Consider the following 237,550-nt stretch of genomic DNA (forward strand, 5'->3'; position numbering starts at 1 on the left):
TCACTGGGATGGTTTCCTACAAAAATCAGGATAGTTTTGTACAAAAAAAATCAGGAATTTTCTGTGTTCTTTTCTCATTGCTGTGCTGGCTCAAGGTGGTTTCATCCACGAGGAAATGAGGTCTTGCCCTCTCCTGCCAAGATCCAGACACTGGGAATGCAGGATGATGGAAAAGACATTTGACAATGCCCCCCAAAAATTGTTCCCGAGGGGAACAGTTGTTCCTGAGGTGCTGCCTGTCCAGGCATCTCACTGGGATGGTTTTGTACAAAAAGCAGGATAGTTTTGTACAGAAATCAGGAAATTTCTGTGCTCTTTTCTCATTGCTGTGCTGGCTCCAGGTGGTTTGGATCCATTTGGGAATGTTGGTGAAGGAAATGAGGTCTTGCCCTCTCCTGCCGCCTTCCAGACCCTGGGAATGCAGGATTTTCTGTAGGGCTGATAATGGCCCCCAAAAATTATTCCTGAGGGGAACAACAGAAACATTTAAGAACTGAGGGAGTTGTGGGTGGGTAATGCTGAACAGAGGTGGAAAATGACGTGAGAGGGGAAATATTCAGATATTCAGGGTGGACATTTGTCTTGATCTACTTAAAAACAAGCAGAAATCCATCTCAGCACCCCTGAAAGTGGCAGGCAAGAGGCACTGATTGAGGTTTTGCTCTGAAAATATTGGTTCCATTGTTTTTTCTTTCTCTCTCTCTTTTTTTTTTTTTAATTTTATTGAAAATGTGTTTCATATAATGGCCTTTGTTGTGATGTGGTTTTTACTGTGGCTGACTGTTTGTGGGGTTATTACAGCCTTGCAGTGGAGGAAAACACAAAACAGGATCTCTCAAAAGCCTTGGGGGGGGAGGCATGATTATGTTAAAATAATCATCTTCCCTGACCAAACTTGGCTTTCTCTTTCCTGGGTGCTCTGCAGAGAGTTGTTCTTTTTTTTTTTTTTTTTTTTTTTTTTTTTTTTTTTGGTCTATGTCTTTGTATTGTCAGGATTCATTTTTCAGAGGGAGAGGGAGAAATCTCCATAAGCTGAGTGGTGCCCACTCCTTCCTTTTTAGGAGCAGGAGGTTGGGTTTCTTTTTTCCCCCTCTCCTCTTCTCTGCAGAAATTCTGTGGCTTGAATCTACTCCACTGCTCACTTTCTTCCCTTTCAGCCTCTGATTTCCTCTCCATTTTTGTGTGAGTTTTCTGAGCTGATTTGAAGTACTTTGAGGTATTTTTTGAAGTCCTTTCCTCCCAGACTTGTGGGATGAAGTACATTTTTAGGTCATTTCCTCCCGGATTTGTGGGAATGAGGTACATTTTGAGGATTTTTCCTCCCAGATCTGTGGGATGAGGTACATTGTGAGGTCGTTTCCCCACTGGATTTTGGGAATGAGGTACAGTTTGAGGTTTTTTCCTCCCAGATTTATGGAATGAGGTATGTTTTGAGGTTTTGTCCTCTCAGATTTATGGAATGAGGCACAATTTGAGGTTCTTTTCTCCTGGATTTGTGGGAATGAGGAACATTTTGATGTCCTTTCTCCCTGGATTTATGGGAATGAGGAACATTTTGAGGATTTTTCCTCCTGGATTTGTGGGATGAGGTACATTTTGAGTTTTTCTCCTCCCAGATTTGTGGGAATGAGGTATGTTTTGAGGTCCTTTCCTCCTGGATCAGTGGGAATTTGCAGGGCCACCATGGATGGAGGGGATCTCATGGAAGGAGCTCAGGCAGAAATGCATCCCCTGCTTTCCCAGCTCTCCATCTCCCGCATCCCTCACTCCTCTCCTTAGGCTTGGCTTAGCTCTCCTGCTCCCAAATCACCCCAGGGGCTGTATTTCACCTGCCTGCAAGACCTTTTGAGCCTGGCTGGGCTTCAGCTGAGCTTTTAGTTAGGCATGAGTAACTGCCTGTGCCTGAGCACAGCCAGGAGCTTAATGAGGGAGAGCTGTGCCAGGGAATGGGAATGGGGCAGGATCTGCAGGATTTGGGAGCTGGGGCGTGGATCTGTGGGCTGGGGATGAGGGGGTGATGTTGGGGGGGTTGAAATCCACGTGTGGGTTTTTTGGGAGAGGACAGAGGGCTGAGGGTGAGACTTTGGCAGGGTGGGATGGAGAGGAAATCACTCAAGAGGCAGGGGTGGGTTTGGGCAGAGCTGTCCCTGTCAGGTTTGGATGTTCAGGTGCTCCCAGCTCTGTTTGCTGCAGCAGAAGGAAGAAGCTTTTGGCATCGATTTCTTCTCTTCACCCCAAATCAGCTGAGGGGCAGGGCAGAGGGGTTTGCAGTTTGCACTCTGCCTTCCCCCCACTCTTGTCCTTCACTTCTCAGCCTGCTTTATTCCCTTTGCTTCTACTTGTGCCTGACAAGCAAATATCTGCTCTCCCTCTCTGCAAGAACCTTTTCTTCCTCCACTGCCTGATTTTCCCCTTCTCCAGAACATCTCTAATCTCTCTCCCTGCACTGATAACTGAAATGAGTTCTGCTCCCCAGCCAGCAGCAGCTCGCCTTGGACAGGGCTGAAGGGCAGGCTCTGACTGACAGGGGATCTCTGGCATTTTGTGGGCTCTGGTGATTTATTTCCCTCTTTCCCCCCTTTCCCTTCCCGTTGGGAATTTGCCACCTGCAGGAGAAAGGGCAACCAGGCTTCATTGCCAGAGTGCAGAGGGTGAGGAGGAGGAGGAGATGTGGAGCTGGGGAAGGCGTGGGTGAGATCAGCCTGGCTGGGCTCTGCTGGTCTGGAGTCCTCCAGCCAGGAGCTGTGCAGAGCAGGAAACCCCAGGGGACAGCGAGGAGAAGCAGAGAGGTGAAGGGAAGAGAGCAGCAAGGAGGAATTAAAAAAAAAAAAAAATAAAATAAAGAATGGCACCCTGGAGATCTGGAAAAGAGCCAGAAAGAACAGGGTACAAAATACCAGGGAATTGACAGTTAATTTACAGTCTCCAGGGAGAGAAAGGGAAGAGAAGAGGGGGGAAATTGTCTTTGTTGAGAAGAAGCAAATGGTAGAGAAGAGAGTGGATGGTGGTGTGGAAATCCTCCTGGCTCCTGGGGTTCCTCCTCTTCCTGAGTGTCCTGCTCAATGCAAATCCCATCTTCCCGAGGATCTGAAGGAAAGCCTTGTCCTGGAGCTTTCCCCTGGCACCACGGGGAGGTTCTGAGTTAGACAAAGGCAACGGGACAGATAGCAGAGCTGTTCTCAGTGTCAGATCTGGGGAACCTGCTTTTGGCACAGATTGGATTTGGAGGGGTCACATCCTCCGAATCGGAGGATTTGGAGCAAATTTGGATTGTTGGGATCCAAACATGTCCAGGTGGGGAGTGGTTTCTGTCGCTGTTTTGGCAGGGACAGGAATGAAGAGACTCCATCTTCAGAAGGCAAAGAATGATCTTTATTCAAAAGCACTTCTCTCTTTTATAGAGAACATTGTGAACGTTAATTCCATTGGTCTTAGAATAAAAACATCTCACCTGCTTGGTACACTGGACTTAGGTCAGTGTGGCAGAACAGATCTATAAACAATATGAACAGAAAGCAAGATAATAGATTGTTTACATTCCTCTCAGACTTTTTCCCAGGCTTAGCCTGGCAGAAATCTTTCTCTTTTTCTCTGACTGAACTGAGAATATCCACAGTTTCCTGTTTCTTCTTTTGCCCCAGCACTTTGTCCTCTGCTGTGGCTTAAATCCAGAGTTCCTGGATTTGCTGGCAATCCCCAAATGCACCCCAGGCCCTGTTCCTCAAGGAAACACAGCTGGATGTGCTTGATCTCTTCAGAGCCAAGCCTGGCGTTTTACCTGGGCATGGAGTGAGCTCTGGTTTGGAGGGACAGAGTGGATTTTTGTGTCCAGAAATGGAAAACCTCGTGTTCTTCCTGAAGGTGATGCACATCCCGGGGAGCAAGAAGCTTAAAGAAGGGGAAGAGGAGAGAAACGATAAAAATTCCTGGTTTTTGTTCTATGAGCTGAGGGTTCCCTCCAGCTCTGAGCTGGAGCTGCTGGAGTGAGTGAGGTGTGAGGCAGATGGGGCTGAATGTTCCTCATTCCCATAAATCTGTGAGGAAAGGACCTCAAAATTCCCACAAATCCATGAGGAAAGGATGCCAAAATGTTCCTCATTCCCACAAATCTGTGAGGAAAGGGCCTCAAAATATTCCTCATTCCCACAAATCTAGGAGGAAAAAAAACTCAAAATGTTCCTCATTCCCACAAATCCGTGAGGAAAGGACCCCAAAATGTTCCTCATTCCCACAAATCTGTGAGGAAAGGACCTCAAAATTCCCACAAATCCATGAGGAAAGGACACCAAAATGTTCTTCATTCCCACAAATCCGTGAGGAAAGGGCCTCAAAATATTCCTCATTCCCACAGATCTAGGAGGAAAAAAACCCTCAAAATGTTCATTCCCACAAATCTGGGAAAAAGGGCCTAAAAATTCCCACAAATCTGGGAAGAAAGGACCCCAAAATGTTCCTCATTCCCACAAACCTGTGAGGAAAGGACCTCAAAATTCCCACAAATCTGTGAGGAAAGGACGCCAAAATATTCTTCATTCCCACAAATCCGTGAGGAAAGGGCCTCAAAATATTCCTCATTCCCACAAATCCATGAGGGAAAAACCTCAAAATGTTCCTCATTCCCACAAATCTGTGAGGAAAAAACCTCAAAATGTTCCTCATTTCCACAAATCCATGAGGAAAAAAACCTCAAAATGTTTCTCATTCCCACAAATCCATGAGGAAAGGACCCCAAAATGTTCCTCATTCCCAAAAATCTGTGAGGAAAGGACCCCAAAATGTTTATCATTCCCACAAATCTGTGAGGAAAGGACCTCAAAATTCCCACAAATCCATGAGGAAAGAACGCCAAAATGTTCTTCATTCCCACAAATCTGTGAGGAAAGGGCCTCAAAATATTCCTCATTCCCACAAATCCATGAGGGAAAAACCTCAAAATGTTCCTCATTCCCACAAATCCATGAGGGAAAAACCTCAAAATGTTCCTCATTCCCACAAATCCATGAAGAAAGGACCCCAAAATGTTCTTCATTCCCACAAATTTGTGAGGAAAGGACCTCAGAATTCCCACAAATCCGTGAGGAAAGGACCCCAGAATGTTCCTCATTCCCACCAATCCAGCTCCCGGCTTTCTGGGACCACCCCAGGCTCTCCTCCTGATGCCAGCACCCACGACCCTCCCAGGCCAGCCCGTCCCCTTCCCTGTCATTGCCCCCTGCAGGATAATTCAGGTTCCGTGCACTTCTGGCTGGGGTGCAGAGCCCTTTCCTGGAAGAATCCTCATTTCCTTCCTGGGAGCCTTTAAAGTGGCTGGGATCACGGTGCTGGGGTGCTCAGAGCTGGGATTTGGGGTTCGGGGAGCACACAGGATGTGTCCAGAGTCTCCTCTGACAGCAATACAGATGCCATGGCTCTTTTTCACTCTGTCTGGAATGGCTTTGTAATAACAGCAGGAGTCGGAGAGGCATTTTTATTGATTAAACAATTGAGGCTATTTGTCTTTAGCAAAGCAAAAATATTGAGGTGTCTCTCTCTCTTCCTACATATACATTATAAACATTTATTATGTGCAGCAGGCTCTGTAATCAAGCTGATGTTTATGATGGGCTGGATTGAGATGGTGTAATGGGAGCTGAAGTGCCGAGGAAACCTGGTGTCAATATTCAGAATAACCTGGGCTGAGGCAGAGGGGAGGGAGGCCAGGGGCTGGATTTTTGCAGCAGGAGTGATGTGAACGAAGGATTTCTTTGCAATGTCTGCTGCCGTGCTCCCTCCCAGAGGTTCCTGGGGCATTCCTTTGATCAGACTCCATTCCAGCTATTGGAAAATTTGTAATTTGAAAATTTGCAGCTGCAACTCTCTCTTGCCTGTGCTCCCCTGAGGCTGAGCAGAGCCCTCCGTGGTGCCTGACTTCTCTGATTCCCCCCCTGCTTTGGGGTTTTCTCTGCCTTTCCCTGTTTGGTTTTCTCAGTTCCCAGGTCCCAGAGCATTGATAATCTCATCTCTTGATTTGTGTGTTTGTACCAGCAGTACCTGAGTGCTCAGGGATAATCTCTGATTTTACCCTTACAGATTTCCTTTTAATTTTTTTTTTTGTGTTTTTTTTTTTTGTTTTTTTTTTTTGTTTTTTTTTTTTTTTGTTTTGTTTTGTTTTGTTTTGTTTTTTTAATTTTGCCCTTTCTCCCCTTCTCCACACGGAAGAATTTATCTGCAGACAGGAACCTGTGTGTGGTGGAGCCTGGCTGCCTTTGGGTACGTGTGGGCTTTGAGAGGTCAGACACTGAGCGTGCTTTGTGTAACCTTTTCCAGCTGATAAATGGGAGAGCTCTCTCTGCCTCCGGGCTGGCAAAAGGGGCTCCTTTTGGTGGGTGTCCTTCAGAGGCTGGGTTTTCCCTCAGTTTCCCACTTGCAAACTCCCAAAGCTGCCTTCCCAAGCGAGGGAATGCCGGCTGGGAAGGAACCCGAGCCTTCCCAAGGGAGTTTATCCAGGTAGAAATGGTGGGAAATGGATTTATAGAAAATCTTTAATCCAACAAGAAGTGGAGCACTGGAATCTGGCAGAACTGTTTGGGGAGTGTTTGAATTTCAGCGCTCAGCTCTGCGCTGTTTGTTCTGGTTCTTCAGGAAGCTGGAGAGGACCCAGCTGAGCACGGCGTGCCTCTGTGGGTGTGTTTGTTGATGCAATTTCTTAGGTGCACAATATGTCTGTGCAAGCCACAGCCACCTTCTCCTGGAAGGAGGGGAGGGCTTGGCTGGAAACGCTGCCTGTGGCACAGATGGACACGTTGCTCTGTTCTCCCCATGTGATGTGTTGAAGGAATTTTGGATGTGAGCCTAGACAGGGACCTTTGGAGCCACGCAGCCCCTGCAATCACAGGTACCTGCCTTGGGAAGGCTCCACAAGCTCCCACCTCCAACCTGCTTTGGGAGTTTTTCCCTTTTATTAATTTTTGGGAAGGCATTTCCAGCTCTAATGACAGCCAAAATTAATTCCAGGGCTTGTTTAGCTCCATTAACTTTTGTTAAATCATCATCATCATTGTTATTATTATAATATAAAACATTATATTTATATTTTTTTTTTTTCTTGGGTATCAATAATCACAGAGCAGAGCTGTCCACTGGATTTATCTCAGACTGGAATGGTGCATCCCAGCAGGATGGATGGGCCTCTTTGGGTTGGGGGTTTTGCTTAAAAGTCCCCTTCAGCACCAAATTAAAATGTGCCCTTGTCACTGCAGCTCTGTAGGGGGTGATTTACATTTCCTCCTTCAGATGAACTTGTCAAACTTGGTGATAATGAAGCAAAAAGAAAAAAAAAAAAAAAATTACAATGGGTAAGAAAGAGGTGCCTTGTGAAAAACCTTCCTTAATGGAAAATGTCTTTTTTGATGTGAAAATCTCGTGTGTGTGTGTGTGAGAAGTGGTAGCACAGCTTTGATTTCTCTGTGATTTAAAACCAATCAGCTTTGTCATGTCCTAGAAGGGAAGAAAGGAAATGAAGGCAGCAGAAATAAAGTGGAATATTTGGATGGAAGTTGTCTGACCTCTCAGAGGGGCTAAAGACAGCCAGGAATGCACATCTTTCTTCCTGTTTGTTGCGAGCTGAGCCAATCCTGGGAATGTTTTCCCACTTTTTCTGTGGACTGAGTGGAGCACAGGAAAATGAGGGTGTTTTAAGAGGCATCTGGGTGCTCAGGGTTCATCTAGTTGTCCCCATTCCTCTCCGGCATTCTTTGACTCTGTGCCTGCCTTAATTGGGTGCTGCACCAGCTCTATGTTAAAATAAATGAACTTTTCACTGCAAAAGAGGAAAAGAAGAGAGACAGATGATCCCTCAGCAACAGCTGTTTGGAGAAAGAATCCCACAGAAGCGCTTTCTTGGCTAATTAGAAATCTGCTTTCCTTTAGGAAGGATAACGTTTACGTTCCTGACTCCTGTTCTTGCTTCTAATTACTTTTTGGAGAAATGAATAAAGACACTTTCATATGTTTTACTCAGAGTTGCTGAGGCAGAGAGTGCTGGGTGGGAAACGGCTCCTGGAGGTGGGAGAGGAGACAAGAGGAGGAAATCAAGGTGTGATTTGCACTTTGAGGAGAGGGGGTTCATTCCAGCAGGAGCGCCGGGTTGGAGGCAGCAGAGAAGCTCAGGTGGGATCTTCTGGGTTTTGGGGGAGGCCGTTTATCCCTGAAAATTCCAGCTTTTCTTGCTGTTTCACTGCTTAATTTAATGAAAAAGAGCAAGGGTTGTGCCTAGCAGGAGTCGTGTCCAGCCAGGAAAGCGAAGCACAGCTCCTCCAAATCCTTCCAGTGCCACAAACCCAGAAGAAGCCAACAACCATTCCCTCAGGGCAGGCAGGATGCAAGGCAAGCTCAAATTATTGCAGAATTTACATTTTCTCTGGTTGGGGCACTCAGTCCCAGCTTTCCTGCTATTTCTCTGCCTAATTCAGTGAAAAAGAGAAGTGGTCGTGCCCAGCAGGAGTCATGTCCAGCCAGGAAAGGAGGAAAAGCAAAGCACAGCTCCTCCAAATCCTTCCAATCCCACAAACCCAGAAGAAGCCAACAACCATTCCCTCAGGCAGGATGCAAGGCAAGCTCTCTCCTTGTTGCAGAATTGACATTTTCCCTGGCTGGGGCACTCAGAGCCTGAAGGAAAGCCCAGCACAGGGAGGGATGGAGGAACAGCAACCAAAGCTCCACCCTGCCGTGCTTGGAGGTGGCTTTGGGCTCTCAGAGATGGCTTTGGGCTCTCAGAGATGGCTTTGGGTTCCCAGAGATGATTTTGGGTTCCCAGAGATGGCTTTGGGCTCCCAGGGGCAGCTTTGGGCTCCCAGAGGTGGCTTTGGGTTCCCAGAGATGGTTTTGGGTTCACAGAGATGATTTTGGGCTCCCAGAGATGATTCTGGGTTCCCAGGGATGGCTTTGGGCTCTCAGAGATGATTTTGGGCTCCCAGAAGTGGCTTTGGGCTCCCAGAGATGATTTTGGGTTCCCAGAGATGGCTTTGGGCTCCCAGAGATGGTTTTGGGTTCACAGAGATGGTTTTGGGCTCCCAGGTATGGCTTTGGGCTCCCAGAGATGGCTTTGGGCTCTCATAGATTATTTTGGGCTCCCAGAGGTGATTTTGGGCTCCCAGGGGTGTCCCTGAGCTCAGGGAGCTGCAGGAGGCAGTGCCAGGAGTGGTGGGAGGAGGAAGGTGAAGTCCCAGAGGCACCACAAGCTCTGCTGGGAAGGGTTCCCTGCTCCACCTCGGTGTCAGCGTCCTCCTGTGGAGCACAGGGGTTTTTCCAAGGGAGGGAAAGCATGGAGATAAGTTCATCTAGCTCCATGCCCCGTTGGCAGTGGGAATTGAAACCACTTTGGGGCTCTGGCTTAGTGATTACAAGACAGGGGGGATCCACTCGAGCTGTTTGATACCTGGAGAACGGAGCAGTAAATTCATCACAAAACAAATGCGCAGGAAAATGAAATGTTCAAGCTAAAATTCTGAGAAACAGCAAACGTGCTCGCTTGGCATCTGCTGAGAAACAAGCTTTGATTGTTTGCCATGAAGGAAGAATTTAGTTTGGAAATCTGCTTCATCTTTTTATTAAGGTTATAAATATTGAAATTGGAACAAAGCATTTTACTTGGCCTGAAACAAAGAATTCTCTCTTTTTTTTTTCCCCCCTCCCAGTAACCCCTTGGAATTCAGGGTGTCTCCTCCAGACTGGAAACTGCTGCTGCTGGGTTTTTTTTTTTTTTTTTGTGTGCAAGGGGTGGTGATTTAAGCAAAGCCTTTCTCTGCCTCTGCTGAACTTTTCAAAGCCTTGAGCAGGTGTTAGTTTGCAATCCAGCAATTCAATTACTCTGGGCAATAAATTTCAAGGTAAATGTTGGAAGCTCCATCACTTGAAGTACCAATGTTTTTCTTTTTTTCTCCCAGTCTTCAGGGTAGCATCATCAGCAGTGGAAGTAATGAAGCCTGGTTTCCTATGGATTGCTTTCTCATGGTTGGATTCTTTGATAACTAAATAATTTCAGGCTTTGACTGAGTGCCCCAGCCACAGAAAAAGCTGGATTGTGTGTAAATTCTCTAATAAGGAGTGAGCTTGCCTTGCATCCTGCCTGTCCCTGAGGATGCTGAGAGCCTGGTTATTGTCTGGCCTCTATTTTTGTGGAGCTGGAAGGATTTGGAGGAGCTGGCTGTGGACAAAGTGCTGCAGGTGGGTTCGTTTGTGGGCGGCTTTGCCTGTTTCCATAGGAAAGCAGGTTGGAAGGATAGGTGGGTAAAGGATATTTTTGGCAGGTGGACCTGGTGGAGTCAGTGCCACCATTTCTGGACTCTGAGAGGAGGGAGGATGTTTTTTTCCGGGGAATGTGTGAATAAACACGTCCATTAACATGGTGACAAACAGGACTTGACATGCAGGGTGGTGCTTAAATTAAAACTGCTCGTTTACCATGACCAGGGGATGGGATTTCAATGCTTGGCACCAAAGCTGCATTTTTACCACAGGGTTACTTCCATTGCATGCAGTATTAAAAAAAAAAAAATTAAAAATCACTTTCTCTACTGGAGATGCAATTTTCCTAAATTCCCTTTACTTTTCTTTTTTTTGCTGTTATTTGTTTTTAGGAGTGTGATTAAACAAAAGCGGTGATGAAAAGTGTGAGTGGCTGGGCAATAAGGAGGGAAAGGAGTGAAATGTGTGTTTCATTTCTTGCCTGGGAGCTCCACAGACTGAATTCCCCCAGCTCCTGATGGGATGGTGCTGGTGCTCTCCAGCATCCAATAAAGAGGAAAAATCCGGGGGCAAAATCAGCAGGGGACGGTGACAAATCTTTCTGTACAGATAATAAGTGAGAAGCTGCTAAGTGGTAGCCCAGGCAGGCAATTAACACAACGGGTTAATGAACTCCAGAGGGCGGAGATCTCCTCTGGGCTGGGTCTTTCAGCCCTTTCTGGAGGGATGGACGCCTTCAGGAATTAGCAGTGACTCTGGAGCAGTGACTCTGATTAATTAACAGGGGATTAATGAGGGTTTGCTGCTGCTGGTGGACAAACCAGGCAGCTCCACTCTTCCTGTGAGTGATGCTCAGCTTTCCTCCCTGCTCAAACTTTTCCAGGAGCGATTAGAGGGAAGGAGAGGGGAGAGAAGAGAAGGACTGGCCCCCTCTCGGCTTGATTTATGATCCAACCCTTTAGTAACAAGATTTCCAGTGTTGTAAAATATTAAATACATCCTTATATTCAATATCACATTTTGATACATTTCATGCCTCATTTGCTTCTGGAGTCAAGGACAACTTCACATTTTTCATGGCACCGGGCCCAGATTTGTCTATTTATTTATTTTTAATCACTGCATTTTTCTCTTTTTTATACCTGTATCGTTCTGGATTAGATCTCGGGAGCCATAGCAACCTATTCCACTGGGTGGATTCAGGTCTCCAGCACGTGGCAACTTTTTTGGCTTGGCTGATTCCCCCCGGGCTGCTGTGCAGGTGCCATCCATGGGGGAACGGTGGTTCTCAGGAAATGGGAGAGAGGTGCTTTTGTGCTGGATTTGAGGCTGAGGCAGCAGCTCTGTCCCCGGTGGTGGCGTCACTTTGAAACAAAAGGCTGTTTTATTGAACGGCTCACGTGCTGGAATGAGGGCGATTAAGTGGGATTTGCTGCCACACTTCAAGGGGGATGCACACGGCTGCCGTGAGTTAGGGAGGGGCTGGAATTTGTCGGTGTGGGAGGTTTTTGTTTATTTTTTCTCTCACTTTGGGGGAGAGCAGCTGCCTCCCGGTGCCTGGTGAGCGGAGTCAGCAGCACAGAGGGACTCTGCTCCTGCAGGGGCAGGTGCTTGTGCTGAATATTTGTGACCAGAGCAGGGTGGGCTCTGTCCTACCTCAGCTCTGGGTGCATCCTGTTAAATCCAATATTCAACCAAGGATTGCTGTGGGGGCTGAGAGGGGATGTGTTTTGGGTTTTTTGGGGGAGAGCTCATTTCTCCCATCCCTCAGCCCATCCCCCTTACCTTCACTGAGGTGTCTCATCTCTTCAAGTCAACAGAGAGCAATTGGCCTGTGTTCGCTCCGAGGTGACATCTCAGATGTGACTCATCCTCTGGGCTCAGCTTGTCTTTCCCTTTTTATGAAATCCTGTTTTTTTCTTCCTACTGCCAAGGTGACTGCATTTTTTATTTTATTTTTTTTTCTTGGTCTAAGAGAGTACAGCAAGAGCCACTTGTAAGGAACGGGAGCTCAAGAAGCTCTGCCTTAGGACCAAGACAGACGGTCCTGAGAAGTGAGAGTAATTAAAAACTGTAATATCTCCCCTAAGGCTTGTGGTCAATTATCCATGAATGGCAAGTTTAACTTGTGATTGGATGCTTTTCCTGAAGAATAAAGCTGGAGCTGGAATGAGCTCAAGAAGGCCCATGGCTGGTTGTTTTGGAAGGGGGCCTGCACAACCACAGGAGTGCTGACTGATCTGTCAGAGGGAGCTGCTTTAGCAGAAGAACTCAGCTTTTTTTTCCAGGCTTCTTTTCCGACTCTTTTGAGCTTCTCCAGCTTTGCCACTGAAGCCAAATTCCCAAAAGAGTGGCCACAAGACTTGAGAGGGTTTGGCTGGAGGGAAAAATTTGAGCTCATCTCTTGGTGGTGCTGCCCTTCCCATTCTCAGGAGTTTCCACAAGTGCTCAGCACCCAGAAATGAAATAATTTCAGTGATAACATCTCTGAATGGGCAGCACTGAGCTGCTTTTGGGGAAAGGTCAGGTGTCCTACATGAGTGACTTTGAACCTTCTGTCCTTTGGCAAAGGAGCCCATGAAAGATGAGAGTCTCACAAATGAGAAACAAACAGCTTTTCTCTGTAGGACAGCTTGTATCTGAACAGGAAAACTTCTAAGACTTGGGATCAAAAACAATCTTCAAAGCCCTTTTTATAAATGAAACTATCAACAGAAGTCAGGGGGCCTTGGTTGAGGGGCTCTCACAAATCCCACGAGGTGCTTATCTGCCTCTTTTGCTGGCTGATACCCTTTGAAAATCTGTCCCAAACCGCTTGAATCACTCCTGGAAATTTACACTTCTAAATTACCTGCCTGCCTGCAAGCCCTGCCTTTTCCTAATTGCCACATCAATTAAAGGCCTCCCTCATCCTGCTGCCAGCAGCCCCTGGTGGATGGTGGGGAGTGCAGGAGTTTCACCCCGGCTGCTTTTTATGGTCCCCACTCTTTGGGAAGGCAACAAAATTTAGTGAGGGAACCTGTCTTTGTTCCCTCCTTCCCATCCAGTAAACTAATTGAAAACAACATGAATGTTAATGATGCATTTCGCATTTGGAAGTTAGAGGGGTGATTAATACGTTGTACATTGTATATTAACACCTTCTCAGGGGCATAATGAAGACAAAATATATTCTCTGAGACGCGGCTGTTTATTTCTCTGTGTGTTCCCTGTGTTCCACCATCCCTTCCCACGGTGAAATACAAGCTTTCCAATCCAGAGGGTTTTGTTTCAAAGCATAATTTCAAATCAATCAATAAACTTTTATGTCTTAATATTTTTTTTTTTTTTTAATTTTCCCGCCTGTTTTGATCGGGTGGCTGGAACAAAAGGCACAAAGAGAATGGGATTTGAGGAGGGAAAGGCCACTGATGTGCCAGGTTCCTGGAGCTGTCACCTCGTGGTGCTGGTGGAGGAAAGCTGGAAAAAGAATCCAGGGAAAGCTTTTTTCCCCCCTCTCCTGCTCCTTGACCGATGGCTCCAGAATCCTTGTAATGCTGCTTTTTTTTTTTTTTTTTCCTTTTTTTTTTAAATTATTGTGATAAATGGCTCCTGTGGCTGGAGCTTGGCTGGAGGCCGGGGCTCTGATTAATCTGTGAGGCTGCTGGAGGCTCTCAGTGCATCCATGTGTGAGCACAGATCAGTCTCTGTCCCTGCCTGGGGCTGGGGTGACAGGGGCTGTCTTAGCTGGGCTACTGTGACCCCAGATTGGGCCACCTCTGCCTCTTCTTCCTTGTGGATGCTTCTCACCCTTCCAAGGATTGTCACCTTCTGGATTTGGGCGCTGCTGTGGAGCCAACTTCGCTGTTGGTTTTGACCCAGAGATGGGGCAACTGAGAGGTGTTGTAAAAACTTTTATTCCATTTTCACAGAATTCACAGAATTCACAGAATTCCCAGGCTGGAAGAGACCTCCAGGATCATCGAGTCCAACCCAGCCCCAGCAGCTCAACTGAACCCTGGCACCCAGTGCCACATCCAGGCTTTGTTAAACACACCCAGGGATGGTGACTGCACCACCTCCCTGGGCAGAACATTCCAGAGCTTTATCACCCTTTCTGTAAAAAACCTTTTCCTGATATCCAACCTGTATTTTCCTATTTTCAGTCTCATGTGAAGGGTGAGAAAATACAGATGTTATAATTTATGCTATTACAATCAGAGGCCAACTATTTCCTGATTACAATACATTTTAAGTGTTTCTTATAATATGTTGGGTTATTTGCCTCACACAGGGGCACCAGTTTGTCAGGTTATGCCCTTTTCTTTTCCCAACTTGTCTGTGCCATATTCCCAAAGCTCTGCTTGCAGGAGGGATTTGAGCAGGGCAGGGATCACATCCAGGCACAGCTTTTGGGTGCAGTGAAATCCCAATCAACACCAGAACGGTTAATTCTGCATCTTTGCACTCTAGAAGAGTTCAAAAGTCACCCAAAAGTTGGTTTTGCTGCAGATGTTTGAACAGGCTCGTTGTTTTCCAAGAAACTCTCAGCTCCTGCTGCCCTGCATCTCCCCTGCACCTTCTGCTGTCCCTTTCTTAACCAGATTCAGTCTCTGGTTTGGCAAACAGACCTTGGGCACAGCAAACGTGGTGTGAGGAAATGAACAATTCCACTGAATTCATTGGATTAACAATTCCAGGTAATTCCAGCATGTAGTGACAGGAGAAGGAGGGATGATTTCAAACTGAGGGTAGGGTTAGGTGGGATATTTGTTATATTTTTTTTCCTGTGAGGCCCTGGCACAGTTCTCCCAGAGAAGCTGTGGCTGCCCCATCCCTGGAATTGTCCAGGGCCAGGCTGGAGCAGCCTGGGATAGTGGGAGGTGTCCCTGCCCATGGCAGGGGGTGGAATGAAATGATTTTTAAGGTCCATTCCAACCCAGGCCATTCAGTGATTCCACACCATTGGTATTCACCTGTTGCTCTGTGTGTGCTGGAGATTTATTATTTTTAGTGTGACTTTGTGTGGTGACATTGGAATTGTTCCCTCAGCTTGGGATTTTGGCTGGGCTTGTTTATGATGGACAGTGTGTGATTATTTTTTGTGTGTGTAATGAAGAATGTCTGGTTCAATGCCTAGATGTGCTCGTGTTGGAAGTGTGGGATCTGCTGAAATTCTCATAAGTCCCATAAATCATCAGGGACAGTGAAGCTGTAACCTGGAAAAGCCCTTCAGGTGGGAAGGCAGGGCACTGATGCTCCAAACCTTGAGCATCAGCTGCTTCAAGAGGAGGGAGCAGATCCACAGCCACGTGGATAAAACCTCAGCACGGGGCTGGAAGGTTTTTTTTTCCAGCTGTGACAGAAACCTCTGAGCCCTTCTGGCCATCCAGCTCAGCCCAGCCCCTCTCCACAGGCAGCAAGGCTGATGAGCATCCTCATTTTTGCCTCCCTGAGTAGAAAATGCTGGGAAAATCGAATTTTCTGAGCGGAAAACTCGTTGGGAATATTGTTGTGGTGGGTGGGAGCATGTGCTGGGGCTGATTATGTAACTGCAGGAAGGGGAAGGCGGGCACGGGAGCTGTAACACGTCTATAATTAAGCACAACAAACAGCCCAGAAAACAACAAACACTTCTTAAACCCCATTCTTGGCCACAGCTGAATTATTATTTTCCTGCTTTGGCAAAGTCCTTAGAGGGGAAAGCAACAGGGAGAGAAGCATCTCCGTGTTAATTCATTACGTGTGTTTGAAATTTTTTTTTTTTTTTTGGTGGGGGGGGGGGGTGGTTTATTTGGTTTTTTTTGTATTTTTAATGAATGAAAATTAAATCTGAGAATGGGTAGAGAGCCCTGGTGAGAGCAGCAGAGCTCCCTCAGGCTGTAGGCAGCTCCTATTAATAGCACCTGGCACTGCTGTTCACACCAGTTGGGTGAAAAAGAGCCCCAGTTCTGGAGTGTTTTTCCAAACAGGGAGGGGAGGAACCAACCTGGAGTAATTCCTGCTCTGCAAGCTGAGTGTTTATCCACTTTCTGAATGAATGGAAATGTGCTTTATTTATTAAAATGAGTAAAATGCCTTTTCCCTTCAGGACTTAGCGTATTTTTGCTGTCCTTGCTGCCTCCTCTCCCTTTTATCTGCCTTTAAGCCATGTATTTACATGAAACCAGCATAAAACTCGGTTTTATCTGGATGATTGTGGGCTAGATTAAGGCTTTTGGGTCTCCTGGCTGCATCCCTGCCCTCTGAGCTGAGTCCTGTGGCTGTGGACATGATCCTACCCTGCTGCATCTTAACCTCCTTCCCTGCTTGCCTCTAATTAATCTCCCGTTAATAACCCAGCCCAAATGTGAGGAGTCAGAGACAGAAAGAGGTGAAATTTCGAGTGGTGTTACCGGGGAATCTTTCAGGTTGGTGTAACGGGGTTTTATCCTTCTGCTGCCATTCCCAGCTGTGGTGGGGGAGGCAGGATTTACTGCTGCTCTTCCCCTGACCTCCTGCTCCACCAGGCATTCCAGCCTGGCCATAAATCCGGGGCTGTTGCTTCTCCCAGCCGTGCTGGTGAGCTCAGAGTGGCCTCGTGCTCGCTGTTCCATGTCTGTCTGTCTGCCTGCTGCCTCTCCCGGGCTCACATTCCCATTTTTTGGGGCTGTGTCCTTGCTTATCTGCAGCTTGCCTGGCGCTGGAGGGAGCTGGGTGAGGGGGAGGGTTGTGCTCTCGCAGTTGGGGCAGCTTCTGTGGTGTGACACCTGAGCAAAAGTCGCTGGGTGTGGGATTATGGGTGAGGAAGAGCAGGCTGGAAAACCTGGAAAAGCATCTTGCAACCTGGAGATGGTTCAGGGAATTCCAGGAGCTGTCAAGGCTTGGGTACCACCCATATTTTGGATTATTTACCATAAAGGAAACCATTTTAAAGGAGGTGTTGTAAGGTCCTTTTTGTGCCTGGATAAGGATAAGGATTTCCCAGTCCTGGAACTGTGCTCTGGAATTGTCAGGGTTGTGCAGCCACTCTCAAAAGTCTGGCACCTGGAGGTCTGAAGGGATGATCCCATGGCAGCATCAGGAATTCCACGGTCCTGGAATGCTCAGGCAGGAGCATTAGAACCATTCCCATGTGGAATTTTCTCCTTCCCACCTTGAGGCAGAGTAAATCCAAGCTGTCACCATCCATAAGTGCGAGCCCTGCTGTGCAAGCCCTCAGCAGATTGCAGGAGCTGCTTCCAGGAGAATAATTCAGGGGATAAGGAGTCCCCAGGTCCAGCTTAGGAACGGCTTGTAATCACTCCCAGGGAGCAATTCCAGCATCCATAATCCTGGGATTCCTGGGAGGAGCCACACCTGTGGTGGTGGTGGGGGGGAGCAAAGAAAATTTGGGGCAGTTTGAGGGGTTTTGCCATGGAGTTGGAGTGTGGGAAGCAGCACTGGGGCAAGGAGGAGTAAAGGGACTGGCTAAAAAGATAAAGGCAAAGACCTGAATGTCATTTTAGAAACCTTGATTAAAAAAAAAAAAATCCAACTCAGAGGCTGCTAAGAGCAGAGTGAAGGCTCAGATCAATAGGCTTTGAATGAATTCCTATAAAAAGGAAGAATTTGGGTTTGACTTTGTAGGCACACTGCAGGAGAATGGAATCCATTGTCCCCAAAGGAGCTGTTCCAGCCCTCCTCTCGTCGAGATACTCGGGGATTTTAAAACCTGCCAGCTTTTAGTGGTGTTGGGGAAGGAAAAAAAGAGGTAGAGGAGAGATGGAAATTAAACCACAAATGTTCACAATAAAATAGTGATAGAAATGGAGGTGGACAGGGAAGAAGAGAGAATCTGGACTCTGTGTCAGGGGAGCAGTAACTCACCTGAGTGTTTGGGCTGCTCTCAGATATTGCTGCAAAGGCTGAAATCAACCCAGAGCTGGGGTTTTGCTGTATTTTGATGTCAAAAATGTGGTTCCCATCCAGGAAATTGCTTCTGTGCCCCCCACCTTTTGAAATAAGCCCAAAATCTGGGCACAGAAGTATTTTCCAAGCACACACCTGAAGGTGGTGGCTGCAGCCCTCCTGCAGTGCCAGCTGTGCTTCTGCTGGAGCAGGATCCTGCACAAGGCTGGAGTTTTCCTCTGGAGCTCCAGGGCTGCTGTGGATGGGCCTGGGCTCCCTCTGGGAATGCAGTGGGGCAGAAAGCTGCTCCTCTGGGAATGCAGTGGGGCAGAAAGCTGCTCCTCTGGGAATGCAGTGGGGCAGAAAGCTGCTCCTCTGGGGATGCAGTGGGGCAGAAAGCTGCTTCTCTGGGAATGCAGTGGGCAAAGGCTGCTGTGGTGCTCCGAACCTCAAATTGTATCCAGGTAGGAATTCTTGGCTCCTCACCCTGGGCAGAGCCTCTCCCCATGGGATGATGGAATTTTATCAGTGACACTCACTGGCCCATGAACAGAAGATAATTAATAATTAATGGCCCATGAACAGAAGAGATCTATTGGAGGAAGGATTAGTTTGTGGAAGAGATAAAGAGAACTGCCCAACGAACAGCAGAGAACTGCCCCACCTCTGACAGATGGGGACAGAATACACACTTATTTTACAACCCAGGACATTCGCTGTCCTGTTAACCACGGGCACTGTGGGATTCTGGAAAACCCCTTTGGGATTCTGGAAAAGGGAGAGGGCCTTTGGGTCTTTAATGTGAAAATTCTGTGAAGGGCTCCTTGCTGCTGTCACCTCCTGCTGGTGCCAGCGTGGGGTTTACTTGGATTTTTGGAGAAGGCCACTCCAGCTCCTCTCCAAAGCCCATCAGGAGCGTGTGGGGCCAGCAGGCAGCTCCAGAGCCCTGCTGGCAGCTTTGATTCTCCGTTTGCACATGACAGCGATGAATTGCCGGCACAGCGGATGACTAAACAGCTTCGTTACCGCGTTGTTAATTACCTTCATCCCCGCGCTGTTCTGGCCCACGCTCTGAGGCAGAGCACTGACCTGGTGCTGCCAGAGCTGTGTTGCTTGTCCTGAGCTGTCAGGGGGAGAATTATGAGAGTCTCTTCATCTGGTGAATCACTGCTCTGGTTTGGGGGTGAGAGAAGTGATTTTGCAGACGGAATTTACCTCGCGTAACCCACCCGGTTTGTGTCTGCAGTCGACTCTTGGAGTGACTTTCCCAGTGCCCTGTCCCACTGTGGGGATGGGAATGGCTGCAGAAATCCCTGTGGAAATGTTGTTAAAAGCTGTTATTTCCTCATTTTGCTAAATATTTAGGCTTTTCTGTGAGGGCGGCCTGTAGACTTCAGGTGTGAAATGTTAATGGCAGCATCTTCTAGTTCTGTTCTGGGATTTTGAGGCACAGGGTGGAGTTCTTGGGATTGTCACTCAGATGACCCTTGTGAGTCCTTTCCACCTGAGGATATTCCATGATTCTATGTCTTTTTTTTTTGTTTTTTGCTGTGCAGAGCACAGCTTGATTTGACTGACAAGACACATTTTTGGGGACAAGGAGCCGTGATGATTTCATTTAAGGTGTTTCCGTGGTGCAAATAAATGGCAATAAAAGTCCAGCTAGGCAGAAGGAGCAGGGTGTGGGCTGGAAGGAGGGAGGCACATTCCAAGTGCAGCTGGAAAAATGCTGCTCCAGGTTCCCAGCACCTGGGTTATTCCTGGCCAGAGCTAATGATGATGTATGAGCCTTGCAGAACACTCTTCATCCTGACACACTCGCTGGAGAGGTCTGTGACATTATTCTCACTAGGTACAGGTGGTAAAATTAATGCATGAGGAGAGAAAGTTTGGCCGAGCAGCAGAGCCGGGGAGGGAATCTTGGTGTCCTGAAGCAGTGTCAGGCTTTGCCTCACAGGAGCTGTGAAATTCCCAGCAAATTCCCAGCTCCTGGAGTTTGCTGGTGCTGTGGCTGCTAAATCAAGTCTTGCTGTTTTTGAAGGTCAGCAAGCTTTATTCCCCTTGTTCCTCCATAATTCCTTGTTGGGTGGGGTGCCACAAAGGGCTCTGAACTCCGTGTCCCAGCTTCTTCAAGTGAAGAAATCAAACACCAGTTTATCATCATCATCATCATCACCTCCCTTCTGCCGAGCAGCTGCTGGCAGTGCCACGTGCCAGTGCTTTAACTCTCACAGACTGCTCACAGAGCTTGTTGCAAAATTTTTGAGGTTTTTTTTTGGGGGATGTCAAAGCTTCTACAGCTCCCTAAAAAGCCTTGGGAAAGAGCAGGGCCCAGGGCTGGTTTGGGATGTGGACAGGGTCACAGCTGTGTGTGCAGGGCTGCCCAGTCCCTGCCCTGGCACCCCTTTTCTTACCCTGGTTTTGGGACAGAATCCTAATTTTAGCACGGACAAACGGAGTTTAAGCTCTGAATTACACCAGGACACATTGCCTGCTCCTGAAATGCACCTGTATCCCTTGTCCCTGCCTGGTTCCTCTCTCGGTGCAGAACTCTGTGTCTCTCTGTCTTGTCCCTTTTTCCTGCCTCGTGGCTCTCAGTTATTAGCAGCTAAAACCTGTTTCTTTCAGTCTGTGGGGATTTTGTCCCTTATTTTTCCTTGCCTGGATCAATTGGAGCCATTCTGCACCAACCCAGAGATCTGCCAAGACCTGACTCTCATTTTTTTGTCTCCTTTATCTAACCCCACTGCCAGGGAAAATGTGTTGGCCAGGAGACACCCAACGAGGAAGAGTGGGTCAGCACCAGTGGGAGCAAGGGACAAAGCCATGAAAAGCCACAAAAATCAGGGAAATCTTCTGCTGGACAGGAGCATGTGCCTTCCCTCCTGATCTGCTCTTTTCCTTGGCTTCCCCTTGCTTCCAAGGTGTTGGCTCTGCTTCTCCATCACCCTGGGAAGAGTTGGATCAGGACAAAGCGGGGAAAGGGCTCTGCATGCCTGCCCTGCCCTCGGTGTTTGCAGCTCCCCCTCCCCAGGTGCTGCACAGATGGATGGAACAGTTTGGGGAGCAGATTCTCTCCATTTGTGGAAAGGCAAATAGGCCTTGAAGTGCCTGAGCTGCTACAGCAAGAGTGATGGGGAAAATCAGGGTTTTCTTGGGGTTGTTGTTAGGTTTGGTTCCTACAGCCACAGCCAGAGGTGGTGGCACACACGGGGGAATTCTCTGCACGTTCACACAGCCCTGGTGACATCCTGAGCTGTGGCCTCGTAGCACAGGCTTGCCCAACATCTCCCGGCTGCCACCGGGAGTTGATGTTGGCTCTCTTTTGGGAAACTTCTGCCTCATTAAGGGGTTTATCACCTGGAGAAGTCACTGGGGTGGAAAGAGCCATTTCTGCCCGGTGGAAAATCCCTGCTATTTATTCCGCGAGCTAAAGGTCAGGCTGGCAATCTCCCCTACTTAGATAAAATAAGAAACCCTCCCCTCTCTGCTGCCTGGGCTTGCTGGAGCACTTTTTGTTACCCCAGCATTCCTGTGGGAGGGAGCAATGCACAGGGTGATTCTGGTGCTGGTTCCTTGCTCGCTCAGAGGCTTCACTCACGTCCCCACCCCACGCTCAGACGTTGCTGCTGCCCACCAGGAGCTGATTAAATGTTAAGGAGAGCTCGAGATTCCCACTGCAGCTGTGCAGGATGTGGCACAGCCCAAAATTCCAGCCAGGCTAAAATCAAATTAAAGTTTCCCAGCGTGGTGTTTTATGAGGAGGAGTAGGGAAAAAAAAAATAAAATAAAAAAGAGATGGGATAAAAGAAAAACTCCAAATAAAACGAGCCCCCTGCAGAGTTCATCTGGTGGATGGAGTTACATTAAGTGAATGGAAATTAAAGGCTTTTCATAGAGATCTTCAGTATAATTTGATGGAAGACTTTAATTATTTCAAAGTGCCTAAGAAAAGGAGCTTAGAATGATTTTGGGAAGATGGGGTGGGGGGGAGCTTTCATAAAAATATCTCTCTTCAGCAGCGTTTTGAGCTGTTGTTGGGCTGAAAGGCTGCTGTCAGCTCCAAGGGAGGGATTTGAAAATCCTGTGCCCCCCATCCCTCCCCAGAGAGCAATTCCTGCCTGAGTGGCAGCAGCTGGGGAGAGAGGGACAGGGCTGAGAGGAGGAGGCTGCAGGAGGAGCAGAGGCTGCTCCAGAGTGCTGCCAGGCAGCTCCTTTATCAGCCCTTCCCAAGGCACGGGGGAGGAGAGGGCTCCTGGCTGGGAACGTGAGGAGGGCGGGATGTGGGAATTGGGATCTCGGAGTTTTAGACAGAGCCAGCATCCTCTCCTGGGCACCCCGGGGACGTGGGCCATTGTGCTGAAGTTGTCACTCACCCAATTCTTGCTTGGACAGCTCAGGGATTAATGGGTCCTTGTCTAGTCTCCAGGTTGACATAAATCCAGGGATCTGGAGACCGTCCATTCCTTCCCTGGGATTTGGATGCTCTGCTCCTGCCTCCAGCCTGGCTCGGTTTCAGGCAGCAGTGTGGCCTCTTCCTGCTCTGACTGCTCCGTGTTCTTAACTCCCCCTCTTCCCCAGACATTGATATTCCTGTCTCCCTCTGGCATGGGGAGGGCAGGAAGCTGAAGCACTGGGGGCAGGACTGTACGGAATCAGGTTTAGACTCCAACATTTAGGTTGGACAAGACCTCCAAGACAATCGAGTCCAAGCTGTCCAAACCCCACCTTGCCCCCAGCCCAGAGCACTGAGGGATGGGGACTCCAAACCTCCCTGGGCAGCCCCTTCCAATGTTTAACAACACTTTCAGTGCAGGAATTCTTCTGCCACCCATCCCTGGACCTCTCTTCTCCTCTCTGGGCTGAGGCTGGAGCAGAGTGGCCAAGGCTGACACCAAGGAATGGATTTGATCTGGCCTGAGTTAAAATGCCATGGAAAACCAGCTGCTCTCACAGGATCCTGCAGATCCTGTGCTGCCAGGCTGTGGTGGAGGATGGCAGGGGCTCAGTGAAACTGGGAGCTTTGCCTGCTTCCCTAGAGCCCAGGAGCTGCAGCAGCAGGCATTTCCCACTCAACTTCCCTTGCTGTGCCTTTCCCCTTCCCTTCTGATGGTCCTGAGGTTGATTTGGCTGCATGGGGGGCTCTGTGGGGGCTCTGTGGCACATCAGGGTGGATAACAGCACCACAGCCCTCTGCAGGGATGTCCCGAGGACAAACCCTGCCAAGGAAGTTCAGGGCACAGGGAAAACCACAACCAGCTTGGATAAACAGGGGAAATGGGGGGAGAACAGTGGGATCCATCCCCAGGGAATGAGTTTCAGAGCAGGGGGAGGCAGGCACTGATGCCTCCTCGCCAAGGAGGGGGCTTTGGCAAAGAGTGCTGGTAGCCGTGGGGATGGGAGAAAAAGGGGGATGCAGGTGGGAGTCGGGGGAAAAAAGGACAGGCACTCATCAACCTGGCTGCAGCAGGCAGCACAGGAGCTGAGCTGCTTCTATTTTCAGTGTTCCTGATGAGCACTGCCAGGCTCGGGGAGGCATCAGGGTGGGGCAAACCCAAGCTGGGAGCTGTTGGGATAAACATCCACACTGAGGGAGGTGAACTTTGGTTTTAGGGGGCTTGGGTGCCTGCAGTGGTGCAGGAGAGAGGGAGCAGGCAGGGAACTTCAGGGAGCAGCTGGATCTGAATGGGCTTTGGGTGTTTGCAGCCCTAATGAGCAGCTCCTTGGAAGTGCTGCTCGGAGAGGTCCTGCAGGACAGAGAATCTGAGCCTGCTCAGGGGCCAGAGTTAACCCAGCCTCAGTACCAGCAAATTATGCAGTTTATTGCTGAGAGTGCTGTTTTCTGGTTTTGTTTTTTTTTTCCTTGATGTGTCAAAGGCTTTCTGCACCGATCGTTCTTTGCTGCATTCCCTGGCTGAAGCTGCTGCTGGAGGAGAAGGAGCCTGTGCCTTGTGCTTGCCCAGTGTCACTGCAGGAGTTGGGCTGTGCTTCTCAGCGTTTTGGCTTCATGCTGTCAGCATCCAGCCCCATCCCCTGTGCCACGGGGTGGAACTGGGGCCCCCACGGGTGATGCCCAGATCAGTGGCTGAAATCCAGGTGTGGAATAACCTTCCTGATGTGTTCTCATCCCAGAAGGGGTGGAGTGGTGGGGGCTGAGAGCTTCCAATGAGCTCAGGGCAGGGACTGTTCCCCCACCACCGAGGAACCACCAAGGTGCTGGCAGCTGGTTTTGTTTCTGATTTAAGGCTCTATTTGCCCAGACCAGGTTGCCCTTGCTCTGTTAATAACAGGTCACCATGTCCCTGAGCTCTTTGAGGGTTTGTTGTTGGAGCAGCAGTGTTTTTTGGGGGTGGCAGAGAGAGAATGTCCCCCTGATGTTTGTGATTTAATTCAGGCTGAGGATGGAGGGCAGGAAAATCTTCTCCAGCTCAAGCTGGGGGTCTGATCAAGATCCTTGCTCCAGCTTCAGTGCTGTTCTCTCCCACCAGCAGTACGGAAACTACTTTTGGGAAGGAATAATGTGAATTTTAGCATTAACAGCTTTTCTTCTTGGGGGCAGGGGGAGGCTCAGAGGCTGCCATTTGACAGCAGTCGGCAGCAATCAGCTGGGCCAGTGGCTCCTGGAATAGTTTGGAAGCCTGCTGGGCTCCAGACTGCTTCAAAATGAGCTGTGCTGAATCACAGCCACTCCAAACTCCCTCTGCTTGGAGAAGGGCTGAGGTGAAGAGAATTCCAGAGGGTGGGGGAATAAAACTCAAGTGGTTCCCATGAGCTGGGGAGTTAAGGCAGCCTGGAGAGTTGTTTATGCCTCGTGGCTGAGCTCAGCAAGCTCTAATTGATGATTTCCCCACATTTAGGGCATGCATAACGTCCTTCCCTGGTGGATTCATTGGTGCCTGATGGGAGCTGAGCTAGACACGCAGCCCTTCCCTCTGTGGGGAAATATTTCCTCTAGCACACTGCGATTTCATGACACTCAGAGAAACCAGGAGTTTTTTATGAGCCTGCATCCCCACGAAATTTGGCTGGGAGCTGGCCATCCTATTCCAGATTGATTAAGGATGGGCACAGAAGTGGGTGTTGAAAGCTCAGCTGTTTAATCCTCTTTTTCTCTGCTGTTGACACACAGGCAGAAGTGTCTGGATGGGAAAGAGCAGACTCAGGATGTCACATCCCCGAGTCCTGTTGGCTCGTCTGGCCAGACAGGCTGTGACTGTGGGCTTGAGGGTGACAGCTGCATTAGGACGTGGTGCTGGGGTCTGGATGGATTATAGGTCAAGATGCAAACATTAAAGTTGGGCTAAGCCTGGTTAATGAGGACAATTTATGCTAGAGCTGGGGCAGAGTGATGCGATGAGGCTTTTCAGTTTGGGCATAACTTTATCCTTCCCTCATTTAACTGGAATTGATGTCAAGCCAGTGATGAGAACAACTGCAAAGCCAGCTCTGGGAAGGGCTGCTCCTTGCTCAGTTTGGAAATTGGACATCACTGATGAGGATGAGCGCTCTGGGAGCAGTTTTGGGAATGCTGCTGAGCCAGGAGCACGGCCAGCCTGATCACAGCTAACCTGGGCACGGTGGGTTTGCTCAGGGAACAAATTTGTTTTTCATGCTGAGGCCATGTTGGGCCTTTGTGGGGCTCTGTGTCACGCTTTGTTAACGAGGCCAAGTGATCTTTGCTCACTGGAGAAAAGCCACAGCTGTGGTGTCACTCCTCATCCTGTAGCACACTGCAGACAGCAGAGAGAGTGGAGCAAAACCTCCTGAGGTGAGATTTATCCCGTGCTTGGCTCAGGAAATGCTGGCTCTGTTTGAGTCACAGGATCACAGAATGGTTTGGGTTGGAAGGGACTTCAAAGCTCATCTCATTCCAACCCCTTGCCATGGGCAGGGACAGATTCTGCTGGGCCAGGTTGGCAGAATCAGTGCTGGAAATTTTTGTGGCTATGGGTTTTTCCTCAGGCCTGTGCTTAGGGTGGTTTTTATGGCAGGTTTTTATCCCCATGAGCACTTTTGGGGATCTCTACTCACCTGTTGTGTGGAAAAGCTGGGATCTCCTGCAGGAGTGGCTCTGTCTGGGCAAGCTCCCGTTAGCAAAAAAGGAGAAATGGTGAATAACTCAGGCAGAAGCACAGGGTGAACGTGGGGCTGCCCTGGAATTGTGTCTGTAAAGTGGCCAGACATGGGAGAAACAAAGGGTAAAGCAGGCAGGAAGGAGTTTATCGGGAGGCTTATGAAACTTGAGTGGTGCTTGGTTCCAAAGCACTTCTTGCATCACCAGGCAAGCTGCTCTGAGCCCAAATTTCCCATTATGCAAAAGGTTCCCCAAGCCTTAAATAAACCCATGAAAGGCCATGAGACAGGGAGGGGAGCGTGGTGAGAAACTGAGAGGTGCCAGAGCCCGGGCTATGGAGACAAGTCATGTCTGTGAGTGGATTTTCTGTGCTGTTGTGGTGCTGAGGGGAGAAGCTGAGCAGGTTCTTGCCAAGGATGAGTGTGAGGATTTGTCTGGTCTCCTGCCCAGCAATGACAGGCAGGAGAGGAAATTTCCTTTTGTCAGCCAACACTGCCTCTCTCCTGTCCTTTCCCCATCCCTGCTCTGGGGATGCTCCTCCTGCTGAGCCAGAGGATCTCTGTTGGATTAAAAGCAAATCCCATTCCCTCACATCCCCAGCAGGGTGGGAGGTCAGCAAATAATACCCCAAAAATCCCTGAGTACTCCACTTGTCTGGCTGGCATTTCCCCTAGAGCCAGAATTCCCCTCTTTTATATGGGATTTGATGTGTGGTTACAACAAGCAGAGGAAAACTGCCAGGGCTGCCCATTCTCCTCCAGCCTTCTGGGTTTTGGCTGTTTCATCTCAGCAACACACAGGAGCACTGCACCCCTAATTGCTGCTTTTTGCTGTTAATTAATCAAACCCATGGTTTTCTTGCCTGAAATCTTGTGTTTTTTTTTTTTTTTCCCTTCTTGTCACTTTTACTACAAGCAGGATTAAAAGCTTCTCTCATGCAAAATAATGCCTTTAATTGCAACTTCACATACAAGTTTGGACTTTGATTCTTCCTTCCTGTGCAAGACTATTTATTGCTGCTTTATTCTGTTGCATCAGGTGGTTGTGTGTGCAGCTGTGCTGTTGCACCAGCATCTCCCAACTCCTGTATTTTCCTTGTATCTCATTAATTTTGCAGGTTTCCTTGCTCCCTTGCCCCCAAGCCTATCACCCCTGTGCTTTCTCGTGCCTATTCTCAGCTTGGCATCTGTCCTGGCTCCCACCTCCTTCCCCATGCATATGCTCCCTGTCATCCAAATGCACCCCCAGCAATCCTCACTCCATTAAAACACACAAATATCATCTCCAGCCATTCACAAACTGCCTCCTTCCAGCCTCAAAACCCAGCCTTTTAGAGCTTGGATGGATCAAAATGTTCTCTGGGTGATAGATGGGAGATTAATCTATTTGTTTCACTTACAGTTTTGGCAGCAATAAAAAGAAGCAAACCCGGATTTTTGGCCACAAACCACTTCTTGCAGGTTGATTTGGTAGAGGCTGCTTTGTTTTCCTTTCTTCTCCCTCTTGAATCTGCCAGGGCCTCTAAGTTAAATAAATAGATTAATCTTCTTTCTGTAGCCCAGAGATCAGGTTGATGCATTTAAGAGCTTCCTCTCCCTCCAGACTCCTGAGATGTTCACAGATCCGATTCATATTTTAGAGCTTCCTTCATGTGTAAAGAGCCTCGTTGGTGTAGCAGCAATTCTTCACTAACAGCAAATAGGGCTCCGTGCTCCTTGGGTTTCTATTCTTCTGAGAGAGCTGAAAATTTTCCATCAAAGCCTTTTTTTTTGCTACAAGGAGAAATTTTTTTTTTTTCTTTTAGTGGAAAAAGCAGCCTTTGGAGAGGTGGGGGGAACCGCCTCAAACCTGAAGGTTTTTCCTTCAAATGGGAAACTTGGTGTTTCGTGTGTTGAAGGTTGGATCACCCTGAGCCAAATGGCTGAGAGCAGGTTCCCAAAAGTGTCTCCACTTAGCAAAACAAAAGGTGTGGCACAACTGGGAAAGTCGTGGCTTTCGAGGAGGGGAAAATGGGTTTTTGATCAGCTCTGTTTGCTGTGCTCAAAGGTAATGCGCTGAGTGCAAGGAAACCTCAAACAAGGGGTGCTCTAAAGCAGTTCCTTCTGAATGCTGCCCTTGAAATGTAATAAAAGTGGGGTCCTGAGTGGGTTTTTCATCCACTTTGTGCACTCACAGCATGGTTTTGTAAGAGACAGGCAGGAAGGTTGGAAAATTAAAGGTTTAATGCCAGTAGGTACTTGGATCTTGCACTGCCCAGGGAAAGATGTTTTGCTAAAATTTCTAAAGCTGTGGTCACTTTCTGCTATCCCAGGTTGCTCCAAGCCCCATCCAACCTGGCCTTGGACACTCCCAGGGATGGGGCAACCCTGGAACATCCATTTGAAAAAGCCACAGTGGTTTGTTCCCTGTTGGAACAAAACCCCGACTCCAAAACTCAATTTTTATCCATTTCTCAGTGTAAGACCTTTGCTGTTTTAAAGCCTTTTTCCTGGTTAAGCTTTTGATGAATCCAAGGCTCTGGCTGTGCTCATTTATTCAGGTTTCTTTGCAAGCAGACTTGTTGAGCAGCTCAGATTCTGCTCACCTCAGAGTGTCCCCAGGCCACCTCAGCTGGAGAGATCACTTTGCATTTCCCTCTCCAAAAATCCCCTCCCGTACTGCTGTCTGCAGTGCAAACTCTGCTCTGTCCCTCACCAGAGGTGCTTTAATGGAAGTGAAGGCCTGCAGAGTGGGCAGGAGTCTTCTGCTGAATTAATGTGGCATAAAATGCGTCAGGAGAGCCACTTCAAATTGGAAAAACCAGCTGTACACAGAGGGGTTTGTGCCTGCCAGGGGTGGGGAGGCAAACAAAGCTTTTTTTTTTTTTTTTCCTTCTTTAGAGATGATTTTTGACCTGCCCAGAATCTTTACCCAAGGTAAAAAAACCCTCAGCCTTGTGTTTTGTGCTCAGAATGGTCAAGGACTGAGGTGCTGGTCAAGGATTGAGGTGCTGGTCAAGGACTGAGGTGCTGGTCAAGGATTGAGGTGCTGGTCAAGGACTGAGGTGCTGGCTGTGGGACCAGAGCTGCTGTGGCTACCTCTGGCCCTATTTAATGACAGCTCCCCTTCCTTCCCAGCTGGGAGAAACCCTTCCCTCCCTCCTCCCACCTGCAGCCTCTCCTCTTCCCCCAGCCTGGTGGTGATTTTTCCTCTCAGATAACAGCTCCAAGCCAATTAAGAGTGTCTCACACAGTCCTCGCCGTGGGAGACCACGGTGCTTTTAACTGCTATTGTTTGTTAATAAAAATAAATCGTGGGCACCAGAGGAGAGAGGGAATCCCACATGGCCTCGGTTTTCTCTTTTCCTGGCGGTTTTTTTTTTCAATCAGGGGATGGTCACGGGCAGGGAGGTTTTGACAGAGGATGTGGGCAGGGATGTGCTGGGGCGCTTGGTGCTCTGTGCACGGTGCAAATCATTGCTCAGCAGCTTCCCTGCGAGGGGGCTGAGGCACAGGCACAACTGGGGCTGTGCTGCTGCCAGCAGCAGGAATTGCTGGCGCAGGGACGGGGCAGCTGCAGCTGCAGCATCCTCTCAGAGGCTGGGGGAGCTCATCCAGCACAGCAGCGAGACTTTGAGAAAAACAGGGAGGAGTTGGGATGGGAGAAGCTGGAAAGGTTGATATGAGAAGGAGAGGATCATTTCAGGTGTGAAAGCACAGCCAGGGCTGGAGGATGTAGAGCCTCACTGTTACAGATGCATATTATATGATTGGCTTTTCAATCTACAATGGAAATATTTTAATTTTAATATTTAAATATTTTTAGATTTTCCAAATTTTAATATTTTTTCAAATATTAAAATGAATACTCTATGTGTTATGTTGGAAAGTTATGCTGTATTAATCTCTTTTAAGTAGCGTGGTAAATATAGACTTCAAGCTATAGCATAATATTAAAATAGAAACTATCTGATGTAAGATACTTCTTGTAACTAGCTCAAGAAATGGACAAGATAACCAAGAAATTCTTTGCATACTGACACCAAAAATTCCAAGAGAAGATTGGAACTTATCAGGACTGTTCAGACTTCTTCCAGACTTCTAAGAGCCAAGAACTTGATTTACAGGATGAAGTGGGGGGCAGAAATTAAGCAGAGGACATCCTCGTTTGAAAAGAATGTTTGCATCATGTATGGGATATATGAACGTGCCACAGGCTGTTGCTTTTAAGGGTTAATCCTTTGTTAGCGAGGTGTGCTTTTGTGGCTTAGTGCCCAAGAGCATCCCATCTGTAATTCTTTGCTTTTTATTGTCCTAACTCTGATTGTCCAAACTCTTATTGCTCTAATTTTTATTACTATTTTTATAACTATTTTATTACTATTAAACTTTTAACATTTTAGGACGGGTGACTGGCGTTTTTCACACTCACCCCCCCCGTGCTGTTGGTGCCACAGGTTTTTGTACCAGAGCAGGCTCAGGTGGCTCTCCCAGGGAGGGTTACCCCAAACAACCCCACAATTTTGTGAACAACGGAATTCGCTCCTTAGAATTTCTAAATACTTGTAATCACCACAAGCTAAAGCATAAATGGAAAGCCAGTGTTATCTGGTCATTTTTCACCATTTCAGGTATTGGGGTGTTTTACTCCCAGTGCATCCATCATGAGTGTTTTCTCAGCAGGCACAGGGTTTTGTCTGTGGGAGGCTTTAGAGGAGGGCAGGAAGGGCACAGCCCCTGGATCTCTGCACTGCCCAAATTCCCAAGCAGAGCCCCAGCTCAAACCCGCTCCCAGCATCAAGTGAGCTGCCAAGTTCCAATCTTCTCTTGGAATTTTTGGTGTCACTATGCAAAGAATTTCTTGGTTATCTTGTCCATGAGCTTCAATGCTGTAATGGGACTTTTGTGAGCGTGGCTGAGGGGGCAGGTGGGGTTTCACACCCTTAATTCCACTCCTAATTCACTCCTCTGTGCCAGCAGAGCTCTCAAGTATTGACCCAGCCTGCGAGGGCTGATGGGTCGCGTGATAAAGCTGTGGAGGAGAGGAAAATTGAATAAAGATGTCCTGTGACTGAAGTCTCCTTGTGTTCACAGGTTGATAATGCTGGGGGAAATCTCACTCTGAGATAGCCCAGCCTGTGTGAGGAATTAGGATAGGGACACGCTGCTTTTATCTCTCAGCTGTGATAGGAAATTTGATCAGGCTTTGCTAATTCTGGGGAGGATTGAGAAGGGTGAGATGAGAGGACTCAAGGCTGGGGAGAGAGAAAGTTAAAGAAAATAATCCACGGCAACGAGAAATGTCAGCAATACATTCGTCCTTCTGCTTCACTGCCTCCAGAATTCTTTTCTCCTTGAAGTTTTCTTGCTTCTTTTTCTGGAAGTCACGAAGGGTGGAGGGGGAAAAAAAAAAAAGAGAAGAGAGAGATGAAAGAACACAGCTAGGGGAATGAAAATTAAAAAAAAAAAATCCATTTATGTATCAGCTGAGCAGGTGTTTATCACTAATATCAGCTTCCCTGGGCTGTCACCTGCCCTGGTGTCACCTGGCTGCTCTCTGCAGAGGTGAGATGTGATGGGGAGCCCAAGGTTCCTTTCATCCCCCTGACACCTGGGGAAGGGAGATACCACAGCTCTGCCTCTCAGCCTGGGTAGATCCATCCCTGGCACTGGTGTGAGGACAAAGAGAGGGGTGGCTGCGAGCAAAGCAGGCTCTTTAATGCTGATGAAATCTAAAAAAACGAGACGTGGTTTTTATAGGAACATAGAAATTGCCAGACTGGAACCGAGCTCTGCTTCATGTTGTTAAGCATCTTTTTTTAAGCACTGCCTGCTTCCAGAGGCTGTGTGAGGAGCCTTGCCCCGAGGGCTGATTCTTCCAGCCCTCAAAAATAGGGAATTCACCAGCTCCTTGCAGCGTGAGGGGTTTACACCCCATCCAAACATTAACTTGTGTTTTTTTTTTTTTTTTTTCCCTTCAAATGTAGCATTGTAATTCCAACCATTTATTCTCTTTACAGATGTCGAGCCTTCCCTCAGCCTCACAGAGGCTCTTTTGACTGCGACAATACCTCGTGGTAATGATTTACCCGCGCTAATTATGCATTTTTTTTTTGCCGAGCGAAACATATTGGTGGTGGCTTTAAATGGAGCGATTTTTCAGTTTAATTGAACTTACATCTTTGTGGCCCCAGGGCAAGCTGTCAGTGGAGCTCTCCCCTCCCCTGGGACACTTTTTGGAGCTCAGCAGCAACCACCTGTTGAGATGTTTTTCAGATTTTTCAGGTTCTCCCCTTCTTGCCTGTTCCATTTAAACCCCAGCCTGTCTGCAAAAGAAGCTTGACACAAGGCAAGAGCTCTCTTTGCCTGCTGAAAGAATGAAAAAGCCCCGTTAAGTTGTTTGTTGATATTCCCTGACAGTTTTTTTTCCCCAATTCCTTGCTGCTCTGCAGCTGTTAAATTTGTTGTCTCAGCTGTGAGGATTACTCCAGCTTTGCTCGAGCTGCGTTTTCTCACCATTCATCAAGCTTCTGCTGAGGCAGGGAGAGATCCATCAACACCAAAGCCCCCTCCAAACTCCTGCTTGGGTGAAAAAAAAAAAAAAAAAAACCCAAAAAAATCTGCCTGGAGAAGGTGGAATTTGCTGCCAGGTTTTTCCAGGGTGTTTGTGGTTTCTCAGCTTGCAGGAGAAGGCGTGCAGGGGGGTTTGCAGCATGGGGTTGCATGGGGATAAAAGCAACACGTTGGGGTTTTTGGGGAGCCTGGGCCTGGCACTGCTCTCCGGGGCAGCTGGAGATGCTGAGCCTGGTGTGGCTCCTGCTGGGGACAGATGTGGCAGGAACAGGTTCTGCAGGGTGGTGGCGTTTTTGGAGGTGGGAGCAGAAATCACTGCCCGGAGAAGTTGATGCCCCATCCCTGGAAGTGCCCAAAGCCAGTTTGGACGGGGCTTGGAGAAACCTGGGATGGTGGGAGATGTCCCAGCCCATGGCAGGTGGTCTTTAAGATCCCTTCCAACCCAAACCACCCCATAATTGTGTGAAATAACAGCAGATTCCTCAAGTGTCCTTGTCAGGCTGTGCAGAGGCAATGAGCAGAGAGGTGGCTGCTTTTCAGGGATGTCTTCGTTATCTCTGTGGCAGCTTCAGCAGAGGGGTGGTTTTGGGGTTTTCTTGTAGTGATTTAACATTTTATTCTGCCTTTTGGCTTTTTGCTCTACTGTCTAAGAATTTTTCTGCAGAAATCTCCAAATAGCAGGAGGCTGTGGTGATAGCAGTGAAGAAGAGCACCAGCTCACACAGTCATTAAAAATGTATCAGTAGTTTCAGAAGCAACTTGCTCCCTCTCGGAGGCAAATCGTCCATAATTCTGCTTGGTATTTAGAGACTTTTATCTCCAGAGAGAACACAAAACTCCCCAGCATAGCCCTGATTTATTTTATTCTCTTGACTTTCCAGAGCTGAAAGATGAAAAAAAAAAAAAAAAACCACCAAAAAAACCACGGAGCTTAGCAGGAAAAGAATTCCACATTTGTGCTGCACGCAGGGGTCAGCTCGTGATCCAGCAGCAGCTTCTCAGCAAGGCACCTCCCACCCTGAAGGACCCAGGGAACTCTTTCCCAGCCATCCCACTCTTTTTTTGGGGGAGCAGATTGGGAATGCTCCACAGACAGCTGTCCATCAACCCAGCCTGCTGCCAGAGCAGGAGAGAGGAGCCACTCAAGCAGGAGCTGTGCAGTCACAGCTCCTGACATGTTCTCGCTGGAAACTTCAGCAGGGGAAGTTGGTTTGATTTATTTTCAGCCAGCTGAGGATGAGTCTGGGATAAGTCATCTTCACACGCACGAGAATTAGTGCAGCAAGCTGCCTAAAGAGCTTTGTCTCTTTGGGGTTTTCTTGGCCGGGTGAGGTTTTAATGAAGGAAAGTTGTCCTCTCCTCTCTGAGTGGAATTTGGGGCTGCACTGGAGTGGATACCCCCAGCTGTAGCCACAATTCACTGGTGCACCTGGGTGGAACTCCTGTTTCACAGCATCTCCTGGGGAAATGAGGGACAGACAGATGCACCTTGCAGCTGGAAGGCAGCCTGGGAGGATGACAAGCTCAGCAAGGCAAAATTAATGTACAGTGAGGGCGTTTGAACTGTGCTCACCACCCTTTCGTGCCTGAATTTCGGGAGGGGCAGCAAGTGGGGACTGGGAGATGCAGAGAGCTGTGAGGACCAAAACACCTCTTTGTTCATTTCAGAGTAACTTTGATGCTGGGCTAGGAGGAAAATCCTTTCTCTCCTTCCCTCCTGATCCTAAATCTGGGATCCCAGCTTTTGTGCAGGTGTGCTGGTGGGGAGGACATCCTTGTGTTCCTCTCCCCAGGTATTTTGCCATCACCTCCAGCATCCAGATGGTCCGTGGGCATGGCTTGTAGGATCCTGTGTTTTCCGCTGTTTGGCAACCCCCAAGATGCATTTCTGTGGCGTTCACATTCTCTGGAGAGACAGACAGACATAATTCTGTCTCTCAGGATTGCACAGAGAGAAGAAGAGAAAACAATCTTTATCTCTGCTCCTTGGTTTTGCCCATGTGGAATGTGGTGTGGAGATTGTTCACCTGCAGGGATTGCTGGGCTGGATTCTGGTGAAGGTTGTTTGGGGTCAGTGACCAGTGGGATCCAGCTGTGCCTCGGGCTCTCAGCAGAGTCACGAGTTTGAGTTAGATAGGTAAGTAAGAAATAAATATATAGAATAAAATAGTATCTCTTTAAGTAGTATATTAATGGAATATAGTATAGTTTTAATAAAGCTGTCCTTCAGCCTTCTGATCTGGAGCCAGACATCAGCATTTCTTCCCGTCGGGGGTCTCCTGATTTCCGATCCATTTCTGTTGCTGGCAGCTGTTCCCTGGGCCCGTGCTCCAAACCCCAAGCCCTCCTGAGGGGCGAGGTGGAGCAGCATCCCCCCGTGCTCCATGTCCCAGGGAATTACAGCCCCGCCGCTCCCGGGGCAGGGCTCAGCGGGCGCCCTGGATTTACTGCTCAGCCTGGCTGTGCACTCCGAGCTGCTGCTTGCCTGGAATCTCCTCCTCAGCCTCTCCAGCAGGCTGCAAGCAGGAGGAGCAGCCTTGAGGTCTGTCCCTCGGAGCAGGGAGTCACAGGAGCTTTTTCCCTTTCCCACAAGAGTGGTTGCTCCTTGTGCATTTTGTCTTTGCAGAGTCTGAAATGAGAACCCCTCATTTTAACCTGGAGGTTCACGGGATTATTGAGGTTGGAAAAACCCTCCAGACCATGGAGTCCAAGCTGTGACCCATCCCCACCTTGTCACCAGCCCAGAGCTCTGAGTGCCACCTCCAGTGGTTCCTTGGACATCTCCAGGGCTGGGCACTCCAAACCTCCCTGGGCAGCCCCTTCCAATACTTAACAACCCTTTCCATGGGGAAATTCCTGCTAATTCCACCCTGAGCCTGCCCTGGCCCAGCCTGAGGCCGTTCCCTCTCCTCCTGTCCCTGTCCCTGGGATCAGATCCCAAATCCCCCCTGGCTGTCCCCTCCTGTCAGGAGCTGTGCAGAGCCACAAGGTCCCCCCTGAGGCTCCTTTTCTCCAGGCTGAGCCCCTTCCCAGCTCCCTCAGCCTCTCCTGGGGCTCCAGACCCTTCCCCAGCTCATTTTCTTTCCCTGGACACTCTCCAGCCCCTCCATGTCCTTCCTTGAAGTGATTCCATAGAGCTCTGGCAGGGAATGATGAGGATATAAACTCCAGCAACCTCCTTGAATTTCAGGCAGGCATTTAATTCCTGTTTGGCTGGAATTTGAGGGGTTTGTTACCCCCTTTTCCCTGCCAGGAAACATTCTGACATTCCTGACATTCCCTGCCAGGTGTTTTAGTTGAACAGCTGTGGCTGTTCATCACCAGGGGCTGGCAAGGTGTCTTGGTTTTCTCAAAATCTCAAATTCGTTTTTCTCAAAATCTCAAACTGGCGAACCAAAACCACCACACAAGGAAAGCACACTGGGGGTAGCAGTACAAGAAGTAGGACCTAAGATGACCTAAAAAAGGAGGAAAACAGGACTGTGAGTGTTGGGGAGCAGCTTCAGAGCCAGGACTGAGCACGAGGGAGCTCTTTAGGTGGCAAAGAGCTCAAGCTGCCCTCGCTGTCCTGCTGTCCCCATGGGGAAGGGATGTCTGTGTGTGTCTGTGCGGGTTCCATGAGCTCCAGCTCCACATTCCAGGCTGTGAGTGCCTCTGACGTGATCCTGCTGTTTTATCAATATCTCGGAAAGTTTGGAAATAGCTGCCTCGAAGTGCTCAAATGACACGTTGCTCCGCAATCTGTCTCTGCCGCTGCCGGCGCGTCTAAGTAACCAATTTCCCGTGTGTTTAACCTTTTAGGGCTTCTCTTCCCCAGGAATTACTCTGGAACTCACATTGAAAAAAGGGTGGGGGAAAAAGATGGAGAAAATTGCTATTTGCCCTTCACAGAGGTGGTTCACGGTTTTCCAGGTGGTTTTGGGAGGAGTTTCTAGCTTTTAAAAATGCGTTGAGAGCGCTGAAGTGGGGATGTTCCTCGCATGTCTGACTGACAGCTGGGCATGAGATTCCTCAATTTTCTGGAATTGGGATGCAGGGGGGAGAGCTGAAGGTGGGGAGGCACAATCCAGGAAAGGATCAAACCCCCAGGGAGCAGAGATGTCCCAGGGCTCCCTGGATTTTTATTTCTGTGGCCCTGTCTCTGCATTTCCCCTCCGTGAGAGGGGATGGTCCCTGTGGAGAGATAAGCTGGAGGAAGTCTTAAATGCAATCTAAAAATAGATTAATTGGAAAATCGCAAGCAAAAGGCTGCGTCTTGATCAGACAAAACTCCTGATAACTTCAAAGGCACATTAAAGACTTTGCCTGTGTCAGGACTTGGTTTTTGGCCCAAGAAGGAGACAAATGCAAGAGGGTGAGAATGTTTGCCAGCAAAAGAGAAGGGAGAGATAAGGTAACAGATGAAACACTCAAAGTCAGCATTTAAGGACATTGCTGCCTGTGGAGATAATTTTATCAACTCCAGAGACAACAGGTTTTTTTTGTTGTTTTTTTTTTTATTTTTTCTATTTTCTATGAAAATCTGCCCTTTATGAAGCTGTTTAAAATGGCATTTGTTACAAATTTGATTAGCTGTGCTGCAGGAGCCTGCTGTGGGACAGCCAGTATCTGTGCTGATGGTGAGTTTGTGGATTTTCCACCTCCTGCCCTTCATTTTGGTGGTGCTCTGACTTTGGAACTTGGACCTCTGTGTGGTTGAGTGGTGAGACAAAAAAAGAGGACCAAAAAAAGATACTCTTGGTCTTGTGCTGAACCCTCTCGTTCCTGGAAGGGAGGGAAGGAGGGGACTGGAATTGTGGCAAGGAATTGGTTTCTACTTTGGTGAGGCCCAAGTGACTTCTGCCACCTAAACCCTTCCCTCAAATCACGTTTTGCTATGAAAATGTTTCGTCCCATCCTAAAATCAGAAGTCAGTATTATATAATGAGCTGCAGGCTGCTCTGAGTGGAAAGAGAAAGGGGGGGGTGGGTGAGAATAGAAGTCAGAGATGTGACTCAATATTGATTTCCACTTGTTTTTGTTGAAACGCTAAAAATGCCAAGATGAAATATTTGGACTTTTCCTCGTGTTTCTTTCCTTTTTTTAATTTAATTTTTTTTTTTTTTTTTTTTTTTGCAAGGATCTCTCTGCCCAGTTGCATTCCAAATCTTGAATAATTCATAGTCTGTAAATAGCTTCCTCCTCCTCGGGTAAATAGAGCTTTTGTCTCCAGTGCTGGGCGAGCTGAGTGATGCTGCTGGGGGAGAGCAGAGGGGCTCACGGCCGGGTTTTGTGTCTCCCTGCAGAGTTATGTCATGCCCAGACCACCACAGGGCTCCATGAGGATTTATGGAAGATGCTCCGTGTCTTGGCGCCTCTGGTGCTCCTTCTGCTGTGGCTGATGAGGATCTGGGCCAGCCCCCATTCCCTGAGGATTGGTGAGTGCTCACCTGGCTTGGGTCTGGGTTTGTTCTTCCTATTTGCTTATTAGGAACTCCTGCTACGGTTTTGCAGAAGTCAAATCTTAAAAGACCTATTTAGAAATTAATAAAGCCCAGGAAAGATATTTGGCTGTAGTAGTAAGGTTGGTAACACATAAATATTTTTATACTTATATCTACACCTATGCTCACACAAGAGCAAAACCAGATGTACAATTTACTGTGAAATATTAATTAATATTAAAAAAAATCTGCAAAGGCTTTGGTAGACTTCCAGTCAGATGCTGGAAGTTATGGCAGTATCACCAAGTTCACAGAAACAGCACTGGCTTGTACCTCTAAAACGTGGTGTATTAGCAGAACTCGACCATTGGAAGAAGACTGTGGTATTTTTTAACACATATTCACTGTCTTCCCACCAGCCCTCACAATTGTCCTTCCTCTGATGAGCAGATCAGAGAGAAAAAGACACGGAGAACCCCTGAGATTTTACAGCTTAAAAAAATAATGGAGAAATGACTCAATATGATTAAAATGTTTTCCCAGTGACGCTCTGGAGGGATTTTTGGAGGGGGGAATCCTCCCTGCCTGGTGGGGTGAACCTGTGCAGGTGGGGCTGACATTGAGTGAAAGGTTCCTCCTGCACTTTGGGAATGTTCTGCCTCTAGTTTGTACATGAAATGCAGTTTATGGTGAGCTGACACGCTTGCTGAAGTTCCTGCATTTTGGGAATGTTGTCTCCTTCCTTTTGTAAATGAAATTGAGTCTATGGTGAGTGGAGACGCTGAGATCCTCCCTGAATTTTGGGAATGTTCTTCAGTTTGTACATGAAATGCAGTTTATGGTGAGCTGACACGCTTGCTCAAGTTCCTCCATCCATTTTGGGAAAGTTCTGTCTTTAGTTTGTACATGAAATGCAGTTTATGGTAAGTTGACACGCTTGCTGAGCTCCTCCCTGCATTTTGGGAACGTTCTCTCCTTCTTCTTGTCAATGAAATTAGTTTATGGTGAGTTGACACACTGCTGAGCTCCTCCCTACATTTTGGGAATGTTCTCTACTTCTTTTTGTAAATGAAATGCAGTTTATGGTGAGCTGACACACTTACTGAAGCTTCTCCCTGCATTTTGGAGATGTTCTCACTTTCCTTTTGTAAATTAAAATAGTTTATGGTGAGTTGACAGAGTTGCTGAAATTCCTCCATGCGTTTTGGCATGTTGTCTCTTCCTCTTGTAAATGAAATTAGTTTATGGTGAGCTGACACAGTTGCTGAGCTCCTCCCTGCACTTTGGGAATGCTCTGTCTCCTGTTTGTAAATGAAATGCAGTTTATGGTGAGCTGACACGCTTGCTGAAGCTCCTCCCTGCATTTTGGGAATGTTGTCTCTTCCTCTTGTAAATGAAACGCAGTTTATGGTGAATTTCGATATTTGTGTTGGTTCTCATGGTGTTGACGTTGCCCTTCCTGTGTGAATTCAAAGTCCCCCCTCAAAGAGCCACTGGGGAGCTAAAATCACCCCCTGCCCTGTCCTACCCCCTCCTAAACTCCACATAAAATGAAATATTTCTCTCAAAATAATACATTTGCCCTCCATTGATGAGCAGGGGGTGCCAGAGCCCAACCTGCCCCAGTTCAAGGGTGCCACAGGAGCTGTGAAAACCCCAAAACACCCCATTTGCAGGGAGGCCCCATGAGTGCAGCCTCCTTTGGGCTGTGCAAAGAAGCTCAGGGGGAGGCACCATCATTTCCCTTGGCTGCCCGTGCGGGTTAGGGAACAGAAATGCATCCAGAAACCTCGTAATGGAGCTCACCTCCCAGAACTGACACTTTGCTGTGCTGTTTAGAAAGGAAATTGCTTCCCCTGGCTGCTCCCCCTGCAGCCACCAGCTGCTTTTATTAACTATTTGTTGCAGATAAGCAGCCAATCCATTCCTGTCCCCATTTGCAACTTTCACAGGTGACACACTTGAAGTAAAAATTGCCTCTCCCCTCTGCTGGTGGAGCATGAGGCAGCTCAGGAAATATGGGGAGGGAGGGTGTGAGCTGGCAGGAGCCTGGGAAGGGTGGCTGGGTGTTTTATGTCCCTGGAATCCCTGATTCATGTGGAGCACTCCCTGCACGCTCCCAGCCCTGCTGCCTGCATTTCACCGTGATGGGCACGTCCTCCACTCGAGCCAGCGGGCAGGGATGGGGATGGAACGTGAGTTAGCAGGATGCTGAAAGGTGAAAATCCTTCCTTTTGCTTTGTGTCCCGTCTTTTTGGGGAGCACTGTGGGGTTTTTGGGAGGGCAGAATAAAAGAGGAGCTCCTCTGACAGCACAGAGCTGCAAACCTGGGGTCAGTTTGTTTCCCACCTCCCCAGAGTGAAAAGTGAAGGTCCTGAGGGACTGAATGAAAATCCTTCCTTTTGCTTTGTGCCCCACCTTTTTGGGGAGCACTGTGGGGTTTTTGGGAGGGCGGAATAAAAGAGGAGCTCCTCTGACAGCACAGAGCTGCAAACCTGGGGTCAGTTTGTTTCCCACCTCCCCAGAGTGAAAGGTGAAGGTGTTTGAGACCTGGGACTGTGATTTTCAGCTTTTAAGGACTGGAAACTCAAATCTGTGCTGCAGCTTCCAGGTGGCAATGGCAGCTGCCTTCCAGCTTGCTTTGGTTTGGGGGGGTTTGATGAGTGTTGTTCCTTCACGCCACAGTTTCATTTTTATGGCGCCTCCAACAAAAAAGTTAATAAAAATAAAGTGCAGAATAAAAAGAGGGGGAAAAATATTACCAGCAGCCCTGAAATCATTCCCAAATGCATGCTTTTGGCAAGGCAGGGAGATATGGTATCTAGCAACATAAATCAATGCTCTGCATAAGGAAGGAAAAACAGGCCAGCAAGAACATTTAAATATTCAAAGAAAATGCGAGAAAATGTTAAAACAATCCTGAAAACCATCTGATAAGGGGCTGCTGAAATGCAAGGGGATGTGATCAGTAATGGCAGGTGAGCTGGGCACTGTCAGGGTGGGTTCTTCACCAGGAAAAAGAGATTATTCCCTGCAGCTCTTGGCTTCCAGGCAGAAGGGAACACGGTGGTGCTGAGTCAGGGACACTTGGCTTGGGAACCGAGCCCTGAGCTTCCCTGCTGCTGCTTTTTTGGGGTTTGGGGTGGATCTTGGCCCTGGCAGTGGTGGAGTGGAGAGGCAGCAGATTGCTTCATCTGGGAGTGAATTTCTGCTGGCCTGGACAGGACCCACAGCGAGTGTTGCATTGCAGTGAGCTGGAGAGGCGTCATCTGTGCAAGGAGCTGAGCAGAATGTGGGCCACAGGGTCACCTTCCCCGTGCCTTTGGCTGCAGAGGAGCAGTCTGGAGGCTCCTGAACGCTCTATTTCTCTCCTTGATACACAGAGGGGGAAAACCATCAGGGCAGACTTGTTTTTTCAGCCTTACATTGTTTGTTCCCTTCTGATGCAGCCCTGGAGAAACTCTCCTTGTTCCTTTTTTTTTTTTTTTTTTTTTTTTTTTTTCTGGAGACCTTGGTGAGGAAATCCAGGTTGTAAAAAAAAGCTCTGTCCAAAATGGTGATGGTTTACTGAGAATGTCTTTTGTCGGTCAGTTCCCTGCTCTGTCTGGGTGGATTTATTATCTCTGTGGACCTCAAAAGCTGGGTCTGATCAGGGAGGGAAGGAGCAGGCAGGGATGGGAGCGTTCTCAACAGCTTTAAGAACTCTGGGAGGGAAGGAATTGCCTCCAGGCAGCTTGGAGCCCTTGGAAGAACCAGTGCAAGGCCTCCCAAAATATCCTGGGAGCTCTTGCACAGGTTGTGTTGCATCCAGACACCCCAAAAAACAAAAATCATCAGCTCCCCCCTGCCCTCCAGGGTAGCATCTCTCCTGGCCCTGCTTTCCTGCAGCACACAACGTGTGTGGGAGCAGTTCTGGGTTTGTTTTTCGCCTGTTCACTCATGCTGAAGGAGGTGTCAGGAAATTTGCCTGAGTTATTTACTGGGTTATTTACTCGGCCTCGCTGAGCAGAGTGTGGGGGCCCTAAATTGGCATTCTCTGGCTTGATTCATTGGGTGTGCTAAAGAAGCTCATTTAAAATTCATACCCTGGCCAAAACTGTAGTTTATCCATGGAATTGCCCTCACCAGGAGCAGGATCAGGATCTGACAGAGGATCTGCTGGCAAACTCCTCGCAAGGCCTCCTGTACCCTTTCAGGATTTCCTCTGCCCGTGGAAATCCCTTCCCTGCCTCTGTCTCCCAGCTCTGCAAACTTTACACAACAGCTCCAGCATTTAAGGGCGTTTTTTGGGGTGAAACTTGATGTTTTCCTGCCCCATACCCAGGGATGGTGCATCCACCTCTGGCTCAGCTGTCATTGCTGGCCCAGAGCTTTGTGGTTCCATCCCCCAGAGAAGCAATTTGTGGTCCAAGTCCTCATGAACCCCTGCCTGATGCTGGGGTGTCACTGGAAGTGTCACTCTGGGTAGTTTGTCCTTGTTTCTAGGCATGATTCCAGAATTCTGGAGTGCCTGAAGGGCTGTGAATCTCCTGTGCCTGCTCTGATGGTGGAACTAGAGTCACAGGATCATGGAATGGTTTAGGTTGGTTTAAAGATGCAGTTCCACCCCCCTGCCATGGGCAGGGACACCTCCCACTGTTCCAGGCTGCTCCAAACCCTGTCCAGCTCGGCCTTGGACACTTCCAGGGATCCAGGGGCAGCCACAGCTTCTCTGGGCACCCTGTGCCAGGGCCTCACCGCCCTCCCAGGGAAGGATTTCTTCCCAATATCCCATTTAAACCTACTCTTGTTGAGTTTTAAGCCATTCCCCCTCATCCTGTCACTGCAAGCCCTTGTAAAAAGCCCCTCTCCGCATTTCCTGCAGCTCCTTCAGGCACTGGAAGGCACAATGAGGTCACCCCAAAGCCTCTCTTCTCCAGGCTGAACAATCCCAATTCTCTCAGCTTTTCACATCAAGAAAATGTTCTGGGGGACCCCCCAGAGCTGTGTGAGACCCGTGGCACTCAGCTGTGTGTGCTGGAGGAGGTGGGAAGAGGCAGAGTGGAGCTTTTTCTGCATCCCAGTGTTTGTGAGGTGCCCCTTTATTCCCAGCCCATCCCTCTGTCACGGCCGTGGGTAGCAGAGCGTCGTTTGTACGGCCCCGGATCCCCGTGCAATCGCCCTCCTGAGGTGTTTATGATACACTAAACCACTTCTGCAGTGAGGAAAGGCCCCAGAGCTGCCCTGCTGGTGCAGTTTGTCCACAGGCGTGTCTGAGCTGGAGGGCTGAAGGCAGGGAAGAACGAGCATTAAAGACTCGTGAGGTAAAAATGAACAATACCGGCAGTGGAACTGGGGATAGCTCAGTGCAGCTCCCCCAGGACACACAGAATTCTCCTGCAGGCACTGCGGGGAAGATCCCACAAGGCAGAATCAGCATTTTAAAGGGTGCTCTGATGATGAAGGTGCAGGCAGTCCCTGGGTGCTGGGGAAGGAGGACGCTGATGTCAGCAGGTACCAAATTCTTCCTCCCAGGTGTCGGGAGGAGGTGGCGGAGGGGGGAGAAACCCAGCTGTAGGCTGGCAGTGTGGCTTTGTGGCAGATTTTGTGCCATCCCCAGCTCCCCACCTCCTGTTTGCAGCTGGCTCACACAGCTTGAAACTCCTCTTCTCCCTCCTGCTGGAAACATTTAACACGCACGAAGCACAAACTCCATTCCTGGTGTGGCTCTGCCGTAGCCAAGCCCTTTGTGGATGCTCCTCATGGATCTGGGATAAAGTGGCCGTGGATTTGCTGTTCCCCAGCAGAGAAATGGCCTTACCCTGGCTTTGAAGCCAGCCAGGCTGCTGTGATCAGCTCAGAGCACAGGAACAATCTGCAGGGCTCACATGGTGGTGCTGTTGCTGGAAAACCTCTCCACTTGTCATGAGGATTAGTGTTTAATCCCAGCCTGGCTTGGGGAGTGGGGTGGGAGGAGGGTGTAGTTATTGGGATACAATATTAATATTTCCTCCAATATTAAAAAGAGCCAGTTAAGTTCATTAAAGCGAAGTAGGTTTGTAGTTATTTATCATTTGCTGCTGGGGACTGGTGAGAGGTAGAGAAAAATACAATATTCATCTGCTCTCTGGTCTTTTAATTTTGTTCTGATTATTCTTCTTGGAGAGCGATGTCTTATTTATGGGTTTTGAGTTATGTGCATAAATAGTTTTTTTTTTTTTTAATCACCTGTACAGATGCCAAGCCCTTCAGCAAAGCCTCATTTAGACTTACAGTGAATCACAAATGGTTTGGGTTGGAAGGATCCTAAAGATTACCCAGTTCCAACCCCCTGACATGGACAGGGACTTCTTCCACTGGGTCTGGTTGCTCCAAGCCCTGTCCAACCTGGCCTTGGACACTTCCAGCACCCAGGGGCAGCCACAGCTTCTCTGGGCACGTTTTATCCTTGGATTCTTTGCAGCTGACCCAAGGAATTCTGTTCCTGTGCTCCAGCACTGGGAGGAGTGGCTGCCACTGCCCCATCTCCTTCACCCTCCCTGTCCTGAGCCATCTCCTTACAGCCACTCATCCGCAGAGACTGCTCAAGGATAAAATGGGATGTTTTTTTTTCAGGAAAAGGCAAACTGTTCAAAAAGGGGCTGGTGACTGGTGCAGTCATTTATCTACCCTGCTTTTCTCTGGAATGATCTGGTGAAAGGTGTTTTCTTGAAAGCTTTTGCTGCAGGACAGCAGGGCAGGGTGCTGAGGCTCGGCTGAGATTGTTGGTGGGCGCCGGGCGGTCTCCAGGAGGTTTGCACGCTATTCCCACTTAACCTGTGGATGCAGCTTTTCCCGGGGCTGTGCTCAGCACCCTGGCAGTCTGCAGAGGCAGGAGGAGGCTCATTAGCACCACGGAAGTGTGAGAAAAACTGCGGGAGGAGCGCGGGCGCTTCCGAGCGGGAACCGCGATCAGCCGCGAGCGGGTTCCTGAGCGGTGTGGAAACCCCGAGGGATGCACAAACCCCGAGGGATGCACAAACCCTGCAGCCCTGCTTGGCTTTGTCTCAGGGTCTGCGGTGCTGGGATGACCCCGAGAGTGTAAAAGTCCTCGTTTCCCAGCCCATGCAGCCAAAGAAGGAGTCTGAAATGTGTAGGATTGAGTTCTCAAGGTTGTTTATTTTCCCTTCTCTAGAACATTCTCTCTCTGCCCTGCTGAGCTCTGTCCAGCAGCTCGGCCATGGCATTCTGTCTGCCCTCAGGGCAGTGTTCACATTTTATACCAAAAACTCCGTGTGCCGTGGTTACAATAACGTGCCAATGTCTGTCATTGATGTTGGGCAGTGTGTCTGTGCCTTAAACCAACAGAAAAGTGTCACCAGCACCAGCGAGACATGGAGGGCAAGGAGAAGGAGAAGAAGGTCAGGACACGCCCAAACCCCTCCATCTTGTCCCCCTGAACCCCATTCTAAAAATCCCCAAATTCCACTTTTTCACCCTGTGTTAACTCAACTACCACACCACTCAAACCCTTGTGGTTTGTAATTCCTCACACAGAGTTGGCAGCTTTTTCCACAGGCTAAAATGGAAGCCACAGGTGTTTTTGACTTCGTGCCAAGGTCTCCAAGCCCCCTCCAGGGTCTGGAGCCAGCCAGGGCAGCCAGAGGGATGTGCTGGACTCTCAGTTTTGGTTTTCAGCACTGAGAGGGGCCTTTCTGGCAGATTTGGTACCCAACAGGACTGGGTACCAAAGGAGGGAGGGATCGGTGGCTTCCTCCACCGTGGAGGTTTGTACGCCCAATTTTACGGGGTCAAGGTTGGATGTGTTTGGCTTAAAAATCAACTGAGCCTCATCCTGTAGGGAAACTCGGTGGAAAATAGAGGGGCTTGGTGCAGAGTAGGGAAATTCCATGGAAAAAAGAGGGATTTGATGCAGAACAGGGAAACTCCATGGGAAAAAAAGAGAGATTTGGTACAGAGTGGGGAAATTCCATGGAAAAAAGAGAGATTTGGTGCAGAATAGGGAAACTCCATGGAAAAAAGAGGGATTTGGTGCAGAACAGGGAAATTCCATGGAAAAAGAGAGATTTGGTGCAGAGTAGGGAAACTCCATGTGAAAAAAAGAGAGATTTGGTACAGAGTAGGGAAACTCCATGGAAAAAAAAGGAGCTTGGTGCAGAATAGGGAAACTCCATGGGAAAAAGAGGGATTTGGTGCAGAGTAGGGGAACTCCATGGGAAAAATAGGGATTTGGAGCAGAGTAGGGGAACTCCATGGAAAAAAAATAGGGATTTGGTGCAGGGCAGAGTGAGCTGCCCTGCCAGGAGAAGCTGTCCAGGCACCAGGCAGACCATGCCCAGCAAAGCAGTGCCCCTTGCCTGGCTTGGGAGGGCTCTGCCTCTCTCCAGGCTGCAGCTTTGCCACATAAAACATAATGAGCTCCTCGTCTCCAGCGGAGGAATCCAGCACTATAATAATATGAATAATAAATAATAAGCAGATTTATATTTTAAATCAGTGCCACAGGGCATGGAGCGAGGAGGGACGGGGAGGGAGTCAGCCAGACAGATCATCTCTTTCCGTCTTTTGCACCTCTGTGGCAGAGTTATTTTTCCTGATCTGTTCCTATTCATTAATGTCCGAGAGGCAGGTTATATTATCCACCCCAGGAGGCCTTTAAGCTTTGTTTTTATTCATTATATATCCACATACATATTATATAGATATAGATCTCTCTGTGCAGAGCAGCTGGATGGGGAAACCGGCTGGTAGTTATGGAAAAGAGCCACGTTACTTAAGCAGCAAATCAACGTTCTATTTCTTCACTCTCTTGTTTATTGAAAGCCATTTAGCCACCAACACGGGGGAAGCTGTGGTGCCCCTGGGCACAGCAGCAGCTGCTGCCCTGGCCTGTGTGGCTTTGTGGCTTTGGAAGGTGACTGGGTTGGAAGCAGGTGCTAATTCAGTAGGAAAAGGGAAATTTAAGGAGAGGAGCCAGGGGTTGGTCAGTGGAAAGGTGACATTTATCTCTTCCAGGCACAGTCCTGAGCCGTGGCAGGGTGACAGAGGACAGGCATGCATAGGTGCATGTGCAGAATTCTGTATCAAAGGTCTGGTTTTTTACATTTGTTCCTGAATAATAAACACTCTCCCGGAGCCAAGGATCAGGATCTGAGAGTCGTGTAACTTGTTTTATATCTAAATACTGTTCCTGCCCCTGGGCAGCACTTTGTGTATTTAGCTGCTGAGCCACTTTCAATACAGATTTTTTTGTTTCACACAGAGGAAGCTACTGATAGCAAGATCTACTCTGCAATTTCTTTCATTATTTTTTCATATATATATATGAATAAAAAAGTCAATTACATGAATGAAAGATCCTTGGTTGCCTGCCTAAACAGCTGCCAAAATGAATTCCAACTCGTAGCCAAATTCAGCAAAGCTGGAGTTTCTGCAGAGAGCTCCAGAGTGGCGTGAGATGGGATTGTGCAGGAGGCTGCATTACAGATTCCTGCTGCCCAGCCCCTCGCCCCTGGCTATCCGTGTGGGCAGCCAGCAAGGATGGATTTCACTCCTCTGCAGGGCTGGATTAAATCTCCTCCTCAGAGCCGTGCTGGGGTGAGAGCCACCACCCTGCCTTGGCACCCAGAGCACCTGGAACTTGGTGCCAGCCTCGGTGATGCTTGGAGCTCCAAATCCCTTCCTCCCCACAGACCAATTAACCTGCCTGTAAGGAATCAGCTGAAGTGAGCAGGAGAATTTTGGGCATGTGGGCAGGAGCAGGGTGGAGTTAGAAAACCTGGATAAGCACAGAGGGGAGGCAAATCCTCCACAGAGGCAGGAGCAGTTCTGGGAGTGACTCCTGAGGATGGGGCACCTCTGGATGCCTGGCTGAAGAGCATGTTCCTTGTTTTTAGGGAAATGCAGGTCTGTAGTGACCACAGTGTGATCTGAAGGTCCTTTCTGGGCAGTGAGGGGGAGGAGAGCCTTGCAGATTTTAGGTAGATGGCCAATTTCCTCAAGCTGAGTTGAGATCAAGCCGAATTTGTCATCTGGGAGCTGTTGGAACCTTTCTGGGAAGGACAGGGAGAGGATGGCAGATGGGAGAAGGAAGACAAAAAGCCACTCCAGGTCCAGCCTGTCGGAGCAGAGCTGAGATCCCCACCCTGGGAGTGCAAGGAAGGGCTCTTTGTGCTCGGGGTTTATTCCTCCTGCTCTGTTTCTCTTGGCACGTTCCCTCGTCCTTGCTCTGTGGATGGGTTGGTTGCAAGCTCAGGAGCTCTCCAGGCTGCCACGTGCCCAGAGCTGAGCTCAGTGAGGTGTTTAAGCTGAGCTTTAGGCACTGCAGGGCTGCTGGGCAACCTTCCCAGAAGAGGAGCTTTGACCTAGCAGGGCACTTATCTCGAGTGCCCCTCTGCAGCTAATTGCTGCTGGCTCGGTGTCAGATAAACACGGCCCCTGAGAGGCTGAAATCCCAAATTGTCCTGGCTCGGATTCAGCAGCTCCCACTCTCCATATCCAGGTGTTAGGGACACACAGCTCTTGGAAAAGTCCCAATCCCAGAAGTGGAGAACAAGCTGCTGACAAAGCAGGGGGAGTGGTGGGTCCTGCCCTTCCCTTGCCCCAGCTTTGTGCTCCTCTTCCTCCTCTTCTCCCTCGCAGAGACCTCACTGTGATGAGATCCAAGCTGAAAAAAAAAAACAAAACAAAACACTGGGGGAAAAGAGGAGAATGGAAAAGAAAACCACTGGGGGAAAAGGGAAGGATGGAAAAGAAAACCCACTGGGGGAAAAGGGAAGGATGGAAAAGAAAACCCACTGGGGGAAAAGGGAAGGATGGAAAGGTCTGAAAGAATGAAATTTGTGCTTTTCTGTGGGATGTCAGCTGTGAAAAGCAGTGGAGCACGTGGGAGAGAAGGGCAACACCCAGGGCACAATTCATGGCAGAAAGGGCTGGGAACAGGCAGGGAAAATGAGAAAATGGGAAAATGGGAAAATGGGAGAATGGGAAATGGGGGCCTTTTGTTATTGGGACAACCATCCAAGAGCATCATGTCACATTAGGGTGGCATCATAGCCCAGAGCCCTTCTTGGGGGTGTTATTTGGAGAGGAGAGGAGTGTGGGCAGTCTGGGAAGCAGCAGGAGAAGATCCAGGCTGGAGGAGAGCTCGGAGAACGCAGATGTGACAGCAGAGAGGTGGAGCTGGGAGGCATCTGAGAGCAGCAGGAGCAGCTCAGCCTGGCCTTGTCCTGGCTCCAGCCCTGCCAAAGGAGGGCTGTGGATGTCAGGAGGCTGCAGGGAGGGATGGCTCCTTTTCCTTTCCATCACTAATGAATTCCTCTCGCACCTCCAGCCACTGGAGGGGCTTGGAGAGACTGAATGGAACTTTATGTGAAAGTGATGGCTGAATGTCAATGCTGCTGTTGAAGCAAATTTGGGAGCTGGAAAGTGCTAAAAGAATTAAGGTTGTTAAACGGAAATAAGTCTACTTGGTTGAGATAAAATAGGGTTTAAATGAGTGAAATTATCAGTGGATTAGCCTTGTTAGAGCACTGCCTTATTTAATAAACTGGGTTTTAATCTGCTGTGAGCATTCCTGAAGGGAAAGCTCAGCCTGTGGAGATGCAGGGATGTGGTGGAGGGGAAGGACCAGCTGTGCCAACATCCTCTAGAAAGGAGCCACAGGAGCAAGAATTTGCCCAGGAGTGCTTTGTACTCTCACAAGAACCTCGTTCACCGCTTTACAAGTGTTGATCTTTCTTTGAGTTTCTCTTGCTGAATTGGGGTGGGATCACCTGGATACCTCTGGGTCCCTCGTGTCCCTGGGGAGCATTTTCAGTGCTGCATCCTTTTGGGGTAAATGGGTGCACTCAGAGCTCCCCTGGAGCCCTGGCAAGGGGTGATGCAGAGGGAGCAGCCTCTTGCTGCATTTAGGTGGGAATGAAAATGCTGGAAACCTTGAGTGCTGCAATTTGACCCAAAGAGAGAGTGTAATAATTATTAATGAGCGCTGATTACCTGCTGCTGCAGGAGCAGAGCAGCCACAGAGGAGCAGCCAGGTGCTCTGGGCCAGCTTTACCTGGCCACCTGGCTGAATGCAGATGTCACCTGTCACCTCTCATGTGCTCCTGACCCCTCTCTCTGTAGTGACAGCTCCAGATGCTTCCAAAATTGCCTGTGGAGGGAAGGACCTGATTTCTCTCAGCACTTTTGGGACTCTGCTCTTGGCTGCTGTCACCTCTGAGCCTGGAGGTGACAGTCCCTGACCTAGGGGGGAGCATCTGGAACAGGGGACAAAAGCACAAGGAGGGATGAGACTTGACTTTCTTCTTGGTTGTGCAGCCCTAAGGTTTCAGAACATTTTGTGTTCTTTACTTGGAGGATGCGTGAATTTTCTTTATTTACAGTCAGTTTTGAGAGAGAACTTTATCACCCCTTCTGTAAAAAACTCTTTCCTGATATCCAGCCTAAATTTCCCTAAATTTTAGCCCTGAACCCTCTCAGTGCCTGCTGCTCCCCCTGCGAGTGCACCACCAGCACCTCTGATCTGCTGCTGCAGAGAAAATTTGAAAATTCTGGTTGTTTCTAAAGGCAGTGTGCTGCTATTGGACATGAAATGAGTACACAGGAGCTTGGTGAGTTCAAAGGAGAAAAAGAGACAGTTTTATTCGAGCATCTGGTATTTATAGAATTCCAAAGGTGACCGTGGATTGGAGGATGGAATTGCCACCTCTCCAACCACACTGGTCAAACCAATATTCCATCAGTTCTCTCCTCCCACAAAGAAGAATGCAAAACAATCATTATTTACATGGACAGTGCGTGAGAACTCCAGTAGAAATAAGTAAACATTATCAGAAGGCATAGAAAACTTTTAAAAGAACTTTAAAAATTTCAGTGGACAGAACATCCACTGAATATCACACAGAGTTTTTTGGCATTCTTGGTTCACTGAGGGCCCTGCTACAGTGGCAAGAAGAACTTTCTCTTTCCGGCCATGCTCAGAAATCCCCTGATCTTAATGATCACAGAAGATAAAGCAAAAAACAGTGGAGTTGACAAGGAAATACCATGCAGTGCTTGTGCAAAGTCATAAACAGCCCGTGTAATACCCACCCCAGATGCCCCATGAGCCCCAGCTGCGTTTTTTAGGGCCAGGTGAGGCTGCAGTGGCTTTGCCCAAGTCTCCAAGTCCCCAGCACGACCAGTCTTTGCAGGCCCTGTGGTTGCCCAGCTTGGCACAACTGAGGAGCATCACCATGGCAGGAGATGGTTCTGAGCTGCCCAACTCAGATTTTGGAGCAGAAATCTCATTTTCCTCGGCTGTGGCTGAAACCCTGCTCTTCCCTCCTGCTTTTAAATCCCATGGAGCATCTCATTAGGAGCAAATGATGCCTCAGGCAAGTGGAGCTGTAGAAAAGTAATCTTTATTAAGCACCCTCAGTGGTCAGAGCTGCTTGATGAGCTCTGGAGTTTTATTTGCAGGCAGCATGGGTTGTTGTTGGGCAGGAAAAGGCTTTGAGCTTCCTCCAGTCCCTGTTTTCTGTTTCTGCCCTCAGCCCCTCCAGCCCTGCTGGCAAAGCTGTCGACACTGAGAACAAAATGAGTGGAAGAGGCTGGGTGGGATAAGTCAGGAACATGAGAAGGGATTCGAGGTGCCTGCAGCTCATCCTGAGCTGGACACAGACACAGATTTCCCTGGGGAAAAAAAAAAAAAAAGGTGTAAAGCACCCACAGAGCAGAACCCACTGCTGGTGATGGATTGAAGAGCTCTGGAAAATGAAGCAGGCCACGGGGTGTGGGTGAAGGTGTTCACACCTCGGGTAACCATGAGGTCGTTGCTGCACAGGGTGGGATGTTTCCAGACTGAGCTGAAAATCTGGGATCTCTGCTGCCTTTGCTCCTCCTTCTTCTCACAGAGCTCCCAGAGCAGCTGTGGCTGCCCCTGGATCCCTGGAGTGTCCCAGGCCAGGCTGGAGCACCCTGGGGTGGTGGAAGGTGTCCCTGCCCATGGCAGGGAGATGATTTTAAGTTCCTTTCCAGCCCAGCCCATTCTGGGATTTTATGATTTCCTGGTTGCTGCCCTTTTGAATGACAAACTGTGGCTGTTTGTTGTCCCGGGGCTGTCAGATTTCATTGTGAGGAAATGAGAAGCATTTTCAGGCATTAGCTGGCAGCACGGAGAGTTTTAGAGTAGCAGTTCATGCCACTGAACATGCTTTTGGAGGATGTGTCCTCATGCTTGGAGAATCAATTAACCTCGAAAACATTTGGTGGCTTGGTTTGAAGAACACTGGCTCTGAGAATTTCCTCTCCTGCTGCTAAAATCAGCCACATTCAGCGTGAAGCATGGATGGTTTCTAGCACTGAAAGGTGAAGTGAGAACAAAAAAAAAAAAACAAAAAAAGAGAGAATAAAATAACAGCATAATGCCAGAAGAAATGCAAAAAAAAAAAAAAAAAAAAAAAAAAAAAAGGAAAAGAAAAGAAAAGAAAAGAAAAGAGCATGTGTGTGACTAAAACCCTTCTGAAAACCAGTCATTTGCTGAATATATTTTGTTTTAAATGTCCTGGCTCTGTTCTCTGCTCTTCCCCACCCTCCCCATCTGGAAAGCATCCAGCATTATCCGTGCTTGAAAAGGCAGCACTGGCTGTGTGTTCTGCCCGAGCCAGCACCTGCAGGGAGCTGCAACAGGTCCCTGTCTGCCTGCTTGGTGTTTTTGGAGCTTTTTTTGGGGGGGGGAAAGCAGAGTGATCTGTGCACAGCAGTGGGGAAGGGCATCCTCACCTGCTCTGCTCGCAGGGTCAGGACAAAAGCTGCTCTGCTTCTGGAATATCATCCTTCCCTACTGCTTTTATGGATTTATCTGCCAGAGCTGAATTAAAGCAGCTTTGGGGAAAAAGTGTTGCAACCTCCTTGACCTAAAGTTCTCACCCCAGCAGCTTCATCCTTCCCTGTTCCACCGTGGGCTCTGGGAGCATGGATTTTGCTTTCAGTTGCAAAAAGTGAAAAATACATTGGGATTTAGTGCAGGCATTGCTGCTTACATCTCTCACCTCTGTCTCCCTTCTGACTCTGGCAGCAGAGCTCAGCCCTGGGTTTTGAGGAGCTCTGCATTAAGCATTTCCAGGAGAAGCACCAAAGTCTGGCTTCTCCTTCTCAGAAAACCATTCCCTGGGCACTAAATCAGAACGGCTTCTCTTAGAAAGCTGAGAATCAGGAAATGTAAAATTTTAGCTTTGGGTTTAGGTGTTTTTCCAGGCGGGTTATCAACACCTGAGCAGGTGGATTTCTTGTTGCACTGAGAGCACCAGAGGCTGAGAGCTGTGGTTGTTCTACAGGGTTCTGGCTGGTTTTTTTTCCTGCTTTTTGTAATCCTGGGCACGCCACACTCATGCTTTGGATTTCAGTCTCAGCTTGCTAATCTGCTTTCTGACCTATAGAAGAAAATAGCTGGTAATTATTTGTTTACTTTGTGCAATTCAACTGTGCAAGAGCTTCCTTAGAAGAGCCAGGCTGGGTGATTAGGAGGGGAGGTTTATTTTATTTTGGTTTAGTTTATTTTCCCTGGCACGTTGTCTTTTCGTTTGGAAGGGCTGAATTTTTTGCAGGGAGGGGGGGTTGCCTTTTTTAGGAGGATTGAACTCCATGGCTGGGTCAAAAAATGAAAAATTAAGCAGAGAGGGGTTGTGGGGGGGTGAAAAGTCAATTTTTATGTGCTGTGTTGTCAGGTTTTGGGAGATGGGGCTGGCCCGAGGCTGTGAGCACGGCAGTGTCACCCTGATGGATTTGGATGGACTCTAAGGCACAGCCTGGGCTGATTTCCCCCCACGTTATTCCTCAAATTCACTCTGACTCCACGCTGCACTGCAGTTCTGTGAAAGCAGAAGGGTGCTGAGCATCCTGCAGACAACAAAACCTCTCTTCTGGGCTGGGATTATTCAACTAATCTCGTGATTATGGTGATAATCCCCTTTGCAGTGACACCCCTCTCCAAGGAGCTTTTCCCTCGGGCCCTTCCAAGTCCCAAATCCCATTTTCTCCTAATGCTGAAGTGCTCTATATTAAATTAAGGCACTCTCAGGGATCAGAGGTGTAAAAGTCCTGTGATATTTAAAGCTCTGGAGTCTTTTGCCTGACTGACCCTCCTGGGGCTCGTGGTGGGGATGGAGGAGAGGGGCTCTGCTGTTGGAGAGGAGATGGATTTTCATATTTTACCCCTTGCTTTTGGAGCAGAACAAGCTGTGGAGAGTGCCACAGCCTGGCCAGTGATACCCTGAGGGCCAGATGATTCCACGTAGGATTTTCCTGCGGGGAAAGCAGCTCCTTTCCCTCTCCTGCTGCCAGGTGCTCGGCGGCAAATAAATATTTTGCTCACAACTCATTGGAGGTGGCATCTAACCAGATGTGCTCTCACTTGGTGAGGCAGGAGATTTATTTGGTTGTCCATTTATAGCTTATTATTTCCTGCTGTCTCCCCCCTCCCCAGCCTAATAGCAGTTTGCTATCCACCAGGGTATACATTTTCTTCTGATTAAGTGCCGCTTAGCCGTTGGCTGCTTGCTCATTTTACTTTTATAGACACATTTACAGAGGCACAAGCGCCCAGGAGCAAGGGTAAGGAGAATGGAGACTCGCAACAGCTTGATTAGATTGGATTTTAATAAAGTTTCCAGCTAAGCTGCAGCACAACTGTTCCTCACTGTGCTGATGATCTCCAGAGGTCCTTTTCAACCCTGATTATTCTGTGGTGCTGGACAAGGGGTTGCACAGCTCCTCACCTGTCAGGTGGGAGAGAATTCCCATGGAATCGTTGGCCAGCAGGGATCTCTGAGCTCTGCACACCTCCGAGCTCATCTCTCAGGGGCGAGGAGAGAATTTTTTTTTTCCCATCTTTCCACAGCTGCTAATTAGTCGCAGATGATGAGATAATTTATAAAAATTAGGAGCGATTTTCCCTCATTGTGCTAATATAGCTTGGCAATAAAACTGCTCTTTTGAGGGGGTGACTTTTCCCTAATGCAGGGATCAAGGCTAAAAATACATCCCCGCGTATGTCAGCAGAGAGGGGGAGCGTGCTCCATCACCCCACGCAAGGAGCTCCTCCAGAAGTTCATCAGAACCACGAGAACGAGCTCAAATTGAAATGCAAGTCCCAGCCTGGCTGTTTGGGAAGGAGAAGTTTGATGGTGTCACCTTGGTGGCAGGGATGAGGGAACAACCAGGACGCAGCTGCTGTGGCAGGAGGCCCCGGCGTGGAGCAGCCAGCGCGTGTGACGTGGGGGCTTTGGCAGGGAATCAGCGCAGGGCAGGTCGCTGCTCCCTCTCCTCCCCTGCCCCAGCGGTGGCAGGAGCTCAGTGCCAGCTCCCCACGTCACCAGGCAGGAGCAGCAGCCCAGGGACAGCGACAAGAGCAGCGTTTTGTCTCCTGTGCAGCACCCGGGGGAGTAGGATGCAGGAGCCAAGGGAGCAGGGGGGTGCTCAGCTCCCAGCTTTGCCTCTCCTGTGGCACTGGGATGTGCTCCCCGCAGAGCTGGGGTTGAAACCTTTCTCGTGGGTCCCCCTGATGGGGAGACCCCGAAAGAGTTCTGTGTCAGGAATGACAGATGGACAGGACTCTTGGTTTTTCGATCTTTATTTTCGCTTATTAGAAGTTCTGCACCTCCATACTAAAAACCCCAAACTCCAAGATTTCCACCCTGTGATAAGCTGTACTACTTTCTGTTTCACACACGTAGATTCCAGTTCATCCCAAAGTCTTGGACGCTTTCCCCATGGACGAAGGTTAAAAGCAGAGTTCTCCTGGGGGTCAGGACATCTCAGGACAGGCAGAGAAACTTTCCCTGGGTTCCAACAGGCTGGGGCTGAGGCGTGGTGCTGGGATTTGTTCCCAGGGCCATTTTTGTGTTGGCAAGGTGCTGTTTGCCCCTTCAGCTGCTCCAGGATCAAGCCAGGTGCGCGTGTTCTGCTCGGTCTGGTGGGAACTGAGAAACTCGGGGGCTGCTGTGGCAGTCGTTTGGAAAAAGCCATTCATTAGGCTGAGGAATGAATTTTCCATGGACTCAGAAGGCCTCCAGCACTCCCTCAGGCTCCTAATGATTTTGTCACAGTGTTAATCCCTCAGGTGAGCGGCGGCATTTTGATATCAGCAAACAAATTACGTTTTCTGCGCCGATAACCCAGCCCAGAGTCAGGCATGAGAGCAGGAAACAATCCCTCAGTGTCTAATGGGCCCTGCAGATCCCAGGCAGGGCTGGATGCAGCCACGCTGTGCAGCTCCCTGTACCCCGTGGCATTCCAGGGAATGTGTGTCTGCACAGGACACCTGTACAGGCACACCCAGGGAACCTGGTTTGGTTTTTTAGGGATGCTCAGGATGTCCCTTCCTGCCTGGAAATACGTATTTTGAGAGGCAATGCCTGTGCTGGTGAGTTTCCAGGAAGGCAAATCCCAGCAAAATGGAAGTGGGGAGGATCAAATCAACTATTTTTTTTTTTTTTTTTTTTTGTTTTTTTTTTGGTTTTTTTTGTTTTGCAATGGGTGATTGAGATGTTGAGCTCAGAGGATGTGATGGGTACAGAAAGTTTTCATGGATTTAAGGGGAAACTGGTCGAGCACAGGGGAGAGAAAAGCACTTAGGAGTTATTAAATATATAAACAACATCAGTTTCAGGAGTTTCCTAACCTGAGAGTAGCCCAGGGCTGGGAGGCTATTAGCAGGAATTATTGGATGGACTTCTGCTTTGGCAGGAACATTTGTTCTTACAATCCAGATATGAGGCAGAGGCACAGAGAAAATGAAAGGAATTGCCTGTAGCAAGCTCTCAAATTAGCACCTCTGTCTCCCCTGCCCCAGCCTGGTGCAGTGTCCATCAGGGAAGTGTGGAAATCTGCCTGGGCTGTTAGCAGCAAACAGAGGAAAATTGTGGCAGCAGTGACACGGTGACAGAGAGCAAAACCAGCAGCATCAGGGTTGGGAGCAGCACCTGGGAGCTGGAAAATTCAGCTTGGAGTCATCCCCTGGTTTAGTGGGAGCAGAATTCATGTAAACCTGTTTGGGTTTTGGCACATGAAAACACCCCTCTCCCATTCCCACAGTTCATTTCTGCTTTTGAATGCCGTCCTTAAATATCTCCTTCATCTTTAAATGCTTCTGTCCTGTGCTTTATGGTGGGATTATCTTGCTCTCCCCATCTCTCCTACCTCAGCTTTAGTTTCTAGGCAGAGCAGGCTGTGTTCATTCAGCCTCTCTGGAGATGTTAATACACAATTCTCTCCAGCATTTTATTGCTCTCCCTTCTAATTTAAGCTTCTTCACACTTTTGGGTGCCTTGCTTTATCTCTGTCAGACACAGAGCCATGAGCACAACCTCGCTGGGACTCCATCAGGAGGACCCCTATGCTGGCTGAATTTCATCTGTGATGTGCCTTTGAACCTCCCCTTCCAGAGTCCTCTCTAGTTCAGTCTCTCAGGCATTTTTTCTTCAGTTTTCTTCATTTTTTCTTCTTTTATTTTTCAAACTCAAAGCCTTCTGATGGTGCTGCCAAAAGCTGTGTGGCCTCAGGCTCTGCTCTTGTCCAGCATGAGTGAGGAAATTGGAGTGGGGTGTGCACAAGAGGCAGAGCTGGGACAGGGGCATGAAAATTCCCATGAAAATCAGGGAATTTGAGCTGGAATTTGGACCAGCTGGGCTTGCATCCTTTAAATCCTTTCTTCTGGCTGCAAGAATCTTATCAGTCATTTATCAGCTTGGATATGTCGTAGCTATTTATCTAGGTAGCATAATAAATAATCCTGATTTACATAATCCATCCAAACATTAGCAAAGTTGTGATAAAATCTGATCCTGTTGTGCAGGGAGCCCCTCTACTTTTACTGTGTTGTCCTTGTGCCTTCATTCCTTATTCTCAAATTCCTTATGTTGCATGCAGAATAATTTGGTGTATTTTCTAGGATCCTTGTAAGCACAAATATTTGGTCATTATTGAGAATCCAATTACAACGCTAATTAAGTTTTTTTGCAACTGGAAACAAATGTTAACTTGCAAAGACAAAAATGTGTCTTCACTGTGTTTGAATTCCTCTGACTATCAATGGAATTGGGATGGGGTGGGATGGGATGGAATTGAGTAAAATGGAATTCCAGCTGATCCAGAGGCTGCAGGGGGGTTAGGAAACCTTCTGTGGATCTGGGAGTGTGTGACTGGTGCTGTGATGGCAGTGTGCAATGGGAGAGGATGAGGAGGGAAGCACTCTCCTCTCATTAGCAAGTGCTGCTTGCTCTTTAAAGGGGAAAATCCAAACCTCCTCAGCCCCCTGGCCCTGCAGGTCAATAAAATGAACACTCACTAATGGCTGAATCGGAGACTCGACAACTTCATTACACTTGTAAAATCAATGGCCATTACCCAGCTGAGCTCTGATCTGAGCTGCAGGATGTCAGCACGGCCTGGGAGCTGACACAGGTTTGTGAAGATGTCTGGAGCCCATTAAGACACTTTTCCTGACGGGCCAGACCTCCTGTGATCTTCCAGCCGTGCTCCCTGCAGGGCAGTCCCACCGGCACAGCCAGGTGAGCTGCTGGCAGAGGTGCCCAGCAGCAGGCAGGCCACGGGCAGGGCAGCAAGGCCAGCTCATGATGTGAAAGCCCACGCTGCTGAAGGGCTGCTGAGGAGAGTTTGTAGCTTCTGGACTGCTGCTGGGAGGCCTGGATGTAAATGACAACGCAGCTAATAAGGTCTAATTGGCTATTAAAGGGGGAAGCAGCCCTGGAGATGCTGAGGGCCAATTAACCCTGGGAGCCTGACACTGCTGCTGTGCAGTGATGTGTGAGAGCCCTTCATAAACACAGAAGGACGGGGCCACTGGAGGTCCTTACCCAAATCCTCTGGAAATTGCCGGGGTGTTTCAGTGCTCACTCACAAGTGCTCACCTGTCTTTGTAGTCACAGTGGATTCAATGGCTGAGCAGGGCAGGCACCCCCCTGCAGACACCCCGTGGGCATCAGAGCAGCCCTGGCGAGGTGGAACTTCTCAGGAGGCTGATTTTTTAAGCTCTGCTCAGCTCTGAGGGACTAAAAGCCCACTAAGGTGAGGTGGAACTTCTCAGGAGGCTGATTTTTTAAGCTCTGCTCAGCTCTGAGGGACTAAAAGCCCACTCAGGTGAGGTGGATCCGTAGGGAAGGCACATTCCTTCATCAGGCTGTGATGGAGCCAGTGCCAGTGAAAGCAGGGACCAACCCCAGGGCTGGGGACCAGGGGGAGGGAGGAATTTGCCCTTGGAATGCTGAGATGGATCCTGAGCAAGCCAGTCCAGAGCCTGTGGGAGCCACCAGGGGCTGTGGGAGGCTCAGTCAATCATTCTGCCTCAAACACTGTCTGAGATCAGGGCTGTGGGGAGCCTGGGGTTTTGACACAGGCTTGTTGCTAATTTGAATAAACAAATTGTGTCTAATGGCTTTGTCTTCTAATTGATGCCAGTGCCTTCTTGATAAGGGAAAACAGAGATACTCAGTGTTGCAAAGGGAGCTACCTGTTTTCACATCTGTTCTTCTGCTAGGAGTGGGCAGGCAGAAAATGGGATTGGGTGGATTTGATGAGGAATTGGGACTTGGGAGTCTCAGCATAATATGGGCCATGTCTCAGACTTTGGAGTCTGTTGCATCTTAGTGACGTTGAGGGTGGCTTTGTGTGCTGCTGCTGCTCATCTTCTTGCAGTTGACTTTAATCTAATTTTTGCATTTAAAAAATGTTATTATTTCTAATTTCTGCATTTTTTGCTGCTCTGAACTCTGACCTCTCTGAAATCCCAGGATTTCAATCCAGGCAGGAGATGAGCTCACAGATGGGGCTCAGCTCCTGGACCTGGAGCAGCTGCAGGCTGATGTTCTTTGTCTCCTGCCTGGCTTTTTGCAGGGCAGAGAGAAGGGGACTGTGCCTGCAGGGTCTGTCCCACAGTGACACCCGTGGCTTGCACATCTCAGTGAAGAAATGAGGCTGATACTCTGAGAACAGCCCAGTTCTCACTGCAGTTTTCCAGGGAAAGCAGGATGGGGTTCCTGTCCTCATTTCTGGTGATCCCCAAGGATGTCTCTCTTGTCTTGCATCGAGGAAGCAGCTGGAAAAAAGATCCGGTGCTGACCTCAGCATGCAGACAGACTGATTTGCACCTTCAAACCTGCCTAAAACACCTTTGAGTCTGTCTGGGCCATGAGACTCCGAGTTTGTGGATTTGCTGATTTAGAGGTGAGCTGGGCTGAGCTGGAGCTGGCGCTGACCAGAGCCAGGAGGGGCTGGGAGCCCTCAAGGGGCCCTGCTGAGCCCCTGCCACGACCCTTTGGGCTGTGGGGAGCAGCAGAGGGGCCTCAGGGGCTGCTTTTTCTCCTGACTCAGCTCCAAAAGAGACAAAAGCTCCTTCCAGCCGCACAGCCGGGAGTGCTTGGCTGAAATAATTTCTGTTACCTTTTATCTGCCTCAAAGGAACACTTAAAAAAAAAATCATCCTGCCCATAGCGGGTAACCTGATGAGCCTAATTTGGTGGTATGAAAACACAACCACTTGGAGGTTTCCAATCCATGTTCTGGCTAATTAGATCCACTTCCCCTGCCAGCTCCTGCCCGCTGTGCAGTGCTGTGTGTGCCCAAGCACCCCAGCACGAGCAGGAGTGTGGTGCACGTTGGTTAATGTGCATTTTGGCTGACGGGTTTGGGAGCTAGGATTGGTTTTGTTCGCTGTCAAGCCAGGAAAAGAGGCTGCACCAGCTCCAGCTGTAAAGCAGCCCCCGGTTCCCCAGGCTTGGGGGAGCCTGCTGCTCCCTTTGGTGACGCCGTTGAGCAGGACAGGAACAGAGAACTCCACATCAGAAGGCCAAGAAAATGAACTCTCTTTATTTCAAATGTACTGCTCTATATATAGAGAGCATCGTGCAGACTAATTTCATTGGTCTTAGAGTAAAAACATCCCCACCATTGGTGTGCAGTGAATGACGCACAGTAGCAGAACCTGTCTATAAACAATGTGAATAACAAGATAGATTAGAGAATTATTTACATTCTTTCCCAACTGTTTCCCAGGCTCTCGCCTGGTTAGAAAACCTTTCTCTTTCTCTCTGACTGAGCTGAGAATATCCACACTTTGGGTTGTTTGTTTGGTGAGCTGGGCGTGCAGGCAGCTCTGGAGAGGTCTGGGGAGGAAGGGTGAGGTTCTCCAAGGAGGCTGTGGGGTGAGGGTGGCAGCAGCTCTCTGGCCACAGGGAGAAACAACTTCCCAGGCATTTTCCCAGGGAAGGCTGTGAGGAGATCAGAGAAAAGAATGAGAAACAATTCTTCTCTCCACTTGCTGCACCTGCTGTGGTGCACGTGTGGAATGTGTCGTGGGGAGTTGTTTACCAAAGGGTGATTTCTTAATTGGACACTGGATGGTGTTGGGATGCATTGACCAATTAGGTCAAAGCTGGATCGGACAAACTGTAAAAGTTACTCAATTTCTTAAATAATATATAATATAATATAATATCATATCATATCATATCATATCATATCATGCTATAAAATATATAATAATATAATATATAATAACATAATAATGTGATTACAATAATTAATAATGATGTGACGATAATAAACAATAATGATAATATCATATCATATCATATCATATATAGTGATATAAAATATATAATATATAATACTATAATAATGTGATGATAATAATAATGATGCGATGATAAGAAATAAGTGAATATGATATGATATGATATGATATGATATGATATGATATACTACAATACAATATACTATATTATAATATACACACAATATAATATAATATACATATAATATACACATAATATAATATAATATAATATAATATAATATAATATAATAATATAACAATTAATCAGCCTTCTGCAATCATGGAGTCAATGCTAATTATCCCCTGGCTGGGGGCCTGAGGTGACAGTGTGAGGCTGTGAGTGGCAGCACTCGCACAGGAGCACTCAGCAGCCCTGGGTCACTGCCACTTCCCATCAGGAGGCACGGGGATGGTGGCATCCCATCCTCTGGGCCTGCGAGGGTGTCCAAGGCAGTGCAGCCATTGCCTCTAACCCTTCGAGTACAGAGATGGAACGGACTGAACAATTTGTGTGTGTCTGCTGCAGCCTGGGCTGAGCCAGAGCTGGCCAAGGACCAGCTACAGCCCACAGGTCTGGGCATCTCAGTAGCAATTCCATGCCCAGGCTGGCACTTTGGTGCCTTTTCTATAAAAATCGGCTTTATTTGTAGAGAAAGGTGGGCCAGTTTCTCTTAGGGGTTGACAGAACTGCAGTTTTCCTTCCAGCATGGAAAATACTCCCTGTGCTTCAGTGCTGGAGGAGCTCAGAGTGCTGGGGAAGCTCTCCTGCCCTCCAAGGGATTGTTTCGTGCCCACTTAGGGATGCCAGCAGCGCGTGTCCTGTCTGCTCACCCCTCCCAACACAAACAGCACCGGTGGGGAAACAGCACAGAAATTCAGCAGGGTCTGGCTGAGGTCTCAACCCAGGCAGAAAATAAATTGGCTGCTGCTGCTGCTGTTCTCTTTCTAAAGTGGCTGTGCCTGGAATGGGGCCAGCTTTTTCCCTTCAATGGGAGACACCCGTTGCTTCTCCAGGGAAATCTGTGAGGGGACCTGGGGAGCAGGACTGGCTTGTGGGTTTAGCGAGTGCCGCAGAGGTTAATTGCATCCGGCTGAAGTGCTGCCCAAACCGCGAGTTTTGGGATAAAAAACGGCTGCAAAAACCAAATCCCCGGCGTTGCAATCTGCCCTGTGCTCACCTCCCCCTGCGTGTGCCGGGGTGAGGTGTCTGGGCAGCAGATAACAACAGCCTCATCCACATTCATCCCCGGCTCTCTGCGGGTGACGGGGCCGCGAATATTTTCACTCGTGCCTCTAATGGCCGAGCGCGCGCTGCAAATTCCGCCCTAAACGGAATCTGATGTGCTCAGAAGCTGCACAAGTCTCTTAAAGAAAATGAGATCTTAGCAGGAAGCCTAACACCAAACAGAAGGCTCTTTATTGACCATGGGATGCTGCTGTCGGAAGGGGACTGCAGGTGGCTGCTCCTGTGTAGTAAAACATGTCAGCCTGGTCTGGATGTTTTTTTTTTTTTTTTTTTTTTTTTTTTCCAGACAGTTAAGAAACCAATAAAGTTAAATTGGTAGGACTGTCTAATGTGATTACAGCAAGATGGGGATAAATGTGGTTCCATTAGAGCTTGTTTTGAGACAGGAGGCTGTCATTTGGTGATGGAAAACTGAGATGACAGCGAGTGTTGGTATTCCAGGGGCCTTTTTCTAAGGAGTGACCTGCTCTGTCTTTTTGACATCAAGCATATGTATGCATAAGGAGAGCACTGGTTTGTGTTCTGGTACAGCTCCACTTTCAGGTCTATAAAAACATTTTATGAAGGAAGGGAAAAAAAACCTTGGATGAAAGTGCTTGAATGTGGAAAGGTGGCTGCTTGGGCTGGGGCAGAGCCTGCAAATTCCAGCTGGGAGAGGATGGGCTGTGTAGGGCTGGGAGGGGCTCAAAGTGAGCCCAGCAGTGAAGGTGGCTGCTGGCTACAGGCTCGTGCCTTCAGGGCATCCCAAATCACATCCTGATCATGGCAAATTTGAGTTCTGCTGGGAGCTCTTGAGTTGGCAGTGTGCAGGACAAACTTGATCTGATCCTCTCTTTGAGGCTTCAGGTCTTGGGTTCTGTCTTGGGGTACCCCCAGTGCTCCACCACCCTGGAATTGGGATTCTGAGTTTCCTCTCCTTGCTATCAGCACTTGATAAGAGATCCACAACTTGTTCCTGGTCTCTTCCAAGGAGAAGGCTTGGAGCTGACATTCAGCTCTTTGCCTCCTGGCTCTAATTTCAGTGTTGGTTGTTAAATGTTTCACAGGGACTTCCCACAGCCCCTGGGATGTGAATTAAAAGATTTCCAGCCTAAAAAAAAAAAAAAAAAAACAAAAAAACCAGAACCCCCTCTGCACTCTTGGTATTCTGTGAGGAACTACAGCATGGATTGGTGTTTGTGCTGGAATCTCCTAGATGGAGCCATGCATGGCTTGGTTTTTCCTGGTAGTCAGAAAGAGAAGGAAATGCAGTGTCTGATGTCCTCCTTGGTCAGGAGGTGAAATCTGGGAGAGGAAATGCAGTGTCTGATGTCCTCTGTCCAGAGATGAGATCTGGAGGGAAATGCAGTGTCTGATGTCCTCTGTCCAGAGATGAGATCTGGAGGGAAATGCAGTGTCTGATGTCCTCTGTCCAGAGATGAAATCTGGAATCTCGTGGGTAGAAAAGCACCAGGAAGGATGGGAGAGGGAAGGCACGGCCCAGATCTTACTAAAGCAAAGATGATGTGCCATCAAATGAGTAACACTAATGGAAAATGTAGGAACTGACTAATGTTGTAGCCAGAGTAATTGTCTGGAGGACTGGCATTTCTGGTACGTAAAAGATTTAGAGTGAGCTTTCAGTAAATAAAGGAGAAATTGGCCCTGAAGTGCAGGGCTAAGGTTTGGCAGCTGAGATTGAAAAAGGAGTGTGTGGGGGGGTTGTTGCAAGTACTTTAAGGAAAGAAAATAATTTTTCAAACAGCATTTCACTTAATTGAGTATCAACAAGAAAGGCTGGACTGAAAAATCTTTATTCCATAGAGCAAAAATCACCTCTGCCCATGGAGCTGAAGGGAAACTTCCACATCCCTGTGGATGCAGTCCCATGGGATTATAACACCAATCCCACTTTTTTTTTGTGCTGCAAAAACAGGAGCTTATTTGCTGCTTGGTGTGAGGCTGCTTTTGCAAGGTTTCCTTGGAGTTCTTTGTCTGTGCGTGGTGGCAGCCACAGCAGCTTTTCCAAGCAATGGATGCTGCTTCCCTGGGATCATTTCATTTCCTTCATGGATGCTGGGCAGCCAGGGCAAGGCAGAAAAACCCTTTTGTGCTGGGCTGGTTTTGTTCTAGTCTGTAGTCTGGTATTTGAGGCTGTCTGGGGCAGCATGTTTGTGTGAACTAATGATCCCATTCCCTGGCTGCCTTTATCCACCTCACCATCTTCCTGTGCCCTTCTCCAGCAATGCCTTTTCCACAGGGTTAGATCAAAGTGCAGAGCTCTGGGAATCTGAGCCAGTTAGTGATTCCCAGGGTGCTAAGGACTGGGGAAGAGGGGGTGCCATCAAACACCAGCTCCTGACCCGCTTCTTTAAGGGGTTTGCCCATTAAGGTGTGGATGGGGGCAGGAGAAGGGGATCGTTAATGGGAGCAGAGCAAAGCCCAGCCAGGTCCTAATGAGCTGCCATGCAGAGCTTTTATAAAGGTTCTTGTGGCTTCCAGAGTCACTTTTTTCTCCCTCATTTCTCCCTGGATTCCTCTGCTCAGGATCAAGAGGGCAGTGTGGTGGTGAGGACAAAGGTCTGGGCGTGGATCCTGAGGTTCAGGTCACAGCTGTGCCTGAAATTCCAGACTGGGAATGGTTCTTTGTCCTCCCAGTGGTGCTCCAAGCCATGGTGGGGCTGATACCAAGGGCTCAGAGCTGGCAGGACACAGGGGAGGGCAGGCAGCATTCCCAGAGCCCATTCCCTTTCCCCAGGTCGGGAAGGTGCCACGGGAACCCTCAGGAGGAGGAACCCTGGAGGCTACTGGAGCTCTGATTAATGCTGCAGCAGGGCTCATTCTGCTGGAGAGCAGCCTTTCCTCCAGAGACATTAAATATTAATAGCAGCAATAGAGACACAGATAAACACGAGCGAGTTACAAACTTCATTTTGAGGGCGCTGCTGTTCGCTCTGGCAAACTCCTGTCACAGCCAGCTCGGGAACACGGGCCAGAGGCTGGGGCTGCATCTCAATATCTGCATTTCCACCCAGAACTCCAAGCTCCTGACTGTTTGCCCAGCAGAAAAAAAGCCTCCCTAGCCATGATCAAACCCCTTCTGGAAGGTGACAGTGACCTGCCACCAGTGCCTGTCACACGGGCAGAGCTTCCCCAGCCGCTGCCATCTGTGCCTTGTGTTTCCTTATTCCACCCCAGTGCATCTGCCCTGTTCAGGGGATTTGTTCTACAAGTTCCTGGAGAGCTGAGAACTCACCTTCAAAAACCAGTCAGGTGTTTTAGCCAGGTGGTTACGAACTATCCAGGGTGGGGACAGGGATGCTGTGCTAGGATGAGACTTTCCCCGCTGTGTTTGGAGCTGTGGGTGTTCAGATCTCTCTGCGGCATAAATCACTTTAATTTTTTATTTGAAAATCTTCACGACGCGGGGTGATAATTTACACATCACGCCTGTTTAAAACCTGCCACTTCCTGCTGCAGATTCCTGAGGTTTTTGGGATGAGAGCAGTCAGGTATTTCAGGCAGGTTGTTATGAATTATCCAGGGTGGGGACAGGGATGCTCTGGGAGGATGATCATTTCCTCTCTGCGTGGCTGGAGCTGTGGGTGCTCAGATCTCTCCGTGAAGCCTCTCTGCAGCATAAATCACTTTATTTATTTATTTGAAAACCCTCATGGCACGTGCTTGTAGCTGACAAATCACACCTGTTTAAAACCTGCCACTTCTGGTGCAAATTCCTGAGGTTTTTGGGATAACAGGAGCTGTGTGGGAAGGCATCCCATAACTCCAGGAGCTGGGCAAGGAGGGAGAATCAGTCCAGGAAAAACACTGAATAATCCCAGTGCAAACTGGGAATCACTAACGAGCCTTGTGTTTACTGCTTAAACAGCTTTCAGATGAGAAATGATTGTAAATTCATATTTTAGTAATGCAAAATATTATTGACTGAATGCAAAGTGAGAGCGTTTAAAACATATTAAATCATCTTTTGTACTGTAAATTATATTGGATTCTCCTTCCCGAGGGGTGGGGATGGAGGAGGCAGCTGCTGGCTGAAGGGTCACGCTGGAAACAGCTAAATTTTGGTGTTTTATATGATTTTTAAGTGCTCTTTTGGCTGTATTGCACCTTGCTATTTAGGGAGGAGCACTAGGACATGAAAAATACAGGGAAAAAACAGATTTTGGGCCATGCTGCCAGTCTGGAAAACTCCTCTTTGAACAAGCAGTTCTAGAAACTCATTCTGGTTTGAGAATATGAGGTTGGATGGAGAATTCCAGCCCCTCCTGCAAAATAAGATGATGAACTATTTATGCAAACCCACCTGGGCAATGAAAATCCCACCAGGTGCCTTGGGAAGCTCCAGTGGAGCAGAAGCGTGGAGCTGTGACCAGCAAAACTAGGAATAATTAATGTAAAAGGAAACAAAACCCAACCAATGGCTGCAGAGGGAAAAAGGCAATAAACACAAGCACTGCTTGGGGTTTAAAATCTCCTCTTAATGTATGCAGCAGCGAGGAAAAGCAGGCTGGGAATTTGAAGGTTAAATATTAAGGAAAATAAAATTAAAAAAAGAAAATCAGGCAAATAAATCTTGATTTCAAATTTGCTCTCATAGTCAGTGAATTATATTGAGTTTCTTTTTTAATGCCATCGGGACAAACACACCTTAATCACTGGACGATGAGAGCAAATTTGAAATCAAGATTTATTTGCCTGGTTTTCTTTTTGGTTGGAGGAGCTTTTTGGTTCAAGATCTAATTAGTCCTTCCCCACAGAGCCCTGTCCTCTGCTGCTGGCCCCTGGCAGCTTCCTGCCCGTTTCCACGCACACTCCTGCAGCTCCTGGAGCTCCAGCTTAGCACTGATGAGAAAAGACAAGTGTTTTCCAGAATTGGATGGCACAGTGAGGAAATGGCCCTCATCACTTATATTTATGTTCTTAATTCACTCCTCTCTGGTCATTGGCCATTGTACAAGGCCCTCATCATCTCCTCTGGTTACAACACTTGAGCAGAGTTTGTCTTAACGTGATTTATGGCAGCAGAACTTTCAAGGTAATTATTGAGATTGCTGCAGCAGTTCCTTGGAGGGATTCTGAAGGGTATTTTTGGGTGGTGGTGAGGGAACAAAGGGTCCAACAGGCTGCAGGTTTTACCTCATTGTAGTTTGTTTTATTTTTTTTTTTTTCCTCATTCCCTGAGATGCTGGCAGGAAAACCTGGAGGTAACCTGTGCACAGAGAGACACACATCCACCTCCTCCTGCACAGCACAAACCTCACTGCCTGCTCTGGAACCAGACAGCTTCAAAGGGGAGGAAAATTATGGAGCCGAGAGTTTGGCTAATGCTCCTTTCAATGCACCAAGACTCGCTGCCATAATTTCTTCCAGGATGGCTTTGGGTGGCGTGGCTGGGAGATGGATGGAGCTGCTGTGAGCACCCTGATGGGAGCTGAGCAGCGTGGAGCCACAGGGAGAGGGCTGTGAATCTCCTGGGAGTGCACTCCAGCCAGGAACAGATGTAGTGCTGCCTTAAGGAGGGGTTTTTACAACCCCAGCTCCGCCTGCCCGGGCTCTGCTGGCAGATTGCTGCTGTCTGTGGCACCTGGATGGCCCCGTTTGCTGGGAGGTGCTGCTCAGGGGCAGGCAGGGAGACAAACAGAGGCTCTAAATGTCAAATTGGGGGGCACCAAAATAATCCAGCTTATTGTAAACGCAGGGGAACCCGGTGGGAGGAGATGATCATGTCTGACTCCAGCTCAGAAGGGTGAATGATTTCTTTATTAAAACTATGCTATAATCCATTAATATACTATTTAAAGGAGATACTAAAACTACAAACCTACTATTTCTAACTGCCATATCTAACTCACAACTTGTGACCCTCTCGGAGAGTCCAGCCACAGGTGGGTTGGGTTGGGTTGGGTTGGGTTGGTTGGATTGGGTTGGATTGGATTGGATTGGGTTGGGTTGGATTGGGTTGGATTGGATTGGGTTGGGTTGGATTGGATTGGGTTGGGTTGGATTGGATTGGGTTGGGTTGGATTGGGTTGGATTGGGTTGGATTGGGTTGGATTGGATTGGATTGGATTGGATTGGATTGGATTGGGTTGGATTGGATTGGATTGGGTTGGGTTGGGTTGGGTTGGATTGGCCACCAGCCCCAAACAATCCTCACCAGAATCCAACCAAGCAATCACCCCAGGTAAACAATTCTCCACACACATCCCACATGGGAAAAACAAGGAGCAGAAATAGAAATTGTTTTCTCTTTCTTCCCTCTGTGTTCTTTTATAAAAAATCCTGAAAGAAAGAAGAATGTTCCTACAACACCAGCCCTGCTGGAGTCAGCTGGGGCAGAGCTCATGGCTTGAGCTGCTCGTTCTGACTCGGAGCTGTGTGCACAGAACCCTCTGTCCTCAGAGCCAGTGACATTTCCAGGCTCCCCTGGGAGCTCTGGTGTCACCTTTCTGTGTACTCAGTGTTAGCTGGATAAAGGGATTTGTGCTTTAGTTTATTTTTCCAGGAGTTTAATCTTCCCCAGCTTTTTCTCTTTGGAGCTCAGCTATGGATACCCTCCCCATATTTGATCAGATCTTAGAAGAAATTTCTGGAAAGCATTGGAACAGGCTGTTCAGGGAAGTGCTGGAGTCACCAACCCTGGAAGTGTTCAAAAAATGTGTGGATGTGGCCCTTGGGGACATGGTTTAGTCCAGGGACACTTTTCACTATCCCAGGTCACTCCAAGCCTCCTCCAGCCTGGCCTCAGACACTTCCAGGGAATTTTTTTCCTCCTACAAGATTGATGGTGATGCCACTGAGCAATGAATTTGAGCACAGAAATGGCATGGGATTTTGGCTTTTTAAAGTTGGTCTTTTGGGTTTTTTTTGATGGCCCAAGAGTAAAACTTTGTAAACTGAGGAAATCAATGAAAAAATCAAAATCAAGAGACCAGAAACTCTCTGGGGGCATTTGGTGATCTAGCCACATAAAACTGAGGGAAAAGGAGAATGCTGAGGAAAGAAAACTGGTTTTCCTGCCTTTCCCTGTCAGGGATAAAAGTCAGGAAAGGTTTTTTTAAATCCACAGTGTGGCTGTTGCACTCTCCCAGTAAAACCAGGAGCATTAAGGACAGCCATGCCAGGAGCCTGAATTATTGTAATGCCATTTGTCTTGGTTATTGCAGCTCAGAACCTGGTGCAGAGCTTTGCTGAAGGGATCATAAAGTTGGTGTGAAAAGAGCTGGAAACTAAACAGAAAAGGCTTTTACAAAAAAGCCATTAAATGAGAAATGAGGTCTGGCTGAGAAGCGGGGCATGAAGGAGGAATGTGGCTGTCGGGTCTGGAGATTTTGCTTTTCCCACTGCTCCTTTTCCGTGCTGCTGGAATAACCTGTGCCCCACAGGTGTGTGCCCAAGGGAAATTCCCCTCCTTCCCAGAGTCCTGTGCTTCCTGCAGCGTGCACAGGCTGCAGGGAAGGCCAGGAGAGTGTGGGAGCAGCAGCTCCTGTGCCATCCTTAAGGCTTATCAATGGCTTTAATCCATATTTTCCATGGGATCCTGTGAGTTCTTGTACTCTCAGTGCTGACTGATGGCTTTAATCCATATTTTCTATGGGATCCTGTAAGAACTTTTATCCTCAGTGCTGACTGATGGCTTTAATCCATATTTTCCATGGGATCCTGTGAGTTCTTGTACTCTCAGTGCTGACTGATGGCTTTAATCCATATTTTCCATGGGAATCCTGTGAGTTCTTGTACTCTCAGTGCTGACTGATGGCTTTAATCCGGGATCCTGTGAGTTCTTATTCCCTCAGTGCTGATCAATGGGTTTAATCCATATTTTCTATGGGATCCTATAAGTACTTCTGCCCTCAGTGCTGACTGATGGCTTTAATCCATATTTTCTATGGGATCCTGTGAGTTCTTATTCCCTCAGTGCTGACTGATGGCTTTAATCCATATTTTCTATGGGATCCTGTGAGTTCTTGTACCCTCAGTGCTGACTGATGGCTTTAATCCATATTTTCTATGGGATCCTGTGAGTTCTTATTTCCTCAGTGCTGATCAATGGGTTTAATCCATATTTTCTATGGGATCCTGTGAGTTCTTATTCCCTCAGTGCTGACTGATGGCTTTAATCCATATTTTCTATGGGATCCTGTGAGTTCTTGTACCCTCAGTGCTGAGTGATGGCTTTAATCCTTATTTTCTATGGGATCCTGGGAGACACCACCCCTTGAGCACCCCCCTTGCTGCCCTTCCTCCTCCCCCTCCTCATCTCAGCACCTGAGGGCTCCTGGCAGCCCCTGGGTGCTGCCGGGGCCGTTCCCAAGGGCAGCAGGTCAGGAGGGAGGGAGAAGGGGCAGGGATGAGCGGTGGCATCTCCAAAGTGCCATCGCTCAGGGGGTGATGCCAGGCTGCTGGGTGAGGTGGAGGGGCAGGAATTCCATGAGGAGAGCTGGAATCTCCCCACATCCTCCCCTCTGTGCCCCACAGCAGGGCAGGGAGCTGGGAGGGCACACAGGGAAGGGTTTGTGGATCTCTGGAGCAGGTGGGCACAGAGGGAATGAAAAACGTGGGATGCAGGCAGGGAGCTCTGGCATGTGCTGCTCTCCTGTTCCCTGCCCTGGCAGTGCCCCTGCCTGGGGCACAGGGAGGTGTTGGGGCATGGCTTGGACTCGATGATCTTTAAGGTCTCTTCCAGCCTGGTCATTCTGGTGAATTCTGTGAATTCTGTGAGGTGACACTCTGGGGACACGGTGCTGGCATCTCGCTGTGCTGGCAGCGCCCCGGGGTCACTCTGGTTTGTGCTGGGGGTTTGCCCAGCACAGGACGAGGCGAGCTGGCACCTGCAGCTGTGGGAACATCCAGCCTGTCCTGCTGCTCCGTGGTGAGCTGCCCAAAATTGCTGTCAGTCAGGGAGACAGACAGCCTGTCCACACCTTCCCGAGCTGTTCTCAGGGCTCTTCCAGCACCTCACCCCCAAAACCTTTCTTTTAATTAATATTTTCTCATTTTAACCCAGCTCTGAGGTGCTGGTTGAAATCCCACTGAACAACCATGGGCAGACCCATTGCAGTGGAGTTCTTTTAAATGGGAAAAATTTCCTTTTTGATGTGTTCCTTATGGAAGTGGCATTCAGGAGTCCCAGGATCAGCACTGTGCAGTGCCTGGTTGTGATTCAGAGAGATCTGGCCTGGGTCAAGTGCAGAGCAGTGTCCATAATTACACCTATAAGGGGAGGTATTTTCCTTTCATCACCGTTAGCCTAATTACATTTGTCAATGGGAGTCCTGCTCCAGAAATCAATACAGAAGGAAGTTCTGCTTGGTTGTGTATGAGAGGAGGTGCATTTCCACAGCCTCCCCTTGGCCCTGCAGCAAATAATGGTAATAACAAATCTATATTTGTGCTTCTCGTGTTTGCTGTTATCGGGATCTCTTTGGTGAGATAACTCAGGCAGAAGAAAAGCTGCATTCTCTCTTTTTTCCCTTCTGCCCGTGTGTTTTCATATTTTTAAATTAACCTTATCAAACCCACCTGTTGCAAGCAGGGCTCTGCTGACTCCCAGCTCCTGGGGGAGGCTGAGATTTCTGCACCACTCACAAAATCCCAGAATGGTTTGGGCTGGAAAAGACTTTAAAGCTCGCCCCATTCCCCCCTCTCTCCACCACGGGCAGGGACACCTTCCACCAGCCCAGTCATCTTGAGGCATTTTCATGATAAATTGGGAAGATTTTTGCCCTTTTATAACCAAACTCCATCACTTTGCCCTGTTTTTTGTCCCTCACCAACTTTCACCTGTCCCTGATGGACAGCTGAAGCTTTGTAGGACGTGTGATTATTATTTTTTTTTTTTTTTTTTGGTCTCTTTAAGTGAGCAATATATATTCAAGACTAAAAGACACTCAGGAAATGAGATTGCTGGCATTGCTGCTGCTGCTCGGAGGGGAAACCATTTCCGTCCCTGCTAATGGAGGAGGGGTCCTGCCCAGAGCTGTGGGGTCACAGAAACAGCAGCAGACACCAAAATGAGCCAGGAGAAGGCAAAACCAAACAAAGCCAGGGGAAGCCTCTGGGGGAGCTGGCAGGTTGGTTGTGTTTGGGTTTTTCTTCTTCCCCTGGGGTTTCCGTAACATCTGGGCACACGCCCAGCCCTGGCTGTAGGATTTGGGTCAGGAAAAGCACCAAGGAAGCTCCCACCAGCTCCCCAGAGGCTGTGTGTGGCTGCTGGATTAACTGCAGCGAGGGCTAAGCCTCCTCCAGAGCCTTCCAGAGGATTCTCTAGGCCTGGGTTAAGCTGTCAGGCTCTAAATACAGTGATATCCCTGCCTCTCCCATGATTTGGGAACTTCAGCTGCTGGAGAGGGGTCGGGGAATGGAGGAGAGGGGTGAAATCCCACATCCTTCAGCCCCTCCAGGTAGAGCAGAGGGTTTTTTTGGCTTTCCCTGCAGACAGATCTCTGGAGAGCTGGCAGATCCATGCCAGAGCTGTGCAAATCCCTGGCTGTGCTTGCCGGGGAGGGAGGAATTAGGAACGTCAGGTTAAATAAGCTTTTTTTGGGAAAGGGAAATCCTAAGAGTGAACGAGCCCAGAAACTTTAAAGGCTGGGATTCAAGTTGGTGTTGATTGATTGAATGTGAAATGCAAAGAGTGGGGATGGGAGGGAGCTGTGGAGGGGTTTCAGTGATTGAATGTGAAATGCAAAGAGTGGGGATGGGAGGGAGCTGTGGAGGGGTTTCAGTGATTTAATGTGAAATGCAAAGAGTGGGGATGAGAGGGAGCTGTGGAGGGGTTTCAGGGGTGTCTCTGGAGCAGCTGGAAGGTGACAGGGACATGAGGGAGCTCTGTGGGGTCTCTCTGAGAGGGGAGAGCTGCAGCTCTCAGCTCCTGGAGAAACACCTGAGGCAGCTGCTGCTGCACGAGAAAGGAGAAGCAAGGAAGGACCTCGAATTAATGCCAGAATTCCAGAACCATCGAGGTTGGAAAAGCCCTCCCAGACCTTTGAGTCCAACCCGTGACCCGTCCCCACCTTGTCACATCCAGCCATCCCTTGGGGACTCCAAACCACCTCCCTGGGCAGCCCTTTCCAATGTTTAACAACTGAAGGAATTCCTCCTGATGTGCACCCTGAGCCTCCCGAGGTGCAGTTCCCTCTGCTCCTGCCACTGGCTGCAGCTGGTTTGGGGTTGATGGGTCATACCCTGCCTTTGCTCATCTGCCAAAAATTCTCCTCCCTGGGTTCCTGACCCACCCACAGCACCAGGAAAATCCCTGATCCCAAGGGATTGTGCTCTCAGGCATCTCCATCCCATCCCACCAGCGCTGGAAAATTCACTTTATCACTGCAAAACCCATCAGAGCACAGCGCTGGCAAATGCAGGAGAGCTTTATGCATTTCCTTGAAAACCACATTATTGTGCCAGTTTTCAATAAAATAAAGGCACGGGGCTGGAGGTGAGAAAAAGCACATATATATAATTTCTCACTTACTGCTCCCAGAGCTTTTTGTTTCCCCTCTGATGTGTGAAACCTGATCCGAGCCACGGCTTCCTCAGCTCCCTGCCTGTTGACCTCGTCAGAAGCGCTGAATGCAGGAGGAAGAAAAGAACAATAAATTGTTTTATGTACCTGCAGTCAGCAGAGCCCTGCACTCCCCCTGGCAGGCAGACTTTTCCCTCTGTCACCTTGCTGCGCTGCCTCTGATAGCAAAAGGGTTTTAAAATCATGGGATTTGGGGAGTTAGAAGGAAAGTTAGGCTTAGTAGGCCCTGGGAAAATACCCTGGGAAAGCACAGGCCTTGTGCTTGCTAGAGCTGCACCTGTGTGACCAGTATATGAGAAATGATATAATTGTTAGATGGGATGATTGTTTAGTAATTAAATGTAATTACTGTTTAATCATAAGAATAATCATGAGAAACTGTGTTTAGGGCTTGAGAGAGACCACGAGAAATTCATGCTTGAATAAGGTGAATCACAGAAATCACAGAATAATGAGGTTGGAAGAGACCTCTAAGATCATCAAGTCCAACCCGTGCCCTGACACCTCAGCTAGACTGTAGCACCAAGTGCCACGTCCAGTCTTTTTTTAAACACATCCAGAGATGGTGATTCAACACCTCCCTGGGAAGACAATTCCAGTGCTTTATTATTCTTTCGATGAATTTTTTTTTCCTAATATCCAACTGTCCGAGCCTAGCACACCCCTCTGGCTGCCCTGGCTGGCTCCAGACCCTGGAGGGGCTCGGGGACCTTGGCACCAAGTCAAAAACACCTGTGGGTTCGATTTTAGCCTGTGGAAAAAGCTGCCAACTCTGTGTGAGGAATTACAAACCACAAGGGTTTGAGTAGTGTGGTAGTTGAGTTAACACAGGGTGGAAAAGTGGAATTTTGGGGTTTTTAGAATGGGGTTCTGGGGGTCAAGATGGAGGAATTTGGGCATGCCCTAGCCTTCTTTTCCTTCTTCTTGTCCTCCATGTCTTGGTGTGATGGTGACACTTTTCTGTTGGTTTAAGGTAGAGATTCACAGTCTAACATAGGTGATGGGTACTGGCAATAAATTGTAAACATAGACACGTAGATTTGAGTATAAAAGGTGGGAGCTGCCTGAGGCTCAAGGGCAGAGGGCCACGGCCTCCTTGCTAGGCAGAGCTCGGCAGGTCAGAGACAGAATGTTACAGATAAGAAGAAATCAACAACCTTGAAAACGCAATCGGACGCATTCCAGGCTCCTTCTTTGGCTGTGCAGGCTACGGAAGGAGGACTCTCACAATCTTGGGGTCATTCCAAGGAAAAGCAGACCCCAACATCCAACCTGTACCTCCCCTGATGCAGCGTGAGGCTGTGTCCCCTTGTTCTGTCAGCGCTGCCCGGCGGAAGAGACCGACCCCACCTGTCTGCACCTCCCTTCAGGGAGTTGTGGAGAGCAACGAGGTCACCTCTGAGCCTCCTCTTCTCCAGGCTGAACAACCCAGCTCCTCCAAACGTTCCTCACAGGGTTTGTGTTCCCAGCCCCTTTCCAGCCTCATTGACCTCCTCTGGACGTGCTCAAGCATCTCAACGTTCTTCCCAAACTGAGGGGCCCAGAGCTGGACACAGCACTCAATAGAACAATAAAAGTTTAATAATTAAAATGTAAGTTATATAAGTGTAGAATATAAAATACGTTCAAGCTCAAAAGCCACGTCGGAGTCAGATTTGGGTCTGTACCCCTGATTCCCAGAGCTCCTCAATAAAAGCACCTGCACATGATGAAATTCCGTGATTATGTGTGTTCCTGATCACTAACACCCCCAGGTTACCCCAGTTTTCTCATAAAACTTCTTCAGCCTTCTAATAATGTTTACGTGTTTCTACTGGAGTTCTCACTCACTGTCCATGTAAATAATGATTGTTTTGCATTCTTCTTTGTGGGAGGAGAGAACTGATGGACTGTTGGTTTGACCAGTGTGGCTGGAGAGGTGGCAATTCCATCCTTCAATCCACAGTCACCTTTGGAATTCTAGAAATACCAGATGCTCGAATAAAACTGTCTGTTTTTCTCCTTTGAACTCACCAAGCTCCTGTGTACTCATTTTGTGTCCAATAGCAGCACTCTGTCTTTAGAAACAACTGGAATTTTCAAATTTTCTCCAGCAGATCAGAGGTGCTGGTGGTGCACTCGCAGGGGGAGCAGCAGGCACTGAGAGGGTTCAGGGCTAAAATTTAGGGAAATTTAGGCTGGATATCAGGAAAGAGTTTTTTACAGAAAGGGTGATAAAGTTCTGGAATGTTCTGCCCAGGGAGGTGGTGCAGTCACCATCCCTGGGTGTGTTTAACAAAGCCTGGATGTGGCACTGGGTGCCAGGGTTTAGTTGAGCTGCTGGGGCTGGGTTGGACTCGATCTTTAAGGTCTCTTCCAACCTGTGATTTGTGAATCCTGTGAATTTTGGCTCTGTTCCTTGCCCCTGAGTAGCCCAGAGCATCCCCTGCAGCCACGGAGGGTCTCAGGGCCCAGGGAGTTGGCAGGTGTAGATAAAACAGAGTACCTTTAAAGTATTATCTATGGTTTTTCTTTTTTTTTTCTTTTTTTTTTTAATTATTTTTTCACAATTTTAGGGATGTAGTTTCTCCACATTCAGCTTTATTTAGTATGTGAAACTATGCATGTTAAAATGTCATTTGTTTTTGTAAGGAAAAAGAATTTGTGTGACCGTAGGAACAGAGCACAGCACAGCCACTGTGTTCTTTTGCCTGTCCTTGATCTACTTTCAATAAGGTTTCAAATCTGAGTAATCACACAAGAACCTGACATCCCCACACAGCTCAGAGCTCCACCTCCCCAGAGCGTGAGGAATTTTGAAGGAATTTGAGACAGGGCTTCTGAATTGTTTTTGGTGACACAGTTTATTTTTCTTATTTTCTACATGGACAGGAAGGGTGAGTTGGGCTCACATCCTCACTGCATGGTTCTGAAGGTCACAAGACCCCAGTTACAAGACCTTTTAAGGATTTATTGACCAATAAAACACTGCCAACAAGGATATTTATGTTTTTGACTCAATTCTGAAATATTTCATCTCATGCACTCATGTTACAGTGTAAGCTTTCTTAGCCAATCATGTTATGACACACAAACCCACAGTGCTGCATCCTGAACTCCTTGTTTACCTTTGTAACTACGTTATTTTTTTCTGTATCTTAACTTAAAATTCAATCTTAAGCTCTAAAACTCTAATCTTTACTTAACGTGTCTCTGCTTTAAACTATAAATCTGCATTCTTGTTTTTAGTACCTACGTTTGGAAGCTTTCTCCAAAGTCTCAAATCAAGTCCTGTATTTAATTCTAAGCTTACCGTTTAGAGTGAAACAAATTAGAATGAAATAAGTTAAAATGAAATATAAATTAGAATGAAATAAATTAGAATGAAATAAATGAGAATTCTAAGCTTTAATTCTTTAGCTTACAGGCCCAAAGTCCTGAGAGTTCCCTGCATTTCAAATTCCAACACCAGCGCATCTTCCCTCAAAAATTGCTGTTTCCTCAGCCCAAACTCAGCTCCCAGCCCTCTCCTGCCTCTCCCAGACTCAACATTTAATAAATGCCAGTGGAGTGGGTGGGGGAGCTGTGTTTACCCCGCGCCTGCCAGGCAGACAATGAACCTCCCCTCGCCCAGATGGCCCAGGCTCCTCTCCAAGCTGGCAGACAGGGCTGGTGCCATCCAAACGGGCCCAAACACAGCCAGAGAGTGGCAATTCCAGCGCCTCCAGTGACCATCTGGACACACAAACGGAGTTTCTGTTTGGATGATAAAGCCTCTCCTACGTCTCCAATATTAGCCCTGCATGGGGATGCTAATTGATTTAATTGAAGCTCTCCGGGCACTGCCAAGCTTCTCGATTTGGGGACGTGGTGGGGTTTAATAAATGCTGCAGGGGAGGGAGTTGTGGGGTGATCTGGAGGTTTTGGGAGAGGAAGGGCTGGGGGAGCTCCTGGAGTATGGGAATCACAAGTTCCTGCCCCAGAGAGGAAATGGAGACGCTCCCCTAAGCAAAGGGACAGAATTTTGCTGCTCTTGGTGGTGCTGAACTCTTTAATTTATTGAATTTTAAACAAAGGTTGTCTTTTCATGTTTTATTTATACGTATACATGCAAACACGTATCAGATTGTGGTTATATGAGGAATAAAATCGTGGCCAAGTGATTAATATCCTTTATTTTTGGACTTTAGTAGCATCGCACAACTTGGCTCACGATGTTGGACAGAAAAAACCCTGCATTCAGAGACTTCCAATGTAATGAAAATGCTCTCTGTGCCTTGAAAATCTGTTTGCTGCACTCAAGAAATTTAAATTTTTGGAGAAACACCACTTTTGACCTAGAAGATACCGTCAGGGCTTCTCTGCCAGAAAATTATCCCAGCCTGTCTTTTTTTTTTTTTTTTCCTTTAGATGACCTTTATTTTCCCAGCAAAAAAACAACAACAATAACAACAAAAAGAAAACCCACAACCTTGCAGCAAAGTTATGCACTTAAAGAAGTGGCAAAAAGTGGCCTCTTGCAGCAGGGACAGGATCAGAACCAGCTGGTTTTGAAGTTATTCCCACATAACCTCAGGCTTTTATTCATGAATATTCCTGATCATTAAGAAGCTTCATGGTATTAAGGATATGAGGAGGTGGTTGGTATTTCCTAGGAAAAGCACTTTGCCTCCTCCACTTGAGCTTTTGCCACCCTTCAGGGGGATATTTTGGATTTTTCCCCCTGTGCTTTCTCTGGTTTCAAGCAGGAGGGATGTTGGCCTTGTTTCCTGTTGATTTTGCTCGGTGCAGACTCCTCGTTAACTGGTTAATCAGGAAAACACAGCCAAGCACTTTTGGTGAAAGGCACGTTGGGTTTGGAGGGGAGGAAAACAGCTCAGAGGAGGCACCTGCAAACCACCAAAATGTTGGCCCAAAATCCTTTTATCCAGTAAAATAGTTGGGAAAGGGGAGATAATTTGGGTTTTAGGAGCAGGGATGGGCATTTCCAAAAGGTGGGAAAGTCCAAGTGAGTGCTCTGGGCTGCCAGGGGAGGATCACGAGGGGAGAAATGACAATTTTCTGGGGACTTTACCCCATCTTCTCAAGGGTGGAGGCTCCTGTTCAGTGGCCTTTGCAGGAGACTTCAGGAATGGTGTCCCCTGGTGTCATTGCACTTGTTAATTGGACTTGACAGATGATAATGAAGGAGAGGCTGTGGCTGAGCAAGGGCACAGGGAATGGCAGCACTCCTGGGGGAGCAGGGCACAGCAGAAGAGTCCAGATGTCCAGGTCACTCCAAGTATTAATTTCCGCTGTTTCTGCTCCCAGAGGTGGCGGGGGAAAATCAGTGACTCTGAAGTGAAGGTTATTTATCTCCAGTCCCCAATCCTGCCGTGGCCTTGCTGTTAAGCCTCATGAAAATTATTTTTTTTTTTTTTTGGGGGGGGGGAAGGACCCTTCTCTTTTGAGGATGTGTGGGGGACAGATCCCCTGAGCAGATGTGGAGGGGGGGTGACATCGCGTGCCCAAAATGCAGCCCTGTTCCCTGGAACTGCGGTCCTGTGCACACACGCCTTATGGCTAATGCATAATTAGCCTTAATTAGCTTAATTAGCCTGGAAAATGGGAGGGGGTTTGCCTCTGTTGGAAGGTCAGTGTGTCCCCAGTGACTGGGGGACGTTGTGGCCTTGGCAGTGTGAGCAGGACTCACAGGAACGCTGGGGGCTGTTCCATCAGGAGAGGGATGAATCCTTGAAAAAGGCGGGATTTTACCCCCTCAGGGGTGGGATTGGTGCCTAAATTCCACTGCAGGATTGGGCTGTGTTTTCTGCCTCTTGTCCCCATGAAAAGGAGGTGACAGCACTTCTCTGGCTGCTGAGAGATGGAGCTGGTTCAGAGTCCTGAGCAAACAGCCGCGAGTTGCAGTTGTGACGTGCCTGTCACGAGCAAGAACAGCCTTATTTATCACCAAATCACACCAAAGTGGCACCTTTTGTAGAGCAGTTGCATTTGTAGGATGCTCAGGGGCTGCTGAGTGCCACAGGCAATATTTTCCCCGTGCTGAGAACCTGCCCAAGTCGAGGGGACTCTCACTGCAAAGTTAGTTTGGAGTTGTCCCTTCAGCAAAGTGATCCTCGAGGTTTCCTTGTCTCCCCTGACTGTGGGCTCTCCTGTTTTTCCTTGTAATTAGCAGCAAGCTGCCTGATCAAAATGCTTTTCCCTGACTGGCAGGAGCACGGCTCTGATGAGTCAGGGAAGGAAGAGCTGCTGTTTAACTGGAAAAGGGGACTGGGGGGCAAGGAAGGGGAAGAATTGCTGCCAGAGAGCTGTGGAATGAATGAATGACATTTGTTTAAAGACACATGAGGAGATTAATGATGGGAGTTAAAGTATGAAAGCAACAGGGCCTAAGTGAGGCATTAATGGAATCCATTTTCTCCACCATCTCCTGCAGGAACTCTTTGGAAGTAGAGAAAGGGGAAAATCACTTTACAGTAATAACTGTTATTTATATAAGAGAACAGCTTTGGATATATCAAAATGCGAGGTTTCAAGGTAATAACTGGCCCCTCACAATCGTTGTTATCCATTTCAAAGACACTTTCTGTGATAGTGAAGAGATGGAGGAAATAGCCCCAGTCCTGCAACTGACCCAAAATGGAGTTTATTTTATCATTGTCGCCATTAGTCAGTTCCCAACCTGATAGGATTCTGTTAAGAAAAAGGTGAAAAGGCTGGAGATGAAGTGGGGCTGGTAATCAGCCTTGCAGAATTTTTTGGGACCATTTGATGGGCTCATTAGAGACCTGGGGCCTCATCTTGGCTCCCTCCAGAGCCTCCCTCTGCCGTGGCTCTGCTCCTTGGGCACGAAATCCGTCTTGCACAAAGGAGGAGCTCGGCTCTTCTGCAGGAACCAGGAGAAACTCATGAATGATTCATGAGGAGGGATTGGGGGTAGCAGGGAGGGATGATAATAATATTCTCCATGTGTCAAAATATAACAATAATTTGACCAGCTCTAATTTTTAATAACCACTGGGTTTGGGAGCAGATGTGATGGATGAGCTGGAGCAAGCCATGGTCTCCCAAGCTGGCTTTTCACTTCAGAGCACCAAGGCCACGCTCTGAAATATTAGAGCTCTATAAAACCTCTCAGGCTCTGGGAGGAAGGAGCAGAAAGCTGAAAAGGAAGGGACAAAGGGTCTGCTCTGCTTTCATAGTTCCAATTAGAATAAGTGTTAGAGATGATCCTTAATTGATCCCGGCTCAGAGCAGCGCTGGAGTGGGAATTTTGTCATCTTTAAACCTCCAATCTCATGGAGTGAAGCCTTTCAGAAGGCTTTTCCCCTTTAACTCTGCAGGGTGTTGTTGTGAGCACAGAATGAGCCGGCAGGGGTGGCCAGGAGTGGGTGACAGGCTTGGGGATTTGATGATGGGGTCACATTTTGCTGTCCCAGACATGGCCCAGGACATTTCTCACGTGGGAAGAGGCAGGAGAGGAGGATGATAAAGCAGCCCTGTTCCTCCAGGCAGGCTCTTTCTGGCTGGGATAATGAAAAAGAATTGGATTTGTGAGGGCAGCTGACACGGCTGGCTGTCTCCAAGATGTTTTCATTGCTGTGTTAAGAAGTCTTTTACAGACTTAGAGAAGTACCGGGAGCGTGGCGCTGCCTGAGGCTGCCAGCCCTGACTCCTCACATGACAGCAGCGAGGGTGAACCCCCAGCAGAACCCCAGAAACCCCCAGCAGAAATTCCAGGACCACCCACTGCAATACCAGCCAGCGGGAAGGAGCCTTGGCAAGGCCCCCTGTCCCCCTGCCCTCCCCTGAGTGTGTGCTTAGGCTTGCAAGTGTCAAACATCACTGCTGGCTTCAGCTCTTCAGGTATCCTCATTAAGGTGGTTGGAAGGAGGAGGATTTAATGATCTGAACCATGACTTCAATTAATCAGTATAAATGTTGCTTATTTATAACATAAACCCCGGCCTATGGGTAACTCTGTTGTTTAATTAAGCTTATCACTGGGAACCTGATCCAGTTTCTTGCTGCACGAATGTCACTAATTCAGTATCCCCTCTCAGAAGCTCCAGGACAGACTGCAGGGGATGTAATTCACTCCACTCCCTCTGCTTTACAAGCCTGGCTGGGTCTGGAACATCTCAATCCTCACCCCAGGCTGGTGCTGATTCCTCCCCAGTCCCACCAGCTCTTCCATCATTCCTGACATCCCAGGAGCCTGGAACAGCTTTTCCTTCAGTTTGTTCAGCCTTGTTCACTAAGAGTTTTTGTGTCTGCTTTAATTTACTCACTGCAGCTGAGCCTTTTCTGCAGTCTTGCTTTTCCTCTCTTCCTTTCTTGCTCTTCACTTGCCCTCTCCAGTTTCTGTGTGGTTTCTTTAAAACTTTTCCAGATGCAGGAGAATCTGTAATGAGCTCCTAAGCTGAAAACAAAAGCTGTTTGCCCAAAGTTCTTTTTTTACCCACACTGGAGAGCCTTGCACTAGAAACCTCAGAGATTCTCTGGGAAAACTTTGAGTAAATTTTAAGGATTTCGTGGTTGTTTTTTTCTGTTGTGCCAGGGATTCTCCAGGCAATGTTTGACACCCCCCTCTGCTTAGGGGTGGTCTCCAGAGGATGCTGAGACAAATTGCTCCGAGCAAGGATGTTGCTGTGCATCACTTCACTCACTCAGGGCTTTGCAGATCCTTCTCTCAAAAAGCCATCCAAGAAAACAAAGTGGAGCTGCCTTTTTTCCTTTTTTTCCCTTTTTTTTTTTTTTTTTTTTTTTTTTTTTGGTCCAAACGACCAGAAAAAGTACCCTGGGATTAGATGAATTAGCAGTGTGCTGCTAAGATGGATAGAAAGGCAGGGAAAACCATGTCAGAGTCCAGGGAAAAGCAAATTGCTGTTTCTCTTTCCCATCCAGAAGTCAGGGAAGAAGCCATCAGGGGAGAAGGATTGCAGTGGGCAGAGCATACTAAGGAGGGCAGGCAGGAAGGCATTAAAGCAACCCATTACATCAGCTGAGGGCTGAGTGGCAAAAGAGAAATAAAGAGAGGCTGTGCAGATTGATCAGTATTGGATCTGAAGGGCTTCCACATCTGGTGTGGCAGCTCCTTCGCATCTCATTCCGGCGTGACTCAGCAGCAAAAGGTGTTTGTTCTGCCAGGGAAGCACAGGGATGAAACCAATCCCGAGGCACCTCAGGGGAAGGCTCAAGTGTCGTTTTTATACCTGGATCAAACTCTTTTATGTGCTTCAAGAGGGGAAGGCCCAAGTGTTGTTTTTATACCTGGATCAAACTCTTTTATGTGCTTTATGACATCTGGATCCTCTTCAAGAGAGGTGAAGTGTCCAATGTGACCTTTTCCCAACTTTATTCCTCTTTTCAGCTTTTGTCTTGGAGCAGCCAGGTTTAGGGGGAGGTGTTCTTGCCCATGGAAGGTGTCCCTTCCCATGGAAGGTGTTCTTACCCATGGAATTTCTCCCTGCCCATGGAATTTCTCCCTGCCCATGGAACTTCTACCTGCCTGTGGAATTTCTCCCTGCCCATGGAATTTCTCCCTGCCCATGGAACTTCTACCTGCCCATAGAATTTCTCCCTGCTCATGGAGGTGTTTCTGCCCATGGAATTTCTCCCTGCCCATGGCAAGGAATTGGAATTTGATGATCTCTGAAGCCCTTTCCAACCCAAACATAGTTTGACTCGTCCATTCATGCTCAGCCATGTGGCATCGACCCACTGATCTTTACACACATTCCTGCTTCCAGGGATTCCCATCTCCCAGAAAGATCTGTTTGTAGTGCTGACTTTGTGATGTCCTCAAATGCCTGAGGACTGAGGCAGAATTGTCAGCTTTTGGTGGCAGAAAGGCTGAGTCTCTAAACAAGGCTTCCTGAAGCCTCCTGGCACAGTAAATCTGTTTATTTGCTGCATGGTCCTGGAAAACCTTGAGGAGTCACTTTATCTTTTCACTCTTCATCCATCATGAGAGAATGAAAATCATTCCACCTATCATTTGTCTGGCTCATATCTTTATAGGAATTGCCATATCTACATCCTGCATGGCCAGTCCTTGTCCCTGGGTCCATCTTTTAGAGATTTGTCACAGCAGCAGTGGCCAGTGATCTGGAACAGGAATACAAGTGGTGCAAAATATCTCCAAATTCTCCATATTAATGCAAGCAAACCCCCAGATCCCTCTACAACGTTTTCCCCCTCATCACCTTTATATTGGGGGTACATCCAAGGCCGTTTTCTGTCTCTGTGTGTGGATTAATTGCTGGGTAGGAGAAGCCAGGACCTGGAATTTCCCCTCTGCATCCTTTGGGCTGAGCTGTGCATCCCCTGCCAGCCTGGGAGGGATCAGCCAAAGCTGTGACCTCCCTGAAACAGGGAGGTGCTGGAAGAAGAGCAAATGCAATCTTTAAACCCTGAGATATCCAGAAGGGTTCAGAGGAAAACGTTCACTAAAGCTCCACTTAATGGAAATTCAGGGGCTGTAGAGGCATCCCCAGTTCCTTAAATCCTGTAACCTGCTGTCTCATCCTCACCAGGATCAGAGGAAATGGCCTCAAATTGTCCCAGGGGAGGTCTGGATTAGAAATTAGGAAAAATTTGTCCGTGGAAAGGCTGTCAAGCACTGGCCCAGGCTGTCCAGGGTGGTGGTGGAGTCACCATCCCTAAAAGTGTTCCAAAAATGTGTGGGTGTGGCACTTGGGGACAGGGTTTAGTGACCACGGTGGTGGCTTGATGATTTTTGAGGTCTTTTCCAACCTGTGACCAGAAGGAGGTTCAGGAAGTGTTGCAGGTTTCCCCTGCAAGGCAAAGTGCCAGGTTTGGGAATGCTTCTCTCCTTAAATCCCTGTCAGTCAGAAAATCCCGAAGTGTTGCAGATCTTTGTGAGTGCTGGAATGGCCACTGAAACCCAGCCACCTCTGGGGACAGAGCTCTGAGATTTTGTGGGCTTGTGGGTACAAAACACATTTATTGAGGGTATTTTGTGGGGTCTGGGTCCTTTCCAAATCCCACAGCTCCATTATTCATTTCCATCTCTCAAATCCATCATTAGAGCCACAAATCCTACTGGACTTTCCCATTTGTTTATTGGCTTTTTTTTTTTGGGGTTGTTTTTGTGTTTTTAACTCAGAACTTTACCCATTGTTTCTTCCTTCCTCATTCTTTTTGCTTGCCTGGTGGTGGCACTTGGGATTTGTGTGGTTATTTTTCTTATATTTATTCTCTCCACTGACTTAATTAAGTTGTTGCTCATTTCTTGGTCTTGCCAAGTTTATTGGCCCCACCAGGACTTCCCAGTGCTCTCTTCCTACAAAACCACAGCTGCTGCCAGTCACCTGAGACCACGGAAATGGGCAGAAAAACCTCCTCTGGAAACTCAGCTTGACATTGTGGAAGCAAAAGACAGGCAGAAAAATGATCTTCCCAACTTGGGTCAGTGTTTTTAGGCTGGATTCCTAAGAAAATAAGATTCTGGCACTTAGGGGATGTGGGTGGCCGTGCAGGAGCTTGGATTTTTGGCAAATTCTGTCCAGTTTGACAGATGGGGCTTTGCAGAGGTGCTGAAAATCTGGATTAGAGGGAAGTGCTGTGCGGAGCTCCTGCTGGGAGCAAAGTTTCAGGGAAAACTAAAAAATGCTGTCCCACCACACCACATTGACCTGTGCAGAAACAAGCTCCTGGTGCCTGGAATTCCCTGATTTTGGGGATCTGGGGACGTGCAGGAGAGCCCCTGGTGTTCCAGCCTGTCCCATTCCCTGATCTTACACCTCGGGAAGGTTCAATCCCTCATTCCTCCTTCTCCCTGCTTTTCTCTCCTCGTTTTTGGGAATTCTCTTGGCAGGTTTTTCAGGGCATGGAGTGGGACTTAACTGGTCACAATCCCAATGTTTAAATCCCCAGCTCAGGACTTTCTCTCACAAAGCTGCAGTGCCTCAAGTCTGGCTGTGAGAACTCACAGGAATTTCCCTTTAAAATCAATTTCCTGCCCTGCTCTGGTTCCAGAGGGTGGGTTCAGACCCCATGAGCCTCCCTGGAAATTCCCTGGATGGGAATTTCCCACTTTACCCCCTTTTCTTGTCTTTTTGTGCCTTTTTGCTTGTCTCTTCATGCTCAGGGTGTTTGCTGCTGCCTCGGAGTGGGGTTTATATTCCCAAAATCAGGTGAGATGAGGAGCCTGGAGGGTTTTTACCTGCCTGCCCCAGAGGGATGATGTTTGCTGGGATCCAGGGATTGGCATTTGCATCCCAGCATGATGGACAGATCACCATCTTCCTGCTCGAGTTCTCTGGAAACTCCAGGTCTCAGGGAGTGTAATTCTGATTTTATGAACACAAAGCAGTTATTAAGGAAGATAAAAGAGAGATTGTGTTTCAAGCAGCAGGAACTAAAGCCCTCAGCTGTTTTTATCACATCTCCCCTGAATTTGCTCTCTCAGGATAGCAGGAGTGAGAGGGAAGCTCCATTTAAATGCAGATTTCCAGTGCTGGCCAAGAGCAATAAATAGCCCTCCGCAACCCTGACCAGACAAACATTATCAAGCCTCTTTGTGAAGGAGATTTTATGTTTTCAGATCTTCTTTTTTCCCCTGATGAGGTGCTCTTTCCTCGCAGAGTAATAGCATGTTGACGCCTTTTTATTTTATTTTTAAGCAGCACTTCAGAGATTATAATGGAAATACAATCCCACCTGTTTCTCCACTGGAGCTCCACTTGACAGCTCTGTAATGAGGAACTGTGCAAATTTCTTCTCCTTTACTGTACTGACAGCCTGGAGGGTTGATACCTTATTCAGCAGAGCAGAAAAGCACAAAAAAAAGGGCAATTTTGGCAACATTTTTTAATCACCTGACCCTGCAGCCTCGTGGGTTTGGAGGTGGTTTGGAGTTCAGGAGGATGGGGAGATGTGGAGATCCCTGGGGCATCTCCTGATGTTCCTCAGCAGGGCACGGCTGTTTGAAGAATGAAATGCTTTCCTGGAATTCTTTTGGGTTTCCTGGTTTGCAGAGGAAGGACTGGTCGGCTCCAGTGGCAGGTACTGGATGTTCTGGGCGACTGAACTGGGCTGGACTGGGATTCCAGCTCGGAATTTGATAAAGGGGGCACAGAGGGTTTGAGGACTAGGGAATGGCGTGGCCAGCAGGAGCAGGGAAGTGAGGAGCCACCTGGAATTCTGTGTCCAGTTCTGGGCTCCTCATGGAATGAGGGGCTGGAGAGGCTGAGGGAGCTGGGAAGGGGCTCAGCCTGGAGAAAAGGAGCCTCAGGGGGGACCTTGTGGCTCTGCACAGCTCCTGACAGGAGGGGACAGCCAGGGGGGATTTGGGATCTGATCCCAGGGACAGGGACAGGAGGAGAGGGAACGGCCTCAGGCTGGGCCAGGGCAGGCTCAGGGTGGAACCAGCAGGAATTTCCCCATGGAAAGGGTTGTTAAGTATTGGAAGGGGCTGCCCAGGGAGGTTTGGAGTGCCCAGCCCTGGAGGTGTCCAAGGAAGGGCTGGATGTGGCACTCAGAGCTCCGGAGGGGATTGGGCACAGCTTGGATTTAACAATCCCAGACATCTTTTCCAACCTCAGTGATTCAGTGGCTGTGTTTACAGCATAAATCAGAAGAGGTTGTAGGTGTGATCTTAACCTGTCATTTGGGACATTTAGGAAATATTACAGGTACCTTTATGTGTTTTTCACTTGGAGGGACAGGTTATGAACAGTGAAATATCCTGTTTACCAAGCCAGTGCTGTGTTAAATCTACATTTTCAAGAGATGCCTTGAGATGGAAATCGCGTTTCCGAGTATGACTTTCCATTTCAAAGGTGTAAAAAAGCATCTGAGAAAATGTAAATAAAAAAAAAAAAAAAAGGCCCTGAATGGGGAAAGGTCAGCTGCACACAGTTTGTTGTGGCTGTGTGTAATCCTCGCAGTGGCATCTGTTCCCTGTTATTGTTACAAAAATGTGACTTCATTGGATTTGGGATGAATGATGGGCTGGGGAGCGATGCTGGAGCTGGCTTGCAGTGGGCTCAGCCTGTCAGAGTGCATATGTTGGCAGTCTGGCTGGGGCAGGCAGCCCTCCGGGAGCCACACGGCCCTGGGGGATGCAGGATGGAGCCTTTCTGCCCCCTCAGCCCTGCCTGGAACCAGCTGGGGCTGGGGAGGATTGAGTTCCAGCTCTGGCTGAGCTGGCTGGGCACTGACTCAGATGGTGGCTGTGTCTCACCCAGCTCAGGGAGCACACCAGTGACAGCCCTGCCTGCCTCACTGCTTCGGCACAGAGAGGCACAACTGAGCTGTGTGGGGTGAGAAATGGATGGCCTTCCTCCCCCTGGAAGGAGGAGGCAGAAGGGGTTGAGCATCTGCTCTCACAGCTGGCTGTGCTCAGGGCTGGAAGGGCTGTGGCCACATGGCCCCATCCGCGTGGGCTTGGGGAATCCACAGGGAGCTCCTTGTGCAGCTCCTGCCTCAGCAGAGAGCACCAATTCCTCTTTTCCCTGCTCCTTCCTCAGCAGAGAGCTCCAATTCCTCTTTTCCCTGCTCCTGCTTCACCAGAGAGTTCCAATTCCTCTTTTCCCAGCTCCTGCTTCACCAGAGAGCTCCAATTCCTCTTTTCCCTGCTCCTGCCTCAGCAGAGAGCACCAATTCCTCTTTTCCCTGCTCCTGCCTCAGCAGAGAGCTCCAATTCCTCTTTTCCCAGCTCCTGCTTCACCAGAGAGCTCCAATTCCTCTTTTCCCTGCTCCTGCCTCAGCAGAGAGCACCAATTCCTCTTTTCCCTGCTCCTGCCTCAGCAAAGAGCACCAATTCCTCTTTTCCCTGCTCCTGCCTCAGCAGAGAGCACCAATTCCTCTTTTTCCAGCTCCTTCCTCAGCAGAGAGATCCAATTCCTCTTTTTCCAGCTCCTGCCTCAGCAGAGAGCTCCAATTCCTCTTTTCCCAGCTCCTGGCTCAGCAGAGAGCTCCACTTCCTCCTCACCCCCATCCCCAAGGGCTGACAAATCCCTGCAGGACAGTCACTAAAATCTGCTTTTCTCAGAAGGTGCCATCCCATCCCCTTGCATTTCTCTGGCTCCTAATGATACCTTTATTTTTCCTGCTTCTTGCTGTTAAATCATTGACTTTGAGCGTTGCCTTTGAAATGTGTGTCTGACAGAGATTTGCACTGGAAGTCACTTGTTGCTTGAACCTTGATTGATTATTACCCAGCTATTCCAAAGGGATAAACTCTGCTTTGGTACTTCTGGAGCATGGATTTTGTGTTAATTGTATGGGAAATTGGAGTAAATGGAATAAAAAGCTAATTATTCTGATACAAGGGATGTTTTTCCTGTCAGAATTGGAGCATCCCATGGGAAGAGATGTTCTTCCTGAGAAAAGCTCAGCCCTGGCTGGCTTCACTCAGTGCCTGGGAAATCCTGAGCAGCCTGAGCCAGGCACTGCAGATCCAGGTGCTCCTGGCTCCCTCTGCAATATTTTCCTCATCATTCATGGAGAAGCAGTCTAGACCGGTGACATTTATCACGATGGGGAAGATAGAAGTGATTTTTGAGGGCAACAAAGTTCAAAGACTTTGCTGTAAGTCTTCAGGATTAAAGATTTACTTGATGCATCTTCCCCTGTTTAATAGACAGGAGGAGATGAAAGGGAATTTCTGTAAAGATTTTCGTTCATACTTAATGATGCCACTATTAGATGAGCTTTGGCACAGTGTCCCGAGCCATGAAGCTTTAAAAACCAACCTTTTTTAAACATTAAATGACCTTTTTTCATCCTCCAGCTTTAATAAATAAAGATTAGTTCAGCCTCATTACCTCCCTAGTCCTGGGGGCTGGTTTAATATTTAGTTAAAGTAACCAGTCTCCCAAAATGAGCACATTTTGCTGGTTTCCTAAATCCCACAGGGAGACTGGAAACTCTTCTGGAATTTGATCTGGGTCCTGGAACTGCTGCTGCCACTTCCAGCCTGGACCCAGCTCTCCATCTGAATTCCTTTCTTTCCAAAACCTGCACTTTCCCCTTCCTCTTGTATTTGCTCCCAAAATTCAAATTCAATCGCAGCTGAGTAGGTAAAAGAGTTTGCTGTTGTTATTTTGGGTTTATTTCCTTCCTTTTCCTTTTCCTTTTCCTTTTCCTTTCCTTTTCCTTTTCCTTTTCCTTTTCCTTTTCCTTTTCCTTTTCCTTTTCCTTTTCCTTTTCCTTTTCCTTTTCCTTTTCCTTCTCCTTCTCCTTTTCCTTTTCCTCTACCACCTTCAGGGAAGTTTTCAAGATTCTCAAAAATAAGAATGGGAAATCGTATCCTGAACAGAAATTTTAAAAAAAAAGGCCCTGTGCAAACTTTTTTTGCTTAGCTGGCTCGAGGAAACTATTCAAAGTGCTTTGGTTTTGACTATTTTTATACTTAAAAATCATTAAACTGTGTATTAGTGGAAGTGGATTTTGTTTGAAAGCTGCCAATTAGGAAAATACTTGAAAACATTCCCCAATTTGGTGATTTTGAAGCTTTAAATTAGAAACTAATGATTAATCTGAGAATGCTGACATCCACTCCCCCACTGCTGATCTTCAATTTCACAGAGTCAGCACCTGAGCAGGAGCTGCATTTGGTGATGTTCATCAGGCTCAGCACATGGATTTACCCTTCCCTGGGAGCAGGGCTGGAGGAAAAGTTTCTGCAAGAACTTTCTCCTCTGCTTCTCTCCTGGAAAAGTGGAATTGGTGGCAAATTGTTCTCCCAGCTTTGTTCTAATTAAGAGAAGTCATCAGCCATATTAATATCCTAAAACCCCCGCTCCAGGCCTTGGAGGAAAGCACAACCCCTTTCGTGGCATAATGAGATTAAGATGAACTCAATTTAACTCCCATAAAACTGGGAAAAGGTAGGAAAAGAAGGAATTCTTGAGTATCATCAGGATATGAAGTAATTCAGGCTGGTGTGGACCAGCTTTGGGCTTGCACTGCTGGGGTTAGGGCAGGGCTGGGACGTGGAGATGCTCTGCAGTTGTGCCAGGAGAGAAAAGATCCCACTGGGATGAGCAGGGCGAGGCTGGGAAAAGAGCCCTGAGAGCTGGGGGTTGAAATCAGGCTGTGCTTTGGGTTTTGGGGCTGGCCCAAAGTCTTAGGGGCAGGAAAACCAAAGGAAAGGAGCCTGGGCTCCAGACAGGGGGGTCTGGGCCGTGCTGGGGACTCTGTGGTGCCAGGGAAGGGTGGTGGCAGCAGCGAGGACCTTGAGGCACAGCCCAGATCCCTCAGTCCCACCTCCAGCTCAGCATCCCTGTGCTGCTCTGGTCCCAGCCAGCTCTGCCTTCCAAATCTCTGTGTCCTTTTGCCTTGCTCTTAGGACTCAGCCATATCTCCCTGATGGGCTTTTTTTCACTTCCCAGCTCATTTATGCTTTTCCCTTCAAAAAAAAAAAAAACAAAAAAAAAAACCAAAAAAAACCAAAAAAAATACCAAAAACCAAAAACAAAACCCAAAAAGAACCCCAAACAAACAAAACCCCAAAAAACAAACAAAAAACCCACAAAACAAACAAACAAACAAACAAATTTAAAAAAAAACCAAAAAAAAAAAAAAAAAAAAAAAAAAAAACAAAAAAAAAGAACCAAACAAAACAAAAAAAAAAAAAAAACCCAAACCCAAACCTGCTGCAGCACCAGGAGTTTCTTTCCTTCCCTTTTCCTTCTTGCCTTCCTACAGGACAGGGACAGGTTCCAAAGCTCCAGCAATGCACCCGGGCTGCTCCAGGGAGTTCCCTTTTTCCCTGTCACCAACCAGCAGAGCCCCACTAATCCCTGCTCTGCTCCCCTACACCTGATCCAGCACCTGAGCAGTGCTGAAGGGCACCTCTCCCTGTGGAGGGATGTTTTTGGGGGGAGGGAAGGTGAGAATTGGTGATTTTTTAATGCACACAGCAAACAGCAGCACTGCTCTGCCCCAGATCAAACGGAAAAGCTGAGTCCTGGGGGGACACCTCCTGTTAGCAAGGAAAAACCCACTGGGCTGCCAGCTCCTCATGAAATTCTGCTCTGAATGCTCCACCCCCTGAATTCTTTTCACCTTCCCTCCAGAAAACAAAGGTAATACCCCCTCCCCACCTCCCTGTGCCTGCCACAGATCGGAGTGGGCAGCCCCAGGAGCTGAGTTCAAGAGCCAAGAGCCTCCTGTTTGAAAAATATTTGTCCCTCCCCACCCACAGCTGCCCACGTGCTTCCTGAAATATTCCAGCTCCTCAGCACCCTATCAGTGCTCCCACAAAGGAACCATCCCGGGGTTTTTGGGGACGTTCTGCCTTTGTTAGGATGTGAGGCAGCGCCTGGATCTGGGTTTTTTAGGGTTGGGCAGCTGGATGTGCCTGTCTGGGAGCAGCCAGCCTGTGTGGCAGTGGGTGCTGGGAGCCTGGCAGTGTGGGTGGCTGTGCTGTGGCATTCCAGCAGGTAAAACAGAGATTTCTCTGCAGAGATTTCACCACCCACCTGTCTGGCAGGACCTGGGGAGTGGGAGAAGCAGCGGGAAAGGCCACGTGTGGGAAGGGGGATGTGCCAGCTCCGGTGGTGACAGGAGCACAAACAGAGCTCCTGCAGGGATCAGGGAGTGTGGGTGGCGCCCAGAGAGGCTGCCTGAAACAGAGGTTAGACAGAGCTAAAGGAATAAAGGGGGGATTTATTAAAAGGCTTTCAAAGGACACACCTTGGACAGGAAAAGAGCTTGGCCATGGCTACACCCAAGATGGACCCCAGGTCACGAGTTTTCACACTTTTATAAGTTTTGGTCCATTTCCATATTGGGTTAATTGTGCAATTCGAGCTCCAGGTGATGCAGCCCCATCCTCCCAGTTTGCTCCCCTCCATTCCCTGCTGTTTGCACTTTTTGGGCTGAAGCTGCAGCGGTGTCCTTGGTGCTGGGGCTGGAGAAGGATTGTTCTGTGTGCCTGAGCTGTGAGGAGAACTTGCTGACACTTTACATGGAGTTCAGAGTTATAAATGCAGTACAGAACGTGGAAAATATGAAAGCTCAAACTTGAGGCATCACGGGGATGGGGAGGGGAGTGGAGATCCCAAACCTAACCCGTGCCAACACCTTCTTCCCCCACAGCTGCCATCCTGGATGACCCCATGGAGTGCAGCAGAGGGGAGAGGCTCTCCATCACCCTGGCCAAGAACCGCATCAACCGCGCGCCCGAGCGGGCGGGCAAGGCCAGGGTGGAGGTGGACATCTTCGAGCTGCTGCGGGACAGCGAGTACGAGACAGCAGAGACCAGTGAGTACCACCCCGAGATGCCTTGTGCAGGCTGGCCTAGAGCAGAGCTGGGCAGAGCTACAGAATAAAGCAGGGATTTATTCAAAGGATCTCCTCCATGGATCCACCTTGGGCAGCACCAGAGCCCAGCCAGGGCTGCACCCAAATGAACCAAAATGGTCCCAAAATGAACCCAAGATGAACCAAAATGGTCCCAAAATGCACGAGCGCTCCCGGGGGCTCTCACTGGGATCAGCTCTGCTCCATTTGCACCTTGCAGTTCATTGTCCCATTCCAGCTTTAGCCCAGGCACTCCCATCCTGCTTGTTTTTCTCTCTCCAGCCCACGCTGTTTGTGCTCCTGGGCCTGAGCTTTGGATCATTTGTCCTTGGTGCCCAGCTGGAGCAGGAATTGTTTTGTCTCCCTGCTCTGTGCACAGAGCTCACCATCCCATAATGTGAAGCCCAGACCCCACACACTGAAGCAGCACAGAATCTGAAAATAGAAAAGCTCAAACCTGAGGCATCACCAGAGAGCCCAACTCTCCTCCCAAGAGGCATCTGGCACTCTGAACTTGTGATTTTGTGGCATCAAAGGGGAGCAGAGAGAAAAAACCCATCTCTGCTCCTTGCACAGAGCAGTTTTCACTCGAGATGAATGAAATGGGCTGGTGCGAGCTCAGGCGTGGACTGAGAGGATCCCCAGTAAGCTTTGCCACCACTCAGTGGCTTGGGACAAATAATTTCCTTTAATCTGCCTGTCAGTAAACAGAGGTAATGCTGGTCCTTTGTCAAGAGCTTAATGGTGAGCAAACAAGAGACTCTCGGGCAAGTTGGGTGCAATTAAATTGTTTTTAAAACCCTGTGGAATCCTGTGTGTCAGCAAACATGACAGCTCTTCCTGGAGCTTGAGATTGGCAGCAGATTTATTTACACCAAGTGAAGTTTCTCAAGTGATGTTTGAAATCAGGAGGATGAAGAAGAGCTAATTTCCAAAGAGCACCAGATTTCCCATGTCACTTGCAAGTCCCTGAGTGAAGCTGTTCTTTATTAGGGTTGTTCCTCTGGATGTCCAATATGCCAGTTCTGTGCTGGTGAATAAAAAAGAAATTGCTGGTCACTGTCCCACAGTTTGAAAGGAACCCTAAAGGTCTCTGGTAGTTTTTTTTTTTTTCCTGTAAGAGAGAAAATCCTTTGGAATAGGAAATCCTCCCTTTAAAATCGTTTTTTAAGCCGACCTTTAGAGTTCAAGAGAGGGCTATAATTTTTTATTACCAATTGACTCAAGAAAACTGGAAGAATCATTTGAAATAATATGGATTTTAGACTTCTTTCCTAATGATTCTGCATTCCATGCCTGTGTGATCTGCAGCCTATCCCCAAAAAGTGTGGCAGAGTGTTGTGCTTTGGGGCAGGCTGGTTTTTCCTGGAGCTTTGGTGGCTTTTCTGCCCAGCAGTGCTCAGGGATCTCCAGGTGAGCTGGCTGTGGGATCAGCACATCGCTCCTTCATTTCCTGCACCAGCGTTTGCACTATTTATAGAAGTGTGCAGTTAATAAAGAGATCTCAGCAGGAGCCTGGGCTCTATTTATAGAGCCTGTCACCCATGAGGCAGCCCAGACTGAGCCCAGCTCAGGGACCTGCACCCAGCACTTCTCCACTGCTTTGGATCCCTCAATTTTTAATTATTTTCCTGGTCTTCCCCACCTCTATTGTCCACTCTTCTCCCCTAACTTGGCACAGCGTTCAGGCAGATCCAATTTATCTGGCCAGCCCAATTAAGATCTAATTTATCTCGCCAGACTTTGCAGAAAAGATGGGAATTGCCATGGAATCCCAGACTGGAGTGGGTTGGGAAGGACCTTAAAGCTCATCCAGCTCCACCCCGAGCTGGCCTTGGACACTTCCAGGGATCCAAGAGCAGCCACAGCTTCTCTGGGCATCACAAAATGGCATTTTTAGCCCAATTTTTGTTCCTTCCTCATAAATATCCTGCTTGCAGCAGCATTGCTGGCTTCTAACTTTGTTTGGGAAACCAACTTGATTGCAGTGACCCCAGAGCTGCTGTAAGGATCATCAGAGGCATTTCTGCCTCATTTTCAGCCTGTGACACTGCTCAGGAATTCTCCTCTCGGAAGGTTTCTCCAGCAGAGGAATATGAATTGGCTGAGAATGAAATATTATGCAAGAAAGTGTTGGTTTCAGCAAATGTTGTGTTTGGGGAGAAACTGGAAACAGGGCAAGTGAGGAAGAGGAATCTTCCATTTCCAGTTTTCATCTTGGGGTGATTTTCTTTGTTTTCTTTACTTGGATTTTTAGAGTAGAAATTGGAGCAAATTGACTTGATTTTGGTGAATCTTGCAGTGTGTTATTTGCCTTTTCTTCAGAGGGAAAAAAATGTCCGCAAGCTTTTCTTAGAAAAGGAATAATCTGGATTCTGTATAGCTCTGCTATTAATGTCACTGATGTTATTCTTGATTTATCCTGGTGGCAGAGGAAAATCAGATCCCCGAACTTAAATTTCAAGGCTTTCATGGCTTTCAAATGCTTCAATACGTTGCTGGTTCTTGTTATGACACACAATATTAATAAAAACTGTTGAGATGTTTTAACTTGTGACTGCAAAGCTGTTTACAGCTGTTTAATACTGTTCTCACATTTCACACGCTTTGATTCACTCTTAAATATCACAGCTCCATGCTTAGCTGACAGATCTGGGAGTGCTGGGATTACACCACATACTCCATACACAGGAAAAGGAAGAATTTTGGGGAGTAAAGGTTTTTATTTGGGGAGTCAGGGTTATTTTATTTTATTATTTTATTTATTATTTTATTTTATTTTATTTTATTTTATTTTATTTTATTTTATTTTATTTTATTTTTATTTTATTTTATTTTATTTTTAGTATTTTATTTTATTTTTTTAATTTTATTTTTATTTTATTTTTTTTATTATTTTAATTTTTTTTTCTGGAGCTGTTTTTCTCCCATTTTCCCTTCTGACTGACTCAGGTGTTTTAATGTAAGAGAGCCCCAAAATCTGAGTTGCTCCAGCAGGTAAAATCCCAGTCAATCCATCACACTCATGCCTGGTTTGCTATTCCAGCTTTAGATATGAATGAACACAAACTTTGGCGCTTCCTGTGTGATTTTATGGAGGTTTCAATGAGAAGTTGTGAGCAGAGCCTTTTTTTTTTTTTTTTTTTTTTTTTTTTTTTTTTTTTTTTTTTTGCTGTTTCAAGGAAAACCTGTTCTCTCTTTGTGTTTGATGTCCCAGCTCCTTTTGTGCAGCTCCAAAATGACTTGTTTAATCATGTCTTTATCTAAACCACCTCGTTCCTTTTGATGTCTGGGCAGGACAGATTTCCCTGCTTGTCCCCCTGTCCCCTCTGGCCTGCTCAGCCTTTTAAGCTCCTCTTTGTTGTGAATCCAGACGTGCCGGGGCAGGTCAGGCAGCAGCTGGAGGATTGGAGATTTTGATTTATCCACGCTGATATTTCAAAGTGCCCTTCCAAAGGGTCCTTTCAGTGCTGTTGGCTCCAACGTGTTGTTTTTACCTGTCCCACTGTTCTGGGGGATTTCAGCCTGCTCTGGTTTTGGGGTTGGAAGGGACCTTAAGGATCATTTTGTTCCACGCCTTGCCACGAGCAGGGACGTTTTCCACTATCCCAGCTTGCTCCAAGCCCTGTCCAACCTGGCCTTGGACACTTCCAGGGCATCCCCAACCTCTCCAGATCTCTCTGGTGGCAGGTTCCTGTCAGGAAGCACAAGGGATGCTCCAGGAGCATCTTAGAACCCCTTTTCTTTATGCACTTGGTGTTTTCTCTCTGAGAATCCTGTGACCAGTCCCTGTCTCTGGAGATCTCAGCTGTGTTTTGCAATCAGGGAGCTCCTGAGGTGTTTCCACACTTTCCCTGCTGGTTTATTTTGAATTATAACCAGGAGCCTTCTGTGCATTCTGTTTGAAACGCTGCTCAGGTATCTGTGTGCTCTGAACGAGATGATTCTGCCCCGGGGTGGATCCTCTCTCTGGAGGGAACTTTCAGCCCTGCTTTGAAGAGGGGAGAATTAATGGAAATGTTTTCCAGGTGCTCTGGGATCTCAGGAAGTGAAAGACACTCTCACCATGTCTGAGGGGATGTGCATACATTTATCATCAAGAGCTACTCATTTGTTGTGCTTTTTTCATGTTCAAAAATACGTTTGCAGTTCTGCCTTCCTTTAAAAAATATCTTGCTGTGTCACAAGTGTCCAAACCTGGGCTTAATCCCCAGATGCACTCATGGAAATGGTTGGACACTGCCCTGCTGTGCAAAAGGAGGGTCCCTGTGCCCTGAGCACACACCTGATCCAGGTTCAGGCTGAAGAGGTTCTTAAGGTGATGCCACTTCAATGTCCAGCACTCCTGAGACCCTGAATTCTAAACAACATCAAAACTGGGAGAGAAACGGAGCAGCTGGAGCCTGCAGCACGCACAAAGGGCCTGCACAGCCCACAGCTTTTGTGTGCCCAGGTGTTGGGGTATGAGGGGATTTGAGTGGCAGGGGGTCTGAAATTATCCATAGTTAAAGTCCCCGGGATTGTTGGATGGATTTTGGATACAGGACCAACATTTCCACTTCCTGCAAGTGCTTGTGTGGATGCTCATGGCAGCAGCAAGGTCGAGCCTTTTCTCCCTGTGGAGACCTGACGGCATCAGGTAACGCTCTGGAACAGAAAATGTACTTGGATTACAAGAGAAGCTTTCCAAATGTGGTCAAAACCTTTGCCTCAGGCACCTCCACTTTGTTTCCATTCATTTTCCTTCATTTTTGTGGATGTTTCCCCCTGGTAGTGATAAGCCAGGCCTTTTTCTTCCTCCAGTTGTTGCAACTCTGTTGCTATGGCTACTTAACCCACTTTTTGTTCCTGCTAGCAGGCACGAGAAGAAAATCACTCACCAAACTTCCCCCTGCACGGCACAATGAAATTTTCCCCAGGAATTTTGGTGACCTGTGGAGCAGCTCCTTCCTGGTGGATGCTGAATGGCAGAGCTGAGAGGGACTGATGGGTGCTGCTGAGGCAGCAGGAGAGACTTTCAGGCTGCTGCTCTTTATTTAAAAGGATCTTCTGGAGAGGTTTAAGTGTCTGTAAATTTTTTAAGCACGGAGGAAAAGCAAGCCCTGGATTCCTTTGAAGATGCTGCAGAAAAATATCCCTCATTCCATAGGAGATTGAGTTGTTGGAGGGCGAGGGAGCCGAGAAGGAAGGAAAACCCAAGAGGAGATGTTTGCATTTCATGAGCATTTTCTGTAAGAAGTTGGAGCAATCAGCAGGGACTGGAGAGGATAGGAGTTTTTCCTTCAAAAGAGAAGCAAAACCAATTCCCCAAAGTGACAAATTAAATGAGATTTGGGCCTCATATTCCAGTCGTGAGGCTGTGGAGCAGTCTAAGGCCAGAGATCACAGAATGGTTTGGATTGGCAGGAACCTTAAAGATCATCTTGTTCCACCTCCTGCCATGGGCAGGGCCAACTTCCAGGGTGCTCCAAGCCTTGGGCACTTCCAGGGACCCAGGGGCAGCCACAGCTTCTCTGGGAAAACTTGAAACTGCAGGTGTTCACTTCCCAAACCCCACACTCAACCCCAAACTTGCTCTTCTAAAACCACCCCAAGCACAGTGAGTTTTTATTCCACTTCCAGCCTTGATTTAAAGACTCGAAGTCACTAAAACCCCTGCTCTGATCTGTAGCTCAGCAGTTTTGATGATGAATTCACTTTACTACCAAAAAGAACTGTGTTCAGATTTGACTTTTTCCAGCTCAAATAACTCTTCACAACCCTCACAAGAGCTGCTCTGAGGTGCAAGAGGCAGGTTGGACAGTGATGAGAGCTGAAATCTCAGCTTTGGGATGCAGTGGTTTGGTTTTCACACACAGAAAATGTTGTGAGCTTGCCCTGGCCAGAACTCATAAAAGTTTTGGTGCCTCTTTTCTCCCTTTTGGTGCCTCCTTCCTCCCCTTCAGTATCCAGTTTCTTCAGAAAGATTCCAGTTGAGCAAATGTGGCTTTGTCTGGGGAAAAAGCTGAGTGTATGAGGATGCTGGGGCAGGTCAGCTCTCAGGGGCTCAGGGACTGAGGCATGAGGGGCTCTCAGCTCCTGTTCAGGAGGATTTTCCTGCTCTGCAGGAAAGGTTCTGAGCGATGCAGGGGATGGCAGCAGGGAGGTGACACCAGCTGGGCTGCTCCTGGCAGTGAAATTCAGCTGGATTTGTGCTGTGAATAAAAGGACCAAAAAAGGGTTGCAGTTTAACCTGGGGAGAGATTTAACTTCTTCAGTTTGTCAAGTGTTTTTTATGGTTCTGCTAACCTCGGTGGCAGGGAGCCAGAAGGTTTAACTACTGCCAGGAAGAAAACAACACAAAACAAATGAAATCCTTGTTTTTACCACTGAACTCTGCAAAGATGAGGGGAGAAATTCCTACAAGTCTGTTTGATGCTTTGAAGCCAGGTCACTGCTATGTGTAGTAGCATCTTCCATAAAGTTTAGTTCATGTTTCTCTCCTGGGGACAGAAAGGGGTCAGAGATGAAGATTCTGGGGTTTTGGGGAGAGTTTAGGTGGAGTTTTAAAAGGCTGGGGGAAGATGGAGAGTGCCACAGGCAGGGTGACAATGCTTCAGGGGGAATAAAGGGATTTTGGGGATGGAAATGGCAGGGAGGGTGTTGTGTGAAGGAGATGAGGCCGTGTCCTTACTGAGGTGCAGCAGACACTGTGAGCACGACTGCCTGCTGGAATTTGGGATGAATTCTGATCTCTGTTCCCTCTCTCTGCTGCCCACAGTGTGCCAGATTCTCCCCAAAGGCGTGGTGGGAGTTCTGGGACCTTCCTCCAGCCCAGCCTCCAGCTCGATTATCAGCAACATCTGCGGGGAGAAAGAGGTAAGTGAAGCTCCTTGAGTGGACAGCGTGGTTGATCACCCCTCCTCCTAATGCACAGACCTTTGAAATGTCTCCTTTTCCCCTCTGCTCCCTCTTTCTGCCTCCCTTTTCCTCTCTGCACCCCCTTTTGCTCCATCTCCCCTCACATTCATCACCAACCCAGCCACGTCCCCGCTGACTGAGGGCTGCAAAGCCCAAAGCTTGCCCTGGTGGATGCAAACCCAAAGCTCCTGCTGTGGCTTTGTGCACGTTTTCGGGGAGCTTTATGTTTACTGCTGTTCCATCCAGTTCAACCCCTTTTTTTTTTTAATCTGTGTCCAGACTCTGTGCTGGGTTTAATATTTTATAAGCCTCGAACCGTGCTGCACGGATCTGGCTCTGCACTCCGGAGAAGAAATTGAGTTCTCTTCTCACAGTTCATCCCTTTAAAGGCAGATGACATCTCTCAGCCATTTAGTGGCTTTCTCTGGAGCCCAGCCATTGCAGAGAGGAGGCTGGGACTGAGCACTGTAAATAATTTGCATTCACAAGTGAGTGCTGGTCCTTCTTCCTGGGGTGTGGAAGAGATGGAAGGGATCTTCCAGCCCTGATGCAGCAGGAGGGGTCTCCTGGGGGTGTTTTGTAGCATTTTCTCTTGCTAAATGTCCTGGACATGTGCTCCCTCCCAGGAAAGGCAACTCTGCAAGTGTTTTTCCTCCGAAATTCAGATTCATTCTGAGTCTCTGATCTGAGGCTGCTGATTTATTTTTTTCTTCAGAAAGGAGAGGTGAGTGCTGGTGCCCTCCTGAGGTGTTTGGTTCTCTTGGCTGCCCTCCACATGATGTAAACCTGCAGGAACTCTGTGGGATTTACATCCCAGGAGCATCAGCTGGGACACAGAGTCCAGCCAGAGCCCCCTGTGCCTGCAGCCACCCCTCAGGGACAGAGAGCAGTGTCCCCAGGCAACCACCGAGCACCAGCTGGAGTGACTGGGGGATGCTCAGGGGGATGAACCTGTTCTGTGTTACTCCTCTCATGCCCAAAGAATTCCTTTCCCCCTGTCCAGAAATGAGAATTGCACTGGGGCAGTGTGACATTCACATTCTCTGGACAGACAAACATAATTCTGTCTCTCAGGAGAAGCACAGAGAGGAGAAGAGAAAACAATCTTTATCTCTGCTCCTTGGTTTTCCCCATGTGGAATGTGGTGTGGAGATTGTTCACCTGCAGGGATTGCTGGGCTGGATTCTGGTGAAGGTTGTTTGGGGTCAGTGACCAGTGGGATCCAGCTGTGCCTCGGGCTCTCAGCAGAGTCACGAGTTTGTAAATTAGGTAGGTAAGTAAGAAATAAATATATAGAATAAAATAGTATCTCTTTAAATAGTATATTAATGGAATACAGTATAGTTTTAATAAAGTTGTCCTTCAGCCTTCTGATCTGGAGCCAACATCAGCATTTCTTCCCTGAGTCGGAGGCGCCTTTTCTTCCGACAGGGCAGAGCTCTGGGACAGGAGAGGAGGGTTCCTGGGGGTGAAGGCAGGGGTGACCAGGGCTGTGCTGCTGGATTCCTTCTCCTGTGTCTGCACCTCTGTCTGAGCCCCGGCTGGGGCTGGATCGCTCCCAGCGGGGATCAGGATGCTGCCAGGAGCTGCCCTGTCTGCTCTGCTTACAGGAACCCACCTTTCCCTCCTGGCTGCGGGCTGGAATCAAGGCAGAGAGCAGCTTATTGCTCCTTAAGTTCCCCTCTGCTAACCAGCAGCTCCTGCTGCCAATAAAGCAGCCTTCACGAGCTGCTAATAGGCTCTCCCAGGAGGAGAGAGGTGGGAGGCAGGGGCTGATGGCTTCGGGAGGACCAATAATGGAGGGAGAGAGGACTTGACACGCTGCTAACAAAGCTGTGGCAGATGTTTCCCTTTCTCCGACTTCTGCTTCTTCCAAAATAATTCACGCGGCAGAAGGAAAACAAGATTGCCTCTCTTTGTCTGGCTGAGCCCGCAGTGTCTGGGCTCGGTCTGTGTGTCTGTTCCATCCGTGGTCTGCAGGATGTGCAGCAGAGCTACCTCAGAGCGAGCCCTGCGGCTTCCCAGCTCCCGAAATTCCCCGTGGAGCAGCATCCCGCTCCAGCTGCTGCTCCTGCATCAATGACAAGCCCAGCACTGCTGGTTCCAGCCCTGTCTAGCCTCCTGTTGGTCAGAAATGCCCAAAGCTTCTGGCTGCTGCAGCTGTTCCTCCTCTGCCCAGCCTCGCCAGCGCGGGGTCATCTTGTTCTTGCCTTCATCTCTGCTAATTAATGACCTGGTGGCACCTCCATCCAGCAGGCAGGGCCGGATTCACAGCCCTGGATGATCCCTGTGTCCTGCACAGCGTCCTTCCCAAACGACGGCTGGGCCCAGCTACAATTAGTGGCCTGGCTAATTAGGTTGAACTCACACAGAAGGTTTCCTGCGCTGTGATCACAGTCCCCGATGCCTTTCTCAGAGTGGCTCAGCAAGACTTTCCCTGCTCCGCTCCTTCCCGTGGCTTTTCGTTGCTGTGATAATTATTTTCCTCTGCTGCTGCACGAGTCCCACCCTCCCCTCTTGACTCCAGTGCTGCTTCTGCAGTTTTATTGGGATATTCCACTTTCTGCCTGCTGTGTGTTTCACACCACAGGTCCTTTATCGCAGATTTACTTGTTTTTATTTCTACTTCCTCTTTAATTATATTTTCTTTCCTCCTCCCCACGCTCAGGTTCCTCACTTCAAAGTGGCTCCGGAGGAGTTCCTGAAGCTGCAGCTCCAGAGGTTCACCACCCTCAACCTCCACCCCAGCAACACCGACATCAGCGTGGCCGTGGCAGGAATCCTGAATTTCTTTAACTGCACCACTGCCTGCCTCATCTGTGCCAAAGCTGAATGTAAGTCCTGGCCAGGCCCCTCTGCTTCATCTCCTTTTTGTTTGGTGCTTGCTGGAGAATGTCCCAGGTCCTCATGTCTCTGGTCAGAGCAGCCTTTTCCACTCCAGCTTCTCCACCCTGGTGCCCCATGGAGGAGTTTTTCAGAGGAGGAAAGGGGATGGGTAGAGATTATCCTGCCTTCTGTCTGACCATCTGAAGAGCATTTTGCTTCCACAGATGGGGCTTTGAATAAGAAAAAAAAAAAAAAAAAAAAAAAAAAAAAAAAAAAGGTGTAGGCCTGTTTCTGGAGATTATTTTTAAGCAAGTAAAGCACTTTGAAATATGGCTTGCCCAAAGGCATGTGCACGCCCTCCTGGGCTCTGCAGCTGTGCATTTTCTGGTGATTGTGCATCTGGACAATGGACCTTCCACCTCGCCAGAGCCATCTCCACCTCACCAAGTACCATATCCACCTCAGCAGGGCCATATCCACCTCAGCAGGGCCATATCCACCTCAACAGAGCCATATCCACCTCAGCAGGGCCATATCCACCTCAGCAGGGCCATATCCACCTCAGCAGGGCCATATCCACCTCAGCAGGGCCATATCCACCTCAACAGAGCCATCTCCACCTCTCCAGGGCCATATCCACCTCAGCAGGGCCATCTCCACCCTCTCCAGGGCCATCTCCACCCTCAGCAGAGCCATATCCACCTCAGCAGGGCCATCTCCACCCTCTCCAGGGCCATCTCCACCCTCAGCAGGGCCGTGTCCATCTCTCCAGGGCCATCTCCATCTCAGCAGGGCCATCTCCACCCTCAGCAGAGTCATCTCCAACTGAGCAGGGCCATCTTCAACTGAGCAGGGCCATCTCCACCTCTCCAGGGCCGTCTCCACCCTCAGCAGGGCCATCTCCACCTCGCCAGGGCCATCTCCACCTCTCCGGGGCCATCTCCACCCTCAGCAGGGCCATCTCCTCTTCAGCAGAACCATCTCCACCTCTCCAGGGCCATCTCCTCCTCAGCAGGGCTGTATCCACCTCGCCAGGGCCATCTCCACCCTCAGCAGAGCCATCTCCACCTCTCCAGGGCCATCTCCTCCTCAGCAGGCCTGTATCCATCTCTCCAGGGCCATCTCCATCTCAGCAGGGCCATCTCCAGCTGAGCAGGGCCATTTCCAACTGAGCAGGGCCATCTCCACCTCTCCAGGGCCATCTCCACCTCGCCAGGGCCATCTCCACCTCTCCAGAGCCATCTCCACCTCTCCAGAGACATCTCCACCTCGCCAGGGCCATCTCCACCTCTCCAGGGCCATCTCCACCCTCAGCAGAGCTCCTGCTGTGGCAGGAGCAGGTTCTGCATCCCTCTCTGCATCCCAGTGCCTGGAGCTGAGTGTGTCCTGTGCTCTCTGAGGTCACCGAGCAGTAGATTTGGGGTGGCCACATCAGCTCTGGAGTTTGCCAGAGACAGCGTGGGAGAGGGGCTTTGGGAAGGCCCGTGGGAGCAGGGCCAGCTTTGGGAGTGCTGCTCTGTCACTACTGGACACGAAATGAGTGCACAGGAGCTTGGTAAGTTCAAAGGAGAAAAAGACCCAGTTCTATTCAAACATCTGCTATTTCTGGAATTCCAAAGGTGACCGTGGATTGGAGGATGGAATTGCAACCTCTCCACTGGTCCAAAGATCAATCCATCATTTCTCTCCACCCACAGAGAAATATGTAAACTATTCTATTTATGCATGAAATTGTGTGGGAGCTCTGACTCCCAAATATGTAAACATTATCAGAAGGCTAAAGAAGTTTTATGAGAACTTTAACACTTTCTAAAGAACTATAAAAGAAAACTTAACACTTTTAAAAATCAGGGCAACACAGCTCTCTGGTGGGACCAGCTGAATCACAGAAATCACAGAATAATGAGGTTGGAAGAGACCTCTAAGATCACCAAGTCCAACCCATGCCCTGACACCTCAGCTAGACTGTAGCACCAAGTGCCACGTCCAGTCTTTTTTTAAACACATCCAGAGATGGTGATTCAACACCTCCCTGGGAAGACAATTCCACTGCTTTGTTATTCTTTCGGTGAAATTTTTTTCCCTAATATCCAAGGAAGGAAAGGCAGCACCATTCCCAGTCAGCCCTGGGCAAAGTCCCCAGCAGCAGCTGCTCAGGAGGGTTCCTGCACAGGGGCTCAAGGAGCAGGAGTGTCTTTGCCTCTCCTTTGTGCTTGCTGTGCCCTGAGGGCAGCAGGCTGAGGTAGGTCAGTAAATCACCTTCAGTGAGCAGTGCTCACATCCACCCCAGGAAAGGCCCTGGCTCAAAATGATGCAATTAAAATCATGCAAATGGTCTCCCACATCACTCCCAGAGCTGGAATTTTTCATTGTCTAACCTTAACCTTAAGCAAGAAGGGAAGTAAAGATAATTAGGTTTTCTCAGCTGCCGTGCAGGAGGCTCAGGGCTCTGCAGCCCTGCCCTGCTCCTGGGCAGGGTGTCTCCCACCGGGATTAATATGATTAATATGATTTTTATTTAGCTGGATCAAACCCTCTTACCTGAAGCAATCCAATTTACCCAGCTCTGGTGCAGCTGCTGGATAACTCAATATTTAAGATGTGCTGAGTCCTTCCCAGACCCAGGGAAGCAGTGGGACAGGAGCCTTCAGCTCTGATCTGAGGCAGGCTTGAAGCCCAGCATTCCCTGACTGTAACAGAGCATAGACATTAATTGAGCTTCATGTAGGAGCACAAACCCTGATTTTCCCTTAGGACACGCACTGCTCCTAAGCACAGTCCTTAAACAACTAACTGGAGGCATGTCAGGCTTTTGGAAGGTTCCCTTGAGGCAGCTGAGGGGAGCATAAGAGCTTCCTGCTCATCAGTGAGGAAATGCTGTTCTGAGGGATGTTATTATTTAGATCCCAGGAGGGGCAAGCTGGAGCTGCTTTGGTTTAAGTGCGAGGCTGTGTGATGGGACCCCTGGGCCCTACCCTGCCACACTCATCCTGTCACATCCTCCCTCTGGGGACTGGCTGTGATTTCCCCTGGCAGGAGCAGAAAATGACCCTTAAAGCCAAAGAGCTTGGGCCAGCCTAAGTGTAATGCCCTGGGGAATGTAAAATGCAATGCCAAGAACAGAATGAGATCTGTGTGACTCGGCTCGGTGGACAGAATAAGATTATCTGACTCAGTTTCTCTGGGATGTTCAAGAATTAGCTGGTTTGGGAACTGCTCTGGAAGGTTTTGTGTGATTCTACAGAAGTCTTAACCCAAAAAGGCAAATGGAGGAGTGAATGGGCTTTTTAGGAGCTTCTCTGATTGTTAGAGGGGAGGGAATAACACCCAACGCTTGGGAAGGGTGACCAGGGCACAGAGCTCCAAGGCCTTGTGCACATCCTTGATCCTTTTTTTATTTTTTTTTTTTTTAATTCAAACACTCAGGGAGATGTTTGAAGCAACATTGTTGGGATTAAAAGCGAGGCTGGATGATGGGAATGTTCTCTTCCCAACCATCCATGTCCAGGACTGCAACCATCAGCTCCTCCATCAGCAGGAGCACTAAACAGGGATGTGGCACTCCAGGAGAGCTCCAGCTCCTGCCTTTCCTCCCTCCCAGGAGCAGCTCCTCCATCAGCAGGAGCACTAAACAGGGATGTGGCACTCCAGGAGAGCTCCAGTTCCTGCCTTTCCTCCCTCCCAGGAGCAGCCCTGCTGCTGAGAGCTCAGGAGTGGGGCAGCTCCAGATGTTTGCATAAGGAAAAATCAAATAATCAAGGTCAGGACTTGCCACAGGCCAGCCTGAACCTCTCTCAGAGCTCCCCATGGGGGTGTTCAAGCAGCAGATGCCTGGTGCAGCCTCTCTGTCCTCACTTTGGCACTTCAAAGGTGCCAGGAGGAGTCTGCAAGCCTTTGCTGGGGTTCACATCCCTCTGAAGTGCCAGTCTGGCAGCAGCAGCAGCAGCAAGAGTCTCACATCCTCTCAGCATCAAACAAAGGGGAATCTCTGCACAATAGAGACTTCCCTGCACTCAGCAAGAGCAGCTGCAAGCAGGAGGCTGGATGAGGCTACAGGTAGGATCTAACGTGCTGGAAATGATAATTTCCTCGAGCTGAAGGTGGAGATCAAATGATTCTATTTTTTTTTTTTTTCTCCTTCTGGTTCCATTCTTCCTCTCTGTGCCTGATGAGCTTTAGAAAAATTTTCCTGGGTTTGAGAGCAGCAGAGTTAGCTGGGATGAGCTGCAAGTAAACTTGGTGGTGTCAGGGCTGTAATTTGAGTCTGGTCCCCTGCAGATGTGGAACAAGGTGAAAATAAACCTTTCCACATCCTCAAGGGTCAAATGGAGGGCTTAGGTAAAATTTACTGTTCACCTGGGTTAGAAGACAAAAGAAGTGTTCAGGTGAGGTTTCTGTGTGCTGTGAGCAGAGTGAATTCTCTGCCTGGTGAGGAAAAAGAAGCTGATGTGACCCAGAAAAGTCCCGGCACAGCTGTTTTTGTAACCCCTTGCTGTGTTCCTGCCTGTACCCAGAGAAAAGGGGAGAGGCAAGGGCATTGCCAGGAGCTCAGAGCAAACTCAGAGTGCTTTAATCCTCTCCCTGTGAACGGGAGGCTCCTCATCTTGGATGTGTCCCTTTCCCTGCACTGCTTTCTTACCTGGTGAAGTGCTGGGAGTCCTTGAGAGCAGAGCTCCAGCACTGATCCCATCCTGCTGTGACCCTTCCCTGCCTCCTGACCTGCTGGGGAATGAGTGGATTGGTGCAGTCAAAAATAAGTCAGGTTAAGAGTAAAACTCTTGAGGGTTAAATTGCCTCTCTGCCAGCTGGGCTGTGATCCTGCTGTAGTTCTGTTTCTCCCTCCCAGGTCTCCCCCCTCTTTTGGGGTTGTCTTGTGGGGATGGGATGTGTGGCTATGCTGTCTGTGTCTTGCTGACGAATCCATCTGCTGCTTCCTCTGGTCAATCAAACCTGGCAGGAGGTTATTTCTTGATGAAACTCAGCAGCTGGTGACAAGAGAGGCTCTATCAAAGCTGCTTTCTTGACTAACAAAATCTGCAGCAGGAGTTTTGACATCTTATTAGGCTTCAAGGCAGCTGTGTTGGAAGGAGCCCTTGACGTGCCCATGCTTATTTTTGTCACGATTTTTTAAAGTTGTATTTTTGCAGTGACCTCCAACTCTCGGCAGAGCTGCTCATCCTCTTGGAAGAGAGCAGCTACCCATCAGAGTGCTCCAAGATCTCTAAAAAAGCTGCACCTTCCTGGGCACCTAATCTGGGAGCTGGAAATGCAAAGGCTGAGGGGGAGGAATAATCCTCCAGTAACCAGAACAATCCCACATGCAGGGAGATAAGGGAGACCTTGTCTGGACCTTGTACTGAAGGTCTTATCTCTTCCCAAGCTAAGTCTGGGGACACTTTATTTTCCTGGAGAAGAGCTGGAGTAGCTCCATCACTTCTCCTTCCCTGCTGGACCAAGCAATGAGTCCTAAATCCTTTTCACTTTTGTTTTCTGGGGAACAGCTGGAATAGCTCCATCATTCCTCATTCCCTACTGGACCCAGAATTGAGCCCCAAATCCTTTCCTTTCCTCTCCCCTTCTCTGGGGAACAGCTGGAATAACTGGAAAAATAATAACTCCATCATTTTTCATTCCCTGCTGGACCAAACACTGAGCCCCAAATCCTTTCCTTTGCAGTGCACACACGCAGAACTTCAGGAATGCATCCTGCCATGGATCACCGTGTTCCATGGGAGAGCCAAGCCTCAAATTCAGATGGATCTGTTCTTTTTCTCTCTCTCCTCCAAAGGCCTTTTAAACCTGGAGAAGCTGCTGCGGCAGTTCCTCATCTCCAAGGACACGCTGTCGGTGCGGATGCTGGATGACAGCCGGGATCCCACCCCGCTCCTGAAGGAGATCCGAGATGACAAGACAGCCACCATCATCGTCCATGCCAACGCCTCCATGTCCCACACCATCCTGCAGAAGGTGAGGGTCCCTCCCCCGTCCCTTGGGATGCTGCTGCTCCCCCCAGCCAGCTGTTGTGGGATGTTGTGGTGCCTTGAGAAGGCTGAGCTAGAGCAGAGCTGGGCAGAGCTACAGAATAAAGCAGGGATTTATTCAAAGGATCTCCTCCAAGGATCCACCTTGGGCAGCACCAGAGCCCAGCCAGGGCTGCACCCAAATGAACCAAAATGGTTCCAAAATGAACCCAAGAGGAACCAAAATGGTCCCAAAATGCACGAGCGCTCCCGGGGGCTCTCACTGGGATCAGCTCTGCTCCATTTGCACCTTGCAGTTCATTGTCCCATTCCAGCTTTAGCCCAGGCACTCCCATCCTGCTTGTTTTTCTCTCTCCAGCCCACGCTGTTTGTGCTCCTGGGCCTGAGCTTTGGATCATTTGTCCTTGGTGCCCAGCTGGAGCAGGAATTGTTTTGTCTCCCTGCTCTGTGCAGAGAGCTCACCATCCCATAATGTGAAGCCCAGACCCACACACTGAAGCAGCACAGAATCTGAAAAACAGAAAAGCTCAAACCTGAGGCGTCAATTGAAATGTGAAAATTCCCACAGCAGCGCTGGGAATGGGCTCTGCCCAGGGGGGAATTGCCATTGATAGAATTTCCAGGGCTGGATCTGTGCAAGTGGTGGTTGAATTGCTCCGAGGGGATGTGTTTGCTCTCCACAAGTGGTGTTGCCATCCAAGAGCTGTGAAGGACTGCTCAGCTCTCTGAAATGACTCCTGTGCCTCCTTTTTCCTCTCCCGTTACGTGTCTAACTTTTTCCTTCTTTTTCTTTTTATTTTCTTATTAACCGAGATTTTATTTTAATCCTGTTTATTTTTAAATGGTCTCTGGCTGCAGTTTCTAGCACATGTTTTGATAGCCTGCTTCAAAACTGAGCAGTGGCTCCAGATGGAGCAGAGTTTCCCACATCCTGGAGGGAACAAGAAGCACATTCCTGAAGGGAGGCAGGATCCAAGCACTGGGATCCCCCTGGCTGCTGCAGCATTCCACACTGTCCTGGCTGTTTTGTGTGTCATCCAAAGGCCTTGCCTGTGTCAGATTTACCCCCGATGGCATCCAGCAGGGATGTTTTTATCATTCCTCTCTCTCCCAAAAGATTTTTATTCCACTATATGCAGTTTTTATTTCTAAAGAGACAGTTTGGAGGATTTTTGGGGATTGTCTACTCAGGGGTTTTTTTTGTGTGTGTGTTTTTCCCCCTTTTCCCCTATTGCTGCCTGGCTGCTGGGGGCTGTCCCCCTCTGCTGTTGCTACAGTGACTTTTCCAGGCACCCACATCTCCCTGCCCAGCTCCAGCCTCCTTCTGCCACCCCTGAGAAGTGTCAGAAATTGCCAGCATTTCCCAATAAAACCCAAATCTTCCAGCCAGAGGACTGTAGGAATGGAGGGTAATAAATAAAGAGCTCCTGATTTGACAACTTCTTGCACCGTGTGGGGCTGGAAAGTGTTTTATTGGGAGCCAGGGACGGTGGTGCTGAGCATCAGGTGAACCCACATCCTATCCCAGAGCAGGAAATCGCTCTGTGGGTTTGCTGGGTCTGTCCCAGGAGAGCAGCCCTGCACAGTGAGAGGAATTCACAGTTTCTCATGCCTCACCCTCCACAGATGGGCTGGAGACACGTGGATGATTCCCAGATTCCCAGCTCCCAGCTGCCAGGGCGGGGTGAATGGATGGGAGGGGCACTGCTTTGCTGCTCACCCTGATTTCTGTCCTTGAAACCAAACACCCTGACCTCAAAGTGGGTCATGGGGAGAGCTGGCATTGTCACTGTCCCCAGGAAGGGATGAGCAAGGGAAATGGGAAGTTTTGCTGTGGAGGGGGTGGAAAATGAGGCGGCCTCCTCTGGGTTCAGGGGACTCCTTGGAGCAAACTTTGCTGTGTCTGTTGTGCCACCTGGGCAGGGGACAGGGTGACAATGTGCAGCCAAGGGGCTGGGCACAGCCAGGCCTGAGCCACCAGCAGTGGTGGTGGCCTCAGGCTTTGCACAGGAACAGCTAAAAGGCAGGCAGGAAAAGGGAGAGGTGCAATCCAAGCTGCTCTTTCTCTCTTTCCTTCCCTCACTTGCTGTTCTCGCAGCTGCTGGGAAGGACAAAAAGGGACTCAGACCAGGGGGTGCTGCCTTTGGTCCTTCCCTCCTCACCTCCCATTCCTCTGGGTGGTCTGCACTGCTGGGAAAACCTCTTTGCCAGGCTCTGGAAGCTTGATTTGAGAGCAGCTGTGCTTGGCAGTGGAACAGAGGCTTCCAGGAGCATCTGCAGATTAATGCCCCACTTTCCTGAGCATCTGTTCCCACAACCAGCTCCTTGTGTAGTGAGAATTTTGGGAAAGGCCTTCAGTTATCTGCTCTGTGATCTCTGGAACAAATCATCCCCATGGAAAATTCTGTGTCCTTCTCTCTGCATCCCTGGACAGTTTTGCCCTGTTTTCTTCCATTTCTGTGGCCAGCCCAGCCCTGTCTCAATTCTGGAGAGCAGGCTGAGTTACTGGGTCTCATCCATGCTCATTAATTTGTAGGATTTGAGCCCAAATCTGACTGATAAAACTGGAAAACCACCAGTGGCTTGATTGTCCTTTGCCTGTAATTTCCAAGAGCTTTTCCTGCCTTTCTCTCTCCATCATGGTGTTTGTGGTGGAAGGGACAAGCCTGGAGCTCTCAGCTGCTCTTTTCCCTCGTTATGTCCCAAAACAGGAGCAAAGCAGCATCCACACACAAAATAAGTAGAAATCCTTATTTTCCTCTGAAACCATAATGAGATTCCTCATGCCAAGGGGTTCTGGAGCTCTCAGGACTGGGGCTGCAGGACCCACCTCACCTTTCCAGAGTCTCTGTGGACCACTGGGGTCTGTCAGGGGTCCAAAAGCTTTTCTGCTGGGAGTTCAAAAGCTTCTGCTTTCCACAGGCATCTTCCTTAGAGTTTGTCCTTGGATGGATGCAGGAATCCCTGAATTCCATCTCGGAATGCCGTGGAGAGGGCAGGGATGCTCCCAGGGGTCTGGAGCTGGGTCATTTCCCTCTGTGCAGGTGCTTTGTCAGGGCTGGAGTGGTCAGGAGACCCCAGCCAGGCTCAGTCCTGCTGAAAAATTGCTTCCCCTGACTTTAATTTCCCAGCTCCAGCCGTGCTGCTGTGTCTCACCCTCCCTTCCTGCAGGGAGAGATAAAGCCTGAAAAAGCAAAATGTGGCCCTGGCTCTGCCTTGCTGGAGTGGAGATTGGAGATTGTCAGGCTCTGGTTTAATCTCTTTTTTCCTCTCCTTCACAGGCAGCTGAACTGGGGATGGCATCTGCCTATTACACCTATATCTTCACTAATCTGGTAAGGAGTTTTTCCCAGCTTTTCCTGCCTGAGTGTGGAGTCATTTTAATGGGAGCTGATCCCCCTGACCCGTGGGATCCTTGGGCAGAGCCACGTGTGTTGGGGAGGGAGTGAGGGAGGCAGGGGTGTCACCTGCTGCCTAGAGTCAAAAGGCAAAATCTTTCCAAACAATATCAAAAATAATATTTCCACAAGCAGTTCTGCAACGAAAGCTTTCTGTGCACACATGGTATTGGATTTCTACAGTTTTTATCAGGTTAATTAATTAGTTCATCTAACAGGTACATCCAACAAGAGACCAGTTGCCCCAGCAACCAACCCTTGGGTCTGCCCCTTGGAATTGCTCTGTGTCTCGTTACATCTCTTAAATTCTGGTGCAAAAGAAGATGTCCTCGTTAGAAATTCTTGTTGTTAAAATCAGACTAACCAGAATTGCAAGAAGGTGTTAGGAAGGGTTGGCTTATTGTTCTAAAATGTGAGAAAGGGCAGGAAAACCACTAGAAACTCTACAGCTACGTATTTAAAAGCTACGAGGCTACAAATATATGAAAATATATAAAAAGTGAAAAGATCTTCAGGCATCGTTCCTGCAAAGCTGGGAAGGTCTTGGGGAGGTGGAAAACGATTGGTGCAGCATCCAGAAGCAGGAATTGTGGACATTGTGATGGGAGCTGGTGCAATGAGATGTGCAGGGCTTTGGGAAGCTCCATGAGATGGTGGATCCTGATTGCCCTGGGTTTCCTGATTTTCCTGGTTTGTGGGGGTTATGCTGGTGTTGTCTCCCCCTCAAGGCCATTCCCTGTGTTGGAAAAGGCAGGGATGAGCACCTGGAAGGCATCACAGCCCTGTGCCCTGAGACAAAGGGAGGATGATCCCATAAATGCCGAGAGCAGGGGATGGTTTGGCTTTATGGCCACAAATATCATTAATGGGATCATGGTGTGGTTAAACCCCTCAGTGCTGTGCTGAACAAGGAGTGATGGGCTGAGGCAGCAGGGGGGGAAATCCAAAATAAACATCAGAGGAACTTCTCCTCCACGGGGGTGGCACCAGGAGAGCGGGAACCCGGCTGTCAGTGCTGCTGTGGGGCTGATGGAAACCTGGGGGGTGAAGTGGAGCTGCCTCCCGGCCCAAGTGATTCTCCTATTCTCTAATTCCTATTAATATTTCTGGCAGGGAAGCTGAGAGCTGAATCACACTTTGTGTTTGGGTGGGAGACAGACGGGAAGGGCCGGAGCCAAACGTGTGGGCAGGGAGCTGGAGTGGAGAGGAGCAGGGGAAGGAGGGAAATGGAGGGGTTGGGAGCAGCTGGGGCACAGAGTGGAGAAGGGATAAGGGCAGGTGTGGCAGCAGCCCTCTGGCCACAGGGAGAAACAACTTCCCCAGGCATTTTCCCAGGGAAGGCTGTGAGAAGATCAGAGAAAAAAAAATGAGAAACAATTCTTCTCTCCACTTGCTGCACCTGCTGTGGTGCACGTGTGGAATGTGTCGTGGGGAGTTGTTTACCAAAGGGTGATTTCTTAATTGGACACTGGATGGTGTTGGGATGCATTGACCAATTAGGTCAAAGCTGGATTGGGCTGGCTGGAAGGGATACTGAGTTTCTTAATAAGTATAGAATAATATAATATCAGATGATATAATAAAGCAATTGCTCAGCCTTCTGCAATCATGGAGTCAGGGCTAATTATTTCCTGGCTGGGAATAATTCCCTGGCTGGGGCCTGTGGTGGCAGGGAGGGAGGTGTCAGAGGGAGAAATGCAAGGAACAGAAAAGGCCACGAGGCTCCAGCTCAGTGTCCAATCCACAGGTCAGTCCTGCAAGACAAACTTCACTGATGCTGCTCATCCCCGTGGGATGAACAAGGGACGTTCCTGCAGGGGTCGGGCAGGGAGGGAGCCTGGGGGTTGTGCTTTGTGCCCCAAGTCACGGTGTCACCGTGCTGGCAGAGCTGCTGAGGGACGGTGCCATCCCTACAGATGTGCCCACAGTGCCAATCCCAGCCATTCCGACTCCCAGCGGGTATTTCCAGTGCTCCCAACAGCTGTTCCTGTCCCACTTGCCCTCCCCAACCCATTCCCAGTCCCACAGAGCAGGGCTGGGCACACACTGAGGGATTTCCACCTGCGCATCACCAGCAGAATCTGCAAAAAAATGTCTTCTTTTTAGAGTTGTTTCTGTTGTCTGAGCAGCATCTCACGGATGCTACTCTAAAAATGAAGCTCCCACCTCCGCCCCCACCCAGTCCTGAGCTCGGGTGTGATTAAGCATTTGCTGGGGGTGAAATTTGCCTTCCAAACCCATTCATCTCGTGGAATGCAGCTATGGCAGGTGAGAAAGAAATGAGTTTTGCTGCCGTTCACTCTCTCAGGGTATTAATCTGTTTATCCAGGTTATTTTACCACTTTATTCAAAAGCCCAGGCCTTAGCAGAGCTAACGGGATTTTTGGCAGGGATCATTATGGGAAGGTGACATCAGACAAAACCTGGGCAGATGGAAGAGATGTTTAAGGAAATTAGTAATATTTAAATGGGGATTGGAGATGGGAGTGAGCAATTTAGGTTCATAAATCTGGAGGGATTATCAAGCTCCTAATGAACCCTCTGAGGTTCTGCAATCACTGCCTAATAGAAAAGATAAAATCATAGTGAACTACTGTCAAGGGGAGCAAGCAAAAAGATGGCTTAAATGGAGAGAGAACCCATCAGGAAAGGGAATAGAGAGTCTGTAGAGCACTGAGCCGCTTGGAGATGGAAAAATATCTCAGGCAAAAAAAGAAAAAAAAGAGGAGAAAATAGGATAAAATGCTGAATTAAACACCTGCCCTGCAGCTCTAGAGGGGAGTTCTGTTTCTGTCTTTTAGCATTAATTTTATTTAATAAGCACATCCCAGCTGACAGCTCGTGGTGTGGCGCAGCTCTGCTCTCTGTGAGTGTGAGAGGAGGGAATTCTCTGTGTGCTGGGGCACAGGAGGGGATTTTTGGGGGGTGATGGCCCCTCTGTGCCAGCCTGGAGGCTGCAGGGAGTGGCACCAGAGCTCTCCCAGTAGATCAGTGGAGCAGATGAGGAGGAACCCTCAGCCTCCAACACATTTCCATGGGAGCCGAGGCGAGCAGCCCGGTGTAAAAATATCCACAGGCTCCTTTCCTGCGTGCAAATTCATTATCAGCCTCCTTCAGCCAGCTCCAGGGACCTGTTTTTGTCAGCAGCAGCAGCAGCCTGGCAAATTTTCCAGGAGTCCTAATGGAACTCTCAGGTCTGGTGCATTTTTCTTCCCCACATCCTAGTTTTGGGCACTCCTGGCAGCCCTCCTGTCCTCCATCCCCTGGCAAAAAAATCCCCATCCAACCCCATTTTGTCCCTGGCATCTCCACGTGGTGATGATTCCCTTGCTCTGGGACTTTTGGGAGGGATGAAATTCCCTGCAGAGATGCTGGGATGATCTCAGAGCTGTTCATCATCCCTTCCCTTCTCCCTGGCGGGGCTGGCTGGGTCTCCACAGAGCTCACGGCCATGTGAGGGGACAGTGATGTGCAGAATAATAATAATAATAATAATAACAATAATAATAATAATAATAATAATAATGATGCACAAATAGACCATTGAAAGCAGACTGCTGTGCATTGAAGAAAATGTTCCTTCCAGCACTGGAAATCCCTGAAATCAGCAGCACAGAGTAGGAGGGGTGTTGGATGCCTCCAAAACCCCACGCTACAATTAATTCTTTTAGCTTGTTAATTCTCTGTAGCTATTGGGTTTTGTCTTTTTTTTTTTTTTCCCTCTCTGTTTGGTTTGTTGGGTTTTTGATTTTTTTTTTTTTTTTTTTTTAATAACATCCGGACCTCAGGCTGGGTTTAAATTTCAAAATATTTGACAATTAGATGGGAATAATTGAAACAATTAAAACTATTGCTCCAAGGGGGAAGGTGTAAAAGAGGTTTCCCAGTGCCTCAAGTCAGGCAGGGCAATTCACTGGGTGCAGTTTTGTTCCCTGACAAAATGTGTGCAGGTGTTGCTGCTGATAAAACAGCTGCCGTGTTCAACTCCCACAGACCAGATAAATCAGTTCAGGTTTGGTTTTTTTTTTTTTTTTGTTTTTTTTTTTGCCTTGTTTCCTGCTTTTCTCCTTTGTTTGGTGATTTATAAAAAGGTTCATACAGGATGAGGTTTTTGAGCTGAACTGTCAACCTGGAACAGGAACTGGAGGGGAAATTGGTGTCCAAATCCCCCAGAGAGTGTCACACGTTTGTGCTGTAGCTTGTCAGCAGGGTGACATCCCCCGGGAGGAAGGGATGATGTCAAATCAAGCAGAGGGACAGAGAACTACAGATTAGGCTTTGACCAGGGCAAATTACCTTTTTGTGGTGAAATAATCTTCTTTTTTGCCGTGAGCTCCAGCACGGGCCGTGGTGCTTGGCCTTTGAGCTGCCAGGGGCACCTCGCTGTGCCTTGCCCAGGTGAGGCAGGCAGAGTCTCTCTTACCCTGTGAGAGATTTCCCCTCCCAGCCCAGCCAGCCCTCCTGATTCCCAGCAGCTGATGCGGAGTGTTCTGGAGAGCCCCGATCCTTGCCGGGATTTATGGATCATATTTTCAGTGGCATGTGGTAGCAGGGCAAACAAATCAGGTTTTTGCAGGGCTGCCAAAGCAATTTTTCCTCGTTCTACTAAGCATGAGGGAAGGAGGGCTTAGACAGAGCAGTGGCTGCGCCTCCCTGCCTTTTGCTGCCTCAGTCCTGTTACTTTCTGACCAGACCCCTGTGCTTGATTCCCAATTTTTGGGTAAATCATTCTCTCAGATGCGCCCCAGCCCCTCTGAGGTGAGGGCAAATCTCTCTCTTTCCCTACTTCTCACTCTTTTTTTTTTTCAAGAGCTGTCTTTTTTCAGATCCCAGCATTTAGCGCTTGACCTCTTGTGGATTTGTCTCTCTCCCAATCTCGGGCTCCCTGCAGAGAAGTCGAAGTTTGGGCAGTGTATTTTCCTAAAAGTGCTTGAAGACCAGCCTCCAAAATTTAACAGCTGGCCTTGCTTGAGGAGGTTCAAGACCTGTAAGGCACATCAATGCTTTTTTTGGAAGAGAAATCCAATTACAGATATAAATATATTCCCCGAAATTGCCCCTGAGGTCACAGCTTCTCTTTCCCTACTTGAATGGCCAGCTAGCATTGCCTTGAGTAGATCTACCCCATCCACTTACCTACTCAAATTGTTGCTGTGATGACTTATTTCCACTTTTTTTCCCTCCTAGAGAAATTGATTTTTACATGTGGCCCATTAGAAACTTATTGACTCCGTCGATCGTTTATAAATAAACGGAGCCTTTCAGGAAAACCATAGAAAGCACTTAACAAAATATTGTCCACTCGAGTAAACAAATAAATGTGTTCTGAGCAGAGCTTTGGAATGATTTACAGGCTTGGCAGCTCGGCTCTGAGGGCAGCAGGATCCAGAGAGGAAAAGGCAGGAATTTCCTCCACCTCTGACTGAGGAGGTTTGGTGATTTTTGGGCAAAAATTGGTCACTGGGGCCAGGGGGTGAGGAAATGACCATTGCAGGGTCAAGCTCCTTTTGGGTGAAGTGTTTTAGTTCTGCCTTCCATGACCTGGAGTTCTGTTTGTCCAAAAAACCTGCTCTGGGATACTTTATTAACCCTGGAATGGTGAATAATGACACACAGAGGTGATGTCACCAGAGCTGTGCTGAGCTGGCACTGCAGGTTTGGCTCTTGCACAAAAGCTGCCAAGAAATCTGAGGGTGGACATTGCACTCTGGGTTTGGAGAGCTTTTCTGAGCACCAAACACTCTGAACAAGGAGGTTTTGCCAGAGCGAGGGTTTAATAGAGAAATGGAAGCCTTGGCCCAGTGTTCTCCTTTCCCATCCCACATGAAAAAAAAGAGCAGGAACAGCACAGAGTGTCCTGGGCCTGGTGTAAATCAGGTGTAAATCAGGTGTAAATCAGGTGTAAATCAGCTTTTGGTGCTGCCAGCCGGGCTGGAGGGGAGCGAGGTCAGTGCAGCCTCTGCTGAGTTTACAGCAGTGAGTTTCTCCTGCTGAGCACAGTGTTGGAGGGAATTTTGGAGGCTGTTAATCAGCAGATCCAAAAATCCAATGAAGTCCTTGCAGTGATTAGGAGGGGAGGATAAAACTGTGCGTGTGCAAGAGAGAGAGAGGAGGGATGGAGAGGGCATCTTGCTGTTGGTGCAGCCTGAATTGAGCAAACCCTGTTCCTTCCAGAGCCTTGGGGTGAGGTCAGGCTGTGGGAAGGTCTGGGTGTCCCTGGCAGTGGAAGAGCCCCTCTTTAGGCTTGTCCCCAGCCTGCAGGCACTGCTTGCTGCCTCCCTGCTGCCCAGGCACTCTGGGTTATTAAAAATGAGATAAGGATCGAGGTCCTGCACGCACACACGGGCTGCAGAGCAGGATCACCAGCAAAATCGATGCTGGAAGGAGCTCAGGAGCTGCTGCAGTGCTCAGCAGCACAGTGGCTGCTGCAGGGGGAAAAATTACCAGGAGCCACTCTCAGGAGGGACATCCCAGCATGGCAGGGAAGGGAAGGCAGCTCCACACTTGAAAATACAATTTTTTTTTTTTTGCCAGGCAGGCTGCTGTGACATGGACAATTTCCTGCTGGGCTGGAATCTGAAATCTCCATGCTGAAATCTCCAGCCACTCTTCTTGGGAAGCAGTGGAGCCAGTGGTGAGGGAAGGACTGGCCATAATTCCTGGGATTTCCTTTAGCCTAGCAGTTGATTGCTTAGCTGCAGGTTTGGGATGAGCCTCATTAGTGAGATGCTGACAGATGAATGCTGGCTTTGATGTTTTGTGTTGTAAGGCAGGTTTTTAAACCACATCTCTTTTGGGCTGCTCAGCCTGGAGAAGAGAGTCTTTGGAGAGACTTAGAGCACCTTCCAGTGCTTGAGTGTGACCTACAAGAGGGCTGGAGAGGGATTTTTACAAGGCATGGGGTGATAGGGAAGGGGGAAATGGTTCAAAGGTGAAGGAAGGTAGATTTGGATGGGATATTGGGAAGAAATTCTTCCCTGTGAGGATGGTGAAGCCCTGGCACAGGGTGCCCAGAGAAGCTGAGACTGCTCCTGGATCCCTGGCAGTGCCCAAGCCAGGCTGGACAGGGCTGGGAGCAGCCTGGGAAAGTGTCAGGGTGGAATGAGATGCTGCTTAATGTCCCTTCCAACCCAGACCCTTCCATGCCCCTGTATTTCTAAGAAGGTGCTGCCAGGTATAAATCTCTTGCTGTTTTTCACTCTGCACCTCAGTTTCCTCCTCTGTATTCCGGGTATAACAACTCCAGGGCAGGATTTGCCCCGGGGCAAGGCAGCTGGGATTTCCCACACTGTGTGAGGAGCTGCTGCCACTGCTGGGCTGTCCCAGAGTGACTCGGGCAGGGCAGGAGGGACAATTCCCTCCCAAACTCACAGGTGCTGCAGGAGCCCCGGAGCCAGCTGAGGTGGGAGAGGACTTGTGGGTGCAGAAGCCCGGTCGGGATCAGCTGATCCTCCATCCAGACCTGCAAAGCCAGACTTGCAGTGAGCACCACTTGTTCCTGATGGCTTCATGCCCCTAAAGAACGAGGGGTGTATCCCGCAGATCTGATAACTCACACCCAGCCACGCTGGGAAATCCCATCCCGCGCCTTTAGGATCGCAGAGCTCGCCTCTGTGGCTTTTATTAGCCAGGTCCTCCCAGTGCCCTCAATGCTGGGGTCATTCCACGGGGTTTGTGTGCTGCTGGGAAGTGAAGAGTGCAGGTGGAGTGCTGCAGAGAGCCAGGGAGTGACTTCATCCTCTAATAACTCCTCCAGCGCCGTCTCCCAGGGAACCCCGTGGAATTCAATTAGCTAATTGCGTGCCTAGCACTCGGGAAAATATAGAATGCCACGGAATTGCTAAGTGTTGTTATTTAACAGCACACATTTCGTGGTTGCAGCCCTGTAGTAGCAGTCAGAAAATCTACACTGTAATTGCCTGCTGGTGCCTGCTGCCGAATTTGCTGTGAGCAGAGCAAGGCCTGGGGATTTTTCTTTCGGTAAAAATGTTCATTAATTTTGGCTGCACATCCTCCGGGTCTAATTTTTTACCGAGCTCTCTTGAAACAGAATATTGACATGTGGTGGGTGTTTTAAAAAACAGAGTGGAAAGAGGGGGAGGAATTCAGGCAGGCAGGATTTGTGTCCCTGAAATTCACCTTGGCGTGATTCCTGGTGGTCTTCTCTGTGCCTGATGTTGGACTGAGATTGAGAGTCAAGTTTTGGGCAATTATTGCAATTCCTCCAATGTAGGGAGAGGGATAAAAAAAACAGTTGAATGGGAGGAAATGAGGGAGCTGCTGTTTGCACCCATCATTTTGATGGCATTTTCTGAAAGCATGTGGTTATAAAGCTGTGTTTGCACAGGTGGGGGAGGCTTGGAGTCTCCTCTAGAACAGGATGTCAGAGTTGTTTTCCTAATGGCTCTTTGCTCTTACTGCAGTGGGAATCTTCTATCCTGCAGAAGCTCCAGCCAGCACTGAGGATGAGGGAGAGTAACTCCAGGAGGAGAAAAAGGCAGCTGGGAAAGTGATTTGTGTAGGAATCAACTTTACAGTGTCTCAGAGAGAAATCCTTGGCTCTCCACCTGAAAATATCCCTGAGGCCAGGGGTTTTCCACCCCTTGTCCTGCCTGTGTTTGCCTCTTGCAGCATGGGAGGAGGGCAGGACGGGTGGGAAATCAGCTGAGAGGTGCAGGTCTGGAATAGCAAACGAGGTTTTGTTTGCAAAACGTGGGTTTGGAAATGTCAGGCATGGTGAATGAGTGTAAAAAGAGGAAAAAAAAAAACCCAACAAATAGGGACAGAAGCTGAGCTGGCAGCTCCGGGAGTATCGGGATGCTCTCACCCCTTTGCCCTCTGCAGCAAAGCCTGACCTGACCAAATCTCTCTTATCCCTCTGCAAATGAAGTGTGTCCCCCTCGGGTGGTTTATCTCCATCTCATCGCATAGGCAGCTCACGGCTCATTTCCTCCTGACCCGGCTCTGCTGCCTGCTCCGCGCTCCTCTGATGGAAAGGCATTTAATGGCCAAAGACCGGAGCTGGAGCAGCGGGAAGGGACAGGGAGCAGGGTGGAAGGGGTCGGGTCCGGGCCATGCCACCCCTGTGTGTCACAGAGGTGATGCTTTATGGACGTGTCAGCCACAGAAATGGGGTTTTCTGCAGCTGGAGGCTTGCCTGGAAAAAGATGGATATGGAGAGGGTTGGCTGTGGGAAAAGACCAAAGCTTGCACAAAGCTTGCAGCCAGTGGGGATGGGAGCAGGGCAAAGCTGCTGGTAACGTTTGAACCAGAGCAAATTATTGGCTCTAGGGGAGCCTGTCGGGGTCAGGCTTGGTCGTTTGCAGGCAGAGAGTCCTGGCAGCTGCCTCAGGGCAGGGAATTTACCCAGCGAAAGTGGGAAAAGATCCTTTCAGGGGGCTGGTTCTGACCGTGGCATTCCGCCACTCGGGGCAGGCAGGACCTCTGAGTTCAGCCCTGCGGCTGTGCCTGGCTGGGGTGAATCTCACCCCTGCCTCAGTTTCCCCACGTGAACTGAGACCACTTCATCCCCTCGCCTAGTAATTGCTTATTTAAAGATCAGAGCATAACAAAACCTTCAAAAGCTTGGAAGTGTTTCCAGGGGACAGTAAATAAATAAACACACTAATTTCAGCTGCCCCGAGGCTGGGGCGGGCTGGCACAAGATGAAACCTTGGATTTTGTGACAAAACATCTCATTTTCCTCCTGGATATCCCGAAGCCAAGAGGGCAGCGGGGCAGCTGCTCGCCTGGTGCCCTGCACGATTTGCCTCGAGGCTCTGGCTGCGGGGGGAGAGGATTTTCCAGGGGTTTGCCATCCCTCCTGCTGCTCCTCATTAGCCATCTGCCCTGCTTGCTGGGGCTGACAGGATGCCGTGGGTGAACGGATCACCTGTCAGCAAGGCAGGGGGATAATATCATTCAAATGAATCAATAGTTCACAGGCAATTTCACATTACCCAAACGTTAACGTGTCCAAAATGTGCTTCGTCCTGGCTTTGATGGCATCCCCGTGGGTCTTGGCCGGGCTGGAATAGTCTTGTAAGTCCCATGTTTGGGAGATTTACAGGAATTGCTCCTGCGTGCCCAGCAAAGATAAAAAATGGCTCGACTTGCAGGAATCTCATCCCCCAGGGGGCCCGGGGACAGCTGGATCCGTGATGGGCATCCAGCAGTTGCTGAAAGTGTCGCTCCCACCTTCTCACTCCACTTCAGCAATTAGCAGAAGAGAAATTAATGAGGAAAATGCCATTATTCCCCGCTAATAGGACAAGGAGGGCTGGACTTTGCCCCAGGCTCTGTTCTGTAGCTGCTTCCGTGGATGTGAGGAGCAAAACCGAGCCCTAAGTTTTTGCTTTATTTTTTTTTTTTTTATGTAGTTGTTTTTATACTTCTTAGCACTTGCAGAAATGCAAGAGGAGGCTCCCAACTCCAAAATTCACAGTCAAGGCACTCTCCAACCCTCCCCAGGGCATTAGGGTGGCATCTCCTCCTGGGACCTGGCAGCAGAAAGGAGCAGTGCAGGGTTGGGGATTTTTAGGGTTAGGTAGAATTTGGTTCCTCCTCCTGTGGGAAAGAACTGATTTAATTTAACAGTTGAAACTTGGTGTCACCAAATCGGGTGTGGTGATGGAACAGCTTTGCTCAGCAGGTGAGTGATGCCCTCTTTGGAGGGTTTTGGTGGGTTTTTTTTGGAATTTGGCCAATAAAGTACTGGACTTGGGTGATATCTTCATTAAAAGCCTGAAGTGAGCAGCACCCTGAGTCAAATCCTGGTTAAATCCCAGGCTCTCCCTTCCAACAGCTGCATGGGTTTCACATCCAGGATCTCACAGCTCCCGTTCCCTTCACGGGCACTGAGTGGGTTTGAAGCTTTCAGTGCCTTTTCCCCCTCTAATCCCATTTTCTGTTTCGGGCTGCTGTAGGAGTTTTCCCTCCAGCGCCTGGACAGCCTGCTGGACGACCGAGTCAACATCCTGGGATTCTCCATTTTCAACCAGTCTCATGCCTTCTTCCAAGAGTTTGTCCAGAGCCTCAACCAGTCCTGGCAGGAGAATTGTGACCACGCTCCTTTTACTGGGCCAGCAGTAAGTAAAGTCCATTCCCCTCCCCCAGAACCTCCCTGAGCTGGGAACTGTGATAGACCATGGAAAAACCTTGTGGGAAGAGCTTCAGGATGGTCCTGAGCAACTCAGGGCTAGAAACTCTGGTCTCAAATAATTTTTTGAAAGTTATTTAAATTATTAAATAATTTAATTATTTAATCCTATCTAATCTTGTGCTAAAGAGCTCAGGGATATCCCCAGGCTGCTGTTGTACCTCGGCTTGGATTTTATGGGGAGATGCTGGTCCAGGAATGGGAAGGAAGAACCAGGGCAGAGCATTTTTATTAAGTAGGTAGGAGAGGACTTGAGCTGTCAATCCGTGATTTACAAAGGAGTCTCCTGATGTGGAAAACAGCAAAGTGACCCTGAAAGTCAGAGCTGCCCAAAGGACCTTGGGGTGCAGAGCTTAGCAGAGCTTCTCTGTGCTGGACTGGGAGCACAGCTTTAAATTCAAGCCTAATCTCGATTTGGATTGTATTTCTCTGTGGGTGCAGAAGATGATGCAGCTCTGATTCATCTTTTCCCTGAAGTTTATCCCTGTGTGTTTAAACTCCAGGAAAACGGCTCGTGGAGGGGGGACTGTGGCTGCAGAAGGCACAGGAAGGGCTGGGTCAGGCACAGCTCAGGCTGAGCTGTGCTCCGTGCTCCAGCAGCTCCCTGAGGAGTGTGAGGAGTGCTCACATCAGCACTGGAGTATTCCCCAGGGATTCTGCACAACTGGGAGAGTTTGCAAAGCAGATTTGCCACATCACAGCAGCAGCTGCGGGAGGAGAGGGAGGGGGAAATATCATCAGCTGAACCTTTGCGTGGATTTTACTGAACTGAGAGCCACCTTGACGAGCTGAGCTGCTGAAAACCTCCTTATTGTCACCACAAAGGGATCCTTAAGAGGCAAAATAAGGAGATTTTTGCCCTTTGTGTCCACATCCTTTGGCTTGACTTGAGCTCCTGTGCCTGGGACCATCCTGCTCTCCCTCCCAGCCAGAGGCAGCTGCAATCAGCTTGCCCTGCTCAGTCTCCATGGGATTTCTACCAGGAAGATCCCTTTTTGGATTGCAGGGCCTGTTGAGAGGCATTCAAAACAAATTTCCTCCTCCTAGGGCAAACAGGAGACAGCAGGAACCAGCAGCAGGTGCGACGGGGAAATGAAAATTCTCATTTTAGGTTCTTACCCCACATCCAGCAAAACCTGTAGGTGGGGGGATGCCTGGAAGGACTGGAATTCTTCAAGATGCCATTGCCCAGGTGATGAGAAAAGGATTTGAGGGCAGGGAAGTTACAGAGCAGAGGTGAAATATTCCCAAGCAGAGCTTCTTTTGTCTGTGAGGTGAATCCAGGACCTTTCTGCCTCTGCTGCTGGAAATCTGGCAGGGAGCATCTCACTGTGCAGCCCTGGGAAGGAGTTATCCTGTGGGATAACTCATCCTAAAGAGAGAACAGGAAGCTCAACAGCTGGAAGTGACAGGAGGGAGGTTTCCTGTGAGCTGCAAAAAATCCCAGGGCATTCTTGCTGGAGCTGAGGAAGCATCTGACAAAAAGGAGGGAGCTGCCTGCTCTAATGCCATTCTCATTAATCACACTGCAAAGAAAGGAAATCAGAGAAAATCATTCAAATTACAGATGGCTAGATTTGGTAATTAGAATTTAGGCTAAAACAGATGTTTGTAATTAAGTGTTTATGTCATTGAATAAAATCCAGATTGCAAAGTCTATTTCCCAGGGTTTTAATGGCTTTAATTCCCCGTGTTGGGTTTGGGGGCAAAGATGCAGCTGATAATGTTTTAGGGAGAGAAGAAAAGCCCCACATGGCAAAACCCAAACCTGGGTTCATGTTTCAGTGTGAAGAATTGACAAGAATTGTCAAGAATTTGGGGATTGAGGGAAGTCCCCAAAGCCCCATGGATTTTCCATGGAGCTCCGATATTGCACAAAACCAACAGGGCTCTGCACAAATCAGGTGGTGCAGGCGAGGGAGAGAATCAATTTGTTAGCAGACAAATTGGCTTTTTTTGTGACACAGGGACAAAGCTGTGGTTTAAAATGAGAATATAAAAGTAGTGAGAGGTTTTTGTAGGTGACATGGGGAAAGCTGAGGAACGCACAGGAGGGCAGTGACAGATCCTTCTGGCTGGATCTGCCTGCAGGACATTCCAAAAGTCTCTTTTCACTCCTCTGCTGAAGGTTATGACCTCAAAACTTTGTAGTTTACCTCTGTTTCATGCAAAATCAGACTGCAGGGAAGGGATTCCTATTCCATGCCATGAAGACTTGATCCTGTGTATCTCCACACCCTCCCCAGTACTTAAATTGCTTGAAATCATAAAGGGTGCTGGCAGAAATTCTAATGAATTTTACAGAGTTCAGGAGTAAAATATTCCAATCAATAATGTCAAATGCTTCACTGAGATCTACAAGTCTCTTGCTCACCATTTAATAAGGGATTAACTGCTCAGGGAAAATGGAAATGGAAACCCAGCAGGAGAAAATGAAAAATGCTGGGCCAATGTTCTGATTTGGTGGGAAATGGGGGAAACTTTGGGGGTGAGGGGGTTGTGTTTGGTCTCAGTTTCATTTGTCCAGCTGATGTTAATATGGCTCCTGAGTCAGGAAAGGAATTGCAAATTGGGTGTGAGATCCTGTAACCTGAACAGAATTCAATTCATAATTAAAATTAAGTGCGTGGAAAGAGCTTCATGGACCAGGGGCTGAGGACAGGACAGGCTGGAGAAGCCCTGTTAGGGAAAGAATTTATATTAAAGGGTGAAAAGAAGGAGAGAAGAATTTATCAACTTCTTTAAGAATCTCTGAAAAGGCTTTCCAGGAGGGGAATGTTTAGGTCAGCCTTAGCAGGTTGGAGGAGTGAAAGGTCACTGGTGTTGTCAGAGCTGGTGTTTGGGGTTTTGATGGCATTGGGCTGGAATCCTGCCTTTTAATTTAGGATGACTTGTAGGTTTTGAGGGTTTTGTGCTGCTTTTAAAGTGTCTAATCCCACACCAGTGGGCTCAATGAGGTCTCACCACTGGTCTAAATAAGACCAAGCAGGGTTAAGTCAAAATGAACAACAGAGTGGAAGCTCAAGGTTTGTTGGGATCATTGAGCTGGGCAAGATTGTCCCTGCAGGGCCACTGGCAGCAGGGAATAAACATGGTCAGGCTCTGGGAGGAGGAGAGGATGCAGAAGCCACTGCAGGGCTGGAAGTCACAGCCAGGGTAAGGCAGGGAAAGCAGCCCCAGGCTGGAGACTGAACCCTCTGCCAGGAGCTGGGATGGGAAGAGGATGCTCTTGGAAGTATCCATGGGGAAAATGCAGCCTTGATAGTAATGATCTGCAACGGCTTAATTCCAGCAGTCAGGAGGTGACAGTAATTAAAAGTGAAATCTCAGTTGTAACAGTGAGCACAAGGGAGAAAATAGCTGATTGATAACGAGCCCAAAGCCATGGAAACTGCTGTGCATGAGTGGGAAACGGGGCTTGGTGGGCAAAGAAACCTGGGCAAAGGCAACCAAAGCCAAGGTGAGCAGGAGAGGGGATGAGCTCTGAGCCTCTGGACATCCCCTCAGCAGTGCTGTTCCAGCAGGGAACTGGAGGTTGTAGCGAGGGATGGATGATCTCTGTGGGGTCTGAAAGGCAGATTTGGCTGCTGGACAAGCAGATCTGGCAATCGTGTCTTGTGGGTCTGCCTGTCAAAGAAGTGGTTGGAGAAGGCAGCCCATGATGGCTGAAGCGGCACAGCAGGCATCGGATCTCAGGAGCAATTCCCCCTGGAAATTCCTGCTTCTCTCAGGAGCATTCCCCCTGGCCAGCAGACTGATCAGAGCCACCAAAACGCTGAAAAACCTCCCTTGATTAGGAAAGGAAAACTGCAGAAACTGAGATGGAAAGGAAAGCTGCAGAAACTGAGATGGAAAGGAAAGCTGCAGAAACTGAGATAGAAAGGACTGGGAAGCAACAAGGACAAGCAGAGATAGAGAGACGGCAGTGATGGATGAAACAAGACCACACAAAGAGCATCCCAGCTGACCCCGGGCTGTGCACAGAACACTCTCCAGCTCCAAGGTGCAGCAGGATGGGGGATTTTTGTGCTCCAAGCTGACTTTTCCCTACCTTTCTGTGGCATTCACATTCTCTGGACAGACAGACACAATTCTGTCTCTCAGGATTGCACAGAGAGAAGAAGAGAAAACAATCTTTCTCTCTGCTCCTTGGTTTTGCCCATGTGGAATGTGGTGTGGAGATTGTTCACCTGCAGGGATTGCTGGGCTGGATTCTGGTGAAGGTTGTTTGGGGTCAGTGACCAGTGGGATCCAGCTGTGGCTTGGGCTCTCAGCAGAGAGTCACGAGTTTGTAAATTAGATAGGTAAGTAAGAAATAAATATATAGAATAAAATAGTATCTATTTAAATAATATATTAATTTAATATAGTATAATTTTAATAAAGCAAGCGTTCAGCATTCCAAAGCCTTCTGATTTCTTCCCTGGCTCGGGCTCTGCCTCACTTTTGACTACACCTTTCCCCCGCAGCTGTCCTCGGCGCTGCTGTTCGACGCCGTGTACGCCGTGGTGACGGCGGTGCAGGAGCTGAACCGCAGCCAGGAGATCGGCGTCAAGCCCCTGTCCTGCGGCTCAGCACAGATCTGGCAGCACGGCACCAGCCTCATGAACTACCTGAGAATGGTGAGAGAGGGCTGAGGGCTGCTCCTGGCTGCCAGCAGCAGAGCTGGCTTTGCCCGGGCTCTTTGAAGGTAGTGAAAAGAGAGATCTGAGGGTTTGGGTTGTCACCGGCCTTGGAACAACATGAAACCCTCCCTTTTTCAGGCTTTGCTGCAGAAAAGCTGGAATTCAATTGGTGGTTTTTTTTTGTTGTTTTTTGTTTTGTTTTTTTTTTTTTAAAGTATGAATGTTTCTAAGTGATTTGAGCTCTGACTTGAGCTGATACGGGATCAGGCAGTACAATTGCTCAGAGCTCAAGGGCAAGATGTAAGTTCCCCTATGGGTTTGGACTCCTTTGAACTCAAAATTGTCATTTCTGGAACCAAACAAGCCTAAATCTGGCATGAGAACACTCTGAAATCCCATCCTTGTGAAATTGGTGGAGCTTGTGGCTCCTCAGAGTTGAGGTGACCATGCAGCAGGAACAGGTTTCTGACTCTGAGCGTAAATGAGACAAGGAAATTTTATAAAGGTTTTTTATTTATGAGAGGGTTTTTTTCCCCCCAAAGGAAAGCTCAGCTGAACCTGAGCATTGTACCACTTTGCCCCATTGTTTTAAATCCCACCTTTAGCCAGGGACAGCAAAATCCTCCAGCTCCCCACAGCTCTGCTGCTCGAAGACCCAGTGGCCTTAGCCTTGGGATGGAGGGAGGCAGTGAGGGGATGTGGAGCTGGTTTTTCCAAAGCAAGGAAATCTGGGGAGTCCTCCACCTCGTGCTGCTGATTCCCTGCTCGTCTCCACGTCTTTTCTCCTCTGGCCAGACTCCAAAAATAATTAGGACTGAGCTAAGAGGGTTGCATTGCTGCTCCTGCTGGAAGTGTGGGGTGTGTGGGGCCATCCCTCCTGTCTCTGGACAGAGAACTCTCAGAACTTTGGGCCTGGAAGCCAAAGCTTAGAATTAAACACAGGATTTGATTTGAGACCTTGGAAAAGGCCTCCAAACTTAGGTGCTAGAAGTGAGAATGTGGATTTATAGTTTAGAGCAGAGACACGTTAAGCTAAGTTTAGAGTTTGAGACTACATTTTTTTAAAGCTTGATGAGGCTTTACATTCTTTGCTGGAATCCACTTTGGTCCTGAACCTGTGGAGACACAAGCGTGTGCTTTGCCCCAGGTTATTAGTGGGAATGGACATTCAATTTGGACCTTCAAAATTTGTTCCCTTTCTGGGTTTCTGATCAGGACTAAAGGATTTTCTTTCATTTTTGCCTGTGTACTGTTAGACAAATGCCTGCAGTGGGGTGGGGCAGCCTCGCTGGGCGCTGTAACTGAGTCTCTCTTGGACAGGTAGAATTGGAAGGTCTCACCGGCCACATCGAATTCAACAGCAAAGGCCAACGCTCCAACTACGCCCTGAAAATCCTGCAGCACGCTCGTGGTGGCTTCCGGCAGGTGAGAGCAGCCAGGGGAGGGCTGGGAGCGTGTCCTCGCCTCAGGGGGATGCTCTGGGGACCAAAAGGGGCTGTGAACCCCCCTTGTTTGCACCGTGAGGTGTTCAGGGTGCCACCTCAGCTCTGGCTGAGCAAACTCAGCGTGTTTGACTTCATCAGGAACGCGCCTCGGGATGGTTTGGATTTGTTTTAATCCATCAGGCCCTGGAGGGGGTGATGGCAGAGTGACCCTGTTGAGCCAGGGACGGGCGAAATGACTCGCACGGTTTCAGAAGGCAAAATGAGCATTTATTCAAAAGCACTTCTCTCTTTTATAGAGAACATAATGAACATTCATTCCATTGGTCTTAGAGTAAAAACATTTCACCTGATTGTTACTCTGGACTTAGGTCAGTGTGGCAGAACAGATCTATGAACAATGTGAATGGAAAGCAAGATAATAGATTGTTTATAGATTGTTAATAGATAAAAAATAATAGATTGTTTACATTCCTCTCAGACTTTTTTCCCAGGCTTAGCCTGGCAGAAATCTTTCTCTTTTTCTCTCTGACTGAACTGAGAATATCCACAGCAGAGCCAATTTCTGGCCTGTCACAGGTGCTGATTCGGGGCAGGGAGTCTGTGCCAGGTGCAAGCTCACACTCACACTCCTTTAGTTCTTAAGCTTGCAGCTGCATTTGCTTAAAATTATTCGGATGGGGGGAAAATGTGGGGAATTTTCTATGAAATGGGAAAAAAAAATGGGTACTGTGAATCTTTTCAAACTGCTTCTGGGAGAGAAAGCAAATGGGGCGACCCCATGTGAGGAGCTCCCCATCATCTCCCCCCTGTGAGGGGAAGTTCAAGTTCATTTCACTCTGGGTTTATGGCTCCTCTCTAACAGGTTTGCTCAGCTCACACTCATTTACTTTTTGTCTCGGTGCTCGTAGGTTCCTCACAGCTTTCCTCTGCCCACAGAACACCGAGCAGATTTCACTAAAATCATTAATTTGAGTGGTATTTCCTCATCTCACACTTTCTGCCCAAGCCATATTTTCTTGTTTGAGCTGAAGTTGAGGATATCAGACTGATGAGATTACATGACACAAATCCAAGGAATTTGCTGGTAAATCCAAATCTTATTCAGGAGAAAAAAAAAAAATACAGGTCCCAGAAAAAAAAAGAAAAAAAGGGGGTTTCATCTGTCTTGTTTCCCTGCTGACAGCTTCACTGATGCCCTTTTCTCAGAGATTGCCACTTCTAGATGCTGGCAGAGAACAAAAGCTATTGTACCCTACCCTCACCAACAGAGCGTTTTGGCACCAGGAACCCTCTCCTGGCCTGGCAGCAGTGAATTTCAGCCTTGGCAAGGATGTTACCTGCCAGTTCTTACCTGTCAAGCGACAGCTTGGCTTTGATGCTGCCTTTCTCTGAGCGAGCAGGGGGGGATTGGGATGGCATTTTCCCCACAGAGATCTCTCACAGCATCAATGCCCTTTTAATCCTCTCCCAAACCCATCACCCTCTGAACAGAAGTGACAGATCCAAGCCCATCTGCATTAATAAGAGAACAAATTCAGCTGGATTCAGGAAGGAAAATGCTGCAAAGCTCCCTGTGACAGCTTTGGTTTTGATGTGTTTCAGTGTGGCAGGGACTGCACGTTACACTCACAGGTCCTCTTGGAGCAGAGCTTCTCCCAGAGCTCCATGGGGAGCTGTGACTGCAGCCTGATCTGCCCTGAGACTAAAGTCTCATCTCTTCCCCACAAACCTGCCGTGACAGGAGAAAACCTTTGCTGACCTGTCGTAACAGCTCGGTAAAAAAAAAGGAGCTTTGTGTCTGTGACATGCCCAGGGAAGCTGCGCTGGGATCAAGCTTTCCAAATTCCCCATCAGGCTGCAGGGGGGATGAAGCACTTCCAGCCACAGGGAGAAAGTGCTGGAAGGACAGGGCAGTCCCTCGGGGGTGGCTGCGAGCCCTGCCCTGTCACAAACCCACCAGGAAAGAGCTGATTTTTATAAAACTGCTCCTGTCTCAGCTTTTCTGCCTTCTCTCCCTTTCTCAGGGAGCTTTTGTGATCCACAGCAGTGCCCAGAGGGGTGTCAGGGCCCCTCCCAGCCTCAGGGAATTTGCTGAGATGTGTTTAACTGGGAAGAGCATCCCCAGAGAGCTGTGAGACCCATCAGGCTCCTGCCCAAACTGCCTCCCCTCCATGTTCCTGCAGAGAAAAGCCAAAGGCAGCTCTGCTGTGCCATAAATGGTTATTTTCTTGTTGCCAGCCTGGCTTCTTTTAATGAAAAGGACTAAATAAATCATTAGAAATATTTTAATTAAAGGAACGGGGTAAAGAACAGGCATTCACATCCTGGAGACAATCTTGCTCCCAAGGGTTGTACCAACTGATTTGTTTGAAACACTTCTATTCCCTGCTTAGTTTTAACCAAGCTCATTCCTCTCTTCCTCTCTTTCCCTCTCCTCCTCTCTCCCTCCATCCAGTGAAGCCACAGGGACTTCCAGCTCGTCAGCTTTGATGGAGAGCTCACTGAATTTTGAGGCTGATCCAGCCAGGAAGCAAATTAGAGACACTTAGATTCTCTAACTTGCTGCTGCTTTTGGGCAAGGAGAGGCAGGGCTTTTTGACATCCAATTTTTAATACATTTATGTAACGCACCAAACGCGTCTTTTCCTGATTTAGCTCAACCAGAGGAATTTTTTCCACAGCCATATGAGAGCTGCTCTCTCTGCTCACAGGATGCTCGATAAAGCACAGGCTCATTAATGTGCTGGTGATCTATAGATCTGACAAGGGCTGTGTTTGCTAAATGTCATCTTTTTAATTTTTTTCCCCCCCTTTCTTTGCCCCTCTAAAAAACACTGCAGAGTTCCAGCAGAGTGATTTGCTGTAAATCACGAGCTGAGGTTTGGGAACTTTTTTTTAATTTTTAAAGTTTTTTCATATTTTTTTTTTCCCCACCTTTTTTGCCCCTCTAAAAAACACTGCAGAGTTCCAGCAGAGTGATTTGCTGCCAATCGTGAGCTGAGGCTTGGGAACTTTTTATTTATTTACTTATTTATTTATTTATTTATTTATTTAATTTATTTTACCCCCTTTCTTTGCCCCTCTAAAAAACACTGCAGAGTTCCAGCAGAGTGATTTGCTGCCAATCACGAGCTGAGATTTGGGAACTTTTTCTTTTTTAATTTTTTTTTTCATCTTTTTATATTTTCCCCCCTTTCTTTGCCACTCTAAGAAACACTGCAGAGTTCCAGCAGAGTGATTTGCTGCCAATCACGAGCTGAGATTTGGGAACTTTTTCTTTTTTAATTTTTTTTTTCAACTTTTTATATTTTCCCCCCTTTCTTTGCCACTCTAAGAAACACTGCAGAGTTCCAGCAGAGTGATTTGCTGTAAATCATGAGCTGAAATTTGGGAACTTCATGGGGGAGGTGATTTAGGGAGGGGAAGGGGGAAGCTGCAGACCCTGACCCCAGCTCTCCCCATCCTCACTGAAGCCCATCAGTCTCCGCTGAACCACAGGCCCTGCTGGTGTCCTGAGACAGAGCAGTGCAAGGGCTGGGGCTGTTAATTGGGATGTTGATGAGATACAGATGAGCTCCCCACCAATAGCTCTGGGACCCTTCTCAGTCCCTGCCACATCAAACATTTTTAATTTAGCAGCAGCTAATCAGCCTCGGTGGGACCGGTTCCTCTTCAGCTGCTGCCCCCAGGAACAGCCCAGGGACAGGTTCTGCCAAGAGCTCGATGGCTTCTGCCCCCAGGACCTGCCAAACTCAGGGTGTGCCACTACAGCCCTGCCTGGGCCGTGCCAAGTGTCAATCACGTGGCCCAGAGGGGACATTTGGGGAGGAGGGGACATCTGGGGGATGCTGGCGGCCTCAGCGGTGAGGTGTGTGTGCATCCCGTGGTTCTTTGGTTTAACAGTTGATGCTTTCAGTGCTAATTTCAGAGCAGGAACTTTTGCCTCCTTGCTGTGCTGGCATCAGCGGTGTCCCTCAGGAATCCAACCCCGTGGCAGTGTCCTCAGAGGGATTTCCTTCATTTGTTTGATTCCTTTTTTCCCTTCCCAGTCACTCGCAGATTCCCTCTCCTTGGGGCACCTTGATTGCGTTGTGCACTCCTCCCTTTTCCCGGGGACACAGAGGGGAGGAGATGATGGCTGCAAGCTGTGGGACAGCACCTGTAATCAGAGCCCACAAGGTGCCTGTTGCTGTCTGCCTCTTCCAATACCTGGATTCAGGACTGGCTTTGCCTTAATTTGAAGCTGGGAATGGGGATGGTAAATACCTGCGGTGCCTCTGAAGCTCGTGGAGAAGTCTTGCCCTGTCATCTCCATGCCTACAGAAAAATAAGCAGAAGATTGCATTAAAATCGCTACTTTGAGGGGTATTTCATCACCTCACACCACGAGGAGCCTCAACGCTTCTGCACACAGGGTGGAAGGAGCGAGCCAGAAATGCTCCACATGGGGATTTTCTACAGACATGAGAAATCTTTCTGTGCCACCAACCCAAATAGCACCTTTTTCAGAGCAGCTAAATCGAGGCACCCCAGCTGCCTGTGGGGATGGAGCAGTGGCACGAGCAATGGCACTTCCCTGCTCCTCCCAGGCTCGAGGCTTTCTGGGCTGCTTCACGCTCCCAGTTTCACAGTTTGTGCTTGCCTCGAGGTACCTGTGGGTGTTTGAGGCAGGGCTGGAGCTCCTCGGGGCACAGGGAGGTGCTGGGAGGTGCAGAGGTGATGCCGTGGATGTCCCACATCCCTGAGGACATGGAGGGAACTTTCTCCACCCAGGCCCTGGGCTGTCACCTGTCACCAGGTCACATAATCCCTCTCAAAAGGTGTTGAGCTCCAGCTTGCACCCAGCTGGTTGTGCTGCCCTCGTTGCTCTTCTAGGACAGGTGTCACTCCAGCTCCTCTGATCATTAGGAACCTCTCCCCTGGTTTGTCAGCCTGTTTATTTCTGGCTGGTTTGTATGCATTTGTTTTTGTGCCAACGCCATCGTTTCAGCTTCAAAATGCTGTTCTACCTCTTTGCTACAGACCTCCTCCACCTGAAGTATTTATAAAGACAAATCACATCCTCTACTTAAAAACCCTGAGTCCTAAAACCCCTGAAGTCCTTGTCCAGGGCCTTGACAAACAGGATGGTCTCACCCCTGCCGTGTGGAGCATTTGATTGTTTTCTAAAAAACTTAGCAGATGGATATGTTTTCTGTTTTCCAGAGGCTCTTTATATGTAGATAGAGATGATTAAAATCACCTTGACATCCATCTTGCAGAAGAGGGATGTGAGGGGCCCAGACTCCCTCTGCCACTGCAGAAGCAGCAGCATGAGGAGCTTTGTCAGCCCGTGAGGGGCACAGGGGTGAGCTGGGGCCAGCCAGGATGGGGGGAAGTGCCCCAGCACGTGGGATTCATGGCCTTGGTGCCTTTAAAAGCAAGGTCAAACCCACAGCACTGTCAGGAGAACAGGCAATTAGTCTCTGCACGTGCCAGCAGGGGAGGGACAAATTGGAGAACAGCGAGGGCTGTTAAAATTAAAGTTAATCTGTCACTAATCTCTGGTTGAGAAATCCGGGAGGGAAGAAAAATTAGGCAATGTTTGTGAGTGATGACTCGCTCTGAGAGGCGATTGCTGCAGAGGGGCTGCTGCTCAGCAATCAGAGCAGAGCTGGGGAATGCAGGGGGGGATTCACCCTCCTGGGATTCAGACCCTGTGCAGCCCAGTGCAAGCTGTGCTCCAAGGGCTCCCTGCTCGTGAAATGTGTGGGAAATCTCCCAGTTTGGGGCTGTTGTTCCCAGAGCGAGCCCTGCACTAGGAATGGTGCCAGAGATCCAGGAGGGTTTGGACAAATCTCTCAGGCACGGGGTGGGATTGCTGGGCTGTCTGTGCAGGGCCAGGAGCTGGGCTTTGATGATTCTGAGTGCAAAGCTGTCCTGCTTGCCCTTCCCACTGCTCCTTGTGCCTTGGGATGAGGAGGTTGGATCTGGAACTCCTCACGGGTTCCCACTGTGGCTCTGAGTCACTTGGGCTGGATTTGCACCTGGGACAGGAAAGGACTTGGCCCTTCCCTCAACACCCAGAGGCATTCGGTCTGTCAGGGTGTCTGTGCTGGGCTCAGATCCAAGCCACCCCCAAGTCCTCGAGCCTTTGGTCACACCAGAGGCCAAGCAATGCCCAGAGCAGGCACAGAGTCGGTCCCAGGGCTCCACACCACCTTCCCTCCCCTGCACATAGCAAGATTAACCCGTGACAGAAAGGAAAATCAATTAGTTCCTCCCAGCCTGACAGCGAGAGGATAACCTGCCTCAGTCCCAATGCCACAGGACGGACATGGGTGGGCATGGATTTGCTCTGGAGGAGCTCTGAAGACTCCCCTGCACCTTTGGTGTCACCCACTGCCTCTCAGGGCCACAGCACCCCACTAGAGAGGTGTCAGAGGACACCAGCAGAGGGCTGGAACCTGATGGGACAGAGGAGGAAAAGGGGGTTCAGAGGGAGCTGGCCTCCCTCAGCCCCCCTGTATCCACGAGGAAAAGCAGAGGAGGAAAAGCAGACACACTTTTAAGGACAATAAGAGAGCAGGAGTTTAATTTGCATGTTCTGAACGAGCTGCTGGAGATGCTGATCTCCCTGCCCAGAGCTCTGAGTGAAGGTGATTAGGCTCTTGAAGTTAAAATTAGGTTTTGTGGAATATTTCTCCCCGCTGGCTGAAGGCAGTTGTGTCACAGCTGAATCAGGATGTCCTCCTGAGCCTGGGGGGACTGGTTCCTGCCCTCCACGCTGGGAATTTGGCTTTGCTGCAGCCACACCGATGCTTGGGTGGGTAAATTGGTGTGATGAGCCTGAATCAAAGGATTTGGAAGTGCCTAATTGTGGTAGTTAAGAGCTGGAAGAGGAGTCGTGGAGCAGCACCACTGAGAAGGTGGCTTTGTCCCATCACCTGCCACCAAGGTGGGGGGCAGAGGCTCCCAGCACCACGCTGGGAGGGACAAGCCCACAGATTGGGGATTTCTGGCTAAGATGGACCCGTTTGGTGGCATCTGGGGACAACACACCAGGCTGTGTGCCTCCCAGGGAGCTGCCCAGCTCACAGCTTTGTCCCCGTGCAGGGCTCTGCAGGGAGGACACGTGGGAAGGCAGCACAGGGCCAGGGCTGGCCCTGCAGAGCAGGTGGGGGTGTGCACAGAGGGTTAATCTCTCTGCTGACCCTTTCTGGGGTTGTGAAGGTAATGGAGCATCCCTAAACAGGCCAGCTCGAGGGCTGTCACTCACCAGAGCCATATGGGCAGTGACTCGCCCTATAAATCCCCTTATTGCGCTGTTTATCTCTCCAGATTGGCCACTGGCACGTCTCTGAAGGGCTCAGCATGGACAACAGGATCTTCTCCTCCAACATATCCGACAGCCTGTTCAACACCACGCTCATCGTCACCACCATCCTGGTAAGGGAGGGGGGCACCTGCAGTTCCCATCGGGCAGCCCAGCCCTCAGGGGGGGGGTCAGCTGGAATCCTGCTCCCTGCTCCTGCCCCTCAGCGCTGATTTCACACAGCAGGTCTCGAATTACAGCGTGGGGGGCAATTCCTGGCAGTGTAATTAAGCTCAGGTCGATGTTGCATATGGAAATGGCATTTGATGGGTTCAGAGGGGGCTGGGATGGGGACACGCTGCCAGTGTGCATCCAGCTTGGAATTGGGTTCTTGTTTGGTGTACAGCTGCTGAGTTGGAAGGGACATTTGCCCCTTCTACCCATAAAGTTATAAAAATTGGCCAAGATGGGCAGGATTTTTATGAAAACTTGGCACCACAAAGTTTCCTTCTAGGTGCTGCCTGTCCAGTGCTTTTTTTGCTCCTTCTTTAAAGACACCCCAACTCCTGCCTGTCCCCTCACATCCCACAAAGTTTGTTGAAAAGGGGGCAGACTGGAGAAACGTCTCTGTGCCAGGAGAGATTGAAGTCTAGATGTCCTGCCATGACTCAGAGAAGTCACTGGGCCACTCTTGCACTCCCCAGTTGGAAACAGCACCCAAATCATCATCCCTTAGCTCTGCTTCGTGTCCTAAACCAGGATAAATCTGCACCTCCACAGAGCAGGGGCCAGGGAGCGCCAGTGTGGAGACAGCTCTGAGAGCTTGGCACCACCTGAGCTCCCAAGCTTTCCTCATCAATTACATGGAGTTTGAGAGGGATCCATTGTGCTGGGATGTGCTTTTCGGGCTCAGAACTTGATGTTTTCTGAGGTTCCTCCCAAACCAAGCCACCCTGTGAGCCCCTGGCACTGCCCTCCCTGCTCCGTGCTGGCGGGACGCCTCGGCTAAGATGGGAATGACAGCTGCCCAGTTTCACTGCAGGAAAACCCTTACTTAATGCTGAAGTGGAACCACCAGGAGCTGGAAGGCAACGACCGCTACGAGGGTTTCTGCGTGGACATGCTGAAGGAGCTGGCAGAGATCCTGCGCTTCAACTACAAGATCCACCTGGTCGGGGACGGCGTCTACGGAGTCCCCGAGGCCAACGGCACCTGGACAGGGATGGTCGGGGAGCTGATAGCTCGGGTAAGTGGATTAGCTGCTCTTTTAAACTCTGCTCTGCTGGGCTTTGGAGTTGTAAAGCCCCGGTAATTTGTGATTGTCTTCGTTTGGAAAGACAGGTGTCTGCTAAGGAAGGCAGGAGCCTCCCCTGAAATGGGGAAAAAAAAAGAGCCCCTCCTTCCAAATTGTTATAAATTTTGAAATTAAGGGGGGCTCTCAGGCAAAAATATGGGAGCAGGAATAACAGTTCTTTATTAGGGAAGAAAATAAAAAGATAAAATAAACAGCACAGTGAACCAAAACAACACTGCCAGAGTCAGAACACAACCTGACACCCTGTTAGGGTGTTGGCCACAGTCCAATTGGAATTGTGGCTGCAGCCCTCCTGGAGTGTCAGCTGTGGTCCTGCTGGAGCAGGGATCCTGTAGAAAAGGGTGCAGTTCATCTTCCTGCAGTGGAGGAGGCAGCTGTTCCTCTGGGAAATCCAGCGCAGGAAAAGCCGTGCTGGTGTTCCAGAAACTCCAGGTTGTATCCAGGTAGGAACGCTTGGCTCCTCCCTCTGGGCGGAGCATCTCCCAATGGGATGCTGTCACTTGTATCAGTCACCAGTGACATTCAATAGGCCATTAACAGCAGATATCTCCCCAGAGGGAGGATTGGTTGTGGAAGAAATAAAGAAAACTGCCCAATTAACAGAAGACAACTGCCACACCTCTATCAGATGGCAATTGAATACATCTTGCCTTGCAATCTAGGACAGTGATGATGAGGATGGATGGGGTTTTAGTCCGTTCGGGAGGCTTGGAGCAGACGATTGGCGCTTAACGTGTTCTCCTGATGGCAAATGTGTTTCTTGGGGTGGTGTGGCGGTGTGGGAAGACGTCAGAGCAAGAGCAGGGCCGTGGGATGCTCTCAGGAGTGCTCACTTTGTTGGGAAGGAAGTTCCGACACTGGGATCCCATGTGAGAACTCATTGCACAATAGATTATTTTCCTGGCAGAAAGATTAACGAAAACTTGCAACAGGAAAACGCAGAGCTTGGTAGAAGCTGAAAAAATTTTCCAAACAACACTGGAATGGAAGCAAGTGCAAATCCCATTTCTGCCTAGAAAAGTTTTGGCAGATTCAGTTCAGCTGCTTAACTCAGTGTTGCTTTTGGAGAAGCACATTTCCTGTTTCCTTGAAGTGCATGGCCGGAGATCTTTTCACTGCTCTGCTCTGTGGAGCTGCTGCCCAGCAGCAAAGCCGAAAACTGAATTATTTTGCTGGGTTTGACAATAATTCTGTGTACACCTGGGCTCAGCCAGCCTGGAGCCTTCTCCCTGCTCTTTGTTTTCCTCTGTGGAATTTCCCAGGCTTCCTGAAGCTCAAACACAGCCCACAGAATGCTCTGAGATCCTTAGGAAAATAGGCTTAGCCACAGCTAACGGTGGGATTGATGCTATTTAAGCCAACACTTCCTCACTGGTTCCTGCCTTGTCATTCCTGACGTGCCCCTGAGAGCCCAGTGCCACTTTCCCAGCTGGTGACAAATCCATGGTGACGTGGGTTGGTGATAATCGCCCCACTGTGGGAGAGGAGACCCTGAGTCATTTGCTTTCTGCAGAGCAGAGGAGCAAGGGTCCAAATCCATCCCCTGTGGCTCCAGGCAGGGATCTGAGGCTCCTGCCAGATCTTTCCTCCCTGGAAAATGAGCATCACTTCACTCTGTGGTTTATTGGGCACAGTGGAATTTGGTTGGAAGTTGGGCTCGAGGATTTTGGAGGTCTTGTCCATGATTCTGTGGTCTTTAATGGTCCATGATCTCTAGAAATGCCCACTGGCACCTTCTGCTTCTTCCCCACGTGGTGAAGGGCGATGTTCATCCCACTTCAGGAGTATCAACTGGCTGTTTGAGGTCAGCTGGGACAACTGTTTGTCTGAAAGAGGGAGGGATTTTGGGTTTTCTGAGGGTCACAGACAGGGCACTGAACAGACTGGAGACTCCCCTGAGCTCTCCCTGTCTCTGGGGTCACCCTTCCCCGAGCACTTGCTGCTCTCAACGCCAGCTGAGATCCCACCTCCATCTGCTCTTCTAAAAGAGCTTCTGTGAGGCTGTTTGCAAATGCTCCAGGCTATTGGCATCGTTTTTACCCATCTTTGTGTCTCTGTGTGTGCACACACACACACACAACTACACTCCTGCAACATTCCTTTGGGGAGGCAAGAGGGAAGGAGCTGAGAGCTCAAAAGAAGGGAGCAGCCATCAAACTTTTGGCCTACTAACCTTGGCAGTGCCTCTTCATTAAATGGGACCTTCTGGAAGGTTGTTTTTCTCCAGTGATGAGTATTTTAACTCCATCTTCACACAGAAACCGTTTGTTTCTTCTGCAGCTTGAGCTTTATTTAGGAGGGTTTTTTGATTCTACAGGGCAGAGCTGTCAGAGCCTGTGAGGCTGGATCACAAATTGGGGAAGAGAAACAGCTTTGTCTCTTGTTCTCCCTCTATCCCTGAGAGTTTTTATAATGGTTTCAGCAAGTTTTTGATCAATCCCAGGCACTGGGCTCAGGTCAGCCAGGGCAGAGCTGGGTGTGCTTGGTGTTGTGTTTATTCATGGCTGCCTGGGATGTTGTTTTTTGAGGGCATTGCACTGCCCAAGGGGCTTCTGTCCACCCTTGACAGTCAGTTCCCAAGGGAATTTATCCTTGATTCCAGCCCCTTGTTCAGCCCTGTCCCATGGGATCCAGCAGATCCTGTGTTGGGTGCACATATTCCTCTTTCAGTGGATTTATATATTATATAAATTATATATATATATATATTTATAATTTTACTCTGCCCCTTTAAGACAAAAAGGGGATCAGATGGGGCACAAACCTCTCATAAAAGTCCCCAGTTCTTCCCAAAAATGAAAGCTCTGCCTCTGTCCAGCACAGTATCATTATAGGAAAATAATTTTGCCTTGATGCTGATCAGCCATCAGAAAATAAGGTTTGACTCACACTCACTTAACATGCAGGACCAAAAGGTCACAGAATTACCAACCTCCCCGGTAATCCCTCTGTGGCACGGAATCTCCTCAGAGCAACTCTAGGCTATTTGGGAGAAAAGATTTCATTTTATTGCTCCTAAATTAACCAGCTATTGATTTATTCTTAAGCGCTGGGAATTCCATTACAGCTAATTGTGCACCCTGATATGATTGAGCAGGATGCTGTACAAACATAAATCTGTTGTTGACTCAAATTCACCAGCACACATCTTATTGACCTGCTCACAAAACAGGTTGGGAGGTAAGGAAGAGGGCAGCTGGGATGGCTTTGGAATCCTGTACAGTTTGTGATCAGCTCATGGAGGTTTGGCTTGGGAGAAGTCACTTGGAAGGACTCGGAATCACGGAATGGTGATTTAGTGTCAACCCCCTTTTATGCCTTCCACTATCCCAGGTTGCTCCAAGCCTCATCCAGCCTGGCCTTGGACATTCCCAGGGATGGGGCAGCCACGGCTTCTCTGGGAATTCCATCCCAGCCCCTCACCACCCTTCCAATTCCTTCCCAATTTCTCTTTCAGTTCAAAGCCTCTCCCCATTGCCCTGTCACTCCAGTTCCTGATGAGGAGTTCCTCAAGCCCATCCTGCAGTGAGACATGTCACAAAGGCAGAAAAGCCTGGCCTGATTTGTCCCTCTGAGCATGCAGGGCAGGGAGATGGAGCACTCTGCTCATTCCTGCAGTGAGCAGGGCACTAAAGCCATTCTCCCTGTCAGCCTTCCTGGCTCTGGCACAGACAAACAAACAAGGGAGAGCAGCAAATCTTCTCATCTCCTCCTTTCTGGCATCAGAGACTTAAAGGGCATTTGGGCTGGAAGAATTACATCCTGCTCCTTGCTGCTGCAGTGCAGCTCTGGCTCAGAGTCCCTGATGGTGCCTGTTCTTCCCCTTCTCCCTCTCTCCAGCACATCCTCGAGCTGAAATGAATTCTCTGGTGTGACTCAAACCAAGGGATGCATTTTCACAGCACCATGACAGCCTCAGCCTTGTCCCACCATGCCTGCTGGAATCTGGCCAGGATCAGTGGTGATCAAAGCCCTTTTTTAAGTGAAGGACATGAAGCCCATCTTGTCCAGCCTCAGGAGCAGCAACACCAAGAGCAGGAAATCCCTTAAAGCTTTGGGGTGCTGGTTTTCCTTGCTGGTGGCCAGGCACTGCTTTCCCTTCAGCTGCTCCAAAGCTGGGGAACGGCAGGAAGGGGAAAGGAGGGAAAGACTCTCCAGAGCTGGCAGAGTCCTGCTCTCCACTCGCAGTGGGTGCTGGTGTGTGCAGAGAAAAGCTGTGTGTGGCTGAAGGGGGGCAGGGGGAGGCTGTTTGCAGGCCGTGGTGGTGGCAGCTGTGACAAGGGGGGCTCCAGGAGAGGGGCAGTGGGGGGCTGTGCAAGCACGGCGAGGGCACAGAGGGGTCTGCAAAGCACTGCTGGAAAATCAAACCCGGGATGGGGAGGGTGGTGTGAGCTGGGCTGGTCTCACTGCTGTCCCTGCGTGCTTCGGGTCCCTGGTGCCTCACCTCAGCTGGCTTTGCCACAGGCAGGGTGAACACCTGGCACAGGCTCTGTCCCCCCACCTGGCCACAGAGAGAGGCCAGGTGAGGAAACATGGGCGAGGGCAGACTCCAGGCTGACACCTGCACTGAGTGCTCACCCCACGCTGGCTGGGGCTTGCAGGGAGAGCTGCAGCCTCCAGGGTTTCCAGGCTGTCACTTCTGATATGGCAGAATGCACAGTTGTCCTTAAAAAAACCCCAGACACCTGTTTGGAGTGCCCCTCGTGCCTTTGAATGCAAGAACTGGGCATCATCCGGGCATCAGGGAGTGGCATGGAGGAGCAGAGAGCCTCTGGAGATCCTCCTGCAGAGAGCAGGGCCACCTCCGCATGGATGGGCCTCCACTGGGGCACCCTCCAGGGCTGCTGGCTCTGCAGTGGTGGGTCCTGAAGCTTGAACAGCTATTTCACCTTTCTGGGAGGCTTTTTGAGCACAGGGACAGTGCAGAAGAAGGGTTTGCTGGCCCTGGTCGTGCTGTCAGGGCTCGGTGGGCAGCACTGGTGACAACTCCGCTGTCACAAGCACCCAGGGGATGTGGCATCCAAGGAGCTGCTCAAGCCAGGGACTGCTGCTCCTGGAAAAGATCCCAGCCCTGTGCTCCCAGAGCTGTCCTGGCTTGTTCTCCAGGTGTTTGACACAGAGATCCCCAGCCCCGAGCCTCGCTCCCTGCGCTGTGTCCCCGCAGCCTGGCGGGGCCTGGGGGTCTCTGCGAGGCTGCAGCTGGGCTCTTCTCCCGGCTGCTTTCTGCCATCCCATGCCGTGGGAGGCTTCTCTGGGATCCTCTCCGGGCTGGGGCTGACGTCAGGGCCCATTCATCACCATTAGCTCCGAGCTGAGCCCTGTCAGAGCCCGCGGCGAGGGGGCGGATGCCGCCTCTGGATGGCAGTCCCTGCAATTTGCTCCTGAAGGATGCTTAATTGTTGTTCCTCCTCGGGAGCCCGGCTCAGCCCCCGTGTTTAATGTCCTTTCCAGAGCCCTGATGCAGGCAGAGCCCACGGGAATGCCAGGTAGGGTGGTGGTGGTGGTGGCAGCTTTTGTCTGGCACGCCAGCCCACCTGGGTTTCCTCTCACCTAGCGAGGGTCTGGCCTTGCTTGGGCGGTGTTTTATCAAGAGAAGTGGCTGTCTCCACTCCCAAAAAGCTCTGGGTCTTTTTCTAAGCCTATTTCATGCCAACATTTATAGCTGCAACTGTGCTGGCAGGATGAAAACCAACCCCTCTTCCCCCCACCATCCTTTACCTCCTGTTTTTCCCTCTCCCCAGAGCCCAGATGTGGAGAGAGTGCAGGAGCACAAAGCAAAGTCCATTTTTCCTCCCCCAGGGCTTTCCTTAGCCCATAAAATCCCAACACCTACCTGTGCTCAGGAGGGGAGGCTGGAGAGAACTCAGGTTTGCAGAGCTCCTCTGTAGCTCCACCGAGCTCAGTGAATCCCAAGAAGTTTTGTCAGGAAGCAGAGTTGAAAGCATGAAATGGATGAAATTCAGGCAGAGAATTCTTTGCATGCCATTCCCAGATCAAAGTTTCCTGCTATCAGAGATCAGCTCTTAACTTGCATGACTGAACCTGCAGAGAGAAGAGAGTGATGAGGAGCTGGAGCTCTGCTGCAGAAAGTTCTGCACCTCTGATGTGGCAGAAGTCCTGAAAAGTTAGCAGGGAATGAGCAGAAGGAAATAACTCTGGTGGAATGGCAGAACCCTCTGGAGATGAGAGTAAGGAGCTGGGCACAAAGTCTGAGTGCCTGGGGAAGGCTGTGCTGTGCCTCTGCTCTGTGACAAAGGGAGGGGGATGGATTTGCACTGTATTTTGTGTAGGGAAGAGCAGTTCAGGGTGCTGCTGCTGATTCAGCAACACCAAGATGTTGTTTCTCCTCAGAGAACCCCAAAGCTGGGCAAACCTGGGGATGCTGCTGCTCCTTCAACATCACCTTTAGATTTGCCCCTGGACAGGAATGAAAATTTCCTGAAAGCTTTGGCATGAAACCCTTTTGCCATGGCCCTTTTACCCTCTGCTTTAGTCTGTGACTGTGCTGGTGGAACTGTGTTTAATTTGGAGAATTGGGAGGAGAATTCCATTGTCAGACTAGGCTGTATCTTCAGCAGGGGCTTTGCTGGGAGAGCTCTGCCCAGGACAATGGCACCTACAAACCTTTTAAGTAGAGACAAGAGGGGTTTAGGAAGTGGGACAATAATTGTAAATGCAGGTGAACTCGGTGGGAAGAAATGCTGATGTCTGACTCCAGTTCAGAAGGCTGAATGATTTCTTTATTATAACTATGCTATAATCCATTAATTTACTATTTAAAGGAGATACTAAAACTACAAACCTACTTGTTCTAACTACCAAATCTAACTCACAACTCGTGACCCTCTCTGAGAGCCCAGCCACAGGGGGGTTGGATTGGATTGGATTGGGTTGGGTTGGATTGGATTGGATTGGATTGGATTGGATTGGGTTGGATTGGGTTGGATTGGATTGGGTTGGATTGGATTGGGTTGGGTTGGGTTGGATTGGATTGGATTGGATTGGATTGGGTTGGATTGGATTGGATTGGCCACCAGGCTCAAACAATCCTCACCAGAATCCAACCAAGCAACCACCCCAGGTAAACAATTCTCCACACACATCCCACATGGGAAAAACAAGGAGTAGAAATAGAAATTGTTTTCTCTTTCTTCCCTCTGTGCTCCTCAGTGAAAAAATCCTGAGAGAGAGAAGAATGTGCCTGCCACAGACAATGGCACCTACAAACCTTTTAAGTAGAGACAAGAGGGGTTTAGGAAGCGTTAGGCTTTCCTCATAGATAAAATTCTCCACATGCCACGTTCCAGAGATGAACTGATCCCGTTTCAGTAATCTGCTGCTGTTTACACAGGGCTCAACAGCTCGCACACCACGTTGGGTTTATTGGTGCCTTTTAAAAAGGCTGTGGGTAAATGTCTGGCTATGCAGAAATTCTCCTCAGCTCCTAATTCATTGCAGCCTGAAGCTCTCAGGAATCCGTAAGAGCTGCTTGGGAACAGTTGTAAAAACCTCCACTGAGCATGTCCAAGCAGCCCTGGGAGGTGTCACCTTCTCCGTGACCCCTTCCTGGGCTTGTGGGTCACCTTCCCTTTCTTTTCCCTCTCCCGGTTCCAGCAGTGCTGCTCTCCCCTCTTGCAGCCTTTCCCAGGACCTCCATCAGGCCTGGTGGTGCCTTGGCATCTGCTCGGACCTTGTCAAATTTAGGGACAAAAAGTGCAAACAGCTTTTCTTTCTCCCCCATCATCTCTTTTTCCACATGCATAATCATCTTCCTGCAAAGCAGAGAAACAAATGGATAAGGGAGTAGAGGTTTCATTTTTACAGAAAGCAATTACAGACATTAAAAGAGCTAAAGTAATAAAAATAATATTTAAAATTCAAATCCCTTATCTATATTACAAGGGTATTAACATGAGAAGAAGTTATTTTTATTTTTTTTCTCCCCCCTAATCTCATTTGCTTCGCAGGTCAATCTGCAAACTTTAATGCCAGTCCTCTGAATTTTATTATTTTATTATTTTATTTGGAGACTGAGCTGCAGTTCTGGAGGTCTGGGTTTGGCAGGTTTGTGAACTCCATGGCTCAGGGGTGAGGATGCTGCTTTGTCACCAACCTGTGGTGCTTGCTTGTACCACAAGGGACAGCTGTGTTCAACAGGGGAAGGGGGGAGGTTGTATTTTCTGTAGATTAATACAATATTTATTGGTTTATGGCTCCAGGTTTTAATGCATTAAATGAATAAAAATGACAATTGGGCTGTGAGCACTTGGGGGAAGGAGCTGCTCCAGCCTGGAAGGGAAAATGGGGAAAAGGAAGGGAAAAAATTGAGAAAGGGAGGGGAAAAATGGGGAAAGGGAAGTGAAAAATGGGGAAAGGGAAGGGAAAAATGGGGAGAGAGAAGGGAAAATGGAGAAAGGGAAGGAGAAGTGTGGAAAGGGAAGGGAAAATGGGGAAGGGGAAGGAGAAATGTGGAAAGGGAAGGGAAAAGGGGGAGAATACTCCAGAGCACAGGGTGGGCTGAGCTTTGGGGTGAGTTTGAGCAGGGCTTGTGTGAAAGCCAGCCAGGCAGAGGGATGCGGGGAGCAGGCGGTGCAGAGCTCCTGCTGTTCCCACAGCGACGTCCCAGAAAGCTGGGAGCAGGAGCAGGGCTCCTGTGTGGCCCCAGGTTTGCTGCTTTCCCAGGATTCTGACCTTTTCCTTCTCCCTCCTCCCTAGAAAGCTGATCTGGCCGTGGCGGGGCTGACGATCACGGCGGAGCGGGAGAAGGTGATTGATTTCTCCAAGCCCTTCATGACTCTGGGAATTAGCATTCTCTACCGAGTTCACATGGTAAGAGCCTGATTTCAAAGCCATTTATGTCCCTCCATTATTTGCATGCAAACCTGCCTGGTTAGAGGAGAATAATGAACGACTCATAAAAATATTTTGGTTTCTTATTTAAACGCAAATGTGCTCGACCTTTATTTCCTGCTTTTTCTCTCTCTCTCTGCTGTGTGTCAGGATTGGTGAATTCCATTCCTATTCAACCCCCAGCCCTTTGGCTTCTCTCCCCACTCCTCCCAGGGCACCTGATGGGCTTTTTGGCATGGTGGGGGCTGCAGGATGGTTTTAGAATGGCTTTAAGGCCACTGGGGGAGGTGTGCTGAGGGCAGGCTTGGCTGGAAGGGTGCAACAGCGTGGCTGGGTGGCCCCAGAATTGCAGAAACTTGGCTTGAAGTCACCGTCCAGTTGGATCTAGTGGTAAAACTGGCTGGGAGGCTGAGCTGGAATATCTGTGGGTGCTCCTTGCTGGTGTTGGGGCCATTCTCCATCTCAGCTTTGCTCTCTTGCTGCCTTCTCCCACCTGAGAATCACATCAGGAAGGAATCCTGGATTGTTTTCTTTGCTGTCACCTCCTGGAAATGCTCCAGAGGCAGATCAGCCTCTGCTTTCCTAACCCCAGGGGAAATGTCCCTCCTGGGAGGGCAGGCAGGGCTCAGCTAGGCTGAGCTCACAGCCCTGGGCTCTGCCTCTCTGCTCTCAGCCTCCTCATTTGTTCACCCTAAAGAGCTGCAGCCCCTGCACCCAAGGAAAGCTCTTTTATCTCAGGGGGTGCTCTCAGCACAGTTGTAGCAGCACAGGATCCTGGAATGGTTTGTGTTGAAAGGACCTCAAAGCTCATCCCATGCCACCCCCTGCCATGGGCAGGGACACCTTCCCAACCCCAGGGTGCTCCAAGCCTGGTCCAGCCTGGCCTTGGACACTTCCAGGAGTGGGACAGAATTTTTTTTTTCTGTTTCAAAACAGCTGGGAATATTCCCAAGGGATTCGGGTGTGCAAGCATGTACACGGTGTTGTGTGTTTGCTTACCCAAACTTGTGTTAAACTCCCATGAATCCTCTTTTATTTGCATCCCCCATTGTTTTGCCTTCTCCCAGAGGCTCAGGAGAGGCCAGATCTCCCCCAGTCCCTCCCAAATTCCCGGTGTCCCAGGAGGCAAGCTCCAAATCTGCATTTGTGATGTGAGTGACAGTGCCTTGGTTTTCTGTCAGCCCAGCAATAGCAACCAAAAGGAAAAAAACCATTCAAGCTGCCTGTCCCAGCCCCCTCTCCACCCGGGAGGCTGTTAAGGATGCAGCGTTGGGGATGAACAGAAACAAATTCACGCATCTATCTCTGTGCTGAGTGGCTCCTGCCAAGAGCAAACAAGTAATTAAAATCTAGTTAAAATTCTGCTTCCTCTGGTACGTGCAGAATTTAGGATCGATGATTTAACTGATCACAAAAGAAAAAAAAAAAAAAAGGCAACAAAAAAAAAAGGGGGTTGACTCTTTCAGCTCCTGGAAGTCAAATGGAATTGTCCCTTCCCCACCAGGGTTGGGTTTTCACATCAGCCTTGTGGAGCCAGGACCTTTTTCTGCAGTGTCTCCTAGGATTAAAATCAGATTTGGTGATTTAATACTGTGTTATGTTAGGAAGGAATTCTTCCCTGTGGGGGTGGGGAGGCCCTGGAATAAATTTCCCAGAGAAACTGTGGCTGCCCCATCCCTGGACGCACCCAAGGCCAGGTTGGATGGAGCTCTGAGCAACCTGGGATTGTGAAAGTTGTCCCTGCCCATAAAAAAGGCTGGAACAAGATGATCTTTAGGATCCCTTCCAACCCAAACCACTCTGTGCATGTCCTGCCCCAGATTTGCAGCAGAACCTGCAGCAATTCCCTGAGCAGCAATTCCCTGAGCAGCAATTCCCTGAGCAGCAATTCCCTGAGCAGCATTCCTCCCTCCAGAGGAAAGGCAGGAACGCTGGTGCAGCCTTGGCCCAGGCTCTGTTCATCAGAGCCGTTTGCTGCTGCCTCGGGGAGCTCTGCAGGATTTCTGACACTTCTGCTGAGGGTGGAGGTTGCTCAGGGCACGGCCCAGCCCTGCTCCTTGAGGCATTCCCCAGACGGAGCAGGATTCATCATTCCAGACTCCAGCGGGGTTTGGGAATTCTCCCCCTGCTGTCAGCAGCTGCTCCTCGAAGGATCTGGTTTGGGTCTGAGCTGCCCAGGGACCCAGGCAGGGTTGCAAAGACATCTCCCAGGTGAGGTCAGGGAAGCTCGGAGCCCTCCCTTCCCTCTCCAAGCCTTGGCTCCTCTTCCTCCAGCCCTTTCCTGCTCAGCTTGAGGAGGGTGCCTGAGAGCTCTGTGGCAATTTAACTTCTCAAACTGGTAAATATTTGTTAAACCAGACACTTCTGGTTTTCCTTTAAGGATGTGGTTTGCAGAGCAGCCCCACAGCCTTCCTCTCCCCACCCCAAAAACCACCTCTGCAATGTCAAAAATTGCAGCTGACGTCTGTTAATCACAGCTCGGATGAGATGGAGCCTAATAAATAACCACAAATGAGCCTCTTCCTCGCTGAGGAGTTCTCTCCACACACCCTGGGCTCCTTCAAATGTGATGACATTTTATTTTCATTTCCATGGAGCTCCAGTGGCAAGTGATTTCTCACCCCTTTCTCCTCCCCACGCCGCCAACCCAGCCACCACAGAGCCTGTGCCTCTTGTCACACATAACCAAATATGGCAGCTTTAACCAGGGCTGTCATTTTTCTCAATTTCACTGCTTGTGATACAATCAAGGCTGGATTTCTGACACGGGAGCTCTAACAGGCTTCCTCCCTCAAAGGCTGCTGAGAGAAAAGGCTTGGTTGGTTTCACTGGGTGCCCATTCTGCCCAGCCAGGGGGATGTGGGGATGGCAGGAGGTGGATGGGGAGCCCTGAGCAGTCCCTGGCTTTGGCAGAGGGCTGGAACAGGTGCCCAGGGTCGTTTCTGCATGGGGGGATAAATCAGGATTATTTGTGTTTTAAAAAAAAAAGACTGGACATGGCAATTGGTGCTACAGTCTAGCTGAGGTGTTAGGTCATAGGACTTGATGATCTTAGAGGTCTCTTCCAACCTCATTATTCTGTGATTCTGTGTCTTACACATCTCTGCTCACATCCTTCCTCTGTGGCAGGGAATGAGGGACTAGAGATGATTCTGGCTCCTCAGCCCTGAAAGGCCTTGCCTTCAAAATGAGGAAATGGAGCTTGGGAGAGCGCACAGCAGTAGCTGAGTTTAGGCCAAGTGAGCTGAGCCTTAAAGTGTTCCGACTTGATTGCTGCAGAGGACACAGAATGGGAAGGGTGGATGGAAAAACTCCTCCATTCCAGCCAGAGGAGGCTTGAGAGAGGCTGAGAGGAGCTGAGCCTCCCTCCTGGCAGCTCTGCCAGCAAGAATCCCTCCCCACCAGAGCAGGGTGGGGGCCACTGCTGTTCCCAGGAATGCATTTGCTGGTTATGAACCATGTGGTGACTCCAAATGAGGCTCGAGATTCAGAGCAGCCTGTGCAGGGCTTTTATTGACCCCAGAGGAAAAGGAAGGATCCGGATCAGCCCCTGGACCAGGTGTGGTTATCCTGGGACGTGCCCTGGTTCCGTGCCCTGCGGTTGGACCGAGCACACATCAACATTTCTGCCTCTCCAGGCTGAGTTTTCTTGCTTTCCCTCTGACTTCCAGAGGCAGGTGAGAGTTCTCTGCCCTCCTTTTTTAGGGGAAACACTTGTGAGAAATGGCATGGATGGGGCTGACCGGGGTCCCTCCAGACTCTGCGTGTGCAGGGCAGGGAGTGCTGAAAACAACAAATCCAGGGCTGTCCTCTCCTTCCCAAATGTCCCCCTTGTCCAAGCTCTTCAGTCACCAGTATCTTCCCAGAAAACTGCTGCTCACTGGCTGAAAAAATGAAGACTTCCAAGAACAACTTTGGAGGAGGGTGTATTAATCTCTCCCACATCCATCTGAGGATTTGCAGGAGGCCTTCATCAATTATTGGACATTTTGAACATATCTATTCCAGGAAAAATAGCTCTTCCAATTAACAAAGCTCTATTGGGACTGCCTAAAAATATCTGACAGACTCCAGATATTGTCATTCCCATCTTCAAAACAGACAGATAAGAGAGAGTTTGTGCCCTCCGTGGGAACAGAATATCTTTATTCTTACCCACAACTGTGAATGAAAAGAATATGTCCCAGCAGCCTGGAAATGACTGGAGCTGAAAAGAACCAGAACTACTACAACTGTAAAGTCACAGGAGAGATTCACTGCCAAGCTGGAGATTTAAAGCTTCCAACGCAATTTCCTTAATGAGAGTAATTTATTGACAAACTGCCCCAGAAATATAAAGAAGACATCGAGGCCTTAATTGCAGAAAGGAACTTTGTCACGGGAGCATCTCGCAGGGGGAGGCTCAGCCAAGGCTCTGCCAGGGCCTGTGAGCTCCCTGCCAGCTCTGGGATGCCAGGGAGGATCATTCCCTGCCCTGCCCGGAATGATTTGCTCCAGGAGCTCCAGCTTGCTCAGCAGCCTGTGCCCTTCACACCTTGCTTGATCCCCACGGCCTCATTTCATCCTGGAGGAGGAATAAGGAGTTAATGAGCCGGTTTAGCTGCTGAGGAAGAGGGGAAGGAGGGTTTGAGGGGCAGCCAGGAGAGGCACGAAGGGGAGAGCTCTGGCAGTGCCACCCTCCTCTGGATGGGATCGGGGGAAGGGCAGAGGGAACACCCCGTGGCACCTGCAGGGCTGGGAGGTGCCCTGACCTCCCTGGATTAGGGAGAGGAGCTCCAGCACGGTGAGCAGAGGCTTCTCCTGGAAATGGGGATCTCTCAGGATGCTGGGGTGCAGCTTCCTGCAGTTTCCGTGGCTCTGAAAACCAGAACACGGCAGCAACTGACCAAAAAATTGGGAAAGGACACAAAGAATGTGGTGTCTTCCACTGTTTGTACCTCACCTGTTGATAGGAGATAACCTGGAACAGAAGAGAGACATTGCCTTGAAGAGAAACTCTGGAATTAAACCCAGGAGAGGCTGAACTTTTCCTTGGGAGTTGACTGAAAATTAATCTGAGAACCTGAACTTTTCCTTGGGAACTGACTCAAAGTTAATCTGAGAACGGATGCTGAGCCACTGCTCCTCAACTCATCCATTTGCTAGGAGCCTTACCAAGCCAGATTCTCTAAAAATGCCCATCCCAGAATGGTTTGGCTTGGAAGGGACCTCAAAGACCCTTTAGTTCCAACACCCCCACCACAGGCAGGGACAGTGCAGATCCCAAAATCTCGTCCTGAAGGATACAGGGACAGGTTGTTGTGGTGTGCTGGGTTTCTCCTGCGTGCAGGGTTTGCTGGGGAAGGTTCCTGACACGTTACAGGTTCCCAGATGGTGACTGGAGCTGAGGATTTCACAGGCTCCCGGATATTTTTAGCAGAGGAAGATTTCTGTGCAACAACTGTTGCCTTTTCTAGCAACAGCTCAAGTCTCCAGGAGAACTGCTGAGACCTTGTGAAATTCAGGTTTTGCATAACATTCAGTAGTAAAACAGCAAGGTTTGGATGGAAGTGGAATTTAAAATGCTGGTCTAAGTCTGGAGAAGGGGAAAAAAACCCAAAAAAAGCCTTTGCAAAGCTCTGACTCGTGGGAAGCTTCCCAGTTACAGGTGCTTGGGGAAGCTGTGGAGCTGTTTTAGGGATGCCAGGACTGAATTTGTGGTTTGGGACAGAAAATACAAGGTTCTGTGAGCTGTGGGATCTTGTCCCTTGGGTGTGCTTGAGCTGCTCTTTCCTTTCAGAGGAGCTGCATCCACAGAGCTGGTGGTGACAGGAGAAATCCACTGAAAATGGGAGGTGTTTGGCTTTTGAGAAACTTCTCCAAAAGATTAATCTCCTGCTTTTGCACAAATTTGGTGACATTTGACAATTTTTCATCCTTGTGAAAGTTTAAAATGCTCTGGGAGAAGATCAACCTGCTTTTTCTAGCAGTGAAGCCTTATTTTTTTTTTTTCAAGGAAAGGTGGTTTGTCTTTCTGTGCTTTGGAGGAAAAAAACAGGAAATTCTGACGCATCCTGGAGATAAAAATATTCTGTTCCCTGAGATAAAAGTAATAATTTTATTGGGGTTTTTGTAAAAGAAGAAACTTTGCAAGGCCAGAGAGAGAAGTTTTGAAAACATTTTTTTTTCCCCTTTTGCTTCACAAATATATTTCCCACCCTGTGAGCTCAGGTGGAGCCCCTTCTGCCCAGTCAATGTGGGGTGGACAAGGATGGAGGGACCACCTCAGGGCTGAGGGTGCAGCAAACCCTGCCAGGGAGGGACAAAATGCTGTGATTGCCTCATTTTTTTCTCTCAATTCACCTCTTTCTTTGCCTGGAGAAACAAAAATGGGGAGAAAAACAGATTTAGGGGATGAATCCAGTGGGGAGATGCTGCAGGACTCGGTCATTTGTGGGGTTGCTGTCACTTGTTTGCCCTGCAAGGTTGGTTTATCCCCTTCTCCTGTTTATGTCCCTCTGTTTATCCCCCTTTCTCCCATTTATTCCCCTTCTCCCTTTTTCCCTTTATTCCCCTTCTCCTTTTTTTCCTCTTTCTCCCATTTATTTCCCTTCTCCCCTTTATCATTTTTGCCCCACTTATCCTTTTTCTCCCATCCCCCTTTCTCCCATTTATTCCTTTTCTCCCACTTATGCCCCTTCTCCCATTTACCCTCTTCTCCCGTTTATCCCCCTTCCCCTTTTTATTCCCTTTTCTCCCGTTTATCACTCTCTCTCCTATTTATGTCCTTTTTACTGTTTATCCCCTTTCTCCCATTTATCCACTTTGCCCCATTTTCCCATTTATCCCTCTCTCTCCCATTTATTCCCTTTTTACTTTTTATCCCCTTTCTCACATTTATTCCCATTTCTCCCCTTTACCCCCTTTCCCCTTTTCATTCCCATTTCTCCCGTTTACCCCATTCCCCTTTTCATTCCCATTTCTCCCGTTTACCCCATTCCCCTTTTCATTCCCATTTCTCCCGTTTACCCCATTCCCCTTTTCATTCCCATTTCTCCCGTTTACCCCATTCCCCTTTTCATTCCCATTTCTCCCGTTTACCCCATTCCCCTTTTCATTCCCATTTCTCCCCTTTACCCCCATTCCCCTTTTCATTCCCATTTCTCCCCTTTACCCCCTTTCCCCTTTTCATTCCCATTTCTCCCGTTTACCCCCATCTCCCCATTTCCCTGCTGCAGTGCCACCAGGGCAGGTGATTTCCCTTGTGCCCTTCCAGAACTATTTCCACCTCTCCAAACCCAACCAGCTCCAGCTCCTCCTTTGCTTTTCCCTCCCCAGGGCCGCAGACCCGGCTATTTCTCCTTCCTGGACCCCTTTTCTCCGGGCGTCTGGCTCTTCATGCTGCTCGCCTACCTGGCTGTCAGCTGTGTCCTCTTCCTGGTGGCTCGGTAATGTCGCGGTGCCTTTCCCTTCCTCGCGGTGCCACCTAGTGTCACTCGCAGAGCCGGGGACAGGGGGCTCCCAGGGGGACACGGGGACATCCTCTGCCCCCCAGCTCACCGGGATGGGCTGGCAAGAAGCGTCCCAGCCCTCTGCCAGCTGGGGACTGAGGTTTGTCGCCGCATCCCCGCGCTGGGATGGCCATCGTGCCCTGGTTCAGGATGTGTTTGGCCACAGTGGTGCCCAGAGGCAGTGGGAGAAGGTTTTGGAGAAGGTTTTGGTGCTGTTAAAATGCTCCTTGCAGATGTTTTTTTTGCCCCTTTGTCCCAAGCAGGGAGGGTGGAGGCTGTTAGCAACCTGCAAATCCATTCCGAGGTGTCAACACGAATTCCACCAGTGATGTCTGACTCCCCAGTTTGTGGAGGAGGGGAAAGTTCATGACTACCTTTGAGCAGCTGATGTGCAGAGCAGCTCACTTGGCAGCTCTCGGCTCCATTCCCCTGTGACTAATTTCAATCAGTCTCAAAATGCCTCGTTGAGTGCTGGCCTGCAGCACGGCCCCCGTGGTTGCCCGGGCTCTGGGCTCCAGTGCTGCTCTCCCCACCCTCCCACAGCCCTGTGGAGGGGCTGTTCCAGGCAGAGTGGAGCTGTGTCCTGGCACAGAGACTGCTCAGGGTCCGTGGCTCTTTGGGGACCGCTCAGTGCCCAGTTCTTGTTACACAAATGGGGACTGTGCTGTCACTCGCTCCCTCAGCGTGGCTGAAGTTGTCACCCTGACAGGGCTTTAATGGGTTCTTCGAATGCTGCTGCAGCCTCAGAAATGCAGGTCTGGAGAAACCATTGAATTATGCACAGCTGGTGCCTCTTTAGCCCTTTCCTCATGTTTTAAATATGATTCTCCAAAAAGGTGCCCTTACCCAGCTCCCCTCAGGAGAGGGAGTTTTGGCTGCTGCTCCCTGCCTTGCTCAGCAAGAAGGAGCTTTTGACCCTGTGAGTTGCAGACCCTCCCAGAGCACTGGGGTTTGCTGCCAGTGCTTGATCCACCATGGAAGGCCTGCAGGAAATAACCTCCTCCTCCTCCCTGGCACCACAGTGAGAGAGGAGATGCAGGGATGAAAAGAACCCCCTCATTCTGGCTAACTACGCTGTGAGCTGGCACAGCCCTGCAGCTGTTTTGGCAATAGCCTCAAAATGGCCCTCCCAGGCCCCAGCTTTCTTAGCTAGAGCAGAATGATGAAGTGCAGCACATGAATTAGCAGACTTTCTTAGCAACCAGGGAACTGGGGACTGGAAACAGCAAAAGACAGAGAGAGAGGGGTGCAGTCACAACAGTGACAGGCTCAGATATTTCCCATTCCCACCTCTGTCCTGTCCCTGAAGGGTGGGATGCTTTGAAACACCAGCACTGAGCTTCCAACTCCACCTCAGACCTTCTCAGAACAACCCTTTGCCCCAACAAGAGCTTTTCTTGATGGTTTAATGCAGTCAGGGCTCACACACTTCGCTTTTGAACTTCCCATCAGTGCTCGTGCTCTGGCAGGGAGCACAGCCAAAGATGTTTGATTTCTACTTCCCATCAAGTCCGTGCACATCTGGAGTTGCTGCTGCAGTGTGAATCTGAAAGCAGGGCTGCAGGATGCATGCAGAGCTGCCCAGAGCAGAGCCTCTCAAAGTTTTTGCAAATCTTTACAAGAAAGCCTCTGGCTCCTGAGTCTTAGAGCAAATGTTTCACGCAGCTCTGAGCCCTGGGCATCAACTGACAGCAAAGCATTTCCTCCTCAGAAAACTCTGTCTCCAGGATAGCTGGAGCTTCACAGCTTTTCTCTCTTTTTTTTTTTTTTTTTTTTTTTTAAGTGTCCCATTTCCCAGCGCATTCCCTGAGCTCCCCTTTTCTTGTCCTTTCAGGCTGACACCTTACGAGTGGTACAGCCCCCACCCCTGCTCCCAAGGTCGATGCAACCTCCTGGTGAACCAGTACTCCCTGGGGAACTCGCTGTGGTTCCCGGTGGGGGGGTTCATGCAGCAGGGCTCCACCATCGCCCCCCAGGCTCTGTCCACGCGCTGCGTCAGCGGGGTCTGGTAAGGAGGGCAGCCCTGCCTTCCAGGAAGGTTTCTCTGGGCAGAGGGGGATGTGGAGGGGGAATTTCTTCAAGGAAAGGGTTGTGGGACATTGGGAGGGGCTGCCCAGGTGGAGGTGTTCAGGGATGACTGGATGTGGCACTCACTTGTCTGGGTGACCAGGTGGGGACTGATGGTTTTGGAGGGAGTTTGCAATCTCAGTGATTCTGGGATTCTCAGAGGCAAAGGGTGGGGACGGAGAGCAGATTTCCTGGGGGAAACCACACCTTCTCTTCCCTCCCCCTAGGTGGGCATTCACCTTGATCATCATCTCCTCCTACACGGCCAACCTGGCAGCGTTCCTGACCGTGCAGAGGATGGACGTGCCCATCGAGTCCGTGGATGACCTCGCTGACCAGACGACCATCGAGTACGGCACCATCCACGGCGGCTCCAGCATGACCTTCTTCCAAGTAAACCCCATTCTTTGGCTGCCTGGGGGGCAGGGGGTGCACAGGGCACCCCTCAGTCAGGTTGGGGTGTCCCCCTCAGCCTGCCGTGCCCGTGTGTCACTCCAACTGCTGGCACGAAGGGGAACCTCCGGAGAGATCCTTGCACAGGATCAGTGCTGGGAGAGGCCTGGTGGAGGACACAGAAAGAGAATTTGACAAGGAAGTCAAATTTTCATGGGTCTCCACATGGTTTTAGCTTTTATTTGAGGCTCTTTCAGGTGTGATAAGCAAAGAAACATTTGCACAGCCCAGGCAGGCTCACAGAAGTCGAAGTGCTGGAGCCTGTGTGAGGTCAGTGGCACTGAAATAAGTCGAGTGTATGCAAAGTTATGTGGGCCATTTAGCCCAATTTAATTTTTATCTTCCCTGCTCTGCTCAGAAGGGAAATAAATGAGTGAATATTTTCTGCAGCGCTCTGAACGCACAAAGAACTGCTTGAGGATTATTTATTTATTTATTACTTGTTGAAATTCCAAAAGGAGAGAAAGCTTGTTCTCACTCTTTCCCCCCACTCTGAGTCTGAACTGAATTTGGAAGGCTGGGAAATCTCTGGAGTCAGCCTGAGCTTTTCAGCTCAACTTTGTGCTCTTTGGGGGTATGGAAAAGAGCTACTTTTAAGCCAAACTTTACATCTAAAATGAGCTGAGCAGAGCCTAAGTGAGGGAGGTGGTTGTATATGAAGGGCTCACTTGAGGAAAGCTTTCAAGTTTAAACCCCTGGCTGTCTCTGCGCTGCCTGGCAGTGAGGAAATCAGAAAGGAAATTAGGAAAAGAGGGTTTTGTCCTATTTGTGGTGCTTTAAGCTGTGTTGGGATCCATTTGCCTCTGGTGTAAGGACGGGGAGGTTAAAGTAGTGATGGATAACTGCCTCCATCTCCCCTCCCTTCCTGGGTGCGTGAGGAATGCTCGTCCCCTCCTGAGGCACCTTGTCCTGGCAGCGCTTCCCCTGACACTGACACACAGTTTAAGGTTTAAAAATGCAGTGAAAGAGAACCAAAGCCCCCCTGCTCATCTGTCTCCTGCCCATGTGGCTGCACCCAGAGGACAGAGCTGCACAGATGAGGACAGGAACTGGGTCAGCAGCAGATTCCCTGAGGCTCTCCAGCACTGCTCACCAGCCAGAGAAAACAAGCCCTTGACAGTATGAAAATCCTCATGTAGAGCAGGGTGTGTTTACATTCAGGCTTTGTGCGAGCAGGTTTCACTCTCTGCTCAGCACAGGCAAGAGAGATTCCTCATTCTCAGCTTTCCTTTCATCGGACCAAGGTGGTTCAGCCACCAGCCAGCTCTGAGGATTTGGGGCTGGCTGAGCCTTGGTTTATTGTAATCAGTGACAAAAAAAAACCAGTTCTTTTCAGCAAGCACTTTAACTTACCTCACAGAGGGGTGAACCAAATCTGGGTTATTTTTTGAATTAAATTTGTGAACAGCAACCTCCAGAGAGCTTTTGTGCTGCCCCCAGCCCTCAGTGCCCTCCTCAGGGTGCTGGAGTCTGGTTCTGACACTGAAGAACTGTTGGGACAGTGTTTGAGGGATGGGCAGTATGGTGTGAGCGCTACAGGGAGCACCCAGAGGTTTCAATCAACCAAGCAGGAGCTGTTTCTTCAGGCTTTTTAATGTGTTTTTGATGTGTGGTCAGTGAAGTTATGATTTTTTTTTAATTTAATTTACACAAAGAATTCTTCCAGACCCCGTTGGAATTGGGGCATTTCATGCCCAGCTTTTCCAACAAACTCCCAACACATTTGGGCCTCTTTGAGACAAACAGAGATGAGGCACCAAAATCCTTTCTGAATCTGAAATCAGATTTGATTCCTCTCTCCATTGTGGCCTTTCTGCAGCAGCGCCTGATTCGGGAGCTCAGTTTTAGGGGTCTAATTTACCCCCAGATCTCCTCCCTGAGCTGTGGCTGCCTCTTTCCTCCCCGCAGAACTCCCGCTACCAGACGTACCAGCGGATGTGGAATTACATGTACTCCAAGCAGCCCAGCGTCTTCGTGAAGAGCACGGAGGAAGGGATCGCGCGCGTGCTGAACTCCAACTACGCCTTCCTGCTGGAGTCCACCATGAACGAGTATTATCGGCAGCGCAATTGCAACCTCACGCAGGTCGGGGGCCTTCTGGACACCAAGGGCTACGGGATTGGCATGCCCGTCGGTAGGCAGTGAAGAACAATTCTAGTCCTTCTCGGCTGTCGGCAGAGGACCGGAGCGTTCCAAAGGCTGCGCCGGCTCTAAAAGCCAACGTTGCATCTCACAGGGTCCTTTTTATTCCTTACCTGCTGCCCGTGCTCAGAACCAGATGTGAGACCTCGCTCTGGTCCAGAGCCAGATGTGCAAGACCCTGCTCTGGTCCAGAGCCAGATGTGCAAGTCCCTGCTCTGGTCCAGAGCCGTGTGAGACGCGACCGCGGCTCTTTCAATAATTCGTGTGAAAGATGTCTCAAAATTGCTGCTTGTTTTTTGCATACCTGCTCTTTGCTGTTCCCTTCCCCAACCAGTGTTCGTGCATCGTTTTGTGCTCCTTGTTTGAATCCCAGAAGTGATGTCAAAGTAATGCTGTGGCAATTCTGGTAGTTTTTAGCAGGAATGTCTTAACAGCTGGTGGTTCTTGAAACTGCAGGCCGGAGACTTGGGTGATTCAGGGGCTCTCATCAGGTTTAACAAATGCAGGGGTTTTGTCTTTCAAATGTATGAGCTCACAAGAGAACATCGCCACTAAATAAGGGTTTAGTTGTTATTCCAAACGATCCGCTGGTCTTTTGGACAGCCTGGAAGCCTTGTCCTGACCTTTAAGCCCTGGCATTTAGCAACACAAAGTTGAGGTGGATTACATAAGGCCCCCGTCACACAAACAGCCACTCTAGTTTAGGGAACACGGGTAAGCTTGTAAAGTCACAGCAACCTGATCAAAGTGAGTACAAATCCCTACCTTCAGGGCTAAATTTGTTCTGACATTGTCTTGTTAAACAGTGAAACTGTAGCAGATAAGAGGAGCAGAAAGCTGCTGGCTGGGACAATAGTGCAGAGTTACTGGGAGAAGTGCAGTCTTTCCCATGGCCCTTCCTAGGGTGGCAGACAAGGATTTCTTGTACCAGACAAGGATCTCTGGTGGCAGACAAGGATCTCTGGTAGCAGACACTGGGACTGCAGCAGAGCTCCGTGCCCAGCACAGGACTGAGCTCCTCCGACATGGACATTTTGGCTTCCATGATCCTTGGGCTCCTTCCAACTCAGGATTTCTATTCCGTGAGCAGTTTGAGGGAAGGAGCGTTAGAACAAGGTTGAATTGGAGGTGGAATGACAAGAGAGGGACCTCTGTGGTCTGCAGGAGCAGGATACTGAACTGCTCATTCAAAAGCCAAAGCTCCCCTTGCCATGGACCTGCTCCAGTGGCCTGAGTGGCTCCTGGTGGCCAGGTAAAGTCACCTTCTGCAAGTGACATTAACCAGGTGGCATTCCCAGTGGGGTGGCTGCAGCTTTCCATGGCTTGCATGGACTGACAACCCCTCCAAGCCACCCAGAGAGGAGCTGTGCTAGCTGGGCACGCTGGGGTGGGGCGAGTGGCGAGGATGATGATGGGGAGGAAGGTGGGGCCCTACCACGTCCCTCTCGGCGTTGCAGGCTCCGTGTTCCGCGACGAGTTCGACCTGGCCATCCTCCAGCTGCAGGAGAACAACCGCCTGGAAATCCTGAAGCGCAAGTGGTGGGAAGGAGGGAAGTGCCCCAAAGAGGAGGACCACAGAGCCAAAGGTAAGCCCTGCACTCCCAAGGGACCAGGCACAGAAACATCCTGGCCAGAGGTGCAAGGATGAACACCCAGCTGCAGGTCTGCCTGGGAATCACTTTTTCCCCTTCTCCTGACCTGAGATTCCTTCCTTCACAACTCAAGGAGAAAGCCAAACAGCTCCGCTGTGCCTCACGCTGTGTGTTTTTGCCTGGGGCAGAGATAGCAGGAACAACCAAATGACAAATATTGGAGGCATATGGAGGGTAAATTAGCTTCTAATGAATGTCTGGGAAAATGGATGGCTGAAGGGATCAGATCAAAATCCTGAGTTCCTTGAAGGGAGATGGATCTCCACCACAGGCCCGCTGGTTAATGGCTCCAAGTGAAAGCGTCTTTTAAACAGCCAGGGAAAGGGACACAAGGACTTTATTAGTACATTTGTAAATTGAGAAGCAAATTCTTTTGGGTAATGCTATGCAAATTGCCATAAAAGCCACCACATTAGGCTGATGTCCCAGCATGAGAGCAGTTGCCAGCTTAACACAGTTGCTGCATTTTTTAGTTTTGGCAGCCGCCCTTTCCTCAGCAAGTGTTTTCTGCGAGGCCAGCAGGCCCCCCAGTTAAAAGCACAGCCTTGTGACCTTTGTGGGAGCAGAGAAAAGAGCCAAGACAGGGCTGGGGAAGCTCTTTTGGGGTTTTGACCTTGCAGCAGGTGTAGGTGTGTGTGTCTGTGCAGACCCCACGGGGCTGGGAGGTGATGCTCACTTTTGGGCGGTGCTGTTCTACAGACAACCCCAATTATTTATCTCCAGGCTGAAGGTGTAAGACATCAGGTTATTGCTATTAAATGAGTTACTTTTGAAGGTGGAAGGTTTTTTTTTTCTCCCTGGACTGTGCCAAAGGCAACTCTAAGGTGGAATCTAGGCTGGGGGCTGTTCTGAGATGGCTTTGGAAGGGGGAAGCTGGGCTGTTTCTGGCACTACCCAGCACAATCTGTGACCCTGGGCAAGTCTTTCTGCTGGTTTGCTCCCTTTGCCATGGCTCACTTGCTCAGTCTGGGAGATGAGGAAGGCTGTAGCTGTGTGGAGAAAGGAAATATCCCTCAGTGAGCTTGGGTGTCTGAGCTGGCACCCAGAGAGAATGATAGGAGGATGTAGAGAGAGGTGCAAACCCAAAATTCACACGTGGGAGCTGCGGAGGGGAGTGGATGGCCTTTACCTTTGGGTCTGAACTGTGATTCCAGGCTGTTTTATCTGCCTTGCCATTGCTGTGGAAGCACCTCTGCAAAAGTCTCTGATTTACAGACTCCCTGCATTGCTCTGGGGGTGGTGCCAAAAGAATGACGGAGGAGGAGGCAGAAATGTGACCTGCTAAGTTTTAGAACAAAACAGGTCAGTGATTTACAAGGGTTTTGGTGAGGTTTTATGTCTAAAAGCCACACTGAGATCAAGTCAATAAATAATCTATTCTTACACTTGATTTAATGCTACAGGAGGGAGAGGAAGATTTTTATAGATGTTCTTGTTGAGTAATGGCCTCATACAGCCAACCCAGGGCAGAGCACATGTTTTTTAGTAATCAATCCAATCAGGGACCCAAACCAAACACAGGAGAGAGGAACCATATCCCAGGACAGCAAATGTTGAGGTCAGCTCATCTCACAGACAGATGGAGGCACACTTTTGGGGACCAGAGCTGTGGTGGCAAGTGAAGTGGTGGCCTCAGCACATGGAAAGCTCAGGTTTTTAAGGGAAGGATTTTCCTTCAGCTGGTGGAACTTTCTGGAATGCAGGCTGGTTAGGCATGGTGGTCATCCCATAGGAGGCGAGTTGTGCAGGGGAGGTGGGATGAGCTGTCCATGGAAGGGGCTGTTCCCTCCTCATGGGCCAGGTGGGCTGGGCAGAGACACCCAACCCACAGCCAGGTACCCCGGAGTGGCAGGGACCCCATTTTGTCACCCTGTAGTGCCACAGCATCCTGCTCTCGTTCGGAGCCTCTCCTTTCCCACTGCAGTCCGAGCAGCCGGAATCATTTTCCTGCAGCACTTTGTGATGCAATCAAAGGAGCTTTTCCTGGTGCCAGCTTCCTTTAAAGCCCTTCCCTGTCTCCTTCATCTCTGCTCCTTTATCAACCTTGCTCCTCTTCCTTTTCAAGTTCAAAGCCACTGGAGCTCGGTGAATAATTTGCAGGGATTAATGTGCCCCTTTGATCCTGCGTTTTTCCCCTCCTGTTTTCAGTTTGTCCACAAATTGCTTTGTGCTTCCCCTCCAACGTTCTGGCTGTTTATCTGCAAAATCATCATTTCTGAGCAGGCAGCTTCGATCCTGCAGTTATTGCAAGTCACTCACTTGGGCCATCTGAGTCATGCAGGGAGCTATTAATAGGACACTGCTGGCTCGGTGGTTTTGGTCCCTGGCTGGGCGTCTACGATGCCAACAAAACAGCAAAGCCTGGGGGTTCTGTGCAGTGACACTTGAGATTTATGATGTGTCTGCCTCTCCAGAGTGTCTCTCCTGCTTTATTTTAGGCTTGGGGATGGAGAACATTGGTGGAATCTTCGTGGTGCTCATCTGTGGCTTAATCGTAGCAATTTTTATGGCGATGCTGGAATTTTTGTGGAGCCTTCGACACTCTGAGCAGTCGGAGGTAGGACCTGGGAGTGTCCTGAGGGGACAGGGTGTGTTTATTGCTGTCTGTGGGATGTCCTAGAGCAAGTCATGCACCCAGGCTGAGGAGCAATCCCAGCCAGGACACCTCAAACCCAGGAACAGGCTTGGTCCTTTGGGCAGGGTCTAAAATCCATGAGCTTCTCGTGCGCTCCTACTCAGAGTGAGGCTGTAGAGATGCTCCGAGGGCTTTCAAAGGGATCAAAGATGTGTACAACATCCAGGTGCCTTTCTGGGGGACAGGATTCCTACCTGCAGCAGGTTTGGATCTTGTGCTGATCTGGGGATGAAGAACACAGGGGGGTCTCTGATGAGAGGCAGAGTTGGGTTAAGTCAGGTGTAAATGTCTGAGCATTGATGTTGAAAACCAGCAGCACTGAGTCCATAAAAATGTGGGGTCAGAATCACACCATGGAATCTTAAAACAGCCTGGGTTGGAAGGGACCTTAAAGCTCATCCAGTTCCACCCCCTGCCATGGCCAGGGACACCTCCCACTATCCCAGGTCACTCCAAGCCCTCATCACTGCAGGGCCCAGAGCCCCTGAGGGACTCGGAGCTTGCTCAGGTGAGCAGGACGGCTCCATTGTCCCCTGCAGGTGTCGGTGTGCCAAGAGATGGTGACGGAGCTGCGCAACATCATCCTGTGCAAGGACAGTTTCCACCCCCGTCGGAGGCGGGGGGGGGTGGTACGGACTCGCCCCGCTCTGCCCGAGGAGCGCCGAGCCCGCAGCACAACCACGCTCAGCAACGGCAAGCTGTGCAGCGGGGGCGAGCCAGACCCCCTGGCACAAAGACTGGCACAAGAGGCCGCCCTGGTCGCCCGGGGCTGCACCCACATCCGCGTGTGCCCCGAGTGCCGGCGCTTCCAGGGGCTCCGGGCGCGGCCGGCCGCGGGGTCGCCGGCGCGGAGCGAGGAGAGCCTGGAGTGGGACAAGGCCACCAACAGCAGCGGGCCCGAGTAACGCCAGGCCCGGGGGCGTCGGGGTGGGGCGAGAGGGTCCTGTTCCATTTTACAGAACACGGACTTGTACAATGTCAACTCGTTTTTAAATCAATTAGCAGTTACCCGGCTTCTCCAGAGCAAGGTGGACCTTGGGGTGGACGCTAAGGCCTGGCCGGAGGGCTGGCTGAGGTTTTTGGTGTCCACTGAATCCTGGCGTGGCAGGAGGGAGGTCCTCAGGCTGGTGGGCGTCCGGAGGTTGTCTCTGGGAAGGAGGGACGTGGCGGGTGGCTGGTGTAGCAGGCGTTGCCCACCCAGGGTCAAGGAGGGGTTCCTGGACCTTCTCCAAGGTCAGGAGAAAGGACAGCGGCGCTGCCTCTCCATCACTCACTGGGGGATGTTCTCCAAGGGGTGGGACTTTTATTTGCCGTGGCTGTGGGAAGGGAGGAGTCATTATTTTGGGGCTTTTTTTTGTTTAATTTGGGTATGTCAGGACCCAGTCCCCAAGGCACCAGGTGCTGAGCTCTTCTTCCTTTTCCAGAGGGTGGCAGGTGGGTTGAAGGGGGAAGGGGAGGATGGGATGGGACACGCTCCCTGTGAGAAGCAGCATTTGCTGGAAGTCCATCTGAGGAGTTGTTGAAATTACATATATAGAGAAATATATCTATACATAGATATATATAGATATATATATATATATATATTAAAATGCCAAAAAACAGCCAACGAACACAGTGAACTCAAAGAGGCCTTGAAACGCCTGGAATTTCAGGGGTTCTGTGTCTTTTGTTTCGTTCTGGGGTCATCTTTTGCTTTTTTTTCCTTTTCCTTTCTCTCCTTGGGATGGGGTGGGGGGCAGCCTTTTGAGGGAGGTGAATGGGGAGCACTGGGGGAGGCTGCCCATCCCCAGCAGCCGAGGGAGGAGGTGTTGGGACCCCCAGAGTGTCCCTGGCTGTGCTCTGCACGCTCCTGAAGTGACTCTGAGCTCTGCCCCAGGCTCAGGAGCTCCCCAAATCCGTGACCCCACGGAGCACCCTCAGCTTCCAGGGTGAATTCCAGCCACACAGCATTTGAGAAAATCATTAGCCCAGGATCTCGTGTAAGGAAAATAGTGACTTCCCTAGAAACAGCAGCAGCTCGCCCTCTGCTTGGTACAGATGTGGGGTTTACACTGGCAAATTTAATTTTCTGATTGAAAAAACAAATTCTATGCAATTTCTGGTCGTAAAAGGAAAGAGATGACAATGGAGAGGGGCAGGGGAGATAAAGCCTTGAGTGAAGGTACATCCTGTTCTTGAATTGTTTTCTTTTCTTTTTGTCTTGAATGTACTGAAATAAAAGATGTCCTTGTATAATCATGCTTTTTTTTTTTTTTTTTTTCCTTCTCTTTCCTTCCCTGTTTAGAGACAGGAAAGTTGTGAGACAGTTTGAGGCCTGACTGCTCAGGGAGAAACCCAGCAACCTGACAGGCAAGAGGTGATGTCCACACCCCTGGTGTTGCTGTTACCTGTAGCTGAATGGAAAACAGGAGTTAAAAAGAAAAGGTCAATAAAAAAAAAAAAAAAAATCCCAAAGTCCTGATGATGAGGGAGGAGAGAACTCAGAACTGACAGCAGGGTGAGCAGGGATGCAGCTCCATCTTTCCCATAGCTGGTGGTTGGAGCTGCCCAGGGGTGAATCCAGGGTGATTCCAGAAGATGTTTCTGAGGAGGATGCACAGGGAATGGGGTGTGATCCATGATGATGGGCACAACAGGGTTGTTCTGATGATTCCAGGAGATGTTTCTGAGGAGGATGCACAGGGAATGGGGTGTGATCCATGATGATGGGCACAACAGGGTTGTTCTGATGATTCCAGGAGATTTTTCTGAGGAGGATGCACAGGGAATGGGGTGTGATCCATGATGATGGGCACAACAGGGTTGTTCTGATGATTCCAGGAGATGTTTCTGAGGAGGATGCACAGGGAATGGGGTGTGATCCATGATGATGGGCACAACAGGGTTGTTCTGATGATTCCAGGAGATGTTTCTGAGGAGGATGCACAGGGAATGGGGTGTGATCCGTGGTGATGGGGCCATTCTGTTGTTCCCAGCAGGGTGTGAAGGGAAGCTCTGCCTCCCAGTGACTGTAAAACAGGCAGCAAGAAGAGGATTCAGAGCTTGTTTTTTAGGATGTCGCATGAGATGCTCACAGAGGTCCTTCCTGGCTTTCACATCTGTAAATCCACAGGATGTTCCCTCTCCCTGACATAATCTGAGCACTGAGATCAGGCAAGGCTCCCCCCATGCCATGGGGTTGCAGAGGCAGATCCTCAGCTGAGGTAAGTCAGTAAAACTCCATCCAACTCTGCAAGGAGCCAGGCTGGGCTTTCAGAGTCCTGACAGCAGCACTAGAGACATCTGAGAGCGCCCGTGTTGTGCTTAAAGGCCAACATGTTTCTACGAGCTGCAGAATATATTCATCAAAAGGAAGCTGCTTTTTAAAATTTATTTACAGATTAGCAGAAGAAAAGGCTCCATGAATCATTTATCAGACCTGATGTTTTTTTCACTGCTTCCCTGCATTGAATAAAGAGAAATCTTGACAGAGCTAGACATTATTCTGCATCTCCAAAGATCTTGCAGTCATCTGCTCAGACAGAGGATGTCAAGGAAAAAAAATGATGAGAAACCACCTGGTTTTTATCTCTCCTCTTAGCTTGCTCCACCCACATGGTATTTTATATCTGGGTCTGTATTTTAAGGAGATTTGTTTCATGTCCCTCTTGCCCTCCTCTCTTTTTTTTCTTTTTTTAATATTCAGAGGTTTTGCACTCAGAGCAGGAATGGACCTCAGACGAGGAGGATAAAAGCTGCTGTCATTGAGATGCCTTTTCTAATGTGCTTCTGTCCTGTATTTTCTGCTCCCTGCTAAATCCTTCCAGGTGCCACCCTGGAGGGAGCAGGCAGCATTATGCATGTGCTGGGTTTGTGCTCACACACATTTGTGTGCCCAGATGGGTTTACATCTCACATATTCCCTCTCTCCCTGGGTTTGTTTTTTTTTTTTCTTTCCTTTCCTCTCATCTTTGAAACCATTGTGGGGGCTCTTTTGCTCAGCCAGCCCCAATGCTAATGCAGTTCAAGATCTGGAGTATTTTGCCTTGCAAAAGGCACTTTCCCAGTATTGCTGTCTCCTGATAAACCCCGGGTAATTCTAGTAAGATATCTCTGCAAATTCCACCGGGAGCCAAAGATTAGATCAATTAAAATGGAATACTTTGCTTTATCCCCTCTAACCAGTGTGGTTGAGCCTCCTGCTGCCCTCTGTTTCGGGCTCACGTCTCTCCCTGCCCTGACAGCCAATTCTCCAGCCCTGGCTCAGTCGACAGCAGCCTGGCAGCTTCCTAACTAAAAGGCCTGGAATCTCTCCTCGTGGGCTAAAACCCGTGTTTGTGTTGTTTTTTCCAGGCAGTTCCATTTTCACCTCATGATAAAAAGCTGTTTTCTCCCCGGAGGTTGCATGGGTGAAGGTATTAATGAGGCCTGGACTAACCTGGGGGCATTTCCTGAGCTGAGCCGTGCACATGAAATAGAAAAGGGTTGTTCTGTGAGCACAAAACCTTGGGAAGAGATGCTCAGCTATAAATTATAGAACAGGCACTAAGCCCTCAGTGGTCCTGAGGCAGGAATCTTTTTAACCATTCCACAGCCACAGAAATCTTCCCTGCTTCTGCCCTTCTCCAAGTGCCTCACCAGGTAAGTGGCACAAAAGGTGGAGGAAGATCCACATGGAACAGCTTTTTTTTTTTTTTTTTTGCAGAGATTTGGAGTTATAGAAGGGGTGTGAATCCCTGTGAACTGGCAGGGAACTGGGAGCTGCAGCTGTGGGACAGACACAGGAATGTGGGTAACTGGTTTGGATGGTTCTTGGGTGACGGCTCTGAGTGGTAAAAAAGAAGGTAAAAAGAAGTGGGTGAGAACTGTTCAGTGGAGGCTGGCTGGTTCCTAAGGAGGTTTCTGAGTTTCTGTAAGAGCAAATAAGCAAAGACAGACTGGTTTGGGGTGAAGCTGTCACAACTTGGCTGTGAAAAGCCTGGCATGAGTGATCAAAGCCCCTCCAACATTTAGTTTTATTTAGCTCTGCAGGATGAGTGTTTCTCTCTTCTGCTTCACTTGTTCGTCCAGTGAAGACGATGGAATTTCTTGCAGTGACTTTGGCTAGAAGGGGAAAGCAGCAGTGGCCATCAGGAGGAGAGTGAGGCACCACTCCAGGGCAAACAGCCCCAGTGTGGGCAGAATCAGGCAGAGAGAACTGCAAACTGCCCCCAGAAATGGTAAAAAGTAAGTCTGGGCTCACATGTGGCACCTGCAAGTCTGCTGAGCATCTAAGAGTGAGGGAACATCACATTTGCCTGGAGTGAGGGGCTGAACACGGCTGAGGGAAGAGCTCAGCAAGCCCAAACTCCTGCAGAACAGAGCATAAAGCACCCACAGTTCCAGAAACCCCATTAGTGTCTGATGGCCACTAACTGATTGAAAAGACAGAGCTGAACTCTTCTGGGCACAAAGTGGCTCTCATGAATTCAGTATAAATTGGCTCCCCTGGAACACGACACCACACTGGGAAAATCAGGACAATGGGCAGGTTTATACATCCTTCAGGGCAGGTTTTTTTTCCCCTCCAAGGGGGGAATCTGCCGTGTTCCAGGTGACTTATGAGTCTGGTTGGTGGCAGGGCTGCAGCATTTCATGCCAGGGATGATTCCAGGTGCAGGGTGAGGATCTGCAGCTGTCCTGGCTGGGGTGGGGGGACGTGTGGCACTGCATCACCAGCACAAAGGTTCACACAGCAGCAGCTCCCCGCGAGCCCTGCTGGGGCCAGAGCAGCATGAAAATGAGGGGAGCTTAATTAACAAAGGCTTTCTCCTCTGCTGTGTTGAGGTCTGCAGTTATCAGCATAGCTGGCAGTTCTCAAAGACTGAAATGACAGTAGTTGGCTGTAAAAGAGATAACTGTCAGATTAGCTGGGACATATCTCTGCCGAGGTTTTTTATATCATACCTATCTTGAAGCATCTCCATGTATCAAAGGGACTAGTTGGCCATTTGCCTCTCCAAAGTACCCTTTCCACCGTGATAAATAAGGCTCTGTTACAGGGGAAAGGCCTAACATTTCTTGTGCCTTGACTCAAGCTGGTTTGGAGCAGCGTTTTTCGGGCTTTGATCAATATGTGGTGGCGAATCCTTGCTGTTGTTTTCAGTGTTTGATGTATTGAGTTTAGGGTGCAAGGGACAGAAAATGTCTGTTGGGGTGTAAAGGCAGGGAGAGGAGACATTCCTGGCAGGTTCTTCGTGGGGTAAGTTGGATTTTCACTGACATTGCTGAGGAAAAGGCAGTTTACATAAATGTTTTTTCAAACCTCTTCCATCTTTCCCTGTATCACTGAATCCCAGCTGGTTTTGGTTGGGAGAGACCTTGTTCCACCCCCTTTCCATGGGCAGGGACACTCTGCCTTCCAAGCACCTGTCCCTTTGCTCTTCATCCCCAAATACTTCTCCTCATGTTGCTCGGTCTCAGAAAAAAAGGTTTCAGCCTGGCTTTTGCCTGAACTCACAGGGAATGATCCTGAACAGAGTCCTCTGGCTTTCCAGCTCTTGCTGAGCTGAGATTCAAAGCAATTTCCTTTCAAAGCCAGAAATGAACACAAATGAGGGGGAAAGAACCAGGGGAGGAAAAGAAGAAAGGAAGAAAGGCCTTTTTATTCCCAGACGAGCACTGAGATGTCTGAGCTGCAAGCCTCAAACGGATTGTTCTTCCAGAGTCTACAGCAAATGCTCCTGAGTGCTCCTGAGCCCAGCCAGGGACGATGCTCTGGTTGCTGCTGGCTGAGCTAAATTGGAGCAAGGGGGAGAACACACAGCCCCTGGTTTTATTGAACTGTTCAGCCTCTGTGTCCTGAAGGTCGTGACACGGTGGGGAGCCAGACATGAGCAGAAAGCCACCAAATGTCCGTGCTCTGAGGTCCTGGGAGCCAGGCTGTTCTCCTCTGTGAGGAAAGTTTGTCTGCTGGCCATTTCTAATGGCCCTGGCACACTCTGACTGGGTCAAATGGGTGATATTTCTGCTTGGAGCTAGGCCTTGAGTGGAAAACTGGAGTTTTGTCAGGGAATGGCTTTGAGGAGGAAGTCTGCTGTTTTAGACGATGCAATTTTTCACTCTGACCAACCTATTTCATTCTAATTCCTCCACGTAAGCACTGTATTTCAAGGGGACATCACTATTTTGGAGTGAAACCCGCTGCTCTTAGGTTTGTTTTGGACAAGATATGTCCACAAGGATCTGTCAGAAAACAGCAGCAAGGACGGCAACGCTGGGTTGTAAAAATGCCACTGAGCCATAGCAGGGACAAGAGAAGCTGCTGTCACAGCACCCCGTGCCCTGTGCTATTTCTGGGTTATTTTCTGCTGTGTCCCAGCAGCGAGGACAGAAGCAGAACTATCTCTGCACCAGCTCGCTGACCCATGACAGACTGGGCTGAGTCTGCATCCCTTTCCTGCTTGGTCTTTCTTGCCAGTGAGATAAGGATGAAGCCTTGGCAGGCAGAGGAAGGATGGGGCAGGGCTGGAGGCCACAAACTTTCACTCTTGATGGAGCAGCAGTGCTTGCTGGGGGTTTGGAAATGCCACTTTTGCCACCACCTGTAAAATGGGGGTGACCTGAGTATTTCCCAATCTCAGCCTGTTTGCTAAATACCCTGTCAGAGAATAGAAGTGGAGGGAAATCTTTGGATTAATGTGTAGGACTGGCAAGGTTTAATCTGTTCCTGTTTGCAGAGGGCTCTAAGAGCGGGTGGAGATTTGCCAAGTGTTTGCCAACATTAATGGTTAATTATTATGAATTCTGGCAGCCCACAGACGCAGCCAGCATCGTTCTCCAAGTGGGATCCAGACCCGTAATGGAGTTGTTACACACAGAAGATGGGAAGAGACAGCTTCTAGCTCTGTTCTGTCCTGTTCTCCCAGCCAAAGCCCCATTCCAAAATCAGACAGCAGTGGCACCTCTCTGTCTCATCAGAGCTACGAATCCAGGACATTTGGCAGAGGGAGGCTCAGCCGTTTCCATATCTGGGCTCATTTGTGTCTGCTGGAGCCCTTTTTGTCTGAGTGAACAGGATGGAAATTGTGGTCCGAGATGAGCTGTGTCTGGAACGGGTGGGTGCCACGGCAGGGCCAGATCCAGAGCTGGCTGGAGAAGGGCTCTGAGCAGGATCCGTGCCCAGGCTGGGTCAGAGAGCGCCTGGCTGTGCCGTGGCACTTCCACATGTGAGGATGCCACGCTGAGGGATCACAGGAGAGGACAGAGCTGGCAGATCAGATCACACCTGAGTTTGGGGGTCTCCCAAGCACAGCAGGGCAGCTGCATCCTGCACTGAGTGCCCAGGAGGGTCCCCACGGTGCTGGAGAGGGTGGCAGCAGCCAGCTGAGCGAGTGTGGCCCCGAGTGGGGGAGATTTGATTTGCCAGACTCCATTTGCAGCAGTGCCATTGCAGCAGTACCTGAGAAAGCTGCCTTTATCTAATTGTAGCCATCCAGAAAATGAAATCAACTGCATAAAAAGCTCAAGGTCCATTTGGTCCTCTGAGCACGCCTAGCAATTGCCAAATTATGAAAATGCAATAGATCTTGAGGCTCCGCTGGCGCTGATTTATTTCTGATTTCTCCGTTTGAACGCGCAGCCTCAATTTCCGAAGCCGAAAGCTGCACTGTCCCCATCTTTGGGCCACTGACAATATTTGAGAGTTATGGCCACGGAGAAATGTTTGCTCTAAAAGGTAACTTCAAGGTGCATTAGTCTCGGATAATTGACAGAGGCTGAAGAAGTGATTTGGGGAGCGTTTGTGCGGAACCAAAGATCCCAGTGAACAGTTACCTTAAATTAATGGTGTAGCGAGGAGCAGCTTGGGCTTGATCAGCTGCCACTGATGCTAAATGAAGTCAGGCTCTAAAGTTATTAGCAAAATATCTACAAAACAGCTCTGCTGTGGATTTATGGGCTTGCTTGAGTCTTTAGGGGCCAAATCTGCAGTGTGCTCAGCATTCCCTGGTTGGGGTGGGAGCAGGGAATGCTCAGCATCCGTCAGGATTGGGCTCTCCTGGAGCTCAGGTCAGGCTAGCAGGGCTCACACCTCTAACTCCCTTCTTAATCCCCAGATGGAATGAAAGGCCTTCTCTCCACACTTAGTAAATCTCCAATTTTATTTCTCATTATTAAATCATGGAATTGGCCATAAATGTTTAAATTAAGTGAAAGGAAGAGAGATTTGTGAGAAAATTGAAGCCTCTATGAGGAATTGAAGAATAATCTCCAAGGATGAAGAAAGTTGCATTTGCTAGACCCAAGAGTGAAAGGATCAAAAAGCTACAGAAAAGAAATAGAAAATTGCATGGTTTAAATCCTCTCCCCCGCCCTCCCCTAAAAGCTCTGCTGTTTTTAATATAGGGAGAAGTATTCTGATAAGCAGCACAGTCTAAAAGGTGCTCCTTCCTCTGCTGCTGCCATTATCTCTGTGTGTGACCCGGGGAAATTCTGTGACCTTGGTGTCCCCGAGTGTGACAGTGACACTCCTGCTCCACGTGCAGCGAGACCTTTTGAACATTATTAGTGTGAGCTGGGAATTAATTGGGTTTAGATGCCTCACTCTAACTAGAATAAAGCCTGCTTTTTTTTTTTTTTTTTTTTTTTTTTTTTCATTAGCACAGTGAGTAATTAGCTGTTTGATTTTTCACAGACTGGGTTTGATTCTCCATCTCAGGTAAATTTTCAGGAATACACGGGAGGGTTTTTTTTTTTTTTTTGCCCATAGCAGTGAAATTAGGGGAGTTTGTGGCTTTTATTCAGGATGTGATTCCCTTCTGGCCTCTGTTTGTGAGACTCAGACCCTGGTAAGTGCCCCCAGTGACAGTTGTGGGTGACATTAATTTGTGGTGCATTAGAGGGAAGGCTTGGGACAGGATTATTTTCAGATATTAAGGATGTTTTGCTCGCTGAGTTTAATCAGGTCCAGCTCTAAAAATATGAAAATAACTGGGATTTGGTGGCTCTGTCACCTCACACACGTCAGTGGGGTGAGTGTGGGTGTGAGGTATCGCTGCTGGTATCCCCTGCACAGCCAGGCAGGAGGAAGGATGTGCTGATCCCAGTTCTCCCAGTTCCCATGGCCTGTTTAACCCTGCGGAAGCGGCTGTGGGAAAGAGGGGAGCCTGCCAGGGAGGGGCCAGGGCTGGTAAAAGCTTGGGCAAGAGGATACTTGTGTGCCAGGGAGGAGGAGATGGAGACCCATCAAACCCGAACAATGAGACAGCCAACGTGATAAGCACTCAGGATCTGGGTTAGCTTGGGCTGAATTCAAACTGGTCCCCGGAGGGGGAAGATTATATTGTGTTAACAATTCCCTGACCTGTCCAGGCTCCGTGGAAATGAGCTCTGGAGTCAGCCAGGGCTACAGCGGCCACTTTCTCACACTTGCAGCACTGACCCAGTGGAGGTTAACACAGACATCTGCTCTATCCAGTCCATCTGTAATTATAGAAAGCAGCCCCTGAAATGTGTTTCGAATCAAACTGTGGTGCCAGTTACCAGCTAAGGTATGCTCCATCTGCCTTCTAGCAACCAAATAGCACAGGTGAGCTGTGCAAAAAGAAACCACGAGGATTGTTAGGGAAAGAGTGTGGCCTCTGAATGCAATGGAATTCTTTATCTCGCTGAAACAGATCCGAGAAGCAGAGGGGGAAGGAAAAGCAAGTGCAGACAAAGCTCTCCCCGGAATGTATTGAAAGGACCAAATGAGCCGTTCAGAGCACGGGAGGGAAGGCTTTTTAGGGAGTGTTAGCAAGGAAATGTTCGGCTGTGCTGGCCTGCCCAGGAACAGAATCAACCCAGTGTTGTGTCAACAGGGTAAAAAGGAAGAACACCCAAGTGGATTTCTGTCTGTTAAAGGGCAAACAGGCCCACGAAATGTATTTCAGCTTGGGCTTGCTGCTGTGCTGGGAGGAGAGTGGGGCTGGCAGGGGGCACAGAGCAGAGCTGTGGGGGAATGGTCTGTGTGATGTGCACTGTGACACCTGGGGAGCCCCGAGCCCTTCACAGGGCTCAGTTTGCCACAGGATGTGCAGCAGTGATGTGACTCTGCCACAACCCTGGCATCAGGCAAGGTTTTCTCCACCATGGCCTTGAAGAAAATGCCCCGTGCTTTGTTCAGAAAGCTGCTGTGAACCCAGCCCGAGGAGAAGCAGGGCACGGCAGACGGTGCAGCTGTGTTTTACTTGTGGTAAAAGAGGTTTGGGCACCTCTGATTAGCTCATTCGATTCTATGACTAAGCCTATTACAGCTTTTAAGTTTGGAGCTGGGGTTAATGTGATGTGCTGGTGGCTCCAGCTCTGGCAGTGGTCTCACTTTGCTCCTTGGGAGGGAGATTTTCTGCTGAGGAGCGCTCAGGTTCAGCTCGGGGGATCCCAGGACCGCCTCCTCTGTGTGGGTGCAAACCTCCGGTGTCTGTCCAAAGAGAGGCAGGGAATTCCTGGCAGGGCAGGGGTTAAGCCAGCCCCTGGGCTGGGGCTGAGCCCCTCCTGTTGCCCTGTGCACCCACAATGGTGCCATTGTGCCCTCGGAGGAGCGTGCACAGCCCGGGCTGTGCGGGTAACAGGACAGAGCTGTCCCGGTGATGCTGCAGCCCGGGGAGATGCTCTGCAGCCAGCCAGCCGTGACTAATGCAGCTCTCCTCCCGCTCCCCTGCCTTTGCCAGGCAGGACAGGCCGTGTTTCAGGCAGCTTCTGGTTCCTACCGTGCGAGGATGGAGGTGGAGGACCAGGCTGGGTGGATTTGTCCTCACTCTCAGCATGATTTGTCATCCAGGTCAGGCTTGGAGCAACCTGGGCTGGAGGAAGGCGTCCCTGCCCATCCAGAGGGGTGGAATGGGATGAGCTTTAAGGTTCCTACCGACCCAAATCAAGCTGGGGCTCTCTAATTCTGTCCTTGACCAGGCACTGCAGAAAAGGAGGTGCCAGCACTGAGTAAAGAGGAGAGAAGTGGGTGAACTGGTGAGGGGCAGGTGGGCACTGCCAGCAAAGGGCTGTAGCTGCTGCAGGAGCCAAGGCAGGCAGTGCTGCTGACATTTTACATCCTGAACGTGCAATGGCTGTGGCTTGGCAGGTTTTAGGTAATTTTGTCCTTGAGCCTCCCAGACTGCAGAATCTGTGTCACCATCTCCTCTGAACTAGATCCAGCTCCAGCAGGACCCTGGGGGGCAAGGGAATGCCACCCCGAGGCAACTCCTGTGCCCAGAGCTGGACCCTGGCACTGCAGGGATCTTGGCATGCTCTCGGCGTGGCACCACAGGATCACAGAGAGGGCCAGGGCAAAGACACCTCCGTGGGTCACCTGGTCCCACTGCTCCAGCAGGCCCGTCCCAAGGCACAGGGCTGTGCCCAGGTGGTTTGGGAATGGTGCTTTGGCGACTCCACACCCTCTCTGGGCAGCCTGCTCAGGGCTTGGACGCTGAATGATGAAGCTCTTCCTCCCGTCCAGGTGGAACTTTCTGGGCTCAGTCCCTGCCCAGCCCCCTTGTGCCACTGCTGGGACCCCGGAGCAGAGCGCGGGCCCTGCTCGGAGCCCTCCCTGCGGGCACTGCCAGGCAGGGCTGAGGTCCCTTCTGAGCCCCAATTCCCTGGCGGGGGGGGTGCTCCCGTCCCCTCACCTCGGCCACCCTCGCGGCCCCGCTGCGGGATGTCGCTGTCCCTCCCGTGCTGTGGAGCCCGGAGCCGGCCGCAGCGCTCCCGAGGCGGCTCCCGGGCCGAGCGGAGGCTCGGGCCGAGCCCCGTGCTGCGGTGCCACCGCTCCGAGCGCCGCACGCCGAGGAGCCCCCGCTTGGCGACAGGGGTGACGTCATCGGCGTCGCCGTCTCCAGGGCAACGGGGGGCGCGCCCCCCGCCACGTGACCGCGCGGCGGCGTCACGTGATGTTTGGAGCTGCTTCCGGGTCGATGCGGGACGCGGCCGGCGGGGCCTGGGTGAGCGGGGCGGGGGACAGGGGACAGCAGGGACAGGGGACAGCGGGGACAGGGGACAGCAGGGACAGGGGACAGCGGGGACAGGGGACAGCAGGGACAGGGGACAGCGGGGACAGCGGACAGCGGGGCCGCCGGCACCGCCCGGCACCGCCCGGACAGCCCCGGCACCGCCCGGCCCCGGCCCCGCCAGCGGGCAGCGCGGAGGCCGCTGCCAGCCGGGGCCAGCCCGAGGCCGTGCGAGGGGACGGCGACAGCGACAGCGACAGGGACAGGGCGTGCGAGGGGCGGGGAGCGGCCTCGGGGGCTCGGGAGCTGGCAGGGGGCAGCTGCGGGCTCGTCCTGCCCCGGGCCCCGCAGCAGGGCCGCACGGACAGGGGTTCCCAGCAGGGAATCATCGCTGCTGCGGTGGGACAGCGCCGGGCCGGGCCGGCAGCGGGCCGGGGGACAGGCCGGGTGTCCCCAGGGTGCGTCCCCCGCTCTCTGGGCTCCTCAGCGCGGTGCTGGGCTGAGGCAGCCAGCAGCGTGCTGGGTTTGGTGGGCCCGTGACAAAGTTTCACCTGCTTGGGTGGCTTGTCCTGGTGGCCCAGCGGGTCAGGCTCCCTGCCCTGCTACAGAAATCCTGCTGGGATCTCCCTGCCCACGGCAAGGAGGGGTGGAACTAGACCATCTTCAAGGTCCCCTTCCAACCCAGACCATTCTGTGATTCACTGCTCTGCCTCTCGAGATCATCTCAAAAATAATTTCCCTGAATCATGTCTCGGGAGAACGATGTTGCAGCTCCTTGCAGACGGATGTTTGTGCCGCTCATCCCTTCCTTAGGCTTTGTTTTCCGTGTGTGCAAACACGTCGGGATGTGTTTGGTGTGTGACTGTTCAGGATGTGCCCCGAAGGCATTGGAGTGGCACTGGAATTTCATTAGCATGCCATTAGTGATGTCATTCTCCTGAAGGGTCTCTTCTTCTCCTGGAAGGCTCACAGCGCAGGGGATGGAAATATTTTCCGTGCTCTCTTTTCACCCATCAGCTGGAAATATTTTCCGTGCTGTTTTCAGTGTTCTCTTTTCACTTATCAGTTGGAAATATTTTCTGTGCTGGTTTCAGTGCTCTCTTTTCACCCATCAGCTGGAAATATTTTCTGTGCTGTTTTCAGTGTCCTCTTTTCACCCATCAGCTGCAGCAGCTCTATTTCAGCTTGGGCTTGCTGCTGAAAGCAACCCAAGAGGAGAGGAGGGGGGAGAGTGGGGCTGGCAGGGGGGCACAGAGCAGAGCTGTGGGGGAATGGTCTGTGTGATGTGCACTGTGGCACCTGGGGAGCCCCGAGCCCTTCACAGGGCTCAGTTTGCCACAGGATGTGCAGCAGTGATGTGACTCTGCCACAACCCTGGCATCAGGCAAGGTTTTCTCCACCATGGCCTTGAAGAAAATGCCCCGTGCTTTGTTCAGAAAGCTGCTGTGAACCCAGCCCGAGGAGAAGCAGGGCACGGCAGATGCTGGCCTGCCCTGGAATCAGTCTCAAGTCAGGGTCGTGCTCCTCTTTCCAGACACTTCCCAGTGCTGCTTCCAGCTTGGGAATCCCAGCGCAGGAAGATGTGGAGCTGCTGGGGAGATCAGAGAGATGGAACAGCCCTGCTGGGAGGAAAGGCTGGCAGGGTTGGGATTGTTCACCTGGAGAGGAGAAGCTTTGGGGTGGCCTCATTGTGATCTTGCAGTACTTGCAGGGAGACAGATGGAGAGGGACTGGTTCCAAGGGCCTGGAGTGACAGGGCAAGGAGAAATGGCTTCAAAGTGTCAGAGAGTGGCTTCAGACTGGATATTGAGGTGAAATTCCTCCCTGGGAGGGTGGGCACGGGGGGCCCAGAGAAGCTGTGGCTGCCCCTGGGTCCCTGGGAGTGTCCAAGGCCAGGCTGGATGGGGCTTAGCACCCTGGGATAGTGGAAGATGTTGGAATGAGGGGTTTGAATTAAATTATTTTTGAGCTCCCTTCCAACCCAGAGCATTCTGGGGTTCTCTATCCTTCCTCACTGGGGCCTCGGCCCTGCAGCAGAGCACTGAAACCCGACAACAAAGGCTATTTGTTGCCACCTCTCAAAGCCCAAGTGCCTCGTTTGCACTCTGTGCTGTCATTTAGAAAACCCGGAGTTATTTTGAGCCCTGAATTGTTCCTCGAGCTGTCAGCAGGGCCACACTCAGAAACGTGCACCTTGCAGGTCACCCTGTCCTGCCCTTGTGCTGGCAGCGTTCCCTTGAAACCTGTCATTCCCTGTGCACATCCTGCTGCTCCTTGCTGCCAGGCAATTGCAGGGATTCAGAGAAGCCCAGGTGATTACAGGGCACATGGAATCCCATGGGAGGGGAGGTGGGAAAGGTGACTGCCCACTCCATGGCTCTTCTGTCATCTCACTGTGTTCAAAAGTAGAGCTTGAGGAAGAAAATGTTGGGGATTCAAAGCTGTTGGATGTAAATGTCAGTAGTTTTTCTTCTCAGTTCTGGACTGCTCTCACACTGGAGCTGAAAACACCATTTTTTGCCTCTGAGGTGAGTTTCTCCTGTGGAATTTCCAGCTGATGTTTGTTCAGCAGATAAAGAGGGATGGAGCAGATGGAAAAGCCACGTGAAGGGCAGAGGGCTTTATGCACATGGGAGTTCCAGAATTTCCAGACCAGGAGGTCTGAACATGTGTTTGGAAAGCCCTGTCTGTCTGTGGATGGTGCTGAGCTCCCAAACCACTCTGGAATGAGGCCTTTCAGCCTAAAGCCTTGGCTCTCTGTGCACACTGTTCACATGGTTTAGCCTAAAACGGAATGCCTTGTTCCTATCAAACTCCAGTTTGAGGATTTATTTTTTGATTCTACATAGAGTAGTGACATGAGTCAAGTTTGAGCTATGAATCAACCAAGCTGTTGAGAGATGAAAATGGTGTTTTTTGTTTATTTTTAAAGACTAATCCTGTAAGTCCCTATTTGTGATGTTTTATCTTTATATATAATATAAAAATGCTAACGTGCTTCAGTCAGTTGCTGCTTATTGTACTCAAATCCTTTTGGTTGGTGGGTTTTAGGTAGTCTGGTCATGAAGAAGTGAAGTGGAACTTGTTAAGCAGGCGATTCTCAGCAAAGGGAGCCTAAGTGAAATCACCTCTGTTTAGAATTTTATATCTAGCTTTATATCCTTGTCTGTAACAAGTCTAAGGGAAAGAAACAGGCAGAAACTTTAATTCAAGATTAGCAACATGGTTTGCAATGGATGCGTGGCCCTAGTCTGAGGTTTAAAAATGTAATTTTGCAGTAATTAGTGGAAAAGCTGCCCTATGACTAATTGTGCAGTGTAGGAAACCTGCACTGGTTCCTGCACGTTCAGGATTGTGATGCTGTGCCCGTGATGGGCAGCAGGACCAGGAGAGTTCTGGAAATAACAATCTCTTCATTCATGAACCAAGCTCTGCTCCTGTGCTACAAACCCATCAAATGCCAAGTTCAGAGCATGCAGGGGAAAACAAGGCAGAGAGAGAGGCTGAGCCCCACCTGGGCAGGACATGGAGGGGTCCTGGTGCCAAAAACACTCCCAGCTGACTGTCAGTATCTCTCCAGGCAGCTCAGCTGCCTGTGATGAGGCAAGGCCTCCTTCCTGTGCTGTTCTGTGCCATGCCCAGATATGAAGGGCACAGTTATTATCTCCCAGATACATTAGGCAGCTGCAGAATGGAATTGGCAGAAATTGCCTTTCGGCCTGGCCAAACGGAGTTTGGTGACGCAGCAGAAAGGGGAAGTTGGCAGACAGCTGTTGGAGCAATCTCCTGCTCACAAACAGCTGTTTGCTCCTTCCCCTCCTGGCTGCCCTGGAAATGTGTTTGAGAATGGCTGTGGGTTTCTCACAGGCCTCGTGGGAGGGGCAGAAGTGACAAGTCCAGAAGTGACAAGTCCAGAAGTGACAAATCCAAAAGTCACCTTTTGCAGCCCAGAATTGTCCTGGAAGAGCACGTGGGGTAAGGAGGTCTTGAACTTGGCCTGTGATGCTGTGTCTGTACAGCACCAAACCCTCTGGCTTTGGGCTCTTTGCAAGTACTGTTTTACTTTAATCTTGAGTTTGAAATAGGACCTGTCAGATGGTCTGGAGCTCAGAAATAAAACCTGTGACCCATCTGCTTGCTTACCCTGTGTTCTCAAGAACCACTATTAGAAGTGAATTTAACTTGCTGACTGCTCATATGCCCTATTTTTCTCTTCTTTAACCAGAAGTCCAAGAAGGGAGCATGGACCAGCCCAGTGGAAGGAGTTTCATGCAAGTCCTGTGTGAGAAATACAGCCCTGAGAACTTCCCCTACCGCCGTGGGCCTGGCATGGGGGTGCACGTCCCAGCAACTCCACAGGGCTCACCTATGAAAGGTAAATTCTGATCTTTCTGAGCATCTGGGGGGGTGCTGGGAGGAGTCAGCTGAAAGAGGAATCACCTTGAATTGCCCTGAAAAAGATCCATCACAATGTGGTGTTTTACTGGAGAGTTGAGAGGCTGGAATCCGACAAAGGTAGAAAGTGACTGAACTGGTTGCTGTAAAAAACCAAATTTCTCTACAGCATGACAGAATCAGCATTAGAGAATAGAATAGAATAGAATAGAATAGAATAGAATAGAATAGAATAGAATAGAATAGAATAGAATAGAATCATTTGGGTTGGAAGGGACCTTCAAGATCACCAGGTTCCAGCCCTGTGAGTGGAAGATGGACCTAAGGCCCTGTGCACTCTGTGTTTTGAGGGTTCAGCAGTCCTTGGAGTGTTCCTTCAGGCCACTGATCCTATTTTATTATTGGCTGCAGCAGCAGGTGTTTTGGCAGAGGTGGCTTAGAAATACATAAAATATCTGAATTTGAGGCTGGTTCCCATGCCACCAGCTTGCTTTGATGCCTGCAGGGACAGGAGCTCAGTGTACACAGGAGGGGACATCTTTCAGGCAGAGGGGTGAGTTGTTGAATCTCTGCTTTTGTGACAAGTGCCTCAGTTGAACTTGCAGTGTACTTTGTCTTCTCCCAAATGCTTTGTGACCTAGTGGAGAATTCCCCTCTCCTGTGCTCCTGACCTTGCTGCCTCGAGGGAATTTAGCCAGATGTGTGTCTGAAGCTCTGTGCTGCTCATGGATGTCCTTGAGCCTCCCAGACTGCAGAATCTGTGTCACCATCTCCTCTGAATTAGATCCATATGACACCTTTTAGTCTTCCCTCACGCTCTGATGTTGGCATTTCATTCTTGGTTTGTACGGGTGGGTCTGAGATTCACGTTGATCCCATCAGAGCTGCCCTTTATTTGTGTCACACATCCTGCCCATCATGATCTGTAGGAGTAATCCAAACTTCCATCAGGTCAATTCGTGTCATAACCAGCCCCAAAGGGGAAAATAGCCATGGAAATCAGCTGGATGAAGTTTCCAATAACTGGGTTTGACAGAGGAGAAAAAAGGGCCTGAGTTCAGCTGAGGGTACAAAATGAACAAGAACAGAAAAATGGCCTGATGGAATGTTCAGTCAGTGCCCTCTCTGCAGGTAAATTTACCTCTCCTGCTCACCTGAGCTGAAAAGAGACCACATCTTCAAACTGATTGAGACATGACTTACAAATACTGCATTAGTAATTCCCAAAGTGCCACACTATCCTTTAAAGAAACCAAACACTTCTGAGCCAGAAATCTTGGAAACCCAGATGACTCCAGGTAATTGTTTGCTGCCAGAATCCCTTTCTAGTTGTGCAGCTGTCAAGTGTTCAGGAGAAAAGGGGCCACCTATTTAGGAAAGAGCTTGTGTTTAGATTTTAATGGATTTTCCTGCTCCAGAGAAAGCCATGTTGTACATGAAGGAGTGTAAGACTGATGGCTTGCCTTGCCTTGCCTCAATGTGGATTTCTTGTTGAGGAAATTGTTTCCTGTTACAAACCCCCAGCTTTTTGTCATGGTTTAGCCTTAGCACAGCAGGCTGTGATTGAGGTCCAAGTCCTTGGTTGTAGCTTTGAGTACATTTACCTGTCTGAGGAGGGGCTGGAGCAAAACCACAACAGAAATGGAAAGGCAGAGCAGTGACCAGAGCTTTTGAATGAATACTGAATGCTCTACACTGAACCTTGGGAAGGGAAAGCTCAGAAAGGAAATGTTTAAATACCTCCTAAGAAATGTTTAAATACCTCCTAAGAAATGTTTAAATACCTCCTGGCTGTTACTAGGCCCAAGTGGGCTCAGGGCAGGAGGATAAGGGAGTCTGACTGTGCAGCTGGCACTCCCCTAGTCCTGTGTCCTATCTGCAGCAGCAGCTGCTTGGGGAAGAGCAGAAGTTGTGGCAAGCACTGATAGGAGACAGGCCATAAATGACAAAGGACACAGAAATACATGGAAGAACTGAAGAGCACTGATAGGAGTGGTACTTCATGTTTACAACCAAGGCTTCAGGACGGTGTCAGTTACAAAATCCGTGTTTAACCTGAAATCGGTGTAAATTCTGACATTGCTGGTGCATTTCTCTTGCTGGCTGTAACATCCATGTTTGGGGCTGGGTTCTGTAACTCCAAGGCAGTGCTGAGCAGAGGCAGCTTCTGTTTTTCCCTGTGCCAGACCGCCTGAACCTGCCCAGTGTGCTGGTGCTCAACAGCTGTGGCATCACCTGTGCCGGGGACGAGAACGAGATCGCCGCCTTCTGCGCCCACGTCTTTGAGCTCGACCTCTCCGACAACAAACTGGAAGACTGGCACGAGGTAAAATGGTGATGAGCACCTCACTGGGTACCTTTCACAGCTATTACTGACTGCAAATGCGTTGCATCGATGAGAGTTCCATTTTTGTGGCTTCTTTCTCATCTCTGAAGGTGATGTTTATTTACTTTGACAGCAACTGAGCAATATATGTGATGAAATTAATCCAGTGTGGCACTTCACTCCTGTACCTTGTGACTTACAGTCTTGGCCCGTGGGTGGAAAAATCTGTATTTTTATTTTTTTTTCATCATGCAAAGCGCTGGAACTGGCATTTGTAACACCAAGAAGTTAATGAGCAATTTCGTTTTTAACAGAGTGGCAGTTGATTCCCAGCTTTGCCACTGTGATGGTGGGCAAGGTATTTATTCCCTCTCCACATTTGTTGCCTTATCTGCAGAACAGATTTAATAATATTTACCACAAAGAGTATTTCTGAAGCCTCATTAATTAATGCTGAATGCTGTTGTAAAATCCTTTGAAGTGCTTGGGTGAAATAATGCTCAGTAAATGCAATGTAACAGGAGTGAAACAATCTCAATCCATTCAAGTGTCATTAAGTTCCTCACTGGATTATGCTGTCCTTTTATGTTAGTATTTATTGTTGGAAATATGTGGAAAAAAACAGGCTATCATGGGCTTTTGTGCCATCAGATTGTCATGTCTTGAAGCAGGGAGGGAATGCAGTGTTTGCAGTGCCCCAGCTCAGTGGGGCTGAGCTCATATCTGGTCATACACTGGTCACTCACAAGCTGCACATCTCACACCCTGCTCTGTGTTCAGTCTCTGCAGGCTGCCCTGGAACTGAAAGGCTTCTGTGTGCTGGCCCCTTCCTCTGAAACAGGATTAAGTTTTCACAGCCCATCCACACCAGATAAATATCTCCCCACCCCTAAAACCCGCCCGTGCTGGGGATTCCAGATCCCTAGGTAGCCTGTTCCCATGCTTAGCTAATAACCTCATAGGCCAAACTGTGTAATTTAAGTCTTCTGTGCTGCAATTTCAGCCAATTTCTGCCTGCCCTGTTCTCAGCAGGCAGGAGGAGCATCATCACTGTTCCTTATACAACAGCTTTTTATACCCACTAAGAAGAACTTTAATGCCTCCTTTCCTTATTATAATATAATACTGAAAAAAATACCCTTCTTCCAATCATCCATCGTAAGCCATTTTTTTCCTAATTCTGTGGTTTTGGTGGACTGATGTCATCCAATTTGCCTACTTAATTCCTGAGGTGCAGCTCCTAAACCCTGACATCACCTGAGAGGAGGCGTGGAGTGAGGCAGACTCGTTACACACTTGAGTTCATGGGACAATCCCCCTTTGCCAGCAGCTGGGCCATTTCTTGACCTCTGTGTGCCGTGGTCTGCCCATCCCTGCCCATCCCAAAGCTTTGTGCAGTGGAGCTCTCCAGCCAGCTCTTCTCTGACTCAATTTTGTTTTCTGCATTGATGTCCGCTGGTGTTGGAAGCTGCTTCCCACTCAGTTCCCCAGTCAAGAGGGAATTGGGGATTGGCTGAGCTCTGTGGGGAGCAGTGGGAAGCTGGACAAGTGCTCAGTGGTGGCCATGGGGGCAGGAGAAGTGGCCATGGCCCCCTGTGAGGGAGGGCTCCCTGGAACGTGCAGCTGCTCAGCCTTGGGGTTGAGGTGGATTTATGACCTCTCCCAAGGGACTGCCTTTCTCTTATCAAGCTGCTCCTAGAGTGTAATTAAATGAACTCCTGAGGAGAATGAGCAATTAACCACTCCATCTAGATCAGGAATGGCTGGAGTATGAATTACAGGCAGATATCCCTATGATTTTCCCCATATCATTGCTTTGTGATGATTCCACAGGGCCCCTTTTAGGAGGTGGGATATTATTGCCAGAGGTCCGATTACTGCCTGATACACATTTCTTTCTCTCTATTTTTTTTTTTTTCTTCCCTCCCCACTTAGGTCAGTAAAATTGTGTCCAACGTCCCCCACTTGGAGTTTCTAAACCTGAGTTCCAACCCTCTCAGTTTGTCCGTTTTAGAGAGAAGTTGCGCTGGGTCTTTCGCTGGCGTCCGCAAACTTGTGCTCAACAACAGCAAAGCTTCCTGGGAAACAGTGCACACCATCCTGCAGGAATTACCAGAGTAAGCCTGGCAGTCTGGGGCTTTACTGCACTCAGGTCAAGGCTGGGTTATGGAGTCATGTGCTGAGGGGTGAGGGGGATGTGAGGATGCAAACATCAGTAGAGAAAAAGGGATGTTTTCCTTTGGGAGTTTGGGAACTCCAGGTGAGTGCTTTACATTGTCCTAAAAACCAAACTTGGGTGGTGCTGCAAAGCCCAGGTCTTCTCCTCCTCCAAACCTAAATTCCAGAGATGGATAATGACCCCAAAAATGTAGGAGGGTCACATTTCCCTCTGAGTCACTGTGCAGTGAATGGTGCAGGACATACCTGTTAAATGGGAGGTACCTCTGAGGGTCTGGCCACTTGTCAAGGAATATTTCATCCTGCTTTTCTGTGCTAAGGTGTTGATTTCTGTGGTTTGGTCACGGGCCACCTTGGCATTCTGCTCCCATGGGTGTCCTCAGTGGCTTCCTTTGGATGACAGATCCCTCTTTGTGTGGCTTTGTAAGCAGAGATGATGACAACAGAATGTCCTGCATGGCCCAACCTACGCTCCTCTGGGATTGTGAGAGTTGTCTGAAAACTTAGTGGGACCAGTTCTTTCTTTAATGGGATCTGTTCTTTCTTTACTGGGATCTGTTCTTTAATGGGAATCTTTGGCAGTGATGTGGGGGAAAAAATCATCATCAGTGTTGTATCAGAGCCCCATTTTAAATTAAGCTGAGAGCACAGGTCCCAGTCACTGTTGGGTTGGTGGCTTGTTGGGCACAGAAGCAGAAGACAACCCCAACCAATCTGTTACACAATGCTGGGAGAGACTCAGGGAACACTTAAAAGGTTTTTTTAAATCTTTGAAAATATGGATGGGAGCAGAGATGTAATTGGAACACTCTGTGTGGAGTGCTCAAAGGCATTCTCTGCACCGAGGCTCTCCGAGCTGTTACAGAAAGTTTTGTTAAAATCACATAAAATTGATGACATGATCCTTTCTGCCCTGTGCAGCTTGGAGGAACTCTTCCTGTGCCTTAACGACTACGAAACAGTGTCTTGTTCTCCAGTATGCTGTCAGTCTCTCAAGCTACTCCACATAACTGACAATAATCTTCAAGACTGGACTGAGATTCGAAAGTTGGGAATTATGTTTCCATCACTGGACACACTTATCCTGGCTAACAACAACCTCACCACCATTGAAGAGTCAGAAGATTCCCTGGCAAGGCTCTTCCCCAACCTAAGATCCATCAACTTGCACAAGTCAGGTGAGAGCCTGGAAGCTGGGATGGGTTTTGTTGCTCAGTCAGAGTCTCTCCTCTGTATAGATGACAAGCAGTGAACTTACCCATCTGTAGGATTTTCCTGCTGCTTTGGGTAGTCAGTCATATCAAAAGATGAATCAGAGCAGTGTGGACCAGTTAATCAAAATGAGCTGGAAAGGTTTTTTATGTTGGTAGTTACCCTCTGTTTCCCATCCCTGCCTCAGGTACTCCTGGCTGGGGAAGGATAAATAAACGTCTGGCAGTGGAGGGGATGAAAGAATCCCATTTTCCCTTTATTCCCTATTTTATCTCGGGTAAAATGAGGCCATGTGCAGGTATGCAGCATGGATCAAGCATCCCCAGCAGAATCTGTGCTCAGTCATTACAGTGATGCTGGCAGCTGCTTTTACACTCCAGCCCCAGAGAATTTTCAACCAATGCTCCAGAAAGAGAATGAGCAGTTGGAATATTGGGAAGAGCACCCTGTGCTGGGAGAGAAGGAGCTGCAGGGCAGCTCGTGGGGGCTGTGATGTGTTTGTGTATGACACATACACCAGAAACTCATCTGCAGGAGTGCTTCATGCACCAGCAGCTTTTGTTCTTTACAGCTTTATATGCTGTGCAAGTGCTGCTGAAGTGTCAGGCAGGTAGAAGGGACTTTATTAACATGCCCTGCAATGTAAGCATCAAGGAATCCCTGTAATAAAAGCTTAACTAGAGGAGGAAAAGCCTGTTAAGCTGCATTTGAAAGCACTGTGTCACCGAGGAACAAGTGCTCCTCTGGTAAGTAGTTTTGCAGTTTTGATGCCAGGTGCTTAAGAACTCTGGGCTCTGTGTTGCATTTTGATGTTTTGGGAGCTGAAAGTCAAATAGGAATCCCAAGGAGCTTGTTAAAACTTTTTGGGGGTTTTAGAGAAAGCTGCTGCACCTGAAGTTCTGGCAGGCGAGGATTCCAAGATGAGTTGTGTTGATCTCATCACACAATCACGGCTCTGCTGTGCTCAATCCTCAGCTTTGTTTTATTTTGCCCTCCCTGTTTGCTTTGTTATCCCAAATGTCAGGTCTTGAGGGGGCTGAAAACGAGTTTAAACCTTTTTCATTAAATGGCTGGATAGCTTCTGGGACTGTTTCACCATTGGGTTGTGAGCAGAAATGGGACCCAAGGTGGTTGTGTGTGTGAGGTAAAGCCATTTGATGGCCGTTTAGTGATGCCTGGAATGAAAGAAGTGCTGGTGGCTTTAACACTCTGAAGGCAGCATCCCTTTATAGACACAACATCACTGATGCTGGTCAGTCCCCAGCAGTGAGGCCAAAGGCTGAGTGGTCCATAAAAAAGCCATGGAGAGCATCCTTATACACTTGGAAACAGCACAAGAGAATTTCAGCTCCTCTGTCTTGTAGGCAAATGTTGATTTTTTTAGCAGCACATTGTGAGCAAAAAGCCAACTTCTCAAAGGAGCAGCAGTGACACTCTCCTGTCACATATGTTCTTTGGCTGTGTCTGATTATCTTGGATCCATGATGTGTTTTCTGTGTTTGTTAACACACATCTTTCCTCCTGAGCAGGTCTGCATTGCTGGGAAGACATTGACAAGTTAAATTCTTTCCCGAAGCTCGAGGAAGTGAAATTGCTGGGAATTCCTCTGCTGCAGTCTTACACCACCGAGGAACGCAGGAAGCTGCTAATAGCCAGGTCTGTTGGTTTGTTCTGCTCAGCAGAAACGTGACAGGCCAAGGAAGGGGTGGGAGCAGGTAATCAGAGGAAGAGGCTGGCAAGAGATGAAGTTCTGTGTGAATGCAGAAAGATTGGAGCTTGATTTGTTGGGTGGGAGCAGCTCATCAGAGGAAGAGGTTGGTAGGAGACGAAGTTCTGTGTGAGTGCAGAAAGATTGGAGCTGCTTTTGTGGAAAAGTCAGAGAAGTGAAAATGGTAAATCTGACTGCTCTGCTTCTCAGGGGATTTTGTGAGGCTCCTATAAATCTGTGCACGTGTGGTGCATATCTGTGGTGAAATGAAAATGCCTGATTTTGGGTGTTGACAAGTCACCTGGAACTTTCCTGCTCTCTCAAAGGGACTGAGGCCTGAGCTTCCTGGCAGGAATTCTCACAGTGTTCAAGCTGAGGCACTTTGATGTGACTGCCTTGTTGGTGAGCCTGTCTGGGCTCCCCTCCTGGCTGACTGTGGCTCTTGGTGTGTGCCTGCAGGTTGCCATCCATCACCAAGCTCAACGGCAGCATCGTGGCCGACGGCGAGCGGGAGGACTCGGAGCGCTTCTTCATCCGCTATTACATGGAGTTCCCCGAGGAGGAGGTTCCCTTCAGGTAGGAATTCTCTGTCCTGCAGTGGAGAGCAGGGACAGAAGGGTGCTGACTGGCCAGGTGATGGGAAATATGTGCCAGCTGTTCCATGAAAAGGCACCCCTCACCTTCCTCCAACCTTGGCTCCTTCAGTCTCTTTGGGCTGAAATTGTTGTGTTCTTGTTGTCTGATGACTTGTGGGGTCACTCCTGCGTCAGATTTGGTCTTAAAAGTGCCTGTGTCAAGTGCCATTGACCAACAGGACTGTTCAGTTCATGACCTTCATTGTTTCCTGGCCTCTCCCACAACTCCCTTCATAATCCACCTGCGTTTGGGAGTGCCCAAAGCCAGGACACATCGTGCTCTCCACTGCCAGGCCGGGGCATCTAATCCTCTGGACCATCTGGTGTGTGGAATGTGGCTGGCAATGGGAAGCTGTCCCCTCACTTTCAGGCCTGCAAATCACAAGTCTGATGGGTTTTCTTTGCCAAAAAAGTACATCAAATGATCCGTTCATCTTGGTAAACTAATGAACTTGGACAGATGCTGTTCAGTCTGTATCTTTTTTGTGCCAGCATCCACTTACTGCTTTTAATGGGCTGAGGAGGGATCATGGAGCATTAGCCTTTACCTGCCCTCCGCCCTAAACCCTCGCGTGCTTTTGGACAGCAAAGCTTTATTATCCTTTTTTTACAGAAAAGGGGTAGGACAGGAGTGTGTGTGTCACTCTGAGGGCACAGACAGAGGTGGGGACACACTGAAGGTCACAGGTATGGCCTGGCATGGATGACAGAGGTGCAAATGGCATCTGCTCAGTGTTTTCCTCTGCTTAACTCTCAGCTAAAATGCCTCTTGTTTTTCTAAAGCACTGGATATGTGAGTTGCCAATCCAGTAAGGGGGTGGGAAGGCTGGAATGGGGAATGAGGGCATGGCATTTTGTGGGAATATTAATAGGGTCAGTGATTACAATATTTGTTAAAAGCATGCTGGGGTCAGTTCAGAGGCAGAGGGCACTCATGCAGTCAGGGAGACAAGACAGCTGGTCCTTTTTCTGAGGACAAGTCCTGACTTGTAATTTTAGAGGGCCTTGAAGCGTAAAAATTGAAGGAAATATTGGAAGGGATAACAGCAGAGACAGAGAATGCAGGAGAGAGGAAGGGGAAGGGGAGACTGGGACTGTGAGCTCACGGTGCTGCTCCCAAAAGGGATTAATTTCCATAACATTTCACATTTCTTGTGTTTGGTGGTGACAGAATGTCAGCGATCCATACATTGCTGGGAAGGACACAGTGGGGTACAGCTTTAGGCACTCAGGATGCTTAGGACATGGGTTTTGGGAGCAGGCTGTGTGTTACACATCACCACACACCACTGGGATTGGTTTGCAGGTGGGATCTCATGCAAAAGTTTACTGACATCTCACCCATCCTAGAAAACCAGGCTAATTTAGACCAACATGCCAGCTTCCTGCTAGAAAATTACCTCCCCCTCGGATTTCTTAGCCTTTAAACACTGGAACTGCCTTTTTCATGGTCAATGGCCTCTTTGTCCGAATCCCTTCATCTGTGCAGCATTTCCAAGAGACTTCTGCAGCTACCAGAGAGGGTTGTTCTGTCCTGGAGGGGTTGGGTGCCACTGCAGACTCTTTTCTAGTGAGGCTGCAGATGGCTGAGAGTGTCCCCAGTGCTGGGTTTCAGTTCCTGGACCCACAATCAGCAGCCCTTGTCTGAAGGGAGAGCTGGCGTTCCTTGCAGAGGGATTTTTGTGTCTGTTTGTTGCTAAAGCTTCCCCTTCCTCACTCCCAAATCTGGTGTGGTGGCTCCAAAAGTGGTTTGCAGTTAGAAATTAATCAGGACACACACGTTGTGCCTGGGGTCTGACATCTGCATTGCAGTGCTGCCTCGAGCAGAGGGAGAACAACTTGAGCAGGGAAAACTTCCCAGTGGGAGCAGCCCCCCTCCAGACTGGCAAGGTGCAGCCTGTGATAAGCTCTGTCACCAGAGCCCCCCTGCTTGCTGCATTTCTGTCTGCAGCTGGAAGGGATCAGGCAGGCAGGGAAATGGAAGGAACAATTTATCTCTGTGGATGTCGTGGTTACAGGGAGCGCCGGGTGCACAATCCAATATTGGCTGTCTTGTGGAGTGACGTCCTCGTGTCTGGGGGGTTTTAATGAGCCCTCTGCTTGTCTGCTCCACTGTTTATCTGCAGAGTATCACAGACACTTTCAGCCAGGCTCAGGTCTTCAGCAGCCTCGGTGTCTGCCAGGCTGGAAGGGGTGATTAGAAAAGTCTCCAGGGTGCCTATTATTGGGGTCCAAAACATCCCTGTACCAGTCTGCCTTGGTCCTGATTGATTTGAGGGCAGCCAGTCACTCACACTCCCCACTTCCTTTGCAGCTCACATACAAAGGATGAAGGTGCAAAGCTCATTCTGCCCTTCCTCAACACAAGAAAACTTCAGACAGCATTGCTTGACCCACCGCATATTTACAGCACATATTTGGATAATCACGGCTCTCTCATGGTGGTTCTCTCTCTCAGCTTGTCTGAAATTTGTCCCCCTCTTCATCCTCTCCCCACCATCAGCCTGGTTCACTTAGTGCATGAATCATGACAGTAATTGTGGCTGACCCAGAAGTTGTTGCTGGTGTGCAGCAGCAGAGATGCTGAGAGTTAAAGGGATGTCCCAAAGGGGGCTGAGGGGTTGGAGCAGCAGGAGGTGGGTTCCTCTCTCCCTCTTTCCCATCGGATGTTGCTGCTGGCAAATCCTTCCAGAGAAAGGGAAGCCCTCCCCAGCTGACACGTTGGCTGGCATTTGCTCTGCCTGCAGGTGGGTTCATCGTGGGGAGTGTTGTTTTCTCTCAGCACTAATGGCTTTCCCAGATAAATGGGGCTGCTCCCACCACCCCAGCAAAGAGCAGGGCACCGTCCCGCCTCTGGACGCTCTGGTGGTGGCCGTGGGACTGGGGAAATCCTAGTGCCTTGTGGCCCTTACCTCAGTGCCCAGCACACAGAGGGGCTGCTGTTCTCCAGGAACATTCCTGCCTCCGGCAGGACTCCCTGGGGTCACGCAGCCTGCCAGATCCCATCGCTGCTCCGGGGGCTGTGACACCGCGCCCATCGCATTCAGCCCCGCCTGGCATCGGGAGCACAAAGCCCTTTCTGTGCCGGGGCTCTGAAACGTTACCTGTCCTCGGCAGCTCTCAGCCTTTGTCATCCCAGCCCCATTGTGTTTTGTGCTGCCTTTCCTGCTCTTTCCCAGCCAGGCGGGGAGATCCAGCCTGGCCCGACGGGAGCGATACCAGGGGGGCGGGGGTGACACAGACTTTCCATTGCAGGGACCTTGGGAAGAGCACTCAGAGAACTTGGCTGCAAGGACAAGGTGACAAGTGGAGTGTGTGCCTCTGCTAGTAAAATCCCCATCTTGTTTTAGAGCAGGTGTGAGGGATCAGCTGGCAAGAAGTGCCCTGTTTGTTATCAGCTCTCAAACTGTGCAGCAGCTCACCTTGTTTTGGTGATCTTGATGATCCTGTACTCAGTGGAGTGTAACATTTGGGACCTAGCTGGCCTTTTGGAAAAGAGCAGGAATGTCTGATGATCAGTTAAGTCATGAGGCCACAGATAATGGGATTTTAAACTGAAGGCTGTGTCCTTTCTGTGAGCACTGCCTTGGTTCTGGCACTCTTCAGTGAAGTGTTTTCACTGCAGCAGGAGGCGTAGAGTTGTGAGCACAGCGTCCTCTCTTTCTTCCAAATCCCACTGCAGCCACGGCTGGGATTTCTGAAACTGTAGGAGCCCCAACTGTGCTGTCAGGAAGCTGTTTTGAGACCAGTCAGCTTGAACATCTCAGGCTGGTGGTAACTTCACCTTGCTCAGCAAGACACTTCTCCCTAGTGGGACACTGAGCTCACGTCAGTGCCACGGTGCAGCCTGAGGACTGTGGGACAAAGTGACTGGAGTGCTTGGGCTTTCTGGGGCTTTCAGCTGGAATCAGGGTCAATGTTGTCTCACGTGGGGAACACTCAGACCTGGGAGATGTGCACTGGCTGTACCATAACTCTGGACTTGTTGAATTTTCCAGGTATCACGAGCTGGTCACCAAGTACGGGAAGCTGGAGCCCTTGGCTGTGGTGGATCTGCGGCCTCAGAGCAGCGCCAAGGTGGAGGTTCACTTCCAGGACAAGGTGGAGGAGATGTCCATCCGCCTCGACCAGACTGTGGCAGAGCTGAAGAAGCACTTAAAAACTGTGGTGCAGCTGTCGACAAGCAACATGCTGCTCTTCTACTTGGACCAGGAAGCTCCTTTTGGTCCCGAGGAGATGAAATACAGCTCGCGGGCGCTGCATTCCTACGGCATCCGGGATGGGGATAAAATTTACGTGGAGCCCAGAATGAAATAGCCTTTTTGCCCACACCCACACGCCCCCACACACCCACACACATGCATTGAGGAGTTTTTTGCAAGGTTTTTATTTCGGTTGGTTGGTTGAGGTTTGGTTGTGTTTCTGTAGCAGGTAATTTCTTAGCCCGGAGGAAGTGCCCTGATCTGAGAACCATGCCCACCATCCACTGCAGGTGACCTTGAGGTGACAATTGACTTCAGGACGTGTGTTTCAGTGTGGGCAATACCTTGATGTTTCCTTTGATGCTCCGGTATACTCGTGATTTGGCATGAATGGTCAGTTGTTCAAGCTAAACAATGCCAGGGTCCATAAGGGAGGAGACAGCTCGGTGCAGAATTTGACCTGTTGTTTTCTTTTCCTAAATTTTTTGGTGTTTTGCTCCACCAGATCTCCCTTTGCCCTAGCTACCCAACTGTGGCTCGAGCTTGCTGTAGTATTTTCTTGCAGCTTGGTGCTGTCTCAACCTTTTGTTGTGCTCGAGTTCACAGGAAAGATCTCCATCAGTATTCTGCTTGATTCAGAGCTCAGGTACTTTAGTGCATCCACTTCACTCCACTGGTTTGCTTTCTGTGAGTGCACAACATGGGGGAAAGAAAAAGAACTACCCAGAAAGAAACTTTCTTTTCAAACTGCACGCTCTACATCCACCTGATTTTGGGGGGAAAAAAAGAGGTTTTGGCTGCTGTACCCATCTCTCATGGTGCCTGCAGCCTGTGGGGATAAAGGGTGTGTTGGAAAGTGAATTTTGGGAGGTGGTGGATGAGCGCTGCATTGGAAGGGCTTTTGGAACAACAGGTCAACAAGGGGTTGAAGAGCAGCTTGCCCTGTTGTCCATCCTGATGCTGAAGAGATCCTCCGTGCACTTCACCTTGTACCAGTGGGTGCTGCAAGTGGAATGGCTAAAATTCCTCTCCTGGGAGAGAGGAAGAGTCAAGTTGAAGTTTGTGTTCGTTGCTGTTGCACCAGTTCAAACCTAGCACTTTCCCCGGGGCCCCTGGCCGGGGGTCCCTGCGTAGGGTCCGAACTCGGAGGATGTGTTGGCTCGGATCAGCCTCTGGAAGGGGAGGAACAAAGCAGCTGGACTCTCGTTGGGTGTTCAGAGGTTTCACTCTCTCTCTCTCGGCTTCCCCCACGCGCCCCTCGTAGGCATCGCGTGCTGCTGCTTCACGTAGGCCCTGTTTTCTACTGCAGAGCAGATTCCCCTGCCTGGTCAGTGAAATCCTCCTTCCTGTTTCTCTCTCTTGTTTCGCTTTCCTGTGTCTTCCCCGCTCCAAGTTCAAGACTTTCCCAATTTCCTGGTTACAAGCAGCTGCTCAGCAGTTTTTGGAGCTGTGCAGCGAGGGCTCTAGTTACACATGAACTCCTGACCTTCATTTTGAAATGCTCCCTTTATCCCCACGTGCACTTTCTTTCCCAGGATGCTTTTTCCCACATCACTGAGCTCCTTTGGTATTCTTGGAGTTGTGTATTTCTCTTCACATTTTACCTGGATTGTGGGGTGGGATCATTGGGGAGGGGGACAAAGTATTATTATCTCATAGTCTTCAGGTTTAGGATTTGGGGATTGTTCAGAGGGGATTAGTTCCTTATCCAAAGCAAGGGTTTAAACGGGAGGATTTAAAACAAGTTACTAATTTGTGCCTCATCCCCCTGCCAAAAATAGCAATTTCTTGGCCCCGTTGAGATGAGCAATAGGGAAGGGAGTGAGATTTTCCATAGGTAGCATAGGTTTTCCATAGATCTGTGGTATCTGTAAACTAAACAGCAGGGAGATAGCGGCAGTATAACATAAAATGATGCTTTTATAAGCTAGAGCTTTACTGAAGATGTATTTTCATTTGGGCAGTGAAAATAATTTGCTGCCTGATAGCAGAACCCTTAAGCCAACACTTCTGTATGATATATACATACCTACCAATAGGAAAAGTTGTGGTTAATAAGATATTTTGTTATAAAGCAAAGTTTTATGAAGATATGGTTGTTTAATATTAGAAGCCTATTTCAGCCCTTGACCTCCAGTGTAAGTAGGTTTTCCCTGAGTGGCTGCAGAGTCCGAGGCAAGCGACCTATGGGGATGCAACAGTATCTCTGACCCAATTCTCCAGAGCAGTAATTGCCTCTGTGGGTGTATTTATGGCATTGCACCTGCTATTCCTGAGATGCTGAAACTCTTGACCAACTTCCTCAGCACAATTAAGTGTCTGGGTTTCAGAGAAGGGAATAAACAAAGGCCATTAAAGAGTGGAATGGGATGATAAAGAAGGGCCAAGTACGTGCTTTTAAGTTTGTTTGCCCACTAAAAATTGGGCTGTCCATGGAGGGATCGGTGCTGTCACCAGCTCAGAACTGGCAGTAAATCCTGCTTTCATTTGTGACAGACCTGGTGGGAACTGGAAGATGGAAAAAGAGAACACAGAAGGTTAACAGGTGCTGGGGATTTGGTGCTGACACCCAAACCTGCTCCCCTAGTCCGTTCAGGGTATGAAATCACCACCCTGCCACTTCTCCAGGGGAAGGTTTTTCTCGAGGCATTCACCTTGTGTGCAGATAGTGGAGCAGTCGTGGGGTAGAAACCAAAAGTCTTGATTGGCTTCCCAAGGAGAAGGACTCACACCCAAAAGCCAGAGAGAGTTTGTGTGTGCAGATGATCAGCTGTGGGAAGTGGGACCAAACAGCACACAGGGATGTGGCAAAATACCCCAAATCATGATACCTTGTGGGGAAGGGTCTCGTGTGTGTGCCACCCAACAGGGGACCATGTCTTGGGGAGAGAGGAGAAGGTTCTGAGTGGGAGAGGAGGTTTGGGTGCTGATCGAGGGTGCAGATGTGGCAGGAGGTTTGATTTAAACCTCTGCCATGTCAGATGGGGCCGCGTCCAGGCATTGCCAGCACGTGTCCTCTTCAGCTAAAGGTCCCTGGGTCTGTCACATCCGCTGAGAAAACAAAATAGATGTGCAAGCTTCCCTGGCTTGTGTGTCCTTCTGTCTGAGGGCACTTTTGTTGTGTTGTTCCTGCTAGTTCATGCATCAAAGTCTGCCACGGGCAGCCTGGGCAGAGCACCTGCTCCACGAGGACTTGGGTGACAGCTGTATACCAAAGTGCCACACGGCTCCGTGTGCCCAGTTCGATGCTGTGCTTTGTGTTTTTGGAGATGTTCCTGTTCAATATCCGTGTTTTTGGCCAGATGTTCCAGGCAGATTGCTGTTATGAATATGCACAGGGTGCTGGCTGTCCTCTGCTCCCTGGCTGGGATTTGTAACCTCGTTTTTTGGGAGCTGCAGGCATGCTGGTGGCAGGTGTGACCCGTGGTGGCTTGGAGGACGTGCTGCTGGGGACAGGCTCTCCCTGTGCCCTCTCCTCTCGGGTCTGGAATCCGACAGAGGCGCCGCGGCGGCTCTGCCTCCTCGCTCGTCAGTGAGATTCTGTAGGTTCTGTTTGTGTGCAAGATTTGAGAATGCAAACGAGGTGCTTAAAGCAGCCCAGAGGCTAAAATATGTATTCCTGGCAGCTGTGCCTCCCTCGTTTGGATGTGGCACTTTTTAGGCAGCAGAGAGACGCCTTCCCCAGAGCAACGTTAGAGGGGCTCCAGCCCTCTCGGGCCTTTGCCTCTGTGATTGCTTTTCTGCAGTTCCTGGAAACTTCAGCTATAACTTAAACATGAAGATCTATTCTTGCTCCCTGTTAATGTTGCATCCATATGTAATTTTGAAGAAGAACTGTAAGTCCATCTGGTTTTTTATTCTGGTTTCTCTCCCAGGGGATACACCTCCCGCTCCCACAATTTGCCTTTGGTTTGCTTGCAGACTTTAGTGGTGGAATTCAGGCCAAAATAGGTCATTGGTTTGGATCAGTTCAATAAACTTATATAAGTTTTTACACTAAAACCCCCAGTGTCCTGAGCTTTGCACTTCTGTGTCCCCTGAAGCAAAAAATGTTCCCTATTGTCACCCCAAAGGTGTGAGTGAAAACTGCTGGGATTTTTTTTTTTATTTGTCCTGCTGATGGTTTTATTGTCTGTCCATGAGCTTGGGCACAGCCACCTCACCTGTGCAAGGAGAGGAGAAGTCACTTCCAGGAGAGCTGGAAGATCTGTTCCTCCTCTGGACTGTGTTTCCCCATGACTGGGACTCATCCCCGCTTCCAGGTGAGGAATAAAGCTCGAGCACACTCTCTCCTCAGAGGGACTGGCCTTGGGGTTAAAAGAAATTTCACCCTCATGGCCTGCACCAAATGACCCTGGGGGAGGCAGGAGGAGAGAGATGCTCCTCTGGATGGGAAAGAGCTCCTGTGCAAATCCATTGCCAGGGCATCTTCCATGGGCTGTGCCAGGTCCTTGAGATGGGAACGAGACAAGGCACTGCCTGTGGCTGCTGTGCCAAGGTCAAGCAGCCACGGAAGCCCTTGTGGCACCTTTGAATGCTTGTTTTTCCTTGAGGTAAGGCATGGGAGGAAGTTTTCTGCTAGAATTATTAAGAGGTGTTTGGTTGTTCAGCTGTGATGTGTTCAGCACTGCATGATGGGAACATCCCTGCCAAAACAAGAGAGGCTGGAAGACAAAATCTTCCCCAAAGAGTCAGTGAGACCTAATCAAACTTCATCAGCGTTCACTTGCCCAGGACAAACAGGACCAGAATATTAAACTGACAAAGGAGCAGAGGGAAACCTATTTTCACCAGTTTTCTCATTGTTACAAAACAGAATGAGGAGAATCAATTGATTTTCCTGGAGCTGGTTGTGTTTAAAATGTATGGGAGGGAAGGGAAGAGCTGGGATACAGGCTGGAAGTAATCTGCCCCTGGAATATCAGTCAGTCCCTGCCCTCCTAAAATAGCTGTTGGCTTAGAAAAAAAGTAAAAATAAATTTAAAAATGAAAGATTCCTGCTAACAAGGCCACGCTTGGAGGATGGAGGGAGAGCAAATTCTGGGATTTGCTGTGGAGGCAGTGAGCTGCCTGGTGCCCTGATGTGCTAGGAGAGACTGCTGAGGTAAGAGACAGCTTTTTGGGGAAAACTTGCTGAACACACTGCCAGGAGCACCCAGGGGAAAAAAGTCAGGGCTTCTTGTTGGGCTGCTGGCATTCCTGTCTCCTCTCTGTTCCTGACAAAGGGCGGGGAGGACAAGAGGAATTAAGACCTCCTAGCAGGGAAAATAGGGAATAAAAGGCCCCCACTCCAAATGTCAGAGGGGAAAATCAGCCAAGCTCAGGCTGTTTTCCCACTGCTGGGGTTGGAGCAGTGCCTGTCTCACCTGAGCCTTGCTGCAGGATGAAAAATCAGCTCTAATGTAGCTCTGCAGATGGATCCTTCACCCCTTGGCTGCTGTTCCAGCTCTCCCTCCCATCCAACATGGATATGAATCAACTCAAAGCAGCAGAAATCTTTTCTGGGGTACAGATTGGACTCAAATGTAGGGCTGTGGCCAGCCCAGGTGCCAGAGCCAGGGAAAATCCCTGTGCAAACTGCAGCTGTATGAGTGAAAATGATAATAATGCTCACAGCAGTCCCCCAGTGAAGCTCCCCACCAGCACCAGAGAGGGTGGAAACGGGAACAGCAAGGAAACCTTCTGTGGGCTGGACTGGATGAGTTTTTCCTTTTCCACCTGTAAAAAAGCAGGACTTGGATGGCAAAGCAACTCCATGGAAACTTCAGGGCAGTGCCTTTGAACGGCGCTTTAAGCCTAGCACTGTTTAATGCTAATCCTGTAACTTTATATAGATGGGCGCTTTTTTTTCCCCCTTTACACAAAGGAGGAAGGGGCTCTGTTCTTCTGAGGGTTGGGTTTTCTGTTCCCTGAGCAGCAGAGCTGCGAGCCCAGCTCTGTCTCTCTGGCATTTCCATCTGAATCCACCTGAAGGGGGTGAGCTTTTGGGGAAGAAAGAGGCTTCTCTCCCTCTCCAGGCCAGAATTTGATCTCCAGATTAGCCTGCTGGTTATCAACAGAGGAACAACAGTTGTGATTGCAACTCAACACTGCTCCAGCCCTGGAAGAGCATTGAGGAAAACGGAGTTTTCAATTGGGAGAGCAAAGGACTGAGCCATCGTTTCAGCCATCAGCAATAATTGGCATGGCAGGACGGGCATGCATTCTCCCTTGACATAGGATTTCACCCTGCTCTACCAAGACTGGTCTAAAATTTCAGACCTGATTGCTCCTCTAGCCTACAAACAGGTTGGTAATTTTTTTTTTTCCATACCTAAAAAATTGTATTTTTGGATGGGATGTGTTCAGTAGCGAGTTCTTTGCTGTCTGTCCTGCTTTGCTCTTATCCCCGCACTGCCACAGTCCCCACTGGTCACTCTCTGCTGGCCTCTGCTAATGAGACTCTGATTTACAATCTACACCAAATTCTGCCACTCTCCTTCCACCTTTCCAACACAGGGAGTGTGCTAAAACTTTTCCTTGGTGGAATGAACTTTTCCCCATGGAGAATGTGCTCGTGTTGATGTGAGCAAAGAACTTTCCTTCCACTGTGTTGTTCCAAACTCTCCGAGTAATGGGAGTGATGTGGGATAAATGATGGGATGTTCCCCCCGTAATCCTGTGCTCTGTGGCATTAGAAGCAGTTGGCTCTGTAGATCCACATTTTCCATAAAAACATAAAACATTTTCCATAAAAATGGATCCATGGGGAGAACACAAAGAGATGCTGGGCTTTCAGGGAGATTTTTAAGGCTGGCAGGGTGGGGAGGCTGCTGTTGACACCCAGGCTGTGCACACAGCTGGTGTGGGAAGCTCCCACATCCCTTCCCAGCACTCTGGGAGAATCCCAGACCTTCCTGGGAGCTCTCCCGGAGCCCTGCCCGTGCGGAACGAGCGCAATCGACGGGCGAAGAAATCAAAGCAGGTGTTTTAGCAATATTTTCTATTGGATTAATAACGAGTAACAAATTGCATTAGGCACAGAAGGAATTAGAGCTGGCACAGGATTTCGCTTTCATTTTGGATCTGCACTCTCTCTGTCTCTCATTGATTCCTGTACAAGGAGCTGCCCAGCTGTGTAAATGTTTGTGCTCCTTCCACGCTCATCCAGCCCCCTGAGTGATGGTTGTGGTGGCAGCCAGGGCACAGGATTAGCTGAAATTGAAGCTCCTGGACCATGAGAGCTCATCACAGCTCTGCTGCCTGGAGCAGAGCTGCTCCTCCTGGGATCACCCAGGAATGGCCATCCCTGCTCTAAGTGGACCAGGAATTGCTCAGAGGAATAAGGAGCACACGGAGACCTGTGGCTGTTCACAGCTCCCAAACATGAAATGAGCTCTTCCAGGTGTTTCTGGGCTTCCTTTGGCACTGATTTGCTGTCATCACCAGGCGTTTCAGGGCAGCCTGGCAGGTGAGGGACCTCACCTGAAGCTCTGAAACATCCACGTGCCAGCAGCAGTCAGGCAGCTTCGGGAACCCCCTCAAGGATGAGTTTTCCTACCAATGTGATGCATGGCTGGGTTTGTCTCCTTCCTGTAGGATGAACAAGAGATCATTTCTGGGAGCCTGGGTGGCCCTTTTGGTGATAACAGCACAGCAGCGAGGTGAGTATCTCTCAGCAGGAAAATATTGCCCAGCTGGGCTGTGCCCAGAGACCCAGAAACACCCCAGAGGGTTTGGGAAACACCCCCAGCTCCTTGGCTGGAGCAAGGACAAGAACCAGAGTGACCTGAGTGTTTCCCAAGGGTAGGGAGGGACTGAGAATCCTGAGGGTTGCTTGTGTTTATAATTTGTATGGCTCTGTGTGCACCTGGAGCATTCCAGAGGAAGCAGGAGTTTGGAAAATTTCTGTGTTAGGGCTGCTGAGCAGGTATGGTAGTGTGGCACTAGCAGAGCTAAAGAAGAATTGAGGAATGTCTGCTGAGCCTCCTGTTTAAAAACGGAATAAAATCCATGTCCTGTCGCTGTGCCTTGGCTGTGATAACTCATCAGGTGTGTAACAGCTGTGAAATTATTTATTTTATTGCCTGGCAGGAGGAATTTTTCTGTGGCCCTTTGGATATGTCTGTGAAAACAGAGCTACGACTTGGGCACCATCAATGCCACCTCCCCTATGTCCAACAGGGCGCTCAGGGCACACCAATGTCTTAGGCAATCAGGATGCCAGTGGGTTAGGCCAGATTTCCCCTTATCTCCCTTTTCCCAGGGAAATTTGGAGCCTGGGAAGGGGCAGTCAGTGACTCCTTCATGCTCAGCATGGAACATCCTCAGAGTTGGGCATCAAGGAGAGCCCCTTGTGTGTCCATGGGAATAAAAAGCAGCCTGGAGACCCCCCAAGAGCTCAGGGTCCTGGAAATGAAAGCGTGTCCTGAATCCAGGTGAACAGAGATGGGATTGTTCCAAGCCCGGGGGGCTCTGTCATCCCAGATTGAATGCCGTGAGGCTTTCCTGCATCAAAGAGGGGAGAAGGGGGAGGCAAACCCAGAAAAATCCCCGTTTGCTCTGTGAGGAGCTGACTGGAGGAGCAGGACATGAAATGACAGCAGAAGCCTGGCTGGGACAAGAAGGGAAGTGTGCCCTGGGGTCTGAAGTGGCTGCTCGTGCCTCAAGCTGATGGATTTTAGGCTGGTAAAAAAAGCAACAGGCCGAAATGTGTCAAAACCATCTTCTGAAGTACTTTTGGGAGAGACAATTATGTTCACTGGCAGTGCCTTTTAGCAGGAAACTGAATTTTGCTGGGAAATGTCGGAGCAGCCGTGACCCCTCAGGCTGTCAGCCGGGCCAGGAGCCGTGGCAGGGGAGGAGCAGGCAGGAGGAAGGTGGGCACTGCCAGGAGCGTGGCTCTGGGGGGTGGAATTGGTGCTGCTTGCTCCCCTGAGCACCTCAGCGTGTGGAACAGCCAGTCCTGCCCATCCTGCAGCAGGGCATGGACCTGCTGTCCTCCTGTGAGGCCAAGACTGAGGGGGTTTGACTTGGCCACAGTCCCAGGGGAGGAAAAACTGCAGCTGTGGGGCAGCTTGTGGTCACTGCTGTGCCCTGACTAACCTGCATGATGCTTTTCCTCCCGAGCCTGTCCTAAAGCCAGTCCCACAGCCAGCAGCTCTGCCCTGGCTTCAGGCACCCTTTGGCTGCTGATGTTGGGGTTTGGTGCTGGTTTTTGTGGCCTCTCTGAAATCTGGACTGTCCTGACCCTGCCCTCAGGACTCTTCTCCCTCTCCTTCCAGCTCACACCATGGCAAGCCTGTATCCATACTGGCAGAACGACACCAAAACCCCCAAAGTTGATGATGGCAGCTCCCCTGAAATCAAGATCTCTGTGCCATTCATCTTTTTTGGAGCCCCGTACAGAAGCATTTATGTAAGTGGAGAAAGCAGACCTTCCCTTCATCCTTTTCCTTGCCATTATTGGCTGCATTTTAAACACGCTCTGCCTGTCATCAGGAATTGGAAGATTTATTAGCAGCTACCTGACAAGTTCTTAGATTTCATGAACTGATAGGTTTTATGATTAAGAAAGTCAAAGGTATATTTAATGGGATAATGTTCATAGGAAAGGAATCTAAAAGGCAATAAATTTTCTTTGTGGGTGATTAAATGGCACAGCAAAGCGAAGGGCTTGACACAAGGGACATTATTCCTGCTCCATGACAAGAAACAAGAACATGCAGGACCTGCAGGGGGGAAAAGGGGAAGCAGATTTGTGGGGGGCCCAGACAAGGACAGGCTGCTGCTGCTCCCAGGTGAAGGCACAGCAAAAGCCTGGCTAAGGGGACACCAGGGCTGGGCTGAGAGGGGTCACCTGAGCTCACCTAAACCTTAGACAGGGCCTAAGTCAGTGTGACTGTGCCACATCCCAGCTTTTGTGGTCTCTGTGGGATCAGAAGAGAGGCAAAGACTCATCCATTGTCCAGGTGGTGTTTGTGCACAGCAGCTCTGGGAAAGCAGAATCCCATTCCAGACCCTGGTGTGGGTGGGGGATTCCAGCATCCAGGGCAGCAGTGACGTTTGTGGTCTGTTCTGTGTAAAAATGTTGTTTCGGGGAGCATCTTCAGCAGACTCTGGGGAGGCTGAGGTGGCACCTCCCTGCTCTTGGGGAGCCCCAGGATCTGTCACAGGGGACAAAGCCAAAGGCAGTTTTTTCCTGTGTCACCATCATCCACATCTCTCCGTGCTGCAGAGCTGCTCTCCAAAAGCTCAGCAATCCCAGGAGCTGTGCCTCAGCAGGTTTGGGTGCCATCCTGCTGTGATGGGTGCCTTCCCTGTAGAACCCTATTTTGAAGAATTTTCAGGATTTTGGGGCTTCCTGCAGGTCTTGGCCACCATGGGTAGGATGAAGCTGAATCATGCTCGGGCTGCTCACCCTCTGTCTGTACATAAACCCAAACCCTCTCTTCCCACATTTCCTGCCAAATTTTCAGGATTTTGGGGCTTCCTGCACCAGGTCTTGGCCACCATGGGTAGGATGAAGCTGAATCATGCTCGGGCTGCTCACCCTCTGTCCGTACATAAACCCAAACCCTCTCTCCCCACATTTCCTGCCAAACCAGCTTCTCTGTGCTGACTTACTCTGCTAAACCACCTCTGCTCAGACACCGTGGGGGTCTCCACACAGGTCAACAACAACGGCGTGATCTCCTTCAACGCCCTGGTCAGCCAGTTCACGCCCGAGGCCTTCCCGCTGACCGACGGCCGCGCCTTCGTGGCGCCCTTCTGGGCCGACGTGCACAACGGCATCCGCGGGGAGATCTTCTACCGGGAGAGCACGGAGCCAGAGCTGCTCCGCAGGGCCTCCAGGGACATCCGCAGGCACTTCAGGGACATGGCCTCCTTCTCTGCCCTCTGGGTCTTCATCGTCACCTGGGAGGAGGTGACGTTCTACGGGGGAAGCAGCACGACGCCCGTAAGTGGCTTCTCGTGGGTGTGTTTTATGTCTTGCTGTAATGCTCAGGGCTTGCTTTTAGGAAAAATGATTATTTCCTTCGTATGCAGCCAACAACAAAGGGGAATTCACAAGCAGCGTTATTAGACAATCCTGCAGTTCACAGATGACAGCTGGAAACAGATAAATGTTTCATTGGTTGAACAGGAAAAAGAGATGAATTGTAATACTAAGTTCAAATGAATTTTCTTTGAAAGGGAGTGTTTCTCTAAACACCCTTTTAAGAGTTTAAACCTATGGAAGATCTTAGGAATGGCTATTAAATTTAAAATTAAGATAAAAACTGGGTTTATTTCTGATCACATCACTTGGCCTGCCACAGTAACATTCTTCCTGCCTGTCCAACTGATTCTAACAAGAAGATGTAGGCTCCTCTGTCCTCAGATGAATCCCAGTATTAAATGCGACACTTTCAGCAAATGTTTCACCCTTTAAGTGCTGTCCATGTAGTCCTCGAAGGGAAGTGTGGATATGTTATGTAGGCATGGCTAGAAATGGTCAATAGCTGTTCTTGCAATGAACAATTGTGCCTGACAGGAAATTCTGATGCCTTTGACACTGGTGCCCATACAGAGCATTCTTTGTCTGCTGTCTCTGTACTAATTTCTTGCTATTTGCCACAATTGGACACAAACTGTAAAATGTCTGGGATCTGTAAAAAATCTTAAATGGACAACACTCTGTAAAGAGGGGAGTATTTTATTTTATGTCTTGTCCCCTCCAAAGAGGGGAATTTTGGGGGTTGATGGAAGTGTTCTTCATCATCTGTGTGTAAAATTGAGTGAGACACTTTGTGTTCCTGCTCCCCAGTTCTCTTCTGGGCAGAGGAGCACCACGGTCCTTTCATTCTCTCCCCTGGGAGCCTGTAGGAACCTCGCTCCCTGCTTTCAGATCTCCAGGGAAAACATCTCCTCCTCAGTGTTTGCAGGATCTAAGCAAGGCTCTGACACCAATTAGGACTTTTTGGCTTGATCATAATGCATTTCTTGCATACAAATTCAGATGTTTCTGATGGCAGCTCCCTGCCTGCATGGGAGATTGGTCACGCTGCTCAGAGTCACACTAATGACTTGGCCACGTCACATGGCCCTAAATGTGTGAGCTGCATCTCACGGGAGGGGGATGGCGGTGGGATGTTTGTCAGGGCACGGACAGCTTTTAAATATCTGGTGAATTTGTGAGCTGTGACTGCAGCTGATGTCGGGAGGTCCGTGCTGGACTGCTGGTAGGGGCTGTGCTGGAGCTTGGGGTGAAGACAGAATCAGAGTGGTTTGGGTTGGAAAAGATCACCTCATTCCACCCCCTGCCATGGGCAGGGACACCTTCCTCTAGACCAGGCTGCTCCAAGCCGTTCTTGAATAGCAAGTGAGGGATCCCAGCTATCGTCTGGGTTGTTCAGGATTAGCCTGTGTGCTGTGAGTGCCAAAACCCAGCTTCTCCTGTCTCGAGGAGCTGGCTCTGATAAACAGTTCAGCTCTTTTCCATTTGTTAAAGAAGCTTGAGATTTGATGCATATTTTTTGCCAGTCCTGGCAGCACTTGCAGAAAAACCCCCACATATATATATATATATATTTATATATATATATTTTCAGACAGCAAGCAATATAGAGATCTGTGTATTGCCTGAAGAATTACATTTGCAACACAATGCAATTTATTTTGCTTTAGAGCAGCCTTCCTGCTCAGCAGCAGCCAGGGCTCGGGGTTGGCACGAGGAATAGCACCATGCAACTTAAGCAGGAGTTTCATTGCAGTGCAGAAAAGCTGCAGAAAATTTGGGAATGTGGCCTCAGGGACGCTGCAGTTGCTGCCTGGAGATGTCACCTGAGCAAATAGGTTCATTTTCTGAGAGATGGACAGAGAGAATGCTCCATGGCCAGGAGCTCCAAAGAGGGGAATTTTGGGGGTTGATGGAGGTGCTCTTCATGAGGAGAGCCAGGTGTAAGATTCACCTCCTGCCACCCTCCCAGAGGCTCCTGAGCATGGAAAAGCTGTTGTGGCACTCTCCAAGTGGCACTGCCTTTATGTGTGACATGTCTGTGACCTCCCAGCATGGCCAAGGGCTTGGCAAAGGTGAGCAAGAGGAAACCAGGAGCAGGAGAAAGAATGCCAGGGAAAGGATGAGGAGTGGACGCGGCTCTGCTTTACTCCCTGCCCTGCCTGCCCTGGTGTGAACTGTGCCATTTGCAGCTGCTGAGAGGCAGCTCTGCTCACGCCTCTCCCTCTCTCTCCTGGCAGCTCCCAGAGCTGCTTCGCCTCCGTGTTCCAGAGTTCTCCTGGCAGGAGCCTCGTTTCCTTGGAAGTGACATCCCCTGTGGCGTGCAGGCAGCCCTGGGCTCCCCTCTGAGGCATCCTCAGAGCCAGTGGGTTTGCTCCAAGGGGATGGAACGTGGTGCCAAGTGACCCCCAGCCCTCCCCTTCCTCCAGCAGCCACCCACTGCTTGCAGTGCTCAGGGCTCCTGGCAGGAAAAGCCCTGATGCTTCCCAGTGGGAAATGGTTGGATCCGTGGGCTTTCCCAATCACCTGGGAATTGTGGCTGTGGCTGTGGCTTCCTCCCCAGTGTGCACTGCCCAGGCAGCCAGGCTCGAAGGGTTGCTCTGCATTAGTTGAAAGAGAGGCAGCCCACACTGGGTGCCCTGCTGAAATCCTGCTTGCTCAGAGGCAGGAGGAGCTGCTCTCATGGCATGATCCCAGGGCAGGGGTGGGAAGGACAGGAAAATGCAGGGAGCTGAGGGAAGTGACTGACTGAGCTGCCAGTGCCGAGCTCTGCTGCTGGATCTGCAGGGATGGAGGGGATATCTCAAGGGAAGGAGCTGCTTCTGTCTTTCTGCACAGCTCTAAAAGGGAAGATGGGCTCTTCCCACCTGGATCCTGGCTGGAATGTGCCTGGAGTTTGTGGGGCTGGAAATGCAGAGTCATTTCAAGTGAAAGGAAGAACAAGAGCAGAGGATTTAGCAGGTAGGGAGGGGATTTGGCAGCCAGCAAAGTGCAGGATATACATGGCTGGCTTGGATGTAATCCACCCTCAGCAGCGTTGTAGGATATGAATGTGGAAGGGAACCGGGAAAGATAATGCAGGAAGAAAGCTAAGACAGGGTAATGGGAGATAACAGATCACAACCACCAAATCCTGCCCGCTGCTCCTTCCCCGTCAGCTTATTCTCATGCTGCCATCTATTGGTGTTCCCTTGGATCAGAGATGGTCTTCACATGCTCCCAGCTGGAGGAAGGAGCAGAATGGGAGCTGCTGGAGCTGTGGCAGCAAGAACAAACGTATTTTGGGTCTCATTCCACTTCTACTCGTCACTGTGAGGCTCACCCGGGCCAGACATCGATGTGGCAGAAGGTCAGGAGAAAAGCAGTGCCACCTGTGAATGTGCCCGTGGTTTTCCACAGGTGAACACGTTCCAGGCTGTCCTGATCACAGATGGGATATCATCCTTTGCCTTGTTTAACTACCACGAAATCAGCTGGACCACGGGCACAGCCAGCGGAGGGGACCCCCTCACTGGGCTCGGCGGGGTGATGGCTCAGGTGAGGCTCTTGTTCCCGAATCCCCATCCCTGATGAGCTCTTGGATGCCTGCCTATGGCTTTTCCAAAACTTCCATGCTTGCTCAGGCCACTGAGTCCCTTAGCATACCCAACTGCTGGGCACGGTGGTTTGAGCACTCCAAAATTTGGTGCTGGCAGCAGTGCCACAGCCGGTCCCTCTGCCTGAGGAGGGGGACATTGCTGCATAAGGAATGCAGGAATCCTGCACCCCCACATTGCTCCCTCACTTTATCTCTCCCTACATTGCTCCCCCACTTTATTTGAACACTCAGTTCACACACCCTTAGATCTATATGTACATACATATGTATCTATACAAACATAAATCTGTGAATACACATCCCTTCTGCTTGTAGTGCCTGTTTAGCTTTTCATTCACATCCAGACTACCTGAAAACAGAAATTTAGACTACCTGAAAATAGAAATCTCCAGAAAGAGCTGTTAAAACTAAAGAAGATGTACTCAGGGGGAACAGAGAAGTGAGGAAATGCAGCATGGCTTTCCCATTGCCAAGATGGATGATGGAATTTGCTCTCTCTCTGGTTTAGGCTGGCTTCAATGGTGGAAATCTCACCAACTTTTTCAGCATCCCAGGCTCCAGAACCCCAGACATTGTCAATATTGAGGAAACAACCAACGTAAATGTCCCGGGGCGTTGGGCTTTCAAAATAGATGGCAGAGAAATAGACCCGGCCAACGGCTGCAGCCTGAGAGGTAAGGGAGAAATGGCATTGCTTGTCCCCAAATTTTGGGGTGCAGTGTAGCAAAAGGTGATGCTGTTGGGGTGCTACACGATCTCTGCTTTTGCCAGGGCGTCCCCATGAGCTGCAGCTGCAGGGCCAGAAGCACAAGAGAGGGTTCAGTCCTTGCACATCTCCGAGTTCCTGCGATAATTGGTGACAACAGGAAAGACCCGGGGACAGCAATTTCCTCCTGCCCATAAATTAGGGAAGCTGATCTTGTGGTGCCATTTCCCTTGTTAGTGCAGGAGGAACAGCAGGTTTTGCAGGCAGGACAAATGGCTTGTGTCTGCAGCAGTTACAGAGTCTGTGCCTGTCACTGACAGCACGGGGCCATAAAGGGATTCATCGATGCACACACGGGCTGCACGGGGGCTCTGCTGCTGAAAGATTATTGCATTTCCATTTGACAAATAAAACTGTCAGGAGCATCCACTGTGCTCCAGGAGTCTTTCCAGCAAGAGGGGATTGTCATTTGCTGACAGACACGGGAGACATGTGGCTTCTTTATGTCCTAGTTTAGGACCTCTCAAGGTCCATGAGATTCCAAGGCTCTTGCAGCTCCAGCAGAGTTTTGGGTCCAGCTGCTCCAGCATTTTCCAGCTGCTGACCCCAGGAAGAAAAGCTGAACTTTGCAGAGAAGCTGGAAAGCAGTCTCAGCTCTTCAGGTGACAAGAGGAGTGCGAGTAGATCCCGCCACTGGATTTAAATTTCACGGTGAATGGCTGATTGCCCTCCACGACAGGAGATGCAGCACGATGTGTTGGATCCAAATGACATCCCTTTCCCAAACTCCCCACACCAGGATGGTTGGAGCGTGGGCCTTGCCGAGAGGAGACATTTGTTGCGGGGAAGCAGAAAATAGGGTTGTTGGTTTTTTTTTTGTTTGTTTGTTTTTTGTTTGGTTTTTTTTTTTGTTTTTTTGGTTTTTTTGTTGTTTTTTTTTTTTTTTTTTTTTTTGTTTTGTTTTGTTTTTGTTTTTTTTTTTTTTTTAGAAGGCAGGGAAGAGAACAAAAAGTTTAGGAGAGGTAAACTCAGGCAGCGCATGGCAGAAGCCACGCGCCGGAGGAGTGTGAAAAATGGCCAGATGGAGGGGAGAGAAACTCTCACGGGGACTTGCCACCCTTGTTCTCCAGCCTTCTTCCTGCCTCTCCTGTCTCTCACCAGCCAAACCCGCTCCCTCTCTGGTGCTGTCTGGGGCTGTGAGATCACTCAGCACCCTGCTGGGGCTCGTGTGTGGGGTGGAAGTTGCTTATCAACAGCTCTTTGGTGTAGTAACTACTACGAGCTCTTCCTGAATGGGAGTAAATTGCTCCTGGGGCAGCTGATGACAGAGTGACTTTTTGACCAGCAGAGTTATGTGAACGGGGGAACTGTGGAAGTGCCAGCAAAGCTGGAGGATGGTGCAAGTGCAGCAAAAGGGCTGGAAGCTGCCTCCAAATGGGGCTTTTCCTTTGGGAAAACAGCACAAATGCCTCCCGTGCCCTGAAATACTGAAGAAGAACCAGAGTGGTGGGTGTCCGAAATGCGTGGAATAACCTTCAAGTTTTCCAGCCTGCGTGTTGCAGCACTGACCCTGGATTTGTGACAGCACTCGCAGTGTTCCAGGGACTCGTGGCGTGGGCAGGACTCAAAGAGGATGCACCACACATTAGAAATGAAACTTGGGGCTTGCTGAGCGGCTGTTGCTGGGAGTTTGCACAAAGAAAGCAGCTGAGAAGCCCAGCAGCAGGACACGGTGGTGGTGGTCTCCATCACAGGACCAGCAGACCCCCCGAGGGCGCGCTCAGAGCGTGTTTCTGTTTCAAGAAGTGATGTAGCATGGGTTTTTCCCTTTCTGTCTTTCTAGGACAGTTTCTCCGTCAAGGGGAGATCTTTTGGGACAATGCCAACTGCACCACCAAGTGCCGCTGCCTGGACTTCAACAATGAGATCCTCTGCCAGGACATGGCTTGTGGCCCCTTCGAGGCGTGTGAGACGAAGACCAAATTCTTCCAGTGCGTGCCGGTGGAGAGCAGCACCTGCGTGGTGTTCGGAGATCCACATTACCACACCTTCGACGGCTTCCTCTTTCACTTCCAGGGTTCCTGCTCCTACCTCCTCGCCAGGCAGTGCTGGCCAGGCTCCCAGCTGCCCTACTTCAACGTGGAGGCCAAGAATGAGAACCGAGGCGGCTCCTCCGTCTCCTGGCTGAGGGATATTTATGTGGAGGTCTACTCACACAAGATTGTTCTCCCCAGGGGCGGCTTTGGGAAGGCAAAGGTAAGAGTTCTGCTGGAAGGGGAGAACTTGCCAGGTCAGCTCCTCTGAGGTGGCAGCAGCGTGGAGAGTGTGGGATGGCACTTCTGGGCCTTGTGTGTCCTGGGGAATGGGCACGGGTGACACAAAGTGCCTGCAGCTTACCAATAGCTGTCCTTCTGCGCATGTCCCTCCCCCAAGACCCCACAACAGGGCTGTCCTGTCTGCGTCCCAGCACGAGGGCTCTGCTGTTCCACGCGCTGGCTCAGCCGTCGGGTGTTGTCCCCGCAGGTGGATGACCTGGTGGTGTCCCTGCCCATCTCCTTGGAACTGGGTGCAATCAAGGTCTACCAAAGCGGGCTGTCCACTGCCCTGGAGACTGACTTTGGCCTGCTGGTGACCTATGATGGACAGCACTATGCCTCCGTGTCCGTGCCGGGCTCGTACATCAACGCCACGTGCGGGCTGTGCGGCAATTACAACAAAGACCCCGAGGACGACGTCCTGCGCTCGGACGGGCGGGTGGCCACGTCCGTGCCGGACCTGGGCGAGAGCTGGCAGGTGCCACATCCCGAGCGCAGGTGCTCCACGGGCTGCCTGGAGAACTGCAGCCTCTGCGACGCCGCCACCGAGGCTCTGTATTTCACCCCCGAGTACTGCGGCTTCATCAACAAGAGCGGGGGGCCCCTCTGGGAGTGTGGCTCTGTCGTGGATCCCACCGCCTTCATCCACAGCTGTGTCTACGACCTCTGCAGCGCCAAGGACAATGGCACCGGGCTGTGCCAGGCCATCCAGGCGTATGCCACCGTGTGCCAGGCACTGGGCATCGCGGTGGGAGAGTGGAGGAGCCAGACGGGATGCGGTGAGTGTTTGGGAGGAGGGGAGCAATGCCAGGGGTTTGCCTGTGTGCCCAGGAGTGCGTGACAGGAGGGGGAGGAAATCCAAGGGAGGGGATTGGCTGGAGTGGAGGGAGTTGGGAGAGAACTGATGGGTCCCTCCTCTCCATGGCATCACACCCTTGCTCCGGCAAAAGCGTGGCACAAGTCAGGCATGAGGTGGGAGCTCCACGTTGCTCTGGAGGTCATCAGCTGCCATGAGGAGAGCTGGAGGTTGGACTGGAATGGGGACTGGTTGGTCAGTCCACCATCCTTGTGGCCTTAAATAGCTGTGGACGACTCAGTGGTTCTTGGGGCTATTTTGGAGAAGCCCAGGACTGGCCAGGGAGGCCTGTGAGGGAAATGGAGGGGCCAATCCTACCACTGAGGGGTTCATGGGTCACACTGTGTTGTCTCTGCTGTGGTCAGTGAGAGGGTGGCAGCTGACCCTGAACCGTGCTGTAACGTGGCCCTTCTGTTTGTCACCCCTCTGCGCCCACAGCGGCGGCCGTGCAGTGCCCGGAGCTCAGCCAGTACTCGGTGTGTGCCAGCAGCTGCCCTGCCACCTGCTCAGACCTCACGGCCCCACTGGCCTGCACCTCCCCCTGCACCGAGGGCTGCGAGTGCCCCGAGGGCCACGTCCTCAGCGCCGACCGCTGCGTCCCCGTGCAGGGCTGCGGCTGCGACGTGAACGGCCGCTACTACACCGTCGGGGAGTCCTTCTGGGCGTCACCAGACTGCACCGTGCAGTGCCACTGCGAGGCTGGCGGGGAGGCCAGGTGCTTCAACACCACCTGCCCCGAGGGAGAGATCTGCACCATCGAGAACGGCTACCGGGGGTGCTACCCAAAGCGGGAGACCGTGTGTTTGGTGGGGCAGGACCAGGTGCTGCAGACCTTTGATGGCATCACCTTCCCCTACCCGCTGGAACAGTCCTACACGCTGCTCAAGACCTGCCCAGAGAGGTCAGACTTCATTGAGGTGGACATCAACCAGAAGAAGGTCGGCTCCGCTCCCAACGGGCCGCGTGTCGTGCGGGTCCAGGCAGCCGGCCAAGAGGTGAAGATTGGAGGCACCAGGCTGTCAGACATTAAGGTAAAGGTGCTGCCCAGGGACAGGTGGGAGGTGGTGGCTTGTGGTGTGATGCAGTGGAGACTATGGGTCTGTGGCTGTGGACACCACAGAGACACTTGAACCATCATGTGGAGGCCCTTTGGGTGCCTGTGAAGTTGTTGCCACAGCACTGCTCCTTCTGTTTGCTGAGGAAGATTTCCTGCCTCCTCCTTCTCCTGCAACTTGCTTTTCCCTGGAAGAAAAATTGCTTTTTGTGGGGCAAACCCAAAAGGTACAGCTGTATGCCCTGCCCTCACTCGGAGGAGACTGTGGACCTTGGAGGGAGGGCCTGGGTCAGGAAGTGTTTAATGCGCACAGTGTGGTTGGGCTAAGCCACGTCACCCTCCCTGAAGCCTCTCCACCTTGTTCCTTGTAGGTGAATGGTTATGATGTGGAGCTGCCCTATTTCCACCCCTCTGGGCGCCTGGAAATCTACCGGACTGGCAACAGCACCGTGATGGAGTCCGAGGGGCTCCTGGCCATCAGCTACTACGACTCCGGCCTCCTGGAGATCCGCCTCTCCACCTCCTACTTCAACTGCACCGGGGGCCTCTGCGGCCTCTTCAACGACAACGCCACCGACGAGTTCTGCCTGCCCAAGGGCAAGTTCACAGACAACCTGGAGCTCTTCCTGGAGAGCTGGACCACCTTCGACGAGATCTGCAACGGCGAGTGCGGGGACCTGCTCATGGCTTGCAACAACGACTCGGAGCTGCTCAAGTCCTACAGGAGCCGCTCCAGCTGCGGCATCATCAACGACCCCACCAACAGCTCCTTCCTGGAGTGCCACAGCGTGGTCAACGTCTCGGCCTACTACAGGACGTGCCTCTTCCGCCTGTGCCAGAGCGGGGGCAACGTGTCGGAGCTGTGTGACTCAGTGGCCCGCTACGCCAGCGCCTGCAAGAACGCCGACGTGGACATCGGCCAGTGGAGGAGCCACAGCTTCTGCCGTGAGTCCACCAAAGCTCTTCATCACCCAGGATGGGGAGAAGGGAGTTTGGAGCCAACGAAACCCGGGCAGAGTCTTTTTGGTGGGGATCTGTGGGCGTGCAGAGGCGGAACAGCTTTTCGTGTGGGATGCTGGAATCACAGGCAGTGCTTTCTGGTGCCAGCACAGAGAGATTTCCCAGGGAAGCGCTTTCAGGGTGGCATTTCAGGAGGCAGCAGAAGTTTTATGGGGCACTGTAGGAGCATTCCAGAGCCACAGATGGTGTCTGGCGGTGCCGTACGCCACCACCAGAGGATAATTTGAATAACGCTGGTTTTTAGCTGTCGCTGTAAACTTGCTGTGGATGGGAGAACATTCATAATTCAGAAGCAAATGTGAAAAATCCCGATTGTGGAAGTAGATGGTGGGGAGGCTGTGCCTGTCTCTGCCTCAGAGGTTTCAGGGAGGTGTTTGTTTGGGAAATAACAGGAGGAGGTGATGTTTGGCACATGGCAGGACAGGGCTGAGATGTGAGGGAGGTGATGGCTGAGGGGAGAAGGGGTTGCAAAGGGGATGGGATGAGCCAGTGGCCACCAGATGCTGGGACTGTTTCCCCTTTTCCCCTGAATCCATCACCACCTGCTTTTTGCCTGTTCCTCACCCTGTGCTGTCGGAGCTGGGGGCTCAGGCTCTGTGTTTGCCAACCCTGCAGCTCTCTCCTGCCCGGAGAACAGCCACTTTGAGGAGTGCATGAGCTGCGTGGAGACCTGCGAGAGCCTGGCCTCGGGCCCCGTGTGCCGGGACACCTGCTCGGAGGGCTGCCAGTGCGACGAGGGCTTCGCCCTGCGCGGCACCCGCTGCATCCCCCGCCGCGAGTGTGGCTGCAACTTCGAGGGCCGGCAGCTGGCCACCAACCAGACCTTCTGGATGGACATCTCCTGCCACTTCCTGTGCTACTGCAACGGCTCGGACAACAGCGTGTACTGCGAGAATGTGTCCTGCAAGGACGACGAGTATTGCCTGGAGGAGAACGGCCTCTACTACTGCCACGTCCGCACCGATGCCTCCTGCATCATCTCGGGCTATGGGCACTACCTGACTTTTGATGGCTACTCCTTCGACTTCCAGAGCAGCTGTGAGCTGGTGCTGTGCACCACCATCTCCCGGCCCAGGGTGGAGCGCTCGGACACGTTCCCGGCGTTCACTGTCACGGCCAAGAACGAGGACCGGGACACCTCTCTGGCCCTGTGGGTGAAGCAGGTGGAAGTGGAGGTCTTTAATTACAAGATTGTCATTCACCGAGCCTACAAATACACTGTGCTGGTGAGTGCAGGGCCATGAGGGCTGTGATTATTTCTGCAGGTGTGAGTCCCAGACTGTGCAGCAAAACCCTGGACAGGAGGCCTTATGACTTGCAAGGTTTTCTGCAGGTCACGTCATGCTTGGGCTCATCCTAGGGTGCTGCCAGGCACATCTTTAGGAGAGGATTTCTGTTTTGGCTGCGGAGGCGAGGTCAGCAGGGACCTTTCTCTGAGAATGCCAAGCCAGTCTCATTTGTGTCCTTCTGTGGAGGCTCCCACCACCATTCTCCCTCACAGTGTGCCTTGTTTCCTCCCTGCAGATCAACGACGAGCGTCTCTACCTGCCCCTGAAGCTGGGCCAGGGCAAAGTGAACATCTTCGCCTTCGGTTTCCACATCGTGGTGGAGACCGACTTCGGGCTGAAGGTGGTGTACGACTGGAAGACCTTCCTGTCTGTCACCATCCCACGGGGCTTCCAGAACCTCACCTACGGCCTCTGCGGCCGCTACAACGGCAACCCCGAGGACGACCTGGTGGCCGCAGGGGGCACGCCGGCCACCAGCATCAGTGACTTTGTGCAGAGCTGGGCCAAGCGGGACGCGTTCTGCCGCGTGGGCTGCGGCGACCGCTGCCCTGCCTGCGGCAAGGTGGAAGGATTCTGGAAGCCCCAGCAGCTCTGCAGCCTCATCCCCAGCCAAAGTGGTGTCTTTGCCAAGTGCCACAGCAAGATCAATCCAGGTTTCTTCTACAAGAACTGCCTCTTTGATACCTGTGTGGATGGGGGGGCCATGCAGACAGCCTGCAGCTGGCTGCAGAACTATGCCAGCACGTGCCAGACTCAGGGCATTGCCATCACTGGCTGGAGGAACTTCACCTCGTGCTGTAAGTGCCACCCTGCCTCCAGTCCTTCTTTTCCTGGGGTGCCAGGGAGGGGGAGGCCAATGGCCTGGCAGCCAATCCCTCCCACGCTTGCTGGGTGAAGTGGGTGAAGTCTGGGACACCAAATTTGGGACACCAAATTCTCCTGGAGTTGTCACAAGCTGCATGTGGTACAGCAGGAGCAGGAATGGAAAAGGGGAAGTCTCAAGGTCAGAAGGTACAGGGATGGAAAAGGGTAAGCCTCAGGTTCAGAAGGTACATGGATGGAAAGGAGAAGCCTCAAGCTCAGAAGGTATAGGGATGGAAAATGGAAAGTCCCAAGTTCAGAAGGGACAGGGATGGAAAATGGAAAGCCCCAAGCTCAGAAGGGACAGGGTTGGAAAATGGAAAGCCCCAAGCTGAGAAGGTATAGGGACGGAAAATTGAAAGCCCCAAGCTCAGAAGGCATCAGCCATCCCCCACTGTTAACCAGGGATTGTGTCAGTCAGCCTCAATGCCAGCAGTGTGTGTTTGCTCTAATGAAGCTGCAGCCCCTTGTCAATAAGATGACGATGTGCTGTTCAATCAGCCTCCTGAGGACGGGCACCGCATGCATCCCTGGCAGCCAATCTGTCTGGCAAATCAGATGGGAAGTAATTGTCCTTGCTAACGAGACTGAAAATTAAATTTGTGTCGTTTTTCCCTTCTAACAAGCAAGCTCATGGCTCAGGGGCCCCGCTCCCACAGGGTGGTGAGGCCACAGACCGGCACCATGCATGACAGGTCTGAATCAGTCCCTGGTGGGGAGCCAGGTTGGTGGTGTCCATGGAGCTAATCTGTGTCTGTTTTGTCCCCTGCTCAGCTGTCAGCTGTCCCCCCAACAGCCACTACGAGAGCTGCGTGTCCCTGTGCCAGCCCCGATGTGCTGCCATCCGGCTGAAGAGCGACTGCAGCCACTACTGCGTGGAGGGCTGCCAGTGTGACCCTGGCTATGTCCTCAACGGCAAGAGCTGCATCCTGCCCCACAACTGTGGCTGCTACTCTGACGGCAAATACTACGAGGTACGCAGCTCTTGGGGTCTGCTCCCTCCCTCTGGATGATATTTCTGGGCAGAGTTTTAGTGGGGATGACAGTCAGGCTGGGCTGGTAGCAGGGCTAGAGAGTTGAGGGATGTCCTTCCATGGTGTGCTGCATTGGAAGCCTTTCTATCCAAAAATCTGACGCCGTTGAGCAGGACGGGAACAGAGAACTCCACATCAGAAGGCAAAGAAAATTAACGCTCTTTATTTCAAATGTACTGCTGTATATATATAGAAAACATCAAGAAGACTAATTTCATTGGTCTTAGAGTAAAAACATCCCCACCATTGGTGTGCAGTGAATGACGCACAGTAGCAGAACCTGTCTGTAAACAATGTGAATAACAAGGTAGATTAGAGAATTATTTACATTCTTTTCCAACTGCTTCCCAGGCTCTCGCCTGGTTAGAAAACCTTTCTCTTTCTCTCTGACTGACCTGAGAATACCCACAAAAATCCATCATGCAGTTGTTGGGTGAAGGTGACCTGGGTGTCAAGCACAGGAGGGAGCTGGTGGAGGTGCAATGGAGAGAAGGTGGTGACTGGGAAGACTCTTTGATGAGTGCCAAAGTCCAGTATTGTATGATCACATTGTGCTAGGTATTCACACATCGTAGATTTAGTGTTTCACATGAAATTTGCTTTTTTGTAGCTACTGATGTCACTGAGGAGTTTGAAGCAGCAGAGTCCTGTGCTGATAGCATTGGTCATATCACAGTGGCTTGTATTTTATGTCAGTGAGACTGTTCTGTGTCAGGTGCCTTTGCTGCATGAGGAGCCAGTTTTGGGGTACTGTCATATGGGCTTCCTTGCAGATGGGTTGGGCTGGCAGAATGCAAAAAAGAGCCAAGGAGGTGTTAAGCATTGTGGCTTTGTGTGTGCACAAGAGGTGAGGGAGGTTGTGGTGGCAGTGCAAATTTGAGTGTGGCTAGCAGAGATGTTGCAAGGTAGGTGCAAGCTGCCAGCGTGTTCTTTGCACCCTTTCCTCTGCCCTTGTTTCCTGCTCATGCTTGTTGTGTGACAGAGGGGTGCAAACCTTGTCCCAGACATCCTCTGGGCTGACGGGGCAGCCGGTGATGGGTCCATCTTTCAGCCCAAGCAGCTCTTCTGGAGTGGGGACTGCACCCGGCGGTGCCGCTGCTTCCGGCGCAACCTGATCCAGTGCGACCCCCGGCACTGCAAGTCGGACGAGGAGTGCGCGCTGCGCAACGGCGTCCGCGGCTGCTTCAGCACCCGCAGCTCCTTCTGCCTGGCGGCCGGCGGCGGCGTCTTCCGCACCTTTGACGGCGCCTTCCTCCGCTTCCCCGCCAACTGCGCCTTCGTCCTCTCCACCATCTGCCAGAAGCTGCCTGACTTCTCCTTCCAGCTCATCATCAACTTCGACAAGTGGTCCTCGCCCAACCTCACCATCATCTCCCCCGTGTACTTCTACATCAACGAGGAGCAGATCCTCATCAGTGACAGGAACACTGTCAAGGTGAGGTCTCGTCAGGGGTGTCCAGCCCCTCCAGAATGGGGCTGGGAGGGGATGGTAGGTGGCAGTCCAGGCTGCACAATGGTCTCCACAAGGCCCCAGACTACTGTCAATGTTTTCACAGCTGGGATAGTGGGAAGCAGCCGAATCTTTTATGAGAGGCTCACGCCCACATCTGTAGGCAGAGGATATGGGAGGGACATCAGCTTTGTGTCCTTCTCTTGTGCTAGGTGAACGGAAGCCTCGTGAGCATCCCCTTCGTCACGGGGCTGTCCACCAAGATCTTCAGCCAGGAGGGCTTCCTGGTCATTGACTCCAGCCCCGACATCCAGATCCGCTACAACGGCTTCAATGTCATCAAAATCACCATCGGGGAGCGGCTGCAGAACAAGGTGTGCGGCCTCTGCGGCAACTTCAACGGCGACCGCACCGACGACTACGCCACGCTGCGGGGCAAGCCGGCCGTCAGCAGCGTGGTGCTGGCACAGAGCTGGAAAACCAACGGCATGCAGAAGAGGTGAGTGGACAGCCAGCCCTTTCCCACCAGGTGGGAGCGGGAATGGGAGCAGGGCTGGCCATGAAAGGAGCCCCCACGACGTGTCCGGTGCCCACAGCTGCAACGAGCTGCAGTACTCGCAGTACGCCGCCTCCTGCGACAACGTGCAGATCCAGGAGCTGCAGAGTGACAGCTACTGCCTGAAGCTGACCGACATGAAAGGCTTCTTCCAGCCCTGCTACGGTCTCCTGGACCCACTGCCTTTTTACGAGTCCTGCTTTTTGGATGGCTGCTACAACCACAAGAAGGTCCAGCTGTGCGGCTCGCTGGCTGCCTACGGAGAGGCCTGCAGGACCTTCGGCATCCTGGGCACCGAGTGGATCGAGAAGGAGAATTGCTGTAAGAGAACTGGGGCTGTTCAGGTCAAGGGGAGCCATGTCCCCCTGGGGAGAGGGGCTAGAGGTGGCTGCCCCACAGACTGAGGGTAAAGGTTGTGTTTGTGCTGTGTCTTGTGCTGTTTAGCAGGAGTGGTGGAAGATCCCTGCGTGGGCGCCGACTGCCCCAACCGCACCTGCGAGCTGGACAACGGCGGGGAGCTGTGCGGCTGCATCGAGCCCCCGCCCTATGGGAACAGTGAGTCCTCTGCTCCTGGCTGTGGGGTCAGTGCCGAGCTCCACCTTGGGCCGTTATGCCGCAGGGGCTTTGGGAAGGGACGTGCCGAGGGCTGTGACCTCTGCCAAGATGGGTTTCCCTGACCATGCACAGTTCAGGTGGGGAGCAGAGAGCAGGGAACAGCTTTTCTGGGGTGCACATTATGGGCATCTCTGGTTTGGGAGCACTTTGGAGCAGCAGGAGTGTAGGATGGGCAGAGCACACCACAGGAGATGATCCCAGCCCATTTCTGGTGGTGGAAAGAAGTGCCAAGGGGTCATTTGTGGTGATCTGAAGTTGTGCCATCTTCTCCTCCAGCCACCCACGACATCATTGATGCGGAGGTGACCTGCAAGGCCGCCCAAATGGAGGTGTCCATTTCAAAGTGCAAGCTGTTCCAGCTGGGCTTTGAGCGTGAGGGCGTGCGGGTCAACGACCGCCACTGCCCTGGCATCGAAGGGGAAGACTTCATCTCCTTCCAGATCAACAACACCAAAGGCAACTGTGGCAACTTGGTGCAGGTGAGCTGGGACATGGGGCACACAGGGCTGGGAGTGTGGGACAGTCCACTGCAACTCCAGGGTTGGGGCAGGTCAGTGCAAGTGATGCTTGGGAGGTGCTTTAATGGGCTGGGGGTCAAGGAGAACACAGGAAGGTTTTGTAGAGTAAGGATGCAACTCCAAGCCCCAGCATTCCATGCCCTTTCTGGCCAGAGGTGGAGGGGCAGCAGGTCCCTTGTCACCCAGCTCATTTAGAGGTGCTCATTAGGAGCAGGGAAGAGGGGACAGCTGGAATTAAGCAGTGCCCTGTGTCCCTCTGCAGTCCAACAGCACTCACATAGTGTACAAGAACACGGTGTGGATCGAGAGTGCCAACAACACGGGCAACATCATCACCCGGGACAGGACCATCAATGTGGAGTTTTCCTGTGCCTATGAGCTGGACATCAAGATCTCCCTGGATTCAGTCGTGCGGCCGATGCTCAGGTAGGAGCAGGGCCCGTTACACAGACGGGTGAGGCAGTGCTGGTTCTGAAGCAAGGCAACAATTTGGCAACAACCTTTCCATCAACTGAGCCAGTGTTTTTTATCATCGTTAGTGTGATTAACCTGACGGTGCCGACACAGGAAGGGAGCTTCACCACCAAGATGGCCCTGTACAAGAACTCGTCCTACAAGCACCCGTACCGGCAGGGCGAGGTGGTGCTCACCACCCGGGACGTGCTCTACGTGGGGGTCTTTGTGGTGGGGGCCGACTCCAACCACTTGATCCTGATGCTGAACAAGTGCTACGCCACCCCCTCACGGGACAGCAACGACAAACTGCGCTACTTCATCATCGAGGGAGGGTGAGCTACCACGAGCCCCGCTGGTTTTCATGATGTCTGTTGGTGCTGGAAGGGTGGTGGCATCAGCTGGGACAAGGACATTTAGGCCAGTGGGATGGTTGATCAAAATCTGGAAAGGGTGAGGAGCAGTGTTGTTAGAGCAGGAGTTAATTCGCTTGGTGTGGACACAGCCAGAAGCCCTGTGTGTGACAGAGTACCAGGCGCAGAGAGAAGCATTTTCCTTCTGTCAGTGATGCTGTGGACAATACCTAACTGCAGGAGACAGGGGGATATGGATCATGCACAGGCATTTTGGGAAGTTGGAAATGCCAGAGAGAGGTGGCAGAGGGAGGGAATGACACCCTTGTCCAGACAAGCCATGGCAGGGTCTAAGCACCCCACTGTGGGACCTGGGGTGAGGGGCTTTATGGAGACAGGGAGGGTCCCAGTCACAGGAGGGTGGTGCTGAGCATCAGTGCTTTGCACAGGTGCCAAAACATGAAGGACAACACCATTGGCATAGAGGAGAACGGGGTGTCCCTGACGTGTCGCTTCCACGTCACCGTCTTCAAGTTCATCGGGGACTACGACGAGGTTCACCTGCACTGCGCCGTCTCCCTCTGCGACTCCGAGAAATACTCCTGCAAAATCGTGAGTGGGGCAAGTGCAGAGGGAGGGGATGCTTGATTTGAAGGGCTCTTCCAGAGTGCACTGAGCCCTGATGATGTGGTGTCAGACAGGTGACCAGAGATGTAGGGGTGAGATGGGAGGGTTGTGTGTCCCTCTAGGCATAAGGAGGAGATGCTCTGTCTCGGCAGGTCACCTTGGGACCTGTGCTCTCTGAGCCTGCTTGCAGGGAGCTGGGACAGGTGGAGGGGCACAGAGGAGGCCTGGGCAGAGGCTGAGGGTGACAGAGGAGGTGTTTATCCCCAAACAGAACTGCCCTCAGCACACGAGGATGGCCAGCGCCTTCACCGAGGAGTCCAAGGAGCAGATCCTCTCAGTGGGACCTATCCGGAGGAAGCGTGAGTGTGGGACCCTAGGGAAGGTGGGGGGATTTGTCTGCCATCCTGGGCAGCCAAGGACCAGGGCTGTGGGAGCACGGCTCAGGTGCCCCCCTTTGCTGTTTGTGCCCAGGATCAGACTGGTGCGAGGACAACGGAGGCTGTGAGCAGATCTGCACGAGCCAGGCGGACGGGCCTTTGTGCAGCTGTGTGACAGGGACACTGCAAGGGGACGGCAAGAGCTGCAGGGGCAAGTATCGGGGTCGGGGTGGGCACAGCAGGGGGCTGACACCCCCAAACCGAGGGGCTGTGGGGTGAGCAGCATGGGGAAGGTGGCTGGGACGTGTGGTGTGTCGCAGACAGAAGGGGTGTGGAGGGCAGGGAGCCAGATGTGCCCTGTCCCTGTCACCTGAGCGCTGTGAGGGCACTGCTGGCAGGTTCTGAAGAGCTGCCAGGCAGCTGCACGGGAGGTGATGGTACCTGCGTGGTACAGGGCAGGGTAGAGTAAATGCAGTGGGCGTGGGAGCCCAGCAATGAGGTCGGGCGTTTGGGTGGGCACCAGCCTGGCACGGTTTGAGGGGCATCTGGGAGGGAGGCACGCAGAGCCCCAGCTCACGTGGGTCTTGTTGTGTTGGCAGCCTCCAGCTCTTCAGGGGAGCACCGTGCCCGAGTGACCCTCCTGCTGGCGGCCCAGCTGTGGCTGTGGCTGCGCTCAGCTCCGCGGCACCTGACCTCGTAGGCGCGGCCCCGCCGCCCAGCCAAAAACTGTTCTCGCGTCAGCCTGAGTCTTTGTAGGGTAGGAGACAGCCCCCCCGCCGTGGCCACGCTGCTGCCCACCCGGCCATGCTGCGAGGAGGCAGAGGGACGTGACCTGGAGAGAGATGGGACGCGGACCCGGCGGTGACATGCAGCCGGCACAGCGGCAGCAACGGCGAGACTGAGCAGGATGTCTGCCAGCAGCGATGTGGGACTGGGGTTTGGGGGTTTTTTACAGCTTTCCATCATTGATGTGGACTCAAGGAGGGGTTTTGCAGCTTTTCCCCAGGCTCTCCCTTGTGGGGTGCACTGTAGGTGGCCCACACCACTGTTGGTGGGGTGGGACAGGGTGGAGCAGGTGCTGTCCCCTCACATGGACAGCTGCAGGTCTCCACTGTCCTTGGGAGCTGCCACCAGGGTCTTACGAGCTCACAGACTCAACCAGAGGTAGGTGTTGGGGCACAGGTCATGGCCAGAGCAGTGCATTGCCATCTGTGGATGTTGTGACACCTTGGGACCGTGTCACCCTCTGACTCTGGAGCAGAGGTGGTGCTGAGGTTTGGTTCAGAGAGCCAAACTCATCCATGCGGGTCTGGAAATCTTGGCATTGTGCTGTGGTGGTGACAAGCTGGTGCCAATAATTGGAAAGAGGCGCTTTCTGGTGGGCAGGAACAAGAGTCAGAGGAAGGAGGGGTGAAATTCCCTGCTGCGTTTGTGTGGCATGCAAGGGTTGAGGGTCAGAGCGGGGTTGGGGTCTGTGGGCACAGGGCAGCATTGGGGTGCCTGGTGAAAGAGTGGGGAGCAGCCTTGGGGTGCTGGTGGGTGTGGGGGGCTGTGTTGGTGTCTTGTCTTGTGTTTGTACTCTGTGAAACGGCTGCGTGGGAATAAAAAGTGTTGTAATCCTTCGTAAGCACCGGGTCCTGTGTGATGGGGGCGAGGACGGCGAGCAGCAGCAGGGCCTGGAAGGACACCAAGGCTGCAAAGAGTCCCTGGGAGGGATGGACAGGGAATTTTGGGGTGTCAGGCAGGGGCACACGAGAGCTGAGGGCACGGGTTGTGGCTGGAGTGTGGGTCTGGCAGGTTTGCCGTGGGGTGGGCTGGGATGTAGGGCAGAAGGAGCAGAGGAGATTTGGGTTCTGGGGCAGGACAGCTGGTTCCCTTGCCTCAAGACAAGATGTCAGGTAACAGGATGTCATGGACTCTGCTCTTCTTGTTCTCTGCCTCTCAGCTCCCTCTCTGTGTCTCCGTGCCCTCTGTGTGTGTGTTAGCTCTGAGTTCTCTCCTTCACCCCTCTTTGCTCCCTGTGACTGCCTCTCTGCTGCCTCGTTCCCCCATCTCTGTTCCTCTTCGCTCTCCTGTCTGTCTCTGCCCTCTCTGTCCTCTCTCTGTGCCCTGTCTGTGCTTCTTTGCCATCCCTCTCCTGTCCCTGCTGTCTGCTCTCTCAGTGTCACTCTCAGCTGGCTCCAGTGTCTGTCTCTGTTTGCTCTTTGCGCTTCTTTGCCCTCTCTCTCCCCATATTTGCTCTCTGCCTCTGCGCCCTCTGCACCCCCCTCTTTGCTCTCCAGGTCTCCCATCTCCTTCCCCAGCCTCTCCTTGCCCCGGGCCATGTCTCACCCTCGTCTCAGCATTAATTCATGAACTGCTGAAGGATGGCAGCAGTGTGGCTGTGCTGCACCCGAGGGAGCTGCCCAAGGGCTCTGGGGGTGCTGTGGCTGCGGGGGCACCCCCCGAGGATGGAGGGGATCCCCGGGGCACTGGAGGGGCTGGCTGGCCCTCGGTGGGTGAGCAGGTGGGTAAATGTCAATTTCTTTTGGGGTTCTGAAGGTCTGGTGACCCCAAGAGATCGTAAAGAGTCTTTGCTTCCCTAGCCTAAAGCAGCTAAAGAAGAGGTTTGGAAGGTGTGAAGTCGAGTTTTCAAGGTTGTTTATTTCTTCTTATCTATAAACATTCTTTCTCTGACCTGCTGAGCTCTGGCTAGCAAGGAGGCCGTGGCCATCTGCCCTGAGCCTTGGGTGGTTCTTATATACTCAAAACTATGTGTGCCATGTTTACAGTTCCTGTACCAATATTTAAGATTTATGTTGGACAGTGTGTCTCTACCGTAAACTAATAGAAAAGTGTCACTATCACAGTAAGGCATGGAGGACAAGAATAAGGAAAAGAAGGCTAGGACATGCTTAAATTCTTCTATCTTGTACCTTTTTGAACTCTATTCTAAAAATCTCAAAATTCTACTTTTCTACCTTTTGTTAGTTTAAATATCACACTGCTAAAACTTTCGTGGCTTGTAATTCCTCATACAAAATTGACAGTTTTTTCCACAGGCTAAAATGGAAGCCACAGGTGTTTTTGACTTCGTGCCAAGGTCTCCGAGCCCCCTGCAAGGGTCTGGAGCCAGCCAGGGCAGCCAGAGGGGTGTGCTGGACTCGGACAGGTAAACAACTCCGTGGTAACACAGCGGAGCGCTGGGCAGCACTGCAAGGGCACTGGGGGGATGTTCATGATTTTCTTTGGCTCCTTAAAGGGTTTGACAGATTGTCCAAAGAGTGATGGAGAGGGGAGAGCCTGATTGTGGGGATCACGCTGACCACAGCACTGACCACAGTGCTAACCACAGTGCTAACCACAGAACTGGCCACAGAACTGACCACAGGGCTGACCACAGCACTGACCACAACCCTGGCCACAGAACTGACCAGAGCACTGACCAGAGCACTGACCACAGCGCTGACCACAGCACTGACCACAGCACTGACCACAGAACTGACCACAGCGCTGACCACAGAACTGACCACAGCGCTGACCACAGAACTGACCACAATGCTGACCACAGCTTCATAGGGCTTAATTATCCTGGAATCACCACAGTTTGGGCTGGAAGAGGAAGAGACCTAAAAGCTCCTCTCACTCCACCCCCTGCCATGGCAGGGACACCTTCCTCTGTCCCAGGCCTGTCCAGCCTGGCCTTGGACACTGCCAGGGATCCAGATCTTCTCTGGGCACCCTGTGCCAGGGCCTGCCCACCCTCACAGGGAACAACTCCTTCCCAAAATCCCATCTAACTCTGCCAGCTTTACCCTGAAGCAGAGCTGGATTTTGCTACTTGAAATCCAGACTAGTCTGTAAAAACTGGTCCTGGGATGTCAAACTCTCTTTGCTCTTAAGCTCTTCAGGTTGTAATTTAATGTTTCAAAATCAACCTGATGATACAGAGAAGAAAAAAATAGCAGCTGTCAGATGGTCTAGGGTAAATCTAACCATGGGGGCTCAAGTGGGATGATGGAAACGTGACTTTAAGGTTTTCAAAAGCTACAACTATGTTTAAAAAGGAAAAAAAAAAAGATAAAAACTCCTTAAACCCACTATTCCAACTGCATATATTTTCTTTTGCAGGGTTCTGCCTGATTTAGCCCAAATTTATTAAAGAGTGATTACTTACCTGAGTGTTAATGATGATTAAAACCAAACCCTGGCTGCTGTGTGCTCTTAATGCTGTCAGTCCAATAAATTTGGTTTAAAGTTTCAAACGCTGTTGGTGTCTTTTACATCCATCCAAGATCTGCAGCTTCAGAGGGTGAAAGTGTGAAAATGACTTTAGGTCAAGATATCACTTTTTTATTCAGCTGCCTTGCCAAAAAAGCCCTGCTGGAAATTGTTTTCCCCCTTCTCTCTGTCCTGCACTTGTCTGTCTGTATTTATGTCACCAGCAGCTTGTAAATAACAAAGGGACTCGAGCTTCCTCATAAGTCAGCGTTTCTGTCAAAGAATTCCAATTTTAATGCCTGTAACTTCAATAAAATGTAATTTTCTGGGCTGGTTTTTATATTCTGAAGCTTCCTTTAAGTTCTACTGGGAGAACAAGGAAGAGAATTGACTGTATCTTAATAAAAATAAGCTTGGGGGGTACAATTTCTGCTCATGTTGGGAAAAGTGCTGTGATTTTTGGTGGCTGAGGCAATGTCAGAAACACAGTTTGGTGAATCCCTCCATCCCTCCCTCCCAGAGTTGTTAAAATAGAACTCCACAAGAAAACACAGTAACGGAATGAAAAACAATAATGAAATTGAATAATATAATAAAAACCATATAACAATATATATAAAACAAAAAATATAAAACAATAATTAAATTAATAGAATAAAAAAACAAGAATTAAATTAAATAATAGAATAAAAATACATTAAAATATATAAAACAAAATATAAAAATACAAAACAATAATTAAACTAATAGAATAGAATAAAAACAAAAATTAAATAATAGAATAAAAATATATAACAATATATAAAAACAAATTATAAAAATATATAAAACAATTATTTAAATTAATAGAATAAAACACAGTAAAATAATAGAATAAAAATATATAACAAAATATAAAAATATAAAAGAATTATTCAAATTAATAGAATAAAAACCAATTATTCAATTAAATAATAGAATAAAAATGTATAAAAATAGATATAAAAAATATAAAAATATAAACCAATAATTTAAATTAAATTAATAGAATGGAAAACAATAATTAAAAGGAAAAGGGCTGCAAGGGTTGCCATCGCGACCGAGGGGACAGCAGGGAAGGAGCCCGGAGCGGGCAGAATTCCCCAAAATTCCGGGGGCGAGGGGCGACCGCGGAGCTCCGCACGCCCCGCCCAGACCACGCCCATCTCGACCACGCCCAATCTTAGATCACGCCTCCGACCACGCCCCACACGCACCAGCCAATGGCCACGCCCCATCTCATGACTCCGCCTCTTTCTACCCGCTGACGTCACCGCCCGAGGTGGCGCGAGCTCTTCCGCCGGTGACGTCACGTGGCGCTACCGCGCGGCCCCGCCCCCGCCCCGCCCCCGCCCCGCGCCGCTCCGGGACCCCGGGCAGGTAACGGGGCAGGGGGTTCGGGGTTCCGCGGTTCGGGTACCGGGGCGCGGGGTCACCGAGGGGGGGACACCGCCGGCAGGGCCCCCCCCGGGCCGCTGCGCCCCCCGCCAGCGCCGCCCTCCCCGTTTCTTGCGTCCCCGCCGCCGGCCGTGCCACCTGCGGCTCCCGGACACGGTGAGCCCCGCTTGGCACCCACCCTGCCCGGGGAATTGCCCCGCAGGGCACGGAACGGAGCCCGGCGCCCCATGTGCCGCCCCAAAAGGGGTTTTGCGCCCCAGAGCCACATCCCGCTGTCACCCGTCCCGCTGCCGCCCGCAGCCCGCTGTCCCCTGCCGCAAGTGCCCCCTCCCACAGGGACAGGGCACAGAATTCGGCGAGTCCCCCACTTGTGCGTCTTCCATGCTTTACACCCACAACCTGCGTGTCCCACATTTGCTTCCCAGTCCCAGCTAAGGCGATCCAGCCAGACGGACGGCATGCCAACCCTGCCAACCCCTGCCCACAACCTGGCGGGCTCCCGGTTTCCGGTGCCCCTACGGCGCTAGGCAGGGACATCTCCGAGCAGTCACACCGACTCTTTCTCCTGCAGGAGCCACCATGGATCTGGTCCTGGAAGCCGCGGACCGGCACCTCCTGACGCCCTACGTGTACCCGACGGGGTGGCCCGAGGGCGAGCCCTGCCGCCAGCTCCTCAGCCTTTTTGTCATCACCAACCTGGGCGCCCTCGCCCTCTACCTGCTCTTCGGCACCTTCAGCTACTACTTCATCTTCGACCACGAGCTCAAGAAACATCCCCAGTTCCTGGAGGTGGGTGCACCTTGCCGACTCCTCAGCCAGGCCCTGCGTGGCACTGTCCCCCTCGCCATCCCCTTGTCCATTCCAAATGTCCCCTGCCAGTGTTGTGGCACGGGCTGTCCCCGCTGTCACACCCACCCCTCTCCGCCTGCTGTTGCCCTCCATCATCCCTGACCGAAGCAAGTGCCACCACCCACAAACCCCAACACCAGAGCCCTGCCCCAAGCACAGCTGTCCCCCTGTGAGCAGCACCCTGTGTCCCACACCATGGCGCAGATGCCATGACAAAGGGGTGGCCAAGATGCCAGCCCTCCCAGCCTTATGAGGGACACTGGGGCTCTCAGATGTCCCCTGTGCCCCTGACCCCTGTTGCCACACCCCAGGTGAGCCGGGAAATGTCCCCTGTGCCCCTGACCCCTGTTGCCACACCCCACAGACCAGGTGAGCTGGGAGATGTCCCCTGTGCCCCTGACCCCTGTTGCCACACCCCAGGTGAGCTGGGAGATGTCCCCTGTGCCCCTGACCCCTCTTGACACACCCCAGGTGAGCTGGGAGATGTCCCCTGTGCCCTTGACCCCTGTTGCCACACCCCACAGACCAGGTGGAGATGTCCCCTGTACCCTTGACCACTCTTGCCACACCCCACAGAACCAGGTAGAGATGTCCCCTGTGCCCCTGACCCCTGTTGCCACACCCACAGACCAGGTGGGGATGTCCCCGTGCCCCTGACCCCTGTTGCCACACCCCACAGAACCAGGTGAGCCTGGAGATGTCCCCTGTGCCCCTGACCCCCCTTGCCACACCCCACAGAACCAGGTGGAGGTGTCCCCTGTGCCCCTGACCCCTCTTGCCACACCCACAGACCAGATGAGGATGTCCCCGTGCCCCTGACCCCTGTTGCCACACCCCACAGAACCAGGTGGAGGTGTCCCCTGTGCCCCTGACCCCCCCTTGCCACACCCCACAGACCAGGTGGGGATGTCCCCGTGCCCCTGACCCCTGTTGCCACACCCCACAGAACCAGGTGAGCCGGGAGATTGCCTACGCCCTGCGCTCCCTGCCCTGGATCAGCGTCCCCACCGTCGCCCTGTTCTTCGCCGAGGTGCGGGGCTACAGCAAACTCTACGACAACATCGAGGACTCCCCGTATGGTGAGTGACCTCCCTGCCACAGCAGTGTCCTCTCCCCACCTGGGTCACCTCCCTCAGCCCCCATTTCTCCCGATGACAACCTCGAGAAATCCTCCTGGGTACCTCCTGTTAGCCAAAAGCCCAAGTTGTCATTAGGGGAGGCACCCAGACACCCTCACTCGGGGTCGTGCTTGACACACTCCACCCTCCACAATGAGATCCTTCCCTTCCCTGGGCACAGCTCCCAGTGAAACAGCACCTGACTCACCTGCCCTGAGTCACAGGGGACAGCCTGACGCTGTCACCTCACTGGGGCAGACCCTGACAAGACTCAGATGTGTCTCCCACCACGAGGACTCTTGTGGAGACCCTCACAGCCTCCTGATGGCCACATGTGCCACCTCTAACAACCCTGTCCCCACCCAGGCTGGTCTGGTGTCTTCCTCAGCATGCTGTCCTTCCTCTTCTTCACTGACATGGGCATCTACTGGATACACCGTGGTCTCCACCACAAGCTGTTCTATAAGGTATGGGACAGGACAGGGGGCTCTGGACAAGAGTCCTTGTCCTGCTCTGGTGACATTTCCAAGCTGCATGCTCGGGTGGGAATGGCTGAACACCATGTGATGGGAGCTGAGAGCCCTTTAGGGCACGTGTCCCCCTCTCAGTTTGGGTGGTGGTGGCCCAAACAGCATCCCTTGTGGCCATGAATCTGGCTGGGGGACCCTCTAAAGGGGCCCACCCCGACTGACAGCCCCGTGTCCCCGCAGCGCTTCCACAAGCCCCACCACCTGTGGAAGATCGCCACGCCCTTCGCCAGCCACGCCTTCCACCCCGTGGATGGCTTCATGCAGAGCCTGCCCTACCACATCTACCCCTTCCTGTTCCCCCTGCACAAAGTCACCTACCTGGGCCTCTACATCTTCGTCAACGTCTGGACCATCTCCATCCACGACGGCGACTACCGCGTGCCGCGGCTGCTGCGGCACGTCATCAACGGCTCTGCCCACCACACCGACCACCACCTGTACTTCGACTACAACTACGGGCAGTATTTCACCCTCTGGGACAAGATTGGTGGTTCTTACAAGAGCCCCACGTCCTTCGAGGGCAAAGGCCCCCACGATTACTTGCGCAAGCTCCGAGAGAAAGACCTGGCAGCGTCCAACGGCATCGGGGCCTCCAAGAAAGACCCGGCAGCGTCCAACGGCATCGGGGCCTCCAAGACTGAGTAGGCTTCCTCCGAGTGTGTCCCTTCTCTGGCTGGATCTTGTCCCATTCCTCACCAGCCACCCAAGACTATTTCCCACGGACAAAGAGCCCCTGTCCCTGATGACGTGACCAGTGTGGGGTGATTTTTGGTGAGCGTCCGACCTGCCCCGGTCCCAAAACGGCGGTGCCCGGCCTTGCTCCACACCACAGATCTGCCCTGTTTTTCCTACTGCTTCCCCTCCCAGCTCCCTTTGGATCTCTGCTAAGGTCCCTGAGCTGCTTTAGTGCTGTGCTGATGCTCTACAGGAAGAATAACATGGCACAAATAGAACAGTAACATGGCACAAATTAACATGACTTCGTGGCGGGGTCTTTGTTCCGCTGCTGCGCCCCTTTGTTGATGATTCATTGTTCCCATCATGGTGTCCATCGGGACAAGCTGTATTTTGGGAAAAAAACCCTACATTTTGGAGGTGGTGTGGCTTCTTCTGATGGCTCCCTTGGTGGGACTTCTTGCACTCAACCTCCCTCCTCTTGCCCGGGGATGTCCCATGGGAACATCATGCTTGTAGGACAGAGGCAGGCTTTGAGTACTGTGGGTCTCTCAAGCTCCCTGAGAACATTGAGAGGGAAGGGAGGAGGACCAGGCACCCAGATGTGAGGGGCAGGGGCTTCTCCTCACTCAAGGGTTTGTGGCCAGCTTCTCCCCTTAAGGGCCTGTGTGTTTCCTGCTGAAATCTGGTCACCCCACCTTTGGGGTGACCCATGTTCAATAAATCTCAATTGCCAACTTGCCTGCTGTTTGGTCCCTTCTCCCAAAAGTCTCCTGGGGCAGCCCTACAGCACCCATGAGGGGCTTGGCACAGACCCGTGCTGTGCTGGCAGCAAATTTGGGCCAAAGCAGCAGAAGATGGGCAAAATACAGTCAGAGTGGCCAGAGCCACCTCCAGTGCCCCAAACCCCCTTAGGTGTGACCAGGTCCCTGCACAGTGACACCTGTGCTTTCCCACTCCCTGCTCCCCCAGTCTCACCAGTCCCTGCTGCCCTTACTGGGGGTGGAGGCCCTTCTGGGAGTCCCTTGCTGTGGTGACAGCCCCTCTGCTCCTCATCCAGCCTCAGCTGTCCCCAGGCAGGGCATGGCCCGAGGCCACACCACCACACCCCTGGCACCTGGTGAGCACAAGGGACACCTGTCCCACGTCCTGCCAGCACGGTCACGCTCTGCCTTCACCTTTTCACCCATCCCAACTTGCTCTCCCCACATGGAACAGCACCCCTGACCTCTGTTTGCTCATTAACCTGGGGCCTGGAGCACTGCCTGGGATCAAGGCACAGCCCAGATCAAACACAGTGACATCACAGACCTTGGCCACCCTGATTCCCAATCCGCTCTTGGGAAAAGGCCCCAGACTTCTCATCACCCCAACCTTCCTCCTTAGCTGAGCCTAATGCCTGGGCACCCCATCCTGGTAGTGCCCAGACAGTGGCCCTCAGCAGCTGGGTCCTTGCAGGGCAGTAAATTTCATCCTAGGATGAATTGCATCACTCCTGGTGCCCAGTGCACCCTCCCACGGCCCTTCTGCCAAACACCTGGCATTCCCCTCGGGATGGATCTGCAGCACCCCAGCTCCAGGGCACAGGGAGGTCGTGTCCTGCCGGTCACACACCCCCGGTGCCAAGGCTGCCGGCACAGGACGCGTCCCCCGTGGTGGCCTTGGGGCACTGTGGCACGGAGAGCAGCAGCTCTGGTTCTGCTCTGGCTCTGGTCCCCTGATGCTGCTGTTGCCACAAGATGGGGATGTTGCTCATGACAGCTATGGCTGGAGCTGCACCTGCGTGGATGCCCTTCCTCCTCCTCCTCCTCATTCCCCAACGTGGGGCAGGAGCGGCTCTCTTAGAGGACACACATGGGGTGTCCCTGCTCCAGTTCCATGACCCCATTCCTCATGCTTTTCCTGGCATCGGAGCCTTTTCTGCTGATTTGTCTGCGATAGCTTCCCTGTCCCACCCCACACAGAGCATTTCCTTCCTTCCCTTCACCCCCCACACTGCTGTGCCACACACCAGGGCAGTGCACGTTTGTGCCACACATGGAACATCCCCCTCAGAGACACCCCAGCACACAAAGTGACCCGTGGAGTGTGAATGCAACAATTGGGTGCCTCTGACACAGCCCTGAGCCCTGCAGGAAACCCTACCACCATCATCATCCTCTGAGGAAGGCTCTGAGGCCAGTGCCATGGGTAGGGTGCTGTCTTTGGCTCCTGGCATCCCTGTTTTGCTCCCTGATTCAACTCCAGCAACAAGCAATGGTTCCTTTAAGCAGCTTTAATCTCTCAGTGAGGCTTTGTGGGGAATGGCTGTTGCAGCCCCTCAGTCTCCCAAACCCTCTGGGACCTCTAAAGCTGGGACAGGGAAAGGTCTCAAGGAAGAGGGGAAGGAAAACCAGGGGATCAGGGGCTCCTCACCTTGCTCTTGGAGTTCACAGCTTTTGCTGCTGATGAAATCCAGATGGACCTTAAAATAAACTCTGCACTGTTCCCCTCTCCCCTTTACGTCTCTTTTCAAGAAACAAAAAATACCTTGGCAAGGGAAACGTGTGTTTCCCTGCACAAAGAAAGAGCCATTCATCTGTGAGCATTTACCAGGGCTGGGCTCACCCAAGAGCTCCTGGCTAAAGCTCTCTCCATGTGCCCACCACAGGGAGCTCACAGGGGGACAGGGACCCTTCTTGAACCCTGCAAGAAGTGTGAAACAAGGGCTGGAAGAGAGAAAACAACCCCCCCAAACACCATTTTCCTCCATTTAGCACCTCAGCAAAGGCAGTTCCTCATTTCCTCCTATTTCTTACTCTATTCCTCATCTCCAGGTCCTTTTTGAGTCCTTCTCCTCTGAGAAGAGCATCTCCTCCCAGAGAGAACTGGCTGCAGGGATTCCTACACAACAAAACTCCCTCCCTGCCTCTGCCCAGAGCCACGGTGACCTCCTGTCCTCCAGGGGGACATCACTCTCAGTCAAGACCTCTAAAAGCCTTATTAGGAGGGCTTCTAATTGTATTGACCCGATAATTGAAATACACTAACTGGGTTTCTAGGTGAAAGCACCTCGGGGAAAGCTCTGGACAACATTCCTGCTATTAAGGCAAGTGGAATAAGGGGGAGCAAGACTGCCTCGGGGTTGTCCATGGGATTTACAGGCTCCCATTCCTTCACTGCTCGGCCACATCCTTTTTTTTTTTTTGTTGTTCTTGTCGTTGTTGGAAATGCTGGAATGGTGCATGTGAGGCAGAGGGGTTGAAAGCCATCAGTGTGTTCTCAGTACCTCAGAGACACAAGAGGCCTGAGCCATTTCTTTGCAGCAAGATCATGCCTTAAAAACCACCTCTGCAGGAGGTGACACTTGGGTGGTTATGCAGGGACAGCACAGGACTGATGACAGTGGCCACAACTCTGATTTATTGGGGCAGCTCCAAGTGCTGGACTCCCAGGCGTGGGATTCCCCTGGTGCTGCTCCCCTGGTCACTGTGCATCCCTTTCAGAAAGCAACTTAGAGAGACAAGCTGGGGCTGAGCAACAGGCACAGCTCACTTTTCCTGTCATCTCCCAGTGTCATTTGAATCTCCTGCCTCAAATCCTTGCTCCCCCTTCCCACCCTGCTCTGTAACACCCGGGACACAGACGAGCCCCAGGCGGGGATGGGATAAATTTCTTTCTGAAAGGGATGCACAGTGACCAGGGGAGCAGCACCAGGGGAATCCCACGTCTGGGAGTCCAGCACTTGGAGCTGCCCCAATAAATCAGAGTTGTGGCCACTGGCATCAGTCCTGTGCTGTCCCTGCATAACCACCCAAGCATCACCTCCTGCACTTTGGAGAGTTATGGGCCTGTTGCCTATGCCAAGTGTTCTGTGGGAAGCACACGGGCACTGGCACAGCTCAAACACACCTGCCATGGGTGGGAGAGGCGGCGGAAGGCCCTGGAGAGACCCTGAGGGTCTCTGGCTTCCTACCCCCACCATGTCTTGCTCACCTTCTTAACTCTGCTCAGATAAAACGATGGCAGAAATTGAGACACTTTCCACTGTCTCAGGCTGCTCCAAGGCCCAATCCAGCCTTGGATAATTCCAGGGATGGGGCAGCCACAGCCACAGGGATGGGCACTCTGCCAGGGTCTCACCACCCTCACAGGGAGGAATTTCTTCCTAACATGCAATCTAACCCTACTCTGCCAGTTTGAAGCCTTTCCTCTTTGCCCTGTCACTCCACACCCTCCTAAAAAGCTTCTTTACTTCAACACAGTTTCCTTCTATTCAGCTCCCTTCAACTTGATTTCCGGCTGCTTCATTTCTTTTTACTCCGTTTCACAGAGATTAACTTGAATTTATTATTTCACTCCGTCTCACGGGCACCTCCAGAGAGGGAGAGGGATAAAAAGAAGAGGAGAAAGAGCAGAGGAAAGGACAGGGAGAGGAGACGCAGGGAGGGGGCCGAGCTTTAGTCCATTTCACGGAAATTAACCAGAACTTATTTCACTCCATCTCGTCGGGGAGCCGAGCATCCTCCGGCGAGGGCGAAAAAGACGGAGAGGGAGGAAAAGAGGAAAAGAGGAAAGAAAACAGCGAGAAGCAGGCGAGAAGAGGGGAGGGGGCCCGAGCATCCGTGCCCGCGGGGAGCGGCGGGGGGGCTCGCAGCGGCAGCGCTGCCCATGCACATTCTCTCCGGGCGGCGGCGCGGCTGCCGCTCCTCCCGGCCCCGCTCCGCTCCGCTCCGCTCCGCCCGGCCCCGGCGGCACGAACATGGCGACACGGAGCTCTGGCGGGGCCGGCCGTGCCTCCCCGCTCCCCCGCCGGCTGCTGCCGCTCCTGCCGCTGCTGCTGCTGCCGCCGCCGCCGGTGGCCGCGGGCGCCCGCTCGCCGCTGCTGCTGCTCCGCGCCCCGCCGGCCGCCGCCGCCCCCGCCGAGCCCCCGCGGGGCCGCCGCGCCGCGCCGCGCCCGCCCGAGCCCATCCAGGTGTACGGACAGGTGAGCCCGCACCGCGGATGGCGAGGGGGGCAGCGGCGCGGCTCGCCCCCCGGAGAACGCCGCGCTCCATCCATCACCGCCCTCTCCCCATCCTTCCCCGGGGTCGCGGCGCGTCCCGCCCGGGGAAGGGTCGGTGCGTGGGTTCGCGGCTCTGTTGAGAGCAGCGCGTATTTAGGCGCTGCTGGCGCCTGCCCTCGGCTCTCCCCGCACCCCCGGCTCCCCCGGAGCCGGCTGGCCGCGGTCACGTTCGCGGTGGTACTGGCGGGCTCGTCCCCGGCGAGATGCGCTCCCAGAGGGAGCAGCCAAGGGCACGCGGCGGGGATTGGGGCCGGGCATCGCCGCGCCGGGAGCCGGGAAGGGACAGCGATTCCCTGCGGGCAGCGGCGCCTCCAGGGATGCTCCCCGTGAGCATCGCCGCGCTCGGGAGCCGGGCAGGGGGAGGTGACGCCGGGGGAAGACATGGCTATTTGTGAGGCACCGTGTCCTTCCCCGCGAGAAGGGCTCTGTGCGTGTCCAAGCCATCCTCCACTGATCCTTGGAAAAGAAGGGGAGCAGAGTTGCTCATGGCAGGAAAACACAGAAACTGCTATTTCTGAAAGTATCCCTGCTCGGGCTCGGTTCACTGGCAAGTTTTGTTGCCAGGACCATGAAGGCCCCCTCCCCCCTTCTTTTCCATCTCTTTTGGGTGGTGATGACAAATTACACTTGGGCTTTTGGCTGGGGAAAGCTTCAGCTTTTTAAAGGTTCTACTTTATTTTTGATGTACCCACATGCTGTCTACACTTTGCTGCCCTACTTGATCCTCCTTGCTGACACTGCCTGTGTCCCCATCACGTGCCCAAAATGCTGATGGGGGGGGCCCAGCCCACGGAGGGACACGGCACACTCGAGGAGAGGCTTTGAGCCTTCGGTGACATCTGCCTTTGCCTCCTTGGGTCGTGTTTCCCCCCCGGGTGCTCTATAATTTCCCCTTTTTACTACTTGTAGGATCAGAAGGAGCCAGTCACGAGGCAGGGCCAGCCCTGGAGCTGCTGGAGGGGCACACGCAGCGCTGGTGCTGCTCCTAAAGCCCTTCTGTTCCCTTGTTTAGGGAAAAGCTGTTCCTCCTCCCCTTGAAAATCTGCTTCGCCTCCTCTACCTCCTCAGCGTTTGGCTGTTTTTAGCATAACACAGCTACCCCATTTTAGAAGAAAACATGACACTTGTCTCTCATCCACGGCAAGACATTGGTGGCACTTTCCCTTCTGTCTCCCCGTGCCTTCCATCCTGCCAGGTAGAGAGCTGCTCCGGCAGGGATGTCCCTGTCACCTGCACACGGAGCTGCAGATCCAGGAGGGTGCAGTAACCCTGTCACTATCCAGAGCAGGACTAATTGGAAGCAGTGGGAGTTCAACAGTTTGCCACTGTTTGGGCTTTTCTCATTGCCTCAAGCTTCCAGAGGGGATTTGCCTGGGGAATGGAGTTGCTCTCACTGGCAGCAGAGCACACAGCACCCATTCCTTCCTCTTCTGTGGGGTGGGACACACAGATTTTACAGCCCAGGTGTGTCACCAGGAAGAGTTGCT

The 237,550-nt window shown here is 50.3% G+C and overlaps 4 protein-coding genes and 1 long non-coding RNA gene across 10 annotated transcripts; 4 read left to right on the plus strand and 1 right to left on the minus strand.

Annotated features, from left to right (window-relative positions):
* Positions 1 to 37,995: 37,995 nt before the first annotated feature.
* GRIK4 (glutamate ionotropic receptor kainate type subunit 4) lies at positions 37,996 to 164,964 on the plus strand. Its single transcript, XM_053963370.1, has 19 exons — positions 37,996 to 38,114; positions 93,543 to 93,707; positions 100,507 to 100,604; positions 103,315 to 103,480; positions 109,261 to 109,439; positions 112,735 to 112,788; positions 123,777 to 123,938; positions 128,479 to 128,631; positions 129,955 to 130,059; positions 137,400 to 137,507; positions 138,416 to 138,619; positions 147,404 to 147,517; positions 154,856 to 154,965; positions 156,863 to 157,036; positions 157,323 to 157,488; positions 159,457 to 159,682; positions 161,148 to 161,276; positions 163,781 to 163,899; positions 164,517 to 164,964. Exons 1-19 carry the CDS (start codon positions 38,033 to 38,035, stop codon positions 164,880 to 164,882), a joined length of 2,880 nt encoding a protein of 959 aa, XP_053819345.1. The 5' UTR covers positions 37,996 to 38,032; the 3' UTR covers positions 164,883 to 164,964.
* A 10,181-nt stretch (positions 164,965 to 175,145) lies between these two features.
* Positions 175,146 to 176,590, minus strand: LOC128799284 (uncharacterized). The gene is made up of 2 exons (XR_008434691.1): positions 175,686 to 176,590; positions 175,146 to 175,396 (listed from the first exon to the last, which is right to left on the minus strand). It is a non-coding gene; the product is annotated as an uncharacterized LOC128799284 (long non-coding RNA).
* A 217-nt stretch (positions 176,591 to 176,807) lies between these two features.
* On the plus strand, positions 176,808 to 197,648 carry TBCEL (tubulin folding cofactor E like). 5 transcript variants are annotated; one of them, XM_053963553.1, is made up of 10 exons: positions 177,414 to 178,726; positions 179,393 to 179,443; positions 180,783 to 180,890; positions 181,141 to 181,290; positions 183,497 to 183,636; positions 185,572 to 185,753; positions 186,736 to 186,992; positions 188,556 to 188,682; positions 189,194 to 189,310; positions 193,368 to 197,648. In XM_053963553.1, exons 4-10 carry the CDS (start codon positions 181,158 to 181,160, stop codon positions 193,684 to 193,686), a joined length of 1,275 nt encoding a protein of 424 aa, XP_053819528.1. In that variant the 5' UTR covers positions 177,414 to 178,726; positions 179,393 to 179,443; positions 180,783 to 180,890; positions 181,141 to 181,157; the 3' UTR covers positions 193,687 to 197,648. The 5 variants fall into 5 exon arrangements, with proteins under 5 accessions (XP_053819527.1, XP_053819530.1, XP_053819528.1 ...); XM_053963554.1 differs by having other exon boundaries at positions 177,414 to 177,959; positions 178,059 to 179,443; XM_053963555.1 differs by lacking the exon at positions 180,783 to 180,890 and having other exon boundaries at positions 177,413 to 178,726.
* Positions 197,649 to 198,517: 869 nt separating this feature from the next.
* TECTA (tectorin alpha) lies at positions 198,518 to 226,727 on the plus strand. Its single transcript, XM_053963551.1, has 24 exons — positions 198,518 to 199,859; positions 201,150 to 201,214; positions 202,835 to 202,968; positions 204,223 to 204,510; positions 207,949 to 208,086; positions 208,656 to 208,821; positions 210,697 to 211,109; positions 211,377 to 211,947; positions 212,463 to 213,055; positions 213,450 to 214,023; positions 214,714 to 215,324; positions 215,623 to 216,184; positions 217,023 to 217,222; positions 218,334 to 218,717; positions 218,945 to 219,231; positions 219,329 to 219,609; positions 219,733 to 219,843; positions 220,180 to 220,382; positions 220,684 to 220,847; positions 220,961 to 221,209; positions 221,677 to 221,839; positions 222,126 to 222,213; positions 222,326 to 222,442; positions 222,831 to 226,727. Exons 2-24 carry the CDS (start codon positions 201,151 to 201,153, stop codon positions 222,929 to 222,931), a joined length of 6,462 nt encoding a protein of 2,153 aa, XP_053819526.1. The 5' UTR covers positions 198,518 to 199,859; position 201,150; the 3' UTR covers positions 222,932 to 226,727.
* Positions 226,728 to 227,732: 1,005 nt separating this feature from the next.
* SC5D (sterol-C5-desaturase) lies at positions 227,733 to 231,760 on the plus strand. Of its 2 annotated transcripts, none has more exons than XM_053963580.1 (5): positions 227,733 to 227,829; positions 228,419 to 228,636; positions 229,643 to 229,775; positions 230,181 to 230,281; positions 230,525 to 231,760. In XM_053963580.1, the coding sequence occupies exons 2-5, from the start codon at positions 228,427 to 228,429 to the stop codon at positions 230,987 to 230,989; spliced, it is 909 nt and encodes a 302-aa protein (XP_053819555.1). In that variant the 5' UTR covers positions 227,733 to 227,829; positions 228,419 to 228,426; the 3' UTR covers positions 230,990 to 231,760. The 2 variants fall into 2 exon arrangements, with proteins under 2 accessions (XP_053819555.1, XP_053819556.1); XM_053963581.1 differs by lacking the exon at positions 227,733 to 227,829 and adding an exon at positions 227,845 to 228,003.
* Positions 231,761 to 237,550: the final 5,790 nt, after the last annotated feature.

Source organism: Vidua chalybeata, chromosome 23 (genome assembly GCF_026979565.1).
Source record: "Vidua chalybeata isolate OUT-0048 chromosome 23, bVidCha1 merged haplotype, whole genome shotgun sequence".
Lineage (NCBI taxonomy): Eukaryota > Metazoa > Chordata > Aves > Passeriformes > Viduidae > Vidua > Vidua chalybeata.

Excerpts from the sequence above, each read along its gene's own strand:
- SC5D (XM_053963580.1), top strand. The coding sequence starts at position 228,427 with ATGGATCTGGTCCTGGAAGCCGCGGACCGGCACCTCCTGACGCCCTAC. Across the intron at positions 228,637-229,642 it reads AACATCCCCAGTTCCTGGAG|AACCAGGTGAGCCGGGAGAT; the intron begins GTGGGTGCACCT and ends CACACCCCACAG. Across the intron at positions 229,776-230,180 it reads CATCGAGGACTCCCCGTATG|GCTGGTCTGGTGTCTTCCTC; the intron begins GTGAGTGACCTC and ends GTCCCCACCCAG.
- TECTA (XM_053963551.1), top strand. The coding sequence starts at position 201,151 with ATGAACAAGAGATCATTTCTGGGAGCCTGGGTGGCCCTTTTGGTGATA. Across the intron at positions 208,822-210,696 it reads CAACGGCTGCAGCCTGAGAG|GACAGTTTCTCCGTCAAGGG; the intron begins GTAAGGGAGAAA and ends CTGTCTTTCTAG. Across the intron at positions 214,024-214,713 it reads GAGGAGCCACAGCTTCTGCC|CTCTCTCCTGCCCGGAGAAC; the intron begins GTGAGTCCACCA and ends CCAACCCTGCAG.
- TBCEL (XM_053963552.1), top strand. The coding sequence starts at position 181,158 with ATGGACCAGCCCAGTGGAAGGAGTTTCATGCAAGTCCTGTGTGAGAAA. Across the intron at positions 185,754-186,735 it reads ATCCTGCAGGAATTACCAGA|CTTGGAGGAACTCTTCCTGT; the intron begins GTAAGCCTGGCA and ends TGCCCTGTGCAG. Across the intron at positions 188,683-189,193 it reads AGGAAGCTGCTAATAGCCAG|GTTGCCATCCATCACCAAGC; the intron begins GTCTGTTGGTTT and ends GTGTGCCTGCAG.
- GRIK4 (XM_053963370.1), top strand. The coding sequence starts at position 38,033 with ATGCTCCGTGTCTTGGCGCCTCTGGTGCTCCTTCTGCTGTGGCTGATG. Across the intron at positions 157,037-157,322 it reads CGCTGCGTCAGCGGGGTCTG|GTGGGCATTCACCTTGATCA; the intron begins GTAAGGAGGGCA and ends CCCTCCCCCTAG. Across the intron at positions 159,683-161,147 it reads CGGGATTGGCATGCCCGTCG|GCTCCGTGTTCCGCGACGAG; the intron begins GTAGGCAGTGAA and ends TCGGCGTTGCAG.